The sequence below is a fragment of the Xenopus laevis genome, chromosome 6L, assembly GCF_017654675.1.
Source record: "Xenopus laevis strain J_2021 chromosome 6L, Xenopus_laevis_v10.1, whole genome shotgun sequence".
Lineage (NCBI taxonomy): Eukaryota > Metazoa > Chordata > Amphibia > Anura > Pipidae > Xenopus > Xenopus laevis.
The window spans coordinates 101,420,490-101,708,847 of NC_054381.1; the positions used below are offsets into that span (position 1 = coordinate 101,420,490).

At 37.7% G+C, this 288,358-nt stretch overlaps 8 protein-coding genes and 2 long non-coding RNA genes across 21 annotated transcripts in view; 5 read left to right on the plus strand and 5 right to left on the minus strand.

The window, feature by feature from the left end:
• Positions 1-21,801: 21,801 nt before the first annotated feature.
• On the plus strand, positions 21,802-38,115 carry nrsn1.L (neurensin 1 L homeolog). 2 transcript variants are annotated; one of them, NM_001087053.1, is made up of 3 exons: positions 21,802-21,860; positions 35,642-35,839; positions 37,005-38,115. In NM_001087053.1, exons 2-3 carry the CDS (start codon positions 35,651-35,653, stop codon positions 37,401-37,403), a joined length of 588 nt encoding a protein of 195 aa, NP_001080522.1. In that variant the 5' UTR covers positions 21,802-21,860; positions 35,642-35,650; the 3' UTR covers positions 37,404-38,115. The 2 variants fall into 2 exon arrangements, with proteins under 2 accessions (NP_001080522.1, XP_041421215.1); XM_041565281.1 differs by lacking the exon at positions 21,802-21,860 and adding an exon at positions 31,488-31,535 and having other exon boundaries at positions 37,005-38,112.
• Positions 38,116-54,492: 16,377 nt separating this feature from the next.
• On the minus strand, positions 54,493-163,712 carry dcdc2.L (doublecortin domain containing 2 L homeolog). 4 transcript variants are annotated; one of them, XM_018266221.2, is made up of 12 exons: positions 163,605-163,712; positions 161,995-162,355; positions 155,100-155,151; positions 136,647-136,723; positions 136,095-136,226; positions 134,941-135,087; positions 133,678-133,732; positions 125,810-125,987; positions 66,071-66,171; positions 57,167-57,370; positions 56,964-57,082; positions 54,493-55,392 (listed from the first exon to the last, which is right to left on the minus strand). In XM_018266221.2, the coding sequence occupies exons 2-11, from the start codon at positions 162,306-162,308 to the stop codon at positions 56,966-56,968; spliced, it is 1,377 nt and encodes a 458-aa protein (XP_018121710.1). In that variant the 5' UTR covers positions 162,309-162,355; positions 163,605-163,712; the 3' UTR covers positions 54,493-55,392; positions 56,964-56,965. The 4 variants fall into 4 exon arrangements, with proteins under 4 accessions (XP_018121710.1, XP_018121708.1, NP_001079645.1 ...); XM_018266219.2 differs by having other exon boundaries at positions 56,960-57,370; NM_001086176.1 differs by having other exon boundaries at positions 56,964-57,370; positions 163,605-163,622.
• Positions 163,713-179,754: 16,042 nt separating this feature from the next.
• On the plus strand, positions 179,755-194,621 carry mrs2.L (magnesium transporter MRS2 L homeolog). Its single transcript, XM_018267826.2, has 11 exons — positions 179,755-180,068; positions 182,485-182,558; positions 183,480-183,516; positions 184,188-184,300; positions 186,362-186,535; positions 187,630-187,760; positions 189,021-189,137; positions 190,262-190,414; positions 191,332-191,449; positions 193,362-193,475; positions 193,960-194,621. The coding sequence occupies exons 1-11, from the start codon at positions 179,888-179,890 to the stop codon at positions 194,029-194,031; spliced, it is 1,284 nt and encodes a 427-aa protein (XP_018123315.1). The 5' UTR covers positions 179,755-179,887; the 3' UTR covers positions 194,032-194,621.
• Positions 194,622-197,820: 3,199 nt separating this feature from the next.
• Positions 197,821-220,900, minus strand: LOC108718535 (phosphatidylinositol-glycan-specific phospholipase D-like). Of its 2 annotated transcripts, XM_041566319.1 has the most exons (25): positions 220,690-220,899; positions 218,741-218,796; positions 217,819-217,897; positions 215,818-215,915; positions 215,128-215,238; positions 213,345-213,393; positions 211,955-212,009; positions 211,583-211,690; positions 211,465-211,492; positions 211,231-211,370; positions 211,061-211,126; positions 209,631-209,760; positions 208,364-208,491; positions 207,733-207,919; positions 207,121-207,231; positions 206,882-206,956; positions 206,078-206,228; positions 205,271-205,412; positions 204,971-205,076; positions 203,820-203,913; positions 201,257-201,433; positions 200,634-200,791; positions 199,912-199,938; positions 199,772-199,822; positions 197,821-198,078 (listed from the first exon to the last, which is right to left on the minus strand). In XM_041566319.1, exons 1-25 carry the CDS (start codon positions 220,778-220,780, stop codon positions 197,998-198,000), a joined length of 2,499 nt encoding a protein of 832 aa, XP_041422253.1. In that variant the 5' UTR covers positions 220,781-220,899; the 3' UTR covers positions 197,821-197,997. The 2 variants fall into 2 exon arrangements, with proteins under 2 accessions (XP_041422253.1, XP_041422254.1); XM_041566320.1 differs by lacking the exon at positions 199,912-199,938 and having other exon boundaries at positions 220,690-220,900.
• Positions 220,901-228,564: 7,664 nt separating this feature from the next.
• LOC121394694 (serine/threonine-protein kinase 3-like) lies at positions 228,565-231,315 on the plus strand. The gene is made up of 3 exons (XM_041566321.1): positions 228,565-228,892; positions 229,080-229,152; positions 230,997-231,315. Exons 1-3 carry the CDS (start codon positions 228,874-228,876, stop codon positions 231,193-231,195), a joined length of 291 nt encoding a protein of 96 aa, XP_041422255.1. The 5' UTR covers positions 228,565-228,873; the 3' UTR covers positions 231,196-231,315.
• A 9,463-nt stretch (positions 231,316-240,778) lies between these two features.
• LOC121394695 (phosphatidylinositol-glycan-specific phospholipase D-like) overlaps positions 240,779-288,358 on the minus strand; it is a 56,095-nt gene continuing 8,515 nt past the window's right edge. For 2 of the 6 annotated variants that reach the window (XM_041566322.1, XM_041566324.1), the window contains exons 6-15: positions 287,961-288,015; positions 287,589-287,696; positions 287,471-287,498; positions 287,237-287,376; positions 287,066-287,131; positions 286,449-286,578; positions 285,665-285,792; positions 244,494-244,680; positions 243,996-244,111; positions 242,000-242,289 (exon numbers count right to left, since the gene is read on the minus strand). In XM_041566322.1, coding sequence (XP_041422256.1) covers positions 242,127-242,289; positions 243,996-244,111; positions 244,494-244,680; positions 285,665-285,792; positions 286,449-286,578; positions 287,066-287,131; positions 287,237-287,376; positions 287,471-287,498; positions 287,589-287,696; positions 287,961-288,015 — 1,121 coding nt within the window. In that variant the 3' untranslated portion in view covers positions 242,000-242,126. Of the gene's footprint in view, positions 240,937-241,999; positions 242,290-243,803; positions 243,838-243,995; positions 244,112-244,493; positions 244,681-284,754; positions 285,110-285,664; positions 285,793-286,448; positions 286,579-287,065; positions 287,132-287,236; positions 287,377-287,470; positions 287,499-287,588; positions 287,697-287,960; positions 288,016-288,358 lie in introns of those variants that run through there. The other 4 variants (XM_041566323.1, XM_041566326.1, XM_041566325.1 and 1 more) reach the window with 4 other exon arrangements.
• Positions 265,447-266,383, plus strand: LOC121394699 (serine/threonine-protein kinase mig-15-like). The gene is made up of 3 exons (XM_041566333.1): positions 265,447-265,648; positions 265,752-265,862; positions 265,975-266,383. The coding sequence occupies exons 1-3, from the start codon at positions 265,550-265,552 to the stop codon at positions 266,071-266,073; spliced, it is 309 nt and encodes a 102-aa protein (XP_041422267.1). The 5' UTR covers positions 265,447-265,549; the 3' UTR covers positions 266,074-266,383.
• On the plus strand, positions 266,554-271,114 carry LOC121394698 (serine/threonine-protein kinase 3-like). The gene is made up of 5 exons (XM_041566332.1): positions 266,554-266,892; positions 267,080-267,152; positions 268,983-269,158; positions 269,662-269,860; positions 270,803-271,114. The coding sequence occupies exons 1-4, from the start codon at positions 266,874-266,876 to the stop codon at positions 269,778-269,780; spliced, it is 387 nt and encodes a 128-aa protein (XP_041422266.1). The 5' UTR covers positions 266,554-266,873; the 3' UTR covers positions 269,781-269,860; positions 270,803-271,114.
• On the minus strand, positions 278,489-280,792 carry LOC121394702. Its single transcript, XR_005961948.1, has 2 exons — positions 280,709-280,792; positions 278,489-278,586 (listed from the first exon to the last, which is right to left on the minus strand). It is a non-coding gene; the product is annotated as an uncharacterized LOC121394702 (long non-coding RNA).
• On the minus strand, positions 280,786-284,616 carry LOC121393119. 2 transcript variants are annotated; one of them, XR_005961946.1, is made up of 3 exons: positions 284,562-284,616; positions 281,353-281,529; positions 280,786-280,871 (listed from the first exon to the last, which is right to left on the minus strand). It is a non-coding gene; the product is annotated as an uncharacterized LOC121393119 (long non-coding RNA). The 2 variants fall into 2 exon arrangements; XR_005961947.1 differs by lacking the exon at positions 284,562-284,616 and adding an exon at positions 283,021-283,356.

Below are 288,358 nucleotides of genomic sequence, written 5' to 3' on the forward strand. Positions count from 1 at the left end.
TTATGCTTCTAGGTGCTGTAGCTTCATTTGCTTTCTTTGCATATTCTCGCTAAGTTGAAACCCATCTTTCAGAATGTTTTGAATGATAGCTTTCACTGGGAGACAGTTCTCTGAGATATGCCTGGCTCATTTAACTTATGAAAAAATAATAGAAAAACATAAAGCATTTGTTCTCCCCCTCGCAGACACTGACATGCCATTTTTTTCCCCAAAGAAATACGAATTGGTGAATGTCAGTGCTGATTGTATTTGACTTTTGCAATACCTACCCAGGTTATAATTTATCTTAAAAAGGCCTTCAATCTGAATAATTTCATGAATAGTGACAGAAAATCAATGAAGTATGTAATATCACAGCACTTTATGAAGTAGAGATTGCCATTCTGCAAGAACCGTTAGAAGTGTAACCGATAAAGCAGGGATTTTATATCAAGTGCATATTTGATGACATCATGCAGTTTAAGAAGTTTAGAATTTGGTCTGGAATCTGAGGATGAACCCTTGGAGGAACAATATGAAATCCACATACAAATCATGCAGCAGGAATTGTAGTTTTCATTATTAATTCATGGCCGGGAGCCTACTATTTTCTAGGTTTAATAAAAGGAGACTTTATAATGTTAGAGGCTCTGGAGATTGATTTGTGTGGATCTCTTCTAAAGATCTGCCAGTTTTTCAGCACAACATAGAATAGAACATTCCAAGTTTGAAAAAAAATGCAAGAATTACTAAAAACTTGTGTTTCTAAAGCTTATCAATTTTGCACATTGTTTTAGAGAGGAAAGCTGAAAATGCACCAAATGCTGGATATTTATGGTGAAACTTTTTCTCTTGACTGTTTGTTTTCCCAACAGCAAATGCAAAATTGAGCAAAGTGGAGAAGATACTGAAGAAAAGTAAAAAATGTTTATGACAGATTTGTTGCAAATTAAAGTTTCCCAGATAGACAGCTGTCAAGTTAACCTGAAGATGTAGCAAGAAATCCTGTCCCTAGGAGAGGAGAGATGAAGGGGCATCTTTTTCATTTTCCTCTAGCGAGCAACGTGGTGAAAAATTTATGCCAAAATAACAATGTTGGTGAGGGGAAGAGACCTACTGAGTCTACATGGGGCATATTAATCAAAGTGTAAAAAGATAGTTTGCCAGAGATGAAATTGAAAAATCCTATACAAGTCAATAGAATTATGAAGAACTGTAGTCAACAGTCTCTTCATCCTATTGTAATTATGCCCTCACGAGGGCAATAGAAAAAGTTGGAAAGAGAGGAAATGCCAAAAAGCATATTCACATAAATACTATTTATGAATATAAGTTCATCGGTAATGCAGAATTTTGGTATCCCTAACAGTACCATGGCTATGCCTACATAAAAGCATGTTATGAAATGGAGTAAGACATGGCTATAGTCTTCATATCAATGGAAGCATTGACATTTAATACACTGCACCTATGTTGCTGTAATGTAGGTTTTCCAAAAGCAAAACTTGTAGCAGCTGTATTTAAGTATATGCTAAAATGCAATGCTCATATTGATCAAGCCAACTGATTGCAGTTTAACAATAATAGCAAATTGTTGGCATCTGCGGATGTGCAATGGCGCATTTATGAATATTACAAAGCTTAATTTGAAGTATGGTTGCTCACCAAATATCATATAACATGAGAGTGCAAAACAATGACTTTGCATTGGGAAAAGTATGGCAAGCATTGCACTTTTCAAAATGTAGCAAATACTAATTCATAAACAATAACTGTATACGGCGTAGTGACATTAATATCGTTCCTTGGAGTCTCATATCATAGTAACAGAGTAAGTTAGGTTGAAAAAAAGACACACGTCCATCAATTTCAACCTTTTAACCCTATTTTAACCTGCCTAACTGTTAGTTGATCCAGAGGAAGGCAAATAAAAATCCATGAAGCCTCAGAGGGGGGAAAAAATTACTTCCTGACTCCAATATTGGAACTGGACCAGTTCCTGGATCAACTTGTATCACTCTATGTATTCCTGCCTTTTTGCTTAAATAACATGATTATCACATCCCTTTGCTTCAATAAACCATGTTAGGCACAGCGGTCATTGTAGCCTGTGATAACATGCTCCACCAATTTGTGTCATCTATCATTACATATAATTAGAATTTTGAATTAGGTTCTTATGTTACTCTTTATTGATCCTTTATTGGAAATAATCCTAAAATTGGCTCCATCATAAATGACACAAATAACTACATAGAACTAATCTGTACATATTTAAATGATTCTGCACCAGATATTCAACCAGTAGTTGTTGGTTATATTCCAATTCGTATGAAATATAACACCCAGCTACTGTACATTATTATGAGCCTATTGAAAATGTCAACAACTGCTACTAAAAAAATAAACATAGTGATAAGCAAGAATTAATAAAATGTGTAGTTTGTATATATGCTGCTTTACTTCCAAACTGACCTTCATGCAAATTGCTGTTGTTTAAAAAGCATAGAAGATATGTCAACAGGACGAGGAATTAGACATATTTTCTGTACGGAAAGACAACAGATTGTCATGCCTGCAGGACCGACGCTAAAGTCGTTGTTTGGTTCTGCCCTGCATTAGTCATCTATTTCTCATTCGGAAAAATTGGATTTGACACGGATAAAAGGAAATTGCAAACATAGTCGACATTTGAATCTCATTAGATTTAGTCACCGCACAGTGTGGAAACACCGTAATGACTCAGTGAAATACTCTTACAGATCTTGTTTTTATGTCAATGTTTTATGCTGCTGAAGAACAAGAAACGGAATAAAAAATGAATTTTTCTGCTGCACTAATCTGCATGTTGTTGATGTTAAGCAGTCGATGCAGTTAAGCATCAAGTGTAGTAATTGCATCTATCAGTGCTGCCCGACTATTTCCATGTCACATCCTTTTTAGATTGTAAGGTAACCCCCAAGCAGTATGTTGTTCTCAGAAAGACGGGAGGCCATAAATATTCCCCGTGTGTCACGCCACACACCAGACTTCAGGAGGTACCGTCCTGCATATTAAACTCATGTCATACCTTTGCCTGCATTTAATCAAGTAGTACAGACAAACATCTTTTTGACTTAAGCATTTTTTTTTAAAGAGAAATCTTTTGTAATGTATTCAGGTAGTTTTGATCATATAACGGCCATATGGAGTTTGAGTATTCAAGAAATTTCTTTATACTCTGGGTAATGAATGTTTTCTTCTCATGCTACATAGTCAGCACAGTCAGATATTTTTGGATTCAAGCCCATTTTTAAGAGGCAACTTTTAATCCAATCCCCTTAGCTAATAAGAAGGTTAAATAAATATATATATATATATATATATATATATATATATATATATATATATATATATATATATATATAATTTTCCCAAATCTCTCTCAAGCTAAGCCGCACCAGCTACTTCATTAAAGAAATACATGTATGGGACCTGTTATCTGGAATGCACAGGACCCATGGCTTTCCAGATAATGGGGTCTTTCTGTAATTTGCATCTTCATACTCTATTTAAACAACAACTTTTGAATTATGTGATTAAAATGTAGTCTATGAAGAAGGCCTTCTGGGCTGGAACTGCACATATTAAAGGAACAGTAACATAAAAAAATGAAAGTGTTTTAAAGTAATAAAAAGTAAATAAAGTAATAAAAATATAATGCACTGGTCAAACTGCTGAGTTTGCTTCCAGTGTCGGAACAGGGGGTGCGATTGGGCCAGGGCCCGCACCCCCTCAGGGCCCCCCGGCAGCTCGCGCACTGCCGATTTCCAGCCACATCGGCCCATTTCGGAGCAAATAATCTTGTGCGTAGGGGGACGGGGGGCCCCCCCCTCCAGTTATGTTACTGTTTGCTTCAAAAGAAACACTACTATTGCTTTCATAGATAAGCTGCTGTGTAGCAATGGGGGCAGACATTTAAAGGAGAAAAGGCTTAGGTTACAGCAGATACCAGATAAGCTCTGTAGAACATAATGGTGTTATCTGTTATCCACTATTTATCCTGTGCCTTACAGCCTTTTTTCAATTTCGACCATTGCTACACAGCAGCTTGTTTTGGTGTTACTGTTCCTTTAACTCTAGCTCTTCAGTATTATCTTGTGCTCAAATCATAAATGTTTGAAATTAAATCATTAGCTGCCTTCCCGGGCCCCTTGATTGCATTCAGATAAGCTGTGGCATCTAGTTACAGCTACACTGCAAGTAAACATGATATAAAAGCCACAATGTAAATGTTCAGCCTCTGTTGTTGGATCGCAGTCTGCTTGTGCACCTCTATGGACATAGAGCATTAAGCATTTTGTCCCTGCAATGATCAGCAGCTCCATGGGTGAGGAACAAAATGATACAGTAAATATAATTATGGACTCTGACAGCAAGAATGCTGCCCTTGTATATAATTGTACACTTAGTAGCTGTATGATATGGCACAGTGACACTTGGCAACTTATGTCACTGGTGTAATGTTTGTCACACATTCCTGCTGCTTTCCTGTGTGGAAGTTTACACAAGCTCCCCTTTGCCACAAAACTGCACACCAATATCTTATGAAGTTTGTTGGGGAGGTGAAAAAAATGTCTGTATCCTGCTGCACCCAAATTGTGTGGGGCAAAATTTAGTAGCGACTTTGAGAAGAAATGCTAGATTCTAGAACTGTGAAAACACAGCAAGTGACAGTGATTTCCTTGTACTTTCCAAATGCTTGTAAATAAAGTTACATACAGTATATTTTGAATGGCTCTCTATAGTCATGTCCTTAATTATCACATTCCTTCCCATTATCCACACAGATTTCTGAAGGTAAAAAAGAACTTGAAATGTACATTTTACTAAACACCAATGTTTTATTTCATTTTAAACCTCTACCCACAATTTTTTTTTTCTCTTTAAAGGGGATGTAAAGGCAAAAATATAAAATCCCATTTTTACTTTCTTTAATGAAAAAGAAATCTATCTCCAATATACTTTAATTAAAAAAAATCTACTGTGTTTTTATAATAAATCTTACTGTAAGCAGTGAAAATCTCCCTTCTTTTACTGCTGTGGATAGGACGGTCCCCAACTGCTGTTCAGGTAAACGATCATACTTTCAAATGGCAGGGGGAGCCCCCCCACCTTACTTTCCAGAACTCGAGCAGCATTGTTGGATTCCCTGTAGAGATTTGTATCCAGAGACTCAGTGCAGTCTTTATATTCTGATTATTAATCAGTCTTACTGTATTGGCTTCTATGGCAAATATTATTTGACTTATGCTGTTTTGATAATTTATGACGATCCCTAAGCTTAACCGCCCAACTGAAGCCCAGACCACACTGAGCATGTGCGAGTCTTGATATTGCAGAAATGTCTAACAAAGTTACAAGATGACAGCCCCCTGCACCAACTTTGAAAGCATAAATAATTTGTCTTATTAGGCTGCTGGTGCAGTAAGTTCATGTTTATATTCAGTATACAAAAGGCAGCATTTCTAACCTTATTCTATTTTAGACTTTAGTTGCCCTTTAAGGGGGGGATCCTGGCGACCAATGTTTTTTTTATCTTTATATCTTTATGGGAGGACCCTGGCCAACAATTTTTTCTCTCTTTTTTTTCACATTAGGGTCAGCATAGCAAATCTCGCACAAATTGCACTGGACATAAGGTCAACTGGATTTGAGTTACACTAATAATAGCACTAGTGATTGATAAACTTGGTGCAAATCAGTAGCGCTTACTGGCGCAACTGTAATTATATTGTTCCCTAGTTTATCCGGCACATCTAGCAAAGAAAATTAGGGAGAGTGAATTTGAGGTATTACTATGTAACTAAGTAAATCATTTGTTAAGAAAAAGAAGGCTGGGTTCTTTTCAACATAAAAGTATCCAAAACTGAAAGGACATTTCAGGCAATTATACACCTTGTAAAATGTACAACAATTAAATGCTTTGCTCCAGTTCTAATCACAAATAATAGTTATGGTATAATGAGTATGCTTGCCCTCTATGCTCGGTCCAAGAAAATAATAAAATGGTAAGTATAGAAAGGCAAGCTCCAAGTGTAGAGCTATCAGTCCAATGGCACACATTTAAAAGTACAGGTACAGGATCCGTTATCTGAAAAGTTCTGAATTATGCTGCTTGTTGCATGGGTCATGTATGAGTGCACAAAATGGCAGGGTATCCATGCTGTGCATTATTTGGGTGGGTGCTGTGCATTATTTGGGTGCTCTAGAAAAGTGTAATGTTTTAAGTTTTATTTACAAACCGAAAATACTGGAAATAACACTGTAAAACTAGCCTATTATATATTACAACAAAGGATGACCTCAGTGAGTCAAAAACACTATGAGAATTGCTTGATAAAAGAGAAGAAAATATTCCGCTCAGATTATTCGTGATTTGAAATCTACAAAATGTCATGTACTTTCTCCTTGCACAAAATGTATAATAAAGGTATAATGCTGCTGACACTAAAATAATGAGTCTTACACTGTACAGTACCTGCGGGGGAAAGACTAACCCAGCTACAGTACAAGTTATTGCCTTTCACGAAGCACAAAATTAGTTCTGGGTGGATGCAGGCTGCTTCCTATGTTTCTGCTTAGACAGGTTCACATATTTAAAATCCATTAATTTAAAGTCAAAGGCCACATATATGATACTCATTTAGCAAAGGGTGCCTCCAGCTATCAACAAAACTCTTTTAATTGTGTTATCCAGTACTTCTTTGTAATCTATCCATTGCAAGCAAAACAATTCATTCTCGTTGTGGAATGCTAATTAATAATTTAGTAGAGGTTTAGTAAAAATGTGACACACATTAACCTTAGCTTTGGGCACCAACTCATGGCTAATTTATAAACTGTTTTGGACTCAGTAGCAAATAATACAATAACTATATACTGTGTATAATTTGTCAGATTCTGACAGCCTGGCATGCCCCCATAGTATCTAGACATTTTGTTAATGTCCCCATCATTTAGGGATTGACAGCAGTCTGGTCACAAGGCCAGCAGGCATGATGACAATTTTTGATGGCATTCACCAATATACTTCTCTGGTAACATTAATTCTTAAGTGTCCTGTTGCTTTCAGCACCTAGTATGTTTCTTAACAAGTTATGTAATAAAAGGCACTACGTTTTCCAAAAGCAGTAACCCATAGCGACCAATCAGCAGGTAGAATTTATTGGTCACCTGTTTAAAATTAAACATCTTATTGGTTGCCATGTATAACTGCTATTGGGCAAACTTATATGGGGATTTGTCTTTTTAACATGAAACCCAAATTGATTAATTCATTTTTGTGACTCACGAATTGCCCTTTTAATTGCAATTATCATTCATAGTTTCTTAAACATTTTGGACAGCACATTTATTTTCAACCTAAACCTCACCCTTGCTGACCTTTAAGATGGGGGTTTTAAGTGTGTCTATGAGACTAAAAGACCATTCTCCCTAGTGATCACCGTAACTGACCTTGAGACTAAACACCCCTGCCACTGCTCCAAGAGTGACCCCTAGAGAATTAATCCCTTATTTTATTTAATGGGATGCTGGAGACCTATACTAAACAGCATGATCATAATCCATAGCTTAAGAATTCCTGAACGGGTAACAACATGGAACACATATTTCTTATTGTGCTGGAATGGTGAAATAAAGTATTTTATTACTGCTTGTAACAGAAACATGCCGCAAAATGACTGCTTTTATGTAATGATTGTTGGTATGGATTTCAGCATATACAGTAGGGAAAATTATAGGTGAAATGTACATACCCAGCAGAAGGGCCAACATGTGTCTCTTATGAATAACATAATTGTAGAGCCTAGACTCTATTGCTGAAACAAAAGATGTGTTTAACTAAATCCCGCTATTTAAAGTCAAATACAGAATTGTCATGCTCCATTACAAGGACATTCCTGTGGCATGCTTGAAAATAAAATGCAAATAAACCGCACTGCTCAGACTTTCTCATTTTAGACTCTACAGTAAGGGGCAGATGTATTACTTTTCAAGTTGTGTTTTCCACGAAAATTTGAGTTTTCAAGGTTATTTTCTTGGTCACAACTTACATTTTCCGGTTAAAAAAAAACAAAACTTTTTCGAGTTTTTTGAAAAAACTAAAGTTTTTGGAGATTTATTATATCCCAACCCTGGAAATAGCTTGAATCTAAAAATACATCATCTAAAACCTGTCGAGGTCATGTAGAAGTCAATGACAGAGGCAGAGTCAGACTAGGGAGCCATCGGGTCACTGTCGCAGGGCCCCCTCCCGACTGCACCACCCTGCCAAACACTGGTTTTGCCCCTGACCAGCCCAAACAAGGGAGGTCGCTGCGGGTAAAAAAAGAGCAGGATGTGGATCTGGGTCGGCCCAGTCAGACCCTGGACAGAGGTCCCTTGCACCATTTGAAGATGTTAATAGCCTTTATGACTTTCGAGTTTTATTCAGAGGGGTTTGCCCGAAAACTCGATCAATCCAATCGATTTGAGTTTTTTTCCGCTGAAAACTCGATCAATTCGAGTCTTTGGGTTTAACAACTCGAACTCGCAGAATCTATTTTTTTCCATTCCAGTTTTTCCTAAATAAGAAACCATTGGAGTTGTAAGTTCATTCCAGTTCATTTGAGGTCGTCCAAGGTATAAAAAACTGTAACTTTGACCTTTGATAAATAACCCCCTAAATGTAATTTTTTCCATTTATGTTTTGTTTAAAAGACAAATTCGTAAAAGTATCTGTAAACTGTTTTTCCTTTACCAAAAGTTAAAACTGGAGGTTGTGGCAGAATTTTGGCAAATTTCTGTATGTGAATATGAAGAATGTTTTACACCTGTTTAACATAACTTTTACTCCAAAAAATGCTCTCCACTTCTGTGTATTCCCCCCTTTGCACCTTTACACACTATAGTCTCTATTATATTACAGTATCCTGTATCCTTAAGGATACAGGTATGTTATCCAGAATGCTCGGGACCTGGGATTTTCTGTATAAGGGATCTTTCAGTAATTTGAATAACCATACTAAAGTCTAAAGTCTACTAAAAATCATTTAGACATCAAATAAACCCAACAGGATTGTTTGCCACCAATATGGATTAATTACTGTATATCTTATTTGGGATTAGGTTTAACGTACTGCTTTATTATTATTGAAACGAAAATCATTTTTTAAAAAAATTATTTGCTTAAAAAACGATGGGAGTTCGGCCATAATTTGGAGCCTTCTGGATAATGGGTTTCTAGATAATTGATCCCATACCTGTATATACTATTCTGCACACCACCTGGGCTCACAGAACAAACATCTTAATTAATACCTTTATATTTAGGAGTCCTTACGGATAAATCTTGATCTGCACCATGGTTTTTCCTTTTCCTCCAGTTAGCTGAGCAAGTGATGCTCTCATATAAACAGAGGGTCAATTTAGCAGTTATCGATACCAAATGCACAGCGCTCATTAAAATATACCAATGTTTTCCTATATAACAATTCAATTTTCACTGTAAAAAACATTTATTCAATGACAAAAAAATAACAGTCCCACTACGTTTCTCCCTACGTGTCATTTACGTGGGGGTGCATGGATTAGTGTTAGTGCTCTGGGCTACCCATTTAAATCAAATGTGTACACTCAAACACATGCTGATGAATTGGTGTTTTGATACAAGTGTATATTTATTAACACTTTCCTGACTGTTAGAAAAGTCTTGTTAAATGGAAATTTAGATTTAAATCGCCCCGGTTGTTTCCAATGAATCAAGTTCTAAATGGTTATATGCATTTATTCATTCACGGATATCTTTATTTATATAGTGCCTTTTGTGTATGTATCAATAAGCTGTACATTTTACGCACAAAAAAAAAGAGTAGTACACACATGGGGCTTGAGTATTGCAATTAAAAAATATTTATATTAAGAAAGATGAAGTGCCTTACGTTGAGACACAGAAGGAAGGATTCCCATGCCCATTGGAGCTAACAATCTAAGCACCGGTGCTTAAAAGATTATTATATACAGACAAATAGATCCCCAAAATAGAATTCTGGCATTATAAAGCTACATTAATTAACATATTCAAATAAAAATGCCCACATAGGGCACCTTAGAAAGGAAGGAAGTTTATAACCTAATGCTTACGCATTTGAATACAAGCCTAATAAACGTAAAAGGGCACTATCCCTCCCCAAGGCTATTAATGACTCATGCTATTATATTTATGCGCATACAAATATGTAAATTGCAGAACACCATGCAGATGCTCCAAACCTCCATCCTATGTTCTAGTTTGTATACCAAGTTCTATATATATATATATATATATATATATATATATATATATATATATATATATATATATATATATATATCTCAAAATGGCTATGCTTTTTATTAAGAATTTGGAACTGGAAGATTGTGTGCTGAAATTGCATCTCCAGTGTATTATATAATGCTTACATGAATATGACTGGAATCCCCTACTGAACGACTCACATAACATTTTTTATCCCTCTACTAGCTACAGAAACAGCACTGTCAAATATTTCTTTCTACAGAGAGATGACATCAGTTTTACAATGAGGACGCTAAGGGGAACTGACACTATTTTAAATCTTCAGAACCTTTAAAAGCAAAGTGTCCCAATATTCACAGTGCAAATAATGAAAATTTTACATTGGAAGTTTTTTTTCAAATTGAAAAGAAATGAACGGAGGTCCCAATCTTCAGCACATTCTTCAGCACATTCAAAAGAGTTACCATTAATATATTCAAAATGTCTTACTGTATGCAAATGATACTGCTTTAAGTAATAAGAAAAATGAAAACCAATACAACTGATATTGTCACTTGATAATAACTCTTCATTTAGCTTACATTTAGACAGTAGCATTATTTTCCTTCACTCACACATGGGACAATGTAATAAAAGTCGCAAAGAGCAAAACAATTGGCACAAATAAGAACAAAAAGTCTAATTTTGCAATATAATACTCTTTCTTAAACTGTTATTACATTGTGAATTTTAATTGGGTATTGCGAATTTTAATTGCGCATTGCCCACTTTTAAGAAGTGCTTGAAGGTGTCGTAATCTTTTGGAGCAAACGTAACAAGTTTTATTACATTCACTGTGCACAGGCTCTAACTATAAAATTCGCAAATCTTCTTCGGAAGTGGTTGCTAAACAGTTTCCGGGCTCGCAAAAGCTATATTAAATTTGTGCAAGGGAAAATTTGTTCGCAAAGAGGCATAAATTTTCGCCATGCGAATATTTTTTCAGTTACCGACTTTTATTACATTCCCCCAACAGAGTTTTGTCCGCTATGATGTCCACCAGTAACCAGAATATCTTGAGTCACTGGAAGCTCCCATCCCAAGAAAGAGTAGTGTGGCACCAATCGATAATCAACAGACTCATGCTCCGCTTAATTATTTTTAGGGATATATTTCCTTGGAAATTAATAAACACAGCCCCTCTGCAGAACTTTAAAACTTCTGGTCCTTTCAGTACTATGGACTGTACCTTTAATTTCCATGAAATTGTGGTTTATCATCCCTCAAGCTTAAATGGATTCTGTCATGATTTTATGGTGTCGTTTTTATTTCTAAATTACACTGTTTACACTGCAAATAATTCACTCTACCATGTAAAATGTCATTCCTGAACCAACAAATATATATTTTTTTAGTTTTAATATTGGTGTGTAGGCAGCCATCTCAGCTCATTTTTTTCTGGTCATGCACTTTCAGAAAGAGCCAGCACTTTAGGATGGAACTGTTTTCTGACAGGCTGTTGTTTCTCCTATTCAATGTAACTGAAGGAGTCACAGTGGGATGTGGATTTTTACTATAGAGTGTTGTTCTTATATCTACCAGGGAGCTGTTAACTTTCCCATTGTTCTGCTGATGGGCTGATGGGGAGGAAGGTAGGGGGTAATATCACTCCAGCATGCAGCGCAGCAGTAAAGAATGACTGAAGTTTATCAGAGCACAAGTCACATGACTGCGGGCAGCTGGGAAACTGACAATATATTTAGCCCCATGTCATTTCAAAATTAAATTTAAAAAAATCAGTTTGCTTGGAGTTTGCAGCAGCACTGTTACCTGATGTGTTTTGAAAAAATCCTGTTTTCCCATGAAAGTATTTCTTTAAAACCTTACTGTATTAAGTTAAAGGACAAAGAAGGCTTCAATCACTAAGGGAAAAATAAGTCTTAAATCACCATAATTCTTAAATAACAATCCAACCTTCTGCCCTACACCAATACACAGTATCAGAAGCACACCACTGCCATCTTTTTTCATCTCTCATGTATTACTTGCATGGCTATGAGCTGAGTACATGCACATTATAGCAGTACTATGGAATGCCCATCCCAAATGCTCTGTAAGGCAACACATGTATTGTCATTGCTACTTTTTATTACTATTATCTTTCTATTTTTACAATAGTGAGTACATTGTTTCCTGTAGAAATGCCACTTTTGGGCGCAATGCATTAAGATGTACACAAACAGTTAAATCCAGAATTGTAAAATCATTGGAGCGAAAAACATTTTTTCTTATTAAATATAATGACGATACTTTTCAGAGTTGAAATATCAGTGGCCTTCATGAACTGGACATCTTGAAAGGATAGATTTGAGAGCATAACATAGGTTATTTCTTGTGGATATGTTACAGAAAAATGAATGAAGCGACTGCTTGAATCTAAGGACTAACAATCTGCCAAAATATGATCAGAACCGGGGTGAAAAGGCCTCGGCAGCAAAGAGGTAACAAGTTGTCAGTGCGCTGAAATGTAATGTCACAAGTCATTTTCAAAAAGTGATGCTGACCTTTTATTTAAATAATTCTTGTATTATAAGGAAAAAACAACCAATTCACTGCTACAGGCACATCTACAAACTGGACCGTTCATATTCATATGACATTGGCACAATATAAAGGATGTTTATTTATTATTATTATTATCCAGATATGGAAAAAAATTATTTTGTGATCAAGATGCCATATTTCTTCTAAACACAGTGTCTCTTGCTGTAATGCCGGTCCTGACTCCGGTGGGAAATGAACAGCAGATGCATGGTGTGCATGATAACAACGAATAAACCCATTTACACAGGGAATTCATTGCACTTGTACCCCATGTGTTATTCGGTATTGGGGAAACATCTTGGGGCAGATTCACTAAGCTCGAGTGAAGGATTCGAATGAAAAAAATTCGAATTTCGAAGTATTTTTTTGGTACTTCGACCATCAAATTGGTTAAATTCGTTCGAATACGAACGAAATCGAACGAATCGAACGAAAAATCGTTCGACTATTCGACCATTCGATAGTCGAAGTACTTTCCCTTTAAAAAAAACTTCGACCCCCTACTTCGGCAGGTAAAACCTACCGAAGTCAATGTTAGCCTATGGGGAAGGTCCCCATAGGTTTGCTAACCTTTTTTTGATCGAAGGATTTTCCTTCGATCGTTGGATTAAAATCCTTTGAATCGTTCGATTCGAAGGATTTAATCGTTCGATCGAACGAAAAATCCATCGATCGAACGAACGTTTAGCGCTAAATCCTTCGACTTCGATATTCGAAGTCGAAGGATTTCAATTCGAGGGTCGAATTTCGAAGTATTTTTTACTTCGAAAATCGACCCTTAGTGAATCTGCCCCCTTATGTCTGAATGTCGTCACTCGTCAGGAACACATATAGTGACAGATGTATATAGCAAACGATAAAGGCGTAGAGCTTCATTTCTTCAAGCGACAAAGACGTATGAGTCACCTTATCATTTACTCTCTGGTGCCCACATGAGTCATCAGCAACTGACATACTTTTCTCTGCTCAAGGTCTCAGCAGCAGCAGCGGAGTTTGAACTCAGAAATAATGGGTTGTATTTAATGAGCAGTGCTACACTATCCGCTGTTTAGCCCATTAACCTGCAATAATCCTGCCTCTTTACTCTGGATTGGACTCTAATTATATTATTAGGTTTTTTTATAGTGTTATGTGCAGAGAACATTTTTATTGAACCTTCTATTTCATTCATCCTATTGATATAGTTCTTTTATCTAAGAGGATTAATAGGCAAAAAATGATCACTGTTTATTTCTACCCAATCAGCAATGACCCATGTGTTATATATATTTTATACTATAGAGATAAAGCTCTGAATTTGAGCTTCAAGCATTGCATAGGAGCTCAGATTTAATACTACTAGTCACTAAAGGACTATTCTGAAATGAGAATATATGGTATCTTCATATTTTATGGTAGAATTGGCAGAAGCATATTCATTTTACCAATTCCCTAATGCATCTGGAGATTACTGACATATTCCAGGGATCTGAGAGGCAAATACGTGAGCTTGTTTTATATCTGAGTGTGTTATATATTTAGAAGGATGTTTAATATTGTCACATTGTATAGTGGCCTATTTGTTTGTTTATTATAATATATGTATTGTAAATGAGGAATTCCAATGCTCACAGGATAAAGGTCTGTGATGTGGACTGAAACCTCGATCCCTTCAGTAAATAAAATAAATATGTTGCGTAACCTTTTGTTTCATATTCACAAATCCTGTGAGTAAATATATATATACATATATATATATATATATATATACATATATATATATATATATATACATATATATATATATATATATATATATATATATATATATATATATATATATATATATATATATATATATATATATATATATATATACAAATACAATGAGATGTGATATTGAGGGAAGGGGGTTCTTAATTTCACCACTGTTTATGTTTTGTTTGTTATGTTTAAAGGGGTGGTTCACCTTTATGTTTAATTGTATTATTTTATAGAATGACTAATTCTAAACAACTTTTCAATTGGTCTTCATTTTTTCTTTTTTTATAGTTTTCTTAATTATTTGCCTTCTTAGTGGGACATTCACTAAGATTCGTAGTTGCGCTGGGGACCGCTTCGCTGCACTTCGCCAGGCGTATTTTTGCTAGCGCTCCACAAATTCACTAAAATCCGAAGTCAGGGGTAGCGTAAGGTTGCGAAGTTGTGCTAGCGTTAATTCGCCAAACGAAGCGAAGTTACGCTAGCGATGGTTAATTTGCATATGGCGCCAAATTCAATTTCCAATGGAAGTATTCGAAGCAGAACTGCACAAGCCTGGGAAACCTTCAAAACAGCAAATACAATTTTTTTTTTCTGCCCTACACATGTGCCCACTGTATAGTTAAGTTGCCATGAGTTAAGAAATGTAGGGGGGAAGGAGGGGAGCCCCAAAAATTTTTTCAATCGTTTTCAGCCTATCACCCATAATAAAGAAAAAAAGGCAGCGTTTTTTGGGACTTAGAAAAAATTTTAACTTTTTTTGAAGCAATCCCTATCTACTCTATTGCGCTTCGCCTGGTCTCAGGTGGCGAATGAAGTCTAGCATAAAAGGTAGCATTCAGAACAATGCGCGCGTTAGTGAATTTGCGTAGTTACGTCCGTTGCGCAAAATCGAAAGGCGTAAGGGTGCGAAGTAACACTAGCGAAGTTACGCCAGCGTCCGTTAGTGAATTTGCGAAGTAACAAAAATGATTCACGGTAGCGTTAGGCGCTTCGGCGCTTAGTGAATTTGCCCCTTATTGTTTCCAGCTTTCAAAGCAAATGCTCTGTAAGGCAAGACATGTATTGCTATTGCTACTTTTTTATTACATATCTTTTCAGGTCCTCTCTTATTAATATTCCAGGCTCTTATTCAGATCAGTGCATGGCTGCTAGGGTAATTTGGACTCCAGCATTCAGATTGCAGATAATGCAAACTGGAGATCTGCTGAATTAAAAGCTAAAAATCACAAAAGCCACAAACAATAAAAAATAAAAAACAATTGCAAATTGTCTCAGAATATCACTCTCTACAACATACTAAAGGTTAACTCAAAAGTTATCAACCCCTTTAATAATAAATATCATTCATTTGACATCTCTCCATTCATTCACATCTAAAAACGTTATAATGCCTGTAAATTATGTTTTTGCCTCGTCCTTGTGAAAACTTGGGGGCATTAATTAAAGGGAGAACACGTCTCTTGTGAGTTCAATGAATACAGAATGCGCTAAACAAACTTTATGCCTGTTATTTTAATAAAGTAATATGGGTTTGTTATTTTTTACATTGAACACAAAAATTAAACCACTTTCATGTGTGTCATCCTGATTGTGCTGAGTGACTCTTTACAGAAGAGAAGCCAGTAAAACAAGTCACCTGTCCACGAATAAGCCCTCTGTATAATAAGCTGTTCCTTATCTCAAAGCCTATCAAAAGCTGCAGTTTAGAGTTTGTTTACACAGAGCTCGTTATCTCACCTTATACTAATTACCTTGTTTACAAGGGGAATGGGGAGAGTGAGTTCATGGAAAACAAAATAATTTTGCATTAGAGGCAAATATTATGCAAATATGTGTGTTTGTCTTTTACATTCCAAAAACAGAAAGACATTTTAACTTTGCACTGCACTCTAGTTTGTTTTTGCCTACAGAATACAACATCAAACTCTAGGAATCTTGTTGCCTAGTCAATGTCACAACCTGGGAATATCCTGGGAATTCCTGTAGGATTAGGAACTCCTTTAAGCAAGCAGGAAACGTAAATTGTACAACGCAGTCATATACCAGTAAGGATCCAATTGCAATAGGAAAATACATAAAGTATTTACATAAAGCAGAATATATTTTCTTCGTCTTACTTCTCACAACAAAGGAAGAAGGCACTAATGCATGTACAGTGTTCATTTAAGGGTCATACAGGAAACCTGAGTTCTCATCCTAATATGAAAACAGGAAAAAAATGATCACGGTAACCTCTTGAAAGCTCAGTGCGGGAGTCTTTTTTCCAGTCATTGCAGTGGAAGTTCCAAGAGGTCATAAATTGATTTTCTGATTTATCAGAGATGTTGGTACAGTCCAATGAACTTTCCAGCAAATGGTAGAATTAAGTAAGGAGGTAATTGTGCGATAAACGTACAAAACTCATATATCAGAAACTGTGCCAGATGGGTTTTTTTTCATTGAATTAACTATATACAGTGCCTCCCTGTTAGGTATTATTGCTACTACTGACAAAATATACAAGTCATGCAGTAGTTCACAGTATAAGTACATCCCCTCATTGGATCACAATATTTGAATGGGACAATAACGTTTCTTTTGATAAAAGGTCTTATGATGATTTTTGAACGCAGTGGATCCTTCAGATGTTGATGTCCATGTGGTAATTTCCTTTTTTGCCAGTTTTAAAGCTGCCCCATCGTAACCAGGCTGAATCCCTAACAGCTTAAAAATACATTAAATATAGCACATGTATAAAACAGTGAGCTGATTTTAAGGGTATGCCAAGAGCAATGTAAAACTGAGACATAAAAGCAGAGTCACCTAAAAAATGCTGTGTTATAAAATGCCATTCAAAATAATTAATGCTCATTTTTATTACACCTGAATTGTCTTGCCTTTTGAATGTTTCCCCACTGGCTTGATTAGGTTATACAAGGTGTTAATTTATTGGTGTACATGATGGTGTGCGCCCACTACAAAAGAAAAGTGATAGGACTTTGCAAAAGAAGTTGCTTCCCAAAAACACAGTTGTAGAAAAATATCAATCGTTTGCATAAAGTTGATAACTAAAGTTGCCACCTACCCTAAGGTACCTTTGGGCATCCTCTCTGGAGAATAGGGTCACCGACCCCTTCCTCCAGTGTGTAAAGAGATTGGCAGTGAATAAAAATCTTCTGTAAAGGATGGTTACTGTGCATGCCCTCCAGCCAGTCAGATCTCTGCTTCATTAGTGTGAAGTGTATTTGTACTTCATTTGTGCTTTTGTAGGACTTTGCAAAAGCTGAGCATCCCCTGCTAATGAATGAATGAGATATAAAAGCCGATTTCATTTTACCCTGCAAAAGGGGCGAAAGTATTTTCAGGCGCGGTGTGTCTGTGTGTGATTCTTTGGCAGGTTTTTGGTCTTGGGAGTCAGTAATGTTGGGAGATATATGGAAGGGTAATCATGGATACATTTTTGTAAAAACACATTATGTAATACTGTAACCAAAGACTTTGAAGACTTCTGGGATCTTACTGAACTCCAATAATAATTACTGATGCCTTTTCTAAAAAGGGAGATATGGAAATAAGGTCACACACAGGTTTTATAAAGAATTAATCAAATGTTAGTATGATACAACTAATGGGATAAAATGACCTGAAAGTTAGCTTTTTTTTGTAATTAGCACTTATTTTTAATGAGCGCTGAGGCATCCATATTACCTACACCCCTGACTACATAAAACCCGTCCCTAAGCAGATTAGCATACTGTATGTATTCATATTTTCGTGCCTGAAGGGATGATCAGTTCAACAGATAGGTCTGTTTATGAGCCCTTAATCAATCTCAGGAATTACAAAGACACGGATTCATTAAAATTGCCTTTGTGGTGCCATCTCCTCTTCTACACAGAAAGAACAAAGTAGAAAGGCAAAATAACATGAATTAATAAAATCATTGACAATTAGTATTGAACTTGTGTTTTAGATGTGGCTGAGCCAACTCTGCATGGTTCTTGGTAGAACTATGCAATTTTCAAATATGTCATGTATGATCAGTAACAGTCCTCCTTCAGGGGAAGAGTACTCACTAACTTGCTCAGCCAAATGCACATTATTTTTTTCTTAAAGGGATTGTTCACCTTCAAACAAAGTGGTTTTCAGATAGATCACCAGAAATAAAGACTTTTTCCAATTACTTTCTATTTTCTATGTGTTACCGTTTCTCTAATATTGTAAAGTTTCAATTTTCACCTTCTAAAGCAGTTCTGGGAGGTGGGTCGCCGACCCTGTACACTGTTCTAAATTTATACATTTAGCTGATACATTTCTTATCTTTGTCCCTGCTGAGCAGAATCCCTGAGTTCTATTAAAGGCAGCTGTTACAATTGATACAATAGTTGCTGATATTCCAGAGATGCTGATGAGAAATGAATCAACTATATGTTGCAAAATTGTAGAGTTTAGAGTCTGCGCCTGAATTACTGAACTGCCAGACTGAAATGCCAGAGAAAGGAACTTTCAACTTTAAACTTAGATTTTGGAAAAACTGTAAAAAATAAATAATGGAAAGTAATTGAAAAAATCTTTATTTCTGGGGAACAATCTGAAAACAACTGAACTGAAAAAAGTGTACTCCTTTAAAGCGGGAGTAATACAAGCATATTATAAGCAAATCTAATTGCAAACTTTCAATTAAACATGTAAAGTGATTTAAAGCTATTTGTAAATATAAATGAAATAGGTCTGCCCTTTGCTATTCTCTGCAAATTAGCCTTCACTGCTGAATGAGTGGCACTGAACAGATTTTCATGAACTGAACTGTGATGTGGGTGTATTTTGGGGGTTGGGATGGAGGGCAGGTGTTGGGTAGGAGAACGTAGAAAAATGGAGTACCTGGGTGTTGCCCTGGGTTTAATTGTATAAAGGGTAATGGGATAATTGAAAAGTTCAACATTGACTCTTCCCCATCCGACCCTATAAATGTTTTCTTATGTCTTATATTTAATGTCTCTCACACCTGATGATGGAATTAAGAAGACCTTAGCATCTTACATCTGTTACTTTGGTTAGGTCACCAAATAAGATAATTTTTGTCCTGTGTGCAGTGGTATAACTAGATGTTACTGGGCCCCACAGCAAATTTAATTTAGGGCCCCAAAATATTGAAAAGTTGGCCTAGTCTACCAAGATATATTAAAATTTCTCATTAATTAGGGCCTCACAGGATCTGTTTCTTCTGTATTTACACTCCTTTATTAGGTTTATCCAAATACAATCCAATTATTTAGCATAAAAATTGCATCAAATTAGCCAGAGACAATGTCAACAGCTGATGTTTTTTCTGCCGAATTTAAATATCAATATCTGACTGAGGCCCAATAAAAAAGTGATTTAGCAGGCAACATCTTGGGCCTAAGTACAGACTAAACAGCTGCTAGTGGGTAAATCTACAGTCAATATATACAGTATATATATATATATATATATATATATATATATATATATATATATATATATATATATATATATATATATATATATATATATATATATATATATCCTGTTCCCATCACCTTAAGGCTGGTTATTTCTGTGATATGGTTGTTTCCTGCTCCTCACATCAGGCCCAGATTTGTGGAAAGGCCGCAAAGGCCGGATTAGGACGGTGGAATTTTAGGGAGGTGGTAACCACAGTTACATTGGTTCAGAAGCACTAGGGATGCATGTGACATTCCCCAGTGCTCTGGACCCAATAATGAAAATTTTGCACAAGGGAAGGGACAGAGTTGACAATGGCAGTGGGACTATGGACCCCCCCCCTCCCGTTATGTAAATCCAGCCCTGTGCAGAAAAACAAATGTTGGTGCAGGGCCACGTATAGATCAGATCAAAAATTGATAGATTAATATTGAAATACTTTTGTTTATACAACCATCTCTAGCCTAACGTGTTTCGTGTCACTCAGACACTTAGTCATAGGCATGTAAATCCAGCTCTGCACATAGCCATATCCTGCTAATATCTGTGATAGGGCACTAAATAGAGTGATAAATAGGTAATCTGTAAATTCTACCATCTGATTGGTTGCTATGGGTTACTGCCTTTTATTAGATAACCAATAATTACTTGAAAGGGTTCCTCCACCCAAACACTGTTTTTGCATAAGGCAAATTGTGAACAACTTTCCAATATACACGAATTAAGACATTTTAATAGTTGTAAAGTCATTTGTTCATGTAATTGCTTTTGACTCTGGGAAAAAACATCAGAAGCCGCTTAATATAGAGGGAAAACAAACAAAACGCCAATGAAATCATTTATAAATAATCTTAAAAACCAGTGACTGCTGGACTGAGACTCAAAATAGGCCATGGCATTTCAGGTACACAGAGGCCCAATCAGCCCCCAGCAGCCCACTAAATACTGACTTTCTATGGCAGGCCCGGACAGGGCCGGATTTACATAGCAGGTGCTCATAGGCCCGCTGCCGTTCGTCCCCTCCCCTCTATTTGGGCACATGCACAAATCTTCATCATCAGGTCGGGACTACTGGGGATTGGTGCACTGGAAATTTAAAAAACTATTGTATCTCATGAGCAGCCCCAGAGCTCCCAAACCAATGTGGATGTGGTTGGACAGCATGTCACCCCTTAAAATCCTGCTGCCCTAGGCCCAGGCCTTGGTGGCCTTTCCACAAATCCAGGCCTGGGCCCGGACTGGCAATCTGTGGGTTTTGGCTGCTGTAAGGACACTATTTAGTGGGCTGGTGGAGGACTATTTGGGCCTCTGTGTATTCGGAATGCCAGGGCCTATTTTGACTCCCAGTCCAGACCTGTTCTATGGCACCTTATAGCAGCCCCTCTGGCATTTGCCAGAACCCACAGATTGCCAGTCCAGGCCAAGGTTGCATAGAATAACCTTGTCTTTGTTACAGCAAAAAACTAAGTTTCAGCTAGCTATCCTCTTTAACATGATGCATGGCACATGCATGGCGTTTTAAAATGTAAGCAGGAGACGTGGGTGCATGAATGGTTTTGTATTGGTCAGGGAGCGCTTTTGTTTGCGAGCGTTTATTCAGCTGCTGCAGCTCCTCCTCCTACGCTGGAGCCGAGCCGGTATGTGCGCTCAATGCGCGGGCACGGGGAGCGGGGCCTCTTCTCTGGGAGAATAATACGCGCGCTGAGCAGCTCAATAGGCTCAGAGGGATGGGACCCGAACGACAGAAGATCAGCAGCTAGCGGCACAGCTCAGCCTGGAGAGCAGCGGAAAGGTAAAGACGCGGCGTTATTCTGCTCTTGACTATCGCTTCCCTTGTGTTTGCTGCTGCTGCTCTGACATCTAATAGGTTGTTTCAATGGCAGCGTGTCCTTCTCCTGACATCAGTGTCACATCCCTCACTCCTGCTGCTGCTCCCACTAACTTACACGCACAGACGGAATGGAAGTGTCTCTATATACTGGCCTGTGCCCGGATTAACGCCGGTAATTCCTGCCATAACAAATAGACATGGATCTGACAAGGAATCTGAATTCTTTAGCTAAGAACTAGCGGATGGGAACAGCATTTCTTAAATTTTACACTGGGGTTTAGCCATCAATATTCTCCTAAAAAGATCTGTCCTTAGCGACTTGCGAGTTTGTCGCTGGAAGGACATTGATGAATAAACAGATGGGGTAAAGGCGTCACTATTACGTGGTCAGAGGAATCGATTCCAGCACCATGGAGAGCGCTCAGCGGTGCAACAGGAGCCAGAGAAGGACATACAGGAAAGGGCACTTCCTTTAAGGCTCAGACAATTAGCTAGCAGGGGATACATTATTTCCTGGGTCTAATTAGCAATATTTATTATGTTTCTACTGACATTGCCCATAGTTTTATGTAGATATTCAGGGGCAGGCAAGGGCCTTAAGCAGTGATATTAATGATAAATGTGAGCAGAGATATATAGTGTACCATAAAGTCCACAACAGATATAAGGGGACTGGTCTTTATTTATTTTTTTTGTTACAAATGCTAACAAAAACTGTTTCGCTGCTTATCGTATAACAAATGATGCTTTATGAAAAGGTAAATAATGGTTAGTTATGAAACCTCCAACACTTGAGAAAGGGTCTGTGTGACTCGAAACATGTCGTGTGTACAATAAAGCACTAACGCAGCAGAGCTCTGCAGTCTATGGCTTCCTTTCACTATTCTTCTGTTGTAGTTATGGAACCTGTTTGCCTCTCTCTGAAGTATACTTTTAAATGATATATTACATTTATTTGAAGGGTCGGACACACCAGCACTTCCATCAGCCCTTCCTCTCTATTAATTAGGGGGAGATACTGGGAATTTTCATTGTGGAACGACTATATCCTACACCACTTTCCCCCATATGCAGGTAAAGACATTAGTGGGTAGATTCACTAACGGGGGCGAATTTTCACAAGCATCAGTTTTGCACACCTTGTACCACTTTGCCAGGCGCAAATGAGCTACGACTATGCCAATTCACTAACATGTGGTTTCGTCCTGGGCGCCAAACGCTGGCGACTTTTCACTAGCATTACTTTGGCAGTGCAATCATTTGATAGCAAAGATGCTTTGTGCCCAGTGAAAATTCACTAATGATCTTGCACTTAGGTCAATTTGCATAGGGAGGGTAATTTAAAGTTTTATGGAGGTCTTCATTATAAATGCTTGTAGTTACCACTTTCTATTACACATGTCCAGGGAACCTTAATAAAGACAAGAGGATTAATATAATGCCCTACACATGAGCCCACTGTAAAATGAATGTTCCATATGTTATGAAATGTGTGGGGAAAACTGGTTACCCAAATAAAGTTTAAGTTAGGACTTTTGCAGGCAATCCCACTTCAAAAAAGCAAAAGTCGCCAGCGTTTTATGAACTTTAATGCATTTTCGGCACACAGGATATGATGTAAGTGACAGAAGATTGAGGAAGATCTAGTTTCATTTTAGCACTTCACCTGGTCTGAGGTGGCAAATTCAAATCTGGCGAAAGAGGTAACGTTCAGTAAAATCCTCACTTTACTAAATGTGCTGAGTAACGACCTTTCACCAGAGCAAAAAGTCACCTGATAATAGAGTGCGAACAAATGCTAGCGACGGTCTCTTTAGCTATAGAATTGACGCCTGCCCCTGTTAGTGAATAAGCGATGTCCCTGCGGATGGTAACGCTGGCAAATTGTCCGTAGCGTTATCCACTTCATCCTTTAGTGAATCTGCCCCTAAGTGTGCCCGGGTGCAGTAACCCATAACAACCAATGAGCTGATTACAGGAGAACAGTAAATGCACCCTGCTTATTGATTACACCACTAGCAAACTTTGAACCTTTTATTACATTTCCCCATTTGTTTCTTGGTCCTCTAGGTGTTGCTGAACTGAACCCAGTTTACTTCGCCTTATACTAAAGTTAAAGAATGTTGGGAGTTGTAGTCATTTGGGGGCCCAAGCTTAAGAAACAGAGCTTTAAATTGTTACTCCATTCTTACATATAAAATCCTAGCAGCAAGGTTCATGTATGGGATTAATCTTTTCCTAGGCTTGTTCTACATATTACACATATTAATTGCATAGAGAGAGAGAGAGAGAGAGAGAGAGAGAGAGTTAACATTTGTACAAAGTCATAAACTAGATTGTGTGAGGGTCAATGCTGGAAGTTGTAGTTTGACAAAAGCTGAAAGTGTGCCTAGTTTCTAATAGAAATTGTAGCCTTCAAGATGATGATAAACTACAACTCCCACAAATCCCATCATGGTGCCAGTGAGGAATGCCTAAATTAGAGGCATACATGCAAGTACTGGCTGACTAGTTTTTTAAAGCATTACTTTCACAGCTTCACATGCATTTACTCTGCTTTACTGAACTGGAAGTCCTAATGAGATTCCCTTTAATAACAATTCTGGAAATTTTGAACCAGATGTTTGCCAGACACCTTACATCTGGGTTATTGAATGTGCCTCGATAAATGTGTCCTTTTTATTTCTAATACATTTAAAGCCGCATGTCTATCTTCCAGGTACACAAACAACCTTGTTTCCCCTTACAAATTATTTAAATAAGGATTAGCCATTGTGTTGATACATATCCTGCAGATCTCGTTGTGCCCTTTTTATGTTACACCACAATTACATTTCCCAGAAATGAAATTGCATTTGAAAATGTGTATTGGTAATTGTCCTTTTTTGTAAGGGATCTAAATGATTTTCTAACCATATTTGTCTGTTTAATATTATGTGCCTGTTAGAGTTTTCGACGCACAGCTCCCGGTTGCTATGGAGCGAAATTATCATCAGTACTGCTGATTGTATGTGTGTAGTTGTATGACTGGGTGCTGGGGGAGGAGTGACAGAAATGTTAGCTTTCCACCCACCACTTCCTTCTGGCAGATTTGCTTTCAAATCTAGGGCTGCCATTTCCTTTTCACGCTTACATCATGGTTAGATTTCTATTTGTCTCTTTGACTATATAACATTTATATATCAACATTATAAAGAGCCTTTCTTACTTCTGAAAATGGGGCATGTATGTCTGATATATTATTTCCTAATTCCTTGACTGTTTGTAAATCAGCAGCCAGAAATCAAACCTTTTTTACATCTATACTAACATTGTCTATGCATGCCATTTATTATTTTGTCATTAAAGTATTTTCCCAATGCTTTTACATTAGCCCGAAAAGTCCGAAATAGTCTGATTTTTGGGCTAATTCCAGCGCAGACCACAGAAACTTCCAAATAGGAAAGCGACCTCTCCCACTGACATATACAACTTCGGTAGGTCTGATATGCTGGATTTTTTCCATCCTCGGGTATAATAAATCTTGAAAAATTATCGTTTTTTATTTTCCACTAAAAATTCTTTTTTTATAGTAAAAGAAACTTGAAATATTTGGGTTTTCGGCATTCGGACTTTAATAAATAACCCCCTTAATGTACATTAATATTTTGAAGAGTAGTTTTTATCATCAGTACCAATAGCAAATTAACATCCCATAAATAACGTGAGCATATGGGCTAATCTCCTGTGCAGTGATGGAACAGAAATAACATTTTAAAAGTTTTGGGGTAGCAGAGCATGCCAGGAGAAAGGGTCATGAGTTTTTACTAATCTGACTCAGGGTATTGCAAAAAATAGCAGCATATAGGGCCTTGGATAAGTTTCCCATAAAGTGTCTATCAAAAGCTTGTTACTTTTAATTAGACACATGCACACAATGATATTCAGTAATGTATGTATCCTTATTTCTATTGTTAATACTTGTATATTAGCACTTATTCTCCTTATTTCTTGAGTGCCCCATGAGATACCAGGTATATGCGGGTGTAAAAACAGCAGAGAACCCAGTTAGTCTGTCATCCAAGGCAAAGCCTAACAAAATGTAGTGATTTATAGTGGTAAATGGGCACCAAATCATATGTAAGGGCTTTCCTTTAAACGTTTGCACCAACTCATATTTTATATGTGCAACCCATTCCCCACTCTAACTGAGGGAGGTGAGTGAAGGCACATGGAGCTCTGAGCTTTTACTCCTGCCTAGAGTGGCTAGTAAATATAAAGCAGTTGCAGCCCTCTGTTACATAGCTTCATAGTTACATAGTTACATAGTAACATAGTAGGTTAGGTTGAAAAAAGACACATGTCCATCAAGGTCAGCCTTTTAAGTCTGTATATAACCTGCCTAACCAGAAAAAGGCAAACAAACCCATTTGAAGCGTCTCCAATTTGCCTCAGAGGGGGAAACATTCCACATTTAGTATCAATAGAGAAGTCAATACTTGCCCACCCCAAGGTCACTCTTTGTAATATATCCTTCAGCCAGTTCTCTAGCCAAGTACAAATATTATGTTCCAGGCCAACATTTCTTAATTTAACCAGTAACCTTCTGTACTGTATAAAAAGCTTTAGAAAAGTATAAATATATACTGCCATCCCAGAGTCGATAATCCTGTTGAATGCAATTAAATTAGTCTGGCAAGATCTATTGCCCTTATTTGCAATGTATTCATGTATCATATCCCTTATTACCCCTTCCAAAAATTTTCCTGCAACTGTTGTTAAACTAACAGGCTTATCGTTTTAGAGCAGAATCCCATTCTGAATAGTGGCAGCACATTAGCAATTCATCGATTTCTCAGCACCATATCAGACCTCAAGGAATCCTGAAAAATTAAAGAGATTTGGCAATCACAGAACTAATTTACAGTAGTACCCTGGGATGAAAAGCATTCAGTCCCAGACCTTTTTTACCTTTACTGCTCATGGTCTGCTTACTTTTAATTCCTTCCTGAGTGGCCAATCCATCACACTGGTTTTTCAGTTGTGTAGACAGATGAAAATTAACAGCTCAGAATCTCTGCTTTTTCCCTGCTCTCATCAATTAACTGACCTTCCTCTGATACTAAGCTCTCCACTTGCTTCATTTCTTTTACTGTGTACACTTTAAAAAAATAATTTGGTTTTATTCTACTATTCTTTTGCTGCAATGCCTCTTTCCATCATGTTATATTGTCTGAAAGCTTTTGGCATGCTTAGTTGGTCTCTTTGTAATAATAAAAGTTTCAGTTGTCCAGCTAACTTGCATGTCTTAAAAGGGTAGTTCACCTTTAGATACACTTTTAATATGATGTAGACATTGATATTCTTAGACAATTTGCAATTTGTCTTCATATTTTATTTTTCTATTGTTTTTCATTTATCTAGCTTTAGTTAGGTAGCTATCCCTTTGGTATTTTTGCTTGCTAGAATCTTATTTACCCTAGAAATCAGACAATGGTTTGAACTGGAGATGGGAATATGAATAAGAGAGGGCCTACATAGAAGGATAAGTAATAAAACCGACGCCTCACAGAAGAACAGTTTTTGGCTGCTGAGGTCAGTGATCCACATGTAAAAGCTGGAAAGAGGCAGAAGAGAAATGCAAATTATTAGAAAAACTATAAAAAACAAAAACAGTTGCATAGGTGCTAGGAATAGGCCATTCTATAGCACACTAGATGTTAACTCAAAGGGGAACCACCCTTGAACTGCACTTTTTTTCTCAGCAACCTCAATCAATCTTACCAATCCATGAGGGAGTAACAAGGTAAGGGAGGAATTTAGGGACTTGTCTATAGTGGGCTCCCTGTTACCCTAGAACCCCACATGGGTTTGTGCCTCTGTATATGATCCTAATGTGATTTGTGCTGCTGGCAGAGAAGGAAATGTAGCATCACCTGTGAGTTTCTGGAGGAACAGATCATGATCATGATACATTTGAAGTTAGTGGGCTGGATTGTCATATACTAGTAATGGGCCAATGACCTGCTAGATCCTGATCTAATCCCACAGAAATAATATAAAAAATGTCTTACATACTAATCTTTGAAACTTGTATGCATGCTTGGACAGCTATTGAAAAACTGTGGATGGCAATATATGGCTCACAGCCTTCTGTGAACAGTCCAGCACCAATCAATAGCAGGTTGAGAATCACCAGTTGCAGCTGTCCTATAGAAACAGAATGACTATCATGATAAGAATAATTACCATAATATAGATGTAGATTTTTAGCTTTTTATTTTTGTTGAAATGGTATTAAAATAAAACCCCTTCCATATATCTTCTTAAACATTTCTCATGGATTTGACCTAAATACTTGCCCAATTATCATGCTTCTTGATCATTCAATCGCCCAATTAGTACATGAATTTTTGAACATCAACACGTTCGAATGAAATGAGGCAGAATCGAAAAAGAAAATGTTCCCTAAATAGTTTATTCATCAGCAGAGCAAAGTGGTTAAAGCCAAACTGGGCCGCACTTTGCCACATGTACAGGATTAATCTCTTAAGCAAACATGAGATCCTGAATTTTTAACTTTATGGAATAATACCATCTGGCATCTTTCAGTGCAGCTGTTAAGTGCACACATATATAGACTAACAACATCACGCTTGTTTTTTAATGGCTCTGTGAGGTAAAATTAGATATTCATAGCCACTCTGGAGGAAAGACGTTATTGTTTTCAAAAAGCACATAATGCTAAAATAATTTGAATGCAGGATGCTAAGAAGTGGATCACAACTCATAAACACCCGCAGCTCAGCTGGCCAAGGATGCATCCTTCATATCCATCGTATACATCATATTGTTGTCCCCAATCTGTATCTGTGCCAGCAGCAGCCAAAAAATCCAACATATTGCCCCTAATTTGTACTTGTGCCAGCAGCAGCTGCCAAAAAACCATCACATTGCTCCATCCGTACCTATTCCAGCAGCAACCATATTGCCCCCATGTATCTGTGCGAGCTGCCATAATATTGTCCCCATGCAGCTGTGCCAGTGCCCATCATATTGCTCCCATGTACCTGTGCCAGCTGCCATCATATTGGCCCATGTACCCCCCAATATTGCCAGAAATACATCATATTGCCCCAATCGTGTGCACCTGTGCAAGTAGCTGCTAGAATATTGCCCCCAAATCTGTACCTGTTGCAGCACCAGCCAAAAATCTGTCATATTGCCTCTAATTATTTGTGTACCTGTGCCAGCACCAGCCAAAAATTCATCAGGTTTCTCCCAATTATATGTGTATCTACTGTATGTCAGCCTGGGCCACCAAATATGTACCTGTGCCAGCAGCCATCAGGAAGCGTCAGAAGATTCAGAAGGAACTGCAATGTTCTGAAAGCTTGCTGTGATTATCATCTTAGTTAGCCAATTAAGGTATCACCTTTACACCACTTTTGTTTTGCTTCATATCAAAAGTTCTACGCTATAACTTAATGAACCACACAAATCATGAAATGTGACGGTTTAAAACATCAGGTTGTTTGCCAGTCTAGACACAACGGGACAAAAAAAAAGTGCTCTATAGACTCATTAAAGAAGGAGAAAATATTAAGAGGTACTGTATGTCTTTCAACTCCCTGAATTGTTTAGATTTGGCTTGGTGTAGGAAAGGTATAGCTACTATAACTGGAGTTTCGACACCCACCCAGCATACGACCTGTTCAAGTGGTAGGACTCACATTGCAGTATAAGGAAACAAGTTATGAATAAAATAAAAGGTACCAGATTTAGTAACAGTTTATACCCAAGAGTAGTCCGACTATTAATACATTAATGGGTTGGAAAATAGTAACACTTTACTAATAAGTTCTTCCTAGGGTAACTCAATCTATATTCTACATATTTCCACCTAACTTTCTGACTACAGTCATATTACACTCAAAATAATAGCAACACCACACTGAGTTTATGTAAGATATGTAAATCCTACAAGGTATGAGCAGCCTTTTTGTCTGTTGTCCTTGTCCCACATTTGCCTTGTGTTCGTTTATAATGTTGTCCCTACTATGGGGCAAATTTACTAAACGGCGAAGTGACTAACGCTGATGAAAATTCGCCAGCGTGACGTCATTTCGGAACTTCTCCAATTTACTAACGGTCACTGGCGTAACTTTGCTAGCGAAGGAGATAGACTCTAGCAGTACTTCGCTCCCTAACGCCAGGGGAATTTGCGCTCTGGCAAATGAACGTAACTACGCAAATTCAATGAGATACAGATTTTACTGAACATTACCTCTTGCGCCAGACTTGCCTTCACCATCTCAGACCAGGCGAAGTGCAATAGAATAGATTGTAGTTCCTCAAAAAATAGTTGAAAAGGACCAAAAAACACTAGTGTCTTCCTTTTTTCAGGTTTATAGGCTGCAAAAGATCGGAATTTTTTGGGGGGTAGGCTTCCCCCCTACATTTCCTAACATATGGCACATAATCGATACACTGGGCTCATGTGTAGGGCAATATAACAATTTTATTTTATTAAGCTTCCCTGGGCTTGTGTAGTGTAATGTATTTGCTGCAACATATACGTCCATTCAACTTTAACTTCCCCGCTGTATGCAAATTAGGCAAGGTTATCGCAACTTCGCATTGCTTGGCGCAGTAATGCTAGCGCAACTTTGTCGGCGTTTGGCGCCCTGTATTCAACTTCGGATTTTAGTGAATTAGCGTTGTCCTGGTTAGTAAATTTGACCCTATAAGAGAACTCTGTACAAAAGCAATAAACTTGAACATGCATAATTCAATGCTAATTATGCTTACAGTGGACCAATAGTAGTCATTCAGTAGATTCCAGGGCACACCCATTTTCTGAGGGAACAGACACTAATCCATACATCGATAACAATCAGACACATTATGTTCCAGAGAGAGAGAGAAAAAAAAATATTAAAACATTGTTTATTCTTTTCACGTTAGAGGGACGACTCCCTATCAACCAATCACAAAGCTGAGTCAGTCATTGCAAAATAGATATCACAATAATACATACAAGTCCTTGAATTATGATGTATGCGTGAGAAACAGTACAAGCTGTTATCAGTATTGCTTAAGCCTATCCAAGTATACAAACTAGAAAAGAGAAATTGTGCTGTGGTTCAGGTTTAACTCTTTGGCTACAGCAGGTATTTCCACTGCAGTTACCAGTTAGGAATTTACTGGATTAGTAGCCTTGTTGTGTACTTCACCTGCAGAGGAACTCAAATGTGTAGACGTAAAGGTAGAGAAGATACATTGACAGAGCCACCTTGGAGGGTCCTGACTGAGTTGTGGTCGAAGCCCAAATGTGAGTACAGGTATGGGATCCGTTATCTGTAAGCCCGTTATCCAGAAATCTCCAAATTACGGAAAGGATGTCTCACATACACTCCATTTTATCCAAATAATCCAAATTTTTAAAAATGTTTCCCTTTTCTCTGTAATAATAAAACAGTCTAACTAAGATGTAACTAATCCTTATTGGAAGCAAAACCAGCCAATTTTGTTTATTTACCGTTTACATGATTCTCAACTTAAGGTACGAAGATCCAAATTTCAGAAAGTTATCCGGAAAAGCCCAGGTCCTGAGCATTTTGGATAACAGCTCCCATATCTGTACTACAACTGACTGTAAGTGAAAAGTGTTACTTTGTAAGTTTAAGAACCCTCGCTCCCATGTGAGTGAATTTTTTTGCAAAACCATGACATTTCAAAAATACCTTTTAGGAAAAATTATATTGCATTTAAGGTGTGTTTAGAGCCTGGCACCTGAACAGACTGGGAGAGGGTTCCCATTCCTCATATTTCATAATAATAATAATAATGATGGCTGCATTGGTTCCAGCACAACAAGTCCAGTTTTTTTTTTCCACGGAAACAGACACAATTTAGATTCACGAAAAATGTCACAGCAAATTTCAGAGCAAAACTGTTCTCATTCATGCCTGCAAAAGCTGAAAATGTATTTTTTTTATTTCTCTTTCTTTATATGTTTTCATATGTAATTTTCATAAAGAGTAATTGAACAATTTGAAATATATCAGTAAAGAAATCATACAATAAACTAAACATGCAAATTAAGTCAAACAAATCAAAAAAAAAAAAAAGATTATCAACCCACATTCCTTAGGTCTGCATTATGAACCCTTTGATGTTATTGTGTTCAGGTTAACACATGTGAAAGACAATGGGGCAAATTTACTAACCTCTGAAAATTCGCCAGCGACAGCTTTGCTCACAGCGCAACACCTCGCCAGGCATAGATTCGCCAGGACAACGCTAATTCACTAAAATCTGAAGTTGCGTCCAGGGCGCCGTACACTGGTGAAGTTGCGCTAGCGTTACTATGCCAAACAAAGCAAAGTTGCGATATCCTTGGCAGCAACGTCACTAGAGGGGGTGGGCCCTGGCGCGGGACGTGCAGCCGGGCCGCCACCCCCCTCCGTACGCCCGGAATCCGCCCAGAATCAGCGGCGTGCGAGCTGCCGGGAGGCCCTGAGGCGGTGCGGGCCCTGGCCCAATCACACCCCCTGCTCCCCCGGTAGTTACGCCACTGATCGTTGACTAATTTGCATACGGCGAGAAGTTAAAGTACAATGGACATATATGTTGCAGCAAATACATTACACTACACAAGCCCGGGAAACCTTTTTCAACCTATCACGATGAAAAAGGAAAAGACGCTAGCGATTTTTGGGACTATTATTATTATTGGAAAATTTTCAACTATTTTTTGAGGAACTCCTATCTACTCTATTGCACTTCGCCTGGTCTGAGGTGGTGAAGGCAAGTCTGGCTCAAGAGGTAACGTTCAGTAAAATCAGAGCGCAAATTCGGCAGGCGTTAGGGAGCGAAGTACCGATAGTCTGTCTCCTTCGCTAGCAAAGTTACGCCGATGACCATTAGTAAATCCGCAAAATATCAAAATAACGTCACGATGGTGAATTTTCACGCGCGTTAGTCACTTCGCCCTTTACTAAATTTGCGCCAATATCTCCAGTGCTTTACTTGTGCTTATAAGATAGTAAAGAGTTCAGGATTTGCTGGTATTTATAAATATTGGAGTTCCTCTGTTCGATGAATTGAGTCAGACTTGAGTGTCTGTATTTGATGCGTTATTGGTTCTTGAGTTGTTAATTCTTTTGAAATTCTCCCAGGGATCCCGTATTTGTGTATAAGACTCCAATGAGTCAGCTAATAGAGCCGATAGACATTGGACATTGATTGTATGTTATCCACTCTGGATTTCATTTGTGATATTGACAAGGTTGGTGATAGCCAGTTCAATGCAATTAATTGTCCATCTAGTTGCTGCGAGGAGTTGGGAAAGCAGTTTGTTCTGTAATGTAATGAAAGGCAGAGTAGCGCATTGTCCGGATCTGGAGAGAGCTGTATATTAGAGATCTGGGATGCAAGGTTTCTGACCATATTTTGGTCAGTATTGGGCATTTTTTTTTGTATTGGAGTGGTGTACCATCTCATGATTAATTTATTTGTTGTTTCCTTTATGCGTATGTTTGTGGAAATATGTCTAATTGCTTTCCAAATTTTTACCCATTTCCCTGGTGATATGTGGCAGGAGAGGTCTTTGTCCCATAGTTGTGTGTGTGTCGGATTGACATCTGGAGGAGATTCAGTTAGCAGAGAGTATATATGGGAAATTGCTCAGGCTGTGTATTCAGGGTTTTTACATTTAGATTCAAATAATACATTTTCTATGGTTGGTTAAAGGACACTTTGTTGATTGTAGAAATGTACTAATTGGTTATAGCGGTATAATTCCGAGTTTGGAATATTGTAGAATTCTTGCCTCTAGGATTGAGTAAGTGCTTTATTTTATAGAAATTATGAGATGACCACCATTAGAATGATTGGGGCGTTAATCCTGGTGGAAAGTCCAGATTGCCTGTTATGGGCTGTAGGTTGCTATGTAAGTCATGTAAGATTCTTTTTCATTGAACTGCATATTTTGAGATGCATTGTTTGGTCAACCAAAGTATAGCTAATGTTTTAATTGGTGAGATTGTAAAATTTTCAAAGTCTACCCAAGGTCTGCAAACGTATTTTAAAAAAAAGACAGGACTATTATACTAAAGAAGCACAAAGCAATGGTACCATTCAACATGTCTTTACTCACCATGCACTGTTCTTACCTAACTCTTCAGTTTAATTGTGTGCTCTGCAAATGTTTCACCCGACACTATATGGGGCAGTGACATTATTACAGTAGACCCTAGGGGCCCAGGGGGACATTGGCCCATTTAGATCTACATCCCCACTTGCAGCCACCCTCCTACCTGTAACCATGCTGTCAGATCCATTTGCTTGTGGGTGTGGAAGGGAGGGGGTTGTGGTAATTTAACTTAATGGGGGGGGGGCAACATTTTTTTCAGGTGGGCCTAGGAAAGTGAAGCTACACCACTGATTCTGGAGTATGTACCTCCATGAATGATGTTTGATCCCAAGGCAGGTGTAAACTACACTTTGTACCTGAACGTGGTACACCTTGTATATTACACAATTGGCAAACTAAGTCACAGCACAAATACGAAGGAGCACATATAGGTCCAAGCACTTTAGTATATTGCACTCCAATGCTTACTGTATGTAATAAGACATCTTATTGGAATATTCATTATATTGTTACACATAAATCCAGATATTAATCACATTAAAGCCCCACCACTGCTCATCTTTGACGGAAACAGTAGTATCATATATATATATATATAGATATAGATAGATAGATAGATAGATATAGATATATATATATATATATAGATATATATAGATATATATATTTGTAAAATGTTTCAGCAAGGAACAAATAATACAGATGTTCCACTAACTGCACATTTCACATATGGCTAATGAAGTTTTCTGTTTTTTATTCTCTTGTCTATTAGTGTATGTGTTTTGTTGGCAGGGCAGTGTAGTTTCATGCAGTATTATGTTGGTAAAACAAATAATGTTACAAAACACGTGGGCAGAGCAAACGTAATCATATTTTCATCTAACGTAATTATCTAGCTGCAAGTTTTCAATAATAAATAGGTATCTTAGTATGCAGGTCATGAATCTGAATGTAAATTATATTTATGTTCTCTGTGAATTTTCAGAACAATGTGTTCTACTTTTTTATTCCAAGCTGCTTAATTATGTAGACAAGTTCAATGGAACTGGATAGCGAGTGTTCCCTTGAGATCTTCCTTTTGTACAATTGTGAAAAAAAACTTGCATGAATCTTCCTCATATCCAATATCCTTTGGCATGGCGCATGTGAAGTTCTCCAAATCTCAGGCAAAGATCTCAGGCAAAGAGAGGCAGGAAGGTATATCAGCTGAATCTGAGATCACACACATGTATGTATACAGTATCTCATTCCTGTGGGTTAGTAAGGCGCTGTGTGTTTTATTGAAGTGTTCAAGACATTAAGCCAAATTGGGGGAATCCAAGATGGTGGCCACATCTGCTGTAGGAAATGGTCAAAATAAGATGGCAAGACTGCAGTTTTTCAGGAAACCTAGAGGTTGAATAGATTGGATAGCAAGCATATAGCTAGAGGGTAGATACATATTTTTGAAGAGAAACCCCTTAAATTTATCTTTGCAATAAAATATTTCTGAGCTACAATCACATCCAAAGTATTTACAGTGCATCTAACAGAAAGATATTGTATTATTTATTGACTTGACTTGTTGTATAACACATGTGTGTATGTGATTATGTCATTTTAGCTGATAAGGATGAGTTCATGTGCTGACATCTGTGGGTCCAAACAACCTCAAAATACTCCAGAAGGAATATACCATCGTTATGGAGTTCGGTCCTACCTCCACCAGTTTTATGAGGACTGCACAGCTTCAATCTGGGAATATGATGATGATTTTCAGATCCAGAGATCGCCTAGTAGGTGGAGCTCTGCTTTCTGGAAGGTATGCTAAGTTTACTATTCACTCTTTCATCTGTACACACTGTTTGATATTGACTGTGCCCTTTAAGATTTCTTTTGTGAAATACCCAGTATTTCGTGTCTCACATGCTACAAGTTGAATTTAGACTCATGGGTCAGAATATATTGGGACTGATACAAAAAGCTAATGTGTAAACCAGGGATATTGAAAGACTATTCCCTATGTATGTATTTATGTACAGTACATGTATTCCCTATGTATCCCTCTGTTCAAAGATAGAATTCCAGAGGGAAGGAGCATAAGGAGCAACAAGAAATGTTTAGGACGAGGGGTTCAGCAGGTGTGGATGGTGTGAAAAGACAGTGGAGGTCATTTATCAACCCTGGGCAAATTTCACTTGGACAGTAGCCCACAGCAACCAAATTGTTCTTATCATTGTTCTACCTGCAGATGACTGAAACAAGTTAATTACTGTTTGGTTGCTATGGGTTACAAGGTTAAAATATGCCCAGTGATAAATGAGCACAGTATGAGAGGAGACATCCAGGAGTGTACACGGAAATAAGTGACAAACAGAGACGTGAAGAGCTATAAATGCTAAAAGAAGGACTTTGTATAGAAGTTCTATCACTTTACACCTTCTAAATACAACTAAATTCAACAAAAGTTCAGAGACCCAGTAGACACTTATTACTGGTGTGCTTCAACATTATGCATTGCCCCACCGTAAGGGCAATGCATCATGTTCTTTCATAATGGAACATAACTTCCGTGTGTAATTCATACTTAGGGGTTATTTATCAAAATCCGATTTTATCTCAACATTTTCTGATACCAACTCCGATCAAATCCACTCTGGTTTTTTTACGCTTATTTATTACATTTTCCCAAAAATTTGCTTTGTGGGAGAACATCTGATTTTTCATGATTTTTTCAGATTTTTCGCCCAAAAACTCAAATTTCTTATGCTTTTTTTGCCAGAAAACTCAGAAGTCTGATTTTATAAAAAAAAAATAGGTATTTTTTGCATTCAGAGTTTAGTAAATAACCCCCTAAAAGTGAGACTGGTATGTTCCAGATTTTGGCATTAGACTTTTTTAAAAGTACCTGGAATCTGAACCATAAATAAAGTGCTAGGCTAAATATAGCTAACATGAAAAACTAATTCTGTAAACTCTCTTTTTAGGTCGGACTCATATTGGGCATTATCCTCATGCTGGCGGGTCTAACGGTGCTTTCAGTGGGGTTTCTAGTACCACCTAAAATCGAAGCTTTTGGGGAAGATGATTTTGTGGTCGTGGATAGCCACGCCATTCAGTTCAACGGAGCCCTTGATATCTGTAAGTTATCAGGGGCCATTTTGTTCTGCATTGGAGGAACTACACTGGCTGCATGTCTTTTGATGTCTGCCTTTGCTAAAAGTTACTCCAAAGAAGAAAAGTACCTTCAACAAAAATTTAAAGAAAGAATAGCAGACCTAAAAGCTCACGTTCATCCAGTGACAAAGGCCCCAGCTCCAGGAGAAGCAAAGATACCCGTCACTTTGTCCAAAGTTCAAAATGTCCAGCCTTCATCAGAAACCTGACATTTACCCTTCAATGTAAAATTCTTGAAATTGAAAAAGGTCAGCTTTTGTGATTTTTACAGTGAAAGTCTTGTTTTGCAGTACAGTTCAACTGTACATGGCTGAAAAATATACACATAGCCCTAACAGCAAAAATGTGAAAAGATCATGGGTTCTTGTGTGTTTTTATGGAAAGCTTTTTAAGTGGTAAATCTTTTACATTCATAATGATGGAAACATCCAGAATGCCCTTGATATGGTTCCATACCAGCAGCATATTGCTTTTTCTGTTGAGCCCTGATATTTACTTGTAAGTGAGCAAATGAGAAAATGGGCAAATATAATGGAAGTAACAGCTGAAACGGATGTGTTGAGAGGAGAGAGATTGACTGCTTGGGGTGACTTTGAAAAGCAAACAGTAGATTTGCTCTTAACGTAGAAATTTCTATATGTCTTTAACACTGATCCATTATATTTCCTTTCATTCTTCCTTGTATTAGTGTAGCTGGATAGTGGCCTTGGTACCGTGTTGTCACAAACCCCTGTTATTTGTTCTGTTCCTTTGCTATTGTTTGGTCACCATTCACTTTCACGTCTCCATCTTTTAACATCTAGAGATGTGAAGCCAATGAAATGCTATGTGTCAAATGAATAACGATGTCTGCTTAAAATGTTGACATGAATAGTTTGCACCTTGTGCCGTTTACGTTCATAAAAGTCATATACGAAACCAGTCAGTTTCATACTAAATTGTGTGTGAAATAATTGCTTTTATTGTGAAACTCTCCAAGGTTTAAACAGATAAAACCTACACTAAACTAAGACACTAAACTAAGACACTAAACTAAGACACTAAACTAAGACACTAAACTAAGACACTCTGTGCTGATTGTTACATGGTATGTACCTTTTTCATCTCTTTGCACTGTAACGCCAGTAAACGAAGATGTCTGAAGAAGGAGTTGCCACAGCTAAACCAGGAGTTTCAGCTCTGCTTGTCACAGACCTCAAATTTGCACATAATGGGACGCTTGCTGGAAGTTGATGTTCCACAAGATTTGCAACAGTAAAGTTTCTGTGACTATTAGTGAGACAAATTTAATATCCAGCATAAATCATGATCCAAACAAACCAGATTCCAAATTCTGACAATGCTGTTTTGTTACAACGTTTTTTTGATGTAGGTCAAGGTGACCTCAATGCTGAAGTATAAGGATATTATTCAAATAAGTTCTTCATCTCCTATCCAAACATGCTTAATTAAAGGGGTGTTTCACCTTTAAGTTAACTTTTAGTATGTTATAGAATTGCTAATTCTAAGCAACTTTTCAATTGGCATTTTTTTCTTTTTTATCATTTTTGAATTATTTGCCTTCTTCTTCTGACTCTTTCCAGCTTTCAAATGGGGGTCACCAACCCTATCTAAATAAAAATGCTCTGTAAAGTTACAAATGTATAGTTATTGCTATTACTCCTCTTCCTATTCAGGCCTCTCCTTTTCATATTCCAGTCTCTTAATCAATATATGGTTGCTATGGTAACTTGGACCCTAGCGACCAGATTGCTGAAACTGCAAACTGGATAGCTGCTGAATGAAACATTAAATAACAGAAATCACAAACCATAAATAATACAAAATGAAATACATCATACAAAAAGTTAAAGGAAAAGTAACACCACACAATTAAAGTGTATTAAAGTAATCAGAATATAACGTACTGTTGCCCTGCACTAGTAAAATTGGTGTGTTTGGTTCAGAAAGACTACTAAAGTTTATATAGATATCGGGGCAGCCATGCAAGGCTCAGGTTACATAGCAGATAAGAGATGCACACTGTAGAATACCATTGTATTCTATTACAGTGCCTATCTGTTTTCTGCTGTGTAACCTGTGCCTTTTCTCAGTTTTCAGCATAAATGGCTGCCCCCATGGCTACACAGCAGCTTGTTTATATGAACTATAGTAACATTTTTAAGGCAAACACACCAGTTTTACCAGTGCAGGGCAGCATCACAATACATTTTAATAACTTTAGAATACTTTTCTTTTTTGGTGGTACTGTTTCTTTAAATTAAAGGTGACCAACCCCTTTAAATAGTTCCATATTTCCTACTATGTGAATTGGGGAAGCAGACCATAAAGAACTGTGATTGCTTTAATTTTTTTTATTGAAAACATGCTAATAATAGTCATTTAGGGCATTTTCATACCTGTATATCATAGTAATTCGCTCTGCAGCTCTCAAAAAAATGTATAATGAATTGCTTTATCAAGATGACAGTGAGATTTACAGTACATGAATGAGCTCCTTGATCACCAGCTGTAGTGTTGTTACTAGTGATGGGCGAATTCCCGGGATTCGCCGCTGGAGAATAAATTCGCAAAACCGCAGCGAAAATTCACCGTCATCAAAAATTTATTTTGGACGCCAGCGCAATTTCGTCAAAAACGGATACCGGCGTCAAAAATGGACGGCGGCGCCGTTTTGTGAATTTTTCATCGTGTCGCGTATTTCCCGGGAAATTCACAAATTTTTCAGCGAAACGCCCCAAATTCACCCATCACTAGTTGTTACTAGTTGCACTTGGTTCTAACTGGGTCCCACTAAAACCACTGCATGAAAGGTTTGAAACAACAGTACTAAGCTAATGATAGGCTTTAAACAAATACATGAGTCCAAACAATTTAGTTTCAATAACTGTGGATGGTAACATGGTAAAAAACACTTTCCCTATCCCTTCTACCCAATATCAAATCTGCTTTACAGTGCACATTTCCTATTATCTCTATACCAATTTAAAAATAAATAAAAAAAAAAGAGGTAGAAAGAAAAAAAGTATAAAAGTAATTGCTATTTTTTTATAACAGTTATGCAAATTTTTTTCATATCTTAAGAGTAATGGTTTACTGAATGGGATATGTGTTACAGCACTAGTAAAGGCACTTTTAAAATCCAAAAATGTTTGAGCATTTGCAGGCTCAAACTAGCTATGTTACATATTTCCCATTGAAGTAAATGGCAGCAAAGGCAGTTTCTGATGCTACCCCGCCTGTAGAAATACACCAATGGAGAATAGACCTGGTAGAGAATAAACTATATGTACCATTAGACTAAGGGGCAGAAGTGGGTAACGCTAGTGACTTTTCACTAGAAATCACATCTGCGGGGCCCCCAGCAATTCACTAACAGGCACAGGAGTCAATTCGCTAGCGAAAGAGAACGTCAATATCATTAGTTCGCACTCTATCGCCAGGCGACTTTTCGCTCTCACGAATGGTCATTACCTAAAATTCAGTAAAGTGCAGCTATTACTGAACGTTACCTCTTTTGCCAGATTTGACTTCGCCTCCTCAGACCAGTCGAAGTGCTAAAAAGAAGCTAGATCTTCCTCAATCTTATGTCACTAACTGTACATCATATCTTGTGTGCCGAAAATGCATTAAAGTTCAAAAAAGGCTGACTTTTCCTTTTTTTGAAGCAAGATTGCCTGCAAAAAGTCCTAACAAACTTTTTTTTGTTAACCGGTTTTCTCTAGACATTTCATAACATATGGAACATTCATTTTACAGTGGGCTCATGTGTAGGGCATTATATTAACTCTCTTGTCTTTATTAAGGTTCCCTGGACATTTGTAATAAAAAGTGGTAACGTCAAGCATTTGCACAAACATTTATAATAAAGACCTCCATACAACTTTAAATTACCCGCTGTATGCAAATTGACCTAAGCGCAAGATCACTAGTGAATTTTTGCTAGGCACAAACAAACGCTAGCGAATCTTCGTTATGAAATGCTCACACTGCCGAAAAGTTGACCATATATATGTTTGTAATACCAGCAGACTCAGCTATTCATAGTTGACAGCTTAGACCAGAGACTCCCAACCAATATCTGATTGGGGATTGGCCAGATGTGTATTGAATTGGTTTGTTTCAAGCCATGCATACAGTCATTCCCTGACATGTCTGTCTTGGACCCTATCTGGACCATCAACAGGGTGGCCAAATTAAGCGGTTGTTTTGGCACACTATAGAAATTAGTAAGATAGTGTCTCGTGGGTAAATTTGGTCGCCCACTAATTATTGGTCTGCTGCTGTTTCTTCTGAGATATTATTGGTCTGCTACTGTTTCTGCTGAGATAGTAGCAGATTATTTCAGTTAAAAAGAGTGTGTTCTCCATATAATCATAGAATACCCAAAGTTCACAGCACATCTTAACAAGCAGACACACACTTGGTCAGCCGCCATAGAAAATGATGGTCAGTTTCTATGGCATTCCTCAGATGATTAAGGGATAAAATTAAACTAAATTACCTACTGCCTATGGCCTAATGTGAAATACGTCTATAGATCAACTTCTTTTTGCATCACTAGCCATCTAATAATAAAAATAGGGCTCATTTGTGAATGCAAGTGCAAAATGATGCAAAATCGGTGTAGATGGACCAATTTACAATTGCAGTGAGCCCAATAGACATTTCAAGCTTGCTCTGGTGACTTGCTCATAATTGCTCTAAGACTTGCGCTAAGTGCATAAGATGCTAATGATAATTAATGACACCTTGTTTCAATGCTGTGCCATATCTGAAACCATGTCCCATAATTGGCACACTATTTAAAAAAGTAGGCATTCATTTGCACCAATAGTTGCTTATTGCGTGTAAACTGCATGGGCGCTACTTAGCGGGTTCCCCACAATGATGCTGAAATGCTGGCAAAAATACTGCATTCTGGGTAAAAACAATGGCATTGAGCATAAAAAAATAATACACACATATGACTATCTTTATAAACGAGCCTTTATCTGTCATGCAGAGCAACAACATAAATGAGCTGCAATGACTCTGATACACTGGCAGAAACTCCTACTGTTGATTTATGTCTTATTTTATTATATAAAACAATGTCAGCAGTATATTTGTTATCTTAAATATCTAACAGACAATGAAATCGCAGCATTTTGGTTACTACATCATCTGAAAAATACAAGAGTGCCAAGAGGCTGAAGATGACTGCCAACTCAGCTACACTGCAAAAGAGAAGAAAACGGAGACGTTCCCTGTGTTTGCTGTAGAGGTTAAAATAACTAGTCGTTGCCACTTTATTGTCTGAAATAAAAAATGCTGAGCAAAGAAATAGCTGTGTCTATTTCATTAAATAATGAAAATGCATCTTTATAAATGCAACTAAATATGTTATAATAGACTGAAGTGGAGGGATTCAAGCCACATTCAAATCCCCCTTGCAACCTATTACATACATATATCAATTGTGATTGGAGGGGTAAATAAAAGTTCAATAAGCACCTCACCTCTGTGTATCATGATCCCAATAGAAATTGTTGTCAAAATGTATTCTGAATTTTTCAGGGCCACCATTGTTAGGGGTAGTCAGGACTGCTGTAGGGGTCCTGGCAATTTTTAAACCCATACTATTTAGTCCCCAGCCCCTGCTTTTGCAGTGTTTAAACTTTTACATTTTATACACACTAAATTAGTCCTATGAATGCTTGGTATACCACTTTCTTAATGAGTTAAAAAAGTTAACTAGTTAATTTGCGTTCAATTAATCTAATTATCTGAAGGATCAAACTTGGTTGCTATGGGTACTGCTCCTGGGCAAACTTAGAGCCTTTTATTATATATGTGGGTAAAGATGGGTGTTGGGTATATCAGATAGTTTTGTGCCCAATAAAAAGAAGGAATTGGCCAGTTCCATGTTTGGAAACCACACTGCTATGTGGATCATGTGAATAATGGCGTGGCTTTGGCTGATCTCGCCAGCACATAAGGATTTCAATGTTACTGGAAATAATGGAATCAAATCAGTTACCATTGACTTAAAGTGATGACACTAAACTGACTGACACTAAAAAACTACTTTTTAAAACATGAATGTACATTAAAAGTTACCTATATGTCATGCTGAGTTTTTTGCTGAGAGGTTTGTTAAGTTAAAGTTTACATTTATAGTGCTGCTGCACAAATATGGCAGCCCCCTCATAGGGAAAAAAAGGTAAGAAAGGTAATTTAAAAGCATCAGGCAGATACAAAATTATAAGAAGCAAAGTCATTTTTATGTCAGATGTAAAAAAAAGGTTCAATTTCTGGTGTCAGTATCTCTTTAACAACAACCTTGTAATTATAGGTACAACATCTATCATCTGAAATGCTTGGGACCTTGGTTTTCTAGATAAGGAATCTTAAGTTTGCTTATAAAAAAGTTAAATAAACCCAATAGGAGTGTTCTGACATCAATATATTCTGACATGACTATATTTAGCTTAGTTACCTTCAAGTGCAAGGTACTGTTTTATTATTACAGAGAAAAAGGAAATAATTGTTAAAAATCTGAATTGTTTGCTTAAAATGCAATCTGTGGGAGATGGCCTGGACATCATTGCTTTCTGGATAACAGGTTTCTAGACCTAATGTCTCAGAAAGGAATAGTGACATCTGTGACATTATATTCTGTTATAAAGATCTGAGTCATAAAGCATTGCAGGAATGAACACAATCATCATAGTCAGCACAGTCACATCAGTAATTCAGATTTTAAGCAAATGAATTTCAACACTTATCTAATTAAGCTATCCTGGTCTGCCATGCATGTATAGACCAGCATGATCATCCTTCAAACATGGGCAAATAAAAATAACATAACTAGGAAAAACAATATGCACATGTGAATGCACATTAGTACAGTACAGTTAACCAATTCTTAGATAGCCCAGCAGAAAGTAATTGTATGCACAGTGAGTATGTGGATGCACCATTAGTAAATGCAAAGTGCCTCTGTGCACTAGTAAGAGCAAAAAAAGGGACTAGATCCCAAACTGTGCATAGGCTGTCTAATCACTTCATGATCAACCCCAACTCCATCAAGATATTGCCAGTGAAATGACTCAGAAGCAATTGCCCTTTAAAATGGATTTTAGTTATTAATAGGCTCAGTCTCCACTATAACAGCTTTCATTTGTATTACTAGCAGATGAGAATACACTTAACCAGGCAAATGACTGAAAAAGAACAGGGATGCCGAATGTTGGCCAAAGAAATAAACACTTAGCAAGTCTGAAAACACCAAGAATTCAACACTCTCTAAAAAGAAATTCCCCCTGGGTACTGTTCATTTCACAGTAATTACAGCATGGTATAAGTGCTTGACATAATCAATAATAATAGGCATAATGATTGCATGAGTATTACTCCCAGAATTCCCTCCAACAGACAAACCAATGGGGAGATTCTGAAGAAAGTGCTGAAGAAAAAAAAACTAAATTGGCTATATTCCGCTGCTGGAGTGGTAGTGCCTATGCCGTGGAAATTAAGTACTGGCTATATTGACCTATGTGTGTGTGAGAAGAAGGATTGAAGGATCTGGTTGGTGGGGTAGGAAAAAATACAGATTGCAAAATCCTGGAGACGTTACACAGCAGTGGGTGCAGAGAGAGAATGCAATTTTCTATGCAGTGGAAGTGCTTCTCAAGAGCCATTAACATGCAGGGAAAAGCAAACAAGGGAGGAGCAAAGGCCAAAGGCATTGACAATAAAGACAAACAGAAAGCTGGAGCAGGGAAGTGTGTGTACATACTGCAAGCAGAAGGGGCAGTGAGGATGTGGAGATGGTTAAGCCTCTAGCCTTACATCCTACCACCACCTTTTGCAATACCCTTTACCCCCCTCCTCCTGATTGTCATAAATAAATGGCTCTGAGACAGGAGTGTGGGTGAAGGTCGGCTTTATTTATAACACCAGATCCTTGCCAAATCCAAAAACACTTGCATGGTAATGACAACCGTATACTTACCCCAAATGCCGGCCACTGCGTGTGCAGTGGGCATATGATATCCCCTTTATAGCATACCCGAATAACAGGCAAAGGATCAATTAACCAAAATGCTGTGACAAATACACTTGCAATAAACTGCACTCAGGAGTAGTTTTTTTTAATAAATAACTCTCAACACTCTCTTAATTGGGTGGACAGGAGGGGGTTGCGCCTGAAGCTGCTGTTGGGTGCGAAGAGTGAGCCGTGGAGGAGTGGACGCCGTTATTATAGAAGGCTTGTGTGTTCATGCACAACTGCGCAATTGCTTCACACACACTGGTGGAAGTGGGGCAGGGAGAGGAGAGAGCCACTTCGAACCGAATACCTCCCAGTCAGTAAACGCTAGGTGTTTAGGTTAAAAGCACCCTAAATGCTAACTTCTCTTGCAGATGAAAAAAGCAGTAGTTTATTGTAAGGAACATACAGAATTACAAACATAGCTACTGTAACTGATACAAAAGGCTAAGAGGGTCCTGCCCTAATGAGCTTATAAGAATAGGGCTGATTTCAGCCCCTACAGCGAGCAGTATCTGCGTCCGGAACCCTTATGTCGGCTCCAGTGTGAACAAACTTGCCAGATTGTGGTGAAGAAATGCGAGAAAAATTTGCATTTTTGCTAAAAATGTATACTTACTGGATGATTTGTCTTCCTCATAGACTAGACTGCACTTACATCAAAAGTCCCTTAAAAAGAAAAATGGTTCTGCTGTTTCACTGATGTGGAAGTATTCGGTTACATCTGGTTAACATGGTGTCTGCCAAACTAGAATCCACCTTATTTATTATTAAAAAAGCGTGATTTAATCAGATTGGGGACAAACACAAAAAACTGAGTGAAAATCTAAATCTTATGATGTTTTCTGAGTTTTTTCCTGAATTCGCTCAATTTTTTTGCTTTTTCCCAACAAAACTGAGATCTTTGCCCAAAAATTCCAAAATAATCGGATTTTGGGGCTAATTCCAGCACAGAACACAGGAACTTCCAAATAGGATAGAGACATCTCCCATTGACTTATATACAACCTCAGTAAAGTAAATCTCGAAACATTCGCATTTTTTTTCCCAATAAAAATTCGGATATTATAGTAAAGATAATAAATTTTTTGGAGTTTTTGGCATTCGGACTTTAATGAATAACCCCCTTTGAAATCCTAATTGTGCATCTCGCTTTTGCTTAAAACCTGTGTTAAAGGGCATGTAAAGTCTAAAATAGAAAAAGGCTAGAAATGCTGTATTTTGTATACTAAATATAAACTTGAACTTACTGCACCACAAGCCTAATGAAACAAATAATTTATGCTTTCAAAGTTGGCTACAGGGAATCACCATCTTATAACTTTGTTAAACATCTTTGCAAGACTAAGACTAAGTGCACATGCTCAGTGTGGTCTTGGCTGCTTAGGGATCGTCATAAACAAAGCTGCTTGAGTTCTGCATGGCTGGTAAGTAAGGCGGGGGCTCCCCCTGCTGTTCATAAGTATGATTGTTTCCCTGCTCAGCAGTTAGGGACCGGCTGACAATTCCTATCCACAGCAGTAAATGAAGGGAGAATTTCACTGCATACAGTCAGGTTTCTTATAAAAACGGTACACATTTTTTAATCAAAGTATATTGGATATAGGTTTCTTTTTCATTAAAGAAAGTAAAAATGGGATTTTATTTTTTTGACTTTACATGTCCTTTAAGATGTTGTGGAATTTTTTTTTTGGCCAAAGAATCACAAACTTTCCAGTACGGTTTGTTCCATGAACTTTACACTGGCCCAATCATTATTTTTGCTGGCAGCTGAGCTGCATTATGTTTTTTCAGGTCTCAACTCCTATATGAAATGCACAGAATTGTTTGCATTCTCGTAAACACATAACTAATGTTAAAAGAATAGCACAGATGTGAGAATTAAAGAATGGTTGTGAAAAACCGACTAACTGGAATAAAAAAAAGAAAATACCTGTTGAAGGTCACTGCATGATTATAAATGCCACCCACAGTTTTCATCCATGGTATCTCATTAAATGAGTCACAATGGCGTCACTGAGAAGGTGAGATTAACCTGCTTTGTGTTTTGACAGCTCCACAATACTGTAAAAGCTGCCACTGTAAGGTTCAGAAAAAATGCACATATAAAGCTTGGGCTTGCCGTACTGTTATGATCTCTCTATAATGAAATCAAATTAAATGTAAATGCCAAGACCAAAGCAGAATTGAATTCAGAATGGAGTTAAGTATATCAGAGGCTTTCTATCACAGCGATCAATTTATTGAAATACCTGATGTGGACTAATTATATTTTCCCATACAATAGCAGCGACAGATAAAGAAACCATACTTTTATTATTCTATTTTCATACTGTGTATCACTGACATATCCCGCAGCGCTTTATAGAAATGATGCATCATTCACATTAGTAATGTCGTAATGATGTACTTTATATAAAGGATGGGAGTCAGTTGAAATCACCCATTGACAGCAGTTGTAAAAAGAAAGTAAACTAATGTAAATTGGATTGTGAACTCTTTGCACCTTCCCTAACATGTGGGTGCCTGTTATTATAACCCTCTTACACTGAGGGGGTTATTGGGGTAAGTGGTCGGGTATCCACTCAAAGAGGCTTAACATAACTATTTAGAGCTTTATGATATAACTGTTTAGTCTTTCAGTAACCTACTCTCTGCCAATAAAAGCATGGGAACATTCACACCTTAAACCATTAACAGCACTGTTCAAACTCAATTCTGATTATTCCATGGGCAGCATGGTGGGTCAGTAGGTATGCTGCATCACTGGGGTCCTAGGGTTGATTCCAGTTTGATTGTTCTCCCAGTGTTTGCATCCTTTGCCACTTCCTAACTTGCACATCTGATTTACTTCAAACTCCCCTCATCACATGCTCACATTCATGGCTTTTTAACAGGCCTGGGCCAAAACCAGCCCGGGTACCTAAGGCAATCCCTGCCAGCCACTTAGCTCTTTCTCCGGTGATGCGGATGGGGGGACATGCACAGAGAAGCTCACCGGACCAGGCGTAGGCAAAACAAGAGCTATTTGCTTGGCTCCCCACTTTTGTTGCACCCTATGCATGCCCCTCTTTTGCCTACCCCTAGTTCCAGTCCTACTTTGCAAGAGGTGCCTCTTTCTCTAGGAATTCTTTTCTATATTCTGTCTGACTTTCTCCCAATCTGTCTTCATAAGATCTCTTAAAACACATTTCTTTGGTGAAGCGTACCCTTATCTATCTTAGCATTGCTGCAGTAGACATTATACACTGCTAAATGCTATATACAATTCCACATCTCTCACCTTGTAGACTTATGATTTTGCCCATTGTCACACTTTGTTTCTCAATCTCTTCTCCTTTTAGATTGTATGCTCTTTTGTTCAGGTCCCTCTTTACCTCTTGTATTGGGTATTGGTGGTGTTTGCGTGTTTTCCAGTATATACACGACAGGAATGGGACTTATCCCCTGCCCATGTGACCCCAAATTGCTCAGTTGTAAATAAATACTTCCAAGTATATAGTAAAAGGCAATATTTATTATTCAACACTAGGCCAGTATCAAATTAAAAACCAATTAAAATAAAACTAAGCAGCGCTGCATGTGCAAAAGGGATCCCTTGTAATGGTCTCTAGGTATACCACAGCACGGATAGCAATTTGTATGCTGTAATGTAAAAGTAGCGTGTCTGGAACCAAACCGGAGCACTCCAATAATGAACCACAATCTCAATTTTTGAGAGAGTAAGCAGTCCCAGACAATCCGGTATTAATATTCAATTAGTTGTAGCCAAGACATGGTGTTCATATATCCCCAGGTCTGAAGTGTGCCAAAGTCGCCAAATATGTGTGGGGCACCCCTCTAGCACAAGTCTCCTCAAGATGTCGGTGTGCTTGCACATGTGTCTTTTTTCAACCTAACTTGCTATGTTACTATGTAGAATCTACATTCTGTGGATAATGTAGTTTTAAAGCCACTTGCTTCTTCCCCGCTTGCTCAGAAGCCCTTAGGCAACGAGCAGAGTAGGCTGGAAAGTGTCCCCTGAGGTGTGATCACCCAGGGGCCCCAATAGACATGTGTACCTAATGCCTGCTCCACTACTTACTTCCTGCTTCCTATAGCGACACCCCCAACCCAGGAATCATCCATCAGACTACTCCCTCCAGCTCCTCCAGCCTTCTTTCTTCTACGCAACCCCAGGTTATTGTTAACACACACAAACACACACTTTTTACACTATTAAACACTTACATTTACACTTACACACACTCATGTACATTTTTGGGGAATCACAACACTCACACATATTTGCATGCACACACACAGGCACACAACACACAATTTGCCTAGTGTACACACACATATGCACACTTACACAATTGTATAGCTTTTTTATTATTATTACTGCACTATGTGTTATTTGCCTGAAAGAAATATATAAAAAGTGTTATGTTTAGCATAGCTTTGCAGTAGTAGTTTGTAGTGGTAGTAGTAGTAGTGGTAGTTTGCAGTAGAAAGATATATTTACCTGTTTTAGATTCATCATAATGTGTACTTTCAGAAAATATCTGGTTTTCTAGGGTCTCCATGCTGTTAGGGAGTCTTATGGCACATAATACACATACCAGGTGCTTATATTGTAGTAGCCATACGTGTCATATGTGAGAATTAATTTGCACTATTTAAACTTGGGGGTCTCTGTATGCCACATAGTTTGGAAAATCTATGCATATTTGGCATAAAAACTGTTTAGTAGACCCCTGGCGTTCATATTTAGAATGATTTACACTGGTAATGATACATGGGCGATATGATGCTGGAAATTTGAAGCTTTGAGGCAATTTTCATATATTTTACCAAAACCGACAAATTTGATAAGCCTTGCAACCAGGCCCGGATTTGCGGCAAGGCCTAGGGCGGCAAAAAATAGGGGCGGCATGCTGCCCAGCCGCATTATGGGGACGTGTGCGTCCCCATTCAATTACACCAGCTGCGCCGGCGTTTTTTCGCCGGCGCGCTGGGAAGGGGATGTGTAGGCAAGCGCTCGGACCACACGGGGGGTAAATATATTTTTCAGTGTTTTTACCCCACAAAAAAAACATTAAATGTGTTGTTTTTTCAGTAGCTGAAGAAAACAGGGCCGGATTTACATAGTGGGCGCCCCTAGGCCCACTGCCAATTGTCGCCCCTGTCCCCTCCCCTTTGTTCATGCAAATTTTCATCATCTGGACCGGAGCAATGGGGATTACGCATGGAAATTTTTAAAAATTATTGTATCTCCAGCGCATTCCCAGTGTTTTTGATATGGGTGTGGTTGGGCAGCATGCCACCCCCCCTAAAATCCTGCCGCCCTAGGCCTGGGTCTAGGTGGCCTTTTCACAAATCCGGGAATGGAAGTAAAGTCCTGGACAATTTGGATGCGCTTACTTTATATTGGGGTCTCTAAATGCCAGATACTTCGGTAAACCTATGCACAATGGGCATCAAACTGTTCAGTGGACCCCTGGCAATCATAGTCAGGGTGCTTTTCCTTGGTACCTAATACAATGCGTGAATCAAAGTAAAATCTTTGAAGTGATTTTTCATCATCATTTATTTTCATCATCATTTATTTATATAGCGCTGTCAAGATACGCAGTGCTTTTCAGAATTTTAATACATTTTTATAAAAACCACTAGGTTCAGACAAGCTTTGATGTTTGGTCGTTAGGAGTAGAGAGGCATAGTTACCCATTTTGGAATCAGCAGAATGTGTACTTTACAAAAATATATGTTTTTTTGGGGTAAACCTACTGTTTCATGATTTTTTTGCCTTGGAATCTAAATTATGCCGTTTTCTGCCTTAGTGCTTCGGTAATAAAATGCCAGGAGTTTTTGCTGTACATGAGTTTTAGTAAATTACACCTTAAATCGTTAACCCTACTGTTTACAAAAACCTCTTCAAGAATAAAAGCAGTTTTGTTTTTCTGCAGAGCTTTCTGAATATTTTGCTGGCCAACCTCTTACTGGACTTAGTCTGTTTGAATTAATGTGTGCGATATTCAAGTGTCTAACATCTCCTGATTTATTCAGTTAAAACAAGTGAAATTATGCAAAAGTATTTTACCATTTTGGAGATAATACATCATGTTTTTATGAAGATTACTTACATTCCTAAATTGAAAGCAGTCTCTGTCTATACCGTTCGTCACTCCTGACTAGCTCATTCTTCATTTCTTATAATGCCTTGCAAGCTTCTTCACAGGTCTGCAGAACTGCCAGTGCAGGCAATAGCAAGGCACAGATATTATTTTCAGTAGCAATTACCTTTACAAAAAACTTTAAAACCCATGAAATAAAGGCATAATGGACGATTACTTAGAATTTTTATTTCATGAAGCATTGTCTGACCAATGAAAGCATTTTTCAAGAGAATTATCCATAACAAGGAGTATTTAGTATTATTTGTGTGAGCATAAACTGAGACTGCTGAAAATGTTCATCTACTGGCCGGTGCAGCTCCAAATCGGAGAGATTATCTCATTGTGTTTACATTTTTATTGCATTATTGGAGGTCTCCAAGCAAATGTATCTTTTAATCACTGGGGAAATGTGTCAGTCTGCATCTGTGATTGGCTGTTGAATAGTTAGCCATACAATATTATTGCTGTGGTGTGTGAACTGAGGCTCTGCCAATGTTCTTAGAGCAGATTGTGATGCTTGTTTTCCTGTAGCAGATGGACTATTTGGCAGGTGCTGAGACACAGCTATAAACGTATTGATAAAAGACAAAAGTGGTATTTGTATTTCTATGAAAAATGAGGATTTGAGCAAAAAAACCCATTAATCTGACTTTAGTGATGCTATTGTTGTGGGTGCGCTGTATCCCGGTGCTTTACTTATCTCATGTGGATGAAATGATGCACATTAGACTGGAGGAAAGTATATAGCAGTTTATTTATAAGAAATAAATATAATTTGAACAAAGGCATTCTGCTACAATTCTGCTGCCAGTATTAAGTTTCTAAACTCATGAAATGGTTTAGCAAAAAGGCAACGTTATTTGCAGTTTCTATATTAATGAACAGGTCACGTCTGCTTTCCATAAAATGGCAAAATGGATGTGAATGCAATCCATTAAATAACTGAGAAACCATGATAATGCTGGCTTTTTTATTTCCATTTCTCTATTTCTGCTGTTTATTCATCCTTTTCATTACAATACAAATGACGCTTAGCAAAAATATGTTTGGAATCCCTGCCCCTAGCCGCCATAGGGAGATAATCTGTAAATTGTGCATGCCAAAAAAGTATTTATATTACACTCATTCTGAGCTATTATCAAAATGGGTCAGATTATATCTACCCAGATGGATACAAATTGACTCTTTTGTATTCATGTTGAGATCTCTTTTTGTACATTCCATCCATTTTATCATTACAGCCGCAATATTAAGCATTAAGGAAAGGAACTGATGCTACGAAAACTTACAGCATAATTAGATGGTTCTGTGAAAGGATAATTTAAGATGCAAAATTCCCTGGCACCCGGTTCTTTTTGATCAGCCCTTTGCTGCATTTTGCTTTGCACAGTCAGTGGCACGCACTGTAAAGATTATTAAATGAGAATTATATTAAGCATCTTATTAGGGCCCGCTGTTCCAGAAATAATGATGATTTAAATAGGCAGGACCAGTAAGATCATATTTCATAAAGCAAGACCTTTGACAACTATACCACGCACAAGATTTCTGAAGTTGTATTCCTGACAAAGTTGGTAAAACACACAGTTTTCTGATTCTTTCCAATAATTTGGATCTCTATATTTTTAGACTAGTGTTCATTGATTTTGTGCGAAAAGATATTTGTGGTGAGGATTTTGGGTTAATTAGTGCAAAGCTCACTTGCAAAAGTGAGCAAGTACTGATAGTATTAATAAGTGAATGATACTTGTGCCAATACACACTCCTTCAATAGCCTGCTCTGATGCATTACATGTTAGTGAACACATTGGTGTAAGGGAACCCTGCAATTATAATTTGCCTGGACCTGTTGGTGATTTCAAGGTTTTCTTTGTGGGTTGCGTAAAAAGCTGGCTGCAACTTCATTTTAATAACCTGCAAAAAAATGGGTGGATTGTCCACTATGAAAGGAGTCAAGTTCGAGGCCATTATAATCTTGAGGGGCATCCCTTTGAACAGCATAATTCTCAGTTAACAGGATAAATGGAAAAATGACTGTATATCTACATTCCTCTCTCCAGTCAAATCTTTATGGTTTGGATTTGGTTTAGCAGAACACTTAGGGGGTTATTTACTAAGCTCCGAATACCTGAAATTCCCCAAAAAACGTTTTTTTTTTATAAAATCGGACTTTTAAAAAAAAATCACAAATTTTTCAGAATTTTTTTAGACCCCGAGGGCTAAAAAGCCAGAATATAAAAAGTCAATGGGAACAGTCCCATAGATTTTTGGTTGTATCAGGGGTTTCGGGTGAAAACTCCGAAAAATTCGGGAAAATTCCCGACAAAATCTGAGCTTTTCCCGCAAAGCAAATTTTCTGGAAAATGTAATAATAGATAAGCGTTAAAAACCCAAGCGGGTTAAATCGGAGTTTGTAGCAGCCAATATTGAGATACATTCGGACCTTGATAAATAACCCCTTTAGGGGCAGATTTATTAATGTGAGATTAGAGTTTCCACTGAAAAACTCACCCACCTTCTAGTCATTCATAAGCGAGTATTTATCCAATGGTGAACTCTAACTTTTACCCATTGATAAAAGCATTTCTAAAAAACCCCTAGGAATGAATAGAAAGTGGGTGAGTTCAGTGGCGTAACTAGAGTGCACCAGGCCCCCCTGCAAAAAAAATCTTCAGAGGGGCCCATCTCACTCCATTTTCCCAACCCTCCTGCCTACTTCCCGCCCTGCCTCCACCCAATTCTCGCCCCATGCTGACTTAAAAACCCCTGGCTTACACCGCAGGTAAGAGAGCAGCTGGGGATGGGGGATTTTATTGTTAGCTATATATAAAGGAGTCTGGGGGGCCCCTGTTCCTCTGGCCCCCCTGTGACTGCTTGGTCTGCTTCCGCTATAGTTACATCATTGGGTGAGTTTTTCTGTGGTAAACGTGAATCTCATAATAAATTTGCCCCTTAAAGTCACGTGACTTGAAAGACTAAGCAACTGAAAGCTGCAATTGCAGTCTTTGACATATCTCAAATGCAGAATGCACATGAGGATTTGGTATTCGGGCAAATTGAAAAATTATGGATTTGGTTTATTCGTATGAAAAACACAAGTTATACAGCAGATTCCTACTTTATTCAGGATTGCCACTATATCTCCAAAGCAAACCTATATATAAGGATAAATTGGTGTCCATCAAATGCCAGAGCTCTAAGACAGCCATCATTTGCCAAATGTTTCTAGTACTTGTAACAGAGTCGTAGCTGTATGGACTACACTATTATGTTACATATGACAACGATTTCTGTAAGATCCAGTACAACACAATAATAAAGTTCTACATTACAAATACGATTTCTACAATGTATAACAGTTTTTGTCAATGTATTTGTGTCTATTAACAGAACAGTTCTCAGTTAAATTATTTAAAGTAAATTAAAAAAGAAACAAAATTATGCAGTCCATCAAATATGCATGAACAAACTACAACAAAAACATAAAAAGCAACACATTGATGAAGGGGAGCAGTGCAGCATTTCATTGTTGATAGGATTTGTAATATGGCTTAACTAAATACATTTTAATGACTATTAAAATACATCTGACCATATAAAAGCACTGAATAAATATGTCAAAAATGTTTCCCTATTACATTTTATTAGTTTTAGATAAAAATAATCAGTTTTGTAGAAACAATGTTCTCCTGGTTTATCTATACATCTATGTATATAAAGAGAGAATGTGAGAGGGAACAGCATACATTACTGTAACAGCTCTAGACTTGTTTGTGTTTTTTTCAGCATTAATAAGTTTTAGCTCTTTATGTTAACATATACACATATTAGCCCTAATATTATAGTGAGACTACAATAAAGATTCAAGTACTTAGGTAGTATTGTTCAAAAGACTTCTTCAGATGCCTAAGGCTCAATAACTGCACATTCATCATTTTCAGTTGGAGAAGATATTTTTTCCAAGAGTCTTGATGATGTTGGTCTTGGAAGTGAATTTTCAGCCTGTGTGGAAACACAATAAACTGGACATTTAATGTAGGTATTATTTGGCAAAATGAGCTGTGAGTAAAGCCATGTTAGCAGAAACAGTAGATTATTTTTAGTGACAAAATATACGTTCTCAAGCTACATATTTCAGTTTGTAGATCACATTTAAAAATACTGCCATTATGGTGTTAACGTAGGGGATCAGACAAATCCTTCCTCTGTTTTTCTGTCTGTGACATCATCCAGCTCAGTTACAGGCTGGAGAGCCATCCAATTCGCTGGGTGCCCTAGTGCATCCTTGGGAGAGGGGGAGTGCCTGACTTTGGAGCCAAATGTACAGGGTTACCTATTTATATAGGGTTCCCTGCTGCAGCAGCCAGAGAGATGCAAATCTGTGGAGAGTGACAGTGCTGCTTGAAAGGAGTTTCCAGGAAGAAGGAGAAGGAAAGGGCTGTGTTTTGCTCTGCTTGAGAAAGTATTTGAGCATCAGGGAGAGCCAGTTTCTATCTCCTGCCTGTGGATACTTTGGCTACTGTGTCTTTCCCCAGGGTGAGAACAGGTCTTGCTTGTGTACCTGCAATATGGGAGCAGCTACTACTTTCAAAGGGAAAGGTACCTTGGGGCAAGTAGCGCTACCTGGGGACATAGGAGCTCTTGGGGAAGGGACATTGAACTGACCGGATTTATTATACATTTATCCACCCGGTGTGGAGTGTGGGACTGTGGCATTGAGAAAATATGCCAGTGATTGATAGTCTACACAGGTTCCCCAGAGTAAAGTGATATTGTGTGATTTGCATTTACAGTTACTAAATACAGTTTTACATATAGTTTATATTTATTTTACTGCAAACTCTATGTGTTTTATTTTTCCTAGTGGAAATCCCCTGAGGTGTGCTCCTCAGTGTTCCCTAGGTGGAGGCACTGTAAATCCCAGTTCCCAGTACTTTTCATACACAAAAGGGACTCACGGCCCTGGATTGCCATGGGTTAAATGCTATTTAAAGAGACAGTAACCAAATTAGGGTTATATTAGCTAGGGTTTTCAACTTAAAAAGCATTAGAACAAAAATGATATTATGTACAATATAATCTGTATTGCCCAAGTGATGACCCTTACATGCCTTTTTTGTCTGACATTGTTTTCCAGCAGTTCGAAAACACTCTACATCAGGCATGTGATGATCTGCATTTCATATCCCTAACTCAGTAGTAGCTGCTCTTGCCCATTTGAGTTTTTGCTGTCAAAGCTCAAGCCATTAAAACCAAATTATAACGCTGGCTGTCAACCAGCAGCCCACTAAATGCTCATCAGTTCACAGAAGCTGTAAATAGTACTCAAATGTATGGCAAACACTGGGCAGCTAATCAGCTACCCAGACAGTGCAAATTACTTATGTATTTATATTGGCCAGAATATATTAAGTATATAAAACACATACAATTAAAAAATCCAACTTCCTTTACAATTATTGAGTAAAGAAGGAAAGTTGATTTAAAATATACAGTTTCCATATATATTAGCAAGAATACATAAGGCTGAATTATAATTCATACACAATTTTTCTTTTGATAGTTTTACCTGCCTTTATTTATCATTATGTGCATCAGAATCTTCTTCCCCTTCTTCGTGGTTACCATTTATGTGCCCTACTGCGTCACCTTCTTCATCTTCTACAGACTGTGTTAGCTGTGGATCTTCTTCCTGAGTTTCAGTATCTTCAGTATTAACCTCATCTTCAGAATCTTTGCTCATATTCCCATGATTCGTTGTTGCTTCGTTACTTACCATGTTATGATCTTCAACTTCATCTGTTTCTTCTCCATGGGCTTCATCCTCTATGATGTTGTTTTGTTCACCTTCATCATCCTCATCATCTTTGTTTTCTACTTCTCCTTCACCTTCTGTATCTTCATCACCATGATCACCAAGGTCACTGCCTTCATTGTCTTCATTTGGTTTTTCTTCCTCTTCTACAGTTTCTGCAACTCTCTGTGGGGATAAATACAAATAAAAAAAGTCTTAATCACTAAGAAAACATAATGCAAAATATGGATTATGTGCTTACAAATAGATTAAATTGTGTACATAATTTTATTTGGCATACCATATTTTTAAAACAACAAAATCAGGGTGCGTGCACAATATTGTTTATACAAATACACAACTGACTGTAGATATAAATATCTGATCAGCACTTGCTCATAAGAATTCTGCAGACCAAATACCCACATCCTAGCCGCTTCTGATTCTAGTGACTACTAACCACCACAAATACATCATGACTGCACAACTACAGCCCTTGTTGGCTACCTAGGTCTATATCCAAAGAATCAGACACATATTTGTTAGTAGGCAAAAGATCAAACTATAGCTTAAATATTGGCCTGACCTTGTACTGTAAGAATGATTTACAAATATTTAACATCATCAATATAATAATCTTCATAAATTATCAACATTTTAAATGTTTAAATTGTAAAAGAAAACACCTCTGCATATGCCCTATTTGAAATATAATAAGTTACGTTTTGATATCTCTTAATAATAAATATATAATATGGGACTCTGTCAACGATTGGCATTTAAATTAGCATGCATGCTATATGCTTAGAATGAAGATGCAGATATTTTATATATGCGGCTAATAATGTCAAAGGTGCAGCAGTGGACTACAATAAATATTTTAAAACATATTTCAGTAAAATAAAATGCAGTCCCCAACAGTGTCACTAAAAGAACATATTCACAAAGGACTATTGGGAGTACAAATGGCATCTTATACTGTATATTAATGACCATTATACCATAGAGAATGTAAAAAAAATACGAGCTAATTTCATTATACTTTTCATTTGACAACTAAAAGAAGTATAAAAATAATTATAATACAAACTTAATTCTAACAATTACCATAAATTGAAAATAAAAGGATCTTCCTTTTAGCTAATTATCCCTAACAAAGACACACTAAGCACTCAACAAAGATAAAGATTTCCAAAGCAGGTTAAGCTATTAGAAGCGAACACTTTCGTTTAAGCAATGTGCAATTGGTGCCTGATGCAAACGCATGCCAAAGGTCCATCAGACACAAATGTTCATTAACTTTGCTGCCGCTCTGGAATCTATTGTAGCAACCAGTCATAAATTGTGGCTTAGGGAACGACCTGTGCATAAATGTGCAATAAAACTTCTACATTATGCACATGCAACTATTCATTAGCCAGCGCATCCAACGGGCTGCAGTTGACAATATACCAAGGAGCAAAGTTTTATATCTTGGAGATCTACAGCACAATGTATATCTTGCACATTCTTAGTTATGATGGGGAAATCTTCTGAGAGGTGATGTAATCACTCAAAAATAAGCTTAATGCTTCAAGTCTGTATTAGCACATGGAGATATTCCCCAAATGTTTAATACACATCTGTATGTGGCATAGGCCTGTGTGTTAAACGACAAGGAAAGTTAAACTAAAGAAGAAGGCTAGAAATCGTATACTATGCTTTATAAATGTATGTATAGTAAGGGCAGACTATGCAAACATTATGTATAAATGCATGTCATTCTGAGTTTTGGCACTACTGGGCCTTTGAGAATTTCTCTACCAAACATAGATATGCTTACAACAAAAGAATTTCTCTAAAGACAGAGGGATTTCAAATCGTGCCCAACTGCTAAATTCAAATTGCTAATTTATGCCAAGCCCAGAACTGAGGCTGTAAACATGTGAAAACACAGTAGTTGATTCAAATAATGTATAAAATAATTTTGCTTGGGTTAAGTTTGTCTGCATTTTGTTTTGCTGGGGTCCTCTGTACTGGTAAAAAGCCAGCCCAGAGCGAGCTATAATGGGATCTCTTGACCAAGAAACCTGATATCCCTTATCTGCAAAGCATTTACTCAACAAACTTTGGTCTCAGCTTGTTAAAATTGAAAACCAAGGAGATATAAAGTCTAAATTCCAAACCTAATAATTGTTCCAGATCAGAAAATGTATACCTTTGTTATACTCAAGATTCTTAGTTTTCTATATTATCAGCTGACAACTTAGTTGAAGGAGAGAGCAATAGGTAGTGGTGGCAGACAGAGCCAGGCCAAAAGGTAAAGGTGCCAAAGGCAAGCCCCATGCTGTTACCCCCCCCCCCGTTGCTTGTCATATAGTAACTAGTGTAACTAGCATACAGCAGACCCGGCAACGATGGCGGGGTCTGGGAGATGGTGGGGCCTGGACAGTGGCAGGATCTGTAGTTTGCGAAAGGTGTGGGGTGGTGTTCGATATAGATTTGAACAATGGACCTGGGGTTTCACACTGCTCCCACCCCAGCCTGTGTGGGTGCTCAGAATACTTTCCTGCACTGTGTGGGGGGGTCCCAGGCCCCAAAAAATACACTACTGACAATTGAAGATAAATTACCATCCTTTGGAAACCATTACAGGAGGAAAACAAAAAAGGATATATACTGTATATATACCATGCACCACAAAATGCTGTAATTTTCCAGCTTATGAGTCCATTTCCCAGAGATACAGAATGGGTACTAAATGATTATTAGTCTGTATACCATCACTGAGCCTCAGGTTGGGTCTATGTTTCTAAACTTACAGATTACACTGAACACTATAATGGCAATGTCAACATATGCCTTTGCTTTTAGAAGAAAAAGGACTTGGATTTAGGAGCAGATAATTGGGAAAATTAATAAAAACTCACTAGTCACCAGTATATTTTGAATAAATATTGTATGCTATTCACCTTGCTCCCATCCTCAAGCAATAATATATCAAAAATATTTAAAGGCAAAGGTATACCATGTGCAGAAAGATGCTGCAAACTATTACCACCACATTTTTAAAGTACACCAGGTCTTTTTCAAGTGTTTTAGTGGCAATAAAAAACATTTGCAGCATCTTTCTGAGTATAGTGTACCTTTCTCTTTAAATATTTATAATTGGTAAAAGGGAATAGAACAAGGGTAAAGTTAATAGATAATTATGTGTGAGTGGAGAAAGAAAATGTGCTTTGGACCTTCCTACCAGATGTTATCATTCAGTTATAGACTCATGTATAGCTTTTTTTAATTTTCAATAAGAGGATGCAAAGTTCATGTGTGTTTTAATGGGAGTACAATTGGGATGGGCTCCTTCTGATTCTGCTATAATGGAGCAAAATAAGCCTTCTGGTCTGTATTTTGCCTGCAACAGGGCAGTTGGTTTTTAGAATATTGTTAGTTGAAGCCTACAACTAACGATATTCTAAAAACCAAATGCACAGAGTTATACCTCATCAACGCCTACAGATTAGACATCAATTTTGCACACAATAATTGTACTGTGTCTTTTAAAAGGTTTTTATAAGTGGTTCTTATATTGGTATAGTATGAAATTTTGCCCAGCTTCAATTGATTCTCTCCCATGAATGAGTGTATGATTTAATCATAGAGCTTCTCTTTGCCTGGCACTGAAGGAACTGTGTGACATTAATTTGCTAACATAAAAATCATTTCACAGATTATATCCTACAGCGAAAAAAAAAACATGTACACGTTAATGAGCTTATTAAGACTGAATCATAGCCTGGTCATGATGTAAAAGATAATATTCACAAAAACAAGTATTTTTTTCCCTTCATTATACAAAACCTTGTGGTGGTTTTTACCTGTGAATATAAAAAGAATTTTGGATGTCACAACCCTGACTCCATCATCGTTTCGAGTATGATTGTAAGCAGCAGTCAGCTGTGCGTTTGGTGCAGGGTTGAGAGACAGGGAAATAATTTCTTCTATTAAGCAACAGAATCTACTGATGTTTAATAGAAGACCTCTCACTATAGTGATATACTCATAGAAAATCAGATGGCACACACAGAGGCATTGGTGCTAAATGGTTGAAGTTTTATTGAGATCCCCACAAAGTTTCAGAGGCGCAGCCTCCTTTCTCAAGTGCTCTTCTTATAGTCTCTTCACAATCACTTTTGGGAGGATCTAGTCCACAGATTGAAACCAAGGTTTTATATTTTGATCACAGGTAAACAGGTTAGGGACCGCCGTATGGGGTTTACCTTGACGTGGTATGGCCGCTTACCAATTTTATGATCATAACTTTGTAACAAAAAACCCTGTTTTTTTAGACAGGGGATTATTGTATTTAAATATGTTTTTATATGGCCTTAGGAGTGCACCCACAACCCTCCTCTTGTGGGTGACAGCATTGGGCTTGCCTTTGGCACCTTTACCTTTTGGCCTGGCTCTGTCTGCCACCACTACCTATTGCTCTCAACTAAGTTGACAGCTGATGATGTAGAAAACTAAGAATCTTGAGTATAACAAAGGTATACATTTTCTGATCTGGAACAATTATTAGTTTTGGAATTTAGACTTTATATATACTTGCTTTTCAATTTTAATAAGCTGAGACCAAAGTTTGTTGGGTAAATGCTTTACAGGTATGGGATATCATGTTTCTTGGTCAAGAGATCCCATTATAGCTCGCTCTGGGCTGGCTTTTAACCAGTACAGAGGACCCCAGCAAAACAAAATGCAGGCAAACTTAACCCAAGTAAAATTATTTTATACATTATTTGAATCAACTACTGTGTTTTCACATGTTAACAGCCTCAGTTCTGGGCTTGGCATAAATTAGCAATTTGAATTTAGCAGTTGGGCACAATTTGAAATCCCTCTGTCTTTAGAGAAATTCTTTTGTTGTAAGCATATCTATGTTTGGTAGAGAAATTCTCAAAGGCTCAATAGTGCCAAAACTCAGAACGAAATGCATTTATACATAATGTTTGCATAGTCTGCCCTCACTATACATACATTTATAAAGCATAGTATAACTTTTTTTGTAGGGCCCTTTTACCCAAGTCATAAATATGTACTATTCAAAGTTCTACTGAAATCAATGCACCTGAGACCCTGAGGCTGTTTTGTTTATGAAAGCAATCAATGATGTATCCAGACACCCAGGCAAACACACTGCAATATAACCAGGAATCCATGTCAAAGAAAACTTTTTCATCCACTTGATAGTTATGTGAATTAAAAAGTTCATGCTCAGATTCTGATTCCCATGGTGTTTTGGGTCTTCGTGGGAAACAACTTCTCATGTAGCTTAGGAATAAATATTGTTTGCAAGGCTTTCAAGTCAAAAAGCTCATGTATAGTAGCTCAGAGATTCTGTTACAGAAAGTCAGCTTTCTCAAAAAACTCTGATTCAAATCCAGAAAGCTCCAAAATATGCATATTATATAAAATATGCAATTTTCCACTGTGTCCTAAGCAAACAATTCTTTATTTTTTGATTCACTTGTTTTTTTTTCTCTGTATACAGAAACAGTACCTTATACTAGTTATTAGCTAAGTTAGACTACCATATCATGACATGTTGCTGGAAAAAAAATAAAAATGTTTAATGTTTCATTTTAATTTATGTATTAGCTTTAAGGCAAAGTCTTCCACGTTTTAGTTAGACCATTTTCTGAAAACCCCACCAGACTGAAATTGGCCATGGTCACAGAAGAAATGGTTAAAATACATCAGGCATCACTTCACTGTCGAGGAAGCAGACTCCCAACATGCCCTGTTCCCCCGGGCCCTCTTTATTCCTGTATTCAGTAGTATTGAATATACAGGGGATGATAGGTAGGTGGCATAAGGGCATTCCCTGCAATCCCCCCTAATTTGATCATAAGAAGAGCACTAGGGAGGTATAAAGTGTGAGAGAGCTCTAAACTTACTGTCTGCCTACAGTACACTATGAAAAATCCCCCCAATTTGCATACAATCCACCTACTCCCTGTTTAGCTTCAATCTTGCGTTCAGACCAAGCATTGGTTAGCAAATAAATTCCAAAAGGTTGAGATTTGTTCGATTAATGTTCACAAAGTTCCTAATTGCTAAGAAAAGCCTTTCACAAGGCCTGGGGTGCAAACTGGGCAGTATAGCTTATAGCTATTTCACAGCTTATGCTTGCTCATGGTTGAGATTTTTCATGATTTCTGTATGTTGGATTGATGGCTCTATATGCCACCCATATTTTTTTTACAATACCACCATTTTTGTTGAGGGCATACAGTAAACATACACGGGTCTTGTGCTTTTTCCTACTTTTATACGTTAGTTTTATTAAAAGTTAAGTTTTAACTTGACTTTGATCCTGAGAACCCTGACAGCATTAGTGGGGTGGTGCAAATAAACTAGATCCTTTTGAGGAATCTGTCTCTGATTTTCGATGGTTATTGCCTAATTCAGGTGCATACCATGTACGTGTACAGTAGTATGGCACTAGAGTTTTTCTGTATTTGTTTAGTGCTATAGTGCACTATGCACCTTGTGCTTGATTTTAATGACAAAAACAGCATTAGGCAGGCACCAATCCTGAACGTCCAACAAAAGTAGAATCCAAGAGCCAAAAATTGAATATAAAATATGATATATTGAGTATTGAAAGATAGGATTAGAGAGCATATACTCAATATTTCAAAAGAAACATGTGTAACCCCTGTAGCAAAACATTTTGCGGATTGCAATAAAAGAAATTTGTCTTTTTTAAGTATAATAGCTATAGACAAAATTGTTCCAAATAGTCGAGGAGGAAGTACAATTTCAGATCTCCTGAAAAAAGAAGCTAAATGGATTTTTTACCTAGCAACCAGACAACCAATGGGGTTACATTTTGAATTTGATATCTCTTGCTTTATCTAAATGAAACCCTTTACTTATTTATTGATTTATATATTGTCATATTTATTTATCTCTATATGTATATATTTATAGATATTTATATAATTATATTAAGCATACTTATATATACAAAAAATCGTTTACATTATGCATCTAAATGTTTTTGTATTTTGTGGATAAACATTTTTTGCAACATTGTATATTGTGTATTCTACAAATTGGCCACTAGAGATAATTACACCTTAGGCAATTTTACTAACTCCGCCTTAGTGATCTCTTATTGGCTCCCTTTCCTTTAAATACTTTGTGTGTATTTCATGACACAAAACGCATCAGGCATCATTCTTTTAGATGTAGTGTAAAATAAAGTATCATATTTTTATATTCAATTTTTGGCTCTTGGATTCTACTTTTGTTGGACGTTCCGGATTGGTGCCTGCCTAATGCTGTTTTTGTCGTGAATTACTCCCCTATGCTGAAGGTCTGGGGCATGAGCACCCGGGCCCATTATCCCAATGATTCGATAGATTTATCATGCTTTTTCATGATAATTTGGTTTATTCTACTTGATTTTAATGACCCCTATAAAAAAAAACAAGCAGTCAATGTGAGGTTAGACCATGGGCATGGGCAGTATCTTGTTGTAAAGCTACAGATAACACATATACATTACTAAGGCCAGAAAGTCCCATGAAATGAGCGATGGCAGGGAGGCAGGCAGGATTGATCCTCCAGGACCCTGAACTAAAGGTAGGCAGACAGAAGAGGTATGTGCCTAGGGCATAATTCTGGGGGGAGGGGTTAGGCACTTAAGTCTTCTGCCTACCCCAAGTTCTGGCCCTGTTAACACCTGTTATACTCAGAGCAAGGCTAGTGAGCAACCTGCAGTGCAACAAGAACATTTATTACATGTTTCCCCTGGCTTAATAATGAACCCTCTGGTGTGTACTTTTCAAAAGTGAGGACTATTTTAACTCTGTGTATTCATTTATGGAGAACATCAAGAGATGGTTTTGCTGCAGTGCAGGAAAGAGGACTTGCATTCACACCATGGAAATCACAAACTGTAATATTCGCAAATATTATAGCATATTTGCTTCTGTTAAAAGTTTCTCACGTTGAATGCTTGCTAAATGAGGCAAAAAATACTGACTATTTCTGATATGGATTTTGGCAGGGGCTCACTTTAAACAAATTAATTGTAGGTCTCTCATACAGTAAAGGTGGCCCAAAATAATTCCACTCTTATCATAGCACTCCATCCCTGCCAAAAAAAACCTAGTAAATATTAATTTAGCCACCTACTGTCTATAAAATGAACACATCTGTTGGAGAACAGTAGTGTCGCTATAAACAAAACTATAATGTGAGCAGCAACTGTGATTTCCATAAGAGGGTAGTACTTAGAAAGCTATTGCAAAGCCAGGTGTCTCTTTGTTAGGTAACTACAGAAGCTGGTAATCACTTTACTAAGAAATGCATCTAATTATAACCCAAGATAATTTTTTCTCCTTTAAATCTATTATACGACAAGAAAACTAGAGTATAATATTGAGAAGTTTACCTTCTGCAGCTGGTGCTTAACATCAGCCCCAACAGCCACTCACATCAAGGAATGCTGTAAATTGCCATAAATTCCCTAAACTGGGAAGGATGCAGTTAACAGCTTTTGAAAGCTGCACAATATAATACATGGCTGTCAGTGGGGGAACTGAGTGTAAAGGGAGTACTGGTAATAAGTCACAGTTATGCTAATCTCCCTTGAAAAAATAGTAGCATTTGCCAATTTACAATTCCTTAAAAAATTGCCTTAAAATGCTTTGAATGTTTCAAATTAAAAGCACTCTTTTCCATTGCAACTTTAATTAGCTGCTGGAATATGAGGTTTAAAATGAGCCCTTTATAGCTTCCCAGCCTCAGCTGCCAGTGTTGAGGAGGCTAACAATTTGTATTATTTTTCTTTTTCTCATTACCATTTGATAGCTTAAAAGCTGTAAGGCAAATTACCTGATCAACCGGAACTTCCACTTTAGTGTTTTCGTCTTCCTGAACTTCTGATGCCCCCCACATTTCTGATCTGTCTTTAGCAGCTTTGAAAATGCCATCATCTGCAAAAATGGGAAGAAAAAAATAGTTTTTATTTCATAGAAAGCTCAATTCTGGCCCCTGGTGGAATAATAAAAAAATGTTCAACATAAAACTGACAATTCAGCAAAATAAATGAATTGGATGTGAACTGCTGATATACCAGGGTATTCAATCTTTCATATAACACATGTGATTCCCAGTAACATTACTCCTCACTCTATAATTAGAATGATCTTTTGTGTATTGTTTCAAATAAAATATCTAACAGAACAAATTTTGATCCAAAGTTTATTACTTATGCGTTAGTCTGGATTTCTTAAATTATGAATTCAAGAATGATTATATAATTATAGGATAATTTATCAGTGCTAACATATTCAGAAGTAGTTTACAGTAAAATGAGTCATTCACATAAATCTCTTCCCTAGTAAAGCTTACGATCTAATTTCCCTATCAACTGTACATTAGCAGCAATAAAAGCTTGGCTCAGGTTTATGAGAAACCAATTAACCTACAACATTGTTTTAAATCTTTGAAAGAAACCAGAGCACCTAGAAGAAAGTCACACAAACACAACGTGCAAAGTTCACACAGCTAAAACTATTAAACCCAACACCTCTCATTTGAATCTGCCAATGCTAACCATGGAGTTATCGGGCTATTATCTTACTAGTAAATTTAAATGATGCCAATTTTTATGTAGAATGCTGTATAACAAACTGGTGTTCTGGAAATGACCTCTTGGCCACTAAATAGGATGGGGGAGGACATTGCAGGTTGTAACTCAATAACATCTAATGACTGCAGTTTGGGAATTCCTAAGCAGTGGCATAACTAGTGTGCACTGCCCCCCCCCTGAAAAAAAACTTCAGAGGGGCCCGGTACACTCCTATCCCTAACCTCCCGCCCACTTCCTGCCCATGTCCCACCCTGACTCCGCCCACATCCTGCTCTGAATCCCCTTCCTCGCCGGTACGAGAGCAGCTGGGGAGGAGGGTTTTTTTATATTAGCTATAGAAGAAGAAGACCTGACAGGCCGGGCCCCCTGCTCCCCTGCCCACCTGCAACAGTAGGGTCTGCTTCCTCTATAGTTATGCCACTGTTCCTAAGGGCTCTTAGAGATGAGTGTTCATGGGTTGTGTTTACCGATGCATCCGCTTGCAGTGGAACACATAAAAAAAACCACTGCAGGGGAACAAACATTCTTCTTTAAAGGAGAAGGAAAATAAGTAAGCCTTATCAGAAAGGTCCACCTAAATATCCCTGTACACCCTCAAAGTAGTGCTGCTCTGAGTCCTCTGTCAAAAGAAACACTGCATTTCTTTCCTTCTATAACATGGGTTTCTGTATCAGACTTCCTGCCTTTAGCTTAAACCTCCTTGCCCCAGGCATGCTCAGTTTGCTCCTCTCCCCCTCTCCCTTCTCTCCTGTAATCTGAGCCCAGAGCTATAAGTGAGCAGGGAGAGACTCAGACCGGAACTGTCACACTAAGCTAATACTGCAACTGCTATCCTAAACAAACAGAAAGCTTTCAAAGCTTTTTACTCTACAGAATAAATATAGCATTCTAGCTCCTTTAAGAGCCATTAAACATGAGCATTTGCTAATTAGCTTCCTCATTTATTAAAGTGGTGCTTTCTGCAAATTGCAATTTTTGGGTACAAGACAACATGTTTATTAACCCTCCATGCAGCTTTTGCTCCAATATTTTCAGAATAAAAGCAACTGTCAGTGTAATGGCATGATGATAATACATACACTATTTAATTCTTGCTTTTTCTAAATAACATGCAAGTTGCAGCAAACATTTTTTCAGTTGAGGTGTTATCACTTCTGGTGCTCAAGTGCATGTGACATTAATAATGACATTTGGATCTGATTTGCTTGGTGCCAAGTCAGTTTTGAAGATTAATGCAACTTAGTGGAACCCTGCAATTACAACCATGTTGTGACAGGTGGGAATTTCAGGCTACCCTAGCACAATTGCAATGTAATTCATTAGAGCAGAATAGGAGCAGGCCCGGATTTGTGGAAAGGCCAACAAGGCCCTGGCCTAAGGCAGCAGGATTTTAGGGGGTGGCATGCTGACCAACCACACCCACATTGGTTCAAAAACACTGGGGATGCGCAGGAGATACAAACACTTTTTACATTTCCCGTGCGCCAATCCATATTGCACTGGTCCCGTTGACAAAAATTTGCATGAATAAAGGGGAGGGGACAGAGGCAAAGAATGGCAGTGGGACTAGGGGCGCCTGCTATGTAAATCCGGTCCTGAATAGGCGGCCACATTGGTACTCTCACAAGTTGGTACAAGTATATATAGGTGTAAATATCTTTGTGAATGGCATCAGTGCAAGCTCATGAGATTGAGGAAACAAAATCCTGGCATGTGTTAGTTGTGGATAATACATTTAGCTGTCAGCGGCAGGATTACAACAGTTATAAATCCACAGGAATATAAGGTAATTTTTCCTTTTTACAGAGAAGTGATAAGGCCCCATCTAGAATACAACTGGCTGTCGGTATTCAAAAGAAACATTATACAAACATTAAATGCAGAGGAAGGTTAATATGTGAATTAAGGGTATAAAAACTGTCAAATATGAAGAAAGACTCTGTTGTTCTGACCAAGATGCACTAAACCAGGGGTCCCCAACCTTTTTTACCTGTGAGCCACATTCAAATGTAAAAAGAATTGGGGAGCAACACAAGCATAAAAAAGTCCCTTGGGGTGCAAAATAAGGGCTGTGATTGGCTATTTGGTAGCCCCTATGTGGACTGGTAGCCTACAGGAGTCTCTACTTGGCTCTATACTCAGTTTTTATGCAACCAAAACTTGCTTTCAAGCTTGGAATTCAAAAATAAGCACCTGCTTTAAGGACCCTGAGAGCAACATCCAAGGGGTTGGAGAGCAACATGTTGCTCGCGAGCTACTGGTTGGGGACCACTGCACTAAACAGACCATAAACAAACTTTCTGATGCCTTTCCAGAGGACACAAGGACATACAGTACCTATAGGAGACAAGAGGTATCATCTTAAGGTGTGAGAGCTGTGAAGCTGTGAGATTCTCTGCAAGGCGACTTTACTAACATTACATAGTCTGAAGAAAGGGTTGGATGCAAGTGAGAAAATACAAGGCCTCTGAGAATAATACATTGAACTATTGAACCATAAAGTATTTTTTTCTTCTTCTAAACGAAGGTGAGAATATTTCCCTTCCTTTGCATCAGTTAAATGTTAGATAGGATTTACACGCAAAATGATGAACTTGAAAGAATGAAAATCGCGGTCCAAACAGTAACCCAGGCTTTTTGTGAAAAAAGGGGAGCACCAGAACAGGGTAGCATGTAAGTGAGCGGAATCTCTGGGGGGGGGGGGGGTTACCAACAACTTGGCATGCCTCAGTAATTTTACCTTTTCTTCTCCTTTACATGAAGAAAACCTTTGTGATTTAACTTCCTGCAACTAGTGTTAACCAAAGCCATCATACCCTGCTACAGTACGATAACATTTGAGCTTGTTGCCACCGTGGACAACATAATCCCAAGGGTTCCCTAGAGTCCTTAGTCTAATACTGAATAAAGAAGAAATTAATAAATATTCGTTTGTACTGTGTTCAGCACTTGTCTCTGGCCCTGTGGCCAGACCATCAAGAATAACAAATAAACTAATGTACACATGCAGTGAAATGAAATATAGGACAACACCAGGAAACTGCATGAGATGAGAAAGCATTCATGATTACATGCCACCATAGATCTCTATTACTAATTTATCAGTTGACAACATAAAGCTTAGGCTGCATCTATGAACAATGATGAAATCCTCTTTCCCTTGCCAGAGGTTGATTAACAACTTTATTTAATAAGTCCCTAAAGGGATGATTTAGTTAGACCCAGACAGAAGTACTAAAGCACTAAGGGATACAAAACCAAGCCTCTTAGTGCTCATTTAAAGAATACTTCTGTCCGAGGTCTGAGGATGCTCTGCACAAACTATAGAGTGCAGTATTAGTGGCACAAAGCATCTGTTTTTGCACTGTGCATCCCGCCAAGTAGTTGGTGAATGATTCCTTAAAGGGATGGTTTACCTTCAAACAACTAGTTGGTTTCAGATAGATCGCTAGAAATAACAACTTTTTCCAATTACTTTCTATTTTCTATGTGTGACCATTTTTCTAATATTGAAGTATAAAGTGTCATTTTTCACCTTCTGAAGCAGCTCTGGGAGGGGAGGTTGCCGACCCTGTAAATTGATACATTTAGTTGATACATTTCTTATCTTTGTCCCTGCTGAGCAGAATCTTTGGGTTTCATTACAGGCAGCTGTTAGAATTGATACAAAAGTTGCTTATATTCCAGAGATGCTGCTGAGAATGTATCAACTAAATGTTGCAAAAAAATATTTTATTTGATTTTCATATTAAACAAATTAAATCAGAATGACAACATATGTTATGCAGACGAAGAAGATATGTTGCATACGAAACAATGGCATGATATTATCAAAACTATATCATTCATGAAAAACAACAACAACAAAAAAAAACTAAAATTAACTAAGCCAGTGGATGCACATGTAATAAAAGAAAGAAAAAGCCCATTTATCTTCTGGAATGTCAGACAGGACATCATACTATGTAACTCCAATACTGGTGATCAAATAATGCACTTTCTTCAATTTACAGTCTGCACCTAAATCACTGAGCTGCAAGACTCAAACACCAGAGCCATGAACATTCAACTTTAAGCTTAGATTTTGGAAAAGCAGTAAAAAAATAAATAATGGAAAATAATTGAAAAAAGTCTTTATTTCTGGGGAACAATCTGAAAACAATTAAATTGAAAAAAGTGTTTGGAAGGTGAACAACCCTTGTGACTAACAATCTCTGTGCCTTTAATGCAGGTGTGTCCAAACTTTTGGCTTCCCTGGGCCACATAGGAAGAAGAAAAATGTTCTGGGGCCTCACTCGAAATACACACAGACTCTAACGCTAACTTTTGATTTATTTTATTGTAAAAGTAAAAGAAAACCCCAGAAGTCATCAAACTAATAGATTACTGGCTTCTCATCATAGATAACCTTTTCAAAGGGTCTTTAAGAGGTTATCAGAAGAGCTGAAAGTTAGACATGTTATAAGATTTTATTATATATTGTTGTTATATTCACATGAATCTTTATCACTTACCTGTTTTTTTTTTTAAAAGATATGTAAATTTGAACAATAAAGAATTTCATGTCGTTATAAATAAATAAAAACAAATTAAAAAAAAAAGTAAAAGAAAAGAGGGTATCATAAACATAGTGGGATTTTTGACATTGTGTTTGAGAAACTAATGTATCAATCTCTGGTTGAATGGAAGAAGTTGCAATTCTCAGTGAATTCTCAAGGTGCTCATCAGATAATTTGGTTCTAATTTTACACTTCTAGTAGCACATTTACTTAGCCCGAAGGAAGGATTAGAAGGATTAGAATGAAAAATACTTCGAATTTCGAAGTTTTTTTTTGGCTACTTCGACCATCGAATTGGCTATGGCTTCGAATCGAACGATTCAAACTAAAAAACGTTCGACTATTCGACCATTCGATAGTCGAAGTACTGTCTCTTTAAAAAAAACTTTGACCACCTACTTCGTCACCTAAAACCTAAAGAGCATCAATGTTAGCCTATGGGGACCTTCCCCATAGGCTTTCTAATTAATTTCTGATCGAAGGAAAATCGTTTGATCGATGGATTAAAATCCTTCAAATCGTTCGATTCGAAGGATTTAACCGTTTGATCGAACGATTTTTCCTTCGATCGTTCGAACGAACGAAATAAGGTAAATCCTTCGACTTCAATATTCGAAGTCGAAGGATTTTACTTTGATGGTCGGATATCATGGGTTAATTAACCCTCGATATTCGACCAATAGTAAATGTGCCCCACAGTGTTCATTCTTGAAAAAAATTGCTCACAAATGTAGTTGCTGCATATATCCCTAGCATAGTTGCCAATGCCGCTGAAGAATGCTTACCTGCCTCTGTAAGTAACCGATCAGGGTTAACAACCCAGAAAAAAACTGGAATATGAATAGGAGAGGGTCTGAATAGAAAACTGAGTAATAAAAAGTAGCAATACCAATTTGTAGCCTTACAGAATATTTGTTTTCAGTGACCACCATCTGAAAGCTGGAAAGAGTCAGAAAAAGAAGGCAAATAATTCAAAAACAATAAAAAAAAATGAAGACCAATTGAAAAGTTGCTAAGAATTAGTAATTCTATAACATACCAAAAGTTATCATAACGGTTAACCACCCATTTCAATTTAAATTTTCCCTTCACATACAAAAAAAATATTAAATACAATTTTCTGATACACAGCTGAGGATAAGTCTATAACATGCCGCTTGTTGAAGTCAGAATTAGTTTTTCGATTTCTAAATTGCTATATTTTCCGATCATTTTCTTAATATATAAAATTGTGAATGCTAACATAGTTATAAAGTCCTATATTTCAATTTAATTATAGTATACAAAAAAAGGCTTTACTCCACCGTGGCATTAAGATATTTGAAGTCAATTAGAACATCAGTTTAGCAATAAAGGCAACTGGCCTGCAGGTTTCTTTCTTTTCTCTTACAAGCTATCTCCTTTAGGAATTGTAAAATCTTTATTATCCACAGATGTGAGTACATAGTTATATTTTTAAGAGTGTATACTGTTGTATAAGAACTAACTTTACTCCTACTCTGGCTGCTTAAAGTCATATGTATTTGTAATCCATAATTTGTAAGATCGTGTAAGCATCAGTGGCAAAGAAGAGGCACAACTTCGATTATTTTACAGTAGTGGTTCCCAAACTGCGGGGTCCAGGGATGGCCCCTGAAGAACAACTATGGTAAGATTTGGCTGATACATCAAAGTTTTTATATACAGGTAACCTAGTTATAAGATAAGGGTGTCCAAACACAATGGTTTACCTCCAAGGGGAGGCAAATTAAAAAAAATAAATCTGCCAACCACTGTTCTATAGGCTGGAGAACACATTTAAGTGTCTATTTGTTTTATACCACACTGGAAGAATAAATGCCATAATTTCACATAATTGTTGACAAGGTGCAATCTGCTGACATCACTGGAACAAATGCAGACAGCAAGGGATACCTGTTGTGAAAAGGGTTGTAAAATGCATCAGCAATAAAGGGCATTTTTTTAATACTGACTCCGATTTTTACACTGGGATTTTGCGCTCAGCTACATACTGGTATAAAAGCATTACCCAGCTTTATGTACACATGTGATGTACTTTAGAATTAATGTGTCCACTTTTTTTTTTTTTTTTTTAAACTGTTTTCATTTGAGGTGATAAAGCAAAATCACAAGACATATTCTTACATGTTTTCATGGAGCAGAGATTGCAGTAGCAATTTAAACATTCAGCTCAGTTATGATGAAAAGCATGGGGGGGGGGATGTAGATCCTATGAGGGGTAAGTCAGATAAGAGGTCAGCAATCTGTTAGTTTGATGACTTCTGGGAGGTGCGGTATCGGATTGTAATGATTCTTGTTGCAATGCTGCCAAGTATTGGGATGATTCCATGAGCAAAGGGTGGCCTTTGAGAGTTTCCATATCATACCATGATGTATGTCTAAAAGTGTAGATCGTGAGGCATTTGATCTGTTGTGGGAGGTGTGATATATAGGTAGACCAGGTGTTGAAGAATTTCGGTGTATCGTGTTCTTTCCTGGTTACAGTTTCCAACCAGTCCATATGGAATATGTGATGTAATTTTTGTTTTACTAATACCAATGGAGGGGATCAGTGTGAAGCCATTGTTGCAGTATTGTTTTCCTGGCTGCTGCAGCCAGTCTTCCCATGAGGTGCTTTTCAGTTTTTTGTTTTGTTGTGTGAACAAAGTGGGATTGCTGAATAGGGCCCATTCTATATGTGCTTGGAGAGGTTTCCCAATCATCTGTGCACCGTAAGAGATGACTTCTTTCCAGAAGGATTGCATTAAGGGACAAGACCATATAGTATGTATCAGGTTTGCTGCAGGGGTGTGGCATTTTAAGCATTCGTCTGAGGAGAGGTTACCCATCTTAAATCTTCTAATTGGAGTAAGGTATGAGTTATGGAGAATTTGTAATGACATCTCCTGATATCTACTTGCTGGAAGTGATGTCATAATTTTAGTATGTTGTCTCAAAATGTCTAATTCTGTGGTGTTAGGTATTTCCGTAATCCATTTGAAGTTAGGTTTGTCTTCGTCATCTACGTTTAATAATGGTTTAATGGTGTGGTAAATGTGTGAAGTCGTAAGTTTCTTGGTTTTGTGCTTCCATAGTTGGTTCAGTAAGTTGTTTTTGTCGGTGGTTGTTAGGAGTTGTAATGAAGCGTTCGCAAAGTGAACGATCTGCAGAGTCAAGTATATGTGGGTGTTTGTAAACGGAAATTTTTCTGTCATTTTGTTTAAAGAGAATACTGAGTAATCATTGTCTAATACGTCATGTATGTTATGTAGGCCACTGACACTCCAGTGATGCAGAATGGGATTTCGTATACCAGGTATGACGTTTTTGTTGTCTATCCATGATATGTAAGGGGAAATGTATTGTGATATATTCTGCTTTTTCCTGACTGAGTGCCATGCCTTATATGTATCTAGGAATAACGGGTTGTTTTTTATGTGTGTTGGAATATGCTGTATAGGTGTATGTAGTAAACGATTCAAGGAGTGGTTGTCAGTGTGATATTGGTCTAATGAGAGCGTGGTATATAAATCTCTATTAAGAATCCAGTCTCCTGCATATCCAAGGAGTGCTGCTTCGTTGTAGGCCTTAATGTTAGGAAAATTGAGACCGCCTAAAGTTTTAGGTTGTTGTAGTTTAAAGAGACTAATTCGTCGGTGTTTCCTGTTCCATATGAAGGTTCTAAATATTTGGTTTAAACGTTTTTGATTGGTTGGTTTAATACAGTATGGTAACATCTGTATTGGGTATAAAAGTTTAGGGAATAGGATCATTTTAATGAAGTGTATTCTGCCTAGGAATGATAGATTAATATGTTTCCATTGCTGCGTTTCTTGTTGTAAATGTGTCCACTTTTAGTAAATTTCAATACAAACTTTTTACATCTTCATTTATATAAGTTACCTTTTTATTGAGCGGTTGGGTGAATGCACATTGATTATGACACAACCAGTATGTGGATGGAAGTGTGGGCTGAGCCAGCCATAATACTGAACAATAGACATTTTTATAAGTTCAACTGCAGAAACCCAAAAACAGCAATATAGATTAAGGGGCAGATTTATGAAAGGTTGAGGTGAATTTTCGAATGAAAAAAATTTGAATTTCAAGCTATTTTTTGTGTACTTCAACTAGGGAATAGCCTAAATTCGATCTGAATTTGAAAAAAATTCGAAAAATCGAATTTCAAAATGTATTATGTACTGTCTCTGGAGGTTTACTTTGAAAGCAGCAAGTAAGTTGCAGGTAAAACCTAGTCCCTTTGTAAAATGTATAATGAAGCAATAGAATTCTTAATGAATCAGATAAAACTGAGCATAGGACTGGCCAGATATGGGATGACTTTGACGTAGTTGGCCAGCTTAAATATATTGCAATATATGGACAAACAATCCCTGTTTTGTTTAAAGGGTAAGGCATTTTTTAGTAGCAGTATGCACAAAATGTCGCTGTCTTAAATATATTGATAATGGGTTGAGTGCAGAGGACTTTTGTATTTGACTATATGTATTTTGTGGTCACAGCCTCATTGCAGCCCCACCTAATGGTTTTAAAAAATAGTGGTGAGCACAACTTTCCCTTGTTTGTTATAGTTTATACAGGAGCAGTGACCAGCTCCATGTTGTAGCTCCCACCCTTCCCAGCTATAGTCAGGTGATCCCACTGGTGTCTAATAAAAGGGCAGCCAAGTATGGAGGTTTACTTTGAAAGCAGCAAGTAAGTTGCAGGTAAAACCTAGTCCCTTTGTAAAATGTATAATGAAGCAATAGAATTCTTAATGAATCAGATAAAATTGAGCATAGGACTGGCCAGATATGGGATGACTTTGACGTAGTTGGCCAGCTTAAATATATTGCAATATATGGACAAACAATCCCTGTTTTGTTTAAAGGGTAAGGCATTTTTTAGTAGCAGTATGCACAAAATGTCGCTGTCTTAAATATATTGATAATGGGTTGAGTGCAGAGGACTTTTGTATTTGACTATATGTATTTTGTGGTCACAGCCTCATTGCACCCCCGCCTAATGGTTTTAAAAAATAGTGGTGAGCACAACTTTCCCTTGTCTGCCTCTTTAAAAATTCAACTTCGACCATTCGCCACCTAAAACCTGCTGAATTGCTGTTTTAGCCTATGGGGGACATCCTAGAACCTATTTGTAGTCAATTGGTGGACTTTGAAAAATCTAAGTTTTTTTTGGAAAAACTTAGAATGGAATTTGATTGAATGCGCAATTATTTCGATTCAAACTATTCGAATTCGGCCGAATACGGACCTATTAGATCGAAAACAATTTGACCAAAAAAAATTCAACTTAATTTTGGTTGTTCTTTGTGAATTCGAAATTTCAAAGTTTTTTTCAATTTGACACTTTATAAATATGCCCCTAAATGTAATAGCTTATGATAATGATTTAGAAGCAGTCAATACTATAAATGCCATGCATCTATTTGTATGGGACCTGTTATGCAGAATGCTCGGCACCTGGTTTTTACCGATAATGGGTCTTTCATAATTTGGATATTCACATCTCAAAATCTATTAGAAAATCATGTAAACATTAAATTAACCCAATATACTGCTTTAGCTTGCAATAAGGATTAATTATATCTTAGTTTGGATCAAGTACAAGTTACTGTTTTATTATTACAAAGAAAAATAACTTTTTAAAATTTGGATTATTTGGATAAAATGAAATCTATGGAAGATGGCCTTTCTGTAATTCGGAGCTTTCTGGATAACAGGTTTCCGAATAACCGACCCCATACCTGTACTAGCTCTTTCACTAGATTTCTTAAAATCCAAAAGGCTACGTTCCTTCCTTTCCTTAAACCAAAGGCAGGTGTCCTATCCAAAACCCTGTTTAACCCTGGTCATTAAGTAAGACAACCCCTATATTTATGTACATTTCTTAGTATCGCATGGACTTTGCTACTGTACTGTATGTAGTACAGGTATGGGACCTGTTATCCAGAATGCTCGGGACCTGGGGTTTTCTGGATAACGGATCTTTATGTGATTTGGATCTTCATGCCTTAAGTCTGCTAGAAAATCATGTAAACATTTAATAAATATTAACCCTTTAAGTGCCAGCAGAATTTCACATTTTGGTTACGCGAAATGCCAGCCGTTTTTGAAACATTTTGTGCTCTCTCACTTTAGGGGCATTTTCTGAGGGGAAACCTATAGTTTACCTAGGAAAACTATACATTGTTTTTTTCGGTAGAAACTGAGCTTTCTAAATCTGCCTGAGTTTTCATGTATTTCCACCTGTGCAAAAAAATTTATAGTGCTATATACCAAAAAAAAATGAAAAATTACCATTTTTCATCGTATATCAATTTATACCAGAAAAATATTTCATTTTACGGATGAAAATCCAACTGATTTGGAAAGCCTTATGTCTCTCGAACGTGCCAATACCAGATATGTATAGTTTTAGGGAGATTTAGGATTTCTGTACAGCAAAAACTCCCGGCAGTATATTACCGAATTTTGAAAGCACTAAGGCAGAAAACGGCATGCTTTAGATTCCAAGGCAAAAAAATCCTGAAACCGTAGGTTTACCCCAGAAAACCATACATTTTTGAAAAGTACACATTCTGCCGATTACAAAATGGGTAACTATGTCTCTCTACTCCCAACTACCAAACATAAAAGCTTGTCTGAACATAGCGGTTTTTCAACAAAAAATTCAAAATTCTGAAAAATCATTTCAAAGGTTTTATTTTGCTGCTCCGCATATCCCAAACTATATTAGGTACCAAGAAAAAGCACCTGAAATATGATTGCCAGGGGTCCACTGAACAATTTGATACCCATTATGCATAGGTTTACCAAAGTATCTGGCATTTAGAGACACCAATATGAAGTTAGCACATCCAAATTGTTCAGGACTTTACTTCAGCTACTGAGAAATCAACACATTGACTGCATTTTTTGTGGGGTAAAAACACAGAAATATATGTTTACCCCCCAAACCCATATATTTTTGGAAAGTACACATTCTACTGAATCTAAAATGGGTACCCATGTCTTTCTGCTCCAAACTACTGAGTCGCAAGGCTTTCCCACAATTGTCGGTTTTGGTGAAATATCTGAAAATTTCCTCAAAGCTTCAACTTCCCAGCACCATATCGCCCATGTATCATTATGTACTAAGAAAAAGCACCCTAAATATGATTGCCAGGGTTCCTCTGAACATTTTGGTGGTCATTGTTCATAAGTTTACCAAAGTATCTGGCATTTAGAGGCCCCAAAATGAAGTTAGCGCATACAAGCAGTCCCGTGGGTAACTTCAGCTAATGAAAGATCAACACATTGACTGCATTTTTGTGGGGTAAAAACACAGAAATATATGTTTACCCCCCAAAACCCATATATTTTTGGAAAGTACACATTCTACCGAATCTAAAATGGGTACCCATGTCTTTCTGCTCCAAACTACTGAGTCGCAAGGCTTTCCCACAATTGTCGGTTTTGGTGAAATATCTGAAAATTGCCTCAAAGCTTCAACTTCCCAGCACCATATCACCCATGTATCGTTACGCACCAAGAAAAAGCACCCTAAATATGATTGCCAGGGTTCCTCCAAACAGTTTGGTGGCCATTGTTCATAGGTTTACCAAAGTATCTGGCATTTAGAGGCCTCAAAATGAAGTTAGCGCATACAAATAGTCCTGTGGGTAACTTCATCTAATGAAAAATCAACACATTGACTGCATTTTTGTGGGGTAAAAACACAGAAATATATGTTTACCCCCAAACCCATATATTTTTGGAAAGTACACATTCTACTGAATCTAAAATGGGTACCCATGCCTTTCTGCTCCAAACTACTGAGTCGCAAGGCTTTCCCAAAGTTGTCGGTTTTGGTGAAATATCTGAAAATTGCCTCAAAGCTTCAACTTCCCAGCACCATATCACCCATGTGTCATTACGTACTAAGAAAAAGCACCCTAAATATGATTGCCAGGGTTCCTCTGAACATTTTGGTGGCCATTGTTCATAAGTTTACCAAAGTATCTGGCATTTAGAGGCCCCAAAATGATGTTAGCGCATATAAACAGTCCCGTGGGTAACTTCAGCTAATGAAAAATCAACACATTGACTGCATTTTTGTGGGGTAAAAACACAGAAATATATGTTTACCCCCCAAAACCCATATATTTTTGGAAAGTACACATTCTACAGAATCTAAAATGGGTACCCATGCCTTTCTGCTCCAAACTACTGAGTCGCAAGGCTTTCCCACAATTGTCGGTTTTGGTGAAATATCTGAAAATTGCCTCAAAGCTTCAACTTCTCAGCACCATATCACCCATGTATCGTTATGCACCAAGAAAAAGCACCCTAAATATGATTGCCAGGGTTCCTCCGAACAGTTTGGTGGCCATTGTTCATAGGCTTACCAAAGTATCTGGCATTTAGAGGCCCCAAAATGAAGTTAGCGCATACAAACAGTCCCGTGGGTAACTTCAGCTAATGAAAAATCAACACATTGACTGCATTTTTGTGGGGTAAAAACACAGAAATATATGTTTACCCCCCAAACCCATACATTTTTGGAAAGTACACATTCTACAGAATCTAAAATGGGTACCCATGCCTTATTGCTCCAAACTACTGAGTCGCAAGGCTTTCCCAAATTTGTCGGTTTTGGTGAAATATCTGAAAATTGCTTCAAAGCTTCAACTTCCCAGCACCATATCACCCATGTGTCATTACGTACTAAGAAAAAGCACCCTAAATATGATTGCCAGGGTTCCTCTGAACATTTTGGTGGCCATTGTTCATAAGTTTACCAAAGTATCTGGCATTTAGAGGCCCCAAAATGAAGTTAGCGCATACAAACAGTCCCGTGGGTAACTTCAGCTAATGAAAAATCAACATATTGACTGCATTTTTGTGGGGTAAAACACAGAAATATATGTTTACCCCCCAAAACCCATATATTTTTGGAAAGTACACATTCTACAGAATCTAAAATGGGTACCCATGCCTTTCTGCTCCAAACTACTGAGTCGCAAGGCTTTCCCACAATTGTCGGTTTTGGTGAGATATCTGAAAATTGCCTCAAAGCTTCAACTTCCCAGCACCATATCACCCATGTGTCATTACGTACTAAGAAAAAGCACCCTAAATATGATTGCCAGGGTTCCTCTGAACATTTTGGTGGCCATTGTTCATAAGTTTACCAAAGTATCTGGCATTTAGAGGCCCCAAAATGAAGTTAGCGCATACAAACAGTCCCGTGGGTAACTTCAGCTAATGAAAGATCAACAAATTGACTGCATTTTTGTGGGGTAAAAAACAGAAATATATGTTTACCCCCCAAAACCCATATATTTTTGGAAAGTACACATTCTACAGAATCTAAAATGGGTACCCATGCCTTTCTGCTCCAAACTACTGAGTCGCAAGGCTTTCCCACAATTGTCGGTTTTGGTGAGATATCTGAAAATTGCCTCAAAGCTTCAACTTCCCAGCACCATATCACCCATGTGTCATTACGTACTAAGAAAAAGCACCCTAAATATGATTGCCAGGGTTCCTCTGAACATTTTGGTGGCCATTGTTCATAAGTTTACCAAAGTATCTGGCATTTAGAGGCCCCAAAATGAAGTTAGCGCATACAAACAGTCCCGTGGGTAACTTCAGCTAATGAAAGATCAACAAATTGACTGCATTTTTGTGGGGTAAAAAACAGAAATATATGTTTACCCCCCAAAACCCATATATTTTTGGAAAGTACACATTCTACCGAATCTAAAATGGGTACCCATGCCTTTCTGCTCCAAACTACTGAGTCGCAAGGCTTTCCCACAATTGTCGGTTTTGATGAAATATCTGAAAATTTCCTCAAAGCTTCAACTTCTCAGCACCATATCACCCATGTATCGTTATGCACCAAGAAAAAGCACCCTAAATATGATTGCCAGGGTTCCTCCGAACAGTTTGGTGGCCATTGTTCATAGGTTTACCAAAGTATCTGGCATTTAGAGGCCCCAAAATGAAGTTAGTGCATACAAACAGTCCCGTGGGTAACTTCAGCTAATGAAAAATCAACACATTGACTGCATTTTTGTGGGGTAAAAACACAGAAATATATGTTTACCCCCCAAACCCATACATTTTTGGAAAGTACACATTCTACAGAATCTAAAATGGGTACCCATGCCTTATTGCTCCAAACTACTGAGTCGCAAGGCTTTCCCAAAGTTGTCGGTTTTGGTGAAATATCTGGAAATTGCCTCAAAGCTTCAACTTTCCAGCATCGTATTGTCCATGTATCATTACCAGCATAAAGCATCCTAAATATAAACATATGGGTCTACTAAACAGTTTGATACCCAATGTGCATAGATATACCAAACTATGTGGCGCACAGAGACCCCCAAATGACAATATGTATAGACATTTTCACGGCTGACGCGCTGGCTGCTGCAATATAACCACCCGGTGTGTGTATTATGCGACATTAGCCCACCTAACAGTACAGAGACCCCAGAAAACCATATATTTTCAGAAAGTACACATTCTGACGAATCCAATATGGGTAAATAAGTGTTTCTACTGCAAACTGCCAAACTGCAAAGCAATGCTGAACATAACGGTTTTTATCAAATTTCGGAAAATCATCACAAAGCTTGAATTTTACCCCATTATATGCCACACATTTCGTAACGTATCAGCATAAAACATCCTAAATATGAACGCCAGGGGTCTACTGAACACTTTGATGCCCAATATGCATAGATATACCAAACTATGTGGCGCACAGAGACCCCCAAATGCCAATAGTGTATATACATTTTCACGGCTGACGCTCTGGCTGCTGCAATATGAGCACCTGGAGTGTGTATTATGCGACATTAGACCCCCCCTAACAGTACAGAGACCCCAGAAAACCATATATTTTCAGAAAGTACACATTCTGACGAATCCAATATGGGTAAATAAGTGTTTCTACTGCAAACTGCCAAACTGCAAAGCAATGCTGAACATAACGGTTTTTATCAAATTTCTGAAAATCATCACAAAGCTTGAATTCTACCCCATTACATGCCACACATTTCGTAACGTATCAGCATAAAACATCCTAAATATGAACGCCAGGGGTCTACTGAACACTTTAATGCCCAGTATGCATAGATATACCAAACGATGTGGCGTACAGAGACCCCTAAATGACAATAGTGTATATACATTTTCACGGCTGACGCGCTGGCTGCTGCAATATAAGCACCTGGTGTGTGTATTATGCAACATTAGACCCCCCTAATAGTACAGAGACCCCAGAAAACCATATATTTTCAGAAAGTACACATTCTGACGAATCCGATATGGGTAAATAAGTGTTTCTACTGCAAACTGCCAAACTGCAAAGCAATGCTGAACATAACGGTTTTTATCAAATTTCTGAAAATCGTCACAAAGCTTGAATTCTACCCCATTATATGCCACATATTTCGTAACGTATCAGCATAAAACATCCTAAATATGAACGCCAGGGGTCTACTGAACACTTTGATGCCCAGTATGCATAGATATACCAAACTATGTGGCATACAGAGACCCCCAAATGACAATAGTGTATATACATTTTCACGGCTGACGCGCTGGCTGCTGCAATATAAGCACCTGGTGTGTGTATTATGCAACATTAGACCCCCCCTAACAGTACAGAGACCCCAGAAAACCATATATTTTCAGAAAGTACACATTCTGACGAATCCAATATGGGTAAATAAGTGTTTCTACTGCAAACTGCCAAACTGCAAAGCAATGCTGAACATAACGGTTTTTATCAAATTTCTGAAAATCGTCACAAAGCTTGAATTTACCCCATTATATGCCCCACATTTCGTAACTTATCAGCATAAAACATCCTAAATATGAACGCCAGGGGTCTACTGAACACTTTGATGCCCAATATGCATAGATATACCAAACTATGTGGCGCACAGAGACCCCCAAATGACAATAGTGTATATACATTTTCACGGCTGACGCTCTGGCTGCTGCAATATGAGCACCTGGAGTGTGTATTATGCGACATTAGACCCCCCTAACAGTACAGAGACCCCAGAAAACCATATATTTTCAGAAAGTACACATTCTGACGAATCCAATATGGGTAAATAAGTGTTTCTACTGCAAACTGCCAAACTGCAAAGCAATGCTGAACGTAACGGTTTTTATCAAATTTCTGAAAATCGTCACAAAGCTTGAATTTTACCCCATTATATGCCCCACATTTCGTAACTTATCAGCATAAAACATCCTAAATATGAACGCCAGGGGTCTACTGAACACTTTGATGCCCAATATGCATAGATATACCAAACTATGTGGCGCACAGAGACCCCCAAATGACAATAGTGTATATACATTTTCACGGCTGACGCTCTGGCTGCTGCAATATGAGCACCTGGAGTGTGTATTATGCAACATTAGACCCCCCTAACAGTACAGAGACCCCAGAAAACCATATATTTTCAGAAAGTACACATTCTGACGAATCCAATATGGGTAAATAAGTGTTTCTACTGCAAACTGCCAAACTGCAAAGCAATGCTGAACGTAACGGTTTTTATCAAATTTCTGAAAATCGTCACAAAGCTTGAATTTTACCCCATTATATGCCCCACATTTCGTAACTTATCAGCATAAAACATCCTAAATATGAACGCCAGGGGTCTACTGAACACTTTGATGCCCAATATGCATAGATATACCAAACTATGTGGCGCACAGAGACCCCCAAATGACAATAGTGTATATACATTTTCACGGCTGACGCTCTGGCTGCTGCAATATGAGCACCTGGAGTGTGTATTATGCAACATTAGACCCCCCTAACAGTACAGAGACCCCAGAAAACCATATATTTTCGGAAAGTACACATTCTGACGAATCCAATATGGGTAAATAAGTGTTTCTACTGCAAACTGCCAAACTGCAAAGCAATGCTGAACATAACGGTTTTTATCAAATTTCTGAAAATCGTCACAAAGCTTGAATTCTACCCCATTATATGCCACACATTTCGTAACGTATCAGCATAAAACATCCTAAATATGAACGCCAGGGGTCTACTGAACACTTTGATGCCCAGTATGCATAGATATACCAAACTATGTGGCGTACAGAGACCCCCAAATGACAATAGTGTATATACATTTTCACGGCTGACGCGCTGGCTGCTGCAATATAAGCACCTGGTGTGTGTATTATGCAACATTAGACCCCCCTAACAGTACAGAGACCCCAGAAAACCATATATTTTCAGAAAGTACACATTCTGACGAATCCAATATGGGTAAATAAGTGTTTCTACTGCAAACTGCCAAACTGCAAAGCAATGCTGAACATAACGGTTTTTATCAAATTTCTGAAAATCGTCACAAAGCTTGAATTCTACCCCATTATATGCCACACATTTCGTAACTTATCAGCATAAAACATCCTAAATATGAACGCCAGGGGTCTACTGAACACTTTGATGCCCAATATGCATAGATATACCAAACTATGTGGCACACAGAGACCCCCAAATGACAATAGTGTATATACATTTTCACGGCTGACGCGCTGGCTGCTTCAATTTGAGCACCTGGTGTGTGTATTATGCGACATTAGACCCCCCTAACAGTACAAAGACCCCAGAAAACCATATATTTTCAGAAAGTACACATTCTGACGAATACAATATGGGTAAATAAATGTTTCTACTGTAAACTGCCAAACTGCAAAGCAATGCTGAACATAACGGTTTTTATGAAATTTCTGAAAATCGTCACAAAGCTTGAATTTTACCCCATTATATGCCCCACATTTCGTAACGTATCAGCATAAAACATCCTAAATATGAACGCCAGGGGTCTACTGAACACTTTGATGCCCAATATGCATAGATATACCAAACTATGTGGTGCACAGAGACCCCCAAATGGATATATAGTAAATAAAATTTACAAGGCAAAACAAAATAAGGCAGTAAAGAGTGAAATGCAAAAAAATCCAATAAAACCACAAAAATCAATGTTTTTTTTCCAGACTCGTGTTATCGGCCGTCAGAATCACAGTTTGAATATTTTAGCTGGGCCAAACAGGTTATATGGCTAGAAACAAGTGAACACAACATACGCAGAGCTGAAAATGCAATAAAATGGCTAAAAATTCAATAAAAATGCTAAAAATGCACCAAAATACCCAAAATTGCAATATAATCACCGAAATAACATAAAAAAGATATTGCACAGTACGGTTAGCGAATACGCTATTCGTAATGGCAATAAAACATTTTTTTCAGCCAAAAAAAGAAACGATGCGATAAGAAAAAAAAAAAAAAAGCCACAATGCCATGTATGTGCGTGTGCGTGTGTACAAATGGTAAATTACATGTTATGTGCGCGTGTGTGCGTGTGCACATGTGTGTAAGTGCAGTGAGTGTAAGTGACCCCCCAATCCCCAAAAATGTATGTGTAAGTGTGTGTAAGTGTGAATCTAAGTGTGTATTACTGTAATAAGTGTGTGTTGGTGTGTTTGTGTGTGTAATTGTTGCACTAACCTGAAAAAATCGCTGGAGACTGTTGCAGGCGATCTGGAAGGGCCTCAGGAAGAGATCTGCGACGTCCTCTGTGTGCCTGTGCTGTGGGGGCGGAGATATCCAGCGCGGTGTAGGCTGCAGCAGCAGGACACGTAAGTTACACGTGCCTGCTGCTGTTTTTGGGCCCCTGGGCGATCGCGCCCCAGGGGCCACTCGATCCCCTGCTCTGCTCGTTGCCTAGGGGCAGGGGATCGATGCGGAACGGAGCGAGCGGCTCTAACAGCCGCTCCTCCGCTCCAGAACCCGGAAGTGCTGCAGAACGTAGAATCTACGTTCTGTGGCATTTCAAGTTACTTTTCCACAGAACGTAGATTCTACGTTCTGTGGCACTTAAAGGGTTAAAAAAATAAGCTGATTTTGCCTCCAATAAGGATTAATTATATCTATAAGATACTGCTTTAGTATTACAGAGAAAAAGGAAATCATTTTTAAAAATTTGGTTTATTTGATTAAAATGGAGTCTATTGGAGACTCCATAATTCTGAGCTTTCTGGATAATGGCTTTCCGGATAACAGATTCCATCCCTGTAAATAACCTTTTGCCAAACATGTCTTTTATTAGATCTGTCTCCACATTGTGACCCTTTCTGTTTAGTAGGAAGCAATACAGTTACTGGATAGCTTTAAAGGGAGGGGGTCACAGTTTTAATAAAGAAGCCTATGATAGGGCTGTGGCATGTGACAGAACTACATTTTTTGAATACAAAGGGTCAAGTTCCGGAGATAGATCTACTAAATTTAAGCCATGTTAGGCAAGGCACGTACAGTCTTTACTGTCTCGAAATCATTTAGGAGTATGCATACAGATAAAACTTGCAAGATTAAGCAATATTAATGGGTTAATTGTTTTGTAGGGGTGGGGTCTGTGAGTATTTCTGCTTTGTAAGGAATTATGGAACCACAAGATTGTTTCTGTGGGTGGTAGAATGACATGAAATGTGTGTTCCAATAACTTTTTAACATTTACTTATTTTGACTTTAACATGTGCAGCACAAGGAGATCCTGCTGGAGCTGCTTGAGTAGCAGTTTGTTTTCTAAGACAGATCTATAGTATGACACCAGAATCTGCATGTATGCAGTTCCATAGACCTAAAGGATGCTTCATGCCAGCTTTCATTGGTTACAATAATAATGTACAACATAACATAAAAATTCCACACTATAGGTACAAGAATGTTATTATAAAATGTAAATGACTCTATTTTTCTAATCCCATTCATCCTTTCTGGGAGATTCATGGAGATTAAAATGATGCCGTAATACAAGAGATGCCAGCTACAAAATGATTACTTTAATATGATATTATAAAGGAGAACAAATGTTAGACTTTAGACTACAACCATAATATAAATGTGGAAAACACATTTAGGGGGTTAATTATGAAAAATTTAGTTTTCGAGGGTATTTTTTACAATTTTTTTTTCGAGATTCTTTATTCCCCGAAGCTTGAAATGGTGCCAATGTGAAAATTTTCCATCTTAAACCTGTTGAGGTCATGTAGAAGTCAATGGCAGAGGTCCCATGAACAATTTGAAGATATTTGGGTTCTTTTCGGTGGGTTTTGCTTGAAAATTCCATTAATTCGAGTGATTCGAGTTTTAGTTTGCCGAAAACTCGACCAAATCGAGTATTCAGGCTTTTCACCCCAAATTCAGATTAGAGTTTTTCCCATTAAAGTTTTTTTATAAATCAGAAAATATCCGAGTTGTGAGTTTATTCGAGGTATAAAAACTTTGCAAACCTCTCAAACTCGACCTTTGATAAATAACCCTCTTAAAGTATTTCCTATAAGGTAAAAATAACTCTAATTTGGTCCAATTTTAAAATATTAATGATCATATTAATGTAAATAAATGATCTATAAGTTGCAGGGAAATCATACTAATTGGACTTAAGCAGTTTATGGACTTTTACAGGTATCCTTTCCTTTAAAAGGCATGCAAATTAAATCGAGATTTGCTTTACCTCATCCCACTTGTCTGACCAAGAAGGTATTATAAACAAAGGTATACTTTTCATAATCTTATTTAAAGGGGACCTGTCACCCTAAGAAATAATTCCAAATTCTTTTCTATCATGTAAGTTGAGTAAAATAAACTTAACTTACACTATATTTATTACTTAAATTTTGTTTCCTTCAATCTTGGAATTACACAATCACACCAAGCAGGCAGGAACCATGTTGTAGACACCCCAAAATCCTGTATATACACCAGAATGGGGAACCTAATGCCCATGTACAGTGCCCTAGATAATTATAGAGCCTGAGGAGTGATGGGACAATATGAGAAGTGCAGTGACATCTACGAAGTGCAGAATGGAAAGTGAAAGTAATTGAATGCCCCACCTCTATGCCTCAGGCATAGAGGTGGTGGGAAATAATATTTGACTGACAGCTCAGATATTTAAACACCATTATAACAGGTATTGATGTTTGAATGAAAAAGAATATTGGGTTTCATATTTAATTTGCTATGGACTTTTATTATGCAGCTTTTTTTGTGTAGGTGACAGGTCTGCTTTAAAGTCAGCTAGGTCGTCTCCCTTAGAAAGCACAATTGCTCTCTCTCGTACAAGAAGAGACGAATTTCCTGTTTAAAAATTCAGCTCTTAAAGCGACTTTTTGGTGCCTCATTGGCGCAGCACCCCTGAAAGTCAGTAACACAAATAATTAATGATTATATAAACTGACAGTTATTTCCATGCTCTGTGCTGCAGTGTAAAAATATTTCCTTTGTACATGTACAGTTATTCGTTTTTATTGCTGTTTGTTTTACAGAAAATATGCAGATAGGTTAGTGAACAACAATATTTGTAAATGTAATTTGGGCATTTTCATTTGGTTTGCTGACCAATAAATAAAAATGGACTTTTTATACTTTTATGGTAAGTTTTCATATAAATGTAAACATATACAGTCATATGAAAAAGTTTGGGAACCCCTCTCAGCCTGCATAATAATTTACTCCACTTTCAACAAAAAACTGTGTTACATTATGTGTTTCATTTCACAGGAAAATCCTGGTTACTGAGTACGGGGGTGTTTTCTGAACAAAGATTTTTAGTAAAGCAGTATTCAGTTGTATGAAATTAAATCAAATGAGAAAAACTGGCTGTGCAAAAATTTGGGTACCCTTATAATTTTGCTAATTTGAATGCATGTAACTACTCATTATTGATTACTGGCAACACCAAATTGGTTGTATAAGCTCGTTAAGCCTTGAACTTCATAGGCAGGTGTGTCCAATCATGAGAAAAGGCACTTAAGGTGGCCAATTGCAAGTTGTGCCATCTGAAGAGTGACAGCATGGGATCCTCACAGTAACTCTCAAAAGATCTGAAAACAAAGATTGTTCAGTATCATGATTTAGGGGAAGGCTACAAAAAGATATCTCAGAGGTTTAAACTGTGAGTTTCAAATGTAAGGAATGTTATCAGGAAATAGATGGCCACATGCATAGTTGCTGTAAAACCCCAGGTCTGGCAGGCCAAGAAAAATACCGGAGCAGTATATGCGGAGGATTGTGAGAATGGTTACAGACAACCCAAAGATCACCAAAGACCTGCAAGAACATCTTGCTGCAAATGGTGTATCTATACATCGTTTTAAAATTCAGCGCAATTTGTACAAAGAACATCTGTATGGCAGGGTGATGAGAAAGAAGCCCTTTCTGCACTCACGCCACAAACAGAGCAAGATAAGCCACAGTCATTTTGGAACAAAGTGCTTTGGACTGTCGAGACAAAAATTAGAGTTATTTGTGTTGGCAGAGGTGATCTTTATGATGATCACGCAGGAAACACTCAGCACAGCAACTTGGGAAAGGATTTACTTGTGAATCACTCAGGGATAATATAGAGCACATTTAAGTGTTTGGAAGATCAAGGACAATATGGTGGAGAAAACAAAAAGGAAACAAACAATAGAGTGCAGAAATACAATAGCACAGATCATTGCAATCATACATTAAAGTGCCACCTTGTGACCATTTTAATACTCCAGTGTTTAAGCATGAATGCTGTTGCATGTATTCCAACAATTTGGTCATAACAAAAAGCGCTTTGCATGGCAGAATAAGAACAACGCATTCCAAGAAAAACAACTGCTACCTACTGTCAAATTTGGTGGAGGTTCCATCATGCTGTGGGGCTATGTGGCTAGTTCAGGGACTGGGGCCCTTGTTAAAGTCGGTCGGATAAATTCAACCCAATATCAACAAATTCTTCAGGATAATGTTCAAGCATCAGTCACAAAGATTGAATATTCCAAAAAGACAATGACCCTAACACACTTCAAGATCTACAAAGGCATTTATGCAGAGGGAGAAGTACAATATTCTGGAATGGCTGTTACAGTCCCCCGATTTGAATATCATCAAAAATCTATAGGATAATTTGAAGCAGGCTGTCCTTGCTCAGCAGCCATAATTTTACTGAATTGGAAAGATTTTGTATGGACAAATGGTCCAGAATCCAGACACTCATCAAAGGCTATAGGAGGCGTCTAGAGGCTGTTACATTTGCAAAAGGAGGCTCAACTAAGTATTGATGTAATATCTCTGTTGGGGTGGCCAAATGTATGCACCTGTCTAATTTTGTTATAATGCAATATATAATAGCATATTTTCTGTTAATCCAATAAACATTATGTCACTGCTGAAATACTACTGTTTCCATAAGGCATGTTGTATATTAAAATGAAGTTGCTACTTTGAAAGCTCAGCCAATGATAAAAAAAAAACTCCAAAAATTTAAGAGGGGTTCCCAAACTTTTTCATATGACTGTATGTGTATTTTAAATAAGTGCATTTGACTGAGCTGCTATGGTGTCATATCATTTATACTGTACTGCCACAACATGTCACATGTATCTGTATTACGTTATACAATATTACACAATATTTCAAGTCATGAAAAGTGAATTGTTTTTATTTTATTCAAGGTATCCATTTAAATGTTAAATCATTTATGGCCATGCTTAAAATGCAGCAGAAAAAAAGGGAAAATTAACTAATGAATTCACTAAATGTTAAAGCCTTAAAGCAGAGGTTGTTCCAGCTGTAACTGACTTATAACTCATCATCACTACACCCCAAGCAAAACAATAGATGACGATTTGTTGTGGGGTTGCAGTCCCACACCAGCTGCTAAGCCAGAAGCAAAATCCTTCTCCCTTAGGGTCTTAAATGCTTTAAATATTTTTGCAAATATAATTATGCAAACAATAAAATAAATTAAGATTACTTAATAAATTTCCCAATAAAATCACAGGAAGAGGGGACACATATAAAAACAAATATACAATAATGAATATGAGACTCACAGGTTTGTCACACACCAAGTTCTTTACACAGTATTGCTTCAGATTTGGTTTTAAACTGGAACCATGTGACCCATTATTCATTGGTAATTACAATTAGGGTTGCCATCTGCCCAGTTTTGACCCAGACAGCCCGATTTTCTGAAGGGCTGCCCTGGTCAAAACTGCCTGTCCGGTTTTCCAAACTTGCAAAACTGGGCAGGATTTCCTATAATTGATGCAGAGACCAGCCAATCGCCTCGTCATAGCCTTGCCCCTGATGTCACGGCCCACCCCCATCGCATTACTGTCCCGCCTCTGCTGTGTCACAGCCCCGCCCCCTGCCCGGATTCCACGGGCAAAAAGGTGACAACCCTAATTACAATACTGACAGAAATAATAATTATAACAAATAAAATGCATTTTATCTTTTGCGTTTTAGTTCAGAAAATGGGCAAGTACTGAGCAGACTGAGTGATGCTCCAGTAAGGACTCAAGGATTCTCTTAGATGTCTGTACCAAAAGATAATACCATATGGGATCCGCTACCCGGAAACCCATTATCCAGAAAGTTCCGAATTACCCCCAGGTACCAAGAATTATGGATAACAGGTCCCATACCTGTAATAACAATTATATTTCAGGTAGGATAGATACCTGGTGGTGACACCTTTAAAATTGTTTTGCTGCAAGTCATAATACAAATAAATATAATTAAAAATGAAAAGCTACTATACATAAGGGGATAGCTGCGCCTTAAAGGAAAACTATACCCCCAAAATGAATACTTAAGCAACAGACAGTTTATATCAAATTGAATGACATATTAAAGAATCTTACCAAACTGGAATATATATTTACATAAATATTGCCCTTTTACATCTCTTGCCTTGAACCACCATTTCGTGACTCTATCTTTGCTGCCTCAGAGATCACCTGACCAGAAATACTACAACACCAAGGGGCCGATTCATGAAGCTCGAGTGAAGGATTCGAATTAAAAAAACTTCGAATTTCGAAGTGTTTTTTGGGCTACTTCGACCATCGAATGGGCTACTTCGACCTTCGACTACTACTTCGACTTCGAATAGAACGTTTCGAACTAAAAATCGTTCGACTATTCGACCATTCGATAGTCGAAGTACTGTCTCTTTAAGAAAAACTTCGACCCCCTACTTCGGCAGCTAAAAGCTACCGAAGTCAATGTTAGCCTATGGGGAAGGTCCCCATAGGCTTGCCTGAGATTTTTTGATCGAAGGATATTCCTTCGATCGTTGGATTAAAATCCTTCGAATCGTTCGATTCGAAGGATTTAATCGTTCGATCGAAGGAATAATCCTTCGATCGTTCGATCGCAGGATTTGCGCTAAATTGTTCAACTTCGATATTCGAAGTCGAACGATTTTAGTTCCTAGTCGAATATTGAGGGTTAATTAACCCTCGATATTCGACCCTTCATACATCTGCTCCTAACTGTAACAGGAAGAAGTGAGGAAGCAAAAGGCAGAACTCTGTCTGTTAATTGGCTCATGTGACCTTACATGTGGTTTGTATGTGTGCACAGTGAATCGTACGATCTCAGGGGGCGGCCCTTATTTTTTAAAATGGTAATTTTCTATTTATGATTACCCAATGGCACATGCTACTAAAAAAGTATGTTATTATAATAATGGTTCATTTACATGAAGCAGGGTTTTACATATGAGCTGTTTTACTCAGTATCTTTTAATAGAGACCTACATTGTTTGGGGGGTATAGTTTTCCTTTAATTGCATAAACTGACCAGTTTTGCAGGAGTTTATGGGGCACATTCACTTAGTTCGAGTGAAGGAATAGAATAAAAAAAACTTTTTTTTGGCTACTTCGACCATCGAATTGGCTACTTTGACCTTCGACTACGACTTCAAATCAAACGATTCGAAATAAAAATCATTCGACTATTCGACCATTCAATAGTCGAAGTACTGTTTCTTTAAAAAGAACTTCGACCCCCTACTTCGCCACCTAAAACCTACCGAGGTACAATGTTAGCCTATGGGGAAGGTCCCCATAGGCTTTCTAACAATTTTTTGGTCGAAGAAAAATCGTTCGATGATGGATCGTTCGATCTAACTATTTGCGGGAATATCGAAGTCGAAGGATTTACCGCAAATAGTTCGATTGAACGATCGGCAGTCGAATATCGAGGGTTAATTAACCCTCGATATTCGACCATATGTAAATGTGCCCTATGTGTTTTATATATATATATATATATAAAACTTCAGTGTGCCATTACAGAAATCCTTTTGCGCACTCTGACAAACAAGAATATGACGTGCATGTATTAAATAGTAAATGAGTTATAAATTCAAATAACCAGTATAAAATCAATATATTTTAAATAATTAAGCATTCCAATTAATCCCTTTTCCATCAACTTCCTTTCTATCTAGTGGCAACTATAAAAAAAATTAGTGCCGCACAAATTATAACATTATACAAAGCCATTTAATGCATTTCAAATATAAAACTGATTGACGCTTAGCAGTAGGGATAAAAAAATCATTGTAATAATGGCCTGCTCTGAATATTTTATGGAAATCAGAGTCATTTATTAACTGTAAGCTCTGTATGTAAGCAAGAAAGTTAATGTGACCATAAACATTTTTAATGTGATTTACCACAGAGGCTGCCTCATAAAAATGCAAAATCAAATTAAAAACAAAATGTAAAAATCTTTGCCTCATTAAATCCCATGGATTGCTGTGAGGGATGGAGAAGGACACATGGGTTTATGATTTGCTGTCGATAATATAATTTTCTGGGGAAAAAAATAAAGCAAAACACTGATGATATTAGTGAAGGTATATTTCAATTAAAAAATTAAGAAGACAAATAACAGTCTGTGTTTAATAAAAATCCATAAAGTCGCTAGCATATGGCAAGGATAAGATATGTTGGTTATATCCTTCACTAGGTTCTTCAAAACAAGTGCTGCCATCCTACCTCTGAGTAATGAACAGAAGCAGAAAAAGTGTTATAGTAGAAATATTGTTAAACCCATATCAGCCTGTTAACCTGCAACTGGTTCTCATAAAGTTCACTTGGTTAATATGGGAGACTAGGCCAGAACAAATAAGGCCAAAGTTACTAAAAAAAACTATAGACTGAATTAAAGGAACCTGCCCATGATATTACTTCTAGGTCTGCACTACACACTCTGGGGCCCATTTACTAAGCTCGAGTGAAGGATTCAAAGTAAAAAAACGTCGAATTTTTTCAGTATTTTTTTGGGTACTTCGACCATCGAATAGGCTACTACGACCTTCGACTACGACTAGAACTAAAAATCGTTCGACTATCGAAGTACTGTCTCTTTAAAAAAAACTTTGACTACATACTTCGCCACTTTAAACCTACCGAGGTACAATGTTAGCCTATGGGGACCTTCCCCATCACTTTTCTAAGGTTTTTTTGATCCTTCAAACGATTTTTACTTCGTAGTATTTGCGGTAAATCCTTTGAATTCGATATTCAAATTCGAAGGATTTTACTTCGAGGGTTTATTAACCCTCGATATTCGACCCTTAGTAAATGTGCCCCGCTGTGTATGATGGAAACTAGTAGGTTTAAAAACAAGGTCTCTACCCTAAAAAAGATGTCTGTAAGTCCTGGAGTCCCCTCTATGACAAAAGAACTATTGAGGTGAGGGAGAGAATGGTATGTGGTAAAAGTCTTCTGGTGGTTCCATGCAAAATATACAGGGGTTATTTACTAAAATCCGACTTTATCTTAATTTTGTTTAAAAAAAACAACAAACTCCAATGCTCGATTTGACCTTTTTTATTAATAAAATCACCCAAATTAAACGGATCGCGGAAAAACTCAATAAAATTGAGCAAAAACCCGAGTTGCTCAAATGTTTTGTGCCTTTTTCCATGAATCTCTAGTTTTTTCTGAGTTTTTGCAGAAAAACCGCTGGAAAAGTCAGATTTTCTGTTTAAACCCAGCGTAGACCATGAGAACTTCAAATTTACATAGGTTCCTCTCCTATTGCTTTATACAGGACCTCGCCAGGTCTGAGATATTTGGATTCTGGCTTTTTGCAGCATCAGGGTATAATAAATCCCAAAAAAATTCTAGGCCCCCCCCCAAAAGCCCGACAAGATAAATTTGAGGATTAGTAAATAACCCCCACAGTGTATGTTGTACAGTCCCTGGGACTCTGAATAACAAAATGTTGTACCTGATGATACTATTATTTTGCCCAGAGTTCTTTTCCATTGCTCACACATTCAGAATACTGAACAGGAGTCTGATTGAATTACTTTCTTTTAGAATCCAGAGAAATAATTTTAATTTAGTACTCTCAGTAAAGTTAAAGCTGATGAAGGAATTCATTACATGGTTAACTGGGAGGGAATGTAGAAAAAAAACTTTTCTTGCTGCAAAAAAAGTCTTATTTTATATGTGAAAGATTTTTATTATACAGGGCCGTGGCTTTTTTTCTTTTGTCACTGCCTTTTCACAAGGTTTTTATTAAAGAAAAAAGAGTTATCCTCAGTTAACTGCTGTCCCCCCTTTCTTCGATTCCTAAAAGAGCTTACACCAATAAACATTTTTGCAGCTTAGCTATTTCATATATCTTTATTGTTTTCGTTACATGCTTACCTTAAACAGAGCATGTTCATTATCAAGGGTTCAGTTACGTACAAAATAACAGATAAGCCAATTGAAATACAATTGTTTTAATACTGAAAAGTGTTTTCTAGAAGTAAGGAACGGGCAAATGTAATTCAAATGTTGAAACAAAGCAGAACCTATGTCTCAATGAAAGATTACCCTTTCACAAATATTTATGGCATGTTTTCAAAATTATACAAAGTTTTCTTGGTGTACTGGTCTAAAACAAAAAGGTTTTTATACTATCGAACCTGAGGATTGGAAGGAAGGGTTTCATATGCATTGTCCAACTTTCTGCTAATACCCATCATGTTCTAATAAGACTTAAAACGAAATGTTATTATACAACTGCAAGTACAGTGCATAATATAGCTTAGGTGCACTTTCTTTAAGTTTTTTTTATAATTGTACCATCTCTGGACAATCAGGAAGTAGGTGTGTTAAGTACGAAACAAGTTGGAAGTAGGTGGTAGGGTAGAATGAGCCCTGCCTTAAAATAAGATTAAGGGGCAGTGCTTGCAACCAAGCAATCATGTTATTTTAGTTTTGTGCAAGTGGTCCTGGTTTTATTAATATTTTAACAAAGGGGGATTACAATATTATAAAGTATAATGTACAAAGAACTATGTTGTCTCTGCAGGTCCTAGTGGGAAAAGAGTAGTGCATTTTGGGAGGGGGTTAGTGATGACCATGTGATCATGGCTTATGTCAGTTTAAAGTTTAAGAGGGTACACAAAAAATATTAAATAATTTAAAAAATGCATAGAACTTCCCAAAAACAAGTATGTGTCACTTGGTGGATGCCACCTGTCATCAATGATGCTTACCCATCTCTTTGCATTGCTGCAGTCACTTGAAACCACTGTAGGGCAATTTAAGATACTTTCCCTCTGTGCTTAAGTCATATTTTTGCTTTTCAAGCATTTGTTATCTATATAACATTTAGTTTACTTTGTGCATCAAACTACATACACACTAGTCCTTAGAGAAGGTTTTAAAGAAGAACTAATCCCTAAAAATGAATATGGTTCAAAATGTCATATTTTACATACTGAACTTATTGTACCAGCCTAACGTTTCAACATCTCAATAGCAATGATCCAGGATTTCAAACTTGTCACAGGGCGTCACCATCTTGGAAAGTGTCTGTGACACTCACATGCTCAGTGGACTCTGAGCAGCTGTTGAGAAGCTAAGCTTAGGGGTTGTCGCAAATTACAAGATGAAAATGTAATATAAGCTGATGCTACAAGCCTGATTATTAAATTATGATGCTAATTGCACTGGTTTCTGTAGCTGCCATGTAGCAATTATCTGTATTAAGTACTAATCAGCCTTATATTGTGATATTTATATTCTGTAAATACAGTATATTTTGAGTAGGTCCCTAAGCTCATTAACTGACAACCGCACAGAGCATGTGCAGTGAATCAGCAGAAAAGAAGATGGGGAGCTACTGGGGCATCTTTGGAGACACAGATCTTTACTGCTAAAGGGCTGTGGTTGCCTTGGGCTGATACAGAAGCCCAAAACATAATATACAACATTTGTAGCTTCTTTTGTAGGCTTTAGTTCTCCTTTAATATGTGTTCAAGGTGCACTGCTATTGAGTGCTCCACTAACAAGCACCCAACAGGAGGCCTATTCTTTTGTTATATTATTAAAATGAATTAAAAAAACAAATATGTAAAATGCGTACCAGAATGAGTTTATTTTAGTTCAGCATGCCAGTATCACTTAACATAGCAGCCTTCAGTTTCTTATACAGAAATAACAAAGCAAGCATATACTGATTTCATGCTACATACAGTATAACATTCAAATGGCAGAGTTTAAGCACGTATAACAGAAACATAGTTATTGAAGTTGAGCTGGATAATGATCCATCTAATTGTTGTGCTTTTTGGGGGTGTAATACTACAGGGTGATTGTATCACTATAACTACAACCAGCCACAAGCTTTTCATGCTTGACCAACAGATCTCCATAGTCCATCAAGCCAGCAATTTAAAAACAACTCAGCCAACACAATATATTACTTTAATCCCACTTCTTTAAGCTTTCTAATGCTCTGAAGGTAAACAAGTTGAACTATAACTTCCCATTCCTGACAGAATAAATCCAGCATTGCAAGAGACCAGCAGAAGTGTTACACTTGTATATCAAACCATAACTAAAAGATAGTGACAGTATTTAGACTGTAGCAGATGCTTGGAAAGCTAATTTAATACCTTCCAATGTAAATGTTTATGATAGAAAAGCTACTCGTTTGAGAACTAAAAAAACATCCAGTGAATAGCCGGTCCCAATCTACATTCTACGGTTATGTTTTTAGTGTACATTCAAAAGGGGATTCATTGATAGGACCAAATAGAAAACGAAAACCTTTCCAAAACCTCTCAGTTGTTATGTAGTCATGCTTTGATAGCTAAGAAAGAGAGGGCATCCCATACATAAAAGATATATTCTCTTATATATATGTTTATCATAGATACACTTTCAATATAAAAGGAGCATTAAGGTTTTGAAGCTTGTAAAACATTTCTTTAGGGCCTGCTTTTTTGTACTTTGAACCCATGCATACGCTTTAATCTCTACTAAGGCTCTTAGATCTGCAGTCACTTGCTGATTCATATGCTTAATTAGTTGTGACTGTAAAGAAAAAATACTTGATAAAAACTGAATGTGCCGGCAACTACATGCTACATGCTCGATTCCCCCAAGCAAGTTCTAACCTTTCTCTCCTGCCTGCATCAAACAAGCTCTGCATTGAAATGGCCACAGCAGTTTTTAATTTAGTTATCTACAAGAAATCAAGCAGAACTGTGTTTTCCACGAACAGCTTCAGTTTCATAGGGACAAAATGCCCAAGATCCTAAGCCAGATGTAATATTCTGGTGTTTCATTCATATAATCATTTATGTAATGATCCAAATGTATGTATTGTCATGCAGTTCAGGCACATAGACCAATGCATCCATTTAAATCTTATCAACGAAAAAAAAAATGAACTAATGTCTTTTGACATAATCTTAATATTAGTGAATATGATAATAATTTGATTTGAGGATCTGCCTAATGTCCCTGAAATGAACACATGCATAGAAGGTTATTACACAGGAATATATATATTTATATTCAGGCAGCGTAATTCGCCTAAACTATACAGGTACTAATAAAGAGATTAAAGCAAAGTCATGGGGAAGATATTATGTTGTATAAATGTATTACTCATTCTTATATTATTTTCAACATTATTAAATTATGGTAGGTTAACAATTCTCCTGTTTCTCTATGTAGGCAGTTGAGACAGGGAAGAGCAACTGCTGGACAGAAGCCCTGCTATCCAACATAATTTAAACAATAAGTCCACAATGATGAGCGCTAACATTATTATGGGTTGTTGAAGACTAATGTTGTGTTGTGGGAGACATTTTTTTGGACCAGAAAATACACCTCTCTCTGTACAAACAGGAAAGTTTACTATGTACAGTGCGACAATATCAAAACACATGGTCCAGAGGCTCCCAAACATAGCTTAGTCTTCCTTTATGTTCTGAGTGTCTAATTTGATGATATCTTACATGACATTGATCACTGCACATTGACTTGATGTACACAAGTTTCATTCCAGTAACAGTCTATTACTATATCACCTTCTTTATTTTCTGTTTTTTGTTTGTATACTTTGTGGCACCTGACCAGAAATACTGCAGCTCTAACTGTAACAGGAGAAGTGTGGGAAGCAAAAGACAGAACTCTGTCTTCTAATTGGCTCATGTAACCTACCATGTATGGTTTGTTTGTGTGCATCGTGAATCCTAGGATCCCATGTGAAGGCTTTTATTTTTTAAAATGGCAATTTGCTATTTAGGACTACCCAGTGGCACATCCTACTAAAAAAAAGTATATTATTATGAAAATTGTTTATTTACATGAAGCAGGGTTTTACATATGAGCTGTTTTATGGAATATATTTTTATAGAGACCTACATTGTTTGGAGGCGTATAGTTTTCCTTTGAGAAGGTTAAAGCAAACCACTAATGCATTAATATGTTTTTCACATTGCTTTAGACTTGCTTTATTCTAGAGATTGGCAATAATTTAATCAAATAAAGGAAGATTTTTTAAGTGAATAAACATGGATAGCTTTTTGATGCAAAATATCTAAGAGGGAAAATCACAGTATGAAAAATACTACATATAACACATTAGTGGCATATGTTATACTGCAACCACTTGGGACATGCAACATTGTATACATGTTATTTCACTTTAAAGGACAAATTTAAAGCGATAAGTCATCTGTCAGCAAAACTCTTGTGAGATGAGATGTGCAGTATGCCAGTATTCACAGCCTACAGCAGTTTCTGGGACATATATTAAATGGAATCATCACTATTATGAGTAAAGATTGCATGTCTATTTAAAAAAGAAAGGCTTTAGTACATGCATATACAATTATAAATCATCATGCCTGTGCTCTTCAATTTCACCTTTGAAGATGAAGTCCCAACACGTATATTTTGGATTGTGCTTCGGCAATATCTTCTTGTCTCTGCTGCAAACAATTAGCCCACTGATTCTTTCCTTCCCATAAATAAACACAGAAGAATATCTTGTACAGGTATGGGACCAATTATCCACAATGCTCGGGACCTGGGGCTTTCCGGATAACGGGTCTTTCCATAATTTGGATCTTCACACCTTAAGACTACTAGAAAATCATGTAAACATTAAATAAACCCAATAGGCTGATTTTGCTTCCAATAAGGATTCATTATATCTTAGTTGGTATCAAGTACAAGGTACTGTTTCATTATTACAGAGAAAAAGGAAATCATTTTTAAAAAATTTGGATTATTTGATTATAATGGAGTCTATGGGAGATAACATTTCCGTAATTCCGAACCTTCTGGATAACGGGTTTACGGATAACGGATCCCATACCTGTATCTCTTAACAGATAAGTATACCCTTTTATGCAAAGTTACTGCACCTGAAGCATTGGCTGTTTAGTTTGTAGCAAAAAGCTGTACAGAGCATAGACAGTAATACTATGGAAAGCTTATAAGAAGCAATACTGCAGGAGGCACATTTATCAAGGGTCGAATTTCGAACCTCCCTTAAAGGGATCCTGTCATCGGAAAAAATGTTTTTTTCAAAACGCATCAGTTAATAGTGCTACTCCAGCAGAATTCTGCACTGAAATCCATTTCTCAAAAGAGCAAACAGATTTTTTAATATTCACTTTGAAATCTGACATGGGGCTAGACATTTTGTCAATTTCCCAGCTGCCCCTGGTCATGTGACACTTTAGGAGAGAAATGCTTTCTGGCAGGCTGCTGTTTTTCCTTCTCAATGGGCTTTTACTATTGAGTGTTGTTCTTAGATCTACCAGGCAGCTGTTATCTTGTGTTAGGGAGCTGCTATCTGGTTACCTTCCCATTGTTCTTTAGTTTGGCTGCTGGGGGGGAAAAGAGAGGGGGGGTGATATCACTCTAACTTGCAGTACAGCAGTAAAGAGTGATTGAAGTTTATCAGAGCACAAGTCACATGACTTGGGGCAGCTGGGAAATTGACAATATGTCTAGCCCCATGTCAGATTTCAAAACTGAATATAAAAAAATCTGTTTGGTCTTTTGAGAAATGGATTTCAGTGCAGAATTCTGGAGCAGCACTATTAACTGATTCATTTTGAAAAAAACATTTTTCCCATGACAGTATCCTTTTAAGTTCGACCTGGCGAAATTTATTAATAAAATCGAATTATTAAAACTGGGACAATTTAAACAACCCGAAAACTCGAACCTAATTCGATTCGATTTCGATCAAACTCGATTTGAGTATTTTCTTCAAAAGAAACTCGAATGTCAGGAAGGCTGCAAACATCTCCAAATTGATCCCTGCACCTCTCCCATTGACTTATACAGCAATTCGGCAGGTTTCAGGTGGCAAATAGTCGAATTAGAATTCTTAAAGGGCCAGAGTATGATAACTATCGAAAATCTAATTAATTTTTTTTTAAAAAAAAATCCCAAAACCAGAAGAATTCTGGCCCTTGGTACCACAGACAGGACTGCTCTAGATTGTGCTTTATCACAATTGAGGGCAATACATCACTTCCCCTTCTAAAAACTGTCTGACTTCAAGGGAATTGTTATTTAGATATATACTTAAGGGATAACATACATATGTTGTTTTTCTTGATGTTAAATTATGACAACAACTTCAAGTGCCCATAGATAGCAGTGGTCTACTGATGTCTATATCTAAATCCAAATATGGAAAGGAAAGGAAAAGGAATGTTATGTTCACAATACACCAATGCCCTGCAAATTGGTGTTTTATTAAGAAACAAAAATTGGCACATCTTCTATGCTAATAGCAAAAACAAGCCATAACTTTTGCATACACAATTTATATTAGCTTTGATGTAAACATAAAATATACAAGAATATAACATCCCTCTCAGTTTTACAACACATGCAACTTTTGTAAATTTAAGTTCTATATAGTAACAACCATAAATATATCATGGTATGTACAATGCATACAAAACCCCGAGAGACACAATATATTTCTTCCACCTGACAAGTGAATTCCAAAACTCTGTATTTGAGATAAGGGTTAAAAAGAGGCTATATATTATAAAAAGAAGATGGAAATGGAAGTCAATAGCTGTGGGCTAATCTATGTCTTTTGGAGCCAGTAACCTTTTTAATTTAATGGAAACTATTACATTGTATCTGTGTTTGTATATATTAAGTAAAGTTGCCTACACAAAACAATTCTACTTTCTAAATTCCCTATGTGAACTTCATAAAAAAAATGTTTCCTGTTTAAGAATTATATTAATCCTAATATTGAGTCATAAATTGTACACATTTATTTTAATTTACAGTTTGATACATTCAGGGGGTTATTTACTAAAATCCAAATTTATCTTATATTTTATTAAAATAAGCCACAGCCAAACTCCCATGCCATAGCTTATTTAAGAATAAAACAACTCCATTTAATCAGATCCCAAAAAAAGAGTTTTTGCCACAAAAAACAGTAGTCGGATTTTCAGGCTAAACCCAGTGCAGACCATGAAAACTTCAAATTGAGATAGGTGCCTCTCTCAATGACTTATACAGGACCTCGACAAGTCTGACATGGTGGATTTTCGGATTCTGGCTTTTTGCAGCATCGGGGTATAATAAATCTTGAAAAATTCAAGTATTTTTTTCCCATGAGTTTTTGCCCCAAAAAGCCAGACCAGATAAATTTGAGGTTTAGTAAACAACCCCATTAAAGTTACTGCACAGTAATGGCATGCAATCCTCTTCTGTACCAAAACAAAGATTCAAAAATATATGTATAACATCTTATAACTTGGATAGAATAAGAATAAACAGAAAAGTTGTAGGCACCCATACATACACTCGCCATATTTGGACATTTTTAATTGAAAAAAACATGCATGTCACTTCAAAAAATATTTGTATTAATTAAGAGATCTAAAGCATTTGTGATAGCTGCTGGCTGTCAGAAAGGCAGCTATCCATTTAAAGTCTGAGAGCCCCAAGAGAGAAAAATTCAACGAAGGTTGTGGCAATTATAAAAACCCTTTTATATCCCTAGGAAAGAAGCAGATGAGACATTCAGTCCCTAATTTGGTATTACCTTTAAGCTATGTATATGCACGCAGCTAGGCTGCAAGAAAATCCACTGGGGCAAGGCACACACGCAACTGTTGAAATAGCAATCACAAAACCCAGCATCTGCCTGTGACTGTCACTATCTTAACAAAAAGATACTACCATGTACAGTATGGTTGTTTATAATACCGTTGCAACAATCAAATACATGCAAATAAACAAATCTGATTTACATGTAGAAAAGTCACTTCACCTAGCAAAAATGGGCAATATCTAAACACTCCTAAAAAGAAATATCTCAACTCTATCTCTTCTATTCTGGTATGAAATCTGGAATCCCCCGTCATTTTTTATTTATCATATGAGAAGTAAGTCACCAGACACACAATTAGGTCTGTGGTCAAACCTGAATAAGTATTTCTTTAGGTAACCTAGGCTACCAAAAAAGTAGGAGGTGTAAACAGGGTATCAGAACATCAGGCAGCAGAAATAAGAACATTCATAGATACATTCTATATAGAATAAATAAACAACCTTAAAACATGTAAAATAAAGAAAGCAATAATCTTAATCAATGTAAGAAGGGCGGGCTGCTGTATAAGATACACACTTGTTTCAAATTTATAAAATACTGAAAGAGAAAACCTAAATTTTGATATTTTTAATACTAAGCTATGAATAAAGGAAAGGCTGTCTCCCATAGACTCAATTTTATCCAAATAATCCACATTTCCTTTTTCTCTGGAATAACAGTACCTTAAACTTGGCCCAAACTAAGATATAATCAATCCTTGTTGGAAGCAAAAACAGCCTACTGGTTTTATTTAATGTTGACATAATTTTTTAGTAGACTTAAGGTATGAAGATCCAAGTTACAGAAAGATCTGTTATCCGGAATATCCCAGGTCCCCAGCATTCAGGATAACAGGTGCCATTCCTGTATTTATCAAAACTTTCCTTAATGAACTGTTAGTTATTAAGGAACAGCTGTCAATTCATCAAAACATCAGACCATTCTGGTCTATGGGGTGTTAGAGCTCAGCTCAGTTGGGCCCTAACATCTCTCTGCATCCTTCATCCCTGAAGCAAATTTCAGCATGAATGATCTAAGAATTTTTTTCCCCATTCAAATAATTTCTAAAGCAAATTTGGTAAATCTGAAATGCATATTTGCATAATAAACACCCAGGGGGTTATTTACTAAAATCCATTTTTCTGGTTGGGCTTTTTGGGGCAAAAACTCAAATTATTATACCCCAATGCTACAAAAAGCCGAATCCAAAAATCCGCTATCTCAGACCTGTCAAGGTCACGTATAAGTCAATGTATTGTGGTTTGCGCTGGGTTTAGCCCAGTAAACCAATAAATTTGGGGTTTTTTGGCAAAAACCCAAAAATATTGAGCGTTACAGGGAAAAAAGTAAGAAAAAATCATAAAATTCGGGTTTATGCTAAAGTTTATCAGGTTTTTTCCGGAGTCAATTTAATCGAGTTATTTTATTAATAAATATGGCAGAATCGGGCATGGGAGTTTGGTCAATTTTTTTTTATTTAAATAATAATAATAATAATCCCCTCAGAGTGAAATTAAGATTTTTAGAAAGTATCTAATAAAATGTGGGATATCTCTCCGTCTTTTTATTCTGTAACTCCTGTATGTTAAATTATTCGTAAGCACTGCATCACCTGCTGGCGCTATCTAATAATAAAATGGTTGTGTTGTTGGGTTGTACAACTTTATTATAGATATAGAACTTTGCAATGGCCAATACGGATGCTGCACTAAAATAACATTTTAAGGAGAACAAAGCTCAACAAAGGCTATATATTCTACTCCTTGGGTGTTGGGCTTCACTAGTAGGGCATTTCTGCTATGTCAACCATACCAGCTTTCTTTACTACTTATTAACAGCACATTCTCTGGGCTGCTGCCAGTTAACTGATCATAGGCAATGACACAATATACATTTTATAGACAAGATAACATTTACAATACAACAATTAGTCATTCATTCAGATTCACATTGTGTTGCAGTATAGAACTCAGCGCATTCTGCATCAAAATCAGTTACTAATCAGCCCTGTAGCATCATCTTCTATGATGGATATAAACTCACTTTCTGCTATTGATTTCTAAAATCACCGTCTCCATAGCAGCCTAGAGCACACTGAGCATGTACCGTGTCCCTGACACTCAAAAATTGCCTAACAAGATCAGAAGATGGGAGTTCATGTGAACATGGAATGGATTATCGCTGTTACAGGGCTGCAGAAGCTCTGGGCTGGTACTGTAAGTATACAAAATATACCATTTAGTTCTCCTTTAATTAAACAAGAAAAATTGTAGTCAATGTTTTTTACATATATGCAATTTAAAGCAAACAAAAATGACTTCTTCGTGCATATTTGCTTTAAATAACTCAATCTGTAGAGAGTGAGCAATATATGCAAGAAGAACAATTTTCTGTCTGCCCCAGACTGTGTAATTTGAAAACATCTGAAAAAGCAATTGCAGAGTCCACTGGCAAGAAAGAGGTCATTTCCCTTCACTAACAGATCTCAATAGCTCCAAGTTATCATTTGCTTTCTTAACTGCTACCTGATAAGGAAAACCTGCTTATGGAATATCTTAATGGCATCTGAATAAGATGACTATTGTTATTTTGTTAAGGAAAGAAAATGGTAGAAACAAGCAGAGAAGGCAATAACTTACGAAGGACATTTATTATAACATTTTTAGATTGCTGCCATGCCTCTGCAGGGGAAAAAAATCAGAGGATGCCTCCAGGAACTGTGTGATTAGTTTTGCTACACTTGGCTAAGTGAACTTCTCACGTTTTGCGTTCTCAAAGGATCACATTTTTGTTGAAGTAGAATCGCATTGCTACAATGTGCCTTCTGGGATATGTTGGCACATTTTGAACAGTCCAAGTAGATTTTTTCAGGCAGATCCAAACAGTGACAAATTGATACTGTCAAAGTATTTTACAAAGGCTTGTGTAAACACCAAACACATAAATCAGAGCCTAACACACAATTCCTGGATCCAAGAGATTATAGTGAGTTTGGGAATAATTCTCTTGAAATACTGCATGGAAAGCAGTTTTAAAAATCCAAAGCAAATATTAAAAGAATTTGGGTTTGTTCAAGAATAATATCACCATGTCTGTAGTGTTTTGTCTTCAGGTAGCTTGTACTTTTCATTTGTGTGTGTATGGTTATGCAAGCCACATTTTATTAATTGAGTTTGGGGACCGACTCAAAATTTACAGTACACATAAAATATAAATATCACAATATAAGGGTGATTAGTAATTAATTCAGATAATTACTACATGGCATTAGAATTTAATGTAGCACACCCTTGAGTGTACATTTGCTGTGTATTGAGGCTGTGTGTGACCACGCTAAAACTGCTTGTAGTGTGCCTTGGACCCCCAGTGTACCCGTGCAACTCCCTGCAACTCTGGTACCTGGTGTAGATCAATGCAGCAGGATAATCAGCCAGACAAGTTTCTTTGCAAACATCAACTGGTTTATTAAAAAGGCAGCAGAAAACCCAGTCAGGCGTAGACTCTCCAGTGGAATCAGTCCAGGTGCAAAGTTTTCATACACAGGCAAATATAGAACAGGCACAGGTCACAACTTCACAGGATCCTTCCCTGATAATTACCCTCTCTCACTAGGTAACTTCTCACTGTATCTCTGGTAGTCAGCACTAACTTCTGGGATTCCTTACGGGGTCTTGTATCTTGGTCCTTGATGTGGTCCTCACCTCACCCTTTACTGGGGTCTTGGCACCCTATCTAGTCCTCAACTCACCCTTATGATTTCCCTAAGCTAGTGGTTCACACACCACAGGGTTATAACCCCACTAATCATCCTCGTTGGAGCTATGGCTGCTCGCTATCTACCCTGACTCTCTCTTCACTCCTGGAGTGACTATGACAGACTTAGCTGCTATCTCTATCTAATTCTGGTCTTTTTGGAACCAGAGCCCTGGCCCTACAGTACCTCCCTGGGAGGCGCCCAAGGGGAAAGAGACCCAGAACACATGTTCCCTTCCCTATTTATTACGTCACTCACTGCCCTTTAGTGGTGGCTTAACTCACAGGCCCAATACTAAACTGTGGGGTCTCTACATTAATAAGCAGCCCTGTAGCATCAGCTTATAATGTATTACAGCCAACCTAATTTTGTGCTTGATAATTTGCGAAAAGCCCTAAACTTAGCTTCTCAACAGCTGCTCAGAGCCCACTGAGCATGTAAGGGTCACTTTACAAGATGGTGACCCCCTGTGACAAGTTTGAAGTTCTGGATCATTACTGCTATTGAGAAGCTGAAACTTTAAGCTGGCCATCGACGCAAAGATCTGATCGAGGATTTGTACGATTCTCGGACTGTGTGTGGAGAGTCCAGACATTTTTTTAGTCCAGTGGAGATTGGTCGATCTTACAGGTTAAAAAATTTCTGTCGGCTGCCGATAATATCTCTGCATGTATTGCCGATCGTACGATTTTCAGTGGGAGACTGTCACTAGCTTTTGTTGCACTTAACTTTCGTACAATTGCTGTTAGGGGCAGAACATTGGCTGATCTGTTCTTTTCTACTTTATTTGATCGGAATGATTAGTGGCAGGTCGGGAGATGGGGAAGTCCGATCGCATGATGATTGGTACGATCGGATCTTTGCGTCTATGGCCAGCTTTAGGCTGGTGCAATATGTGCAGTATATAAAATATGACATTTTTAGCCATATTTATTTTTAGGGTTTAGTTCTCCTTAAAGTTGAAATAACACACTAATAAGCTATATAAAAAAACATCACAAATGTATATGTCAGTGTAATGCATCCTTACAGCTGTGGCAATGGTTTCAGTAATAAGTTAAGAAACTAAATGCAGTCATGTAACCTGACCATATCATTAAACATACATCAATAAACCATATGTTTGTATTTTCAGTGTGGGTCAGTGCTGCTTTGAGCTGCATAACCAATTTAATACAGCATTTTGGGTTATATCAGGCATATGTAGGGTTCTTTGTTACTGATGAAATGCAGAACAGTTATGCTAACTGCCATTGTTGTGAATCATCGGGTGTCAACAGAAATGTTCTACAATGACAGTACGTGATCTATGAAGGCCAGATGTGCAGGTGCAAGCTTAATTTCTCTTCTTATTCCAGAGAGACAGAAGGAATAGTTTAAGCATATATATATATATATATATATATATATATATATATATATATATATATATATATATATATATATATATAACAACAGAATTGTGGATATGAACAATGTTGACTGATATACAGTGTAACTACTTTATAAAAACCAGTGTAAACTTCAGCAAAATGACCATAAAGCGGACATACAATGAGGATTATTTGGTGACAAAACAAATTTAAAGGAAGCAAATTCTAGATGGGCTGAATATTGCTTATTATACGCTTCAGATCATGCCATTGCAAATCATTTGCATAAAATGTGCTTTGCTGTATTTGTTATATTATAGTCTTTCATCCAGCAGTGTTAACATCATGTTTCTTTTTAATTTGCCATGTATCCAGTGATAACAGTACTGAGATCATCTAACATATGCATTAAATGTACAAAGTGAATACAGTAATATTTCATAACGGCATGCAGATTGTATCAGATACCATGCATGGTAATTAACAATAAGTGTTTATAAATGCACTATTAATCATATTCAGGCTTTAATAAAGGTTAAAATGGACAATATGACTAAGTAGGCTTACAGGGTATTGAAGATAGTTTGTGTCCATTACTTTACTTCCAAATTGTTCTATGCTATTAAATATAATGATTTCATGAAAATCCATCAGGCCTGTCCTCAGTCTAATCCTAATAAACAAACATAAGGACTAAAAAGTTCATGCTATATTCCCTGCAGCAATTCATCAAAATATGAACGATGGCTTCATATTGGACAAGCCACACAAAGATCAGCTCAGATGCTTGCTTGTGTAGCTAGTTGATGAGCTATGCCCCTTATGTCCCTTCTAATGAGTTAATAAATTAAAATTGTTAATTTGCTTTATCATCTGTTTATGGAGGAACATGTATCACTTAAAGACTGAGGTATCCCAAAATGTCAACTCACGATATACTACATCGCTACCTTTATACACTTTATACCCCATGTTCATCCCTTTGTGCTTTCCTGAAACTAAAGATGGTTGCACGGCATGTTTTCATGCAATTACAGTACCTCACATCTCCACTGATCACCAATAAGTCTCATCACCTAGGGTTGTGACCTGGCCAGTATTTTACCAACCTGGCTAATAAAATGGTTCTAAAAGTCAGTGTTATTAATAAGGAAGTAAGCTACAAGCCCCATATATTTTTCCAGAAGTAGGGTAAAATTTTTAATTGTTTAAGTACAAATGTGTAATTAATCGTTAATACAGGTATTTCCAAGTGAACCACCAGGGGAAGCTAGAGGGTAGCTCCACCCGGTGGGTGGGGGAAAGGAAGTGATAAAAAGGGAACGGTGCAGGTAGAAATATTAAGATGCGTCATGAGAAGAAAAGAGAGCAGCAGACTCTCTGACAGTCGAGTCATCTCCAGGAAAAGTTATTGGATTTAGGTAGTGAGAAAGCTGATGGTAACTAGTATGCTCTAGTGGGCGTAAGTTAGCCAGGAGACTAGCATGGGCAGCTGTGGCTCCTACGAAGCGATAGTGGTCACAGTGTGTCCAGTGGGATACCCGCCAGTCAGGGCCTAAGAGACTAGGTTTGTCTGATATTGCCGGTCAGGACCCAGGAGGGGTGCCTGTGAGAGTGAGCCCCCCTGACAGTGTGTATTCCAGTGAGTGGTTAAGCTGAAGGACCGGGGAATAAAGCCCTGTTGGTGAACTGATGCTCTGATGAATAAAGAAAGAAGTGTTTGACAACGAATTGCAGCAGTGTGACGTTACTCCCCACCCTAAAGGTCAGTGATACATTTAGGGTATTCAATGTGGCATTAAAGGCTAGTCCACACGGGGAGATAGCGACGCGTTTGCGGTCGCGGCGACAATCGCCGCGACCGGCGCAGGCGACAGTTTTGTATGGGCGCCTATGTAAAAACGCCTGTGCTAACCACACGAGGCGATGCGCTTTTCAACAGTCGCCTGAAAAAGCCTGGCGAGGCATTTTCAGGCGACTGTTGAAAAGCGCATCGCCTCGTGTGGTTAGCACAGGCGTTTTTACATAGGCGCCCATACAAAACTGTCGCCTGCGCCGGTCGCGGCGACTGTCGTGGCGCTTTGTCGCCGCGACCGCAAACGCGTCGCTATCTCCCCGTGTGGAATAGCCCTAAAAGGTGGTTGCCCCCGTTAAAATCTGACAATATCATTCTGCCAACCCGTAGCAAAATGTTTTCAGAATATTTGCCTATATTCTTGTCCCATGGAATTGCTATGGCAAGGAGGTTTCCTTCTCCAGTACAAAGCAGAGCAAAACAAAGAATAAAAGCATGTTAGTGTGCCTTTAGATAGATTAAAGCAAAGCACTAAAAAAGAATATGTTTAGAAAGGAAGTACAACTTTGTACTTCATATGCTGAAATCTTGTTATGCCATCATCTGTGTGTCAGTGACACTGCATATGTACAATGTGCTCTGGGCTGCTGTTGGAAAAACTAAGCTTAGAGGTCATCAAAATAGTATCAGCAACTCATAGAAATTGAGGCTACAGAGACGATTACTAATCAATTTATATGCACAATGCACTGATTCCTTTGCGACTGTGTAATTACAATCTGTGAAGTACTGCACTGTGAAGTCTGTACTTGCATGTCTATATGTATACATATGAGTAAAGCTCTCACCATGCTTGTACCAACAGAAGAACTTACTACAGTATTCACTGAAATAATGCAATGTATTTATGCCCAGTAGAGCTGTTCTTTTTTGAGGTACAGGTATATATATATACGAAAGTAATAAGTCAGTTCCCTGAAATATCTGCAAATATGTAAAAGAACCATGAGATAATGCAGATAAGCTGTAGTAAAGCGACCACCTGAGAGCCACTGCTCGTGGCATAATTAGATCTGCAAGAAAAGGTCATAAAATGTTTATGCTAAAGTTCTCTATAGTTAATATGCACTGAGACATCTAATTGGCACTATGATCCTCCAGATGCTAGGGAACTTTAATTCCTATCCAACAGCTGGATTGATACGGCATATAAGTGCCCTGTTAACTTTAGACCTAAGAAGCGCAAAACTACTATAAAATTAACTGCATATTTATTAAGCTGCAGTTTCTCTCTTATGTGTAAATGTCAAATGTAAAATCTCTGTGCAGTAAACCTCTTTCTAAGGGGGTTATTTATCAAAGGTTGAATTTAAGAGTTATGTGTGCTTTTTTTAGACCTCAGAAGAACTCGAATGAACTCACAACTCAGATGTTTCTAATTTAAAAAGATACTCCAATCAGCGAGTTCGGGGTTAAATTAGATTGATTGTGTTTTCAAGCAAAATCCTCGAAAAAACTCGAACATCATGAAGGCTATTAAAATCTTCAAATAGTTCAAGGGACCTCTGCCATTGACTAATACATGACCTCGACAGGTATTAGATGGTGTATTTTCAGATTCAAACTATTTCTATGGTCGGGGTATAAAAAAATCTCGAAAAACCCTAAAAATAGATTTTTGCTTCAAAAATGACTTTGAAAATTTACATTTTTCGTGGGAAAACACAACTAGATCCCTAATAAATCTGCTCCTAAATGTGTGCTTTTTTAGTTTACTGAAATCGATAGAATCAAAAAGCTAAACGTGTACAAACTTGCACAGAAACCAGGTAGTTATTAAAAATGTGCAAACTACAAACCTTTTTATGCAGTTCAATGCCCAACTACAACATCACTATGAAGCTTTATAGCTTAAAGGGCATGTAAAGGCAAAAAAATAAAATCCCATTTTTACTTTCATTAGTGAAAAAGAAACCTATCTCCAATATATTTTAATTCAAAAAATGTGTACGGCATTTTATAAGAAACCTGACTGTATGCAGTGAAATTCTCCCTTCATTTGCTGCTGTGGATAGGAATTGTCAGATGGTCCCTAACTGCTGAGCAGGGAAACAATCATACTTATGAACAGCAGGGGGAGCCCCCACCTTACTTCCCAGCCATGCAGAACTCAAGCAGCTTTGTTTATGACGATCCCTAAGCAGCCCAGACCACATTGAGCATGTGCACATTCTTAGTCTTGCAAAGATGTTTGACAAAGTTACAAGATGGTGACCCCCTGTAGCCAACTTCGAAAGCATCAATTATTTGTTTGATTAGGCTTGTGGTGCAGTAAGTTCATGTTTATATTTAGTATACAAAATACAGAATTTCTAGCCTTATTCTATTTTAGACTTTACATGCCCTTTAAGCTGTTTTCACACAGCAGACAGCTACTGTGTGTAGAAAGCAGTGTCAGAGATTGTAGTTCTCTCTTTTTACATTGCTTTTGTGAATATGCTCCATGATTCTGCAGCATCGGGAGAGCCAACGTTTGCAGGAAAGCAGGTTTTAGAATTGAGAATCACAAATATAAAACACAGCTGAGACCATCTGCTACTTGGTACACTTATTCTGTAATCCACTACCCTGATTTGGGTTAAAATGAGTACTTTTAAACAGAATGTACAAAACCAGAACACAATCTTTTTAAACAAATCCCTGACATTTAAATATAATGACATTAAATTATCACTTCAATATTATCTCTGTTCCTGTAGCTCCAATGTTAAACACTACAAATTCTTGTAGAATGAAAAAAATGTAATTTTAAACAAACTGATTCATTTCCCCGGCCTTTTTCATTTCACATTATCTTTTTTTTCAGCTAGAAAGAGATAAATTTAAGGCGTTCACCCTTCCAGAAAGCACAAATTTTTCATAGCCATGCTACTGTATCTTCTAATATACCATTTAAATAAATCCATTGCTTCGAAAAATACAATCTAGGAGAAATTAGGTTATTCATTTAAAAAAATGTTTTATGTTGTAAAATATGTATTAACGTTTTAAATGCACTCATTAGTGATTATTAATAATCCTGTACTATCGTTGAGAAACAAGGAATATAAAGTTTTTTTCATCCACATTTATTAAAAGCTAAAAAAATTGCATATTTATTTAAATGGAGGATAGCAGCAATGGTGCCAGCTATAATTACTTATTTGTCTGGTGCTCCTAGTAAGATAATTTTATTGCTGAAATGATTATTTGGCTAAAAATAGAATGCACAACTGCCCCAAATGTTTACAAGCAAATGAACAATTTACTGACATTTACATAGAGCACATGTTGGGGCCAGATAATAATAAAATGATGTTATGCAAAGAAGTTCTTGGAGGGCTGCATCTGTCCCATTGCCTCCAGTTGGACAGCTCTGATATAGTAGATGCCTAAAGTGACATCTTCACCCATGCTAATTTTATGCATATTATAGTACCGCTATATATATTTTATAGAAGTCAAATAATAAGTAAGGCACTGTCAGACCCAATAACACCAATACAATTTCAGATATGATAAGTACTACTACTAAGAGGTGTCAAACTACCCACAAGCTAGTGTAAGTTACAGAGTGCTTGCAGATCAATAGGTGAGTGTAATTTTAGTAATTCTACTTTCTGGGAATTTATGTATTTGCCCTTTATCTGGTAACAAAAGGAGAGAAGGCTGAACAAATGAAGTCACCAGAATTGTCATAATACCTATCGGAAAAGATCTAAAAGTGTCAGCTATAATACAGTACCCCTGTCATGTAGCATAACACATCCAATCTATGCTTTTTCTGAGACACAAATAGCAGTGAATAGTACTATTTTACATGTCCTGGTATGCTTTTATTGCTTTCCCCAAGGAATAGGTCTATGTGTAACCACAGAGTGGAAACCACAGCTAAATGCAAAAAAACTGATCAACCACAAGGTAACATCGCCATGTAACCTTACTGATGTTTCATAGCGATTTCAAATAAATCACATCAAGCAGCCTGCATATACACTGACCAACATGTGGCTACATTATAAACCTCTTGGGAGATGCAGAACAGCCACTGTGAATGCAAGCAAGTTACCCTTTGAGACTGAAGCAGGGCACACATTTTACAAGCCAGTAATCAGTGAGTCTGAGGCATAATTACCTTGTGTCTCTTCCCTGAGTTTCCACAGTATACATCTACTCTGAAACCAGACTAATTCTATTAAGATATTTTTCTTACTTGTATACTGTAGCCCTGAGCTCTTGCTGGGTCTACATGCATTCAGGCTGAATGGTGATTTATGGGGAACAAACACAACAAATCCCCATTAAAGTTAGACTTACACAACACATATAGCTGGTAAAAAATCCAAAAATGTTTAAATACAGTTAAAGGGCATGTTAAGTCTAAAATAGAATAAGGCTAGAAATGCTGTATTTTGTATACTAAATATAAACATGAACTTACTGGACCACAAGCCTAATCAAACAAATAATTTATGCTTTCAAAGTTGGCTACAGGGGGTCACCATCTTGTAACTTTGTTAAACATCTTTGCAAGACTAAGACTGTGCACATGCTCAATGTGGTCTGGGCTGCTTAGGGATCGTCATAAACAAAGCTGCTTGAGTTCTGCATGGCTGGGAAGTAAGGCGGGGGCTCCCCCTGCTGTTCATAAGTATGATTGTTTCCCTGTTTCCAATTCCTATCCACAGCAGTAAATGAAGGGAGAATTTCACTGCATACAGTCAGGTTTCTTATAAAAACCGTACACATTTTTTTAATTAAAATATATTGGACATGGGTTTCTTTTTCATTAACGAAAGTAAAAATGGGATTTTATTTTTTTGCCTTTACATGCCCTTTAAGAATCCTATGTTTAAATACAGTAAAGAACAGGCATTTAAATAAATATAATCCCCTGCATACAGGTAGTAAAAATAGTCTTCACAAAGTAAAAAATATAGTGACAACTAGAAAGAGAAACATTACACATGAAAGGTCATTTGCTGAAGGAGTGACAGAGGAAAGGGATAAAGTACAGACTACTGTACACAGGGGAAAGATATGCATGGAAAGCAAGCTGAAGTGAAGGTAAAGGCAGCTAAAATGTAGATAAGAACCTTTGGGAGCCCCTTTCCATTACATCACCCTTGCCTATCACATCTGCAGGGAAGCGAACATTTCAGTATCTCTGACAACTATATTGCTTTCTCACATCCTTTTGCTCTCTGGAGTCTGAATTGCAGGTATCAGGATGCTTAAGCTTATGCCTGAATGCACACCAAAAATCTGTCACAGGAGACACATTTAAAGGGCCAGTAATATCATAACTATATATATATAGATATATATATATATATAGATATATATATATAGATATATAGATATATATATATATATATCTCAACCAAATGTACTCACTCTGCAAAAGATTGCCTTTGATTCTGATGCTGCAATAAAGTATATGTAAATAAGTAATTTTCTAGCTGTGGAGATTGCTTTTCATGGCTGACTTTGCACAGAGAAATACTGATAAGCTATTTAAAACACAACTGATGAAGTACTTAAGTGGGGTAAAATTGATTTCAAATGTCAGCTAAATCTGTCTGCATGCCCACAGGAGTGAAGAAATAATGAGGGAAAAATACCCATTCTGCTCTCAAAAATAAGGTTTTTGTTTTTCCAAATTCTGACTACAGTAATATATGGAAGTATATGAAGTATGTGCCCTTACAGAGCCTGTAAACTGCAGTTATTATATTATCTGATCTCAAATTCATAACAAGGTTAAAGGGAAACATACCCCAAATACGTGTAGTTTAAGAGTGACTGTATTTTACCCATAAAGAGTTTACAGAATGAGGTTAAAGGTGATGCTGATTTCCATTTACTTACTACATTTACTTACTACATGTTGACATTGTAATAAAATGATTTCTATGAGCTATACAAATCATTTGGAGGGCTACATACAACCCACAGCCTCCATTAGGTTCTAAGTGTACTTACTGCTTTTTATCTATGCCTATTTGTATTTACAAATATGAGATAATACTGTATTCTTTCTACATATGTCATACACATGTGTTGGCATGTCATTTAAACACGGATTAGCCAAAAATCTGGGTGAATTGTGAGCAACATGATATATTCTGTGGAATACATTGGCACTTATATACAGTATATATATATATATATATATACATATATATATATATATATATATATATATATATATATATATATATATATATATATATATATATATATATAAAAGCAGTAGGTACAGGTTGCACACCTCAAAGGATAACCAGAAGACCTGGGTGCTCAAGTAAAAATTATAAATACTGGCACTCACAGGATTTGCACAATCTGGAGGAAAAGATCAAAAAATTCTGAAAAAAAGTGTAGCTTTATTAAGCCAACGTTTCGGTTCCACAGAGGAACCTTTCTCAACCAAAACGTCGGCTTAAATAAACCTACACTTTTTTTCATTGTTTATTGATTTTTTTCCTCCAGTTTGTGCAAATCCTGTGAGTGCCGGTACTTGGAACTCTAATATATATAGTTCAGACCATTTATTTGACAAAGGGGCCTGGCCCCAAAACATTGCCCTTCTACATTAGACATGCAAAGGTTTTTACCTTGCTTGTAGCAGCTTTGTGTGCCAGTGAATTATTTTCTATTACGGATTTTGAGGTTGCTGAACCTCTATCACTGAGCACCAGGTTTCCACACTCGAGAGGACAAGGGTGTACAGGAGCTACTTGGATTTCTATTGCAGTTGTACATTCAGTTCTAGCCAGGGCACATTATTACATATATATATATATATATATATATATCTATATCTATATATACTTGGATTTCTATTGCAGTTGTACATTCAGTTCTAGCCAGGGCACATTATTATATATATATATATATCTATATCTATATCTATATATATATATATATATATATATATATCTACAAGTTTGTATGTTCTACCTGTGTCTGTGTCTGTTTCCTCTGGATACTCCTGTTTCCGCCCTCCTGTTTCCAAAAATATTCAGGCAGATTAATGGTTCCTGGTACACCATGATGTGTGACTGTAAGCCAATTTAGATTGTTAACTGCACTAGAACAGGGATTCAACTGAATTATGTACACTCTCTTTAATGCACTGCCTAATATAGTGGCACTATATATAGTAAATACAGTAGAACCCCTGTTTTCCATTTTTCATGGAACCAGAAAGAATTGGTGTAAAATCTGGGAAAATGTAAAATCAGAGAAATGTACTAGGCATAATATATAGGTGGTACCACAGAAAAAACATGTAAAATGAGGAAAACCTAAAATCAAGGGATGTGAAATTGAGGTTTCTCTCTAAGTGACAGCAAGCCTTATGCTGCTGTTATTATTACTCTCCCCAGAAAAATGGGAAGATGAACATTCATATACATTGTATCTTGACTTTTATGGTAACATCTTGTATAATAGTAAAATAATAATGATCCATACCAAAAAATTATTTACAAAATGGATGAATTTTTTGATCCCACTTGGTCTCCAGCACAATTTTATCTGGTCCTCAATTAATAAAAAATACTCTTATGTATTGCTTAACTGAATAGGCTCTCTAATATTGTGTGCGTGGAAACACAGAATGTAAGCTCTGTCCTTCCTTACATAAACTATTTAACGTCATTGTGCAATGCTCCCATTAGCACAACCTAGTTGAAAAATTCTCTAAAACATGATCTCAGTGCACAGCACATAGCCTGCAGTATCTATTTATTTTTCTAATATGGCACAATATGTCTAGAAACTGCACCAAAGCATAAGAGACATCTTGGTTGACGCTCAAATAGATGTAAAAAATGTAATTCACATCCAACTTTATCAATCACCACCATATCTCACACTGCATCTTGGGTGCCAAGTGAAAATAGGATCTGTTTCCCTGAAGAAAAAGCTCATTGCTTCTCTATCTTTAACTGTTTTTTTATTATCGCTTTAAATTGGTATTGTAGTGCCATCTTCGGGCTGACTGGGATATTACATGTCCTTTCCAAGAATTCACACAGATCAGGTACTGAAATCTGAACCATTTAACTACTGTATAGATATCAAACAGCAGAAATGTGCTAAATCCAGAATTCAGTTCTGGATGAGGCGGAATCCAAAACCTTTTTGCAGAAGTACAAATTATAATTAGGATGATACATATGGTTCAGTGTCAAGCTATTTGGTATTCAAACAAATCCACAAATTATATCTTCCCTTTAAAATAGCAAACATGCATTATCAGGAAAATAAAAATCATCTCATAAAACGAAAAAAAACTCTCAGCAATATAAGAAAATCCTAAGTGTTGACTTTTAAGCAGAGACTATCGACCTGTTGCAATCCAGCAACTGTTGCTGAACCCCCAGTGAATACAATCTCTTAATACCCCAGCCTAGTGATCCTGTTAGCTGAAACCTGCACTGGCCCGGGGGACTTCTGTAGGAGAACCCCAGATCGATCTTCTTGTCTCTTTCATCTTCACATGTGATGTACATGTGCAGCATAGTGAAAAGCAAACCTTAACATAACGTTTTTCACTCTACTGCACATGCTCTGGTCCTGGGTCATCAAAGAATGAAGAAGCAGATGAAGATGATTGCTCTGTGATGCGCATACTGATGTTTCAACTTTCCATCTCCTTTAAAGGAGAAACAAACTGTTAATTAAAATAAACCCAACCCCCTACACTATTAGACCCCCTCCCCCCCAGGCAAATGCCCCTAAGTCTTTATTACCCCTCCTTGTAGATCCTATCCAGTGGAGATCGCATACGCCATCTTCAGCCGATTCGGTAATCTTTGGAATGAGACCGGCGCTTCTGCAATTTTCGTAAGTTGCGGTGCATGAAGGGTAGAGGTAGAGTTTTTTTTAATAAGGGTTTGTTTCTCCTTTAAGCATGGTCTTAATACTGAGCAAAAGCATATGTATTGTATTCCATTGGAAATTACAGGAGACAGCCTTCTGAAAAGAAATCCATTTTCAAAACTAAGGGTTGGAAATGTAATAAAAGTTTGCAGAAGGTTCAACAGCCCATAACAACCAATCAGATGTTTGAATTTAAAACTGTGAATAAATGCGACCTTTTAATGGGATGATATTGGCTTCTAGAACTAGTGTAACTAGCATTTTTACATGACCCTACAAAAGCCTACCCTGTATTACACACAGATTCCAACTCATTCTGTATCTGCTAGGAGTTAACATTCAGCTCACTGCTATAACAGGTAACTTATATGAGCTGTTAATTGCTTGTTTAATTAAGGCTATGCTTCATAAAAACACAAATTAATTGTAATAACATATGCAGACTTTATTGACACTTTTAATTAAAAGCTTTCAAAGAGGACACAGTTGTCAATGTCAGAATAATAAGAAAACCAATTGGCCAATAATATTGCAAGAGTAAATGGAAGTCACTTTATAAAAAGCAATTACTGGATTGGCACACTAATTCATTATAGCGATTTTCCAAATGATCACAAGGAGGTATAAACAAGTATATTTTTTTTAAGGTGGCCATGCAATACGATTAGCCCCTTGGGATGAACAGACCTATACCTTACAAGTGGCCATGAAGAATTTTTGAATTCTGATCAAAGAAGCGACTGATATCCATATTGAGAAATTATTAGTCAAGGTCATCTTTCAAGCATACATGTATGGCCAGCTTAACAGTTGTGGACTTTTAACTACTAGGCAGAAAAGGTTGCTAGGTGTTGTAGTTTTAGTTGAAGGAGAGCAAGGCTAAAATCTTGTTTACCTGTATATAACCAATGGAAAATAGAGCTGAATTTAATCCATTACTCATTATCCCTAAGAAAGCAGATAACTAAGTGGCTGTTAGAAATAAGTAGAAAACATGCACCTAGTGAAACAGATGTTACTGGGTGTAGACCTTATTTTTACAATTGCTGCTCTTTCCAGACACTAAATTTATAACATTCTTATTACACAAACATAGCTTTTTATAGGCACGACTATAGTCAGATAAGTAATGTGAGTCAGGAGCCATTCACACACCAAATCAGTCATTCTGTAGTCTGTGAAAAGCAGTTTATACATTTTGTTCGGACGTTTTAACCTTCAAACAACTTTTTTGGCATCGCAAAATACTATTCTAGACTAGACCAAGCAAATGTTGATCTACTTCAAATAAATATGGCTTCATTGTTCAATAACCAACCAAACTCGCACAGTTTGTATCGCCAATACTTTTAAACAAAACCTTGTTCACCCTTATTTAAACTGATACCATTATCAACCCAAACCCTACCAAGCAATGCATACCATGCACAGCCCAAAGATGGGAGGGGGAGCAGGCTTTGGCACAGTCCCAGTCTATAAGAAAACAAACTCCTTCTCTCGTGCAAAAAGCCAAAAGGAAACAATCAAGCAGGTATTTTAAAGGAATTGTTTCAGTATAATAATAAAAACTGAGTAAATAGATACTGTAGGCTGTGCAAAATAAAAAATGTTTCCAATATAGTTATTTAGCCAAAAATATAATGTATAAAGTTAAGAGTGACTGAATGTCTAACCTAATAGCCAGAACACTACTTCCTGCTGTGCAGCTCTTTTGGTTTCCAATGATTGGTTACCAATCAGTGACTTGAGGGGGGGGGCACATGGCCATCCGCTGACTCAAACCTTTATACATTATATTTTTGGTCAACTAACTACTACTAACTATTTTAGAAACATTTTTATTTTGCACAGTTTTTATGTTTACACTGAACTGTTCCTTTAAAGGAGAACTAAACCCTTAAAATGAATATGGCTTAAAATGCCATATTTTATAGACTAACTTATTGAACCAGACTAAAGGTTCAACATCTCTATAGTAGCAATGATTCGTGCCTTAAAAGTTGCCACAGGAATTTCTTAATTTTGGATTTTGTTAGGACTGCCTGTGACACGCATATGCTCAGTATGTTTTGAGAAGCTGTTGAGAAGCTAAAGGGTCATCACATACAGTATCATCAAACAGAAAATGAGGTTTGCTTGTCATATAAGTTAATGCTACAATGATTATATTCTGGTGCTAATTGTGCTGGTTTCTGAGTTGCTATGGACCAATAATGTGAATTATTTAATAACATTTGAAAAACCGAAAAAAGGGACAAAATCTTGTGCCACACACAAATGTTATGGCCATGACCATTTTATGGCCAGACCCCCTAATTACCATTTCCATTTTACAAAATTTGGCAAGTTATGAAAGTTTGAACACCTTTAATGCAAATGTTTATGTGTTTTGCTAATAAAAGTGAATTGCCCTTTAAAGGAACAAAATAAAAGTGTTTTAAAATAATAAAAATATAATGCAGTGTTGCCCTGCACTGGTAAAACTGCTGTGTTTGCTTTAGAAACACTACTATTGTTTATATAAATAAGCTGCTGTGCAGCCATTCAAAGGAGAAAAGACTAGAGTTACACAGTAGATAGTGAATAAGCTCTGTCTGTCTAATGGTGTTATCTGTTATCTATAAGTTATCCTGTGCCATATAGCCATTTTTCAATTTCCGCCATTGCTCCACAGCAGCTTGTTTATATGAACTATAGTAGTGTTTCTGAAGCAAACAGATCAGTTTTACCAGTGCAGGGTAAAAGTAAATGATATTTTCATTACTTTAAACCACTTTCATTTTTTGGTGTTACTGTTCCTTTAAGCTGCTAGTCTCAGTTCTCCCAAGAGACTTGATTATCTTAAATAGTTACAAGCTGTCAATATATATATATATATATATATATATATATATATATATATATATATATATATATATATATTTAGTGTTAGTCCCTAAGCTTAGTAACTGACAGCAGCACAGAGTATGTGCAGTGAATCAGCAGAAAAGAACATGGGGAGCTACTGAAGCATTTTGGAGGCCCAGCTATTTACTGCTAAAGGGGTATTGGTAACTTGAGCTTGTATAGAATTCTAAAACATAATCTACAGCATTTCTGCCTTACTTCTTTAGTTAGGCTTTAGTTCTCCTTTAAGTGGTCAAAGTAAAGGGTTTAGTTTACCATTAAACATAAGGCTTGGATAGTACACACATTTCTTGTTATAAACAAGGGACTTGCACCCTTTATGTAACACTGCAAAATTCACATCCAGGAGTTAGTATTACAGGTATGGAGTCATTGTACTTTCTTTGTAAAATGTAATAAGTGACATACAGAAACTACAATGGAAGAGTAAAGAAGACAGTATATATAAGTATGGGTAATTCACAGTAAAATGGCCTGGCTAGATAAAATATACTGAAAATAAAGTGGAAATGTTATTACAAAAAAAATTGCTTTGGATTTATAAGGCATCTAGAGGGACAGCTGCAAAGAGACAAACTCAATTTCAAGCAATCCAAGAGCTCAGCTCTATAACGTAAGTGTATCAAGCAATCTTGTTTTCCCCTTGTGGCCTGCACAAAATACTTTCCTCTTTATCTTTATTTCATCATGTTCTAAATGGCATGCCTGAATTGTTTTCCATATGCTCCATTCAATTCTGAGGCTACCTTGGTCCATTTAATGCGAACAACTGCAAAGTAATATTCAAACACCGGCTATACAGGTATAGAGCCAAGTAGTTGCAATAATCAAGAAACAGGAGTAATGTGTATTGGCTATGATGCTTGAATTTTGACTCTCTCAAAATCTGCACTGCATAATGGGAAGGACCCTTAGGTGTCTTTTCAAATGTATTTAATAGCTAAGTGAAGATTGTTTAGAATTGGCATTACCTTATTGGACAAAGAACACAAGTGCCAGTTGCCACTATTTCTTGCTAGGACTTTCTAAAACTACATGCAAGTAGCTGGGATTGTGATGCTGGTTATATCTGCCTTATGGGCTATGGGCAAGTAATAAAGGCAGACTCATGTGACAGGCTGTAATTGTAGCAGCAAGTTGTTCAGAGTCCACCAAAGACATTAGAATTGATGTTATAAATACTAATCGTGAAATTCTCATTTTCCTTTTCAACGTAATCCTCTCTTTAGCTATTCTTGTTTCCCACTGGAGCAAGTACCAGTAGATAGTGTCACATAAGCAAATATTCATGTGTCATAAGTAAAAAATTATATAATTTTATACAGTGTTACTTTTGCCAGTGGGGTTAGAAATATAAAAGGCACAAATGCTTTTGCATCTGTGAGGCCATGAAAGATAGCAAGATCACATATGTTTCCAAGTCTAAACCTGGAGACTGTGAAATTGTATAATCATCAGAGTGAAAGTGAGAGAAAACAGTTATTATACGGCAAGCATTCACAGTGTTAGAAGAAAAGGAAAATTAAAATGCTGCTCAAGTTTGCGATGGGGAAAAACTTATAAGATGTTGCCTGGGTATGAGCAAGAACTGAGGTAGCAAAGATGTTTGAGATTCAGGCCATGTGTGTAAGAGAAAAACAAATGCACATTATTTTTATTTATAAATACTTAAAGGACCTGTAAAGCCCAAACATGAATTATCTTTAAAAAAGCAGCTGTGTTACTAAAAGTCTGCTGGTGTGTTACATGTACCTCTGTGTGCTTTCTTGTAGCAGCTCTGTTGATCCGTTTCCTCTGATAGTGTAGAGTAGGAGAAGCGTTTTTCCCAGCATGCCTATCTTCCCATTGCGACTCACGACCTGGATCATGCGCAGTTCCTCTCTGTAGTACTGCTGAGCATGCGCATATTGAGCAGCAGCAGGGAAAGAAGCAGCAGACACGCCTTCTTGAGCTAGCTAGCTGTGTGTGACGCGCGAGGTCAAGGGGAGGGCTTAATTTAGAGCATGGGCATTTCAAATTCGGAGAGAGAGGACATGACGTTGACACGGCCAAAATGGCGGCCGCAAAGAATAGAACGTTTGAAAACTTCGACGTAACGGTATGAGAGCTCCAGACCGATTTGGGCAGTGAAAATAATGCGGTTCAGGAGGGGTGCACACAAGCAACAATTATAGTTGAGTATTGCAAATTACCTTTCCTTCTCCTTTAACTACCACAGCCATGTGTCAGGAGTAATAGAGATATCAAGGAAAGGAGTTTCAATAAATAAACCAAAATGGCAGAGAAGTTTTGAAAAAAAACCCCAGAATCTGTTAAATAATATAAATGTACCATTTAATATATATAGCAAGTCTAATTTTATTTTTTAGGATATCAGATTTAATTAAAGGAGAAGGAATTGAGGCAGTTTATTACCAATGGATTAACCACAATAGTACAAGCTAGAACTCTGTATTAATTCTGTAGAATGATTTACCATGCCTAAGTAAACAGCTCCAGAAGCTTTATCTGTTTGTTTAGGATAGCAGCAGCCATATTAGCTTGGTGTGACATCACTTCCTGCCCAAGTCTCTCCCTGCTCACTCACAGCTCTGAGCTTAGATTACAGCAGGGTGGGAAGGAGGGAGGGGGAAGAGGGAGAGAGAAGCAAACTGAGCATGCTCAAGCCCTGGAGGTTGAAAACAGGAAGTCTGATATAGAAGCCCATGTGTAAACAATAGAAGGTAGGAATGCAGTGTTTCTGACAGAGGACTCACAGAGCAGCATTACTTTGAGAGTGTACTGGTGTATTGATATAGACCTTTCTGATAAAGCTTACCTTTCTATCTCCTTTAAGCACGTACTGCAGGCCAGTTAGAAATTGTTTTAAGTGAATCATATATATGGTTTGTAAGTGCCAATAAGTAGAAAGCTGCCTATAAAGTCCACCAGGATTAAGACAATGTTGACAACACACTTTAAATAAAAATTACTACTAAAGTTTCATAAAGTAATAGGCTAAAAATGCAAACCTTTTGCATGTCTTCTACACAAAACTGAGAGTAAAGAAGTCCAACAGTGCAATTTCCTGCCTCAAAATTTGTAACACCAACCTTACCTTTGAGGCTCACTAGTAAATCTGGTGCATTTTAAATAGACTCCTTGCTCAATCTCATCTATTTGCACACTAAAATAACTTTTGGCTACCAAAAAATATTCTCACAAGCAAATTTCTGCAAACTCAAGTGAAAAGATTAGGTTTTGTATACAGGAGAGCCATTCATTATATAAGTATACATTAGAAGCCTGCATTAACCAAGGCCCTAATTACAATGCTTGAAAGAGAAATCAATTCTGTATTTCATCATTTTCACACTTACCATTGGCAGGAAAGATAATATGAGAATGTGTTTGTTCATTGTTTAGCTTCACTCTGGCATTGTTCAATATTTGGGGTTCTGTATGTTTTCTTCCTTTAGATTTTGGTGGCTGTGGCGATATCATGTTATCTACGGTATCACTGGAACCTCCTGTTGATTTAATCTGCCGCTCGTGTCTCTGTCAACAAATTTAGTTTTATCATGGAATCATTAGACTGTATTTTTCTTAGAGAAGATGTTTTAGGAAAAAAAAACTTTTAATACAAAAGCCCTGGGACAAGCCTTGTTGCATTAAAGAATCAGTAGTTAAAAAAACTTGGGATGCTCCCTGTAGCTGCTGTAGCCTCATTTTTATTAAAATGCACAATGCCAAAAGTAGATATTGTGCCCATAGTTAACTTACAGAATAAGCTAATATAATATACGGAGTATATCTTATAAAGACTATTTTATAGTTTTAGCCCTTTGCACAAATACATAAAGCATATAAGAAGTTTCTGCCTACTTATGGACATTATTTTTAAGATGTTAATATACTTCAGAGATGAATACGACATTTAAGAAAGGTATGTTAATGATGAAAAATGTGTCCATATTATGTATGTGTTTACACATTTCACACACGTTCTTAAGCAGCTTGATTCCCAATGCAAAATCTGTTCTCTAAAGGGATTTGTTTTATTTGGAGCCTATGGGACAGTCCTTGCAACATTGCTGCTTGTTTCCCTGGCAGCAGAGCAGGCCACATGCCTTGCATCACACGGCTTGACTATAGCAACTTGTCTAATTATCTACCATTATTTGCTGGATAAAGCAAATCCCCAGGCTACTGTAGTTCCTCTAGTAACAGCATAAATAAATACATTCCAGGAGATTATTAAAGTTCAAAAGCCTAGTCAAGGCCTTAATATCTTACAGTGGATATGTGTACTCCTGTTATTTACTCGGCAGAATGTGCATTTATTTCACTATATTGCTATAATATAACATATACAGGTATGGGGCCTGTTATCCAGAATGCTCAGGACCTGGGGTTTTCCTGATAATGGATCTTTTCGTAATTTGGATCTTCCTACGTTAAGTCTGCTAGAAAATAATTTAAACATTAAATAAACCCAATTATATTGATTATATCTTAGTTGGGATCAAGTACAAGGTACTATTTTATTATTACTGAGAAAAGGAAATAATTTTTAAAAATTTGGATTATTTGGATATAATGGATTCTTTGGGAGATGGCGTTCCTGTATTTCTGAGCTTTCTGGATAACAGGTTTTTGGCTAATAGTTCCCATACCTATCCTATGGTAACATAAGCAATGGTTAAATTAAATACTTTATGGGATCCCTTATACAGAAACCTGTTATCCAGTTCAAACTCATTGGAGGGCCATCTCCAATAGACTGCAAATAACTATTTTTTTTAATAAGAAATTATTTCCATGTTCTCTGCAATATTAAAGCAGTACTTGTACTTGATGGTAACTAAGCTGCATCACATGTGTCCGTGTTGTGATTAAAAAGATAAACTTGTAATGCATCTTTTTAATCACAACACAGACACGATTGTATTTAAGAGAGTATTAGATATTTATTAACGTATTTATGTTTTTATCAAAAATGTATAGACACACATTTATATACGTTTGATATATGTATGGCAAATACAATATTGTCATTTTCACTATAAATGATTATTCACTATTTGTTAACGGATACTCAATTGAGCACATGATTTATACTGATGAGTTAATTACAAGAGGGCACTGATTGTTCTAAAATTATGCACTTTGTTTTTAATGTTTTGTATCATCCTTGAAAAAGGTCCCAATGGGGACCGAAACGTTGGGCATTGATACAATGCAACAATAAATAATTGAATTTTTATAACAGGGAGTGCTGGTCTGAAAATAATTGGTATATATATATATATATATATATAGTATGTAAAGAAGAAGCAGCACTCGTCAATTGCAAAAAATGTATTAAAAGATCAGAACATCACTCAAGGCAACGTTTCGGACAACACATGTGCCCTTTGTCAAGCCAGAAAAAATCTCTCAGCATCTCACAGGTATCACATTATATAGGCAACAGACAGGAAATGACCTCAGAATTTGCATATACATAGGTACAGAGCATTATCATATACATATATCTATAGAAACAAAAACAGGTCATAATCACGATTTAAACCCCGAGGATATAAAGATTTGAGCATATTAATCCACCATACCTCTCTTCTTTTAAGTTTCAATTCTCTGTCTCCCCCTCTTCTCATAGGCGGTATTACTTCCAATACCATAAATTTAAGCTGATCTGCCGTGTGTCCCAAGTCAACGAAATGTTTTGAAACAGGTAATGTGGTATTGCCCAAGTTAATACTTGAACGATGTTGCGATATACGTGATTTGACCATCTGGGTGGTCTCACCTACATAGATGAGACCACACGGACATGTCAACACGTAAATCGCAAATTTTGAGATACACGTATAATGCCCTCGTAGCTGTATATGTTGGCCGGTCTGGGGGTGAACAATACGAAAGGACATTGTACACAGTTTAGGCAGGGATACATACCCTTTGATCTACCTCCCCAAAATATATGTGCCTCCTTAGGTTTAGTTTTCACTATAGTGGAAGTAACATGCGCCCCAATAGTTTTGCCTTTTCTGTAGGAGATAAGAGGTGGTGCTCTAAATTCTGGTATAGTAGGATAGGCATTTCGTAAAATGTACCAATGTTTGCGTAGTAATTTACCAATAGCTTCGCTGTTTAGTTTTCCCCTTGGGATGTCTGACCCTTTGCTGGGCTTGTTGAATCACCTTTTCCGGGTATCCCCTCTCTCTAAACTTGTGGCACATAATTTGTTCCTGTTTCTCTTTTTCTTTCCCTTCACTCACTAACCTCTGAACCCTTGAGAGTTGGCTAATGGGGATTGATTTCTTCGTATGTGGGGGATGCTGACTGGTATAGTGAAGAATTTGATTCCTATCAGTAGGCTTTGTAAATAGAGACGTGCATATTGAACCTTCCAAATCCTTATATACTAGAACATCCAAAAAATGGATTTTTTGGAGATCATAAACAAGCGTAAATGAGACTGAGGGGTGTACCCCAAAACTATTGGGGTGCATGTTACTTCCACTATAGTGAAAACTAAACCTAAGGAGGCACATATATTTTGGGGAGGTAGATCTAAGGGTATGTATCCCTGCCTAAGCTGTGTACAATGTTCTTTCGTATTGAAAGGTAGAGAGTTTGTTCACCCCCAGACCGGCCAACATATACAGCTACGAGGGCATTATACGTGTATCTCAAAATTTGCGATTTACGTGTTGACATGTCCGTGTGGTCTCATCTATGTAGGTGAGACCACCCAGATGGTCAAATCACGTATATCGCAACATCGTTCAAGTATTAACTTGGGCAATACCACATTACCTGTTTCAAAACATTTCGTTGACTTGGGACACACGGCAGATCAGCTTAAATTTATGGTATTGGAAGTAATACCGCCTATGAGAAGAGGGGGAGACAGAGAATTGAAACTTAAAAGAAGAGAGGTGTGGTGGATTAATATGCTCAAATCTTTATATCCTCGGGGTTTAAATCGTGATTATGACCTGTTTTTGTTTCTATAGATATATGTATATGATAATGCTCTGTACCTATGTATATGCAAATTCTGAGGTCATTTCCTGTCTGTTGCCTATATAATGTGATACCTGTGAGATGCTGAGAGATTTTTTCTGGCTTGACAAAGGGCACGTGTTGTCCGAAACGTTGCCTTGAGTGATGTTCTGATCTTTTACTACATTTTTTGCAATTGACGAGTGCTGCTTCTTCTTTACATACTCTATTTCATGTGGGGATGTGGCGGCGTCTCCTATTGGAGCGAGCACCGACTAACACAGCAAGTATATTTCTAAGAGTGCTGGGGGCACCTATTGTATATTTTTTTTTATATATATATATATATATATATATATATATATATATATATATATATATATACATATATATATATATATATATATATATATATATATATATATATATATATATATATATATATATATATATAAAACAATACACGTGATACCCGCACTCCGTCACCTGATCCGCTTCCCAGGTGCTTGGTCAAAATGATATGTAAATGAGTTTTGCGAAGGACCAGCACACTGTTTTCTCAAATATCCAGAGTGCTTTTATTTTTCACATCACAATGCCTCCAACGTTTCGGCCCACCTTGGGGCCTTCGGGCCCGAAGGCGGGTTGGAGACATTGTGATTGTGAAACTCTCATAAACTCACATAAACTCGAAATTCAAATCAAAATGTATGAATAAAATTTTTAAAACTCTGATGAATTGACTCGACACAAGGACTCAAATAGAATTCGAATTTGATTAGAGTTTAAAAACTCGTTTCGATTTTTTTTCTTCGAAAAAAACTTGAATGTAGGAAAAGCTGCAAACAACTCCAAACTGATCCCTCAACCTCTCCCATTGACTTGAACAGTAATTCTGCAGGTTTTAGGTGGTGAATCATCAAATTAGATTCTTAAAGGGCCTGAAAATGATAAATCTCAAAAATCTAATTCAATTTTTAAAAAACTTAAATCAAAATTGAAAAACTCCCTAGTCTAATTTGACAGTTTTGATCATAAAAAGAAAATGGAAAATTCAAATTTCGAATTTTCAATTCGACACTTGATAAATCTGCCCCTAACTATAACAGGAAAAAGTGTGGAAGCAAAAGACAGAACTCTGTCTGTTAATTGGCCCTTATTTTTTAGAATGGTGATTTTCTATTTAGGATTACCCAATGGCACATACTACTAAAAAAGTATATTATTATGAAAATGTTTTTTTTAACAAGAAGCAGGGTTTTACATATGAGCTGTTTTATGCAATATCTTTTTCAAGAGACCCACATTGTTCTGGGGGTATAGTTTCCCTTCAAATGATTTAAAGGGTTTGTTCACCTTCCAAACACTTTTTTCAGTTCAGTTGTTTTCAGATTGTTCTCCAGAAATAAATACTTTTTTCAATTACTTTCCATTACATATTTTTGACCGTTTTTCCAAAAATCTAAGTTTAATGTTCCTGTCTCTGGTGTTTGAGTCTGGCAGCTCAGTTAATCAGACACAGGTTCTAAACCTTAGTTGATACATTTCTCAACAGCATCTCTGGAGTATTAGCAACTATTGTATCAATTCTAACAGCTGCCTGTAATGAAACCCAGGGATTCTGCTCAGCAGGGACAAAGATAAGAAATGTATCTACTAAATGTATTAATTCAGAACAGTTTACAGGTTCGGCGACTCCCCCCCCCCCCTCCCAGAGCTTCTTTAGAAGGTGAAAAATTACACTTTACACTTCAATATTACAAAAACGGTGACACATACAACATAGAAAGTAATTGGAAGTCTTTATTTCTGGTGATCTATCTGAAAACAACTAGTTTGAAGGTGACCAACCCCTTTAACTATTTATTCAATTTGAGAATTTCAAGTTTTTTGCATTTGTGAAATTATTTGAGTGTTTTATATTCAAATTTTTTAATAAATAAGGTAACATTTGTGGTTTTTTTTAAATGTATTATGTATTTGAAGTAGGAAACACAGCTATAATTACACAAATCAGAATGATAATTAAGTACCAGCCATGGAGTTTTAGCCAGAGAGGGATCCTTGACACAACAAGGGTAATTTATGACTGCAAGTGCAGTAGATAAAGTGCAATTTTGAGCACAATTGCCATGTTTTTCCCCACAATGTTTTTTTTCCCCCACAGAATTCCTATATTGTTTTGGTCACTAGAGGGAGTTACTCTTGAAAAAATGACAGACAATTCATAAATATTAACACAAATGCGCTCGCACTTTACTGAGAATCAGACGCAATTGTACTGAACGTATGTGTAGTTACATAGTTAAATTGGGTTGAAAAACGACAAAGTCCATCAAGTTCAACCCCTCCAAATGAAAACCCAGCATCCATACACACACCCCTCCCTACTTTCACATAAATTCTATATACCCATACCTATACTAACTATAGAGGTTAGTATCACAATAGCCTTTGATATTATGATATTATGTCTGTCCAAAAAATCATCCAAGTCATTCTTAAAGGCATTAACTGAATCAGCCATCACAACATCACCCAGCAGTGCATTCCACAACCTCACTGTCCTGACTGTGAAGATCCCCCTACATTGCTTCAAATGAAAGTTCTTTTCTTCTAGTCTGAAGGGGTGGCCTCTGGTATGGTGATCCACTTTAAGGGTAAAAAGGTCCCCTGCTATTTGTCTATAATGTCCTCTAATGTACTTGTAAAGTGTAATCATGTCCCCTCGCAAGCGCCTTTTTTCCAGAGAAAACAACCCCAACCTTGACAGTCTACCCTCATAATTCAAGTCTTCCATCCCTCTAACCAGTTTAGTTGCACGTCTCTGCACTCTCTCCAGCTCATTTATATCCCTCTTAAGGACTGGAGTCCAAAACTGCACTGCATACTCCAGATTAGGCCTCACCAGGGACCTATAAAGAGGCATAGTTATGTTTTCATCCCTTGAGTTAATGCCCTTTTTTATGCAAGACAAAACTTTATTTGCTTTAGTAGCCACAGAATGACACTGCCCAGAATTAGACAACGTGTTATCTACAAAGACCCCTAGATCCTTCCAATGTGAGAGTGATGCGTGCGCCGGATTTTTCTGGCGCAAATGTGCTACGCCTATTGATGCAGGGAGCTGAGAAAATCATGGAGTTATGGCCTGGAGGTTGTTGGTAGCTTCAGGGTTCCCTTGGGTCAATAGACCAGTGCTCGTTTTGGAACAGGAAGGCAGCAGATGTAAGCTCAACTATTAGGAAGTGCAAGGAGAGCATTTTGACAAAAGTGACTTTAAAGAGGTTAGCTTTTAGTATGTTAACATTAAGTTAACGTTTAGTATGTTATATAATGGACAATTTTAAGCAACTATTCAATTGGTCTTCATTATTTATTTTTTTACAGTTGTTTAATTATTTGCCTTTTTCTTCTGACTCTTTCCAGCTTTCAAATGGGGGGGTCACTGACCCCATCTAAATACAAATGCTTTGCAAGGCTACAAATATATATTTTATATATATATCAATTCAAACACAGTTCCCTAATCATATTCCAGTCTCTTATTCAAATTACCCTAGCAACCAGATTGCTGAAATTGCGAGATTGCTGCTGAATAAAAAACTAAACTCAAAAACCACAAATAATAAAAATTGAAAACCAATTACAAATTGTCTCAGAATATCACTCTCTATGTTAAACTAAAAGTTATCTGAAAGGTGAACAACCCCTCTAATGAAAGGGTTTTACCTGCAAGTGACTGCAAGGAAATTTGCAATAAACCCAAATGCATTTACCTGTGTTTATTGTGATTACCTAATACTTGGTCTGCAAAATAACAGGGCCACTGAAACTGTTATATTTTCCTGAATTATTTTGATTCTTGTTTAATTGAATGTGTTTTTTTAAAGGAGCCTTAAGGTATGGTGATTCAAATTATGTCCCAAGCATCTCAATAACAGATGCCATACCTTTAGTAACTAACAGGTATAGACTGCATAGGAGATGGCTTTCCTGTAATTCAGAACTTTCTGGATATCAAATTATGGATCCCAAAACTATTACCTACTGTGCAAACAATATTTATTGGTACTTAAATTGGAAGGACATCTGACTTAATAAACTACAAAAGAATAACAGGCTCTTAGAAACATACAGTAATAGAAGCAAAACAAGCTGTAAAAAAACACAGTACATTACATGTATGTAATTTAGCATGCATAATACTGACTCATAAAATTGTTTTACTTACATTTTCTTTTGACTTCCTGAATCCATTAATGGGTGGCAACGAAGAGGCTTTGGATCTATAACATTTGGAATAGTTGTATTAAAGAGTAGCCATTAAGGAAGCAATGCACTGATTAAAAAAGGCCCTGTTTACATATGAAAGGAAGTTGAGGATAATATAATAATACTGGGCTATTAAGTAATTGTAATTTTTTTGATAGAATCTGAAAGAAAAATAGCTGGCATATTATAGGATAAAGCCCCAGAAGTTTTAGAAAAAATACCTGAAATGCTGTTAATAAAAACATTAATATAAACAAGGTGCATCTATACACATAATTTACATAACTATTTATATACATGTATATGTTTGTGTGTACTTGTAAACAGCAACTAGCTTCATCTTACAAGAGGTCTTGGCCTTAACAGACTCATAACATGCAAGACTGCAATATTTATTAAGGACATGTCCACACTGGTGATGCAAGTGCACTTACACCTACTGGACAGCATTAGGTTATTCAGTGGTGTGAAAGTGATACATGGCAACATTTATGTACATTGTGTTCCCTCTACCAAACATAGGTCTGCAATTAAAGAATATCCCCCTCTAATCCCATATGGGTTTAACAATATTATAATCTAGTGTTATCTGTTCTGAAATTGTTTTTAACTAAGCATCCCTGCTTAATTGCTGTGCATAGGGTATTTTACTGTATAGCTCAATTGTATTGTTGGTCCTTTGCAAATACATTCTTACATATGGCTTATCTCCCTTACTACAATATGTGAAGAATTTCAAGAGAGTCTCCCAAACGCCATTCTGTATTTACTGCAGGTGGGGCGTTTCCCCCTTTTACTGTGATAAAGATTGATATCAAGATTTCTAGGTGTGCAACCCTTCATTCGTCAGGGACTTCTTTTTATCTCCCTTTATCTCTCTTACTTCCATATATTAATTTTCTGCCTATATTCTTAGTTATGAAAGCTTCTTTTTTTTCTTTTTGTTTTGGTACATTGTAAAAGCCCAATTTTTTTATCCGCACAGTTACCTTTAACAAGCTTGCTTTAACAGGAATCTAAAGCATTAAACCAAGACCTGTAAATTACAATTCCACTGAAAACTACTTTGCAAGTAAGCCAACAATTGTTTTGATGGGAAAATAGGCCTGTAGCTCACATTGCGATGGTGGCAGAATACCCAGGCAAAACTTTAACAGTGAATTATCTTTAAAGCGACCTAAAAATGCTAGGATTATGTGTGTGTGCGTGTTCGTTTCCTTACCCATGTGCACGTCTTATTGATGCCTTTGAGAAAATCAAATCACTGTATGGGAGCTTTTTGAACTTCTCTCTGCCAACTGCTACATAAAACTGTCCATTTTCCAGTTCTAAGCCATTTTGTATAGGTGTCCCTTCTAATGTATAAAGTCTATAAAATAATGTAAAATTCAGCATAAATTAATTGAATGAGATTATTTGAAACACATTCTTAAAACAAACAATTGTCTCTCTACAGCTCTGATATTACAAAACAACTGCAAGTTAGCAAAAGCCATATTTGTTAACAGGCCCGTGAGCAACTGAGCGCCCCCCTGGTTGCCAGGGGCGGAAAAAAAATGCCGCTCCTGGTAACTAAGAGTCGAATTTCCGGTTTTCAACCCGGAAATTCTGCTCTTCTAGTGCAGAGAGCGCAATTGTGCACTCTGCACTAAGCGACATGGACCACCCCTGCCCTCTCCGGCGCTCTAAAGGTGAGTGCCGTGGGGGGGGGGCGGGGGCGGCAAAAGAAGGCTGCCTCAGGCGGCATAATGGCTACAATCCCCCCTGTGTATTTTTTAGCTGTAATATTGGAGGCAGCCATCTCAGTGCATTGTGTCGGATTCTGAGCTGTTTTGAGACTGCACTTGTTTTTACCCTTCTCTTTGTACTTCAAAAAGTTTTGCCCCACTTAGTGGTAGATATGAGAATAGCACCCAACCATGAAAAAGTAGGAAGCACTTTTAGCAATGCAAACGAATCCTTCAGCAGACCAATGTTCCCTCTAATTCCTTCTTGGCTATGTACGCAAAAAAATCCTTTGTGCGCACATTTTAAACGTGTGTGCTCAGTTCAAAATTAATACAAAATGTTGTGTTTTTATACTAAATTCTTTGTGTGCAGCACAATTTGTTCTGTGCGCTGGGCTCAAAATTTGTGTACAAGAGCACGAGCGCACACCTTAGAGGGAACATTGCAGCAAATGTGTCAGATAGCTGCTATCAGGTTAGGTGTCCTATGTTCTGCTGATGGGCTGCTGGGGGGGGATATCACTTCAACTTGCAATGTAGCAGTAAAGAGTGACTTTACCATTATTCAAAATTCACAGAAACCTGAATCTTAACCAGTTTTATGGAGTGCTAATATGCTTAAGAAGAATGTTGTTTATTCTGTTCTTACCTATGCACAGCTCCATTTCGGAGTTTCACTTTTTCAGTAACCAGTGCTAGAACAAGTTCCCACTGTTCCAGAGTTTTTCTCGGTATCAGCAGACGTATGAATGGGTTCAGTGTGTCTCCATTAGCAACTAAACTGCACAACAAAACAATCACAGGATTCCTGTTAAATGCACCTAGATATATTGTGTATTTTACCTGACTGCTGCATTCTACTTCAACATTAAACTTATAGTGATTTTCTTTAAGTAAGGCTAGCCTTTTGTTCTAGTAAATACAGGGATGCACTGAATCCCTGATTCGGTTTGTGATTTGGCAGAATCCAAGCAATTTTTTCAGGATTCTGCCGAACCCAAGAGCCTGGCCAAACAGAATCAGAACCATATAGAAATTTAAAAAATCAGCACCCAGCACACGCTGGGTATATCCACCTGAGCGCCAGCTATTCTGGGGCAGAAGAAGGGGTTGGATTGAGTTCTGTATTGAAAAGCAGGGTTTAGTTCATCCCTATTTTACACCGATTGCTAAAAGAAGAATGAAAGAATAAAATACTTACAACACAGTACATGGCTCTTGTACATTTTTTCGAAATCTTGCAGAAACATTGATTCTGCTATGGGATACAGGTTTTACCTGAAAAATATATTAATAGCAAAATATTCAACAAAATTTATTGTTGCTGGTTAAAACAGGCACTGGTAAAAGAACAGAAACGTTGTGTATACACATCTTTGCCCACATAAAGTACCCTCCCACTACAACACAAACTACACCTTACAGTTTTCTGCAACTGGCCTATTTGTTGTGTTCCTTAAAGTGAAAGTATACCCACCCAAACAATGTAATGTAACATCTCTCAGGTTTTTTATGTACTTTTCGATATCATGATAAAATCAATTTGTACACTATTATTTTAATTTTGGAAAAGGGGTTAATCCCTAATGCAGGAGGTGACTGGAATGATAGAACTAAGCATAGATGCAGCAGGAGACTCTTCCTGAATTAGTAAATGATTTGACATTCTGCCTGGCGATCACCCAGAACACCAGGGGGTGTCATGTAGTACATTAATGATATTGGCAGTGTAAGCATGTTTAATATCATGAAATTAAAAAAAAAAGGAAATGGCAAAAGTGCTCATAAGATCAATGATTACATTGTTATACAGGTGAGTATACAGTATGTCCCTTTAATAAACATGTTTTGCATATATTGCACAATTTACTAATAAATATTAATTATCTATAGCATTAACAATAGTACAATGCATTGGGAGCAAGTAAAGCCATTAAAGCCATATTTTGCCCATACACATTGGCAAACCAATCATTTATCTGGACACAGTTAGATGAAACAAACCAAATTTTAGGTCATTCTGCAGTTTGTGAGCTAGCTGTAGAATAGATGGACTGGAATGTGTACAGGTTTCTACGCTATAATATATAACCACATATTACTGAATCAGAGTGCAGAACTCATTCAGTGTTCTAACTAGAGGTCTCAATAAACTTTACCAAACTGACAAGCTCAATGAAGTGCAAACCACCCTTCTCTTGCATAAAACAGGAGTTAGTCAAGAAACAGCTTTTGTTATCTGCTATGTTAAATTATTTTTTCGGTCATGGTGATGCAGCTTTATCATTTTGGGGAAAATGAAAGATCACATCTTGTGCATGATAAATGCTTTAGCAATGCAGGTTCAATCTGTAGTGCATTCTTGTCAGATGGAATGACATTAGTGACTTTAGAACAAGCTTCAACCAGATCAATCATACAGAACAAACAGGTCTCACTCATGTTGCAAGAACAAGTTGTTGTCTTAAAAGGCTATTAGGTAGTCCACTATACCATAGAATATGCGCTTACATTTTCGCTTGTTTGTAAAATCAAAGAGAAACAAACTGTACTCCTATAGCCTTCATGCTCAAGCCTGTGTGAATGTGCAGAATTACAGAGCAACTATAAGGGCACTCTTGACTAGTGATGGGCAATTCTCACCCGTTTCGCTTTGGAAAATTCGCCAAATGCACTAAAATCAAATTCAGTAAATTCAGTAAAATTCTGCAAGCTCTTTCTTAAGACAATTTAAAGGGCAAGATAATTATAAACAGGAAAGGCGGATGCAGAGAACTGAGACGCAAAAAGCTTTGCACATTTCAAACATGAAGCATGTTTTTCATAGCTGTACATTCTTAAATGTTAATTATGTTATAATCCATATAAAAAGATGTTTAAGGTACCTTAGATATATCACTTTCCATCCCCCTGGATTAGTAACTATAATAATAAGGTGCATCAATTAAATAAACCTGAATATAATTATACTTAAAGGATTCTAAAGGGGTTAGCTTTTACAGTATATTACTTTTTATATGGACTGAAATTCTAAACAAAATGGATACTCTACATGGAAAAAAAAATCAACCTGCTACTACTATTCCCATTTTGGTCCATGCTGATCCTATGATTAGGGATTTGATTCATTAATACATATCTTAATGAATTCAATACACGGCTTCCTGTGAATGAATCTCATTAAATAGGCCTGTAGGTGGCTTACTTCTTTGCTATGTTCTGATGTGGCCAATCATATCAGCAGTGAGTAAAACTTGCATGAACTGAATAAGAACATGCAAGTGGTCTTAATAACAAAGGACTGGCCAACATCTTTACAATACATGACAATAAAATGTATCCCCAATGATAGGAAATATCCATATTTTATTAGAATTTATGTATATATGTATACTTACATCTTCTGTTGGGGACTATTGGCACACAATAAATAGAATAAAATGTTTGTTAGTAAAACAATTTCTGAATAACCATGAAAATAGAAACTAATGATAATGAAAAACATTCAATATGGAATAATGAATGATGCTGTGATTGAAAGAAATAAATGTATTGGCCTATAACTTTTGATTGAAATCAGATATGTACCTATACATGTACCTTCATGTACCAGCAGACAGTGAGGATTCAGCTTCCAAATTATAAAGGCAAATACCAACCATTATTGGTTTAAGCCAAATACATTTCTAAGGCAATTTCCCTATGCTTACAGTAGTTTGAGAGGGTCCATACCTTACATTAATGATTGATGAATCATTGCTAGGGCCTAATAGCAGTTCTTAGGTTTGCTCATTATTAGGTCATGTAACTTTCACAGAACATAAAATATAGCAGTATTTGGCCTTTAGTGCTGTACAAACTTAAACACTTAGGGGGTTATTTATTAAATTCTGAATGAACAAAACTCGAAAAATTATAGGGGTTTTTTTTTTAATTTTTTGGTATTTATTATACCCCGAGGATGGAAAAAGACTGAATCTGAAAATGAGGCATCTCAGACCTGCCGAGGTTGTATATAAGTCAGTGGGAGTAATCCGAAGATTTTGTGGTTGTCGGGCAAAAATCCGAAAAAATCTGAGATTCTAATTTTCCCGCACTCTAATTTTGTTGGGAAAATGTATTGATAAATAAGGTGACATAATTAGATAAATTTTGAATTTTGATAAATAATCCCCATACTGTACATACAAAATGTACTCATGGGCACTTCAATGGAAAAAAAATCTGGCATTAAAAAGATTTTGAACAGAAAAATATAGAATGAATATAGAAAAGCACTGAATTCCATGAATCCATATGAACCAGCTCATCGATTGAAATACAATCTGTATTGTTTCTCAGAAAGATGAATGTGCTAAAGAATGTGTTACTGAATGAGAGAATCAAATTTCATTGGCTATAGGAGCACATTTACTTATAATTGAGGGGGCTGCACGCATTTCTTTCTAGGACTGAGCCAAACACCAGCATATTGGGGCTCATTTAGAAAACACTGGAAAATTTGCACATAGGTTGTAACCTATAGCAACCAATCAGCAACTGGCTTTTTTTCAGCCATCTGAAGGTTGAATAATGGAAGCATACATGGGTTACTGCCCAGTTGCAAATTTGCCCAGAATTTATAATTGAGCCACACCAGGAGGTAAATGCAAAGCAAAGGGACCCCCATGTGTAAAAAAAGGAATAACATTTGCCCACTTATCCGAAACACAATATTGCTCTTTCATCTACTACCTTGATAAAATGTGGCAAGACATCAGTTAAGAGTTAGGGAGGGGGAAATACATTATAATAAACAAGAGTCATGGATATCCTGTAAATTACATCCTTACAAATGGTGGTTAGTTATGTCATCAGTATAACTGGCTTTGTAATGTAATGTGACTCATTGAAACTTGTGTATTACAATAAATATAGTACCTCCTGTTGCAAAGTATGCACATATATCATTAGTTATCTCAGAATTACATGATCTGTATAAAATCCCTTTATGTATTGTTCAGAGATACAAGAAGCTCAATTCCTTGGACTTATACAGTATCTACACTCTTCTATGGTGTTTGGAAATAGGGTTGCCAGTGCCACCTTTTCCTGCAGCACAGTCTGGGCAGGGGGTGGGCCAATGATGTTGTGGGGGCGGGTCAATGATAATGCCATGGCAACTGGCGATTGGTCAATCGCCACGTTAGTCTAGGAGAATCCTGCACGGTTTTCCTAATTTGGAAAACCGGGCAGACAGTTTCGACCCAGGCAGCCCTTCCGAAATCAGACAGGTGGCAACCCTATTTGGAAGCTGGATTTGGAATATATTGTATGTATTTTTTCATAAACTATTATTCGCAAACCATTAGAATTTATTCTGTAAATGACAAAGTAACAAATAATGTTTGTACCTGCTCCAATAACAAATGCCACTATATAATATAATGTAAATTAAGACCAAGACCAGATGCCTGCATGTGTTTATTACCAGTACAACACTGCTTATAACTGAGTCATGGATAACACATCAACATTTAATTCCCACTCAAGTACAAAGTAGCTCTGCACTTACCAAATGCAGAAGAAAGGCATTAAATTCAGGGCTACTGTGAGCCTCTGAGCTGTACTGTTCACCTCTAATTCAGCAAAAGCCATGGTTACCAGCTTGTACCTGCCAAAGATACAAGTGAAGGGTCCTGTGCATGGGCCCTATAAGTGTTAAACTTGGACCCCTTAGTGCCCCAGTACTTGCACCTATGTAAGTGATAAATTAGTATTTAACAATTAACTTTCTAGCACCTTACGAGCCTTTTTTCATTTATTTTTCAAATATTCCACTAACTTGCTGTATTATATATAAGATTGAATACATCCAAAGTAATAGATTGAATTTCTATAGCAACATCTAAATTCCATAACGATTTGGGAGTCATTGGAACAAGACTGAATTATTTTGAAGATGCAAGAGACTTGTAATTTCCTTAAATGTGTTTCCTGCTCTTCTGCTTTGCCTCATTCTTCTTTACTGATTGTTATTATATTAGGACAATATTATAGAGGTTTTCATTTGCTTTTCAGTGGTGAGGCTGAGTAGCTATACAGAAAGAACACCATTGCAGGCTTCTGTTATATCCTTATTTTACTGCATATTTAGTTTAAAAATATGTCAGTATTGGACACATGAAGTTCAAACTCACTCCTTCCATGAGATAAGGGACTTATGGTTAACTGATGTTAACCAATGTCCTTTTGTGGACCAAGGTTTCTGCAATGGCACCTTAATTGTTTCTGCAATGGCCAGACAAGAAAAACAGTTGAAACTGGAATGGTAGTAGGCTGACAGGAATTCAAGACAGACAAGGCTTTAGTAAAAAATCAGGCAGATTAGTTTCTGATCAATATATGCAGAGCCAGGGAAGTTGAGAGGAAACCTATCATACCATACCAATGTTAATAGACCCCACACTCTGGCTGGGGGAAACAATAGTATGTTGTTAAGAAAATCAGGAAGGAGATTGATATCCATGCACATTTAGGGGCGAGTTCATTATGCCTATGCATGTGACCTATGACGGGTCAATGCACCTCCCGGTCCTATGTCAAGCTCTTGTGCATATTGAGTGAGCATGTGTATAATAGCGTTGTTTCCCCCAACTGGAGTGTGGGCTCAATTAGCCCCCAGAAAGTCGAAATAAGACTTTGGTGAGTGGATCTGTGAGGTAGTATGTACTGTTAATCAGAAAGGTTTAGGAATGTATTTGACTTTTGTATGTTTTATATAAAATTTATAACATACAAAGTCTTTGTATTAGACACATTTATAACACTGATTCCAAAAGATATGGTATTCCTTTAAAAAGATATCTGTAAATAATCCACTTAGCCTAAAGGGAAAGAGCAGCCTGTAGGAAGCTCCAAGAGGAATATGCTGGAAACTCAATTCCTTAAAATTCCCAACTAAATATAAGTGATTGTACAGTCGAGAGTCCTGTGAATCTATAGGACAAGGAAAATACTCACCAGCTTATGCCATAAATTCAGGTATTGGACAGAATGCTCAGGACCTGGGGTTTTCCAGATAACGGATCTTTCCGTAAATTGGATCTTCATGCGTTAAGTGTACTGGAAAATCATGTAGCCATTAAATGAACCCAATAGGCTGGTTTTGCTTCCAATAAGGATTAATTATATCTTAGTTTGGATCTAGTACAAGGTACTGTTTTATTGTTACAAAGAAAAAGGAAATAATTTTTAAAAATTTGGATTATTTGGATAAAATGGAGTCTATGGGAGATGGCCTTTCCGTATTTCAGAGCTTTCTGTATAAAGGGTTTCCAGATAACAGATCCCATACCTATACAAGTGAACAGATAATGAAAAAGGTAACAGGTCTCACTAAAGTGAAGACTTAAAACTAAATGAACATGAAATAACTGTGGTAACTGTCACCAGTTTTTATGAACAAACCAGGAGACGAGAATGTACACTCCGTTAATATTATTGCCTGACTGGTGCTGACAACCACTGTGGTAAGTTTGGAGAAATAGGAGGACTGCAACAATGTAATAATAAAAAAAATAATATATACTTATATATATATATTTTTTATCTACTTTACTTCCAGCAACGGATCAGATATCTGGAAACCCATCTATAATAATAAAACATTACCTTGTACTTGATGGTAACTAAACTTAATGAATCATTACTAGTGTAAAACAATTATATTTGGCTAATTTAGCAGACGTAAGGTATGGTGATCCAAATTATGGAAAGATCAAGAAATATCAGGCCCAGAAAATTCTGGATACAGGGCACAGAGAATTCTGGATACAGGTCCCATAACTGTACTGATTTTTTATTATAATTTAAATGTGTTCACAATTAGTAGATGTACATAAGATCTTACGATGATGTAAAAGTGCAAGTTAAGTCTAAAACTATACTTAAACTATTAATTATTAAGCTTTCTCTGCAAGTTCCCAGAACACCTCTGGAGGTCTGTCAAAAATTCTCTAGTGATGTAGTGATTTTAGTGAGACTGCAGGAATGCACTGACCCAAGGTCAGGGCCCTACAGCACTATGTTTGATGAAGCCTACAGGAAATGTGCCTGCATAATTTCATGGTTATATTTTAAGCTCATGAGTGCAGAAAGGGGTAGAATCAGCAAGTTTGTTGAATTTAAAGAACAGGCTAAAGCAAAAGGCTAATGGCAAATAAACCATTCCATCAGCCGTCACCCTGGCAAGAAAGCATGTTACCTTCCATGCTGTTTGCCATTGACTTGAATAGCAACTGCCTGTCAGCCTGAAATCTTTCTGATTTTAGAATTTCTTACTATTTTCTCAAATATACCCTTTTTAGATAAGTGCTTTATAAAATGCTGGTTATAAAAAATTTTAAGGATATTAATGTGAAAGATTATTTAAAAAAATAATGAGGATGCACTCTAAGGGGTGTATTTATTAAAGGTGTGGTTCACCTTGAAGTTAACTTTTATAATTTTATAGAATGGCCAAAACTATGCAACTTTTCAAATTGTCTTAATTTTTTATAGTTGTTGAAGTATTTACTTTCTTCTTTTGACTCTTTCCAGCTTTCAAATGGGGGTCACCTAAAAAACAAATGCTCTGTAAGGCTACAAATGTATTTTTATTGCTAAATTGTATTACTCATCTTTCTATTCAGGCCCTCATATCCAAGTCACTTATTCAAATCAATGCACGGTTTCTAGGATATCTAGCAAATTGCTGATTTTGCAAACTGGAAAGGTACTGAATAAAAAGCTATATAATTAAAAAACGACATACCGTAATAATAAAAAATTAAAACCAATTGCAGATTGTCTCAGAATATCACTCTACAAATCATACTAACAGTTAATTGTAAGGATTTTAAGGTAAACAACCCCTATACCACTGAAGACAAACATTACCAGTGATGATTATGATGTTTATGATGTATTTGGTAAAAAGTTATTAAAGGAGGTCTGCCCCCCAAAAAATTGACGTGAACTTACTTTGGGTGCATCTCTGAGCATTTTTTAATTTAAATTTGTTTTCTGTTTGTAGTGTTTTCTGAGATATTTGGCATTTTTCTAGTTAGGTATATAGTTATCGCTCAACAGCTCTCTCTCTGAATATCAGAGAGTCAGTAACCATAGGTTTACTGATTATATAGTAAGTGCAGATAAAGTGCATAGACAGTTAGCATTGTTGACACCCTGACATTCAAAGAGCAGAAATACTGGTATTATAAGTTTGAAATTAAGTAAAACTGCTAATATCTCAGAAACCACTTAAAATAAAAAATTGTTGTAAATTGCAGAAGTTTTTAGAGGACAACTCTTCGTAAGTTTACATCAACCCATTTCTTGGGTGTAGATCCTCTTAAAGCAGTACTTTATGCGGCCTAGAGATTTTCAGACAATGGTGACCAGCAGAACTAAGTATTTTCCCTACTCAGTTAAGACACTGTGGGCTATTACATTACAACTAATCTACATGTGCCTCGGTGTGATGTTTGTTTATACTCTCAGTTAATAATCAACATTGTATCTTATGAAAGTGGAGCATGTCCCAGCTGGCAGAATCATCCTATGAACTCTAAAGCCCTCTCCAGCTCAGTGGAGGCCTCATGGAATGAACTCCTGGATCATATTCCTTCATTTACAGGGCAACTCCTGCCAACAATTGAAGGTCATATATCAACTGAAGATTTATATATCATAGGGCAACAAGGTTACCCAAACATCACATTATACTTGCGTAACCCTTGACCTCTTTAATACAGACCAAAGCTAATTGCTCTAGCATTCCTAAAGCCTCAGATAGAAAACAAATAGTGTAGCACTTACTAAGCCAAGTTTGTATTTCATTATTTATATTATAATTATTTATTTATTAAGTGCTTTCTCATTTAACATTAAGATACTGCAATTAACATTTGGGCTTGTATTAAAGGACTATAAAAATATATCCAATAACTGGACATTTAGGGACCTGGACAATAAAACAGAACCTATAAAACCATTCCTGGGCTTGTATATAGTCCTTTTTTTTTTTACATATCTCTGTTTAAGAATTCATTCACCCTTGAACACTTTCACTATTAGAGCAAAATGACATGTAATAGATCCATTTGCAGTAAAGCTATCTAAGGGTTTGTCTTAGGAAAGGCAGTTTTCTATGAAACACCTTCCCAGCAGTACACATATTTTGTGAAGCATTAATAAAGTGCTACAAATACGGTCACTGTTTTTAATAAAAAAATAATGCACCAATAGGCAAGTAAATGGGGTCAAAGTTATGATTATGATTCATAATGTTCAAGTTAAACACAAGGGAGAAGGGCCAAACATCTTGGCAAACCACTCCTGTTTTGCGAGGCCATGCCCACTTTAATGCCATTAAGTTTAAAATAAAAACGAATTACTTAATATTTTAAGACAAACATCTTTAAAAATTCACAGCAGAGTGAACGTAGAAGCAAAAAGTCACCTTTTCACCTTACTGCATATTAATACTGGCCCTGGGACATGGAAAAGATCTACAAATCCAAACAAGATTGCAGCATGTTGCTCCTACAGGAGTACCCCAGATCGGTGCAGTTTTCAGCTAACAGGTGCACCAGATCAGGGTATCGCTGAGGGGTGCTTAAGATGTAGAACCTCCTAATTAATAAAACATTCCTGATCCTTTAAATTGAAATGCATGACTCCCTTTGCTAATTAATTTGCTAATTTCACATGTTACAGAAAATTGGGACAACCTTGGAAACTGCAAACACAAAAACCAATACATATGGCAGTGGCACCCCTACTTATAATGCAAAAAATATATATTTGATATCTAAAGCACTTATAAGGACAGTACAAAATCACATGGTTCTATGTATGCTGCATTGATATGTGTGTAGGTAGCAAGAAAAAACACTGGACATTCAGGGGCACATTTAATAAGCTCGAGTGAAGGATTTGAATGAAAAAAACTTCGAATTTCAAAGTATTTTTTTGGGTACTTCGACCATCGAATAGGCTACAACGACCTTCGACTTCGATTCGAACGATTCGAACTAAAAAACGTTCGACTATTCGACCATTCGATAGTCGAAGTACTGTCTCTTTAAAAAATACTTTGACTACATACTTCGGCAGGTTAAACCTACCGAGGTACAATGTTAGCCTATGGGGACCTTTCCCATCACTTTTCTAACCTTTTTTTGATCAAAGAAAAATCCTTCGATCGATCGCTTACAATCGTTCGCTTCTAAGGATTCTATTGTTCGATCGACGGATTTTATAGTTCGATCGAACGATTTTTGATCAATGTAAGTATTTGCGCTAAATCCTTTGAATTCGATACTCGAATTCCAAGGATTTAACTTTGAGGGTCGAATTCGAGGGTTAATTAAACCTCGATATTCGACCCTTGATAAATGTGCCCCATAGTGTAAGAAAGTAAGACTTGCTCACAGTCACAACAATACAAAGTCTGAGGACCCAAATTGCTCTGACGCCTTAACCAAAAATAAAGAAAAGCCCATTGATTTACTTATCAATGTGGCATTTTTTGTGTTTCATTTCTAGAGTCATATTTGCTTCTGAGCCATGGAAAGATACTGTGGCAGGCCCGGGCTGGCAATTTTTGGGTTCTGGCAAATGCCAGAGGGGCCGCTGTATGGTTCCATAGAAAGTTACAATATAGTGGGCTGGTAGGAGGCTGTTTGGGCCTCTGTGTACTTGGAATGGCAGGGCCTATTTTGACTTCCAGTCCAGGCCTGTACTGTGGCAACATGTAATTATGCTTCCAATGAGCAAAATGCTGTGAAACGGTGAGCCAGTGGTATTATCTATATTTACATAGGAAGGAACAGGCTACGTACAACATGATAGCATCTGTGACACAAAATTCACTTCCTACAGCATAAAGTATCACTGCTTACAATACAGTGTAACTTCATCAATCCAAACAGTTGTCAGACCTGCAGTACTCAAGGAGAGAAAAAATGCTGTCAGGTAGCACTATACAAATCAAACCTTCTTTACCAACCATTTATAGGTAACTGATTACTAAAGCAACAAGCAGTGATTCTTCAGCTTGAAATGTGTCCAAGTACATAGTTACATAGTTAAATTGTCAAGTTGGGTTGAAAAAAAACCAAAGTCCATCAAGTTCAACCTCTCCAAATGAACCACAGTGCGCATACACACATTCATACCAACTCCTCCATATACTCACATATATAAACTATATTTTTATCCTAACTAATTAGGATCAACAAGCCAGCACAAACATTTCTCTCCTCACAGCACCTTTGAAACTAATACCAAAATGAAACGAAATTCGGATTTTGAAAAATTCGTTATTTTTCAAAATTCTAATTTATTTTCGGAGAGTATTTTCTGCAAACTACTCCGACCAAATCTGCAAAGGGTTTTTTTCCATTATTTAGCAATACTTTTTTCCAAAGTTTTCTGGTGCGGGAAAAAAACTTGACGAAATCGAATTACAAGTTTTTCAGATTTGACTGCCGGAAACTCCGATTTTTTCGGATTTGTGCCCGAAAACCACAACATTTTCGGATTAATGCACGAAACCGATTGCAGATCAGGATATCTTTGAGACTTCTCCCTTTGACTTCTACATGAACTCGGCAGGTCTGAGTTGGAGTACTTTTTTTTATAAGGACTATTAACATCCTTGGGGTTTAATAAATTCAGAAAGATTCAATTTTTTTTTCCACTAAAAATGTTGATTATATAGTAAAAAAAACTCAATTTTTTTGAGTTTTTTGAGTTTTTGGCATTTGGACTTTAATAAATAACCCCTAGAGCAGGGATCCCCAACCTTTTGAACCTGTGAGCAACATTCAGAAGTAAAAGGAGTTGGGGAGCAACACAAGCATGAAAAATGTTCTTGGGATGCCAAATAAGTGCTGTGATTGGCCATTTGGAACCCCTTTATGGATTGTCAACCTAAATTGAGTCTCTGTTTGGCAAAACACTTGGTTTTTATACAACCAAAACTTGCCCCCAAGCCTGGAATTCAAAAATAAGCTCCTGCTTTGAAGCCTCTGGGAGCAACATCCAAGGGGTTGGAGAGCAACATGTTGCTCACGAGCTACTGGTTGGGGATCACTGCCCTAGAGGGTTCAGCATGTCAATGATTCCCAGCTACCTCTGTAGTGCAATGGTTAAGGCAAGAGTGTGCAAGAGTGTGGTGCAGAGAACCATGATTGTGAGTTGCTCTTGCTTGTCCTTTTGATGGCTGTAAAAATAAAGGCAAACTTGCACATTCTGTTGCAATAATCAGGAGGAGGATCTGGAGGCTTCTCATTCATCTTACAGTACTAGACAATGGAAGGAGACCGGGTCAAGTGTTTTCAGCTAGAATTTAGCTGAAACAAAAATCTATAAAAAAAAAATTCATACTTGACCTATATTGGACAAAGTGCATGACAAAGAAATTGCAAAATTATGCACATTACCACTGCTTCTAGTTCACGGTTTAGGTTTCATTTTGGTATTAGTTTCAAAGGTGCTGTGAGGAGAGCAATGTTTGTGCTGGCTTGTTGATCCTAATTAGGTTACTTGGATACTTGTTGGCAAACATAGCAATTTTAAATGTGTTATTTTGAGTGACACACACTTCAGGTCCATGTTGCATCATATTATTTACAATTTCTGTAACTTTTTAATTACTTTTCTATAAAACTACATTGCCTGTTTAGGTGCAAGGTCAAAATAATTTTGAAATAATAAGGCTCATTAACCTATGGCAGGTCCAGGCTTTAGGCATATTAAAGGGGTTGTTCACCTTACAAACACTTTTTTCAGTTCTGTTCTGTTTTCAGATTGTTCACCAGAAATAAAGACTTTTTTCAATCACCTTACTTTTTTTACCTTTTTTCCAAAACTGAAATCTAATGGTTTATTCCTGTCTCTGGTGTTTCAGTCTGGCAGCTCAGTGATCCAGGTTCAGATACTCAACTGTACATTTAATTGTTACAAGTTGATACATTGAATTGATACATTTCTCAGCTACATCTGTAGCTGCCTTTAATGAAACTCAGGGATTCTGCTCAGCAGGGACAAAGATAAGAAATGTATCAACTTAATGTATCAATTTGGGCGATCTCCCTCCCAGAGCTTCAGAAAGACAAAAGAAGATGAAAAATGAACTTTTAAACTTCAATATTAGAAATATGGTCACAAATCGAAATTAGAAAGTAATTTAAAAAGACTTTATTTCTGGTGAATTATCTGAAACCAGTCTTTAAGGGTAGAGGCACACTGGGCGATTCAGGGAGATTAAGTCGCCTGACGACTAATCGCCTCGTCTTTGCGGCAACCAATCTTCCCGAACGCCTTCACTCTCTCTTGCGCTGGCCAAAATGAAAAATCCCCTGCACTAAAGCACACACAGCGATTCGTTTTGCGAAGTCGCCCGAAGTTTCCTTGTTTCTGCTTCGGGGCGACAATCTCTCCGAACTGCCTTCCCCTACCTTCAAGCCGGCTATAATGAAAAATCGCCATCGGTATGTCACTCGCGCCGCTTCGTTTTCCGAAGTCTCCCGAACTTTGGGTGGCTTTGGAAAACGAAGCTACTAATCTCCCCATGTGCCCTTACCCTTAGCAGCTTGCATCCATAGCAAGTGCTGTGCACCAAGTGTATATGTTTGCAACAAGTTACATAGTTAAATTGGGTTGAAAAAAGACAAAGTCCATCAAGTTCAACCCCTCCAAATGAAAACCCAGCATCCATACACACACCCCTCCCTACTTTCACATAAATTCTATATACCCATACCTATACTAACTATAGAGTTTAGTATCACAACAGCCTTTGATATTATGTCTGTCCAAAAAATCATCCAAGCCATTCTTAAAGGCATTAACTGAATCAGCCATCACAACATCACCCGGCAGTGCATTCCACAACCTCACTGTCCTGACTGTGAAGAACCCCCTACGTTGCTTCAAATGAAAGTTCTTTTCTTCTAGTCTAAAGGGGTGGCCTCTGGTATGGTGATCCACTTTATGGGTAAAAAGGTCCCCTACTATTTGACTATAATGTCCTCTAATGTACTTGTAAAGTGTAATCATGTCCCCTCGCAAGCGCCTTTTTTCCAGAGAAAACAACCCCAACCTTGACAGTCTACCCTCATAATTTAAGTCTTCCATCCCGAGTCTAACCAGTTTAGTTGCACGTCTCTGCACTCTCTCCAGCTCATTTATATCCCTCTTAAGGACTGGAGTCCAAAACTGCACTGCATACTCCAGATGAGGCCTCACCAGGGACCTATAAAGAGGCATAATTATGTTTTCATCCCTTGAGTTAATACCCTTTTTTATGCAAGACAGAACTTTATTTGCTTTAGTAGCTACAGAATGACACTGGCCAGAATTAGACAACTTGTTAAAGTTGCATGCAATTAGCCAAAATGCTATTTGTCAGCCATAACTATCCTAGGATTCCTGTCTTTCGATTCATGGCCTAGAACATTGTGTGATTTATCTTTACTACTTTATTTATATGAATGGGTAGCTACAGGTTGGTAGATTGGAACAGGCGATCCTTCGTCCTACATAAGGCTAAATCTGCATGACCAGCTTTTTATTGGTGCATCGTGCGTAAGTAGTGTTAAATGCTATCCAGTGTCCACCCGCTACATCTGGGGGAAAGCTACATTGTGAGTAGTTATCTTTGATTTGGGTCTGAAAATTACAAATTGCCCATTGCACTGCATTGGTAAGTAAGCACTCGCATGTTTGCACTGTACCTATTGGGTAAAACAAACTGCCTAATAATTCCCACTGGGCCTGTTTATCTTCGACAACATAATTAAGGAGTCATGCATCAATTTACCTTTGTGAATACACCTAAATATTGTGGTAAATGCTTATGTGCTTGGTCTTCAGTTATACAGTACATGGTATATGCTGTACAGCTATTTTGCTATTTTTTTTTGGAAACTCTGAAGCATTTTTCAACATAAACAGTATCTCCAAAACTTGCCATGTGATAGAGTTCTAACCTTGCCCCATGGCAGAAAGGGCAACCACATATACTTTCCCTAAGCATTCTGCTTTAAGGGTTGTTTAGCTCAATTAGATCATGTGCTAAAAACATAAAGAATGCTACATAATCTTATGGTCAGAATGCATCAACATACTAAAAATAGCAATTGCTGTAACTATAGCCTGAAGGCACAAACAAACGGGTATTGGATTACATGAGCTGCATTAAGTGGGTTTCTTAGCTACATTACAGTTTGCAAGTGCAACAAGGTCAGTAAAAGACAACAATGTGAAATAGACTTGAGCATTTTGGGGTTTTTTTTGTTATTCCATGCCACTTTGCTGATTCACAAAAGAAGGAATAAAGTCTTAGCTATAGCTAAGTTATTTTTTTAGGGGGCACATAAATCAGTATACGGTGACATGCAAGGTGTCAGTTACTGAATGTATATGTCCAATGGTCTGTCACCAAATGATCTTATTTAATATGATATGGTCTTTGCAATATCCTTAATAATTAGAATAAAACAGAAAATGTTTCTATGTTAACAGACCCAGTTCTATAGCAATAAACCTTCTGTAGGGTTGTGGCAATCAACTAGAATGGTGTTATTGCATGGTAAGATAAATTATTACCATGTAATGAAATTGAGCAAGGATAAAGGATGGATACTGAAAGAGTAGCCATTCACTTATATTGACACCTTTCTACTGTTGTTTGTTAGTAATGCCTGAACAAATGAAACAAAAGGAAGTGAGACTTGCAGGTCCTTTTCACTGCTTTCTACCAACCTATGGGAATTTTTGTCAGAACAATAATCCTTGATACACCAATATCACAGGATTATCAGTGTACAAGGCCTGACTGGACATTAGTGATGTGCGGGCTGACCCAAAACCTGCGGGACCCATAGACGACCTTATGATGCCCTGCTTCCGCGTCCATTTGTCGCTGTATAGAGGTGTGTGCCTGCGTGACCCGCCCCTTCTGTGACATCACAGCATTGTGAGCTCTCGGGTCTATATATACCGGGTTAGGATTGGGTGTAGGTTGACTTTTTCGAATAAGAGATGCATGTTGGTGAGATGACATTTTTAAAAAATGCAAGAGAGAGTTTATAGGGGGTCATTTATGGTCACAAGTGCAGTATGTTTGCACAAAATTTAATCACTTAGAAAAATACACTGGCACTCATGGCAAATTCAAGCAGGGAGGACTTGTGTGTTTATTCACAGAAATGCATTTCTGTGAATAAACACGAAAGGGGTCCTCCCTGCTTGAATTTGCCGTGAGTGCCAGTGTATTTTTCTAAGTAATTGCTTGGGAGGGTGCCGATCCCTCCAATACCAAGCACCAGGCATCCAGAATTGAAGGCCAGGGTGTGCAAGCGGGCCTACTATCCAATACTGCACAATAAATTACACTAATAAATGTCATTAGAGGTGCCTGCCATTCCTTCAACTCACTCATGCTATGCATTGCCACCTACTGTTGTCAATTGTGTGAAATTGATACTGAGGAGCTATTCATGAATCACATGCAAATGTAATCCTGACACCAAATCACAGAATCATTTTACACATTGGACACAACTACGTCAGTCTTATTTTCCCCCGTCAGGCTGCAATTACATTGGAATTATAGTAAACACTGCATTGTGGGCAAAATTGTACTTTGCACTCAGAACTCCTGGTAACAAATAGCCCAATATGAGGAGCCTGTTTTAAGTTTGTCTCACCATGTGCCAAGTTACATCCCAGGAACTCAGTTCTGTATCCTGTCTGACTTACTGGTTAACCTTCAAGTTTTGTTCTGACTGGTTCACATCAATCAAAAGGCTGCTTGACTTTAACTAAACACCATTCAGAGCATCTCTATGCCCTCACTCAGACACAGATGAAAGCAGGTGCAAGGATAAATGCACATTTTCATTCGGCTTGTGGAACTCACAGACTCGCACTGTTTCCTACTAAAGTGAATGGTGTAACATAAGGACCAGCTGAAAAAGTTAGGTGTGCGTCATGAATACTGGTTGGCATCTGATGGTATAAATTGCATTTTATGCATGCACCATGCTTGCTTGATACTAGTTCATCTTCATTAATCTAAAAATGTACAGGATGTTGTATGTGGATGAACAATCTTATAAATTCTTAATGATCAATCGTAGGTTCATGAAAAGAGACCCCATTCTGCTAAACACTGTGCTAATCTTGGACTTTTTGTCATATGAAAATTCAAAGTTTGTCTATTATTCATTATAAACAATGACAACGGTAATAGACTAATAAAAATCTGAGTTGGTGCAACAAAGAAAGAAGAGTTGTAGAATCAAAAAACTTTAAATGAAGTATCATTGTCAGGAGATGCCTGACCAATAGGAAGAACTGCCAGACAACTCTGAATTGTCATACAATACTATCAAAACAATATTTGTCACTCTTTGAGAGAGTTTATCTGATATAATACAGCCCTACCCTGATTCTTAAATATCTCATTTTATTTGAAATAAACTATCTGTTGCTTAAAGGAAAACTATACCCCCCAAACAATGTAGGTCTCTATAAAAAGATATTGCATAAAACAGCTCATATGTAAAATCCTGCTTCATGTAAATAAACCATTTTCATAATAATATACTTTTCTAGTAGTATGTGCCATTGGGTAATCATAAATAGAAAATTGCCATTTTAAAAAATAAGGGCCGCCCCCTGGGATCGTAGGATTCACTGTACTCACAAACATACCAACAAACTATACATGTTAGGTCACATGAGCCAATTAACAGACAGAGTTGTGTCTTTTGCTTCAACACTTCTTCCTGTTACAGTTAGAGTTGTAGTATTTCTGGTCAGGTGATCTCTGAGACAGCACACAGACCATCACGAAATGGTGGTTCAAGGCAAGAGATGTAAAAGGGCAATATTTACTTAAATATATATTCCAGTTTGGTAAGATTCTTTAATAAGCCACTTAATATGATATGAACTATCTGTTGCTTAAGTGTTTATTTTGGGGGTATAGTTTTCCTTTAAGTATTCAATTTGGGGGTATCATTTTCTACACTCCACCTGTAAACAGATCCAGATTCTCTGCTATCTACCAGCATTGATATATTCTACTTAAATAACTTGCACATAAAACTTAATTTAGCATGGTTTCTGTGTATCTCACATGAACTAATGGCTCAGGTTGAAAGACAAACAATGGTGCTTTCAAACTGCAAGGATGATATAGAGCATTAATCATTTTCTGCTGAATTTTGGCACACAGTGGTATTTCGATTGCAAAGGAAACAGCCCTGTTATGTCTTATGTGCTCTGTGAAAGCTGTTCGGGTTTTTTAAGCACAAATGATACATACATGGTAATTTTTAATTTATGCCCTTTAAGATGCATATTAACATGTAATGATTCATAGAAACTGGGTACCTGTTTAACCCAGAAATGCCTTCCTACTTCTACAGAGCTACAATTCCACCCCCACCCAGATAAACAGATTGCAGTTTATGCATGGCAGGATGAATTGGGCGGGTATAAGCCACAGTCTGTACAAATGCATTATTTGGAGAAAACTTCAGTTTTGTTACAAATAAAGTACAAATTTACATTAGCTCTCAGATATCACGATTATTTTGTAATACAGTACCTGACTAAGTGGGTCCACCGTTTTCCTCTTTATCTCCCCAATATGCAAGTAACTAAAACAAAATAAATATATGAATAATTCATAAAATGTATAAATTTACAAGTCAATTGAAATAAAACACTTGTCATTCCATAATAGATTTAACAGTATGAGCATTATAAACTGTCACATCTAAAAATATATATTTTATTTATAAAAGTCATCTCATTCATGTTATGAATTATTGAATAGGTAGTATTTTAAAAAATGTTAAGCTGTGAAATATTACATGCAAAACATTCTGTGGGAATATTCACTTGTTTGTCATGCAGTAGTTTTCACCTTACAAGATTTATTTATTTTATAGGAAGGGTTTATATGTAATTTAATTTGATAAATTGAATTCAGAGAGAAAGGGCCCACCCCAAGAATGTTATCATCATCATTTTCATTTATTTATTTAGCACAAGCAAGTTTGGCATAGCTTTACATTAATTTAGAATGTACAGGGGGTTTTACAATAGTTTAAAAAACAGAGAAAAAAATAATCAGTGGGCCCTAGTTACAATCTAAAGTGGTAGGGTACTTCTGAAACATAAAAACAATGGAAACAATTAATGATTTATGATAAGTTCATATCTGATAATCAAGATACATTGAATAAGCTTCCATAAACAGGTGGGTCTCTAAGGAGCATTTTGAAGTTTGGAAGGAAGGGAAGAGTCTGATAGCTTGAGGGAGAAACTCCACAAGCGATTTTGGCGCGATCCGACACGCTGTGCAAAAACTCATGCGTCAAGTCGGATGCAACGCAAATAAGGTAAGAGATGGAAATGTCGGTTGAAGTCCGATGAGACACTACTGTCAGATGCAGACGCACCATGCAGAGTCTGCATCCAACAGTCGTGTCGCGTTGGATGAACGCTGCAACACCCTCCGACATTCCGTCACATCCGACTTGACGCCTGCTCTTTTGCACTGTGGGTTGTTGAATATGGAGTGAATTTGCAGCAATTAGGTATCTGCTCTCACTTGTAATGAGTGCTGCAGCCACACCATATTATGGTCCACCTAGCGTAGTTGTTAATATGTTTTAAAGGCATTGTCCTGCACTATATTGAAGGTTTGGTAATGGGTTTCTTAACTAAAAGTCATGTGGACTCGTTTCTAGTGTTTTCAGCAATAAAAGTTCGGATGTCGACTGGTCTGCTGATTGGGGAAGTGAGTACACTCTAGGGCTGGTCCCCTTCCCCTCTGATTTAGATTTGTATAGTTTATTGCATATTTAGGCCTGCGGGCATGTGAATATATCCATTGAAAATGCAGTTCTCTCCAGTTGTTAGGGATGTGTGCTAAAGTATCTTCTATAGGATTTTATAGCATCATTTTTGCTCTTTAGTGAAAACTTGGGAATCATTGAAAAAAGACAAAACAATGGTGTAGGTAACACACAATATATTTCTACTCAAATCTTCTCATTATATGCTGTATGCATCAGCCTGGTACGTTGATTGATTTATTTCTGCAGGCTCCTCGGCAAATACATGAAAATGACATCAAATCAATTTTCTGTGACTTTCAAAAGGAGACTGTGAGATGGAAATGTGATTGGTTGAGGTAAAGTGCCTAATTAAATTGTGTTCTTAGAAAAGACTTAAAGAAATATGATCAGTCTGTTTACATATTTGATGCACATAGAGTATACATCTAGTTGTCTCACTCCAGTAGTATATTTATCTTATGATTTTGTCCATACAGTATTCATCTAGGTAACCTGTTCCCTTTCAACTACACAACATACATATATGATTTATTATACAATGATGTTTTAGCATACAGGGCATACATCTGAGTAGCTTGCTTTAAAGGGGTTGTTCACCTTTGCAATTGGTTTTCATTTTTTATTACTGAAGGTTATTTAGCTTTTTATTCAGCAGCTCTTCAATTTGCATATTAACCAAACTAGGGTCCAAATTACCCTAGCAACCATGCAGTGATTTGAATAAAAGACTGGAATATGTATAGGTGAGGCCTGCTTCGAAGGATCAGTAATAAAAAGTAACAACAACAATACATTTGTAGCCTCACAGAGCCTTTGATTTTTTTAGAAGGGAGGCAGCAACGCCCATTTGAAAGGTGCTAAAAGTCAGAAGAAAAAGGCAAATAACTATAAAACTATATAAAAATAAATGATAAAAAAACAATTGAAAAGTTGCTTAGAATTGGCCATTCTATAACATAATAATTTTACTTTAAAGTTGAACCACCTCTTTAATGGTTTTTCCATCGACCATACACCATACAATGACTTTCCTTAGGTGTTTTTGCCCACATAGTTCACTGGTGTTTCAGTCCACACATAGTCACTTACTATTAATATATTAAATAAGTGACATTTTCAGGATCCAGCTGCTGACAGTTTAGATTTTAAATCAAAAAGCAATTTACCTTTTTATGCTAGCATTGGATTTGTATTTGTCAACCCTTTAGTTATGAAACATATATATTTTTTATAACGAATGTACTTTCTTCAAAGATTTCCCAAACTGGTTTGTAACTCTTAAATTATTATTGTAGTGATAAAGATTCATTTGAGAAGCATGTCTATTTAAATTGCCTTTGTCACCATTATGACTTAGTAATAAAGTATTTAAAAGGAGCCTACCAATTTAAACAGCTAACCGCTATTTAGTTTTTATGAGCTGCCAGCCATTTGTTAAGTTACTCTTTGTTTGTTTAAGTGGCTGCTGGCAGAAAGGGCAGCGCCAGAGCAACGCTCCCTTTGAAAACACAGCCAACACAGCTGAGTGATTTCATGTATGCACGGAGACAAAATAAACAGGGATATCCCAGCTGAGATACCTTTACTTATGGGAAAACTAACAATGATTTGCACAGCAAAATATTATTCTCAACTGCCAGGTAGAGATCACATTTTAAAGGCACGTTTACTTAAAGGGCAAGTCAACCCAAAAATAAAAATTTGCCTATTAAAGAAAACCTAATTGTTAGCAAGTTTCCTACATTTATTACAAATTTTCAGTGCTTTTCAAGTTATTTGTAAAAACAATTATTATTGAAAGCAACATTTGCTTAACTCCTGGCTGTTACTTTTTCAAACAATGGGCCAAAAAAAGTTCTCATGCTTTATCATGTGAAAACTCATGGAAGAGATTCAATCCAAAAAGTTTTCTCGTGATAAACAGTGAGATATGTTTTTCTGAACTGAATTACATCTCAAACTTAAAACTTAGACTTAATTATTCAACTAGACTTTCTGTGTACCTAAATTTAGTCTTTTTTTCTCTAGTTTATTTACCATAAAAGCCTTTACAATATTTAAAGGAAAACATTATTTGCAATGTGCATTCAAGGTTAGTGCAGCAAATACATTAAAGGGGTTGTTCAGCTTTAGATTAACTTTCAGTATGCTATAAAGAGTGGTGATCTGAGACAATTTGCAATTGGTTTTCATTTTTTATTACTTGTAATTTTTGAGTTATTTCACTTTTTATTCAGCAGCTCTCCAGTTTGCAATTTCAGTTATCTGGTTGCCAGGGTTCAAGTTACCTTAGCAACCATGCTTTACATTGAACAAGAGGCTGGGATTTGAATAGGAGAGGCCTGAATTGAAACCTGAATAAAACAAAGAAGCAATAACAATCAATGTGTAGCGTTACAGAACATTTGTTTTAGGTGGGATCAGTGACCCCCATTTGAAAAGCTGAAAAGTCAGAAAAATAAGTCAAATAATTCACAAACTATAAAATATATAAATTGAAGGCCAATTGAAAAGTTGCTTAGAATTGGCCATTCTATAACATACTAAAAGTTAACTAAAAGGTGAACCACCCTTTAATAATCATATGAAGAAGACAGGTTGGACTGATTTCTCAATTGGCTACAGGCTCTTAGCCAGGGATGGTCTGTACGTCAGTGATGATAGTGAAACTGTTTTGGGGGAAAAGATGGCTAGAGGGTTGGAGGAGATTTTAAACTAGGTGTGGGGGGGGGGGGGGTTCAGTAAAGGATTCTGTGGAAGATAGGTTAGATGAGGTATTTGACATAGGAAGTGTAAATAGGGGAGGAGATTTGTTTGGGGGTGCTGTTAATGACAGGGAGGATCACATGTTGTATTTATAAAATACTCATGTTGGTTCCAGTATTAAATGTATGTGTATGCAAGGATTCTGACTAGTAAAATGGGAGAGCTGGAGGTGCTGGCACTGGAGGGAAAAAATGGTGTGATTGGTGATGTCGAAACATGGCTGAATGAGTCACATGACTGGGCAGTTAATATCAGTGGCTATACTTTATTTCGGAGGGACAGAGGCAATAGAAAAGGGGGAGGGTAATGTCTGTTTAAAAGCTAATATAAAGTAGGAGGTGATATTAGAAAAGGAAGGGGCCTTATTATTAAGAAGCCTTATGGGTGGGGCTATTAACTGATTGTAAAGAGTGCAGAAAATTCAGTGCAGTGTATAAGAGTATGTTATAGACCCCCTAATGTAAGTGAAGAGATATACACTAAGCTCCTGATGCAAATAGAAAAGGTTGATAGTTTGGGGGAAAGTAATGATAATGGGTGATTTGAATTACCCAGATATTGACTGGAGCAACATTACTGGCAGGACAGTTAATGGGAATAAGCTTATGAACTTGTTGCATGACAGTTTTACTGCACAGGTTGTTGAGGAGCCAACCAGAAAAAAAGCTATACTAGATCTAGTTATGATCCAGTAATGACCATAAATGAAACCTTTAAAATAAGTGAATGTAAAATTGATGTGAGTACTATTTTAAGCACTTTTGTCATTTACATTCCTAATTTATTTATTTTTTAATTTCAATATATTAAGGGATACACCCGATTCAGCCCAAACCCACCCGCACCCGCCTCCTCCCCTCTATATATAGACCCATCTGATGATGTCAAAAAACAGGCATAGCGAGTGCGAGAGTATAAAAAAAGGATGCTGGAAGCAGAAAGCCTTCAGCGTAAAGCTGCAAATGGTGTGCTGAGGTCGGCCTGAACCCGCCCGACCCCTGGTCCTGCCGGTATAGGTCCAACCAACACATAACTAATGCACTGTTAATATGAATGAATTTTGTTACAACAACGCCACCTGCAGGTCAATGTTCTACGATTCTGACCACCAAGTAGTCAAGGAAGTTGTCAGGAGAAAGAAAGAGGCTGCTCTGATGTTCTTCTAATTAGGAAAAAATTAGAAACCTTTCTTAAGCAGAAAAACATCAGACCAGCCTTCTTTGTGCATTTGTAAATAGCATACATACAAATGTAGGCCAATACTTTATACCATTCTGAACTTGATAATAATAACACCAGTCTCTATATTTTTAGAGCTCTGCTTTTTGATGTACATTTTCTTCTCACATTGGGCCAGATAAAATCCAGTGAGAAAAAATGTTCAATTCCAAAATTTCCTTTAACTTATATGACTTTTCATGAGAAAAAACAAGAGATAAGTTTTTTTCATGGTATTGAATCTGGCCCGATCATTGCAGAGATTTATATCTATCCCCATTTTTATGTGGTGAACTGTGAGATAATAATCTGTGATGTAAATGTTAATTTTATGTCACTTTTTTACACTCCTTCCTAAATATGGGGCCGTTATCCAGAAAGCTCCATTTTATCCAAATAATCCACATTTTTTAAAATGATTTCCTTTTTTGTCTGTCATAATAAAACAGTACCTTGTACTTGATCCAAGCTAAGATATAATTAATCCTTTTTGGAAGAAAAAAAAAGCCTATTGGTGTTATTTAATATTTAAATTATTTTCTAGTAGACTTAAGGTATGAAGATACAAATTACAGAAATTGGTTATCTGGAAACCCCCAGGTCCTAAGCATTCTGAATAACAGGTCCCATACATGTAATAGAAGCCAGTTTGCCTCCAGATCAGCTGATTTTTGCTACATTGCTTAAGCGCCAGTACCAGTAGTGCCGAGAATATTAACAGCCAGGCATATACAGCTTTCAACAGCAGTTATATTTACAATCATTTAAAAAACAGTGAACATTTTAAATTCATGTATATTAATAAAGTTAAGTAGAACATATACTTTTGTTGTGCATAAAACAGATTTTGAGTGAGATTCCAAAATAATTAGGTCAAACCAAAACTTTTTTGCGGCGTTGCAAATCAGTTTAATCACTGAATTCTGAGCAGACCTGAGAGATTTTAGTGCATGAGAAATAATTCAAATTGACTGTTAAAAAATGAAGAAACTGTTTTAGGAAAAAAGGTTTTCATTGAGAACATTAGGGAAAGTTTTTACTTAATAAAATTAACATCAGGGATTTTCATTCTAGTTATATAAATACTAGGAGGTTGTTGCAACTGACACCAATAATACCATAGATTGCCATACCTTCTGCTTCTTACGGTGGACCAATCAAAGCTGACTTGTGATTGGTTGCTAAGGGTTACTAATGTAGATTTAAATTACACAAATTCTGTATATCTCCCAAAATTGGATTGTGCTGTCTGATAGATGTGATGGTATCAGACAACCATCACATAAGAAGTTCAAAAAATGTGTTATTAGCAACTCTTTAGTTAGCAATACCTCCACCTTAGGAATTGGGTATATTATAGTATTCTGATATATTATACAGTGTATTAGGTATACAATATACATAAAAAATATTAAGAGACAAAGAGGCTGATCTAACAGATCTAGCTGCTAAAGTTCATTTATTGTCATAATACTTTGTCAAGTAAATATAATTTGTCATGGCCGTATGTCAAGTGACTTGACAACGGGCCTCGTAGGGCTTGCAACATGTAGTGTGAAGATAAATACAATTCAGCAGCTATATCTGGTGTTTCGGCCTCCTTGTTTCCAAATCTTTGTGATATTAGTTTAGTAGCAGTGCCATACTTACTCTAGCTTCTTGAAGTTCTCCCTTCCTCCAGCTACATAGAACTCTCCAGGCTGCAAATCGTCCAGTGAGGTAACCCTGTGTCCATTTCGTGGGGTGTAAATATTCCTGACTGCGCCAAACGGAGCCTGCACCCCACCTGTGACATCCTTTAAGAACACGTCAAAAGTACCCACTCGCCTTTCATGGATTAACATTCGGCGCCCACGATAGAAGGGGTCCCCATTCCTGAAAACGTGCACTGTCTTCACAGCTGGCTGCTGGGCAAGAGGGGCTAAGGGGCGGCCAGCACCCCCCGCAACTGGAGCTGTTTGCATGCTCCTCACACTTCAGAGAGCCCTTGGTACTTTCACTGAGCCTAGAACTGAAAGTAGCACAGAATCATCAGCCACTGCAAAGCATGAACCAACCTCCGCTCTCAGCAGTGAGCCCAATCACTGTAACTAATACAGGTATGGGATCCGTTATCCGGAAACCATAGACTCCATTTTATCCAAATAATAAATTTTCTTAAAAATTATTACCTTTTTCTCTGTAATAATAAAACAGTACCTTGTACTTCGGCCCTACTAAAATATAATTAATCCTTATTGGAAGCAAAACCAGCCTACTGGGTTTATTTAATGTTTACATTATTTTCTAGTAGAATTAAGGCGTGAAGATCCAAATTACAGAAAGATCCATTATCCAGAAACCCCAAGCATTCTGGATAACAGGTCTCATACCTGTACCCGAAACCTAGCAGAACCCCCAACCTCTCTAATACTGCAATACTTGAGCACCCTGTTGCAACACCAGTCGCTCTAAATATATACACCAACCCAAACGCAAAGCATAACCCTAATCTTTATACATGCATCAATGGCAGCAATTAGCAGCACCCCCCAACACAAGTTAAACCACCAAATCTCGTGTTTATAAACATACACGCCAAGCACAGAAGTCAGTGACACAAACAGTGGCAAACACAATAAAAATGAAGCATTTGAAACAAGGCTGCGCCAGCCTCAGCGCCATATCACACTAGCCATATTTAAAATATGTACTACATCCAAATTAGTGAATTACACATTTGAAAAATAGTAGATCACCACATGGATTAGGATGGAATAAAATAAAAGGGGACCCATGGCAATACAGGAAGGGTAGGGATCCAATGTGGGATAGTCCTGTGCTTCTGTATGAGCTCTTAACAGGGTACTAGTGCTGCCGGGATCCACATTGGACCTAGAAGTGTAACAGAAAAGTGTCTTCTTTCCCCTAAAATCCTCCCAGCTGCTTCCTTGCCTGCCCAGCCCCACGTGAAAGTGTAAAGTCTCACCTGACTGTCCCTGAGCTTGTTACTGCACCGCACGACTGAGACCTGGTCTGGAGCAAAGAGCACTGCCACCTGCAGCCCCTCTCCCTCCCGCTCCCCGGCCACTCCCATTCACTCTCACACCCCATATTAATGTGTATGCGATTCATCTGATGGTTGTGCCTGAGAAGTTGCAGAACTGTACAGCAGGCATTCAGAGAACACAGTATTCTACATCAGCTACAGCTTGTATGTTTCCTCTGTCCTTGCACTAGTGGGTAACCAAGAAAAGTTACATTTCATTCAGAAGTCCTACCTGCGCGTTATCCTTGCAACGGGATCATCCAGCAGCACTCAGGCACTTTACACAGGTCACATCACGTTTTGTTTTCTCAAGCTTCCAGGGTATCCCCTGACAACCTCTTGAAAGATGATCACATGGTCATCAGCGGGCCCCGCCCACAACACCACGCGTGTGGCTGGACTGTTTGTGTACACTGAGTTTTCTCAGTTGAACAAGCTTACTGTTGTACTAGTATCATCAGTAGTGGTTACTGTACATTCTCTCTGACTCCAGAAGATGGCACCATGCTTGTTTGACAATAAAATGTTTTATTAAGTCCTACCTATTGTCTAGTAAAAGTGAAGGGGAAGGATTTTCCATTACTTAGTAGTATCCAGGTCTGGACTCACTGAGATTCAAACTAGGCCCTGGCATTTCAGCTACACAGAGGCCCAAACAGCCCCCACCAGCCCAATAAATAGTGCCTGTCTATGGCAACTTACAGCAGCCCCTCTGGCATTTGCCAGAACCCGCAGATTGCCAGTCCGGGGCCTGGTAGCATCACTAGTGGTAATACAGAGTCACACGAGAACTGGCTTTTGTTATTACAGGAGTTATGTGCAGGACTGGATGCTAATCACTAAAAACAGGTGCAGTCTGATTTTTGCAGTTTTTTCCCCCTACTTTGTACAAAGAAAGGCCCTGCACAGTATTCATGAAGGGAGGGAATGGTGAGGCAAACACTACATACCACAGTGTTGTATTTGGATAGGGTGGCCACCTGGCCGGTAAAAATGTTGCTTGGGGACAACGTTATTAATAGGGAAAACCCCTAAAAATATAGGATGGCCAGTATCTTTTTTACAGAAAAGGTGGCAACCCTTATCCTGGACCACACTGCTCCCCTGGACCCCACTAGACCCACCCAAAAACCCCTCTGGACTCATAAACACTTGCATGTGCAAACATCTTTAAAGAACAGTCATTGGGGCAGATTTACTAAAGGGCGAAGTGGCCGTCACTACTAGCGGAAATTCAGCAGAAATCCAATCAGCAGGGACTTTGGCAATTTACTAACAGGCGTAGAGGACAATTTGCTATGAAAAGTGTAGATCGCTAATGAAGTTTTGCAAATTTTACGATCGCCACACCACAAATTCACTAAAATGAGAATTCTTCATTACGTTACCCCTTGCGTCAGCGTTTCCTTCGATAACTTAGACCTGGCGAACTGATAAGATGAAGCTACATCCTCCTCAAGCTTATGTCAGTGACATCATATCCGGTATGCTTAATAGTTATAAAAATGGGGGGAAAAAACACTGGCATTTTTCATATTTTAAAGTGGGGTTGTCTTTAAAAGTTGTAAGTGTTAAAATAAATTTGTTTTAACATTTTCTTAACCATTTGAGGGGCATGTCACATATGTATAATTTATAATTTAATAATGTGACCACTTCAAGCATTTGTACAAACATCACTTATAAAGACATATATATGACCTAGATGTACCCGCCCTATTTAAATTGACCTAAGCGTAAGTGTATTAACGAAGTTTCGCTATGAAATGCTCTTGTGAAACTTTGCCAGCATTTGTCTGCCGAGATGCAACTTTGCATTTTAGTGAATTGGCACCTGATGATAATTTCACAGGCCCCCTTTAGTGAATTTGCCCCATTGCGTCTCTGACAGGCTGCACCACCAGTCATTACATCACTGCATACCCCTTCCACCACCTAACTGGCACATCATAAAGTGTGCTAGCACAAGCTGTAGTGGGACCCTGTAGTTACCTTTTGCCCTAAAGGATATGGCAGTTTTATGCCAGCCAATACTGCACTCTGTACTTTGCTCTGCATCTTTTTTATCTGGCATATGGTGCAGAATACAGGCACCAAGGGTCACAATACAGGCATTTGGAGTCCCTTAGTGCTCTTGTGCTTCTGTATGAAGTCTTAGTAAATAACCCCTCTGCTGATTTTAAAGCTGCGTGTTTCTACCATGTCTTTTATTTGTAGAAGTGTTGTATGCTTTAACATAAGCTTATTATTTCCTACCCCAAATACAAATCCTATGTCAGGAGCTGGCTGAGGTGGCTCCCACGATGCCCTCCCCCCTCGACCCCAGCATTTCACTTTCCTGCTACAGAGGGGGGTCTGGGGGGTCACATCACCAGACCAGAAATTCATCTCTTAAAGTTACCAGAAGTGACTTTGTGCAGCCCCTGGTAACTTGTTCAGCACTGCCACTGCACACAGGAGAAAGTGACCATTTATAATAAGCAAAGGCACTGTGATATAGCGTACAGCTGGCCATACATTCACATATAAAATTATACAAAGCAAAGTTTTGCATATTTCTGTATGTGTTTGGAGAACCACCAGTCCCAACCAAAATGCATTTACTATAGATGTTGGTCGATTTGGGTATTTGGCAGGTTTGAAAATTTCATCCGTCCATGCATCATTTTGGCCAGAGCTGGTTGCACTGGCAGATGAGGAAGTGAAGAGGAGCCACATCTCCTTTTTACTTTCCACTGTTCCTATCAGTCCATCTGTTTGCCAAAACCTATGGTCCACAGGGTGCCCAATAGCCAGTCAACAACTTTGTGAAAACCGGATTTTTTACCAATACGGGCCCTCCAATAAGTCACCAAACTTTGTGCAAACTTCAATGCGGATCTATTTATTATTGCAAGCAGTGCTAGGCATTGCACTGGTATGCTGCTGTATTTCTCCACTGGTGGTTCCCCCGGCCAGTCACCAAACTACATACATAATGTGATCTGTCACCAAAAGCCATGTCAATTGCTGTATGATCATAATATCAGAAGCCGACAGAATTGCTCACTGGATCAGAATATCATATGTAAGCAGCATTTACGTTACAACGCAGGCAGAGACATCTGTGCACCCATGGTCTCTAACAACCAGATGCTGCTGAAATTTCAAACAGGAGAGCTGATGAACAAAAACCTCATTATTTTGAAAAAAATCAAGACCAACTGTAAATTATCTCAGAATGGCACTGTCTATATCATACTTAATTCAAGGGTGATCTACCACTTTATAGAATAATGTATACCCTACTGTAAATTATAAGGATATGAAAGGTCAGTTCTTTGGCCATATTAAAGAAAAAGAGAGTAGGATGCATTATAATAATCAGGGAACTCTACGTATCACCCGAAAAAATCAAGCGATTCGGGCCTCAAATATGAAAGTGCCTCCTTCCTTTGGTCATCTGTTATAACCTCAACATCATCCTCTCAGAGATCCCTTGTATGTACAGGTTTAGCCAAACAATATACCTTCAATATCTTCTTATAAGTACGGGAAAGGAGGCAAAAACCTTTCTATTTTTAATAAAAATTATGTAAAACAATCACCACACATATTTTAAACAAAATTTATGAATAATGTTTTCTATACATACAGTTTATGTAATGATTAGTTGTCAAAAGGCCTGTACAGGAATCAACTTTTCCCAAATATAAACTATATTTATTAAAAACATGGGGGCAAGTGTGTTAATGCACCCACACCATAGAAGTTAATGTTTGATCCTATGAGACCATTGGAACAAATCCATTTTCTATGCTTTAGAAATAGAATTAATGAATCATTTGAGTCCAGCATTAATGTCCAGCTTTAATGTAGTACTAATAGGCAGTTTATATTCACACACCCTGTGTTTGACCACCAGACATAGCTCTTTTCAATGGTGTCAGTATCGCCGACACATTTCCACACCAAAGGGAAACCATATGAAACCAAACCAAGAACAATAAAGGGGAAATTCAGCTGATAATGACCTTTTATACAGAATACTTTGGACCTGGGTTTTTCCAGATAATGGATCTTTCCGTAATTTGGATCTTCATACCTAAGTCTACTAAAACATCATGTAAACATTAAATAAATGTAATAGGCTGGTTTTGCTTCCAATAAAGATTAATTATATACTAGTTTGGATCATGTACAATGTAGTTTTATTACTACAGAGAAAAGGGAAAGTTAAAAAAAAAAAATTATTTAGATAAAATGGAGTGTATGGAAGATGGCCTTTCCGTAATTCAGACATTTCTTGATAACAGGTTTCTGGATCAAAACATAGTACAGGTATGGGATCATACCTGTACTATGTTTTTTTTCAGGAATCTTTTTATTTCAGTTATTAAACAAACAATAAAGTTAACTTAAGTTATGGCAGCCAAAGTTACACTTTTTTATATCCTGCAGGATATTGAGAGTTGTTGCTGGGGATGAGGTTCATATTCTATCAAATTTTGCTGCCCATAACAGAATGTTTGATATGGTCTGTATAGTGCATTTTTAAGCCCTTCAATTGAGTCGAAATATAAGGCTTCCAGTAGGGTTGTTGGGTTGTCAGTATCAAAGGGTTGTCAGTATCAAGGTGTAACCAAGTATGAGCATGACACAGTTGGGCTGCCAAGTAATACATATTGCAGTTTGGGATACCTGTGCTATGTTAGCATATGCTTCCATATGGGATGCATGATTTCCTGGGCTTACATGCAGCATCAATGTGTTGAGGTTAAAACTGTAACTGATCTTTGGCCTATTAACTTCCAAACTATTGCAGTCAACAAAGCTCTGTGCAGTCAGACACAGTTCACTTCAGAACTCTCTGTTCCAGCAAGTTGATGTCTGGAGATAAGAACATTCAAGGGCATACTTTTCATTTACATTTACTTTGGTGTCAACATTTTTTTCCAGTGTCTTTTTTGGTCCTACTATTGCTCTTTGTAACCCTGTTACTATAGTTAAACATATAACTAGAAGTACTGAAAACTAAAATCTTATCTTTCCCGTAACATGACTCATGCCCCCCACTGAGTGCAATAAATGAGTTAACCATTACACAGAGCCATATTAAGTCAGTAGGCAGGGTTGCACCCTATCTCATATTTAGCAAATATTTTTTATGTTTTTACTAAACATCATTTTTTAAAAGAAACACTTTTTCAAATCTCTTGAAGAGATAAAAAAAATCTAGCATGAACTAGAACCTTCTGTTTTAGCAATTTCTGCTTTAGAAACCTAACAAATTTGTGCTTTACAGTAGGTCCAAGTCATGAAAAAATAAATTATTATTATTAGTAAAATGCAGTGTCCAATTCAAAAATAACTTTAATTATCCTAAATGCACTAGAAAATCAAAGCTAATAATATCAATGGGTTAAAGTACATTTTTCTGGGTTTATGATTACATGACATTGGCATTTGATCCAGATCATCTACAACAGTTCAACCCAAATGATAGAACGAGGTGAAAGATACAAAAGCAAAAGAATGATTTAATAGCTGAACGAGAATAGTGAATTAACAGATACAAATTTAGATTAATATCAATTGTGGTGAATCTTTATCAATTTCTCCTACACTGACTTGCAATATATTGGGGCAATTGACTTTTTTAAAATGGTATTTGGATTGGTCCAGTATGAAGCTCAGCTGAATCAGGCTTTTTTCTCTTTCTAAAGACACCTTCATGTAAAACACAAATAAAACTGCATGGATGGTTTCAATTTGTTAGCTGCAAGGTGCAGTAAACATCTATATATACCATAAACTGGTCTTTGTTTTTTCTGTACTAACTCGGGGTTGATTTAAATAGAGAAACACGCTTCAAGGCGTGTAAACAAGTCACTCCATTTTCAAAGTAGCAGTATCTGCAGGCTGTAAATATAATATACAGAGGGTTTATGGCAATAATACACACAGCTACTAGCAGAAGCTACAGTACTTGCCATTGCTACAAAATTCCAAAACAATACCCTGCTGTGGTGTTTATGCAAATGGCCTGTAGATGTCACTGTGCTCAAGACATACTGTGCATACTTCCTGGTATGCACAGTAAAGCTTACTGTTGTGCAATGGCTGCATGACTCTGCTAATAAAGCACCGTTACACTCTACTCATCCTCGGCTACCCAAAACATAACAAATTGACGACGAGATGGATCTTCTACCTCTGCAGCAGCCTGCATCTTTTCTTCCAAACCCTGGTAAGCCTACCATACCTTTTACTGCTTGGATCTGTATGTTTGAAAATTACATTATTGCTGCTGAACAAGGTGAGATTTCTGCTGCTAGAAAGCGTGCTTTACTTATTCACTGCCTGGGAGCAGAGGGACAGCGTATATTCTATACATTACCATTAACTAATGATACTTATGAAACTACTCTTACTGCTATAAAGAACTTTTTCATGCCAAGAGTAAATGTGTGGTCGCTGAAAGATATAAATTCCGCCAACGTGGACAACGTAATGGTGAATCCACAGAACAATTTGTAGCAGCTTTGAGAGAGATGGTTGTTACCTGTGAGTTTGGGAATCTAACAGATGAAATGCTAAGAGACCAAATAGTGGAAAAAACAAACTCACCTCTCATTGGAGAGAGACTGCTCCTAGAGCAGGATTTAACCCTTGCAAAGGCTATTACAGCTGCTAGCCAAATTGAAACAGCAGTGGCAGAGGCCAAAACTCTCAGTCAGGGAACTGCTGGGAACGTACCGATTGTGAATTCAGCACTGTGGCCTAATAATGCACAGTCACAGGCAAATACAGTGCTAAGGAAAGGGATTCACCTACACTGCAAAACCATACAGCAAATACAATTAGAAAATACTGTTTTCGCTGTGGTTCAACACAACACACTGCAAATCATGTTACATGTCCTGCAAAAGCTAAACGGTGCCGCAAATGCACAAAAGTAGGAAATCTTGCCAAGAGCTGCCGTAGTTCTGTTAAAAATGATCATGAAGTCACTACTACAAATGTTAAAGTATTAAGTGTGGATAAAGCTGGTACATTTATTCCAGACAAGTTTATATGCACTGTCAGTGTCAGTACTGCTTCTGCTGACAAGGGACACTCCATTAACCTGATGCTTGATACAGGTTCAGCTGTTTCTATACTACCAAAGGATATTTTCTTGAAATACTTTGCAAAAGATCCACTTGTTGCACCTGCCCTGAAACTGGTCAGTTACTTAAAGGATCCAATCCCTGTGCTTGATTGCTTGCCTATGACTGTACAATTTGTGACTTTAACATTGTGAATAAAGGTACTGCTATACTTGGAAGGGATCTCTTTGCTGCATTAAACCTACAATTAGTTGATGGTCTCATTACTACAGCACCAGTGCCTGCCACACAGCCAGTGTCTAAAATGTCACCACAAAGCAACACTTCACTGGGTTGTGCAAAGAACTTTGTACACAAAGTTAAGTTAAGACCAGATGTAAAACCAGTAGCATTCCCTGGGAAAAGCATGGGAAAAACTTGCTATTGATATTGTCGGTCCTTTTACAGATGCTCCTATAGACTGCAGATTTGCTGTAACCTTAATAGACTATTACAGTAAATGGCCTGAAATTGCATTTGTTTCTCATATAACATCAGCTACAATAATAACATTTCTGTCTACAGTATTCAGCAGAGAAGGTAATCCAAAGGATTTAATATCAGACAATGGACAACAGTTTGTCTCATCTGAGTTTGAATCCTTTCTGAGAGAGAGGAATATTGTGCATAGGAAATCTTCAGTGTATTATGCACAAGCAAATGGAGAAATCGAGTGATTCAACAGAAGTCTGAAAGAAGCACTACAGACAGCAAATCTTACTGGGATCTTGGAAAGTACTTACAACACAGTTCCTACATAACTACAGAGCAACGTGCCATGCAACAACCCAATCATCTCCAGCTGAATTATTACATGGCAGACAGATGCACACACATGTTGAAGACATCAAACTTCCACAAAATACTGTGACTACATAATCATCTACTGCTGACAAGCTCCATTTGACGAAGGACATTTTCCTACTCCTGATGTCAACTACAATAGGCCTGAAGAAAGTGAACCTATAAGGCGTCCTGAGAGAATCAGAAAACTACCTGCATGGACTCAGGACTATGTGATGTAAATAATGTATATTATTGCTTTAAGATGCATTGTTGTTGTTTATTACATTTGCCCAAATGCTTTCCTACTATAGGGGGGATATGTGGTGTTTATGCAAATGGCCTGTATATGTCAAGACATACTGTGCATACTTCCTGGTAGCTTAAAAGTGAAAGATTACTGTTGTGTAATGGCTGCATGAGAGCCTGCTAATAAAGCACTGTTATACTCTACTCATCCTCTGCTACCCAAAGCATAACACCTGCCATAAACATATTGAAAATTGGCTCTGATAAAACATACCTAGTGTCTTAGCCGAGACAACTACCACTATCACTACTATCTGTGAACTTGAAATTTGACCTTACACTCCTCCCACAAGTGAGAACAAAAACCAGGACATCAGAAAATGAAAGTGCTTTCAATTTCAGGCCTTTACACTGTTTAGTGGAAGTAATATAGAAACAACAGATATTTCCTAATTAAAACAATAGGCTAAAAGTATGTGCAGGTCAGCCATATTCAATGAGATATACTGCCCCTTTTAAGAATACTGACTAGTTCCTCAATGGTACATGTAATAATCATCCAAGAAGAACCACACAGAAAAGATCAAGGTGCATGGATAGTTCAATAAAGATGGTACTATCTTTACACTTGGCACCCATACATATCTAGCAAATATCTAGGTCATATCTAAATATTTAAAAAAATATCTGGATTTAATCTGTTTTAAGGTATTTTAAAATTTGAACGCCTGATAAAAAAAATAACTTGAAATAGTGATGTGCGGGTTGACCTGAAACCATGGGGGCTTTCAGGTTTACCGCCAGTTGGGCAGATTCAGGTCGAAATTTGGATGCCCACTGCAGGTTAGGTGTGGGTCAGACTTGGGAACACTCCTGCTCTGCTCCTGAAGATGGGGAGACTGGGGTACAGGTTGGCGCAGGTCCTGCAATGGCAACATTTTGTGGGTTGGGGTCTGGTGCAGGTTACAATTTTAGGGTTAGGGTCAGGTATAGGTTGAGTCTTTCTGACCTGCACATAACTAGCTTGGGACTAAATAAAAAAATTTGAATAAATTGCAAAATTAAACTTCACCACCTTCCTAATTAACAGTCATAACTAACTAAATAATTATTTAAAGTTTAACAAAACAAACAGTCAAATAAAATGTATTAGTTGCTTTCAAACAGTTGACTTGCAGTTTGTTCAGAGACACGTATGTTGTAATACTGTGAGATTACCATTGGAATGCTAGAGGCAGCCATGTGTATCACAGAGGCTGAGGTGAGAGGAATGTGATCTTCGTGCAGCCAGAGGAATGTTTGTTTTGTTAAAAGACCACATATAACACAATGTGAAATTACTATCATACTTGTGTTCTTTACAGTTCATTAAATGTTCTGTAAAGATTCATACAAAAGCTATTTATTTTTTTTAGATGCTATAATGTATTTAGAATGTAGTCTGGAATGCAAGGTATAAAAAAACTGCTGAGTGAGACAGGCACTGTTCTTCCCTGGTGAATTTTAATTTTGTCAACTGTATAGATTAGAAGTTGCATTAATTAACAGGTTCCCAGCCTGACTGCCAGCCTAAAGATCTAATAGTTAGTTTTTGAGTCAGATGTTTTGTATGTTGTCCCCGCTTCTAGGCTACTGCTGCGTCCGGTTGTGTGCGGATCCAGGCACCTGAACACTCTACAATGGGTTTGGTTTGACACCTTTCCTGCCTTCTTCTTCCAACAGGTGCAAACGACTGGACCCAGTAATGCAAAAAAAAATAAATAGAAATAATAATTGAAAAAAAAAGCTAGATGGGCCTCTGATCACACTGGGCCCCTCGAGAGAGAGATGATGATAGATGATAATTTTACATACTGATATAGCTATAATTATGACTTCAGATCTATTTACAAACAAATCCTGTAAAATAAATAGTGGGTTGCCACATTTAGTACAGCATCAATCTAATCTAATCCCCTAGGTGTAGCATACCATCATAAGTGAGAACCTAAGCATACATTGTTGCTACAGATCTATATGCACTATTTATATTAACGATTAGACTGCTGAAACAGTGTATTGAATAATTACTCAACTGGTAAACGTGCAGCAAAAACAGTATAGAGGAAGAAAGTTGATTTTTTAAAACTGTAAAAAAAATAAAATTTTCTACATAATCATAAAACAGTACTTTGTACTTGGCCCCAACTAAGATACAATTAATCATTTTTGGAGGTAAAACAATCCTATTGGGTTTATTTAACTGATTTTTAGGGGCTTATTGATTATACTGTGTAAAAAAAAAGAAAAGTATATGAAAGCTGTGTTAATAAATTGGTGAATTTAACAAGGGTGTTTTATTTTACGCCGTATGTACACCAGATTTTCTGCATTATTTCAGACCATTGCAAGTTCTGGCATTCACTCTTAGCAAAAGCATTGTTACATTTTTTTACACCACATAATAAATCTGCCCTTAAAGTGTGGAGACCCAAATTATGGATAATCTGGAAAACCACAGGTCCTGAGTATTCTGGATAACAGGTTCCATACCTGTATAACTGCAGTAAAACACTTTCATTAACATTAGTTTTATTTAAATAAATTGATAAATACTGTATGCAGCAGCCCCCCAACTCTCTTTCTGTTTTGCCTGATGCTCTTTCTTTTTCCGATTGGCCTTCTCTAGTGAATGAGGCTTTCCCTTGGTGTATTGATAATCCCTACCTCAGGCCTCAGAATCCTTGCCTTGCCTAATTCCACCTTTCTGCATTACAAGGGGATTTCAAAATTGGGGGGCTGGCATTGGGCACCCTTCCTAGTTGGCCTGGCTTTGCTGTGCCAATTATTTTGCTTTTTGTTGCAGGATTGTTGCATTGCATGCACAGGCATGATATTCTACATTGTTATATAACAACTTGACCACTGGAGTTGCTGATTTATTATGTGTTGTATGCATCACTTGATCATGTAGAGAGTGATATTCTGAGACCATTTTCAATTGGTTTTCATTTTTTATTATTTGTGGTTTTTGAGTTATTTCAAATTACCTTAGCAACCATGCACTCATTTGAATAAGAGACTGAAATATGAATAGGAGAGGCCTGAATAGAAAGATAAGTAATAAAAAGCAGCAAGAACAATAAGGAGCAGATTTATCAAGGGTCGAATTGAAAATTAGAATTTTTAAATTAGAATTTCGAGTTTATTTTAGTATAATACCACTAGGGAATAGTCCAAAATCGAATTTGAATTAAAAAAAAAATCAAAAATTTGAATTTTGAAATTTATCATGTAGGGGCAGATTTATCAAGGGTTTAAAAAACAAATTTGAAGCTATTTTTGTGTACTTCGACTATCAATTTGCCAAAGTTTGACTATTCGAATATCGAAATTTATCATGTACTGTCTCTTTATGACTTCGACTTCTACCATTCGCCATCTAAAACCTGCCAAATTACTGTTTTAGCCTATATGGGACCTCCTAAAACCTATTTGGAGTCATTTGGTGGACTTTTTTGGGGCAAATCTTTTGATCGAATGCTGTAAAACTTGGATTCGAATGGTTCGAATACAGCCTATCCACCCGCAGAAAAAAAATTATTTTTTTTAAATAAATTTTGGTTGGTCTTTTTTATTCGATTTTCAAAGTTATTTATTTATTTATTTTTTGGTGAAAAAATTCGAATCAAATTTGATTTGAATTTGCAGCTTGATCCTATTCACCCGTTCTATTTTTTTAATAGATTTCGATTGGTCGTTTTTGTTAGAATTTCAAGTTTTAGAAACTCCCATAAAATCAAAATTCGACCGTTGATAAATCCGTCCCTAAATGTGTAGCCTTAAAAAACATTTGTTTTTTAGATGGGGTCAGTGACCCCCATTTGAAAGCCGGAAAGAGCCAGAAGAAGAAGAAATTAAAAAAATATAAGAAAGAAATAATGAAGACCAATTGAAAAGTTTCTTATATTTGTCCATGCTATAACATACTAAAAGTTAACTCGAAGGTGAAACACCCCTTTAAGTACCACAGTGCTTTTTCATTAAAGATCTGTCTCTGAAATGCCCCCATCTTGTTTTCTGTTCACAGCACATGCTCTGGACTCCTGTCATTTACCTGAGATTGTGGATCAACAATGCAAAACTGACAAGGCTGATAAGTAATTATAATCAAGCATGTTCACGTTAAATTCTTTTTAGTCACGTTCTTTTGTTATTTAAACTGCAGCTGCTACACTTAAATGTTTACATTCAGTCACAGGCTTGCTAATATTTTTGCAAATCCAACACTGTCAAAGTGTGTCGAATTTGTTCCCCTAACGCTGCACATAAGCATAGCCAAACATTGAATGGGGGATCAGGTAAGCATTTGCTCAACCCCAGTCACACCCAGCATTTGTTTAAATGGCAGAAGCCCCGGTTACAAAAATGATGTGTGGATTAAGAACATTGTCTTGAGAAATGTCCCAGTGGGGCTAATAACACTGGTAGGATAATGAAGATAATTTCATTCAGATACCCCTACTTTTGAGAGAAAAGGATTTTCAATATCAAATTTATTTTCAACAAATTCCAACGAAGCAATGTCTCATGCGGCCAAGAAGTCCAACATTCCTTACTTATTCAGTATAATGTTCCAAGAAGGTGGACTGGATTCAGGAAAAAACGCCTGTGCATTTATATATCTTTTTACATAAGTTCAACCAATATAAACTTTATAGCAAAAAAAAGAAACAAAAAATACAAAGACCAAAAGTCTGGGGAGAGACTATAATTACAGTATTTGGTTTTCCTCTGTGTAACTAAGTCCAGATCATTGAGCATAGTTGTCAGTCAAGGAGTACAGGCTTAACAAACATGGCCCCAGGCAATACGTAGAAGCTTCTTAGCAACGGAAGGCTCAAGCTTCACTTATTCCTGTCCCTACACTACACAAGTAAAAGTATACCCAGTGCTGCCAGAGAAACATGTAATTTGATGCAAGTTCAAAACATAATGTGACATTGTTCTGTTCTTATATCCCAGTAAGGGTGTAAGTGAAGATTGTTAAGGCATCTGATTTTTTTTTTTTTTTAGAATGTTTTAGTAATAGCTGTCAAACAGAGTTTTAAGAAAGGTTTATTTATAATTAAATATACTTTGAGATCAGAACTCTAGTTTAATATTTATTCATTATATATACTAAAATAAATTAAATAGCTGTACAATTTAAGCATATGAATAAACTATATGAACATGATCTGACATATAGGGGTTATTTATCAAAGTCCAAAATTATCTCAACATGCTCTGCCAAAAACTCCAATTACATCTGCACGGATTTGTTCCACTTATTTATTATTAGATTTTCCCGAAAATGTGGTTGCTGGAAAAAAAAATCAGAATTTACCCTGCAACCATGCATTGATTTAAATAAGAACCTCGAATATGAATTGGAGAGGGCCTGAATAGTAAGATGAGTGATAACAAGTAGCAATAACAATAAATGTGTAGCCTCACAGAACATTTGTTTTTAGATGGGGTCAGTAACCCTCTTTTGAAAGCTGGAAAGAGTCAGAAGGCGGCATATAATTAAAAAAAATATGAAAAAGACAAAATATAGACCACTGGAAAAGTTCCTTAGAATTCGCTATTCTATAACATACTAAAAGTTAACATAAAGGTGAATCAACCCTTTAAGAAAAACTAACACTGACTGACACTTTTTTAATAAACACCTTTTTGCACAATTTTAATAAAATTAATTGTTTGAGGGCATCTGTATACTAAGGGGCCCATTTACTTAGCTTGAGTGAAGGAATAAAATGAAAAAAACTTTGAATTTCGAATGTTTTTTTTTGGCTACTTCAACCATCGAATGGGCTACTTCGACGTTCGATTACGACTTCGAATTGAACGATTCAAACTAAAAATCGTTTGACTATTTGACCATTCGATAGTCGAAGTACTGTCTCTTTAAAAAAAAACTTGACCCCCTAGTTCGCCACCTAAAACCTACTGAAGTCAATGTTAGCCTATGGGGAAGGTCCCCATAGGTTTGGCTATCTTTTTTTGGTCAAAGAAAAATCGTTCGAAAGATTCGATCGATTTTTCGTTCGATCGAGCGAATTGCAGTAAATCCTTTGACTTCAATATTCGAAGTTGAAGGATTTCAATTCGGCAGTCGAATACAGAGGGTTAATTAACCCTCGATATTCGACCATAAGTAAATTTGCCCCTAAGTTTAATAAAATCTGTCTACAACTCATTTCTTATTATAACGCTGCAATTTTTTTGCATTTCCAGGCGGTAGTGATGTCACGTGCATGTGCATTGCGCCATGATGTCATATCTTCTGACGTAATCGTGCGTACAACAATGGGCGCTCACAGGTCTGGGGTCTAGGGCACCAGACCAAAATATGCTACTGCATACAAACTTGTGTTAAAACTTTTTACAACAATTTACACAACTTCCAAGACTTGTCTATAATCTTAGGTAACGTAGAAGCTTGCAAAACTTGTAATGCAATGACAAGACAGAGCATTGGGACAGGGGCAGGTAGCAGCGCTGGATTTCGTGGGCAGAGTCCCGAGGCCGTGCTGTCCTGGTGCCCGGCCGTGCGGTCCTAGCGTCCGCATACCCCCCTCCAGTGCAAGCTGCGTTCCCCAGTGGTCCCCAGAAAGCGGCTAGGCGGCGCGCCGCCCCTAATATTTTGCTGCCCTAGGCCCGGGCCTTTGTGGCTTTGCCACAAATCCGGCATGGCAGGTAGGAGTGTAGGTTTTGTACATAGAGCACTGACCCCCAATGAATTAAATAACTTTGAATTCACTGACTTATCAGCACAGTAATTATTGTAACTATTATATGAACTACTTATTATGAAAGAACATTAGCTGTTCATATTAGGATCTATTAACTTAATTATATGATATATGACCTACATGAACAGCAGTGGAATGAATAGTTATTCATTCCAATGTTAATGACAATGAAGTTAGTCCAGCACCCGCAGTTTAAAATAAAACAGCCTTTATTGGTGCAAGGGCATTACAGCAACGTTTCAGACCATGCGGTCTTTTATCAAGCTGGACTAACTTCTTTGTCAATATTGCCAGTGGAAAGTGGCCATTGGAGGACGTGCACCCAACTAACGAAGAAAGTGAAAGTTGTGCTGACTACTAGTCTGCTAATTGCTTGTTCCAATGTTAATACCCATTTATTGTTAATTGCTGCAGAAAATGACACTTTATAAATATGTTAATAATAAAATGATTTGTGGGGTTGTATTGTAGTAGCTGTGATGAAAAAAAACACACAATACACATCCAAGTTCAACTTTTTATTCAAGCAAAAATGATGTGCTAGTTGATTATTTGTGTAGCATATACCTTATCTCAGTACTTCTACTACACTGTGGGCTCTGTTGCCACCTGGTATTTTACAGGCCTGGCCAGTAAAAATTATGGTTTATCGTAATGTTATTAAAGGAGAATTCAACCATAAATTTAAAAAACCTTACCCCCTACCCTACATAGACCCCTTCCTCCTCCCCCCCCCCAGCCTAGCTGCTATCCCTGGCAAATGCCCCAAAGTCTTTACTTACCCCCTCGGTGCAGATTCTGTCCAGCGGAGTTCACCGCAGCCATCTTCCAGCTGTTTGGTAATCTTCGGCATGAGTTTGCGTAGAGAAGAAGATGGCTGCCATGAACTCCGCTGAACAGAATCTGCACTAAGGGGTAAGTAAAGAATTAGGGACATTTGCCCGGGGTAGCAGATAGGCTGGGGGGAGAGGGGTCTATGTAGGGTAGGGGGTAGGGTTTTTTTAAAATTTGGTTGAATTCTCCTTTAATAGTGAAAAAAGATAAATATATAGGAAGACCAATATTTCTTTCCAGAATAGGTGGCAACCCTATGTTATGGTGGTTTTCAATATCTGCTACAAGCATGGCTGAAACTAGGGGTAGGCATAAAAGGCACGTGCCTAGGGTGCAAAGCTTGGGGGGGGGGGCATAAGCAGCCTACCCTAAGTCAGCCACTAAATGGGTTAAGCGGGTTCCGATCGGGCATTGCCCAGCACTGGCTACTGAGCAATACATAAGTACTACAGGAATATTGTGAACTCCCCAGTGATTAAATACTGTGAGTCATTTATACATAGTTTAATGGCTTTTGTTAACCACTGGCTCGCTTGTACCATATGAAAGGATAAGAGATAAACAGTATACAATAAAGTTTGTTAAAAAAAAAAAAAAAAAGTCACACTATCGCTGTCAAACAACTTGTAGCGGTTCCGGGTTGTGCAACCACGTGAATCTCTGTCCAGTCGGCTACGGGTCGCGAGAAGGTTTTGACAAAGTTGTTCCCTTGGTGTTCTGTAAAAAATTGCTGTTCCATGGAGATTTCCTGCGTTTTTCGCAGGCTGGGGACCGGGAATAGATCGCTGTGGTCAGTGCTTGGGTCGGCTGGAGCTGTAAGGCGCAGTTGTAGGGTTTCTTTCGCTTATTCGGAGAATAAAAGCAAGTGCATCTCCAAATCCTGGGCGGAGAGGGCAGCAAGGTCTCGTCCCTATAAAGGTGAGTGAGGTGGGAGGCAGTGCTAATAGGCGAGTGCATGAATCTCGTACACACACTCGTAGTATCCGGCTCCCTGAATCTCTTAATAATAACAACACTAGGGAACTGTATGATCTCTATGGTGTCTCAGTGTAACTAAGCTTATATGAGGCAGGTTCTTCTGGCTCTTAGCTTACTGGCATTTACCAACATATAATTTAAGATGGTCACTAAGATGATAATACACAAGTAGATCTGCTCATTTCGCAAGGTCAGACACAATTGGGCTAATCCAATTATTTAGCCCATGGGCCAATGATCAGATCATATGGGGGGGTATTGGTGCCCTTTAGGGGTTCAAGCACACTGGCAGATTCGGGAGATTTAGTCGCCTGTCGACTAATCGACTCTTCTGCGGGGCGACAATCTCCTCGAACTGCCTTCCGCCTGCTTGAATGAAGAATCACCTGCACTAATGCACTCGCTGCACTTCGATTGCCAAATTCGCCCGAAGTTTCCTCAAGAGGAAACCTGGGGACGACTTCGGAAATCAAAGCAATACGAGTGCTTTGGCACTGGTGTTTTGTCATTATAGCAGGCGGCAGGCAGGGGGAAGGCAGTACGGGGAGATTGTCACCCCGCAGAAGAGGCGAATAGTCACCAGGCGACTAAATCTCCCCAAATCTGCCATGTGTGTGCTTGAACCCTTAGAAGATGAAAGTATCAACATGCCAATGTAGTCCTCACCCAATTGGATTTTCCAAACCTGATAGATATACGGTTGAAAAAGAAATTGGTCGTGTAGGCAGGGACATTTCTTTGGCCATGGCAGTCCTAAACTACCCCCCTAATGGCACACTTACCTTTTGGAGTGGGTCCAGGAGGGACCGCATCACTTGAAGAGCCAAAATTCCAATTTCAAAACCTGAATTTTAGCTGTTAGGGTATACTTCCACGAGCGTTTCTTCGTCGGATCGACGCCCGCCATCAAAACGCACGTGACAAGCTGGATGGAGTTGCATGTGTCAAAATATAATTGAACTGAATGAAAAGTTGGAGGTAACCACTAGACGGTCCAACTGTCTGTTGATGCCTGTGCCTCCATCCGACTTGTCGCGTGCGTTTTGTCGGCGGGCACCGATCCGCCGAAAAACGCTTGTGGAGTTCTGCTCTTAAAGTTACTAGAACTGGCTCCCCCCTTGTAACTTGTGGGGTGCTGCTGCCTGAGGCAAGATTCTCCTCTAGATAGGCACTATACATGGGCCAATAAACCAACAAACTTGGTATGTAGTAGCAGTGACAGCAGTGTTTTGTTTTTTTTATGGCCAGATTAAGGGGATTATTTACTAAAATCTGGTCAGGCTTTTTGGGACAAAACTCAAATTTTTTGTTTTTTCTTTTTAAAACTGGATTTTTTTTAGATTTAAAGCCCTATGCAGCAAAATGGCTGAATCCGAAAAAAAACGTCATCTGAGTATGAATCAGTGACAGAGGTCCCTATCCTGTTTTGAAGTTTCTGTGGTCTTCGCTGGAATGAGCTCAAAATCCGGGCTTTTTGAGGCAAAACTCTGAAAAATCCAGCCTTTAGAGGAGAAAGCCCAGAAAAAAAATTGTACGATTCAAGTTTTCGCTTGGTTTTATCGCGGTTTTACCCGAACTGATTTAATCAAGCTTTTTTAATAATAATTTCAAATCGTGGATTCTTTTTTGGTCTGACTTTTTTTTTTTATTTGAAAAATCAGAAAAATTTCGATTTTGATAAATAATTCCCTAAGTGTTAAACCTTGCTAGGAGTCTACCAGCATATAGGGACAGGGACCCAAGTTTAAAAAAAAACACTGCTCTACAATGCTAGGAACAGCATGTTCCTTCAAGAATAAATAAGCATCTTATTACATTAAATAGCCAAAGGGTAGGATTAATAGACTCAAAAATAGCAGATATGTTCACACTGCAGCTGCACACTGGTACTTTCTGCACAACCATTCTGTGTTTAAAGGGGAACTGTCTTTTTTTTTTTTTTTTTTTTAAATGTTATTGCGGCTGTTTGCCATGTAAGAATCATAGACTGAGAAAGTACAGTTAACCTTTTTATGTCTCAAAAATAATAAGAATAACCCTTCATTCAATTCTAGGGCAGCCACATAGACCTGAAAGTAAACAGGTGGATGAGGCAATTATCTGATCAAAAAGCACTGTTGTAAAGTGAGAATCACCTGGGGACAGCTGCATTAGAAATGAATGCAGAGCAATTCTGAGTGCTGTTGCCTACCCACCAAGTTAGAAATCTTTACTGCATCAAAATTCTCAGGAATCACTCCATGTGCCAGTAACCTGATCAGTTTAGTTACTAGAAATATAACCTGCTAAATGAAATATAATCTTATTAAATAAAGCAAGTTATAATTATGTGATTTGGCATTATTTGCTCTTTTAGGTGCATTATGTCGACTTACCTCCACTGATGCCACCCAAGCTACATTGGCCAGTGTAGCCCCAGTATTTGCTGTGGTAAGTAGTATTTTATGTCCTACTAATATTAAAAGTGACCTGTCACCTTAAGATACAATTCCAAATCCTATTTTATGATGTTAGTCAAGCAAAATAAACTTCACATAACAATTATTTAAAGGGGAGCTGTCTCCCTAAGAATAATCCTAAATCATTTTCTATTGTGTTTGTGAATCCAAATAAACTTTCTTTATACTCTATAAATTATTTAAACCTTTTTTTCTTCAGTCTTGGAATTCACAATTACAGCAAGCAGTCAGGCAACATTTTGCCAATAGTGTTATTAAGGCAAGCTTTGCATCATCTGAAAATCTTATTTATGTGCCAGAATTGGAGACTTGATGCACATGCCCTGGCTACAAAATTAGATGGTGGGAAAGGAGGGGGGAATGCAAGTACATGCATGAGATCCATTATCCAGAAAGCTCTGGATTATGGAAAGGCCGTCTCCCATAGACTAAATTATATCCAAATAATTACATTTCTCAAATATTTCGTTTTTTCTCTACAGTACATTGTTCTTGATCCAAACTAAGATATAATTAATCCTTACTGAAAGCAAAGCCAACCTATTTAATATTTTATTTTCTAGTAGAATGGAAAGTGAAATAATTGCCTGCCCTGCCTCTCCTCTATGCCTAAGGCATAGAGGAGGGGCAGGCAAAATATGATTGACAGCAGAGACTTTTAAACAAGTTTATAACAGGTAGGAATGTAAAATAAAAAAGGATTTATTGTACAGCTTTTTATTCTGGATGTTAGGTCCCCTTTAAGCGGTGCTGATTACTGTTGTGCCATTGGTTGCCCAAATTATGCACACTGCAAGCCTTCATTTATTACTTCTAACAGAAGTCTCCTCATGTTTTTACGCCTTCATATAAGTGTTTTGAAGATACTCAAAGTGTTGCTTCTATATTGCAGATGCAATTTGACAAAGCAGGAAATATAATATCATATGGTAAGTACCCCCACTTATGTATATTGCTTGTAAGAACTACAACTTCCCCTTGCGTCGTACTTAGTTTAGGTGAATTATGTAATACATTTTTCCCCCATACAATAATAAACTAAGTAATATTAAAGGAACTGTTACACCAAAAAGTAGAAGCTTTTTAAAGTAATTAACATGTTAGCATGTTGTGTTTGCTTCAGAAATACTATTATAGTTTATATAAACAAGCTGTTGTATAGCCATGGGGGGGCAGCCATTCAAGCTGGAAAAAGGAGAAAAAGCATAGGCTACATAGCAGATAACCAATAAGCTCTGTCCAATACAATGGTGTTTTATCTGTTATGCTACTGATTCCTTCTACTCTGAATATTTGACATGAACATGAGAATGATGTATATTAAAAAAAAATATTTTCTTTAAAGCAGATGACCTGGATCTTACTGCAGCTCTGCTGTGGTTATCCATCTTTTTCTGATGTCTATAAAACACTCTGCCCAGTTTATGGTTTTCAAAGAAACTTGAGATGATTTTTTGCATCCTATGTTAACACAATATGTTAATACTTTAACCGCTTGTTTTTGTGCCCTTTAAGAGCTTCATTCGTGCTGCTGTGGCACTGCATGTTTTACTTTTATTTGATGGTGGCATTCATGTGCAATTTTTTCTTCTATTTTCAGAAAGGAAAAAAACTGAATTATATCAGGAGTTGGGTCTTCAAGCACGAGATTTAAGATTTCAGCATCTGGTCAGCATAAACTCGAGAAATAGAAGGATTATTTTAAGAATGGAGGTATTTTGTCTCAAATTACCATCATATCTGTTTTGTTCTGAATATTTTAAGGTTCTGTTCACCTTACAAGCACTTTTTCCTGTTCATTTCAGATGGTTCAACAGCAATAAAGCCTTTTTAGTTTTTTTCATTATTTCTGTTTTTTATTTTTTACTGTTTTTACAAAATTGAAGTTTAAAATGTAATGTTCCTGTCTCTGGTGTTTGTCTGGCAGCTCCGTAATCCAGGTGCTGAACTGTTACAAATTGCTACATTAGTTGATACCTTTCTCAGCAACATATGTGGAATGTCTGCAGCGTGATTTACTTCTGTGAGTGCTGCGAGTGGAGAAGGAATGCCCACAGCGGTTATTCCTAGGTTGCTTTAGCTCATTCAGTGAATGGTAAAGGTAGCACACAGATCAGCCATGAATCTAACACACAGGACCCAGTAAATTACCACTGCGGACATTCCTTCTTCACTCGCAGAAGTAAATTACGCTGCGGACATTCCTTCCCTGCTTGCAGCACAGAAGTAAGTCCTGCAGAGGTCTGTAAAATCATCAATACAGCAGCAAGAACTAGCTTCCGGTTCAGCAGTCTAGGCAGAGATGTGAAGTGCCTCGGATTTTGCAGAATCGCCCTTTCACCATTTTACAGTGCACATCCGGAAGCAGAGAGTTAATGTTTTTTGGACAAAGCATGGAATATGATGAACTTTATGCACAATAGAGCTTTTATTGAAACCGTTTAGAGCGGATTTGGCACATAAAATTTTTGTGTTACTGTTCCTTTAATGTAAAAAATTAAACTTTACATTTAGACAATTAGAAAATGGTTACAAATTGTAAATAGAAACTTATTGAATAAAGTCTTTATTTCCAGTTAACTATCCGAAAATAACTAGTGACGCACCAAATCCACTATTTTGGATTCGGCCGAATCCTTCATGAAAGATTTGCCGAATACTGAACCGAATCCTAATTTGCATATGCAAAATAGGGGTGGGAAGGGGAAAACATTTTTTACTTCCTTGTTTTGTGACAAAAAGTCATGTGATTTCCCTTCCCACCCCTAATTTGCATATGCAAATTAGGATTTGGATTCAGTTTGGCCAGGCAGAAGGATTCGGCCAAATACGAATCCTGCTGAAAAAGGCCGAATCCCAAACCGAATCCTGGATTCGGTGCATCCCTAAAAATAACTGAACTGAAAAAATTGTTGGAGGGTGAACAGCCCCTTTAAGGAGCTTTATTCTGTTGCTTTTTTTTCTTTGTTTATCTTTCATTACTTCATTAATCTGCAATCTTTTTATATTTCTTTGGCCCCTGTAGAAAAAAACTGATGTCAGCCTTCAAAATATAAATATTTTAACTTGTCAAAAACAAACAAATCAATTCACTATCCCCTTTTTAACTTTAATTAATTACTTCTGTAAAGTGCATACATTTTGAAAAACAGGTTTTAATACCAAATTATTGGTCACAAAATTGATGTCATCATACCCACATCATGGAGTACCTCTTATAGTGGTCCTATTTACCTCTTACACTAGCTTGTGTGTTGTTTAACTTGGGAAAAGTGTCTTTCTGAGCAATTTATTGACAATGAAGGCTGCTTATCTCTAGCTGTAGCTTTATATGGACAAAGCTCACTTTGATGCATGTATGATCCTAGCCCATATTCATGTACTAGGTTTAAAAATGTAATGTACAGGATTAATTAAAAAGGGTTTCTGCTGTTACTTTATGGTACAGTGTATTGTGTATTGGTCAGTCTTTGTCCAGATGAGCAGCACTTACACTATAATTTAATTAAACCTTTAATTAACCTTGAGGGTTGATAATACAACCATTGTACAATGACATGTTTACTCCCTGCTACACATGCAAACGCTAGGCCCTAGAAATAAAAATGTTTATGGTGGACCATGTTGCGTTGCAGCAGGAAACGTTATGTTCACCACTATTTCATTAATATATTTGTATGGGTGAGTCTTTATATGGCTGTTTTTCTATCTACAACATGTATATGTCACTAGATTTTGTAATATTAATGTTAATATCTATATGTTACATTTCAGTTCTTAAAAGCTGTTATAACACAAGACTATCTTTTGATACTGGACTATCGAAACTTGCACCTGGAACAGTGGTTATTCAGAGAATTAGCACCTCAGTTAGCAGGAGAAGGACAGCTGGTCACATATTCTTTGCCTTTTGAATTCAGAGCTTTGGAAGCAATTTTACAGCACAGGGTAAGCACATGTACTTTTTAATTTTTCTTATATCCATGGCACACCAGACATTTCCATAACCTCTAGTAATATCCGTTATCAGACTATTGAGGATGTTATGGAAGTACTTTAGCCAGGTGTCCAATGTATAAAATGTAGGGATGCATAATCCAGGATTCAGTTCGGTATTCGGCCTTTTTCAGCAGGATTCGAATTCAGCCGGGCAAACCGAATCCAAATCCTAATTGGCATATGCAAAATAGGGGTGGGGAGGGAAATTGCATGACTTTTTGTCACAAAACAAGGTAGTAAAAAATGTTTCCCCTTCCCACCCCTAATTTGCATATGCAAATTAGGATTTGCATTTGGTTCGGTATTCAGCCGAATCTTTCGCGAAGGATTCGGGGGTTTGGCTTAATCCAAAATAGTGGTTCCGTGCATCCCTAATAGAATGGAAAAGATAAAATAACATTTAGGGGCACATTTACTAAGCTCGAGTGAAGGATTCGAATGAAAAAAACTTTGCATTTCGTAGGGTTTTTTTTTGGGTACTTCGACCATCGAATAGGCTACTTCGACCTTTGACTTCGAATCGAACGATTCAAACTAAAAAACGTTCAACTATTCCACTATTCGATAGTCGAAGTACTTTGACTACCTACTTCGCCACTTTAAACCTACCGAGCATCAATGTTAGCCTATGGGGACCTTCCCCATAAGGTTTCTAAGGTATTTTTGATCGAAGGAAAATCCTTCGATCGATGGATTAAAATCAATTTTTCCTTCAATCGTTCGATCAAAGTATTTGCGGTAAATACTTCGAGGGTCGAATATCAAGGGTTAATTAACCCTCGATATTCGACCCTTAGTAAATGTGCCCCTTGGTGTTTACTGAAATTATATAATAAATGTACCCATAAGGTTGTGTTACAGCTATCTTAGCAGCAATACTGAAACAAAAGGATTCCAGGTTAATTTGTAAATTATTCAAAAAAAGTATACAATGTTTCAAGGTGGTGAATCCACTAAAAGGAATACTGAATTGCATCTTCTCATGTTATGGTGGACTAATTTAATAAAGATCACTGCTTATGAAGAGTAATGTTGTCATTTAGATCAGCACTCTTCAAGGGAGACTTCAGTTTTTGCAGCCCCATATCCTGGAAACCTTGGAAGCTTTGGTGGACCCCAAACTTCTGTCAATTGATAGAAGCAAATTGCACATTTTACTGCAAAGTGGAAAAAGGCAAGTCTGGTTTTTGATTGGTATTATGAGCTTGTCACTGAGTTCAGATACATTGTGATAGGTGATGCATACCTTGCATGGATCAGACACAGCAGGTTGTATATATTATAACTATTGCATTTGTTCTCCATATTTTTGTATATCTCATTTTCTAAAGTAAGATCAACTGTCTGTTTTCCTGTTTCATTTTATTTTTTAACTTTGCCTTGAGTAGCAAGCTCCATTCATCCCCACATCCAGTCCTATGCTGATTATGAGTTGCAAGCTACTAACTACCATATACAATAGGCTGATATCTATACTTCTCCCAACTAACCAACGGGAACAGATGAATAAATTACATTTTAGATCTCGAACAAGGTGATGACTGGTTAGATGTGATAGGTGACAGACAAAATTAATTTATGAATGGTAAGGCTAATAAAACTAAATTTTCTGCCATCATTCATTGCATACTTATACAGTACAGGTATGGGATCCGTTATCCAGAAACCCATTATCTAGAAAGCTCCGAATTACGGAATAGACTCCATTTTAACCAAATAATTTGTAAAAACGATTCCCTTTTTCTCTGTAATAATAAAACAGTACCTTGTACAGGATTCAAACTAAGATTAAATTAATCCATATTCGAAGCAGAACCAGCCTATTGGGTTTATTTAATGTTTACATGATTAAGGTACAAAGTTCCAAATTACAGAAAGATCTATTATCTGGATAGCCCCAGGTCCCAAGCATTCTGGGTAACAGGTCCCATACCTGTTTAATGCCTGCTATAATCAGTAGTAATGTATAGTTTTTTTTATAAAGAAATGTCTGTAACAGAAATTGTATGGAACGTTTTGTTTGATTACAGCCACCCTTGATTTAAAGATGATTATTACAAATGAGGCTTGGAAATTTGTTTGGAAAGTCTTTTCTGGAGACAGAGGTGGCAAAACAAAACGTTTCTCCAGTCAACGTTTATGGAAAAGTTGATCATTAATAAAATCAAGCATATTGTTTAAAGCAATTATGAGATGGATATGCCCACATTTTGCAGAGATATAGAGCAGATGTTCAGCACCATCATGCTTTACCCACAGATTTTGTTATGGGGCAGTTACAGAAATTTAGTACAGTTCTTAGCTGGAATGGTACCAATAATGTAACAGATTTTTCGGCTACATTTTTTTAGTACTTCAGAGGTAAAAATCAGTGTTAAGATTTGGTTTCTAAAACACAAATGTGATTTATTTATTTTTTTTTCTTTTACTGCAGTTTATCAGAATTAGAAACTGATATTAAAGTATTTAAAGAAGCAATCCTAGAAATCCTGGATGAGGATGAACTGATAGAGGAGTTATGTCTTAGCAAACACACGGATCCTCCAGTTCCGTAAGTACTGAAAACAAATGGCCTTCTTTGTTTGCATTTGTATAAGTGAAAATTTTTTGTATTTTTCATAATAGTGGTTCTTACATGTTTCCCAGGGGGGCCTGAAATGCTTTTTATTGTACTAGGAAGTTTTACTGTGTTCAGGGTAAACATTGTGACCTATATGAAGCAGAATGGGAACTTATTTTCTGGTCAAATTAGGTCAATAATAAACAGTGCTATACAATACAACATTGTTATTTAAGGTCTCATTTAAGGCCATAACCTAGGTCCTGTAGCTTGGTCTGGTAGGCCTGAAGTTGGAATAACAATAGACATTAGATTAGAGTCCTGCGCGGGTCCATTTTATGGAAACCGTACCCCACCCGTACCTGCAATCTGCCACCCGGATTCTTACCCGCTTGGACCTGCTACCCGACCCGCAAGTACCTTATTCGCAACCCAGACCCGCGACCCGCTGACCATCAAGAATCAGGAAGTGCTGTCATTTTAAACCCGGAAGTGACCTAATCGGAAGTAGGCGTGATCAGAAAAAAAGGAGTAAAATGGGAAGTGCTGTCATTGTAAACCAGAAGTGACATCATCGGAAGTAGGTGTGATCAGAAAAAAGGAGTAAAAATCGCTATTGAGAAGGCCCGACCCCGGAACCGATGACCGGCGTCTATACCCGCAACCGGAACTTCAACCGCAGGGTACCCGCTTGATAGTTTTGTTAGTACCATATCCACAGAATGTTGCTGCAGTTTGGTTGCTCCATTTGCAGTTATACCACTTGAGTTGGAAATATTTTTGCTGCTAGACTTAGCTGTAACTAGCATTGTTGGTGTGGGCAGCTAGACACACCGATCATTTGTAGCGGCGCACTCATAGGTCATCCCAGAAGAATCGCTTAATTCCATTTTAAAGGTAAAAAGGTTTACTTTTTTGGTACATCTTGATACAACATTAACACTGCACCTGAGGTCTGACGTGTTTCGTGTCGCTGCACTTCCTCGGAGACCCAGCTAGAGTCTACAAAATTATGTATTGTGTTAAAACGGAATAAGCTTATGGGAGGCAAATATAAGTGTGCTTTACAGTTACTTTAGCCATAGCCTCATATCAGTGTATTTTTCCCTGCACAGAGAAGAGAACATATCCAGGATAGACCATGCTGAAGAAATGGAACTACTGCTGGAGAATTATTACAGACAAGCAGAGGACCTTGCAAATGCAGCTAGAGAGCTGAGAGTGCTTATTGATGATTCAGAAAGTGTCATTTTCATCAACCTGGACAGGTGTGTTTGGTTTATCTGTCAAGAAACAGTAAACACTTCAATTTTTTTTTATTAAAAAAAAGTAATTAAAATATACTGCCCTGTTTCCCTGCACTGGTAAAACTGATGTGTTTGCTTTGGGGAAAAACTGCTATAGTATATTTAAATGAGATGCAGTGTATCCATGGGGGCAGCCATTTAAAGGAACAGTAACACTAAAATAATGTATGTGACAAATCCACTCTAAACTGCTTCAATAACAGCTCTATTGTGCATAAAGTTTATTATATTCAATGCTTTGTCCAAAAAACATATTAAATCTTCCGAATGTACACTGTAGTATGGCGAAAGGGCGATTCTGCAAAATCCGAGGTGCGGCACTCCACATCTCTTCCTAGACTGCTGAACCGGAAGCTAGTTCTTGCTGCTGTACTGAGGATTTTACAGACCTCTGCAGGACTTACTTCTGTGCTGCATGCAGGGAAGGAATGTCTGCAGCGTAATTTACTTCTGTGAGTGCTGCGAGTGGAGAAGGAATGCCCGCATCGGTTATTCCTAAGCTTGCTTTAGCTCGTTCAATGCTGCGAACGGTAAAGGTAACACGCAGATCAGCCATAAATCTAACACAAAGGACCCAGTAAATTACCGCTGCTCTGGTACTTCCGTAGGGACGCGTTTAACATTCGTGCCAGCTGAAGTGGAACATAAGTCCCTGGTGCTGGATAGTGGTTGGGTGAATACTGTGAACCAGCTCTTTAGGTTACTTCATATATACGTTCCATAGCTTCTATTAGTATAGAACATGCACCCCTAGGATGCACCCCTGTTTAGAATTTTGATGTAATATGCCTTTAAAACTTTGTAGTATATCTAATTGATCTTTATTAAAAATGATCCTTCTTAGTGAATGTACATACTAACTGTTTCTCTTTGTTTAGCCACCGAAATGTCATGATGAGGCTGAACTTACAGCTAACCATGGGAACGTTCTCTCTTTCCCTTTTTGGACTCATTGGGGTGGCCTTTGGTATGAATCTGGAGTCTTCATTTGAAGAGGTCAGTTAAGTAATACACATATATAATATATTCTTCGAAACACCTCAGCAGTTCTTACCACTGTTTTATGGTATCATGGTTTAAGGACACCTGTTGAGCAAAAATAGTATTGTTTTACTTATATAATTCTTATATTAATGTTACCCCCCACCGGAGTATGGAGTCTTTTAGCCCGCACCATTGGTTGGGGAAAATATTTTTGCCCAACAGGTGCCCTTTAAGTTGCAGTGGTGAAAAGTTGAAAAGTTTACAGAATGTATTTTTTTTTTTTTACCATATATTATTTCTGTGCCCATTGCAATCCGCTATTAATTTTAGAATGGTTTGATGCTCCAGCTACATATTGATTGTTTGTATATTCTAATTGTACTGATAAAGCCCCATCCACTTACTCACTTACTGGAAAGTCTATTCCTAGCTAAATGCTTTTAATTGACATGTTAATGGGCCAACTTAACTGCATTTTTGGTGAATGTGAAAAAAATTTGTATTGGATGCTTTATGAATTGCTTACCTGTGTAAGTGGATAGATGGGTGTTGCAGACTTCTCTGTGCTTTGATATTGCATGCAGAGGGCACATGAGACTGTGATTAGATATCTCATTTTGTAGACAGTTTAGATTGTAAACACTTTGAACATCCATCTCTTGTATTATTATAAGATTATTATTGATGTAATCTTGTATGTTCAGTCTAAACACCCATTTGTTGCACAGTGCTGTAGAATATGTTGACACATTATAAATACATGCTCATAATAATGTACTGTACTGATATTCTTTAAAGGAGAATTCAACCCGTAATAAAAAAAAACCCTCCCCCCTACCCTGGGCAGACCCCCCCAGGCAAATGCCCTTAATTTTTTACTCAGCCTTCCGTGCAGATCTTTGTGCAGCCATCTTCTTTCTTCTGTCTTTTTCGGTAGCTTTGGTGCATGCGCAGTTGGAGTAAATTTCTGGTCCTGAACCATTGTGCATGCGACGAAAATTTCGCCACATGCACAGTTGTTCGGGACTGGAAATTTACTCCACCTGCGCATGCGACGAAAAAATGGCGTCAAGACACGAAGATTACCGGAGAAGAAGAAGATGGCTGCCGTGAACTCCAAGGCCGGAATCTGCATGGAGCAGTGAGCAAAAAAATTAGGGGCATTTGTCCAGGGGGGGCGGGTAGGCTGGGGAAGAGGAGGGTCTACTCAGGGTAGTGTTCTTTTTATTACCGGTTGAATTGTGGGGATTGCATGCAATCGTGAGGTAGCTTGCAGTGTGCATGTTTATTCTTTATTATGACTGCTGAATGTGTTCATGCACTCAGGCTATTTCCTTACAGAGGCAACCAAGGAAAACATAGGTTGCAGGAATAGGAATGCAGAGTTCAGTTGATGCAACTCAAAGGGGGTTATTTATCAAACTCCGAATGCAACTTTTTTTTTTCTATAAAATCTGAATTTTTAGTAGAAAAAAAAGACTGAATCTGAAAATTTGCCATCTCAGACCTGCTGAGGTTGTATATAAGTCAGTGGGAAAAGTCCCAAAGATATCCTGATCTGCGCTGGGTTTCGGGCAAGAATCCAAAGATTTCGTGGTTTTCAAACAAAAATCCAAAAAAAAAACGTTTTTGGGTGGAAAATCCAATCTAGTTTTTTCCTGCACTGGAATTTTTTGGGAAAATGTATTGATAAATAAGGGGGAATTTATTTTCAGAAAATGAGTTAAATTTGGATTTTGATAAATAAACCCCAAAGTGTTATTAGTACAACTAGGATGTACACCTCCTTCACTGAGCTTGTGAACCACCAACATTTTGCCCCCCCCCAGGATTCAGCATATACAATGTGTTTTTCATGCTTTCAGTTCTCCTTGAATAGTTACAATATGAGCACCATATAAAATTTGTTTTATATCTCTTGTAGGATCCCCAAGTGTTTTGGTTGGTTACAGGAATTATGTTTCTGGGCAGTGGATTGATATGGAGAAAACTGCTTTCATTTCTTGGAAGGCATTTAGAGCCATCTATGCCTCCCCCAGTAAGTATAACTGCTTTGCAATTCCTTTAATGCTACAACAGCGGTGAGTTTGATGTCCTCGCTTTCAACACTATTTACCCATTTTTTTAATATGCAAATTATAATTCAATATCCTTTTCTGTCAAAGCCATTGTCTAACATTATGTATTTGTGGAAATAACATCCTTTGCCAGTGATTTCTGATGTTACAATTGCAGCTGGAGATCATTTAACAGCAATGGACATTTAAATGCTTAACTACTTCTTTTAAGTTCACCATAATAAATGTTTGTGGCTTTGAGAAATGTATAATCTGAATATGTGTTTGACAGTGATAAGTATAATATCCATTCATAAAGTGCCAGTGTCTACATTGTGCTTTTCATTGGATGTTCTGTATAAAACATTCAATACATTGGATCTCCTCAACGGATTTGAAGCATATACTTAGTTCAAGCTTGACTTTACTAATCTGGGCTCCCCAATCTTTCTTGCATTAACTTAGGTGCCTTCATTGCTTAAGAGAACATACCCATTAAGTGGAAGAGTAGACGGCAGGAATGGCCACAAGGTATAATCATTCACATCAAACAGAAGCTTCATGATGAATAAATGCGCTTCTGAGCAACAATATAAGGACATGACTGTTACCTGAAAGGTGAAGAATATGTGAAAGGATCAAGAGGACTTTGTTGATCTGCCTGATCTTCATTATATCTGCACCATGCTGGATTTGGGCTGTTTTATCATGTTTAGGACACACACAGAAGCAATATTTTAAAAAAACAAGCACAATCTGGCTTGTCATACATTTGTTGGTATATACTGTGGGTATATGAGTATGCTCTGGTTTTAGGCATGTTTTACTCTTTTCTGAAATATAAAATACAGGAAGATTGCAGAATACTGTGTATAGGTGCAAGAGAACGTCTCCAGGGATTCTTTGCATCTGTCAGATGTTTTTGTTTTCATAAAGGCTGGTAGGTGGAACAGAGAGTGCCAGAGATCATTTGTATAACAAGTCATGGAAGGAAATAAAAAATAAGGTATCCTTGTGCTCTATACTGCAGATATTGAAATGCTGCCATGTATGGTTTCTGTACTTTTATATGTATGTTGGACATTACAGTAATGAACACTTTCTTATTAAATCAGGGATGTCCTGCTGGAAGTTGTTGGTGTTGTGAATGAACGCCTCATTCTGTGCCTTAAAGGGGAAGTAAAGTCTAAAATAGAATAAGGCTAGAAATGCTGTATTTTGTATACGAAACATAAACATGAACTTACTGCACCACAAACCTAAACAAACAAATAATTTATGCTTTCAAAGTTGGCCACAGGAGGTCACCATCTTGTAACTTTGTTAAATGTCTTTGCAAGACTAAGACTGTGCAAATGCTCAGTGGGGTCTGGGCTGCTTAGGGATCGTCATAAATTATCAAAACAGAACACATCAAATAATATCTGCTAGAAGCCGATACAGCAAGACTGATAATACAGACTGCACTGGGCCCTGTGTTGTCGTGTAATCTAATGTGGATTTTATAGTTTTTGTTTTGTTTAATACAAACGTTCGCCAACTCTGCAGAGCAAAATAATCCTCCAAATAGAATCACAGTTTATCTGTTTAAATCTGGCTCCATGATCTTTGTCCCTGCAGCTGGAGTTGGAAACAGTAAAGGGGAGATGTAAAGGCAAAAATAAAATCCAATACAAATCTCTACACAGTCGCTGACTGCTCTACAAGGAAACAACAAAGCTGCTTGGGTTCTGTATGGCTGGGAAGTAAGGAGGGGGCTCCCCCTGCTGTTCATAAGTATGATTGTTTCCATGCTCAGCAGTTAGGGACCATCTGACAATTCCTATCCACAGCAGTAAATGAAGGGAGAATTTCACAGCATACAGTCAGGTTTCTTATAAAAACTGCACATGTTTTGATTAAAGTTTATTGGAGATAGGTTTCTTTTTCATTAAAGAAAGTAAAAAAATGGGATTGTATATTTTTTGCCTTTACATGCCCTTTAATATATGAATATGTGGAATATATTTTTTGCACATGTTCCTATGTTATATTACAAATTGTATGTATAGAAGGAAAGTATTTTTATTTTTGTAAGGAATGTTTTCAGAGACCTAGGTGGCTTAAATAGAGCAAGAAAGGTTATCACTTGCATAGGTAATGAGAATAAATGGAGAATTATTCTGTGGTTGGTTCTGTCACTGGGCACCAATCAGTTTTAAAGGTTCAGATACTGAAATGCTGCTTTACAGGTGGGGCAAAGTCCCAGTATGCTGCTCCATACTCCAGTGGATAATTACCAGGGCAATACCCATGAGCAGAAGTAGAAACCTTGGCTTTTCAGATATGCACCGTGTGTGTATGTTCCCATGTTATTTTGTATAGTGTGCGTATGGGGGGGGAGTCATTTATATGGAATCTTGCCAGATAAGACCAAAAGTTTACAGTCTGGCTCTTCTTTCCATTTATAGGCTGTTCGAGCATTCCACAAAAAGCTCATTTTGAAACTGCAATAATTTATGGACATTATTATTTATTTCTGTCGTTGACAGAAACTCTTAACGTACATACTGAGCAAATTGCAAGAATCTCTTTTCACAGGTTTCTGATGTAATGTCCTTAGGAAGTTAATACAATACATGTTTTATATGTTTTGTGTTCAACCTCGTTTTGAAGTGCATTACACAGATAGTCATGTTGCCGTTTTTTTCTTAAATATATGCAATAGAGAAATAAAGCACATAAGGGTATGCTTTATTTAGTGTAAAAATGCATTTTGTGAACCTCAAATAAAAGTTAAAAATATATATTTATATGTCAGTGGTTTCATTAGAAATAAATATATATATATATATATATATATATATATATATATATATATATATATATATATATATATATATATATATATATATATATATATATATATATATATATATATATATATATATATATATATATATGCGCTCTGGCTCTGTTTCTTTCAACTCATTTCAGATCAAAAGAAATGCTTTCGTTTGTAAACATGATTATTTGTATTATTATAATTATATATGATATATATTATGTATAATTAGATATTTGTATGGTGATTATATTCTTCTACATACATTTAGTAGCACCAGAATATTACAACATACATATTTTGGGATTCAAGCTATTTCTAGATACAAGGCATAATTAATCTCAAAAAAATTGAGTTTCTTTTTGTAACCTAAAAATTTGTTTTTACTCAAGACTACCCTCGAAAACTCGAATTTTTCTGGGAAAAAACAACTCAACCTCGATAACCCCCCTAATGTCAGACAAGGTGCTTTCTTGCAAATGTGACCACATTTATTTTAATTGAACCCATCTGTTAGAGTCCTGCAGCGGGTCGGGTACACGCGGTACCGTGCGGGTAGATGTTCCGGGTATAGACGCGGTTCTGCAGGTCGGGCGGCGGGTCTTCTCAATAGCGATTTTTACTCCTTTTTTCTGATCACGTCTACTTCCGATGATCTCACTTCCAGTTTACAATCACAGCACTTCCTGATTCTTTATGGTCATCGGGTCCGGGTTGCAGATAAGGTACTTGCCGGTTGGGTCGGGTAGCGGGTAAGAATACGGGTCGGGTACGGGTTCCAAAAAAAATGGACCCGCGCAGGACTCTACCATCTGTCACTAATGTTACAAGTGGTTTTGTTCCCTCTCCGTATGTTCCTGTCCCATACAAGATTTCTAGTGTGCCTTAAACCTTTCATTCTTGCTCTCCTATAAATGTATGGGCTTGTTTATCAAAAAAAATCGAAATTGAGAGTTTTTTTCTACTTTGAATAAACTCGCAATTTAAGAAAACTCGAATGTTTGCTTATTTATTAAAACGAATCAGAATATAAAAAACATGATAGAATACAATTTTGGAAAAACACTTGAATACCTCGAATTTGTGAGTTTCTAAGCTCAAAAAACTCGGACTTGTGAATTCAAAGTTGGGGGGGTAACTTGACAATCTCAAAATTTTAAAAAAATGGCTTGAATTTTGCCTAGGACAACTCCCATTGACTTCTGTATGAACTTTTAGATGCCAAAGTTATCATTTGCTAAATAAATTCCAAATATGATAACTTGCCCCAACATTCAACCCATGGAACTTGCAGTCCTTATTCATGAGATTATGCCCAGCTACAGACTGAATTGGTATATTAGTAAAGCCTGTCTTGGCTAAATATTCATGGATGTTTTACAAATATTAATTCATAAAACTTTAGTCAATCCTGTCTACCAAATAATTTCCTGAGTATGTTTAGTAAAGGCCTATATTATCTTTTGCTGAACCTGTCCTGTTTAGAAAAGACATACGAATGATTGATTTGTGTGTGTCCCTTTTTATTTTTTGTCTGTATTTGAATGATTGATCTTTAAATAATTCTATAAATGGCAGATTGAAATGTAAAGACGATTAACACTGGAGATCTAAGGCCATATATTGCAGTAATAAAGCTATTCACATGAATATATGCAATGCACAGGCAAAGTGGGAAGTTATCCAAAATTGTAAATGTGGAGGGCACCACCAAGTCTTGCTTTCATTGAGCTTCTTTCAGCGGCTATAACAGCTTGACTCTGCGAAGATATAAGGAGTGCATTCAATAAATACCATCTAGTGCTCACCTTTAAGTTAACTTTGAGTATGTTATAGAGTGTCCAGTGGCAAACAACTCTTCAATTAGTCTTCATTATTTATTTTTTATAGTTTTTGCGTAGATTCGACAGGACAACGCTAATTCATTAAAATCCGAAGTTGCGTCCAGGGCGCCAAACGATGGCGAAGTTCCGCTAGCATTAATTTGGCAAGCAAAGCAAGGTTGTGCTAGCGTTGGCTTATTTGCAGGAAGTTAAATTTCAATGGACGTATATGTTGCAGCCAATACATTACACTACACAAGCCAGGGAAACCTTAATAAAATAAAAAAAAGTTGTTATATTGCCCTACACATGAGCCCATTGTATAGTTTATGTGCCATATGTTAGTAAATGTAGGGGGGAAGCCAGTTACCCCCAAAAAAATGTACGCTATTTTTCAGCCTATCACCCTGAAAAAGGAAGAGACGCCAGCGTTGTAGGGACTTGGAAAAATTTTCAATTTTGAGGAACTCCTATCTACTCTATTGCACTTCGCCTGGTCTAAGGTGGTGAAGACAAGTCTGTTGGAAGAGGTAACGTTCAGTAAAATCCACATCTTAGTGAATTTGCGCAGTTACGTCCATTCGCGAGAGCGCAAATTCACCAGGCATTAGGGAGCAAAGTACCGCAAGAGTCTATCGCAGTGATCCCCAACCATTGACTCGTGAGCAACATGTTGCTCACCAACCTACTGGATGTTGCTCCCAGTGGTCTCAAAGCAGGGGCTTATTTTTGAATTCCAGGCTTGGAGGCAAGTTTTGGTTGTATAAAAACCAGGTGTACTGTCAAACAGAGCTTCCATTAGACTGCCAGCCAATAAAGGACCTACTAAATAGCCAACCAAAGCCTTTATTTGGCACCCCAAGGAACTTTTTTCATGCTTGTGTTGCTCCCAAATTCTTTTTACAATTGAATGTGGCTCATCGCCTTCAACAGCAAAGTTCTTTCGCCCACGTTAGGCACTTCTCCCTTCAGTATATTTGCCCCTAAAAGTTAACTCAAATGTGAACAACCCCTTTAACAATTAGTGATAGAGAGGAGGCTGCATAGTGAGCTATAAAATAAATTGTAGGAGAGGTTTATCTAATATAAGTAATTCAAAAAACAACTAGTAGGAGAGATTGTTTGCAAATGAGAAAGATGGTTATGGGCCAAGACATATGGAAACAAATTGTGAGATGTAGCAATGCAGCTGGTACTCAGAACTGAATTACCCACCAAATTGACACACTCTTCATTCTAACCCCGCCTCCCCAAGGTAGGGTGTTCATATGAGATTGATGAACAGACTGCCCTGTACATGCATCTATTCTGTAGCACTTTTGTATCTGTACATGGGCAGATATAATAAAACTCATGAGTTAGGCCAGGCTATTATACTGGGAATACTAAATACCCCCTTCACTGCAAACCTGCCATTGTAAATGAAAGTACTGTTCAGGACAATATAAAACAATTTAGAAGAAGGAGCATATTACTTAGAAATACACACAGTGCTCATTAAAGGAAAACTAAGGTTTGCCATGTTGTGCATGTACTGCTGTGCATCTCCACGTGCAACACCATCAAAGCAATAGAAAAGAAACAGAAATCTACATATATGTAACATAGCTGGACTGCTCATCCTCCTCACCTTGTTACCAGACTTGATTGTGATCACTGTGCTTCCAAATCTTGATTTTACCTGTAAATATAAAGTATCTATAGTTCACAATTCACAGATATCATGCATTTGAAAAGAAATATAAATATATATATATATATTACACTCACCTCTGGAGATATAAGAACGTATTGTGCCTGGGGGGGGGGAAATCCACAATGAGAAGAAGTGTACATTTACATATTACTTATAAGCAGAGATGGTAACATGGACAAATGTATAATCAGTGGTGTAACTATAGAGGAAGCAGGCACTGGACTGTGGGGTCAGCTTCCAGAGCGCTCTTGCTCCACCCCTGTATTTATTGCATCAAATATCTTACCATATTAGCTTAGTACTCTGCTCCATACAGATATCAATTGATATACTCTTCTGTTACTTTGAGGAGAATTCACATTGTTAGTCAATTCTCCCTTGAGTATATTTGCCCCTAAAAGTTAACTCAAAGGTGTTTCCAAGTAATGAAAATCTAAAGGTCACCATACATGGGCAGATCTGCTTGTTTGGGGAGGTCACCAGGTTCTTGCTCTGATATGCCCATCTTAAGTGGGCAATATTGGGCTCATCCGATCGTGGGCCCTCAGATCGCAATGCTGGTAATGCAGGCGGTCAGAGCGAGGACAGCATCAATCCCATTTATCTGGGGAGGTTTGACCGAAGAAATGCTTGTTCTAGCATTTTCAAAGGATTCTCATTTTGATGGTGCATTTTAGGTGGACTGTTGGTAAAATGCCTGAGATTTGTCATAAGTCTCACAAGCGATGATTAATCAAGGAGCCAAAGTGCTAAAATTCAGTTATATGTAGATATACCACATTCTGCCATGTCTTACCCAATCCTCAGGACATGGTGAAACCCATGATTTGCATTTTTTTGTCAGAGAGCCAGGAGTAGTAGTATTGCCATTATAGATATAAACCCGTCCAGCCTCAGTTCCAAGCATTGTGAGTGTTCCATCATTTCTTAGAGGTGATGTCACTATGATTTCATCTGTGAATTGAAAATTTAACCAAAGAGTAAACTAGATTCTCACATCATCATAAGTATATAAGAATTATGTGCTTTCTGGGTGATTCATTTAAACATACTGAATTTAACTGTACCAAACAATGGGATATGTCAACTAGTTGGGCAGGGCAGGAAAGTTATCCCAAACCAGTTCTATAGTCAAAGAAGAGATGCGCATGCTGGCCTGGGGTGAAAGTCACAGATATTTTTGTTACATGCAGTGATGTACAGTACCATTATCACCAGTTTAACATTATAACATATTCCCTAGAAAGTGTTTATCCTACTTTACATTTATTCCTTGTATATCTTTCCATGCATTAACAATGGCTAGAAACTACATTCATACAATCTATATACACTTCTTATGTAATTACAGTCACCCCGGGTAAATAATGGAACACAAAACTATACTACTAGTTTCACACAGAGGGAAGCACTTCATACCAAGGCCATCATTGTCCAGATCATTTAAATGAATCTTAGCCCCAAATCGAGCGTATGCCCGGTCTCCACTCAGAGTGCTCAGAGGAGATAATGAACTCCTTGATTTCAGCTCAAACACTGAAGCAGTCCCAGCGTGGTGCAACTGTCTAGATAGAAATGCAACTTGGTAGGTGGTACCTGCAAACAACCACATCACAGTCTGTTAATCAGGATAATATCCGACATCAAACACCTTAAAAAGCTGTTAAAAGTATATACATGTTCACATTTTTTATTATTTTTCTAGTTGGTGTCTAGTCTAGTCTAGTCTAGTTCAGCCATCATACTGTATGGGACCGATTCACTAACTTCAAGTGAAGGATTCGAAGTAAAAAAACTTCGAATTTCAAAGTGTTTTTTGGGCTACTTCGACCATCGAAAGGGCTACTTCGACCTTCGACTACGACTTTGAATCAAAGGATTCGAACTAAAAATCGTTCGACTATTCGACCATTCGATAATCGAAGTACTGTCTCTTTAAAAAAAACTTCGACCCCCTAGTTCGCCATCTAAAACCTACCAAACTCAATGTTAGCCTATGGGGAAGGTCCCCATAGGCTTTCCTAAGTTTTTTTGATCGAAGGATATTCCTTCGATCGTTGGATTAAAATCCTTCGAATCGAACGATTCGAAGGATTTAATCGTTCGATCGAAGGAATAATCCTTCGATTGTTCGATCGTACTATCTGCGCTAAATCCTTCGACTTCGATATTCGAAGTCGAAGGATTTTAATTCCCAGTCGAATATCGAGGGTTAATTAACCCTCAATATTCGACCCTTAGTGAATCGGCCCCTAAATCTTATAAAGAAACAGGGAGGCCCATTTATCAACATTTGAATTTTAGTGGTTTTAGAATTTTTTAAAATTACGATTAAATTCTATTTCTCTAAAATCACAAATGCCTCGTAATTTATTAAAATATCAGAATATAGAAAGCACGAACGGAAAAAAAAGCTGAATGAGCCAGAAAAAAATAAGAATACATCAAAAACCTTTAAAAATGCTAGTTTTTCTGCCATTTACTAGCAAAAAAAATCCTAAAGGTCTGATTAGCTAAAAGTTGGTCCAATAGGATCAGAGCAGCTCCCATTGACTTCTTTAGAACGCAGGCCTGGATTTGTGGGCCACAAAGGTTCAGACCTAGGGTGACAAGATTTAGGGTCAGCCACATTCTAATTTTTTTCTGAAGCCCTGGGAACCCTCAGGAGTTTTTACAGTTATTTAAGAGCAAAGACAGACGAGAAGATTTGGGGACTAATCTCCCTGAACTGCCTCCGACAAATAACCTCTTCTTTGGGAGATTTATCTGCCCGAACTGCCTCCAGGCTAGCTAGAACCCAATTCGCCGACGGGGTGGCACTGGGAGCGCTTCGTTTTCCGAAGTTGCCTCATGTGGAAACTTCAGGCGGCTTCGGAAAACAAAACGCTCCGAGTGCCATCCCGCCGGCAATTTAGATTCTAGCTGGCCTGGAGGCAGTTCGGGCAGATAAGTCTCCCGAAGAAGAGGCGATATGTCACCCGGCGACTAATCTCTCAGAATCTTCTCGTCTGTCTCTGCCTTTAAACTCCAGCGAGCCTAATCCCCAGTGTTTCAGCAGAAACCTGCAAATGAACACGCTCCTGAGTGGGGGATGGGGCAGGAGTGAGGATTTTTGTATAAGAGTTTTCGTGCTTTTCGTACATTTTATAAATCTTGAATTTTTTGACTTTTAAAGACTGATTTAGGAAAAAATTATATAAATGTGAATGTTAATAACTAGACCCCCTAGTCTCTCTCAACAACACTGTACTAGTTTACCTTAAAGGACAACTATACATTCTAAGCAAAAACAGATATTAAAGAATGGCTATTATAGAATGGTATCAAATTGGCATATGGATTCCAGCATATATTGCCCTTTTACATCATCTGTATCGTATGTCACTCACTGACAAATAATGCAGGTTCTAGCTGTAACAGGAAGAAGTGTGGGAGTCAATAACACAGCTCTGTCCATTCATTGGCTGATGTAACCTAGCATGTATGTGTGTCCTTTGACTGTGAGCACATTGCATTATACCAGAGTCAGGTGGATGGAGTCGAGTATTACAATGGGATTATACAATGGCGTATACTTGTAGTAAAATATATTTTTCATGAAAAGGTTTTATTCACATGACACAGTGTGTGCCAATGTTCCCTCTAATTCCTTCTCCGCTATGTGCGCAAAAACATTCTTTTGTGTGCACATTTTTAAAAACTGTGCGCGCAGGTCTGAATAAATGCAAAATCTAGTGCTTTCACATAAATTTCTCACAATTTGTTGTGTGTGCTGGCCTCAAAATTTGTGTGAGTGTGCACAAGCGCACAGTTTAGAGGGAACATTGGCTTGAACTGTTTTATAGAGACCTGAAATGTTCAGATGGATAGTTTCCCATCCATGCATCCCTTCACACATATAGTTTTACATCTCCCTGTGTTTTCAGTTATTGAGTACATAATGCTTATATTGCAGATACCCCATGTATAATACTGTACATACTTTGTGTAGGTTTTCCAATGAGAAGAATGTGTTTACGCCTTCCACCGACTGAGATAATTCCACTAGCAAATGATGAGCCTAGTTTGCTTTGTTTCTGCAACAGTTTGAAAGAAAAGTTTATTGAATGTATGTTTATATACCTAAATCTTGCACAATGACCAGCACTCAATGATACAGGGTATTGTAATGTATATTGTGAATATCTTTCTGCAAGTTGTATGATACATTACCAGCAACATTTGGGTGGAGGAACACTGGTTTATAGCACCATGGCAGATAAACCTTGCTGAATATACTTTGCAACTGCTGATGGTCTCTGGTATTTAAGGTCACATCTCAGCTCACATTTACTTATCCCAGGTCAAGAGGACTCTTGTTAACATAAGTGCTATATTGCACCAGTACCGTTACCAGTGGAAACCTAAACACCTGCTGTAGTCATGCAGCAAGTACAGGGCTCCATAGCACTGGTAGGCAGCTCTTTATTCAACATGGAAGCCAAAGTCTTTGCACTCCATTCATTCTGGTCCATAGAACATAGGGTTTCAGGATTCAGTAACTGGCGAAAAGTCGCCAGCAAACGTTTCGCACCCATCGCTACACTTCGCCAGGGGAAAATTCGGTCAAACAACCCTGATTCACTAAAATACACAGTTTTGTCGTTGGGCGCTGAACGCTGGCGAGTTTTTGCTAGCATTATTTTGGCAATGCGAGCAAAGCAAAGATGCGCTAGTGTTCATTTCTGCCTAGCGCAACTTCACTAGATGTCTTATTAGGTTAGAAGTTAATTTGCATACGCCGGGAAATTTAATGTTGTATGGACGTCTTTATGTTTATGTTGCAGCAAATACATTACATTTCCACTGTTAATTACACATGTCCAGGGAACCTTAATAAAGACAATAGAGTTGTTATAATGCCCTACACCTGAGCCCGTTAGTAAATTGTCAATGTCCCTGCGGGAAGTAACGCTGGCGAATTGTTTGGCGTTTGCCACTTCGCCCTTTAGTAAATCTGCCCCATAATGTTTTGCACCCTTCCCCACATGTAAAGGAGCCCTATGATGTGGTAGTTTATGTGGGTGATACATATTATTTCACCACCATATCAATACCACAAAAGGCCCCTGAAAAGCAAAATGTTATGCTTACTGTGTCTCCATGAACAACAAAAGTCACATCTTTTTCGGGGGGGTAGAAACCATATGCCTTTCCTACACTCTGGGTTCCTCTTGATGGAGTATGACAGTTTTTAACACTGTAAAAAAAATCAGATAATTAAGGGTAATAAATTGTTTTGGACTTCACAAAGACATCAGCATTGGCTCTTGCTTTAAATGTTGTTTGTTCTGCTTATGTGACTATTATCCTAAACACTTTTTTCTCTTGAATAGATACTAACACCTTTGTATTTTACTGGATGATAACAATATGTAAAGAAAGGTGGCAAACCTCTTGCAGGTACTCCATGTGGGACTTCCAACCAACAGCAAAGTTTGATTCTTAAAGATGTGATTGTGTAGAGAATAACCAAACCAACCATAATCCTGCTCTCCAACTATACTCCATTCTGCTTCTTCTACAGACAACCTACCTGTGTTGAAATGTAAAGCTAGTCAAATTGAGAATTCATGTTACCCTGACTTGTCTTAGCATATTTATCACCCTGGCATAAGGCTAGACCAGAATATTACATGGCCTGAGATGTCACTTTGGACCATCTCTTGCCCTATGCAGTATATAGTATTTTATAGAAGTTATATTAATCTAAAGCAACTGGACTTGTTCATCCAAGGTGATCTTGGGTTGTACTATTATCCGATAGAGTGCAATGCACAACATCAGAGCAGTCTGCAATTAATTTGTATTTGTTGTGGTGTGTGCCAAACAACTGTATTTTTCCTACGACAAATCAACTATATGTTGTTTATGTGGCGTAGGTCTTGCTGTTCAAAATATGCTTGACTGAAAAGCACCATCTGACAAATCCTTCTCTTTCACTTGTATGAGAAACCCCAGAACTACTCTACAGAATATTTTCAGACTGAAAAAGACTCATAACTGTTTCCTTTCACAGGTGAAAGGCACCCCATGTGGCATTAGTCTATGTCTCTGTCATATTTGTACAAGAATACAGTATGTTTGAATAAAGAGACTGAGAGAGAGGTAAGTTAGTAATTAGTAGAAGAGTAGTTTACAAACTGAGTTGTCACAGATAATACTGCTACATACACAAAATACATCCTTCTTATATATTACCTTTTCTACTGGTACTTGAAAGAAATGCAGCCACTAAACCTCTTTGCTTTCCTCCACCTGGAGCATATGGTGTGCCAATTACAAGGTCTTTCTTTCTGTCTTTATTCATATCAGCTGCTAGGAGGGTCCAGCCAAGGTTACAATATGTGAACTGTAAAAATAAACTAAAATGAGAATACCATGATCATAGCAAAGCATAGTGCAAAAACTATAATAATTAATCAAATATTTTAAAAGACCAGTCACAGAAAATCCACGTAAAGTCTACATCATATACAAAGTTCATTCAAAGGGTAATTCATCATAAAGCTGTGTTCAGATATACCTGAACACATGATGTTAAGATCCTATATGTAATTTGAATGTTGCATATAAAATTAAGTTTAAAAAATCTTTTTCTTTGGATTTAAATTTTTTATTTTTCTTTGATTAATGCACATAAAAAATGCATTGAAAATGCACAAATAAATGTAATGTAAGATCGGGCAAGAGACAGACCCTTGCAGAGCTTAAAGGGGTTTTTAACCTTCCCAAAACATTTTTTTTCATTCAGTTGTTTTCAGATTGTTCACCAGAAATAGACTCTTTTCAGTTGCTTTCCATCTTTTATTCTTTATAGTTTTTTTTTTCCAAAACTGAAGTGTACGGGATGATGGGAGAGAGATGGAGGGAGGGAGGGAGGGAGGGAGGGAGATGGATGGAGGGAGGGAGAGATGGAGGGTGGGGATGGAGAGAAAGAGAGAGAGAGAGAGAGAGAGAGAGAGAGAGAGAGATGTAGGGTGGGAGGATGGATGATCAGCTCACCATGCATGTTATGGTCACATTTGGTTGAGAAGACAAATCTGCACCTCCTGATCCATAAAACACATATACAGAACCCTAGAAAAAAATAGAAATATTATAAAAATCACATTTTTCTTTTTGAACTTGCTATTTTAGTTAATATTGTACTGATCAAATATAAATAGTGTAGGTACTAAAGGTTGTCTTCTACACACTGTATAAGTCTGTATGAGGTATCACTGCATTGCATTGCATCTTACTGTGTATCTGAGATATTGGGACCCCACAGAAGGAGCTCCCACTGCCACGTCCAGGTGTCCATCAAGGTTAAAATCCAGTACTGCCAAAGAAGATCCAAACCTGCCAGAGTTCTAAAGAGAAAAATAGGTGCACAGATAAAATATTTGATAAATTAATCATTTGGTGAATAAAGCTGATAACACACAGGTGGTTTGTCCAGTAGTTAAGATTATTCAGCCCTTAGCCGGGTGTCCAAACAGCTGTACGGTGTGCAACTTGGTCATATACAGTGATGGTAATATTACTGAGATCTCATTATTGTGCTTGTGGGATTAACTATCTTTAAACCCTATTGGAGCTCAACTGGCTCTTTGGATTCTTTATGATGAGTGAGCATCTTTTATAGTGGAATTGGATTCAATTCTTAGTAACTGATACTTTAAGCTTTTTTAGTGACCCCATACTATAAATTCTGGGTCAAAAACATAAAAAAAGAGTAACTTTACAAAGTTTTTTCATGGTAGTTTCCATGAAAACTCTGGGATATTTTATAAAAATATATTTGAAACTGCAAATTTGCTCTTACCCTTCTTATAATTTGCACAGTAAATAACACTTGTGTACACTCTCACCTCGTAGCCTTCAAGCACTACATCTGCATCTTTGTCTAGGTCCATTTTGGCAGGTGGAAGTCCACTTGCTGATCCATAAACAATGAAGACACGACCTATTTGAACATGACCCAAGGTGCTGTATCCTGGAGCTCCAACTACCAAATCCCCATGTCCATCACCATTTAGATCTGCTGTGACCATAGCCCTTTGCAGGAAAGAAAACACTAGTTCAGTGTGTTATCTCTACCACTGAAAATATCCGTGTGGATAGCAATAAAATTGCACATTGGCAGTTATCCTGCATATTGTCCTTTTGTCCTCTGTTTTGAACTTATACATTGGTACATAAAGGTGTATGGACGGAGCACCTGTGGGACAGCTGGACTAGCTATATTTCGCTTTTACGTGTATAAACTACAGAGTGAAAGACTGAAAATATCCATTGAATAGTTAAATTTACATCATAATAAAAGTAACAGGGTTCACTTATACACTGGTGCAATATGCTACTATAAAGTCATGACATTAAAACTGTATTGAAATGTGTTTAATTAACCAATGGAAGAAAGTGTAGCCACAGTTCACCTTTACTAATCAAGCTGACTTTAATTTGATTCTCATGTTGTATAGACAAATATAAGACACAAACCATCCAAGTCTTGCATAAGGTGAACTGACGAAGTAGGAGGTGGAAGGGCTGGTAATATGGTTTAGATACTGGCCAGCAAAATTCATATTCATTGCATCCATAGCCTTGCTCACAAACAGCACAGAGCCCTGCAGAAATGAAATTTAAAGGAGAAGGAAAGGTTAAAACTAAGTAAGCCTTATCAGAAAGGTCCATCTAAATATACCAGTAAACCCCCAAAGTGGTGCTGCTCTGAGTCCCCTGTCAAAAGAAACACAGCATTTCTTTCCTTCTATTGTGTACACATGGGCTTCTGTATCAGACTTCCTGCCTTCAGCTTAAACCTCCTTGCCCTGGGCAAGAGCATGCTCAGTTTGCTCCTCTCCCCCCTCCCCTCCCTTCTCTACTGTAATCTGAGCCCAGAGCAGGGCGAGAAGTGATGTCACACCACATTAATACTGCATACTTTAAGCTTTTTTAGTGACCCAAGGTGCTGTATCCTGGACAAACAGAGAGTTTCTAGAGCTTTTTACTCAGGTATGGTAAAACATTCTACAGAATAAATACAGCATTCTAGCTTGCACTATTGCAGCTAATCTATTGGCAATAAAATGCCTTCTTCCTTCTCCTTTAATTTTTAAATTCATATTACATAACATATATTGAAAAAACCCTTTGTAAATACTATAAACATAAGCTGAAATGAGCTTTCCCTTTCACTCCCTGCCTGTCATTTCTAGCCTCTACCATAGGCAGTATGTTTCCTATTCTTTGGAACAGTAAGCAATGACAGTAAATGCAATGTATTTTATATGCCATGGTTTTCTCTAAGAGCAGGACAGGGCATAGATTAAATCACCTGGTGTGCTGGAGACTGAAGGGTCTTCACTGTCCAATATACATTTAAATCTTTCTAAACTCAGAAATATTAAGAGCTTATTTATTACCTATTTTAAGCACTGAGCAGTAATGATGGTTGCCACTTGATAATAAAATACCACTAGGGTCAGATTTACAAAGTCATCTTTACTTTAAATAGAAGTAGCACAGAAAAGGAGCTTCACATCTATAGACTTGCATTACATTACAATTAGTGTAAGGCTTGTTTTTTTGGCAAACTTTCAGTTTGTTAGGGTGTTATAGTTCAATACTGCTGCTGAAAGATTTATATTCAACTGCTTAAAGTAGCACTGTGAATCCATCATGATTCCATGGTTCAAATTTTCAGAAATCTGCCCAATAATGTTTGTTTTGGTGTCTGAATATAATCTGCATTGTGGAGATTTACCTTTGCCCAAGAATTCATCTGAAAGACAACTCCTGAGTCCACAGTGATGTTATCAGCTCCATCTGCTCTCATGACCGAGGGAGTAAAATCTCCATCAAATTCATTTTTTTGCCAATGTTTTCTTAATTTTCTGCAAAAATAGACTTTTGGAGTTTAAACTTCAGGGTCTTAGCATTAGATATTTACCTTGGTTTTTAAAAACTACAGTATGGCATGTCCCTTTCCATGGGACATGGAACATTTTCTAATTGGACCAGTGTTGTTAGTGGAGTACCGCAGGGCTCTGTACTAGGTCCCTTGCTTTTCAACTTGTTTATTAATGACCTGGAGGTGGGCATTGAAAGCACTGTTTCTATTTTTGCAGATGATACTAAATTGTGCAGAACTATATAGGTTCCATGCAGGATGCTGCCACTTTGCAGAGTGATTTGTCTAAACTGGAAAACTGGGCAGCAAACTGGAAAATAAGGTTCACTGTTGATAAATGCAAGGTTATGCACTTTGGCAAAAATAATATAAATGCAAGTTATACACTAAATGGCAGTGTGTTGGGAGTCTCCTTAAATGAGAAGGATCTAGGGGTCTTTGTAGATAACACGTTGTCTAATTCTGGGCAGTGTCATTCTGTGGCTACTAAAGCAAATAAAGTTCTGTCTCGCATAAAAAAGGGCATTAACTCAAGGGATGAAAACATAATTATGCCTCTTTATAGGTCCCTGGTAAGGCCTCATCTGGAGTATGCAGTGCAGTTTTGGACTCCAGTCCTTAAGAGGGATATAAATGAGCTGGAGAGAGTGCAGAGACGTGCAACTAAATTGGTTAGAGGAACGGAAGACTTAAATTATGAGGGTAGACTGTCAAGGTTGGGGTTGTTTTCTCTGGAAAAAAGGCGCTTGTGAGGGGACATGATTACACTTTACAAGTACATTAGAGGACATTATAGACAAATGGCAGGGGACCTTTTTACCCATAAAGTGGATCACCGTACCAGAGGCCACCCCTTTAGACTAGAAGAAAAGAACTTTCATTTGAAGCAACGTAGGGGGTTCTTCACAGTCAGGACAGTGAGGTTGTGGAATGCACTGCTGGGTGATGTTGTGATGGCTGATTCAGTTAATGCCTTTAAGAATGGCTTGGATGATTTTTTGGACAGACATAATATCAAAGGCTATTGTGATACTAAGCTCTATAGTTAGTATAGGTATATGTATAGGTGTATGTATGGATGCTGGGTTTTCATTTGGAGGGGTTGAACTTGATGGACTTTGTCTTTTTTCAACCCAATTTAACTATGTAACTATGTAACTATGTCTGCTTTATGCAGTTAATAAAAATTTTTAAACTAGATCTTAAGGTTGGCAGTGTGTATGTAGCATATATGAGAAATAGGTGAAATGTAAAGAATAATGCAGGAGATAACGTTTACTCACATGTTCTTTTCCCTCCTCTCGGTATTACATTGTATGAAAATAGGGTTTTCAGGTAAGTAGCAGTCACTAAGAAGCAAACAATAACAAGTTCTTATGAAATGGTTAAGACAATGCTAAAAACATTTAATACTTTATCACTCAAAACACACTTCCCTGAAATCCCCACTCACCTAGTACCATTATCTAACATGAAACTGATCAAATGGAATATGTTTGTAGACCAATAAGCCATGTCATCAACGCCACCAAGAAAATATTCCTGGAATCTCTCCACCAAGAAAGGAGATTTGCTTGCATATGTTGAGTGAAGCTACGGAACCAATAATATAAAGTTTCTATCAGTAATAATCCGGACAACTTTTTGGTTAAACCAAACAAACATCCAACAAAGCAGGGCATATTACCTTATCAATACCAAGGGATTCGCCATACCTAATCATGAAGAAGAAGATACTATAGTAAAAACATGTGCTTGTCAATTTTTACTCCAGGATACAATTTATTGAAATGCATTCAACTCACATTTCCAGGAAGAGTATGTACGTGCAGTGAGTAATTGTGTTCTCTTCTATGACGGTTTTGCCATAATAGAGGTTGTAGATGTTAAAGAGGTCCTTCACTGGAATGTACCTAATGTGATGGTCAGTATTATAATACCAGTAGAACACTGAACAGCCTTATGAAGATCTTTTACAAGATAACATACTTACAGAGAAGGACAATGATGATATTATCTAAATTAAGGGGCTTCACAAGCAGCAGACTTTGAGACTGCTGGGAGGGGCTAAGAAGGTATAAGAAGGGTATGAAAAATGTATTATTTATGGGCCTTAAATTATTTCACTGTGGGGCACAGTAACTTTAGGTATGCCACTTTCTAAACTAAAATCTCACCATTTGGCTTCTAGATAGTCAAAGGTAAGTTCATAACGGCTGAGTACATCACCACCTGAAAAAATAAAACAAAAAAAGTTTCACAGGACGCCAAGGCCAACATGCAAAATGTTGCAGGCTCATTGAGGGTACTTTGCAATTCTCTGTGAAAGAGACCTTGAGGGTAGGGCTGAAAAATACAAAATGTTTCAATTACCATTATCTTCTTCTCTACACAGTGGTAAAAGTGCAAGGGCATTGCTTTCAGACAACTGTAGGGGGTACTGGCCTTTAAGTGCTTATTTGGCAAAAATAAAAAAATCCAGCTCGCTGCTGGATACAGGTATGGCATCAGTTATACAGAAAGCTGTAAATTATGGGAACGCCATCTCCCATAGACTCCATTTTATCTATTTTTTCTTTTAACTTTATTTAAACTTCTCTGTAATAATAAAACAGTAGCTTGTACTTGATCCAAACTAAGATATAATTAATCCTTAATGGCGGCAAAACAATCATATTTGGTTTATTTAATGTTTAGATGATTTCTTAGAAGACTTAAGGTATTAAGATCCAGATTATGGAAAGACCCATTATCTGGAAAACCCCAGGTCCTGAGCATTCTGGATAACAGGTCTCATACCTGTACTTGCAGCTAAAAATGGCGGTAGAGCTGAGGGGGAGGTAACTTCATTCTCTGCATTCGTCACATGCACAGTACAACAGCAATGTCTGCCATGGGCAACACTGGACCTAAAGAAAGCCCTGTCAGTATTTGATCAGTGTGCAAAAGCTATAAAGTTAATTATATTATTAATTAATTATATTATTTTGAGAAATGTATTATGTGTATATTAGTTATGTATTAGTATAAACTCTTTGCATGTCACCATCACTAGCATCAGCAGGACAGTAGAGGTTGAATAAACAGAGAGGTCAAAAGGGCATGTGTCTATTACAGAGCACGTCTACTCTTAAAGGAGAAGGAATGGCTTCTTTCACTTGGGGGTGCCACATGTTAGGCACCCCCAAGTGATTGTATTTACTTACCTGAAACCCTGGGCCGGTGCTCCTATCAGCAGAAAACTGCATGGGCCCAGGTTTATTCCACGGAGCACCACGGAGCTCCACGGAGCAATCCGGCTTCTTCTTTCTTCAAATATTCCGGGGCAGACACATGTGCAGTAGAACGAAATAGCTGACTTTTTAGTTACAGTTCGACTTCTCGCTGCCGGTGCAGTTTTCTGTTGATAGGAGCACCGCCCCGGGTTTCAGATAAGTAAATACAATCACTTGGGGTTGGGGGTGATTAACATTTGGCACCCCCAAGCGGAAGAAGATTTTCCTTCTCCTTTAAACAGTATCTGAAAAATACATTATACAATTTATATGAAGCAAGAATTATGTTTACCAAAATCTCCAGTTTGATGAGCTTCAGCATAGGAGCCATAGAAATCAACCTTCAAAGAAAACATTCATCAATATTTCAGAACTGATTGCTTAAATGTTTACCCTATTTGACACTGAGGGGCACATTTACTTAGCTCGAGTGAAGGAATAGAATAAAAGATACTTTGTATTTTTTTGGCTACTTTGACCATCGAATTGTCTACTTCGACCTTCAACTACGACTTCGACTTCGAATCGAAAAATTCGAACTAAAAATCGTTCGACTATTCGACCATTCGATAGTCGAAGTACTGTCTCTAAAAAAAACTTCGACCCCCTACTTCGCCACCTAAAACCTACAGAGCATTAATGTTAGCCTATGGGGAAAGTCCCCATAGGCTTTCCTAGCTTTTTTTGATCGAAGGAAAATCGTTCGATCGATGGATTAAAATCCTTAGAACCGTTCGATTCGAAGTATGTAATCGTTCGATCGAATGATTTTTCCTTTGATCGTACGAACTAAGGAAATGTGGTAAATCCTTCGACTTTGATATTTGAAGTCGAAGGATTTTACTTTGACGCTAAGTAAATGTGCCCCTGAGTGAAAGTAGTTTATATGAACTAGCCCTATTACCTCTGTATTAAGACTTGCTGTTTCTTAGAAGACCAGATGGAAATGCTCTCTTATTAGACAATGTGTATATGGTGGCAAAAATCAGGGCATCAGAGTGAGGTTTAAATTATATATTTTATGATTTTTTTGTATGATTTTTTAGAATCTAATCAGGGTTTCACCAACACTGAAGCCTTTAGTCCTCGGTTGCCTTTTCTTCAGCAACTTCCGTCCAGGCCCGGACTGGCAATCTGTGGGTTGATATATTTGGCTCCTGCCATGATATACATGAAAGAATAAAGTCGGTTTTATACTATAATTGGGAGTGCTGTCAATTCCTTGTATTCGTTCTGAAAAAGCATGTGAAGGTGAACACATGATGTGGCGTGCACCCCTCTGATAATAAAAGGAATCACTGAGGAGCTGGGCCAACAAAGAAATTGTAATCTGTGGGTTCCGGCAAATGCCAGAGGGGCTGCTGTAAATTGCCATAGACAGTCACTATATATTGGGCTGGTGGGGGCTGTTTGGGCTGCTGTGTGGCCTGTTTGGGCCTCTGTGTACCTGAAATGCCAGGGCCTGTTTTGAACCTCAGTTCAGGCCTGCTTCCGTCCTCTGAGGTTATATGTGACAACAACTAAAGGTGACCATAGACATAACAATTACGTTCTTTCTTCGAAAAGATCTTTCCAAGAACGATCATTCGTTTCAACAAACACGTGTAGAGCAGAATCGTCAGATAAACAGGTAGATATACAGGTAGAAGCAATAGAATGCTACCTGTAGCTGACGATTCACCACTAACAATGGCCGATGTTTGGGTGCCTTCAAAGGCACCTGATCAAAACTTTCCGTCCAGCCCGATTGACAAGCCGACCGATATCCAAGTCTTCTGCCGATTTCGGTCGGCTCTTTTTCCACCATACACGCACCGAATATTGTACGAAAAAATTTTTGTATGATATTATCTGTGCATCTATGGCATCTATTCATTTTAGGGAAATATGCATATATCTTCCAATTTGTTTTTAATACAACCCGTACAGAATGTTTCTTTATAACAAAACATCTATTTGGAATAAAAGTTAGAGAACACATACATAGTTGACATATTACTTAGTGGTTTTTAAAGCAAATTTAATCTGTCTGTACACAAAACTAAAACATTTTAGCAGGGACTTTAAATACATACTTCCCCCATGGCCTTAAGAAATCCTTGGTCGATATTCAAACTATGCCAGCTCACATCCGATACCATATGGGATGCAATACCAAACAGGAAGGCCACCAGTCTCTGTGCACTCTGTTAAAAAGTAAATATGTGATATGACCATTACTACTATTACTACAGGTTATTTGTTGGAAAGACAAAAGATGATAGTGGGCCTATTATAGTTTACAAACTGTTGAGTTGTTATCTTACTTTTATTGCACCTTTTTGGGGGCTTCCGCTGACTGTGCAGAGGGGTGGTTCACCTTGGAATTGCAAATTCTGAGCAACTTTTCAATTGGCCTTTATTTTTTATAGTTTTTGATCTATAAAAACTCTTTCCAGCTTTCAAAAATTAAATGCTCCCTGAGGCAACAAATGTATAGTTATTGCTACTTTTTATTTCAAATTTTTCTATTCACGCCCTCTCCTACTCATATCACAATCTCTTATTCATATAAATGCATGGTTGCTATGGTAATTTTGACCTTAGCAACCAGATTGCAAAAATACTGAATAAAAAGCAAAATAAATCAAAAATCACAAATAATAAAAAATTTAAACCAATTGCAAATTGTCTCATAATATTATTCTCTCCATCATACTAAAAGTTATTTTAAAAGTGAACAACCCCTTCAAAGGTGGAGAATTTTTTCAGAAAGTAATCTTTACCTTGTCCCATGGCTGTGGATAGACTTCTCGGATGTAATTAATGCTAGTCTTGAGAAAAGGTGTCCAATGTGAATCTTCAGATACATCATGGTATTTTCCTTTACAGATAATATCAAAACAGGAAATTTAAATATTTAAACATATTTAAAGAATATATTCTATTTTTATTAGTACTGTAAACTCTGCTTACTCTCAGGTAAATCCGTTTATTGGTTATTTCTATTTTGCATTGCAGTGGACCCAAACCAAGGACAATTTCCAACAGACAAAACAACTGGTCCTATGTACTAGCCCATTATCAATATATATACAAGGACATTAAGACAATTTGTACATTAATCTACTAAAAACAATGCCTTCCCATTTAAACAAAACAGGGTTTGTTTGTCCATATATTGCAATATATTTAAGTTGGCCAACTATGTCAAAGTCATCCCTGGTCTGGCCAGTCCTACACTCAACTTTCATCTAATTCACTAAGAAATCTATCGCTTCATTATACATTTTACACAGGGACTAAATTTTACCTGCAACTAAAGGTGGCCATACACAGACTGATAAAAGCTGCAGACAGACCGAGTCGGCAGCTTATTGGTCCATGTGTGGTGCTCTCCGACGGGCTTCCCCGATCGATATCCGAGAGATCGTGCAGGGGTAAAAATCCTGTCAGATCGCTGACTGCATCTGTTCGTTGACGTGGCCCCGTGATCCAGTCGCCCGTTATGATCTGATCATTGGGCCCTAGGGCCCACTGATTGGATAAGCCCGATATCGCCCAACTCAAGGTGGGCATATAAGGGAAAGATTCACTCATTTGGCAAAATCACCAAATGAGCGGATATCGATATGTATGGCCATCTTTACTTGTTGCTTTCAAGGTCAAAACTCCCAAACATGGTTGCCCTTTTATTGGCCACTACTTGGATCACCTGACTATAGCTGGGGTGGGAGCTACAACATGGAGCTGGCCACTGCTCCTGTATAAAATATAGCAAAAAAGGGAAAGTTGTGCTCACCACTAAAGCTGACCATAGATGCAAAGATCCGATCGTACGAATCACCGTACGATCTGACTTTCCCATCTCCCGACCCGCCACTAACCATTCAGATCAAAGTCTTACCAGTCAGATTGGTTAAAGAACAGATCAGCAATGTTCTGCCCCTGACAGCAATCGTAAGATATCTATGTGCAACCAAAGCTAGTGACAGTCTCCCACTGAAAATCGTACGATCGGCAATACACGCAGAGATATTATCGGTAGCCGACAGAAATTTTCTAACCTGTCCGATCGACCAAACGACCAATCTCCGCCGGACGAAAAATGTCAGGACTCTCCACACACGTTCCGAAAATCGTACGAATCCTCGATTCGTACGATCAGATCTTTGCGTCTATGGCCAGCTTAAGGGTCAGGGCACACGCTCAGATTCGGGAGATTAGTCGTCCGGTGACAAATCTCCTCTTCTTCGGGGCGACTAATCTCCCCAAACTGCCTCCCACCGGCGATTTACATTCTATCCGATTTGTTTTCCGAAGTTGCCTCACGAGGAAACGGGGGGCGACTTCGTAAAACGAAGTGCTCCCAGTGCCAGCAATTTACATTCTAGCCAGTGCGAGGCAGTTCAGGGAGATTAGTCACCCAGAAGAGGAGATTTGTCGCCGGGTGACTAATCTCCCTGAATCTGAGCGTGTGCCCTGACCCTAATAATTAAACTATTAAGCAGGGGTGCAATGAGGCTGTGGCCATAAAATTTATATTCAGCATATCAAAGAACAACACTTTTAAACTAGGATGGTATATAGGGTGTTTATTTTATATTGCTGGTTTTACTTTCACAAAATTTGACACATGCAAATAAGTTACTGTCAGATTGACAGGACAATGGCAACATAGGCCAAACAGACAGAATGGCTGATCACAAGTAGTTGTTCAGGCTGTACTTGATAACAAAACACACCTAAAACTTGCAGTCATAAAAAGTTTTGATATCATCTCTTACCTTGCTCACATATACCCTGGTAAAAAGCATCAGGGTACACACTACCTGCTTGGTATGCCTCAGGATGTTTTTGTAATAACTACAAAAAAGATACAAGAAAAGCATAGTATTTACCATAGTCAGGATGCTGTGTTATAACAAATGTTTAACACAAACGAACCCATAGCACAAAACACTTTGCATTCCTTAAATGGGCGACCGATGGCTATTTCAAACATTTGCTCTGTGAGGATTGCTTGGGATTAATAATGTTAGCATTGGCACCATTGGTGTCCATTATAGTTAGTGCTTTTCCTATTAGGGTGTCTTCATAAAAGCCCCATGTGCCATGAGTTTAGGGATTAATTAAAAGAAAGGTGCAAAGTTTGCTACTGTAGCTGTAGGCAACATTGACTGATCAGTTATCTGAACACAAAGATCTAATTGACAGCTCTGATTCAGTAGGGCTGGGCAAAAATTATCAGCTTAAGTACATTTATTTTAGTGTTTTATTTTTTCATTTCTGCTACCCACATGTAAGAAGCTGAGAGATATATAAAAATAGTTTGAAACAGCTATAGTTCAAATCATCAAGAATTATAAGATGGTGTACCAATATGGAAAGTAATTTCAGTATATATATATATATATATATATATATATATATATATATATATATATATATATATATACGTTTGACACCACTTGGGTCCATTTTCTGTTTTGCTAAAATGTAAAAAAATAACATAAACAAAACCGTTCCAATATCAATATTGCCCATGTGTTCTATCTACAGTATCAAATGAATAAGAAAGTACACTTAAGTCATTAAAGTTTCCCTTTAGCCATGAGTAATGTATACAAATGTTAGAAAACACATTTATGGGTTTGTCTTAAATACAAAAAGATTTATCTGAAAAGAAGCAGCAAACATTTCTAGTACCTCTCTGTAATTAACATTTCCCTCTATCTGGTCGAAGAACTCCAGTGCTCTGTGAGCTGTAGGAATAACACATTTGTATATAACTGTTACATTGGTTATGTCATTAAATACAATAATAAGATCAAATAAAAAACATTATTTATTTATAAACTTTAGAACAAAAACATAATTTCAAACAGTGTTTATTTTTGAAATATTAATCATGTATCAATATAATTCTGAAATGCTTTAGTCATGGGACCTTCCTTACAGGAATGTTGCCGTTGTAGGACTCATGTCCAATCCATACCCGTATCTTCTCACTCTGTATGCTACTTCTTTGCACGCTCAGGTTCCAAGACAGGGAAACTCTGGGAGCAGTGTATTTCCCCAGTCTGACCTGCATCCAATTCTAACCTGCAATGGTTCATAAAATTCCAAACCAACCCCCCCCCCAAGTGGTGGTTAACCCACAGGTCACCGTGGGTTTCATTTCAACCCACACATAACTAATTCCTTACCATACTTTAAAGCATTGCTCATAATTGATTATTATTATGCAAGCCTTTAAAATACATTTTGAAAGTCCTACTTCTCTAGTTCGTTGGTCTTATTATTATTTTTAGCCAATACTGCAATTGATTGCATACAGCCTGATACATAGGGGCAGATTCACTAAAGGGCGAAGTGGCTAACGATAGCAACTTTTCACCAGCGTTAGCATCCACAGGGACATTGCCAATTCACTGACAGGCCCAGAGGACAATTCATTAGTGAAAAAGACCGTCGCTAGCATTTGTTCACTATCTCTCGCCACGCGACTGTTCGCTCTAGCGAAAGGTCATTACTCCGCAAATTCAGTATTCTACAGGATTTTACAGAAAGTTACCTCTTTCGCCAGAGTTGACTTCGCCACCTCAGACCAGGCGATGTACTAAAAAGAAGCTAGATCTTCCTCAATCTTCTGTCACTTACATAATTTCCTGTCTGCTGAAAATGCATTAAAGTTCCAAAAAACGCTGGTGACTTTTCCTTTTTTGAAGCGGGATTAGCTGCATGTAACATTCATTTTACAGTGGGCTCATGTGTAGGACATAATATTAACTCTCTTGTCTTTATTAAGGTTCCCTGGACATTTGTAATAAAAAATGGTAACTTCAAGCATTTGTACCAAAATTTATAATAAAGATGTCCATACAACTTTAAATTTTGAATTTGAATAAACTTTGAATTTTCGCTAGGCACAAATGAATGTTAGCGCATCTTCAAGATGAAATGCTCGCACTGCTGAAGTAATGCTGGAGAAAAGTCACCAGCACTCGGCGCCTAGGACGCAACTTGCATATTAGTGAATTAGCGTTGGTAGCGAATTCGCGCCTGGTGAAGTGGACGCTGGCAAAAATTCACCCGTTAGTGCCCTATAGTATATTTCCAGATAAGACCACACATTTACCTGAAATCTACATCCATTTTTTCAGTATCAGGTGTGGGTTTAGGCCAAATAGGGCACTGAACATCAACTCAAAACTTCACAATTTGGGAAGCGCTTGTCTAAATACATTACTCATCTACAGTACAGTGGCTTGCAACAGGGTGTACATTTAGGGGCATATTCATTATGCTGTGCAAAATGAAATTCAACGACAAAATGGTATAAAAAACTGTGTAAAATAAATGGCGAATTTATCAAGCTGTGTGAAATTTTACACCATGTGAATGGCAGATTTGCTGATGTTGTTTTACATTGCTTAGTTACTTTAAAAATGTTATGCCATTTTTTACACGCGAAGCATGGTGATGTGTTTTGTGTTATCCCACTAGTTTTTTACACAGCATAATAAATAAAGTTGCTTTGTAAATAACAGGTAAACATTCAGGTGATTTGTATTCTATTATAGAATATAACCCCAATGCAGTCAAAGCGTCACAATAAAGTATAGTATGCATTTTAATATCAATAAAGAACTTACCAAGCTCAATATGTGTTGAAATACCGCACGGTGCAGCCTGCAACCAAAGCAAAGAAGTAATTAATAATGTGCTTTTCCAGAACAAGAACATTGTTGTGATTCCAGTTATAAAATTTGTGTTGCCGTGTGAGTTTGAGACAGTGTAGGATTTTGGAGTTGTAACCTTTGTTGTTTGTTGTGCTTATCTCACAAGGGTAATGATACCGTTAGTTAAACTGTCCAGTTTAGTAAAAGTAGTGTGTGTGTGTGTGTGCAGTCTAAAGGTCACTGAAAGGATTTTTAGTAATAAAATCACTTTCCCCTGTCTGCCAATGGGAAGAGTACTTGTTGTACCTTGATTTTATATATCATTTCTTTTTAAGTCTCTAGTCTTTTTTGAATACATGAACTATTTTGCTTTTATCAAGAGATGCCAACCATGATCCCTTCTTAGCACGTCTGCCCTGTCCCCGACTCCACAAATCATTCCGCCACAGTCCTGCTTTCAAAGATTGCACAGTTCTCATAGACAATCGTGATAAAGCAGCTTAAGAATATGTGGCAATGCTTGAGAATTTTCAGTTAAAGGTGTCGTTCGCCTTTGAGTTAGTATGATGTGTGTGACATTCTGAGACAATTTGCAACTGGTTTTCATTTTTTATTATTTGTGGTATTCTAGTTATTTGGCTTTTAATTCAGCAGCTCTCCAGTTTGCAATTTCAGCAATCTGGTTGCTAGGGTCCAAATTACCCTAGTAACCATAAACTGATTTGATTAAGAGACTGGAATATGAATTGTAGAGGGCCTGAATAGAAAGACAAGTAATAAAAAGTAGCAATAACAATACACGTGTAGCCTTACAGAGCATTTATTTTTTAGATGGGGTTAGTGATCCCAATTTGAAAGCTGGAGTCAGAAGAAGAAAGCAAATAAGTCAAAAACGATAATAATAAAAAAAAATGATTGAAAATTTGCCCAGAATTTAACTTAAATGTGAACCATCCCTTTAAGAGGAGCTGCATGTACAGGTATGAATCCATTATCTGGAAACCCATTTCCATAAAGCTGTGAATTAAAGGAAGGCCATCTCCCATAAACTCCATTTTAAACACATGGTTCATGTTTTTAAAAATGATTTGCCTTTTCTCTGTAATAATTAAACAGTAGCTTTTATTTGATCCCAACTAAGAAATAATGAATCCTTATTGGAGGCAAAACAATGTTATTGGGTTTATTTAATGTTTAAATGATTTTTTATTAATATGATGATCCATATTATCTGAGAACCCCAGGCCCAGAGCATTCTGGATAACAGGTCTTATACCTGTATCTTGGAAACTTTAAGATCATGGGGTTTTTTTCCAGTGAAAAACAAGCAGTGAGAAATTGCAAGAATTGTTCTATAAGTGAACTGGTCATACACTCTGTACCTTAGCTGTAATTAATAGTTTGAGTAGCAGTGGGGTAAAGGAGAATTCAACCCTAAAGTTAAAAAAAACCCTCTGAAACCTTCGGAATGAGACCGGCGTGGCAGCGCATGCACAGTTGGCGAAATTTTCTGTTTCGCAACAACTGCACATCATCAGGTGTATGGCTTAACTCCAGATACTCTAAATTGTCCCAGTTTTCGCAGGACAGTCCTGCACTGTCAACCCAGAAATGGATGGACCTTGGGTGGATGGGGGTGTTTGGGTATAACTGGGTGTGGTCAGACTGAACTGGGGCATGGCCTAAAGCCTCATAGTTATTCATAAAGTAAAAAGGAGAAACAGGAAAAAGAATCCAAATAACAATAAAAGCCTTAATAGGCCTACTGTATATATTGTAGCCATCTATAAAATTGCCAGAAAGATTATTTCTTGTGCAGACATTTATTGAAATTGTGGTTAGGTTACAACTGCCAGCACAGCTTCTACAGTATATTCCTTGTAGCAGTAGAGGCAGTAGATTTGCAGCCTCTCTTATATAATTGCTAAAAATATACCTTGTCTGTAGCCAGTATGGTACCACCTAGTATATTACCAGTGAAAATAACACCTGATGACAAAATATTATTTTTACTGGCTGGGCTGGTGAAATGCAAGGTGGCTCTGTTGCAGCTACAGGTGAGTTATTTTAGCACATATTTGACATAAAAAAAACCAGACAAAAAATATAGGGTATATAGGAAATCTGCTATTCCACCCATACCCCTGGTATGTATGGAAGCTTGTACACATAGCGTAGAAAGCTCAACTATACAAACAATACAATATTTGGAATATTTAGAAAAGCTTTGGTGTTTAAAAGGCATATCAACAAGGGGTTTTCACCTTTAAATTAACTTTTACTATGATGGAGAGAATGATATTCTGAGACAATTTGCAACTGGATTTCATATTTTATTATCTGGAAATTTTATTGACTCGGCCTAGGGTGAGAAATGCATTTTAGGACATGTTCAGCAAAACACACGCTCCTGCGTGCACTCTGCTAGGGAAGAACTTACCGTAGTTTAGTGAAGATCAGATGAGTGTCTTTGGTGCGCCCGCTGTAATGAGAGTCACCTGCATTATCACACGCGTCGCTTCGTTTTCCCGAAGTTGCTTGAAGTTTCCTCGTGAGGCAACTTCGGACGACTTCGGAAAATGAAGCATCGCGTGTGTCATAACGCAGGCGACTCTCATTACAGCCAGCGCAGGAGAAGAGGAAGCGGTTCAGAGTAATTAGTCACTTTAAAGAAGAGGCGATTAGTCCCCAGGCGCTAAATCTCCCCGAATCGCCCCCTTAAGATGCCCAATAGCTCCCCATCTTCTTTTCTGCTGATTCACTGCACATGCTCTGTGCTGCTGCACTTACTGAGCTTAGGGACCCACTCACAATATACAGTACACATAGAATAAAGATGTCACAATATAAGAATGATTATAAATTAATACAGATAATTACTACATGTCAACACAGACACCAGTGCAACTAGCATCAGACATGAGACACAGTGGCAGAGTGATACCCCAAATCAGTGGGCCCTTGACAGATACACTTTACTAAAGCAGCACTGCAGCCCATAAATGTTTCCCCTACTGATTTAATGTCCTCTAGAAATCTCCCTGCAGCCCAGAACAGTGTTATTGCAACTTGTATCCATACAGATCTCCATTTCCTGTGTCTGCAGACTCTTGGAAGCTCCTCCCCACACTCACTCTGTGGCTGTAGGAAGCAGCTCCTAATCACTGCAGGAAGCTTGTCTCCCAGTGACAGCAAATGATATTGTGGATAGATGGGTCAGGAAGTGCTTTCCCATTGGCTGCAGGAAGCTTGTCTACCATTGGCTAAAGTGACAGCAAATTATGTTTTTTTATGACGATGCAAGAAACCCCTCTCCCATTGGATGCCGGACACAAAATATCCCTTCATAATGCTGTGTGTGTGTGTGTGTGTGTGAGACAGAGATGGACTGGAGCCTGGTGCCTAATACTGAGTGTGTATGGGAATGGGGGTGCCTGTGGGGCCTCACAGTGGGTGATGGGACAGATTCCTCTCTTCTAAACCCTGAACCTCTGCCAAGCCCACCTTTATACTTCACATACCCCCCTTCCCATGTGATACTCTTCCTGTGGAGCTGTAAGCGCATCAGGAATTCTTTTGTGAATAAACACTGGCAATTCACCTCAGATGTGGCAGCAATAAGCCAATTTCTACTCATTTGTCAAAAGACAATTGCTGCAAAGTGTCAATGTTTCCTTTAGTTGGTCTATAATGATTCATTGATTTATTCATTATTGTGTAACGTGAATATCCTTGTGATTCAAACAGGGGAATCCAATGGTGTTCAACGGTCCATGTTACCCCTCAGCAAGTCAGGGGTACGAGAAAGATGGGAGGCTTCTGCCGAGGTGGGAGAGCTCATCACTGGAGACCTTCTATGGAGAAAACAATTACAGGGTTTTATAATAACTGCTATGGGCCGATCAATGGCAACTGCATCTTCGACGATAATACTGCGTCCAATGGAGAGAGGCAGACGGAGTCACATGACACTGACAAGAAATCGCTGCACGGCAAAGTGACAGTTAATAACGGTTTTCTCACTTTCATTTCTGGGACCAGAGGTGAGTGGACCATTACACACACACAGGGGGGACAAATTAAATAATAATGACATAAATGCAGAAAATGGATATTTAATTATGTTAATAGGTAGTGCCTGGGATATTAGTCTTGGTTTTGCATATTTTCTCTCATTTTAATAGATATAAAAAGTGATTATGGGAGAGTTGGGGTCGAGGGAAGGGGCAGGGGTGCAGGGAGACTACAAACTCTCCAGATATAAAATATTTGAAATTCAGATTGTTCTTCTAATATTTATATACACATTTCTCTGTATTTGTCTCAGTATTAAAATTAGCTAGTTTAGAAATTATTAAGGGAGGAATCTGAACAGTGTTTGGAGTGATAGTTGGCCACTTGGTGATCAATTTCATCTTCTAATACTATTAATATTCATATTTCTCTCTGTATCTCACTTTGTATATAACATTTACTTATTAAAAAGCTTTTAAGTAAAAACAAAGAAAGTATTAAGGGTAAATGTCTGGAATCTCCCATGTTAACATGTAACAGGGGTCACTGACAGCATTTGGAGAGACAGTTGGCCACTTGCTGTTCAGGTTTCTCCTCTAATGCTATTAATATTCATACTTCTCTCTGTATCTCACTTTATATATAACATTTACTTATTAAAAAGCTTTTAAGTAAAAGTTAGGAAAGTATTAAGGGTAAATGTCTTGAATCTCCCATGTTAACATGTAACAGGGGTCACTGACAGCATTTGGAGAGACAGTTGGTCACTTGCTGTTCAGGTTTCTCCTCTAATGCGAGAAATTGAGTTTTTTTGATAGGGTCCAAATTACCATAGCAACTGATATGAATAAGAGACAGGATTATAAACAGGGGAGGGTCTGAATAGAAAGATGAGTAATAAAACGTAGCAATAACAATAAATGTGTAGCCTTACAGAGCATTGGTTTTAGATGGGGTCAGGAACCCCCATTTGAAAGCTGGAAAGAGTCAGAAAAACAAGGCAAATAATTCAAAAACTATAAAAAATAAACAATGAAGACCAATTGCGTTAGCAATTCTATAACATACCAAAAGTTACCTCCCCTTTAATATGTATGGTGATCAAGCAGCCAGTCACAGTTGGATTTTTGCTTAAGATGTTTGCTAACCTGAGTCAGTGCCACATTACAGGAAAATCAGATTTCCAATTTTTGAAAAAAAAAGGAGTTCTAAAATCAAGATGAGTGTATGATCAGTGCTCACAATCTCTTTTTTCTTTTCGTCTCCCCATAAAGTGAAAGTTCTGAGCGATCTGTAGCGACTTCATAGCGATTTCTACCTGATTTCCTGTGATTTCCTGTGATTTCCTGCGATTACCAGTGATTTTCCTGCGAGATATTCAGCATTTTTGACGTTTCCTAGGAAAAACCATCTTCCATTCACGTCTGCTGATCTTTTTTTTTTTTTAAAAACCCAACTGCTCTTTTAAGAGCAAAAAGACTTGGGCGCAATGCCATTCTGCGCCCCACGGAGGAAGGTAAGGTGGCTGTTACAATTTAATTTGACTTTAAGAAATGTTTTTTTAGTCCTAAGGTTTAAGAGGTGCTAAAATGGTTTTGCTATAGGGCTTAGTAAATACGGTCCCTGTTACTGCACTAATTAGTAGATTTGGGATAAGGGCATCTTTCTTTTTTTTTTTTTGTATTTAGGTTTTTATTGGTTTTTACATTACACATTATAGATTACGAATTACAATTTACACATTTAACATTAATAATTTACTAAATAAAAAGGGGAATTCCTGTAAACAGTAGTCTAGGAATAAACATCATTTAAAAACCCACACTTTAAAATCTAATAAATGAGGGGGTAATAATAAGTGATAAAACTACCCAAAGTGCATCTAAAATTGTAAAACCCATCCATTTACCAAATTTACCTTTCCTATTGTGATATTATTATGGGTAGGATAAACGTGTTGTTATATAACCTAATACCAATAGTGTTGTGAAGAATGCCCATGAAATTATATAAACCAAATGCCAGGGCTGATGTGTAGTTCTGTGCCAGTGTACTCTTCCCCAAATATATCCATGTGTTGGTTAGGGCTCGTGCTAGTGTTATACTTATTATGAAGATCTAATATCAGTGGGATAAGGGCATCTTTCACACAGGGTAGTACCATTTTGTTATTCAGCAAGTCTTGGGCCTTATACTGTCCCTAATAAAATCTTTCTCTTTTCCCTCAGCGACAGTCGGAATCCAGCTCCCTCTCTGAGATTTACAAGGTGAGTAGAAAAGAGGGGAAAATAATGTGAACACTCACTGTAAATGCTGCTAGAGCATGGAATCAGTTGGTTTGGTGATGGACATATTTTACCCTTTTTAAATATTATGTTATGCATAAAATTCTCCTTTTATTCTATTTTATTGTCCAGCCTCCTGATGGTCGGCTGACCAAGGATGTGCTCCTCGGAGAGGGCGGCACTGGAGACGTCTACCAGGTAAGGGACCAACTAAATTAGGGTTGAATAGAAAGAACTTACTCAGTGGTTCACAAAAAGGCTTAAATAGCTCTGCACTGAATTTAGTATCTTCCCAAAATGCCTTGTTAAACCAAGACTTGCTAAAACAAAGTGTAAGTTAAACTTTTCTGTCTGCATTACAGGGACGACACCATCGGAAAGGTGTGGTGGCCGTGAAGATAGCCAACATCAGTCGGGTAACGTATCTTTATACTTCCATTTGTTATATCATGCCTGTTTGTGAGGTTGCCTATGTGAGCTAAAGGGATTTCTATTATTCCACTCCAGGATGAAGACTCAGTCTGCAGGGAGCTGATGTTTCTCCAGCAGTTCAGCGGCCACAAGAACGTCGCCTCTTTCTTTGGAGCCTACTACAGGGCTCCACTCACGGAGTGCTCATCGGAGCTCTTGGAAGTAAGAAATTATTTAACGTATCACATTCATCTATTATGTGCCAAACAGATCACTGCTAGAGATGATATAATACACGGCCTTAAATAATTTCTTTCTATTGCTGATTGCTCTTGAATATTGTGGTGGCGGTTCTCTCCACAACCTCATCAACAAGACCAATGGCCAATCCCTGAAGGAGACCTGGATTGGTTATGTCTGCAAGGAGGTTTTAAAGGTAAGGTCAGATTTACCCCTTAAGGACTTTTCTTTAATTGCATAGATTATATATACAATCTGTTTGTTGGGAATGTTTAGTCTTATGTCTGTTACATTCTCTATCTCCCCAGGGTCTGCACCACATCCACAAGAACCGGGTCGTTCATAAAGACATAAAGAGCCTGAACATCATGCTCACAGAGACGGCCAAAGTGAAGATCAGTGAGTAAAACTTACAGTTATAATGGAGTAATGGATGGTGGGGAGCTTCTGTGAATTTGGAGTCAGGGGGTTTCATAATTCAGGTTTCTATCTTATTGTGGTCAAACAAATTATTTTCCATTAATATATTCTATCTGTCATTTCAGTCGACTTTGGAAACAGCTGGAACCTGGACCCGCAAACTGGATTGTGCCACGAAGCGGAAGGGACTCCACATTGGATGGCACCCGAGACCATAAGGCAGAAGGGTCAGCGCCTGGCGTACGACACCAAAGTATGTTGTACTTATAATACTTGTAACAACACTGAGCATTTACCTATTAGTGTTAATGGGACATAGAGGAAGTAATTTTCTCATGGGGGGAAAGAAGTTTTTCTGAAACGTTGGGTTTCTTACCTTTTTGCACAATGTGTCTGCTTTAAAATATTTGTTCTTTTGCTCAGTTATGTAACTGCTATTGTTTGTAATGGAGATGTATTGCTGTATACGTTTATAAATATAATTTAAAAAAAAGCATTTTCTCACGTTTACATGTAACATGGTGTGCTTTATTACTAGGGTGTGCATTGGGATATTTTAGAAGTTGTATTTTGTTCTGTTTTGGCCATAATTGACCTAAGGAGAATGCCATGTACTTTTGCTCCCATACAAATATATGTATATGTTTCTAAAGTAGAATATGAAAGAGTAGTAGCCTCCTTATTTAGATTTTATTAAAAACCCACTAACTCAATTCTCTCCTTCTAATGCTCTTTTGTTTGTCTTTTGCAGTGTGACATCTGGTCGCTGGGTATAACCGCCATCGAAATGGCCGAGGGACAAGAACGTAAGTGAATCACAAGAATTGTGGCTGCTTATGGATACTTTATTTTAGACTTTGAGCAGCAAGAACTTCTGAACCAGAATTGGAAGAATTGAAGCTTATTCGCCATTTCCAGCAAAAAGACCTTTTCGTAAATAGATCTGTTATAGACATGTTTGAAGGGTCTGATATATTTGTTGTTAACTTCTAGCTTACGCAGGGCAATACCCAGTGGAGCACCTGATCAGAGAAGCCCAACCACCGAAGCTTCGATCAAAGACCTGGTGAGTCCTTCCCAGCCCATGTCTCTGTGCATTGTGTCTGTGCAATGGAACTCTGCTTATATACTTACATCAGTGGTTTTTTGCCAACTTCTATATCCAAACAGGACTGTTACATTCAGACAAGTCACAAGTGATAATAGGGCAAAAATTGCATTAGCTCACCCTGGGTTCCAATTTCCCACTTTAAAGACAAGCTGAACTGGATAATGGTTAATGAACGACTAACCAGTATAATTATGGATAAAAATGAGAAACTCAAGGAAATATGGGAACCATGGTATAAATACTCTTTCCGACTACAGAAACCCCTTCGATCCTTTTGTAAGAACTATATGATAACATCATATGTAAGCGTTTATTTTGTAACACTTTGAATTTTTTCAGACCTGGAATAACTAATACTTAATGATATTTCGTTCCACTGTAAACCCATTGCATTACTCTATAGTATGGCATTTAAGGGACCTTGCAGAAACCACCCTAGAGCATGCAATACTCATCACCAATGTTTATTAAATATAATATGCTGTCAGTAAGTACTGTTGATTTAAAGTTTCCTTTCCTTTGAACGATCCCCCAGTCAGATTGAGACGGAACCGATATTATTTCTGTCCTCTCTCTCTCCCCATTTCTTTTCTCTATGCAAATATTTCATGCGATTACATAATTGTAATAACTACTTATCTCTTTTGATATATTAAGATTCAAATAAAAATGTTTGAAAGAAGCTATAATAGGGGAATTTCAGTCTCAGCTTTGGGGATGTGTATTTTATTTTAAAGATCCCATAACTGTGTTACAAGAATAGGGCTTGTTTGATTGCAGCTCCACATCATTCCTCTAAATGCAGGCTGGGTTATGGGTGCGTATGGTCTCTGCCCTAACTCCTGCATTTACAGAGGATTAAGTAAAAATGTGTGGGGAAATCATTGGACATTACCAGTCCCCCCTACACACATAGCTGTAAGGGTCTATGTCACTATAGATATGCCAATATTGTCCCCTTCATATCTTTGTTGACTGATATGGCATAGCTGTGGGTAATCCTGGGATTTGGGATTCCTCTAACACTTCAGGATAACTATTTGTTTCTCATCTATATATTGTTATTGTACTTTAGCCAGGAATCCTGCTGCCCCCATGCTCCTGTGATTCCCATCCCACCCCCAAAATGGCCACACAGCTCACAGCCAAACTGAATTAATCAGGGCACATCAAACAAAGCAAAATATATTTGTAGCTATAACCATATATCAGTTTAAAGGGGTTGTTCACCTTTGAGTTATCTTTTAATATGATGTACTAAAATATATTCTGATACAATTTGAAATTGGTTCTCATTCGTTATTATGTATGGTTTTTGAGTTATCTGGCTTTTTATTCAGCAGCTCTCCAGTTTGCCATTTCTGGTTGCTAAGGTCCAAATTACCTAAGCAACCATGCATTGCTTTTAATAAGAGGCTGGAATATGAATTGGAGAGGCCTGAATAGAAAGACAAGTAATGAAAAGTAGCAATAACGATACATTTGTAGCCTCAGAGAGCATTTGTTTTTAGATGGGGTCAATGACCACCATATGAGAGCTGGAAAGAGTCAGAAGAAGAAGAATTCAAATAATTTAAAAAATATAAATAAAATAATGAAGACCAATTGAAAAGTTGCTTAGAATTGACCATTCTATAAGATGCTAAAAGTTAACTTAAAGGTGAACCATCCCTTTAATTCTATGTGATGTTTAACATTCTTTAGTCATTTTCTCTCTGTCTCAGCATTTTAGGCATTTGAAGGGATAGATGTTTTTTTACTAGATAAAGCTAAAAGAACTTCTCATTCCTTTTATCCAGGTCACAAAGTTTTGTGTCTTTTCTGGAGTCCTGTTTGACGAAGGATCCTTCTGAGAGAGGAAGTGCTGAAGAACTCCTGCAGCACCCATTCATCAAAGAACTGCCCCCTAAGAAGATCATCAGGGCTGAGATTGAAGAACATCTCCGGGCTCTGCAGAACCGGCCGGCCAAGAAAGGTGAAGGAATCCATTATATCTGATACAACTGCACCATCACAGAGTGTAAATCAACACTGAAATGAGACACTGCAAAATGAAAGTGGTGCTGGGAATAATAAAATGTATTTTTATTTTTTTTTAAATGTTTTATTGCATTTTACTTTTGAGCAGAATACATTCCTTATCGCAATATGAATAATGAAAATATTTAAGGGCTACATCACCTTAATATTACATTTTAGTACATTATTGACAATGAGATTCTAAGAATTTGCATTTGGTCTTCAGTTTATATTTCATAATTCTGCCATCACATCAAAGTTGTGGGTTGGAAAGAAAACCTCTTTGAAAATGACCTTGTGCATGGGGCCCCACTATGGACCGCTACCCGGGAAGGAATTTCTCTGTACGGTGTCTGTCCATGTTTATTTAAAATTATCATCTATCTTATCATTTCCAAATAATTGGACAAAACAGGAATTTAATGTTGGTTATTTCCTCACTTTGCTTTTTTTAATCTATACAGGATTGAAAGGAAAAGCCATAAAACAGCTGCGTCGCGCTTGTGACTTCTACGCACGCAACACAGCAGAGGAACAAAAAGTGGCTCTGCAAATGGCCCTGGAGGGCTTTCCCTGTAGCTGATCTTGTGGCCAGTAACAGCAACAGCCCAGAATGAATCTCTTGTGTAAAATTCTAGGTGAAAGAAACATCCACAGAGAAAGGTACCGTCTCCATTCAATATCACTATTCATTGGTTCTACAGAGCATTAGACCAACATTCTCTGCATTTACTGCTTGAAATCTTTCCCACATGCAAAGAGACAAGCAGATAAGTGCACACCCTGAGATGTTATGGGCTAAATCAGGGTTTTCTCTGCTCACAGACAGTAGCCTTATTGCATCATACTGAAATAAGAAACTTTCTAAATACAATCAATTAAATATTCTGTACAGTTTCTGAAGTAATCAAGTTTATCTTAAGTATCCCTCTCTCAGCATTTGTTTCTCTTCATTCTCTCTACATGCAGCAGTTGGGTGTCAGATATTCATTGACAGTTAGATCCAATATATCTTATAGGGGGGCTTCATTTCCTAGCAGATGTATTAGAGCTCACTCAAACAACTGATTCCAGTACAAACAAAATCTAATAAAATAACTGCCATGTAATCCTACATGATGAGACATGATGTCTGGTGATTTTAATAGTGAGCTCTAATACATCTTCTAGGCAAAAGGACCCCCCCTATTAGATATACTGGATCTAACTAGCAATGAATGTCTGAACCCCAACTCCCATGAAGACAGAACGAAGATAAACAGATGCTGAGAGAGGCAAAGTGAAGATAAACTTGATTATTTCAGACACTGTACAGAATATTTAATTGATTGTATTTGGAAAGTTTCTTATTTCTCATATATCCATATAAGGTTGCTGCCACAACAAGGGGATTTTTAAAATGTATTTGGCCTATAAAGGCTTAGTAACATTCATGAATCTGTAATTCTAATTCTCTGTTTTCCTACTATTACCCATTACTGTTAATGAGGCCTATGCCAAAGTATAAAATTCTTTCTAATGCCATGCTTCTTAATGAATATTCATAATGATAGATTACTAATTGATTTTTATTTTATATTACAGGTGAAGCAGCTCAACCAGTGGTGACTTTGAGATTAGTGCAGCTCCACCAGCAGTGTCTGCTCCTCCCCTGAAGCACCAGGATGATCATTTACTAATGTAACCAGTGGCATCTATCTTGAGATCATGCAACACCACCAGCAGTCTCAAATTCAAGGTTCACATCTCCACCAGTGGTACCTTACATTTCAACTACTGTACCATTATTCTACCCACTGCTTCTTTATTTCACACATATCTATTTCACACATATCTCTTCTTCTTCTACTGTTCCTCCTCCACCATGTTGGTACACCTTCAGCATTTGCGGTTCCACCTACCATAGCCCAAACAGTGCCTCTATTTATGGCTCATTTAATATTTAATTTCATGCTACCACAGCTGCAACAGTGGTGTCTGGAATTCATGTTACTACATCATAAATCTCTAAAATCACATCACATTTCATACAACCATTGCTCCAATAACGACATCCGCTTAGAATTTCACAGACTTAGAAGTAGCATTTAGCATTAGCAGTAGCATTTATCAGAGATATTTTTTATTACCATACCTCCACCCATGGCCTCTTCTTTTCATTTACCTTTAGCTCCACTATCAGCCTCTTCCCCTTATTCTTCTGAACCTATACCAGCAGGCTCAGTCATCATACCAACACACTTCCACCATCACCTTCTTATTTTCAAGGCAACACCAGTAGTAGTGATTACTGTCAACTACCATATCTGCAATTGCTGGGCCCCCTTTTGCATATTTGTTAATAGCTTAAAAAATTCATCTGATTCACCAGTAGCTGTTGCCTTCACATAGCCCCAAGAAACCTTCTCCTTGAATCTAAATTCTCATCTACATTTTTATTGTTCCCTTAGTTCAGAATTATTAAAAAGTTATCTTTAAAATACCATTGCTCCTAATTTCACATCTCTTGCCTTCAAACATTCACTTCTCCTATAGCCGAGTAAAAATTATGCCCATATATTAACTAGTTTAAAGGGTTACATCCATCTTTAGGTAGGGAAAAACACAGGTATACTGACATGAAATCTTAGTAGAAGTTGATCCATGGACTTGTCCGATTGCCCTTTGGGAGTCAGGAAGGAATTTTTCCCCCTCTGAGGCAAATTGGCTCTGGCTTCAGATGGGGGTTTTCGCCTTTCTCTGGATCAACTACTAAATAGGTCCCATTTACACTACAATTTTAACTTAATGGACGTGAGTTCTTTCCTTTTTAAATTAATATAAATAAATTTGCAGTATATAAATACATTATATAATTGTGTTCTTGCATTTTTATTGTACCCTAGTATTGTTTGGGATAGGAATATTAGAGGGGATGGAGAGCTGTAGTGCAAGGGAAATGGTTCAGGAATCAAGGGGTATGAGAAATGGGTGAAAAAGATGAAGAAATTTAAGAAGGGAATAAGCCATGTCTGGATCCAGCCCTACTGGTCTGCACTGAGGCCAGATTTATTGTCATTGTACTTGAAGGAAAATATTTTAACTTTACACATATGATATAAAGCGTACAGAAGCACATAACTCAGATAAGTACATCTTCAGATTGGGTTAAGCCAGTTCTGGTTTATTAACATGTAATTACCCTTACTAAATTTTGGGCCTAGCAGGGACTATCCCATAAACATATCACATATATTAGTAGCCTTTGGAACTATGGGTCAGTGGCCAAACATGTTGCTGTGATCCATACAATTTGGGACTAGGAAAGATTGACCCATAAACATGTCACTGACATCAGAAGACGTTTTCCCTAGATGCGACCGGCTCATAGACATGACATTGCCATTAGTATTATTTTGGCATCTACACAAAGCTAAATTGCTGCACGCCGAACCAGAGTAGTAGTGAAAAAAGGTGACAGAGGGTATTTTTATGCAGGTTTCCTACATGCAATGATTTCAATTAACACAGATGGGAAATTATTGTGGGCCCTTTGTTGCCCTAAGAAGAAGTGATTTCAAGTGGTTGACAACACACCCAATCTGCCATCAGCCTTAGGAAAAGCTATAGGATCCCTGGGCTAAATGAAGAAGTGTATAATTGAATACCCATTTATAGCATAATGTATATATCACCCTAGAACCCTGCTCCCCAGGGGTGCAAATCTGCCTCCCTCTGAAGAGGATCCCACCCCACCAGAGTTCCCAGGAAGGATATTTCTTCTAAATGTGGGGTGTAACTTTACCAATGACAATGATGTTGGATATGTGAAACAGCCCTGTCCCAAACATGACACCATATAGTCTATGATGATTTCATGTTTTTACTTACCCTTTAAAGAGAAGTTATTGTATTTAAATGCAGGTTGTGGCTGTATCAGCTTGTCAGTTCTCTTTGGCCCACACTTTGATATTAGTCCCATCACCCCCTGCATGACGCTGCTTTCCCACATGTTAGGATAAAGTAGAATGACGTTGGGCAGGCTGCCATGTTTCACATAAGGTTGAATAACAAATCATTCTCATCCATGCCCACTGATATTCATGAACATGGGAAACATGACACTGCTTCTGAGATTTGGTACCACACCACCATGTTTTCACTGGGGCCAGGTGTCCCTTGCACTGATTTAAGCTGGGCGCAGTTACATTATAGTAAGCTCCCAAGAAGTATTATACTGATTCTTGGCACCCCTGGGTTTTCCCTTTCCGGTATAAATGTTGTTGCATGACTTTGTAAGCACTTTAGGCAACAGCACTGATGGGGTTGAAGGTCCTGCAGCATGTATAGGGCTCAATGAGTCTACATTTTGTGGTACATACAATGTGCCAGTGCAGGGCATGAGTGGGTATGTGCAGAGTGCCAGTGTGCATATTGGTAGAATGGACTGATCTATTATATGATAAGAATATTTGTCCCTATTCTGTATAAATGGGGGGGAGGGGCTATTCACACTCCTGTGCCCAATGGGACCTTCCATGCTGAAACAGCTCTGTATATTATATATACAGGCAAACCGCATTTTCTACTTGATAATTTCCAACAACCCCTAAGCTGGCCATTCACCTACAGATACCATTTTAACTACTGCATGGGGCATCAACAGATGCAGAAGTGAAGAGAAGCCACAGTTCCTGATTGTTTTGGCCATTGGCTGAAATGAACATATCAAAGAAAAGTGACCGTACCATGCAAGACCCCTTGGACACTAACAATCAGTTTGGCGCATGGGCACATTGCTTGAATACCACAGGATCAGACAGTGTTTATTTTAAGTCTTTAGATTACAAACAGAATTGTGTGTTAATGAACCATAACTGTTTCTTAAATTCAGATTTTTTTTTTATTTGTCTTTAAAATACTTACAAAAACACAGTAGCAAAATGTTTTATATACATATTACATCATATCTGTTATTGTATATCTGTAATGAGAAAAAGAAGTGTGTCAGCATTTGGTTGACAAATTTATTATCTTAACACTGGCAAGTAAGTGTTCCAATTACACCAGCAATAGTTGGTCTAAAAACAATTTTGAAAAAATACTACCGATGTCACTGGTTGCTATAAATAGGTATTACTCTTCACATTGTTCAATTAATAATCACATATTGCAGTCATCCGGTTGCCTATCCAAGACAAGTATCCATATACTTCACCAGAGAGGTCAATTGCACATACACAGAGTCTAAGGGGCAAATTCACTAAGATTCGTAGTTGGGCCAGGCGTAACTTCGCCGCACTTCGCCACACTTCGTCCGGCGTAGTTTCGTTTCGCCAGCGCTCCGCAAATTCACTAAAATCCGAAGTTTTTTGGGACTTTGAACTTTTTTTGAAGAAATCCCTATCTACTCTATTGCGCTTCGCCTGGTCTGAGGTGGCGAAAGAAGTCTAGCGTAAAAGGTATTGTTCAATACAATGCGCGCGTTAGTGAATTTGCGTAGTTACGTCCTTTGCAAATTCGTAAGGGTGCGATGTAACACTAGCGAATTTACGCCAGCGTTCGTTAGAGAATTTGCGAAGTAACGAAAATGACGAAAGTGACTTTTAAATGAAAAAACTCAGATGCAGTTGAACTGCAGACTTTCAGCTTTAATTCAGTGGGTTGAACAAAACGATTGCATAAAAATGTGAGGAACTAAAGCCTTTTTTTAACACAATCACTTCATTTCAGGGGCTCAAAAGTAATTGGACAATTGACTCAAAGGCTATTTCATGGGCAGGTGTGGGCAATTCCTTTGTAATGTCATTATTAATTAAGCAGATAAAAGCCCTGGAGTTGATTTGAGGGGGGGGTGCTTGAATGTGGATGATTTTGTTGTGACCAGACATTATGCCGTCAAAGGAGCTCTCCATGTAGGTGAAACAAGCCATCCTTAAGCTACAATATTAGGAGTTTGGTACAGTTTGGTTCATCCTGAGAAAGAAAGAAAGCACCGGTGAACTCAGCAACGCAAAAAGACCCAAACATCCACTGAATACAACAGTGGTGTATGAGAAACCCCTTCACAACAGCCAAACAAGTGAACAACACTCTCCAGGAGGTAGGTGTATCAATATCCAAGTCTACCATAAAGAGAAGACTGCATGAAAGTAACTACAAAGGGTGCACTGCAAGGTGCAAGCCACTCATAAGCATCAAGAATAGAAAGGTTAGATTGGAATTTGCTAAAAAAAAAAAATATCTAAAAAAGCCAGCACAGTTCTGGAAAAACATTCTTTGGACAGATGAAAACAAGATCAACCTCTACCAAAATGATGGCAAGAAAAAAGTATGGAGAAGGAGTGGAACAGCTCATGATCCAAAGCATACCACATCTCTATAAAACATGGTGGAGGCAGTGTGATGGCTTGGGTGTGCATGGCTGCCAGTGGCACTGGTACACTAGTGTTTATCCATGATGTGACACAGGACAGAAGCAGCCAAATGAATTCTGATGTGTTCAGAGACAATGTCTGCTCAAATCCAGCTAAATGCAGCTAAATTGGTTGGGAGATGTTTAATAATACAGATGGACAATGACCCAAAACATACAGCCAAAGCAACCCAGGAGTTTATTAAAGCAAAGAAGTGGAATATTCTTGAATGGCCAAGTCAGTCACCTGATCTGAACCCAATTGAGCATGCATTTCACTTGTTGAAGACTAAACTTGGGACAAAAAGGCCCACAAACAAACAGCAACTGAAAGCCACTGCAGTAAAGGCCTGGCAGAGCATTAAAAAGGAGGAAACCCAGAATCTGGTGATGTCCATGAGTTCAAGACTTCAGGCTGTCATTGCCAACAAAAGGTTTTCAACCAAGTATTAGAAATGAACATTTTATTTTCAGTTTTTTTATTTGTCTAATTACTTTTGAGCCCCTGAAATGAAGTGATTGCCCCCCCTAGAAAAATTCAGTTGCCAAAAAAACTTGCCTTTAGCTTCCTGCAGGCGCAGCCTGTAACCCCATCCGTCAGTGCTGCTCCAGACTGCGAGAACTTAGGAGGGAGCAGTAGAAGCAGCACTGACAGGGCGCAGAGGAGGAAAGGGCCAGCCAAAGCACAAACTACCTGCCTAGATATGAGGGTTGGCCACAGGGTCAGTGTATCCTAGTGGGAGCTGGGAGGCCAAGGAGGGTGCCGCAGCCGCCACTTGGTCTCTTCTCTGAGCTGCAGTTTATTATACAGTGTGTTTGGCTGGTTGGCACAGTTAGGAGCTACATGCGCCCTCCCCGCCGTCTGGGAAAACGCAGCCTGACACTGAATGTGGGTTTGGGATGTGATTCGCTGCCAGTAGGATTGTTGCCGGATGATACCCTTTTTTGATACCAACTTACTTGCCCCCCCCCCTGGAAAATTTTCTGCGGATGTCCATGCTTCCTCAGCTACTTGATGGTCAGAATGGTTGGAAAATGACCAGCAGGTGTAGCTGTTGTAGCAAAATCATTTATATTAACAGTACAAGTTAACCTGCCTGATCGACATCTGGTAATTTTTCAGCAAGAAAACGGACAGGGAAACCCGTTGGAGGGCCCCATACACTGTGTTGAATAAATAATGTAGCAGCACAGTTTCTGCATTGGAGTATCTGTTCCTATATCGAGAAGTATTGAGACTATACACTTTATTAAGGACATAAAGTTGGGGACTGGATACTAAAGTTTTTCTGGCGCAAGCTGGGCTCGCATATTAAGCAAACTTTGAGGCCCCATACACTGTCCAATAAGCTGCTGACTTCGTCTGTGAGCAGCTTTTATTGGCTATATGGCCACCTTTAGTCTAAGATTGTATTCAAATACAAGAGTCCTCTGCACTCAACCCATTATCAATATATTTAAGACAGCGACATTTTGTGCATACTGCTACTAAAAAATGCCTTACCCTTTAAGCAAAACAGGGATTGTTTGTCCATATATTGCAATATATTTAAGCTGGCCAACTACGTCAAAGTCATCCCATATCTGGCCAGTCCTATGCTTAATTTTATCTGATTCATTAAGAATTCTATTGCTTCATTATACATTTTACAAAGGGACTAGGTTTTACCTGCAACTTACTTGCTGCTTTCAAAGTAAACCTCCATACTTGGCTGCCCTTTTATTAGACACCAGTGGGATCACCTGACTATAGATGGGAAGGGTGGGAGCTACAACATGGAACTGGTCACTGCTCCTGTATAAACTATAACAAACAAGGGAAAGTTGTGCTCACCACTATTTTTTAAAACCATTAGGCGGGGCTGCAATCAGGCGTGTATTTGACTATATGTATTTTGTGGTCACAGCCTCATTGCACCCCCGCCTAATGGGTTTAAAAAATAGTGGTGAGCACAACTTTCCCTTGTTTGTCTAAGATTGTATTGTCACTAGGGTTGCCACCTTTTCAGGAAAAAAACACCAGCCTTCCTACTGTATATTCTTGCCATTTTTTCCTATTAATTGGCATCAAACATCATTGTTACTGGCCAGGTGGCAACCCTAATTGTCACTTAGGCCACTGACTAAAGGGGCAATGCTCAAGAGATTTAACTGGGGAGGATTGACTGATAAAATGCTTGTTCTAGCATTTTCAAGGGATTCTAATTTTGATGGTGCATTTTTAGGTGGACTGTTGGTAAAATGCCTGAGATTTGTCATAAATCTCACAAGGGATGATAAAATAAGGAGCAAAGTGCTAAAATGCAGTTATATGTAGATATACCATATTCTGCTATGTCTTACCCAATCCTCAGGACATGGTGAAACCCATGATTTGCATTTTTTTGTCAGAGAGCCGGGAGTAGTAGTATTGCCATTATACATATAGACCCGTCCAGCCTCAGTTCCAAGCATTGTGAGTGTTCCATCATTTCTTAGAGGTGATGTCACTATGATTTCATCTGTGAATGGAAAATTTAACCAAAGAGTAAACTAGATTCTCACATCATCATAAGTATATAAGAATTATGTGCTTTCTGGGTGATTCATTTAAACATACTGAATTTAAAGAAACTGTACCAAACAATGGGATATGGCAACTAGTTAGGTTCCCCAATGACTAGGCAGGAAAGTTATCCCAAGCCAGTTCTATAGTCAAAGAAGAGATGCGCATGCTGGCCTGGGGTGAAAGTCACAGATATTTTTGTTACATGCAGTGATGTACAGTACCATTATCACCAGTTTAACATTATAACATATTCCCTTGAAAGTTTATATCCTACTTTACATTTATTCCTTGTATATCTTTCCATGCATTAACAATGGCTAGAAACTACATTCATACAATCTATATACACTTCTTATGTAATTACAGTCACCCCGGGTAAATAATGGAACACAAAACTATACTACTAGTTTCACACAGAAGGAAGCACTTCATACCAAGGCCATCATTGTCCAGATCATATAAAATGAATCTTAGCCCCAAATCAAGCGTATGCCCGGTCTCCACTCAGAGTGCTCAGAGGAGATAATGAACTCCTTGATTTCAGCTCAAACACTGAAGCAGTCCCAGTGTGGTGCAACTTAAGAATAAATGCGCACACGTTGGTGAACTCCTTTCGTGTGCGCATTTATTCTTGAATTCAATACATCCACGTGACCAGAGTGGAGTGTTTGGGAACCCGGATAGCATGCTCACCTGACCTCAATTGGGATTTTTCTCGTGTACTATTCACCAGTGTGGTGCAACTATCTAGATAGAAATGCAACTTGGTAGGTGGTACCTGCAAACAACCACATCACAGTCTGTTAATCAGGATAATATCTGACATCAAACACCTTAAAAAGCTGTTAAAAGTATATACATGTTCACATTTTTTATTATTTTTCTAGTTGGTGTCTAGTCTAGTCGAAAATCACAAATGCCTCGTAATTTATTAAAATATCAGACTATATAAAGGACAAACAGGAAAAAAAGCTGAATGAGCCTCAAAAACCTTTAAAACTGCTGTTTTTTCTCCATTTACTAGCATAAAAATCCTAAAAGTCTGAATGGTTAAAAATTGGTCCAATAGGATCAGAGCAGCTCCCATTGACTTTTATAGGATGCAGGCCTGGATTTGTGGGTAGGCCACAAAGGTTCAGACCAAGGGTGACTTTCTAAAGCCCTGGGAACGCTCAGGAGATTTTACAGTTCAAGAGGACTCTCGTTAACATAAGTGCTATATTGCACAAGTACAGTTACCAGTGGAAACCTGAACAGCTGCTGTAGGCATGCAGTAAGTACAGGGCTCCATAGCACTGGCAGGCAGCTCTGTTTTCATCATGGAAGCCAAAGTCTTTGCACTCCATTTGCACTCCATTCCTTCTGGTCCATAGAACATAGGGGCAGATTCACTAAACGGCGAAAAGTCGCCTGCAAAACGTTTCGCAACCAACAATCGCTATTCACAAATTTGCCCAGGCACAAAAATTTGCGGTTCACAACAACGCTTATATCACCTACCAAAATTTTTAACCAGAAAGTTTTGTTGTGGCCCTGGTTTGAACTCTGTGCTGACTTTTTCAAAACTAGCAGTTACTTATTCCTGTGGCAATGCAAAGCCCAATGCCAAAAGCGAAGATGCACTAGTGCTCATTTCTGCCTATTGTAACTTCACTTGAGGTCTTATTAGGTCAGAGGTTAATTTGCATACTATGGGAAATTTAAAGTTGAATGGATATCTTTATGTTTATGTTGCAGCAAATACATTACATTTCCACTGATAATTACACATGTCCAGGGAACCTTAATAAAGACAATAAAGTTGTTATAATGCCCCATTAGTAAATTGCTGATGTCCCTGTGGGAAGTAACGCTGGCTAATTGTCGCCAGCGTTTGTCACTTCGCCCTTTAGTAAATCGGCCCCATAGTGTTTTTCACCCTTCCCCACATGTAAGCAGCTCTTTGATGTGGTTAGTTCATGTTCACCATCACTCAGACCTATCAATACCACAAAAGGCCCCTGAAAAGCAAAATGTTATGCTTACTGTGTCTCCATGAACAACAAAAGTCACATCTTTTGGGGGGGGGGGGTAGAAACCATATGCCTTTCCTACACTCTGGGTTCCTCTTGATGGATTATCAGAGTTAAGTCTATAATAAAAATCAGATAATTTAGGGTAGTAAATTGTTTTTGGATTTCGCAAAGACGTCAGCATTGGCTCTTGCTTTGAATGTTGTTTGTTCTGCTTATGTGACTATTGTCCTGAACACTTTATTCTCTTGAATAGATACTAACACCTTTGTATTTTACTGGATGATAACAATATGTAAAGAAAGGTGGCAAACCTCTTGCAGGTACTCCATGTGGGACTTCCAACCAACAGCAAAGTTTGATTCTTAAAGATGTGATTGTGTGTAGAGAATAACCAAACCAAGCATAATCCTGCTCTCCAACTATACTCCATTCTGCTTCTTCTACAGACAACCTACTACCTGTGTTGAAATGTAAAGCTAGTCAAATGGAGAATTCATGTTACCTTGACTTGTCTTAGCATATTTATCACCCTGGCATAAGGCTAGACCAGAATATTACATGGCCTGAGATGTCACTTTGGACCATCTCTTGCTCCATGCAGTATATAGTAGTTTATAGAAGTTATATTAATCTAAAGCAACTGGACTTGCTCATCCAAGGTGATCTTGTGTTGTACTATTATCCGATAGAGTGCAATGCACAACATCAGAGCATATTTGTACAAGAATACAGTATGTTTGAATAAAGAGACTGAGAGAGAGAGGTAAGTCTTTGTAGTTAGTAATTAGTAGAAGAGTAGTTTACAAACTGAGTTGTCACAGACAATACCGCTACCTAGACAAAATACACCCTTCTTATATATTACCTTTTCTACCGGTACTTGAAAAAAAAGATATACCTGAACACATGATGTTAAGATCCTGTATGTTATTTGAGTGTTGCATATAAAATTTAGTTTAAAAAATCTTTTTCTTTGGATTTAAATTTTTTATTTTTCTTTGATTAATGCACATAAAAAAATGCATTAAAATGCACTTAAATGCAGAGCTTAAAGGGGCTGTTCACCTTTGAGATAACTTTTGGTATGATGTAGAGAGTGATATTCTGAGATAATTTGCCATTTCATTTGCCGTTTTCATTTTTTATTATTGAAGGTTTTCGAGTTATTTCGTTTTTTATTTAGCATCTCTTCAATTTGCATTATAAGCAATCTAGTAACTAGGGTCTAAATTACCCTAGCAACTGATTTGAATAAGAGGCTAGAATATGAATAGGAGCGGCCCGAATAGAAGGATCAGTAATAAAAAGTAGCAATAATAATACATTTGTAGCCTTACAGAGCATTTGCTTTTTAGAAGCGGTCAGCGACGCCCAATTGAAAGCTGCAAAGAGTCCGAAGAAAAAGGCAAATAACTATAAAACTATAAAAGAAAAATAATGAAAGCCAATTGAAAATTGGCCATTTTATAACATAATAAAGGTTACCTTAAAAGGGGTGGGAGAGAGAGAGAGAGAGAGAGAGAGAGAGAGACAGACAGAGAGAGACAGAGACAGAGATGGAGGGTGGGATGGATGGATGATGAGCTCATCCTGCATGTTATGGTCACCATTGGTTGAGAAGACAAATCTCCACCCCCTGATCCATAAAACACTTATACAGAACCCTAGAAAAAATAGTAATATTATAAAAATCACATTCTTCTGTCTGTACTTGCTATTTTAGTTAACATTGTACTGATCAAATATAAATGGTGTAGGTACTAACGGTTGTCTTCTACACACTGTATAAGTCTGTATGAGGTATCACTGCATTGCATTGCACCTTACTGTGTATCTGAGATATTGGGACCCCACAGAAGGAGCTCCCACTGCCACGTCCAGGTGTCCATCAAGGTTAAAATCCAGTACTGCCAAAGAAGATCCAAACCTGCCAGAGTTCTAAAGAGAAAAATAGGTGCACAGATACAATATTTGATAAATTAATCATTTGGTGACTCATGAATAAAGCTGACTATTTTAACACACCGTGGTTTGTCCAGAGTTAAGATTATTCGCCTTACGGTGTCCAAACAGCTGTACTGTGTGCAACTTTAGTGGAATTGGATTCAGTTCTTAGTAACTGATACTTTAAGCTTTTTTAGTGACCCCATGCTGTAAATTCTCGGTCAAAAACATAAAAAAAGAGTAACTTTACAAAGTTTTTTCATGGTAGTTTCCATGAAAACTCTGGGATATTTTATAAAAATATATTTGAAACTGCAAATTTGCTCTTACCCTTCTTATAATTTGCACAGTAAATAACACTTGTGTACACTCTCACCTCGTAGCCTTCAAGCACTACATCTGCATCTTTGTCTAGGTCCATTTTGGCAGGTGGAAGTCCACTTGCTAATCCATAAACAATGAAGACACGACCTATTTGAACATGACCCAAGGTGCTGTATCCTGGAGCTCCAACTACCAAATCCCCATGTCCATCACCATTTAGATCTGCTGTGACCATAGCCCTTTGCAGGAAAGAAAACACTAGTTCAGTGTGTTATCTCTACCACTGAAAATATCCGTGTGGATAGCAATAAAATTGCACACTGGCAGTTATCCTGCATATTGTCCTTTTGTCCTCTGTTTTGAACTTATACATTGGTACATAAAGGTGTATGGACGGAGCACCTGTGGGACAGCTGGACTAGCTATATTTCGCTTTTACGTGTATAAACTACAGAGTGAAAGGCACTGAAAATATCCATTGAATAGTTAAATTTACATCATAACAAAAGTAACAGGGTTCACTTATACACTGGTGCAATATGCTACTATAAAGTTATGACATTAAAACTGTATTTAAATGTGTTTAATTAACCAATGGAAGAAAGTGTAGCCACAGTTCACCTTTAGAGATATTGAGTGTTTCTATACTATGACTATACTGTACTTATTATGATAATACATTAAATTTATGTAAGGTGATACATATGTTCATTGAGCAATCAAATGATTTTCACAGGAGCCATCCTGACTTTAATTTGATTCTCATGTTGTATAGACAAATATAAGACACAAACCATCCAAGCCTTGCATAAGGTGAACTGACGAAGTAGGAGGTGGAAGGGCTGGTAATATGGTTTGGATACTGGCCAGTAAAATTCATATTCATTGCATCCATAACATTGCTCACAAACAGCACAGAGCCCTGCAAAATGAAATTTAATTTTAAATTCATATTAAATAACATATATTGAAAATCCCTTTGTAAATACTATAAACATAAGCTGAAATGAGCTTTCCCTTTCACTCCCTGCCTGTCATTTCTAGCCTCTACCATAGGCAGTATGTTTCCTATTCTTTGGAACAGTAAGCAATGAAAGTAAATGCAATGTATTTTATCTGCCATGGTTTTCTCTAAGAGCAGGACAAGGCAGAGATTAAATCACCTGTGTGCTGGAGACTGAAGGGTCTTCACTGTCCAATATACATTTGAATCTTTCTAAACTCAAAAATATTAAGAGCTTATTTATTACCTATTGTAATTTTTACTGAGCAGTTATGATGGTTACCACTTGATATAAAAATACCACTATGGTCAGATTTACAAAGGCATCTTTACTTTAAATAGAAGTAGCACAGAAAAGAAGCTTGACATCTATAGACTTGCATTACATTTTTTTTGGCAAACTTTCAGTTTGTTAGGGTGTTATAGTTCAATACTGCTGCTGAAAGATTCATATTCAACTGCTTAAAGTAGCACTGTGAATCCATCATGATTCCATGGTTCAAATTTTCAGAAATCTGCCCCATAATGTTTGTTTTGGTATCTGAATATAATCTGCATTGTGGAGATTTACCTTTGCCCAAGAATTCATCTGAAAGACAACTCCTGAGTCCACAGAGATGTTATCAGCTCCATCTGCTCTCATGACCGAGGGAGTAAAATCTCCATCAAATTCATTTTTTTGCCAATGTTTTCTTAATTTTCTGCAAAAAAGACTTTTGGAGGTTAAACTTCAAGGTCTTAGCATTAGATATTTACCTTGGTTTTATTTGTATGATACTAAAAACTACAGTGTGGCATGTCTGCTTTATGCAGTTAATAAAAAAATTCAAGTTTAAATTTGGCTTTGAATTTGGCAGCACCAAATTTAAAACCTCCCTCCATCTGCCTCAATGGTTACATCCCCCACTCCCACCCGCTAGTGTCCCAGGTAAGGTAACAGAGTGGCTAGGGAGTGTGGTTTCTAGCAAATTTAGAGAAAGCAGACTACAGTCCACCCCCACCCCCATGGCTGCAGGGTATGCTTCCTCTGAGTGATAATCATCTAACTGAAACTAATATGATTTTGGGCAATTTATTAATACAAATCAAAGACTAGTTTAACTAGATCTTAAGGTTGGCAGTGTGTATATAGCATATATGAGAAATGGGTGAAATGTAAAGAATAATGCAGGAGATAATGTTTACTCACATGTTCTTTTCCCTCCTCTCAGTATTACATTGTATGAAAATAGGGTTTTCAGGTAAGTAGCAGTCACTAAGAAGCAAACAATAACAAGCTTCTTATGAAATGGTTAAGACAATGCTAAAAACATTTAATACTTTATCACTCAAAACACACTTCCCTGAAATCCCCACTCACCTAGTACCATTATCTAACATGAAACTGATCAAATGGAATATGTTTGTAGACCAATAAGCCATGTCATCAACGCCACCAAGAAAATATTCCTGGAATCTCTCCACCAAGAAAGGAGATTTGCTTGCATATGTTGAGTGAAGCTAGGAACCAATAATATAAAGTTTCTATCAGTAATAATCCAGACAACTTTTTGGTTAAACCAAACAAACATCCAACAAAGCAGGGCATATTACCTTATCAATACCAAGGGATTCCCATACCTAATCATGAAGAAGAAGATACTATAGTAAAAACATGTGCTTGTCAATTTTTACTCCAGGATACAATTTATTGAAATGCATTCAACTCACATTTCCAGGAAGAGTATGTACGTGCAGTGAGTAATTGTGTTCTCTTCTATGATGGTTTTGCCATAATAGAGGTTGTAGATGTTAAAGAGGTCCTTCACTGGAATGTACCTAATGTGATGGTCAGTATTATAATACCAGTAGAACACTGAACAGCCTTATGAAGATCTTTTACAAGATAACATACTTACAGAGAAGGACAATGATGATATTATCTAAATTAAGGGGCTTCACAAGCAGCAGACTTTGAGACTGCTGGGAGGGGCTAAGAAGGTATAAGAAGGGTATGAAAATGTATTATTTATGGGCCTTAAATTATTTCACTGTGGGGCACAGTAACTTTAGGTATGCCACTTTCTAAACTAAAATCTCACCATTTGGCTTCTAGATAGTCAAAGTTAAGTTCATAACGGCTGAGTACATCACCACCTGAAAAAATAAAACAAAAAAAGTTTCACAGGACGCCAAGGCCAACATGCAAAATGTTGCAGGCTCATTGAGGGTACTTTGCAATTCTCTGTGAAAGAGACCTTGAGGGTAGGGCTGCAAAATACAAAATGTTTCAATTACCATTATCTTCTTCTCTACACAGTGGTAAAAGTGCAAGGGCATTGCTTTCAGACAACTGTAGGGGGTACTGGCCTTTAAGTGCTTATTTGGCAAAAATAAAAGTACAAAGAAATCCCAGCTCGCTGCTGGATACAGGTATGGCATCAGTTATACAGAAAGCTGTAAATTATGGGAAGCCATCTCCCATAGACTCCATTTTATCTATTTTTTCTTTTAACTTTATTTAAACTTCTCTGTAATAATAAAACAGTAGCTTGTACTTGATCCAAACTAAGATATAATTAATCCTTAATGGCGGCAAAACAATCATATTTGGTTTATTTAATGTTTAGATGATTTCTTAGTAGACTTAAGGTATTAAGATCCAGATTATGGAAAGACCATTATCTGGAAAACCCCAGGTCCTGAGCATTCTGGATAACAGGTCTCATACCTGTACTTGCAGCTAAAAATGGCGGTAGAGCTGAGGGGAGGTAAACTTCATTCTCTGCATTCGTCACATGCACAGTACAACAGCAATGTCTGCCATGGGCAACACTGGACCTAAAGAAAGCCCTGTCAGTATTTGATCAGTGTGCAAAAAGCTATAAAGTTAATTATATTATTAATTAAATTATATTATTTTGAGAAATGTATTATGTCTATATTAGTTATGTATTAGTATAAACTCTTTGCATGTCACCATCACTAGCATCAGCAGGACAGTAGAGGTTGAATAAACAGAGAGGTCAAAAGGGCATGTGTCTTTACAGAGCACGTCTACTCTTAAAGGAGAAGGAAAGGCTTCTTCCACTTGGGGGTGCCACATGTTAGGCACCCTCAAGTGATTGTATTTACTTACCTGAAACCCTGGGCTGGTGCTCCTATCAGCAGAAAACTGCATGGGCCCAGGTCTATTCCAGTGAGCACCACGGAGCAATCTGGCTTCTTCTTTCTTCAAATATTCCGGGGCAGACACATGTGCAGTAGAACGAAATAGCTGACTTTTTAGTTAAAGTTCGACTTCTCGCTGGAAGAACCCCAGGCCGGTGCAGTTTTCTGTTGATAGGAGCACCGGCCCGGGTTTCAGATAAGTAAATACAATCACTTGGGGTTGGGGGTGCCTAACATTTGGCACCCCCAAGCGGAAGAAGACTTTCCTTCTCCTTTAAACAGTATCTGAAAAATACATTATACAATTTATATGAAGCAAGAATTATGTTTACCAAAATCTCCAGTTTGATGAGCTTCAGCATAGGAGCCATAGAAATCAACCTTCAAAGAAAACATTCATCAATATTTCAGAACTGATTGCTTAAATGTTTACCCTATTTGACACTGAGGGGCACATTTACTTAGCTCGAGTGAAGGAATAGAATAAAAGATACTTCGTATTTTTTTGGCTACTTTGACCATCGAATTGTCTACTTCGACCTTCAACTACGACTTCGAATCGAACGATTCGAACTAAAAATCGTTCGACTATTCGACCATTCGATAGTCGAAGTACTGTCTCTAAAAAAAACTTCGACCCCCTACTTCGCCACCTAAAACCTACAGAGCATCAATGTTAGCCTATGGGGAAAGTCCCCATAGGCTTTCCTAGCTTTTTTTGATCGAAGGAAAATCGTTCGATCGATGGATTAAAATCCTTAGAAACGTTCGATTCGAAGTATGTAATCGTTCGATCGAATGATTTTTCCTTTGATCGTACGAACTCGAAGGATTTACTTTGACGCTAAGTAAATGTGCCCCTGAGTGAAAGTAGTTTATATGAACTAGCCCTTTTACCTCTGCATTAAGGGGCAAATTCACTAGATGCGAAGTTGCGCCAGGCGCAACTTCGCCGCTACTTCGCCATGTCGTAGTTTCGCCAGTGCTCCGCAAATTCACTAAAATCCGAAGTTGCGCACAGGGGTAGCGTAAGGTTGCGAAGTTGCCTAGCGTTGATTCGCTATATAAAGCGAAGTTACGCTAGCGAAGGCTAATTTGCATACGGCGCGAAATTCAAATTTCAATGGAGGAACACGTATCTGCATACAAATGCCTAGAAAACTTCAAATCAGCAAATAAAAATTTTATTTTGCCCTCCTTACTGTAGTAAGGAGAGTCGATGGAGGAAGGGGGCCCCAAAAATTTTTCGATCTTTTTCAGCCTATCAGCCATCATGTAGAAAACACGCCAACCTTTTTTTGGGACTTAGAAAAAAAATTGGGACTTTTTTTAAACAATCCCTATCTACTCTATTGCGCTTCGCCAGGTCTGAGGTGGCGAAGGAAGTCTAGCGTAAAAGGTAGCGTTCAGTACACTGCGCAAGTTAGTGAATTTGCGTAATTTCGTCGCTAGCGAAGATTCGCCTGGCGTAAGGTTGCGAAGTAACACTAGCGAAACTACGCCAGCGTTCGTATAGTGAATTTGCGCAGTAGCGAAAATGCCAAACGCTAGCGAATTAACGCTAGCGTTCGGCGCTTCGCGCCTTAGTGAATTTGCCCCTATGACTTGCTGTTTCTTAGAAGACCAGATGGAAATGCTCTCTTATTAGACAATGTGTATATGGTGGCAAAAATCAGGGCATAGCAGTGAGGTTTAAATTATATATTTTATGATTTTTTGTATGATTTTTAGAATTTAATCAGGGTTTCACCAACACTGAAGCCTTTAAGCCTCGGTTGCCTTTTCTTCAGCAACTTCCGTCCAAGCCCAGACTGGCAATCTGTGGGTTGATATATTTGGCTCCTGCCATGATATACATGAAAGAATAAAAGCGGTTTTATACTATAATTGGGAGTGCTGTCAATTCCTTGTATTCGTTCTGAAAAAGCATGTGAAGATGAACACATGATGTGGCGTGCACCCCTCTGATAAGAAAAGGAATCACCAAGGAGCTGGGCCAACAAAGAAATTGTAATCTGTGGGTTCCGGCAAATGCCAGAGGGGCTGCTGTAAGTTGCCATAGACAGTCACTATATATTGGGCTGGTGGGGGCTGTTTGGGCTGCTGTGTGGCCTGTTTGGGCCTCTGTGTACCTGAAATGCCAGGGCCTGTTTTGAATCTCAGTTCAGGCCTGCTTCCGTCCTCTGAGGTTATATGTGACAACAACTAAAGGTGACCATAGACGTAACAATTACGAATCTTTCTTCGAAAAGATCTTTCCAAGAAAGATCATTCGTTTCAACAAACACGTGTAGAGCAGAATCGTCAGATAAACAGGTAGATATACAGGTAGAAGCAATAGAATTCTACCTGTATCTGACGATTCACCACTAACAATGGCCGATGTTTGGGTGCCTTCAAAGGCACCTAATCAAAACTTTCCGTCCAGCCGATTGACAAGCCGACCGATATCCAAGTCTTCTGCCGATATCGGTCGGCTCTTTTTCCACCATACACGCACCGAATATTGTACGAAAATTTGTTTTGTATGATATTATCTGTGCACCTATGGCATCTATTCATTTTAGGGAAATATGCATATATCTTCCAATTTGTTTTTAATACAACCCGTACAGAATGTTTCTTTATAACAAAACATCTATTTGGAATAAAAGTTAAAGAGCACATACATAGTTGACATACAGTATATACTTAGTGGTTTTTAAAGCAAATTTAATCTGTCTGTACACAAAACTAAAACATTTTAGCAGGGACTTTAAATACATACTTCCCCCATGGCCTTAAGAAATCCTTGGTCGATATTCAAACTATGCCAGCTCACATCCGATACCATGTGGGATGCAATACCAAACAGGAAGGCCACCAGTCTCTGTGCACTCTGTTAAAAAGTAAATATGTGATATGACCATTACTATTATTACTACAGGTTATTTGTTGGAAAGACAAAAGATGATAGTGGGCCTATTATAGCTTACAAATTGTTGTTATCTTACTTTTATTGCACCTTTTTGGGGGTTTCCGCTGACTGTGCAGAGGGGTGGTTCACCTTGGAATTGCAAATTCTGAGCAACTTTTCAATTGGCCTTTATTTTTTATAGTTTTTGATCTATAAAAACTCTTTCCAGCTTTCAAAAATAAATGCTCCCTGAGGCAACAAATGTATAGTTATTGCTACTTTTTATTTACTGATTTTTCTATTCACGCCCTCTCCTACTCATATCACAATCTCTTATTCATATAAATGCATGGTTGCTATGGTAATTTTGACCTTAGCAACCAGATTGCAAAAATACTGAATAAAAAGCAAAATAAATCAAAAATCACAAATAATAAAAAATTTAAACCAATTGCAAATTGTCTCATAATATTATTCTCTCCATCATACTAAAAGTTATTTTAAAAGTGAACAACCCCTTCAAAGGTGGAGAATTTTTTCAGAAAGTAATCTTTACCTTGTCCCATGGCTGTGGATAGACTTCTCGGATGTAATTAATGCTAGTCTTGAGAAAAGGTGTCCAATGTGAATCTTCAGATACTTCATGGTATTTTCCTTTAAGACAATATCAAAACAGGAAATTTAAATATTTAAACATATTTAAAGAATATATTCTATTTTTATTAGTACTGTAAACTCTGCTTACTCTCAGGTAAATCCGTTTATTGGTTATTTCTATTTTGCATTGCAGTGGACCCAAACCAAGGACAATTTCCAACAGACAAAACAACTGGTCCTATGTACTAGCCCATTATCAATATATATACAAGGACATTAAGACAATTTGTACATTAATCTACTAAAAACAATGCCTTCCCATTTAAACAAAACAGGGTTTGTTTGTCCATATATTGCAATATATTTAAGTTGGCCAACTATGTCAAAGTCATCCCTGGTCTGGCCAGTCCTACACTCAACTTTCATCTAATTCACTTAAGAAATCTATCGCTTCATTATACATTTTACACAGGGACTAAATTTTACCTGCAACTAAAGGTGGCCATACACAGACTGATAAAAGCTGCAGACAGACCGAGTCGGCAGCTTATTGGTCCATGTGTGGTGCTCTCCGACGGGCTTCCCGATCGATATCCGAGAGATCGTGCAGGGGTAAAAATCCTGTCAGATCGCTGACTGCATCTGTTCGTTGACGTGGCCCCGTGATCCAGTCGCCCGTTATGATCTGATCATTGGGCCCTAGGGCCCACTGATTGGATAAGCCCGATATCGCCCAACTCAAGGTGGGCATATAAGGGAAAGATTCACTCATTTGGCAAAATCACCAAATGAGCGGATATCGATATGTATGGCCATCTTTACTTGTTGCTTTCAAGGTCAAAACTCCCAAACATGGTTGCCCTTTTATTGGCCACTACTTGGATCACCTGACTATAGCTGGGGTGGGAGCTACAACATGGAGCTGGCCACTGCTCCTGTATAAAATATAGCAAAAAAGGGAAAGTTGTGCTCACCACTAAAGCTGACCATAGATGCAAAGATCCGATCGTACGAATCACCGTACGATCTGACTTTCCCATCTCCCGACCCGCCACTAACCATTCAGATCAAAGTCTTACCAGTCAGATTGTTAAAGAACAGATCAGCAATGTTCTGCCCCTGACAGCAATCGTAAGATATCTATGTGCAACCAAAGCTAGTGACAGTCTCCCACTGAAAATCGTACGATCGGCAATACACGCAGAGATATTATCGGTAGCCGACAGAAATTTTCTAACCTGTCCGATCGACCAAACGACCAATCTCCGCGGACGAAAAATGTCAGGACTCTCCACACACGTTCCGAAAATCGTACGAATCCTCGATTCGTACGATCAGATCTTTGCGTCTATGGCCAGCTTAAGGGTCAGGGCACACGCTCAGATTCGGGAGATTAGTCGTCCGGTGACAAATCTCCTCTTCTTCGGGGCGACTAATCTCCCCAAACTGCCTCCCACCGGCGATTTACATTCTATCCGATTTGTTTTCCGAAGTTGCCTCACGAGGAAACGGGGGGCGACTTCGTAAAACGAAGTGCTCCCAGTGCCAGCAATTTACATTCTAGCCAGTGCGAGGCAGTTCAGGGAGATTAGTCACCCAGAAGAGGAGATTTGTCGCCGGGTGACTAATCTCCCTGAATCTGAGCGTGTGCCCTGACCCTAATAATTAAACTATTAAGCAGGGGTGCAATGAGGCTGTGGCCATAAAATTTATATTCAGCATATCAAAGAACAACACTTTTAAACTAGGATGGTATATAGGGTGTTTATTTTATATTGCTGGTTTTACTTTCACAAAATTTGACACATGCAAATAAGTTACTGTCAGATTGACAGGACAATGGCAACATAGGCCAAACAGACAGAATGGCTGATCACAAGTAGTTGTTCAGGCTGTACTTGATAACAAAACACACCTAAAACTTGCAGTCATAAAAAGTTTTGATATCATCTCTTACCTTGCTCACATATACCCTGGTAAAAAGCATCAGGGTACACACTACCTGCTTGGTATGCCTCAGGATGTTTTTGTAATAACTACAAAAAAGATACAAGAAAAGCATAGTATTTACCATAGTCAGGATGCTGTGTTATAACAAATGTTTAACACAAACGACCCATAGCACAAAACACTTTGCATTCCTTAATGGGCGACGATGGCTATTTCAAACATTTGCTCTGTGAGGATTGCTTGGGATTAATAATGTTAGCATTGGCACGCATTGGTGTCCATTATAGTTAGCGTTAGTCTTTATTACCTATTGAGGGTGTCTTCATAAAGAAGCCGCAATGTGCCATGAGTTTAGGGATTAATTTAAAAGAAAGGTGCAAATTTTGCTAACTGTAGCTGTAGGCAACATTGACTGATCAGTTATCTGAACACAAAAGATCTAAATTGACCTAGCTCTGATTCAGTAGGGCTGACGGCCAACAATTATCAGCTTAAGTTACATTTATATTTAGTGTTTTATTTTTTTCATTTCTGCTACCCACCATGTAAGAAGCTGAGAGATATATAAAAATAGTTTGAACCACAGCATATAGTGTCAAATCGATCAAGAATTAATAAGACTGGTTGTACGCAAATATGGAAAGTATTAGTTTCAGTCATATAATTAATATATATATATAATATATATATAATATAATATATATATATTATATATATATATACGTTTGACACCACGTGGGTCCATTTTCTGTTTTGCTAAAATTTAAAAAAATAACATAAACAAAACGGTTCCAATATCAATATTGCCCATGTGTTCTATCTACAGTATCAAATGAATAAGAAAGTACACTTAAGTCATTAAAGTTTCCCTTTAGCCATGAGTAATGTATACAAATGTTAGAAAACACATTTATGGGTTTGTCTTCAATACAAAAATATTTATCTGAAAAGAAGCAGCAAACATTTCTAGTACCTCTCTGTAATTAACATTTCCCTCTATCTGGTTGAAGAACTCCAGTGCTCTGTGAGCTGTAGGAATAACACATTTGTATATATCTGTTACATTGGTTATGGCATTAAATACAATAATAAGCTCAAATAAAAAAACAGTGTTTATTTTTGAAATATTAATCATGTATCAATATAATTCTGAAATGCTTTAGTCATGGGACCTTCCTTACAGGAATGTTGTCGTTGTAGGACCCATGTCCAATCCATACCCGTATCTTCTCACTCTGTATGCTACTTCTTTGCACGCTCAGGTTCCAAGACAGGGAATCTCTGGGAGCAGTGTATTTCCCCAGTCTGACCTGCATCCAATTCTAACCTGCAATGGTTCATAAAATTCCAAACCAACCCCCCCCCAAGTGGTGGTTAACCCACAGGTCACCGTGGGTTTCATTTCAACCCACACATAACTAATTCCTTACCATACTTTAAAGCATTGCTCATAATTAATTATTATTATGCAAGCCTTTAAAATAAATTTTAAAAGTCCTACTTCTCTAGTTCGTTGGTCTTATTATTATTTTTAGCCAATACTGCAATTGATTGCATACAGCCTGATACATAGGGGCAGATTCACTAAAGGGCGAAGTGGCTAACGATAGCAACTTTTCACCAGCGTTAACATCCACAGGGACATTGCCAATTCACTGACAGGCCCAGAGGACAATTCATTAGTGAAAAAGACCGTTGCTAGCATTTGTTCACTATCTCTCGCCACGCGACTTTTTCGCTCTAGCGAAAGGTCATTACTCCGCAAATTCAGTAAAGTGCGGATTTTACAGAACGTTACCTCTTTCGCCAGAGTTGACTTCGCCACCTCAGACCAGGCGATGTACTAAAAAGAAGCTAGATCTTCCTCAATCTTCTGTCACTTACATCATTTCCTGTCTGCTGAAAATGCATTAAAGTTCCAAAAAACACTGGTGACTTTTCCTTTTTTGAAGCGGGATTAGCTGCATGTAACATTCATTTTACAGTAGGACATAATACTAACTCTCTTGTCTTTATTAAGGTTCCCTGGACATTGGAATAAAAATGGTAACTTCAAGCATTTGTAGCAAAATTTATAATAAAGATGTCCATACAACTTTAAATTTTGAATTTGAATAAACTTTGAATTTTCGGGAGGCACAAATGAATGTTAGCGCATCTTCACAATGAAATGCTCGCACTGCTGAAGTAATGCTGGCGAAAAGTCACCAGCACTCGGCACCTAGGACGCAACTTGCATATAAGTGAATTAGCGTTGGTAGCGAATTCGCGCCTGGTGAAGTGGACGCTGGCAAAAATTCACCCGTTAGTGGCCTATAGTATATTTCCAGATAAGACCACACATTAACCTGAAATCTACATCCATTTTGGCAGTATCAGGTGTGAGTTTAGGCCAGAGAGGGCACTGAACATCAACTCAAAACTTCACAATTTGGGAAGCGCTTGTCTAAATACATTACTCATCTACAGTACAGTGGCTTGCAACAGGGTGTACATTTAGGGGCATATTCATTATGCTGTGCAAAATGAAATTCAACGACAAAATGGTATAAAAAGCTGTGTAAAATAAATGGCGAATTTATCAAGTTGTGTGAAATTTTACACCATGCAAATGGCAGATTTGCTGATGTTGTTTTACATTGCTTAGTTACGTTAAAATGTTACGCCATTTTTTATACGCGAAGCCTGGTGATATGTTGTGTGTTATCCCACTAGTTTTTTACACAGCATAATAAATATGCCTTATAAAGTTGCTTTTAAATAACAGGTAAACATTCAGGTGATTTGTATTCTATTATAGAATATAACCCCAATGCAGTCAAAACGTCACAATAAAGTATAGTATGCATTATAATATCAATAAAGAACTTACCAAGCTCAATACGTGTTGAAATACCGCACGGTGCAGCCTGCAACCAAAGCAAAGAAGTAATTAATAATGTGCTTTTCCAGAACAAGAACATTGTTGTGATTCCAGTTATAAAATGTGTGTTGCGTGTGAGTTTGAGACAGTGTAGGATTTTGGAGTTGTAACCTTTGTTGTTTGTTGTGCTTATCTCACAAGGGTAATGATACCGTTAGTTAAACTGTCCAGTTTAGTAAAAGTAGTGTGTGTGTGTGTGCAGTCTAAAGGTCACTGAAAGGATTTTTAGTAATAAAATCACTTTCCCCTGTCTGCCAATGGGAAGAGTACTTGTTGTACCTTGATTTTATATATCATTTCTTTTTAAGTCTCTAGTCTTTTTTGAATACATGAACTATTTTGCTTTTATCAAGAGATGCCAACCATGATCCCTTCTTAGCACGTCTGCCCTGTCCCTGACTCCACAAATCATTCCGCCACAGTCCTGCTTTCAAAGATTGCACAGTTCTCATAGACAATCATGATAAAGCATCTTAAGAATATGTGACAATGCTTGAGAATTTTCAGTTAAAGGTGTCGTTTGCCTTTGAGTTAGTATGATGTGTGTGACATTCTGAGACAATTTGCAACTGGTTTTCATTTTTTATTATTTGTGGTATTCTAGTTATTTGGCTACTCTAAATTGTCCCAGTTTTCGCAGGACAGGCCTGCACTGTCAGCCCAAAAATTGAAGGATGAATTAATTTAGATGCAGACAAAGCATTTGACAGGATAACTCACACACATATCAAAAGGCTTCTTAAGTTCCAACATTTTGGCATACAAATGCTAAACCTCTTTAAGACCCTATATTCCCAATCATACACACATATCACAGCAAATGGCCTTAACTCAACTAGATTTCTGATCCAAAGAGGGACCAGACAGGGATGCCCTCTTTCACCATTGCTTTTCAACATTGCGCTAGACCCCCTCCTAAAACATCTATTGAATAGTGATATCTTCAAAGGTATACCATTAGGCACACAAAGACTCAAACTAATAGCATATGCAGACGACATCCTTCTATTTATACACAAACCACAAACCGAACTACCCTATATTCTAAAAAAGATAGAAACATTTGGCACTATAGCAGGATTTAAAATCAACTTAGATAAATCGGAAGCACTGCGTCTACAACATACCTCCCCTGCAGACTGGAACACCTCCTTCCCATTTAAAAAAGCGAAAACACACATTAAATTTCTCGGGATCCAATTACCACAACGCCATCAGGACCTCTACAACCTAAACATTAGGCATACAATAGACCAGATAGAACAAGAAAACCGCAAATGGATTAACACAAACTTGTCATTCGCGGGCAGACTCCACTTAATAAAGATGATTGCATTTCCCAAACTTCTCTACAAACTACAACTACTACCATATAGGATACTATCCACGGATATCAGAAGATTACAACACATAATTAGATCATTCATATGGAATAAAAAAAGACCCAGAATCAATCTTTTTAAACTTCAACTACAAAAACATGAAGGAGGACTTAATTTCCCAAATGTAATAGAATACAACGATGCTGCCCTTCTCCGATTTGCAGGTGACTGGCTCCACCATAGAAACGTTTTCACCACTATTTCCTTAGATGACACACTCTCAGAGGGAATATCACTTAACTGTCTACTACACACACCTCTCAAAGATATCCCAAAAAACATGAAAGATAATCCACTATTTATCCACACATACAATACCTGGCACAAAATTCGGAAAAAAATCAACATCTCTCAATTCAACTCCATACACTTGACCTGGATGGGGAATAAAAACTTCACTCCTGGTCGCTCCAATACTGTCTTTAACATATGGCAAACGCGTGGCCTACAAAACATAAAAGATATGGTCACGGACAAATTCACCTTACTAACTACCTCTAACCTAATACAAAAATACCCATTCCTGCAACCCCATCAATTCGCATTGCTACAAATAACCCACTTCGCTACTCAGCACCTGAACAAACTCACTGAAAAAGACAAAAATAATCCCCTAGACTCCCTTTGGCTGAGACAAGACGCAGTTAAATCAACATCCCAAATCTACAGACAAATCAGGACGGCCCTAGATATTGACCAATCCACTTTCAACTTTACAAAATGGAAAACGGTAATCCCACTATCAGAGAATGAAGACATCTTAAACTACCACACACACGTCATGAAAAGTCTGCCCGCCAGCACATACCAAGAGATGGCACTACAAATATTACATCAAACTTATCTCACACCTGTAAAGAGGTTCCACATCGGAACTGCCACCTCGGACAGATGCTTAAAATGTGGTGCTGACAGAGCAGATTTAATTCACTGTTTATGGTCTTGTCCACAAATCAAAATATTCTGGGAGGAAATCGCCAGCTATTGGGAATCTATATCCGGGAAAAAGATGCCCATCACAGCCGCATGGGCCATATTCAGCAAATTCCCGTCAGACATACAATCCCCCAAACCGGGAAAAATCCTAGCTGTACGCCTAGCCGCAGCAGCCAGAAAGGCCATACTCCACAACTGGCTATCTCAATCCCCCCCACCCATATCTCTAGTTTTACAAAAGCTGCAACACATTTTCCACATGGATTGGATTGAAACCCTCACGGACAAAGAAAAACACACAGGAAAATTTATTAACACATGGTCAACATACATAGACACACTACCACCAACCACCAGACAACTAACAATACAGACTTTTCAACACACTACCTGGTATGAAACTGAACTGCTATGCGGATCTGCATCTGTCCATGAGGCTGAACAACTGTTCATCACCTCAGTAAGTCAAAGCTTAACGGAACCCCCCAGGAGTCACCGTCTCAATAGAATATTATCGAGTCAACCATCAAACCTGCAAAATACCGATTTATGATTTAGTACTGCCACCTACATGGAAAAGGACTACGGTTGTATGATATGATTGCATAAGGGAACCAAAGATACAATTGTTGGTCATTCTGGTAATACCTAATATCTTTACCTAATCATGACATGTGAAGTCACAACTCTACTACCTCACTTGACTTTTATTTTGTTCTACTTGTGTTTTTTCTTTTTTTTTTTTTTTTTTTTTTTGTTTTGTTGTTATTTACATTATTTTACCTGCAATATGCCATTTAACATGTAACGCATATAAATAAATAAAAAAACATTATTGAAAAAAAAAAAAAACAAAATTGAAGGATGGGGGTGTTTGGGTATAACTGGGTGTGGTCAGACTGAACTGGGGCATGGCCTAAAGCCTCATAGTTATTCATAAAGTAAAAAAGGAGAAACAGGAAAAAGAATCCAAATAACAATAAAAGCCTTAATAGGCCTACTGTATATATTGTAGCCGTCTATAAAATTGCCAGAAAGATTATTTCTTGTGCAGACATATATTGAAATTGTGGATAGGTTACAACTGCCAGCACAGCTTCTACAGTATATTCCTTGTAGCAGTAGAGGCAGTAGATATGCAGCCTCTCTTATATAATTGCTAAAAATGTACCTTGTCTGTAGCCAGTATGGTACCACCTAGTATATTACCAGTGAAAATAACACCTGATGACAAAATATTATTTTTACTGGCTGGGCTGGTGAAATGCAAGGTGGCTCTGTTGCAGCTACAGGTGAGTTATTTTAGCACATATTTGACATAAAAAAAACAGACAAAAAATATAGGGTATATAGGAAATCTGCTATTCCACCCAATCCCTCCCCCCCCCGGTATGTATGGAAGCTTGTACACATAGCGTAGAAAGCTCAACTATACAAACAATACAATATTTGGAATATTTAGAAAAGCTTTGGTGTTTAAAAGGCATATCAACAAGGGGTTTTCACCTTTAAATTAACTTTTACTATGATGGAGAGAATGATATTCTGAGACAATTTGCAACTGGATTTCATATTTTATTATCTGGAAATTTTATTGACTCGGCCTAGGGTGAGAAATGCATTTTAGGACATGTTCAGCAAAACACACGCTCCTGCGTGCACTCTGCTAGGCAACAACTTACCGTAGTTTAGTGAAGATCAGATGAGTGTCTTTGGTGCGCCCGCTGTAATGAGAGTCATCTGCATTATCACACGCGTCGCTTCGTTTTCCCGAAGTTGCTTGAAGTTTCCTCGTGAGGCAACTTCGGACGACTTCGGAAAATGAAGCGTCGCGTGTGTCATAACGCAGGCGACTCTCATTACAGCCAGCGCAGGAGAAGAGGAAGCGGTTCAGAGAGATTAGTCGCCTCAAAGAAGAGGCAATTAGTCGCCAGGCGCTAAATCTCCCCGAATCGCCTGGTGTGGACTAAGCCTTAAGATGCCCAATAGCTCCCCATCTTCTTTTCTGCTGATTCACTGCACATGCTCTGTGCTGCTGCACTTACTGAGCTTAGGGACCCACTCACAATATACAGTACACATAGAATAAAGATGTCACAATATAAGAATGATTATAAATTAATACAGATAATTACTACATGTCAACACAGACACCAGTGCAACTAGCATCAGACATGAGACACAGTGGCAGAGTGATACCCCAAATCAGTGGGCCCTTGACAGATACACTTTACTAAAGCAGCACTGCAGCCCATAAATGTTTCCCCTACTGATTTAATGTCCTCTAGAAATCTCCCTGCAGCCCAGAACAGTGTTATTGCAACTTGTATCCATACAGATCTCCATTTCCTGTGTCTGCAGACTCTTGGAAGCTCCTCCCCACACTCACTCTGTGGCTGTAGGAAGCAGCTCCTAATCACTGCAGGAAGCTTGTCTCCCAGTGACAGCAAATGAAATTGTGGATAGATGGGTCAGGAAGTGCTTTCCCATTGGCTGCAGGAAGCTTGTCTACCATTGGCTAAAGTGACAGCAAATTATGTTTTGTTATGACGATGCAAGAAACCCCTCTCCCATTGGATGCCGGACACAAAATATCCCTTCATAATGCTGTGTGTGTGTGTGTGAGACAGAGATGGACTGGAGCCTGGTGCCTAATACTGAGTGTGTATGGGAATGGGGGTGCCTGTGGGGCCTCACAGTGGGTGATGGGACAGATTCCTCTCTTCTAAACCCTGAACCTCTGCCAAGCCCACCTTTATACTTCACATACCCCCCTTCCCATGTGATACTCTTCCTGTGGAGCTGTAAGCGCATCAGGAATTCTTTTGTGAATAAACACTGGCAATTCACCTCAGATGTGGCAGCAATAAGCCAATTTCTACTCATATGTCAAAAGACAATTGCTGCAAAGTGTCAATGTTTCCTTTAGTTGGTCTATAATGATTCATTGATTTATTCATTATTGTGTAACGTGAATATCCTTGTGATTCAAACAGGGGAATCCAATGGTGTTCAAAGGTCCATGTTACCCCTCAGCAAGTCAGGGGTACGAGAAAGATGGGAGGCTTCTGCCGAGGTGGGAGAGCTCATCACTGGAGACCTTCTATGGAGAAAACAATTACAGGGTTTTATAATAACTGCTATGGGCCGATCAATGGCAACTGCATCTTCGACGATAATACTGCGTCCAATGGAAAGAGGCAGACGGAGTCACATGACACTGACAAAAAATCGCTGCACGGCAAAGTGACAGTTAATAACGGTTTTCTCACTTTCATTTCTGGGACCAGAGGTGAGTGGACCATTACACACACACAGGGGGGACAAATTAAATAATAATGACATAAATGCAGAAAATGGATATTTAATTATGTTAATAGGTAGTGCCTGGGATATTAGTCTTGGTTTTGCATATTTTCTCTCATTTTAATAGATATAAAAAGTGATTATGGGAGAGTTGGGGTCGAGGGAAGGGGCAGGGGTGCAGGGAGACTACAAACTCTCCAGATATAAAATATTTGAAATTCAGATTGTTCTTCTAATATTTATATGCACATTTCTCTGTATTTGTCTCAGTATTAAAATTAGCTAGTTTAGAAATTATTAAGGGAGGAATCTGAACAGTGTTTGGAGTGATAGTTGGCCACTTGGTGATCAATTTCGTCTTCTAATACTATTAATATTCATATTTCTCTCTGTATCTCACTTTGTATATAACATTTACTTATTAAAAAGCTTTTAAGTAAAAACAAAGAAAGTATTAAGGGTAAATGTCTGGAATCTCCCATGTTAACATGTAACAGGGGTCACTGACAGCATTTGGAGAGACAGTTGGCCACTTGCTGTTCAGGTTTCTCCTCTAATGCTATTAATATTCATACTTCTCTCTGTATCTCACTTTATATATAACATTTACTTATTAAAAAGCTTTTAAGTAAAAACAAAGAAAGTATTAAGGGTAAATGTCTGGAATCTCCCATGTTAACATGTAACAGGGGTCACTGACAGCATTTGGAGAGACAGTTGGCCACTTGCTGTTCAGGTTTCTCCTCTAATGCTATTAATATTCATACTTCTCTCTGTATCTCACTTTATATATAACATTTACTTATTAAAAAGCTTTTAAGTAAAAGTTAAGAAAGTATTAAGGGTAAATGTCTTGAATCTCCCATGTTAACATGTAACAGGGGTCACTGACAGCATTTGGAGAGACAGTTGGTCACTTGCTGTTCAGGTTTCTCCTCTAATGCGAGAAATTGAGTTTTTTTGCTAGGGTCCAAATTACCATAGCAACTGATATGAATAAGAGACAGGATTATAAACAGGGGAGGGTCTGAATAGAAAGATGAGTAATAAAACGTAGCAATAACAATAAATGTGTAGCCTTACAGAGCATTGGTTTTAGATGGGGTCAGGAACCCCCATTTGAAAGCTGGAAAGAGTCAGAAAAACAAGGCAAATAATTCAAAAACTATAAAAAATAAACAATGAAGACCAATTGAGTTAGCAATTCTATAACATACCAAAAGTTACCTCCCCTTTAATATGTATGGTGATCAAGCAGCCAGTCACAGTTGGATTTTTGCTTAAGATGTTTGCTAACCTGAGTCAGTGCCACATTACAGGAAAATCAGATTTCCAATTTTTGAAAAAAAAAGGAGTTCTAAAATCAAGATGAGTGTATGATCAGTGCTCACGATCTCTTTTTTCTTTTCGTCTCCCCATAAAGTGAAAGTTCTGAGCGATCTGTAGCGACTTCATAGCGATTTCTACCTGATTTCCTGTGATTTCCTGCGATTACCAGTGATTTTCCTGCGAGATATTCAGTATTTTTGACGTTTCCTAGGAAAAACCATCTTCCATTCACGTCTGCTGATCTTTTTTTTTTTTTTTAAAAACCCAACTGCTCTTTTAAGAGCAAAAAGACTTGGGCGCAATGCCATTCTGCGCCCCACGGAGGAAGGTAAGGTGGCTGTTACAATTTAATTTGACTTTAAGAAATGTTTTTTTAGTCCTAAGGTTTAAGAGGTCCTAAAATGGTTTTGCTATAGGGCTTAGTAAATACGGTCCCTGTTACTGCACTAATTAGTAGATTTGGGATAAGGGCATCTTTCTTTTTTTTTTTTTTGTATTTAGGTTTTTATTGGTTTTTACATTACACATTATAGATTACGAATTACAATTTACACATTTAACAGTAATAATTTACTAAATAAAAAGGGGAATTCCTGTAAACAGTAGTCTAGGAATAAACATCATTTAAAAACCCACACTTTAAAATCTAATAAATGAGGGGGTAATAATAAGTGATAAAACTACCCAAAGTGCATCTAAAATTGTAAAACCCATCCATTTACCAAATTTACCTTTCCTATTGTGATATTATTATGGGTAGGATAAACGTGTTGTTATATAACCTAATACCAATAGTGTTGTGAAGAATGCCCATGAAATTATATAAACCAAATGCCAGGGCTGATGTGTAGTTCTGTGCCAGTGTACTCTTCCCCAAATATATCCATGTGTTGGTTAGGGCTCGTGCTAGTGTTATACTTATTATGAAGATCTAATATCAGTGGGATAAGGGCATCTTTCACACAGGGTAGTACCATTTTGTTATTCAGCAAGTCTTGGGCCTTATACTGTCCCTAATAAAATCTTTCTCTTTTCCCACAGCGACAGTCGGAATCCAGCTCCCTCTCTGAGATTTACAAGGTGAGTAGAAAAGAGGGGAAAATAATGTGAACACTCACTGTAAATGCTGCTAGAGCATGGAATCTGGGAGTTGGTTTGGTGATGGACATATTTTACCCTTTTTAAATATTATGTTATGCATAAAATTCTCCTTTTATTCTATTTTGTTGTCCAGCCTCCTGATGGTCGGCTGACCAAGGATGTGCTCCTCGGAGAGGGCGGCACTGGAGACGTCTACCAGGTAAGGGACCAACTAAATTAGGGTTGAATAGAAAGAACTTACTCAGTGGTTCACAAAAAGGCTTAAATAGCTCTGCACTGAATTTAGTATCTTCCCAAAATGCCTTGTTAAACCAAGACTTGCTAAAACAAAGTGTAAGTTAAACTTTTCTGTCTGCATTACAGGGACGACACCATCGGAAAGGTGTGGTGGCCGTGAAGATAGCCAACATCAGTCGGGTAACGTATCTTTATACTTCTATTTGTTATATCATGCCTGTTTGTGAGGTTGCCTATGTGAGCTAAAGGGATTTCTATTATTCCACTCCAGGATGAAGACTCAGTCTGCAGGGAGCTGATGTTTCTCCAGCAGTTCAGCGGCCACAAGAACGTCGCCTCTTTCTTTGGAGCCTACTACAGGGCTCCACTCACGGAGTGCTCATCGGAGCTCTTGGAAGTAAGAAATTATTTACCGTATCACATTCATCTATTATGTGCCAAACAGATCACTGCTAGAGATGATATAATACACGGCCTTAAATAATTTCTTTCTATTGCAGATTGCTCTTGAATACTGTGGTGGCGGTTCTCTCCACAACCTCATCAACAAGACCAATGGCCAATCCCTGAAGGAGACCTGGATTGGTTATGTCTGCAAGGAGGTTTTAAAGGTAAGGTCAGATTTACCCCTTAAGGACTTTTCTTTAATTGCATAGATTATATATACAATCTGTTTGTTGGGAATGTTTAGTCTTATGTCTGTTACATTCTCTATCTCCCCAGGGTCTGCACCACATCCACAAGAACCGGGTCGTTCATAAAGACATAAAGAGCCTGAACATCATGCTCACAGAGACGGCCAAAGTGAAGATCAGTGAGTAAAACTTACAGTTATAATGGAGTAATGGATGGTGGGGAGCTTCTGTGAATTTGGAGTCAGGGGGTTTCATAATTCAGGTTTCTATCTTATTGTGGTCAAACAAATTATTTTCCATTAATATATTCTATCTGTCATTTCAGTCGACTTTGGAAACAGCTGGAACCTGGACCCGCAAACTGGATTGTGCCACGAAGCGGAAGGGACTCCACATTGGATGGCACCCGAGACCATAAGGCAGAAGGGTCAGCGCCTGGCGTACGACACCAAAGTATGTTGTACTTATAATACTTGTAACAACACTGAGCATTTACCTATTAGTGTTAATGGGACATAGAGGAAGTAATTTTCTCATGGGGGGAAAGAAGTTTTTCTGAAACGTTGGGTTTCTTACCTTTTTGCACAATGTGTCTGCTTTAAAATATTTGTTCTTTTGCTCAGTTATGTTACTGCTATTGTTTGTAATGGAGATGTATTGCTGTATACGTTTATAAATATAATTTAAAAAAAAGCATTTTCTCACGTTTACATATAACATGGTGTGCTTTATTACTAGGGTGTGCATTGGGATATTTTAGAAGTTGTATTTTGTTCTGTTTTGGCCATAATTGACCTAAGGAGAATGCCATGTACTTTTGCTCCCATACAAATATATGTATATGTTTCTAAAGTAGAATATGAAAGAGTAGTAGCCTCCTTATTTAGATTTTATTAAAAACCCACTAACTCAATTCTCTCCTTCTAATGCTCTTTTGTTTGTCTTTTGCAGTGTGACATCTGGTCGCTGGGTATAACCGCCATCGAAATGGCCGAGGGACAAGAACGTAAGTGAATCACAAGAATTGTGGCTGCTTATGGATACTTTATTTTAGACTTTGAGCAGCAAGAACTTCTGAACCAGAATTGGAAGAATTGAAGCTTATTCGCCATTTCCAGCAAAAAGACCTTTTCGTAAATAGATCTGTTATAGACATGTTTGAAGGGTCTGATATATTTGTTGTTAACTTCTAGCTTACGCAGGGCAATACCCAGTGGAGCACCTGATCAGAGAAGCCCAACCACCGAAGCTTCGATCAAAGACCTGGTGAGTCCTTCCCATGTCTCTGTGCATTGTGTCTGTGCAATGGAACTCTGCTTATATACTTACATCAGTGGTTTTTTGCCAACTTCTATATCCAAACAGGACTGTTACATTCAGACAAGTCACAAGTGATAATAGGGCAAAAATTGCAATAGCTCACCCTGGGTTCCAATTTCCCACTTTAAAGACAAGCTGAACTGGATAATGGTTAATGAACGACTAACCAGTATAATTATGGATAAAAATGAGAAACTCAAGGAAATATGGGAACCATGGTATAAATACTCTTTCCGACTACAGAAACCCCTTCGATCCTTTTGTAAGAACTATATGATAACATCATATGTAAGCGTTTATTTTGTAACACTTTGAATTTTTCAGACCTGGAATAACTAATACTTAATGATATTTCGTTCCACTGTAAACCCATTGCATTACTCTATAGTATGGCATTTAAGGGACCTTGCAGAAACCACCCTAGAGCATGCAATACTAATCACCAATGTTTATTAAATATAATATGCTGTCAGTAAGTACTGTTGATTTAAAGTTTCCTTTCCTTTGAACGATCCCCCAGTCAGATTGAGACGGAACCGATTTTATTTCTGTCCTCTCTCTCTCTCCCCATTTCTTTTCTCTATGCAAATATTTCATGCGATTACATAATTGTAATAACTACTTATCTCTTTTGATATATTAAGATTCAAATAAAAATGTTTGAAAGAAGCTATAATAGGGGAATTTCAGTCTCAGCTTTGGGGATGTGTATTTTATTTTAAAGATCCCATAACTGTGTTACAAGAATATGGCTTGTTTGATTGCAGCTCCACATCATTCCTCTAAATGCAGGCTGGGTTATGGGTGCGTATGGTCTCTGCCCTAACTCCTGCATTTACAGAGGATTAAGTAAAAATGTGTGGGGAAATCATTGGACATTACCAGTCCCCCCTACACACATAGCTGTAAGGGTCTATGTCACTATAGATATGCCAATATTGTCCCCTTCATATCTTTGTTGACTGATATGGCATAGCTGTGGGTAATCCTGGGATTTGGGATTCCTCTAACACTTCAGGATAACTATTTGTTTCTCATCTATATATTGTTATTGTACTTTAGCCAGGAATCCTGCTGCCCCCATGCTCCTGTGATTCCTATCCCACCCCCAAAATGGCCACACAGCTCACAGCCAAACTGAATTAATCAGGGCACATCAAACAAAGCAAAATATATTTGTAGCTATAACCATATATCAGTTTAAAGGGGTTGTTCACCTTTGAGTTATCTTTTAATATGATGTACTAAAATATATTCTGATACAATTTGAAATTGGTTCTCATTCGTTATTATGTATGGTTTTTGAGTTATCTGGCTTTTTATTCAGCAGCTCTCCAGTTTGCCATTTCTGGTTGCTAAGGTCCAAATTACCTAAGCAACCATGCATTGCTTTTAATAAGAGGCTGGAATATGAATTGGAGAGGCCTGAATAGAAAGACAAGTAATGAAAAGTAGCAATAACGATACATTTGTAGCATTTGTTTTTAGATGGGGTCAATGACCACCATATGAGAGCTGGAAAGAGTCAGAAGAAGAAGAATTCAAATAATTTAAAAAATATAAATAAAATAATGAAGACCAATTGAAAAGTTGCTTAGAATTGACCATTCTATAAGATGCTAAAAGTTAACTTAAAGGTGAACCATCCCTTTAATTCTATGTGATGTTTAACATTCTTTAGTCATTTTCTCTCTTTCTCAGCATTTTAGGCATTTGAAGGGATAGATGTTTTTTTACTAGATAAAGCTAAAAGAACTTCTCATTCCTTTTATCCAGGTCACAAAGTTTTGTGTCTTTTCTGGAGTCCTGTTTGACGAAGGATCCTTCTGAGAGAGGAAGTGCTGAAGAACTCCTGCAGCACCCATTCATCAAAGAACTGCCCCCTAAGAAGATCATCAGGGCTGAGATTGAAGAACATCTCCGGGCTCTGCAGAACCGGCCGGCCAAGAAAGGTGAAGGAATCCATTATATCTGATACAACTGCACCATCACAGAGTGTAAATCAACACTGAAATGAGACACTGCAAAATGAAAGTGGTGCTGGGAATAATAAAATGTATTTTTATTTTTTTTTAAATGTTTTATTGCATTTTACTTTTGAGCAGAATACATTCCTTATCGCAATATGAATAATGAAAATATTTTAAGGGCTACATCACCTTAATATTACATTTTAGTTCGTTATTGACAATGAGATTCTAAGAATTTGCATTTGGTCTTCAGTTTATATTTCATAATTCTGCCATCACATCAAAGTTGTGGGTTGGAAAGAAAACCTCTTTGCCAATGACCTTGTGCGTGGGGCCCCACTATGGACCGCTACCCGGGAAGAAATTTCTCTGTACGGTGTCTGTCCATGTTTATTTAAAATCTATCTTATCATTTCCAAATAATTGGACAAAACAGGAATTTAATGTTGGTTATTTCCTCACTTTGCTTTTTTTAATCTATACAGGATTGAAGGGAAAAGCTATGAAACAGCTGCGTCGAGCTTGTGACTTCTACGCACGCAACACAGCAGAGGAACAAAAAGTGGCTCTGCAAATGGCCCTGGAGGGCTTTCCCTGTAGCTGATCTTGTGGCCAGTAACAGCAACAGCCCAGAATGAATCTCTTGTGTAAAATTCTAGGTGAAAGAAACATCCACAGAGAAAGGTACCGTCTCCATTCAATATCACTATTCATTGGTTCTACAGAGCATTAGACCAACATTCTCTGCATTTACTGCTTGAAATCTTTCCCACATGCAAAGAGACAAGCAGATAAGTGCACACCCTGAGATGTTATGGGCTAAATCAGGGTTTTCTCTGCTCACAGACAGTAGCCTTATTGCATCATACTGAAATAAGAAACTTTCTAAATACAATCAATTAAATATTCTGTACAGTTTCTGAAGTAATCAAGTTTATCTTAAGTATCCCTCTCTCAGCATTTGTTTCTCTTCATTCTCTCTACATGCAGCAGTTGGGTGTCAGATATTCATTGACAATTAGATCCAATATATCTTATAGGGGGGCTTCATTTCCTAGCAGATGTATTAGAGCTCACTCAAACAACTGATTCCAGTACAAACAAAATCTAATAAAATAACTGCCATGTAATCCTACATGATGAGACATGATGTCTGGTGATTTTAATAGTGAGCTCTAATACATCTTCTAGGCAAAAGGACCCCCCCTATAAGATATACTGGATCTAACTATACTGGATCTAACTAGCAATGAATGTCTGAACCCCAACTCCCATGAAGACAGAACGAAGAGAAACAGATGCTGAGAGAGGCAAAGTGAAGATAAACTTGATTATTTCAGACACTGTACAGAATATTTAATTGATTGTATTTGGAAAGTTTCTTATTTCTCATATATCCATATAAGGTTGCTGCCACCACAAGGGGATTTTTAAAATGTATTTGGCCTATAAAGGCTTAGTAACATTCATGAATCTGTAATTCTAATTCTCTGCTTTCCTACTATTACCCATTACTGTTAATGAGGCCTATGCCAAAGTATAAAATTCTTTCTAATGCCATGCTTCTTAATGAATATTCATAATGAATATGATAGATTACTAATTGATTTTTATTTTATATTACAGGTGAAGCAGCTCAACCAGTGGTGACTTTGAGATTAGTGCAGCTCCACCAGCAGTGTCTGCTCCTCCCCTGAAGCACCAGGATGATCATTTACTAATGTAACCAGTGGCATCTATCTTGAGATCATGCAACACCACCAGCAGTCTCAAATTCAAGGTTCACATCTCCACCAGTGGTACCTTACATTTCAACTACTGTACCATTATTCTACCCACTGCTTCTATATTTCACACATATCTATTTCACACATATCTCTTCTTCTTCTACTGTTCCTCCTCCACCATGTTGGTACACCTTCAGCATTTGCAGTTCCACCTACCATAGCCCAAACAGTGCCTCTATTTATGGCTCATTTAATATTTAATTTCAGGCTACCACAGCTGCAACAGTGGTGTCTGGAATTCATGTTACTACATCATAAATCTCTAAAATCACATCACATTTCATACAACCATTGCTCCAATAACGACATCCGCTTAGAATTTCACAGACTTAGAAGTAGCATTTAGCATTAGCAGTAGCATTTATCAGAGATATTTTTTATTACCATACCTCCACCCATGGCCTCTTCTTTTCATTTACCTTTAGCTCCACTATCAGCCTCTTCCCCTTATTCTTCTGAACCTATACCAGCAGGCTCAGTCATCATACCAACACACTTCCACCATCACCTTCTTATTTTCAAGGCAACACCAGTAGTAGTGATTACTGTCAACTACCATATCTGCAATTGCTGGGCCCCCTTTTGCATATTTGTTAATAGCTTAAAAAATTCATCTGATTCACCAGTAGCTGTTGCCTTCACATAGCCCCAAGAAACCTTCTCCTTGAATCTAAATTCTCATCTACATTTTTATTGTTCCCTTAGTTCAGAATTATTAAAAAGTTATCTTTAAAATACCATTGCTCCTAATTTCACATCTCTTGCCTTCAAACATTCACTTCTCCTATAGCCGAGTAAAAATTATGCCCATATATTAACTAGTTTAAAGGGTTACATCCATCTTTAGGTAGGGAAAAACACAGGGATACTGACATGAAATCTTAGTAGAAGTTGATCCATGGACTTGTCCGATTGCCCTTTGGGAGTCAGGAAGGAATTTTTCCCCCTCTGAGGCAAATTGGCTCTGGCTTCAGATGGGGGTTTTCGCCTTTCTCTGGATCAACTACTAAATAGGTCCCATTTACACTACAATTTTAACTTAATGGACGTGAGTTCTTTCCTTTTTAAATTAATATAAATAAATTTGCAGTATATAAATACATTATATAATTGTGTTCTTGCATTTTTATTGTACCCTAGTATTGTTTGGGATAGGAATATTAGAGGGGATGGAGAGCTGTAGTGCAAGGGAAATGGTTCAGGAATCAAGGGGTATGAGAAATGGGTGAAAAAGATGAAGAAATTTAAGAAGGGAATAAGCCATGTCTGGATCCAGCCCTACTGGTCTGCACTGAGGCCAGATTTATTGTCATTGTACTTGAAGGAAAATATTTTAACTTTACACATATGATATAAAGCGTACAGAAGCACATAACTCAGATAAGTACATCTTCAGATTGGGTTAAGCCGGTTCTGGTTTATTAACATGTAATTACCCATACTAAATTTTGGGCCTAGCAGGGACTATCCCATAAACATATCACATATATTAGTAGCCTTTGGAACTATGGGTCAGTGGCCAAACATGTTGCTGTGATCAATACAATTTGGGAGTAGGAAAGATTGACCCATAAACATGTCACTGACATTAGAAGACGTTTTCCCTAGATGCGACCGGCTCATAGACATGACATTGCCATTAGTATTATTTTGGCATCTACACAAAGCTAAATTGCTGCACGCCGAACCAGAGTAGTAGTGAAAAAAGGTGACAGAGGGTATTTTTATGCAGGTTTCCTATATGCAATGATTTCAATTAACACAGATGGAAAATTATTGTGGGTCCTTTGTTGCCCTAAGAAGAAGTGATTTCAAGTGGTTGACAAGACACCCAATCTGCCATCAGCCTTAGGAAAAGCTATAGGATCCCTGGGCTAAATGAAGAAGTGTATAATTGAATACCCATTTATAGCATAATGTATATATCACCCTAGAACCCTGCTCCCCAGGGGTGCAAATCTGCCTCCCTCTGAAGAGGATCCCACCCCACCAGAGTTCCCAGGAAGGATTTTTCTTCTAAATGTGGGATGTAACTTTACCAATGACAATGATGTTGGATATGTGAAACAGCCCTGTCCCAAACATGACACCATATAGTCTATGATGATTTCAGGTTTTTACTTACCCTTTAAAGAGAGGTTATTGTATTTAAATGCAGGTTGTGGCTGTATCAGCTTGTCAGTTCTCTTTGGCCCACACTTTGATATTAGTCCCATCACCCCCTGCATGACGCTGCTTTCCCACATGTTAGGATAAAGTAGAATGACGTTGGGCAGGCTGCCATGTTTCACATAAGGTTGAATAACAAATCATTCTCATCCATGCCCACTGATATTCATGAACATGGGAAACATGACACTGCTTCTGAGATTTGGTACCACACCACCATGTTTTCACTGGGGCCAGGTGTCCCTTGCACTGATTTAAGCTGGGCGCAGTTACATTATAGTAAGCTCCCAAGAAGTATTATACTGATTCTTGGCACCCCTGGGTTTTCCCTTTCCGGTATAAATGTTGTTGCATGACTTTGTAAGCACTTTAGGCAACAGCACTGATGGGGTTGAAGGTCCTGCAGCATGTATAGGGCTCAATGAGTCTACATTTTGTGGTACATACAATGTGCCAGTGCAGGGCATGAGTGGGTATGTGCAGAGTGCCAGTGTGCATATTGGTAATATGGACTGATCTATTATATGATAAGAATATTTGTCCCTATTCTGTATAAATGGGGGGAGGGGCTATTCACACTCCTGTGCCCAATGGGACCTTCCATGCTGAAACAGCTCTGTATATTATATATACAGGCAAACCGCATTTTCTTCTTGATAATTTGCAACAACCCCTAAGCTGGCCATTCACTTACAGATACCATTTTAACTACTGCATGGTGCATCAACAGATGAAGAAGTGAAGAGAAGCCACAGTTCCTGATTGTTTTGGCCATTGGCTGAAATGAGCATATCAAAGAAAAGTGACCGTACCATGCAAGACCCCTTGGACACTAACAATCAGTTTGGCGCATGGGCACATTGCTTGAATACCACAGGATCAGACAGTGTTTATTTAAGTCTTTAGATTACAAACAGAATTGTGTGTTAATGAACCATAACTGTTTCTTAAATTCAGATTTTTTTTTTATTTGTCTTTAAAATACTTACAAAAACACAGTAGCAAAATGTTTTATATACATATTACATCATATCTGTTATTGTATATCTGTAACGAGAAAAAGAAGTGTGTCAGCATTTGGTTGACAAATTTATTATCTTAACACTGGCAAGTAAGTGTTCCAATTACACCAGCAACAGTTGGTCTAAAAACAATTTTGAAAAAATACTACCGATGTCACTGGTTGCTATAAATAGGTATTACTCTTCACATTGTTCAATTAATAATCACATATTGCAGTCATCCGGGTGCCTATCCAAGACAAGTATCCATATACTTCACCAGAGAGGTCAATTGCACATACACAGAGTCTAAGGGGCAAATTCACTAAGATTCGTAGTTGGGCCAGGCGTAACTTCGCCGCACTTGCCACACTTCGTCCGGCGTAGTTTCACCAGCGCTCCGCAAATTCACTAAAATCCAAAGTTGCGCTCAGGGGTAGCGTAAGGTTGCGAAGTTGCGCTAGCGTTGATTCTTTAAGCGAAGCGAAGTTATGCTAGCGATGGTTAATTTGCATACGGCGCCAAATTCAAATTTCAATGGAGGAATATGTAGCAGCACTACAAATGCCTGGAAAACCTTCAAAACATCAATTAAAATTTTATTTTTTGCCCTACACATGTGCCCACTGTTTAGTTAAGTTGCCATGAGTTAGGAAATGTAGGGGGGAAGGAGGGGAGCCCCAAAAATTTGTTCGATCTTTTTCAGCCTATCACCCATAATATAGAAAAAACGCCAGCGTTTTTTGGGACATAGAAAAAATTTGAACTTTTTTTGAAGAAATCCCTATCTACTCTATTGCGATTCGCCTGGTCTGAGGTGGCGAAAGAAGTCTAGCGTAAAAGGTATCGTTCAGTATAATGCGCGCGTTAGTGAATTTGCGTAGTTACGTCCTTTGCAAATTCGTAAGGGTGCGATGTAACACTAGCGAATTTACGCCAGCGTTCGTTAGAGAATTTGCGAAGTAACAAAATGACCAACGCTAGCGAATTGACGCTAGCGTTAGGCGCTACGGCGCTTAGTGAATTTGCCCCTAACACTCCTTGCTTATATGTGATATTAGTGATTTTCTGTTTCTGAATAGCAGAACAGCCCCATGGGCACTCAGAATCCCTCCCCATTTGAATGGCAATCAGCTGAGGGTTAAAGATTGCTGCTTGCTTTTCATAATAAACTGACAAGAATGTTCCTTGGCTTACATAAATGTCTGATGATCTGTGATAAATACAGTTAGTTCCGTAAATCTTTGGACAGAGACAGCTTTTTTCTAATTTTGGTTCTGTACATTACCACTATGACTTTTAAATGAAAAAACTCAGATGCAGTTGAACTGCAGACTTTCAGCTTTAATTCAGTGGGTTGAACAAAACGATTGCATAAAAATGTGAGGAACTAAAGCCTTTTTTTAACACAATCACTTCATTTCAGGGGCTCAAAAGTAATTGGACAATTGACTCAAAGGCTATTTCATGGGCAGGTGTGGGCAATTCCTTTGTAATGTCATTATTAATTAAGCAGATAAAAGCCCTGGAGTTGATTTGAGGGGGGGTGCTTGAATGTGGATGATTTTGTTGTGACCAGACATTATGCCGTCAAAGGAGCTCTCCATGTAGGTGAAACAAGCCATCCTTAAGCTACAATATTAGGAGTTTGGTACAGTTTGGTTCATCCTGAGAAAGAAAGAAAGCACCGGTGAACTCAGCAACGCAAAAAGACCCAAACATCCACTGAATACAACAGTGGTGTATGAGAAACCCCTTCACAACAGCCAAACAAGTGAACAACACTCTCCAGGAGGTAGGTGTATCAATATCCAAGTCTACCATAAAGAGAAGACTGCATGAAAGTAATTACAAAGGGTGCACTGCAAGGTGCAAGCCACTCATAAGCATCAAGAATAGAAAGGTTAGATTGGAATTTGCTAAAAAAAAATATATCTAAAAAAGCCAGCACAGTTCTGGAAAAACATTCTTTGGACAGATGAAACCAAAATCAACCTCTACCAGAATGATGGCAAGAAAAAAAGTATGGAGAAGCTCATGATCCAAAGCATACCACATCTCTATAAAACATGGTGGAGGCAGTGTGATGGCTTGGGTGTGCATGGCTGCCAGTGGCACTGGGACACTAGTGTTTATCCATGATGTGACACAGGACAGAAGCAGCCAAATGAATTCTGATGTGCTCAGAGACAATGTCTGCTCAAATCCAGCTAAATGCAGCTAAATTGGTTGGGAGATGTTTTAATAATACAGATGGACAATGACCCAAAACATACAGCCAAAGCAACCCAGGAGTTTATTAAAGCAAAGAAGTGGAATATTCTTGAATGGCCAAGTCAGTCACCTGATCTGAACCCAATTGAGCTGCATTTCACTTGTTGAAGACTAAACTTGGGACAAAAAGGCCACAAACTACCTTTATGTGTGCCAGATACCATGCTTGCCACATTACAATCCACCTATAATTATAAATGGAAAAGAGATTATATAACTTATTTAGGTACGAAACTTACTCCTAGGTATGAGGATCTGTTTAAGCTGAACTTTGCTGCATTATCTCAGGTGGTTAAGGTTAACTTACGTAAATGGAACACAATGGCCATATCGTGGTTTGGGAAAATTGCCTCTATCAAAATGAATGTACTTCCTAAATTTCTTTACCTCTTTGAAACATTGCCAATAGCAATCCCTTTATCTTTTTTTAAAGACTTACAAGCGGCCTTCCATACATTCATTTGGGGGCAAATCTCATAGAATTAATAAAACGACCCTTGGGACTTCGGTTATTCAAGGAGGTCTTGGCCTCCCAGTACTTCAGAAGTATTATGAGGCTGCGCAAATTCGCCAAGTGCTGGCTTGGTCGAGTTGGTCTTCTAATCGAGTTTGGGTTTATTTGGAAAATATACAATTTCTACCATATCATCCCAATGTTTGGGTTTGGGCTCCCAAAAATACCCCTAAACCTAAGATACCTATGTTAAGGTCTACCTCACTAACTTTGACTGTATGGAAACGGGCGAATTTGAAATTTAAATTAAGCTCCCTTTATTCCCCACTGATGGCAATTTTAGGAAACCCGCTATTCCAACCAGCCATTACCTCTGCTCTCAGCATTCCTGGAGAATCTACAGCTATGTTATGGTTAGGGATGTGTTAGATGCTGCATTGACCACTGTTTTACCGTTTGAAGCTGTTAAGTTAAAAATCCCTACCTTTCAACTGCAATGGTACATGTATTTTCAGATTAGGCATTTTGTGGTGCCATTTATTAAATACTTTAAAGATAATCCTCCCACTCATTTTGAACGATTATCTTATAATGGCTTATCTCAAAAGAAGCTGATATCCGCGATTTATGCATTGATTAATGATCCGTATGTTGTACAGACTTATAAACATTCTTATATGACTAAATGGGAAAATGTATTAGGGATAGAACTTTCAATGGAAGAATGGGAATCAATATGGAAAAACGCTAAAACTTATGTTACGTGCACCAAACAAAGGGAAAATATGTATAACGTGTTAATGCACTGGGTATCTCACTCCAGTGAGATTACACAAAACATTCCCTGGGGTTTCACAACAGTGTTGGAGATGTGAACATGCGCCGGGCGATGTACCTCACATCTTCTGGTATTGCCCTCTCATTCAACCACTGTGGGAAGACATACGAACCTTACTATCGCATCTGGTACAAGAGGATGTTCCTAGGATATCCTCACTTTCCTATTAGGTAAACCTATTATTGGTCTATCTGCGGCTCAACAAAAACTAGTTAACCATGTTTTAACTGTTACGCGAATAACTATTGCGGCTAAATGGAAAACTTCGGCCCTTCCTACAATGGCTGAAATTAAATCAAAAATTAACCACAACAAACAATTTGAATATAGGATAGCTCTCCTTAATAACACGATCCCCAAGCATTTAAAAATATGGTCTGCCTGGGAACTTTTCTCACCTCCTTGACACTATGAGATTGACTTCGAAGCTACTGCATAGTTTGGTCACAGTGGAAATAAATGTTAATTTTTTTTTTTTTTTAGTCCAATATTTCTCTTTTTCTTTTCCTCTTTTTTGATATGCTTTTTTACGTTAATTCTGTTACTGTTACAGTTCAACTACGACTATTGCATTACAGTCTCTTATAATTGCACAAGAATTTATTTTTATTTTTTTCTGAACAAGTCTATACCTTTTCTTGTTACTTTTCTATGCTACGGCTTAGAAGTTGGGATCATGAGCAAGGTTAATGTTTATTATTACATGCCTGCAATCGTAATGCTGCTCTGATAGTATTGGATGAGGAAATTGTGAACAAAAGAAAGCGAACAAGATAATAACCGATGATGTACTGTTTATATTTTGCTTTATTGTCAAATTTATTAAGCATGTACTATTGACATAAAGTTTGCTTTCAACTTGTGTACTCATATTTGCTTTTCCTTTCCTGTAAAAGAGAAAAATTACAATAAAAATTTAAGTTACAAAAAAAAGGCCCACAAACAAACAGCAACTGAAAGCCGCTGCAGTAAAGGCCTGGCAGAGCATTAAAAAGGAGGAAACCCAGAATCTGGTGATGTCCATGAGTTCAAGACTTCAGGCTGTCATTGCCAACAAAAGGTTTTCAACCAAGTATTAGAAATGAACATTTTATTTTCAGTTTTTTTATTTGTCTAATTACTTTTGAGCCCCTGAAATGAAGTGATTGCCCCCCCTAGAAAAATTCAGTTGCCAAAAAAACTTGCCTTTAGCTTCCTGCAGGCGCAGCCTGTAACCCCATCCGTCAGTGCTGCTCCAGACTGCGAGAACTTAGGAGGGAGCAGTGGCAGCAGCACTGACAGGGCGCAGAGGAGGAAAGGGCCAGCCAAAGCACAAACTACCTGCCTAGATATGAGGGTTGGCCACAGGGTCAGTGTATCCTAGTGGGAGCTGGGAGGCCAAGGAGGGTGCCGCAGCCGCCACTTGGTCCTAGAGTTCTCTGAGCTGCAGTTTATTATACAGTGTGTTTGGCTGGTTGTTTTCCACGAGAAGTTGTGAATGCAACGTGAGTTCCTGGAACAGTTAGGAGCAACATGCGCCCTCCCCGCCGTCTGGGAAAACGCAGCCTGACACTGAACGTGGGTTTGGGATGTGATTCGCTGCCAGTAGGATTGTTGCCGGATGATACCCTTTTTTGATACCAACTTACTTGCCCCCCCCTGGAAAATTTTCTGCGGATGTCCATGCTTCCTCAGCTACTTGATGGTCAGAATGGTTGGAAAATGACCAGCAGGTGTAGCTGTTGTAGCAAAATCATTTATATTAACAGTACAAGTTAACCTGCCTGATCGACATCTGGTAATTTTTCAGCAAGAAAACGGTCAGGGAAACCCGTTGGAGGGCCCCATACACTGTGTTGAATAAATAATGTAGCAGCACAGTTTCTGCATTGGAGTATCTGTTCCTATATCGAGAAGTATTGAGACTATACACTATACACAGGACATAAAGTTGGGGACTGGATACTAAAGTTTTTCTGGCGCAAGCTGGGCTCGCATATTAAGCAAACTTTGAGGCCCCATACACTGGCCAATAAGCTGCCGACTTGGTCTGTGAGCAGCTTTTATTGGCTATATGGCCACCTTTAGTCTAAGATTGTATTCAAATACAAGAGTCCTCTGCACTCAACCCATTATCAATATATTTAAGACAGCGACATTTTGTGCATACTGCTACTGAAAAATGCCTTACCCTTTAAACAAAACAGGGATTGTTTGTCCATATATTGCAATATATTTAAGCTGGCCAACTACGTCAAAGTCATCCCATATCTGGCCAGTCCTATGCTTAATTTTATCTGATTCATTAAGAATTCTATTGCTTCATTATACATTTTACAAAGGGACTAGGTTTTACCTGCAACTTACTTGCTGCTTTCAAAGTAAACCTCCATACTTGGCTGCCCTTTTATTAGACACCAGTGGGATCACCTGACTATAGATGGGAAGGGTGGGAGCTACAACATGGAACTGGTCACTGCTCCTGTATAAACTATAACAAACAAGGGAAAGTTGTGCTCACCACTATTTTTTAAAACCATTAGGCGGGGCTGCAATTAGGCGTGTATTTGACTATATGTATTTTGTGGTCACAGCCTCATTGCACCCCCGCCTAATGGTTTTAAAAAATAGTGGTGAGCACAACTTTCCCTTGTTTGTCTAAGATTGTATTGTCACTAGGGTTGCCACCTTTTCTGGAAAAAAACACCAGCCTTCCTACTGTATATTCTTGCCATTTTTTCCTATTAATTGGCATCAAACATCATTGTTACCGGCCAGGTGGCAACCCTAATTGTCACTCAGTCCACTGACTAAAGGGGCAATGCTCAAGAGATTTAACTGGGGAGGATTGACTGATAAAATGCTTGTTCTAGCATTTTCAAGGGATTCTAATTTTGATGGTGCATTTTTAGGTGGACTGTTGGTAAAATGCCTGAGATTTGTCATAAATCTCACAAGGGATGATAAAACAAGGAGCAAAGTGCTAAAATGCAGTTATATGTAGATATACCACATTCTGCTATGTCTTACCCAATCCTCAGGACATGGTGAAACCCATGATTTGCATTTTTTTGTCAGAGAGCCGGGAGTAGTAGTATTGCCATTATACATATACTGTAGACCCGTCCAGCCTCAGTTCCAAGCATTGTGAGTGTTACATCATTTCTTAGAGGTGATGTCACTATGATTTCATCTGTGAATGGAAAATTTAACCAAAGAGTAAACTAGATTCTCACATCATCATAAGTATATAAGAATTATGTGCTTTCTGGGTGATTCATTTAAACATACTGAATTTAAAGAAACTGTACCAAACAATGGGATATGGCAACTAGTTAGGTTCCCCAATGACTGGGCAGGAAAGTTATCCCAAACCAGTTCTATAGTCAAAGAAGAGATGCGCATGCTGGCCTGGGGTGAAAGTCACAGATATTTTTGTTACATGCAGTGATGTACAGTACCATTATCACCAGTTTAACATTATAACATATTCCCTTGAAAGTGTATATCCTACTTTACATTTATTCCTTGTATATCTTTCCATGCATTAACAATGGCTAGAAACTACATTCATACAATCTATATACACTTCTTATGTAATTACAGTCACCCCGGGTAAATAATGGAACACAAAACTCTTCTACTAGTTTCACACAGAAGGAAGCACTTCATACCAAGGCCATCATTGTCCAGATCATTTAAATGAATCTTAGCCCCAAATCGAGCGTATGCCCGGTCTCCACTCAGAGTGCTCAGAGGAGATAATGAACTCCTTGATTTCAGCTCAAACACTGAAGCAGTCCCAGTGTGGTGCAACTGTCTAGATAGAAATGCAACTTGGTAGGTGGTACCTGCAAACAACCACATCACAGTCTGTTAATCAGGATAATATCTGACATCAAACACCTTAAAAAGCTGTTAAAAGTATATACATGTTCACATTTTTTATTTTTTTTCTAGTTGGTGTCTAGTCTAGTCGAAAATCACAAATGCCTCGTAATTTATTAAAATATCAGAATATATAAAGGACAAACAGGAAAAAAAGCTGAATGAGCCTCAAAAACCTTTAAAACTGCTGTTTTTTCTCCATTTACTAGCATAAAAATCCTAAAAGTCTGAATGGTTAAAAATTGGTCCAATAGGATCAGAGCAGCTCCCATTGACTTTTATAGGATGCAGACCTGGATTTGTGGGTAGGCCACAAAGGTTCAGACCAAGGGTGACTTTCTAAAGCCCTGGGAACGCTCAGGAGATTTTACAGTTCAAGAGGACTCTCGTTAACATAAGTGCTATATGGCACAAGTACAGTTACCAGTGGAAACCTGAACAGCTGCTGTAGGCATGCAGTAAGTACAGGGCTCCATAGCACTGGCAGGCAGCTCTGTTTTCATCATGGAAGCCAAAGTCTTTGCACTCCATTTGCACTCCATTCCTTCTGGTCCATAGAACATAGGGGCAGATTCACTAAACGGCGAAAAGTCGCCTGCAAACGTTTCGCACCCATCGCTACAATTTGCCAGGCAAAAATTCGGTCAAACAACGCTAATTCACTAAAATACAGAGTTTTGTTGTGGGCGTTGAACTCTGGCGACTTTTCACTAGCGTTACTTCGGCAATGCAAGCAATCCAAAGCGAAGATGCACTAGTGCTCATTTCTGCCTATTGTAACTTCACTTGAGGTCTTATTAGGTCAGAGGTTAATTTGCATACTATGGGAAATTTAAAGTTGAATGGACATCTTTATGTTTATGTTGCAGCAAATACATTACATTTCCACTGATAATTACACATGTCCAGGGAACCTTAATAAAGACAATAAAGTTGTTATAATGCCCCATTAGTAAATTGCTGATGTCCCTGTGGGAAGTAACGCTGGCTAATTGTCGCCAGCGTTTGTCACTTCGCCCTTTAGTAAATCGGCCCCATAGTGTTTTTCACCCTTCCCCACATGTAAGCAGCTCTTTGATGTGGTTAGTTCATGTTCACCATCACTCAGACCTATCAATACCACAAAAGGCCCCTGAAAAGCAAAATGTTATGCTTACTGTGTCTCCATGAACAACAAAAGTCACATCTTTTGGGGGGGGGTAGAAACCATATGCCTTTCCTACACTCTGGGTTCCTCTTGATGGATTATCAGAGTTAAGTCTATAATAAAAATCAGATAATTTAGGGTAGTAAATTGTTTTTGGATTTCGCAAAGACGTCAGCATTGGCTCTTGCTTTGAATGTTGTTTGTTCTGCTTATGTGACTATTGTCCTGAACACTTTATTCTCTTGAATAGATACTAACACCTTTGTATTTACTGGATGATAACAATATGTAAAGAAAGGTGGCAAACCTCTTGCAGGTACTCCATGTGGGACTTCCAACCAACAGCAAAGTTTGATTCTTAAAGATGTGATTGTGTGTAGAGAATAACCAAACCAAGCATAATCCTGCTCTCCAACTATACTCCATTCTGCTTCTTCTACAGACAACCTACTACCTGTGTTGAAATGTAAAGCTAGTCAAATGGAGAATTCATGTTACCTTGACTTGTCTTAGCATATTTATCACCCTGGCATAAGGCTAGCCAGAATATTACATGGCCTGAGATGTCACTTTGGACCATCTCTTGCTCCATGCAGTATATAGTAGTTTATAGAAGTTGTATTAATCTAAAGCAACTGGACTTGCTCATCCAAGGTGATCTTGTGTTGTACTATTATCCAATAGAGTGCAATGCACAACATCAGAGCATATTTGTACAAGAATACAGTATGTTTGAATAAAGAGACTGAGAGAGAGAGGTAAGTCTTTGTAGTTAGTAATTAGTAGAAGAGTAGTTTACAAACTGAGTTGTCACAGACAATACCGCTACCTAGACAAAATACACCCTTCTTATATATTACCTTTTCTACCGGTACTTGAAAAAAAAGATATACCTGAACACATGATGTTAAGATCCTGTATGTTATTTGAGTGTTGCATATAAAATTTAGTTTAAAAAATCTTTTTCTTTGGATTTAAATTTTTTATTTTTCTTTGATTAATGCGCATAAAAAATGCATTAAAATGCACTTAAATAAATGTAACGTGAGATCAGGCAAGAGAGAGACCCTTGCAGAGCTTAAAGGGGCTGTTCACCTTTGAGATAACTTTTGGTATGATGTAGAGAGTGATATTCTGAGATAATTTGCCATTTCATTTGCCGTTTTCATTTTTTATTATTGAAGGTTTTCGAGTTATTTCGTTTTTTATTTAGCATCTCTTCAATTTGCATTATAAGCAATCTAGTAACTAGGGTCTAAATTACCCTAGCAACTGATTTGAATAAGAGGCTAGAATATGAATAGGAGCGGCCCGAATAGAAGGATCAGTAATAAAAAGTAGCAATAATAATACATTTGTAGCCTTACAGAGCATTTGCTTTTTAGAAGCGATCAGCGACGCCCAATTGAAAGCTGCAAAGAGTCCGAAGAAAAAGGCAAATAACTATAAAACTATAAAAGAAAAATAATGAAAGCCAATTGAAAATTGGCCATTTTATAACATAATAAAGGTTACCTTAAAAGGGGTGGGAGAGAGAGAGAGAGAGAGAGAACAGACAGAGAGAGACAGAGACAGAGATGGAGGGTGGGATGGATGGATGATGAGCTCATCCTGCATGTTATGGTCACATTTGGTTGAGAAGACAAATCTGCACCCCCTGATCCATAAAACACTTATACAGAACCCTAGAAAAAATAGTAATATTATAAAAATCACATTCTTCTGTCTGTACTTGCTATTTTAGTTAACATTGTACTGATCAAATATAAATGGTGTAGGTACTAAAGGTTGTCTTCTACACACTGTATAAGTCTGTATGAGGTATCACTGCATTGCATTGCACCTTACTGTGTATCTGAGATATTGGGACCCCACAGAAGGAGCTCCTACTGCCACGTCCAGGTGTCCATCAAGGTTAAAATCCAGTACTGCCAAAGAAGATCCAAACCTGCCAGAGTTCTAAAGAGAAAAATAGGTGCACAGATAAAATATTTGATAAATTAATCATTTGGTGACTCATGAATAAAGCTGATAACACACAGGTGGTTTGTCCAGTAGTTAAGATTATTCAGCCCTTAGCCGGGTGTCCAAACAGCTGTACTGTGTGCAACTTGGTCATATACAGTGATGGTAATATTACTGAGATCTCATTATTGTGCTTGTGGGATTAACTATCTTATAAACCCTATTGGAGCTCAATTGGCTCTTTGGATTCTTTATGATGAGTGATCATCTTTTGTAGTGGAATTGGATTCAGTTCTTAGTAACTGATACTTTAAGCTTTTTTAGTGACCCCATGCTATAAATTCTCGGTCAAAAACATAAAAAAGAGTAAACTTTACAAAGTTTTTTCATGGTAGTTTCCATCACCATTTAGATCTGCTGTGACCATAGCCCTTTGCAGGAAAGAAAACACTAGTTCAGTGTGTTATCTCTACCACTGAAAATATCCGTGTGGATAGCAATAAAATTGCACACTGGCAGTTATCCTGCATATTGTCCTTTTGTCCTCTGTTTTGAACTTATACATTGGTACATAAAGGTGTATGGACGGAGCACCTGTGGGACAGCTGGACTAGCTATATTTCGCTTTTACGTGTATAAACTACAGAGTGAAAGGCACTGAAAATATCCATTGAATAGTTAAATTTACATCATAACAAAAGTAACAGGGTTCACTTATACACTGGTGCAATATGCTACTATAAAGTTATGACATTAAAACTGTATTTAAATGTGTTTAATTAACCAATGGAAGAAAGTGTAGCCACAGTTCACCTTTAGAGATATTGAGTGTTTCTATACTATGACTATACTGTACTTATTATGATAATACATTAAATTTATGTAAGGTGATACATATGTTCATTGAGCAATCAAATGATTTTCACAGGAGCCATCCTGACTTTAATTTGATTCTCATGTTGTATAGACAAATATAAGACACAAACCATCCAAGTCTTGCATAAGGTGAACTGACGAAGTAGGAGGTGGAAGGGCTGGTAATATGGTTTGGATACTGGACAGTAAAATTCATATTCATTGCATCCATAACATTGCTCACAAACAGCACAGAGCCCTGCAGAAATGAAATTTAATTTTTAAATTCATATTAAATAACATATATTGAAAATCCCCTTTGTAAATACTATAAACATAAGCTGAAATGAGCTTTCCCTTTCACTCCCTGCCTGTCATTTCTAGCCTCTACCATAGGCAGTATGTTTCCTATTCTTTGGAACAGTAAGCAATGAAAGTAAATGCAATGTATTTTATCTGCCATGGTTTTCTCTAAGAGCAGGACAAGGCAGAGATTAAATCACCTGGTGTGCTGGAGACTGAAGGGTCTTCACTGTCCAATATACATTTGAATCTTTCTAAACTCAAAAATATTAAGAGCTTATTTATTACCTATTGTAATTTTTACTGAGCAGTTATGATGGTTACCACTTGATATAAAAATACCACTATGGTCAGATTTACAAAGGCATCTTTACTTTAAATAGAAGTAGCACAGAAAAGAAGCTTGACATCTATAGACTTGCATTACATTCTTTTTGGCAAACTTTCAGTTTGTTAGGGTGTTATAGTTCAATACTGCTGCTGAAAGATTCATATTCAACTGCTTAAAGTAGCACTGTGAATCCATCATGATTCCATGGTTCAAATTTTCAGAAATCTGCCCCATAATGTTTGTTTTGGTATCTGAATATAATCTGCATTGTGGAGATTTACCTTTGCCCAAGAATTCATCTGAAAGACAACTCCTGAGTCCACAGTGATGTTATCAGCTCCATCTGCTCTCATGACCGAGGGAGTAAAATCTCCATCAAATTCATTTTTTTGCCAATGTTTTCTTAATTTTCTGCATAAAAAGACTTTTGGAGGTTAAACTTCAAGGTCTTAGCATTAGATATTTACCTTGGTTTTATTTGTATGATACTAAAAACTACAGTGTGGCATGTCTGCTTTATGCAGTTAATAAAAAAAATTCAAGTTTAAATTTGGCTTTGAATTTGGCAGCACCAAATTTAAAACCTCCCTCCATCTGCCTCAATGGTTACATCCCCCACTCCCACCCGCTAGTGTCCCAGGTAAGGTAACAGAGTGGCTAGGGAGTGTGGTTTCTAGCAAATTTAGAGAAAGCAGACTACAGTCCACCCCCACCCCCCATGGCTGCAGGGTATGCTTCCTCTGAGTGATAATCATCTAACTGAAACTAATATGATTTTGGGCAATTTATTAATACAAATCAAAGACTAGTTTAGATCTTAAGGTTGGCAGTGTGTATATAGCATATATGGGAAATGGGTGAAATGTAAAGAATAATGCAGGAGATAATGTTTACTCACATGTTCTTTTCCCTCCTCTCAGTATTACATTGTATGAAAATAGGGTTTTCAGGTAAGTAGCAGTCATTAAGAAGCAAACAATAACAAGCTTCTTATGAAATGGTTAAGACAATGCTAAAAACATTTAATACTTTATCACTCAAAACACACTTCCCTGAAATCCCCACTCACCTAGTACCATTATCTAACATGAAACTGATCAAATGGAATATGTTTGTAGACCAATAAGCCATGTCATCAACGCCACCAAGAAAATATTCCTGGAATCTCTCCACCAAGAAAGGAGATTTGCTTGCATATGTTGAGTGAAGCTAGGGAACCAATAATATAAAGTTTCTATCAGTAATAATCCAGACAACTTTTTGGTTAAACCAAACAAACATCCAACAAAGCAGGGCATATTACCTTATCAATACCAAGGGATTCCCCATACCTAATCATGAAGAAGAAGATACTATAGTAAAAACATGTGCTTGTCAATTTTTACTCCAGGATACAATTTATTGAAATGCATTCAACTCACATTTCCAGGAAGAGTATGTACGTGCAGTGAGTAATTGTGTTCTCTTCTATGATGGTTTTGCCATAATAGAGGTTGTAGATGTTAAAGAGGTCCTTCACTGGAATGTACCTAATGTAATGGTCAGTATTATAATACCAGTAGAACACTGAACAGCCTTATGAAGATCTTTTACAAGATAACATACTTACAGAGAAGGACAATGATGATATTATCTAAATTAAGGGGCTTCCCAAGCAGCAGACTTTGAGACTGCTGGGAGGGGCTAAGAAGGTATAAGAAGGGTATGAAAGATGTATTATTTATGGGCCTTAAATTATTTCACTGTGGGGCACAGTAACTTTAGGTTTGCCACTTTCTAAACTAAAATCTCACCATTTGGCTTCTAGATAGTCAAAGTTAAGTTCATAACGGCTGAGTACATCACCACCTGAAAAAATAAAACAAAAAAAGTTTCACAGGACGCCAAGGCCAACACGCAAAATGTTGCAGGCTCATTGAGGGTACTTTGCAATTCTCTGTGAAAGAGACCTTGAGGGTAGGGCTGCAAAATACAAAATGTTTCAATTACCATTATCTTCTTCTCTACACGGTGGTAAAAGTGCAAGGGCATTGCTTTCAGACAACTGTAGGGGGTACTGGCCCTTAAGTGCTTATTTGGCAAAATAAAGTTAACAAAAAATCCCATCTCGCTGCTGGATACAGGAATGGCATCAGTTATCCAGAAAGCTGTAAATTATGGGAAGGCCATCTCCCATAGACTCCATTTTATC

What these genes read in the sequence shown, in the direction of transcription:
- nrsn1.L (NM_001087053.1), top strand. Translation starts at nt 35,651, where the DNA reads ATGAGTTCATGTGCTGACATCTGTGGGTCCAAACAACCTCAAAATACT. An exon ending in GGAGCTCTGCTTTCTGGAAG is followed by an intron (nt 35,840 to 37,004) that starts GTATGCTAAGTT and finishes CTCTCTTTTTAG; the next exon opens with GTCGGACTCATATTGGGCAT.
- dcdc2.L (XM_018266219.2), bottom strand. Translation starts at nt 162,308, where the DNA reads ATGCAAACAGCTCCAGTTGCGGGGGGTGCTGGCCGCCCCTTAGCCCCT. An exon ending in GAGAACTTCAAGAAGCTAGA is followed by an intron (nt 155,152 to 161,994) that starts GTAAGTATGGCA and finishes ATTTTGTTTTAG; the next exon opens with TTACTTGCATATTGGGGAGA. An exon ending in TATTATCTTTCCTGCCAATG is followed by an intron (nt 66,172 to 125,809) that starts GTAAGTGTGAAA and finishes CCATTTTTGCAG; the next exon opens with ATGATGGCATTTTCAAAGCT.
- mrs2.L (XM_018267826.2), top strand. Translation starts at nt 179,888, where the DNA reads ATGGAGATTTCCTGCGTTTTTCGCAGGCTGGGGACCGGGAATAGATCG. An exon ending in AGGAAATATAATATCATATG is followed by an intron (nt 183,517 to 184,187) that starts GTAAGTACCCCC and finishes TTCTATTTTCAG; the next exon opens with AAAGGAAAAAAACTGAATTA. An exon ending in TTACTGCAAAGTGGAAAAAG is followed by an intron (nt 187,761 to 189,020) that starts GCAAGTCTGGTT and finishes CTTTTACTGCAG; the next exon opens with TTTATCAGAATTAGAAACTG.
- LOC108718535 (XM_041566319.1), bottom strand. Translation starts at nt 220,780, where the DNA reads ATGTTCTTGTTCTGGAAAAGCACATTATTAATTACTTCTTTGCTTTGG. An exon ending in GAAATGTTAATTACAGAGAG is followed by an intron (nt 217,898 to 218,740) that starts GTACTAGAAATG and finishes TCTTTTTTGTAG; the next exon opens with TTATTACAAAAACATCCTGA. An exon ending in ATGTTAGATAATGGTACTAG is followed by an intron (nt 211,127 to 211,230) that starts GTGAGTGGGGAT and finishes TTTGCTTCTTAG; the next exon opens with TGACTGCTACTTACCTGAAA.
- LOC121394694 (XM_041566321.1), top strand. An exon ending in AAGCTTCGATCAAAGACCTG is followed by an intron (nt 229,153 to 230,996) that starts GTGAGTCCTTCC and finishes CCTTTTATCCAG; the next exon opens with GTCACAAAGTTTTGTGTCTT.
- LOC121394699 (XM_041566333.1), top strand. Translation starts at nt 265,550, where the DNA reads ATGTTTCTCCAGCAGTTCAGCGGCCACAAGAACGTCGCCTCTTTCTTT. An exon ending in GCTCATCGGAGCTCTTGGAA is followed by an intron (nt 265,649 to 265,751) that starts GTAAGAAATTAT and finishes TTTCTATTGCAG; the next exon opens with ATTGCTCTTGAATACTGTGG. An exon ending in TCTGCAAGGAGGTTTTAAAG is followed by an intron (nt 265,863 to 265,974) that starts GTAAGGTCAGAT and finishes CTATCTCCCCAG; the next exon opens with GGTCTGCACCACATCCACAA.
- LOC121394698 (XM_041566332.1), top strand. An exon ending in AAGCTTCGATCAAAGACCTG is followed by an intron (nt 267,153 to 268,982) that starts GTGAGTCCTTCC and finishes CCTTTTATCCAG; the next exon opens with GTCACAAAGTTTTGTGTCTT. An exon ending in GAACCGGCCGGCCAAGAAAG is followed by an intron (nt 269,159 to 269,661) that starts GTGAAGGAATCC and finishes TAATCTATACAG; the next exon opens with GATTGAAGGGAAAAGCTATG.